The sequence below is a fragment of the Dipodomys merriami genome, unplaced genomic scaffold (genome assembly GCF_024711535.1).
Source record: "Dipodomys merriami isolate MVZ:Mamm:240054 unplaced genomic scaffold, mDipMer1.0.p SCAF_52, whole genome shotgun sequence".
NCBI classification, from domain to species: Eukaryota; Metazoa; Chordata; class Mammalia; order Rodentia; family Heteromyidae; genus Dipodomys; species Dipodomys merriami.
This window is the reverse complement of record NW_027206091.1, coordinates 9,690,500-9,963,216: the sequence shown is the minus strand read 5'-3', so window position 1 is coordinate 9,963,216 and position 272,717 is coordinate 9,690,500. Positions and strand designations below refer to the sequence as shown.

Here is a 272,717-nt window from a genome sequence, read left to right as displayed (position 1 = left end):
CTTCTTTAATTTTCTTTCTTTCTTTCTTTCTTTCTTTCTTTCTTTCTTTCTTTCTTTCTTTCTTTCTTTCTTTCGTCAGTTGTGGGGCTTGAACTCAGGGCCTGGGCACTGTTCTTGAGTCCCTCTGTGCTCAAGGCTAGTATTCTAACAATTAAGCCACAGCACCACTTCCAGTTTGTTTGTTTGCTTTTTTGTGGTCGTGGGGCTTGAATTCTGGGCCTGGATGCTGTCCCTCAGCTCTTCAGCTCAAGGCTAGCACTCTACCATTTGAGCCACAGCACCATTTCCTCACTTCCCATTTTTAAGTGGTTAATTGGAGATAAGAGTCTCACAGAAACTTGCTGTTAAGGCTGTCTTTGAACTGAGATCCTCAGATCTCAGTCTTCTGAGTAGCTAGGATTACAGGCAGGAGCCACTGGTATCTGGCTCCATTTTTCCCCCTGCCAGTCCAGAGTCTTGAACTCAGGGCCTAGGCACTGTCCCTGAACTGCTTTTGTTCAAGGCTGTCACTCTACCACATTAGCCATAGTGCTACTTCCAGCTTTTTCTGTTTATGTGGTACTGAGGAATCAAACCCAGGGGCTTCATGCATGCTAGGCAAACACTCTACCACAAAGCCACATTCCCAGCACCCCCCCCCCTTATTTTTGTCAGTCATGGGGCTTGAACTTTGGGCCTGAACACTATTCCTCAGCTCTTCAGCTCAAGGCTAGCACTCTACCACTTGAGCCACTGGGCTACTTCCAGTTTTCTGAGTGATTTATTGAAGATAAGAGACTCACAGACTTTTCTGCCTGGGCTGGCTTTGAATTGGGATCCTCAGATCTCAGCCTCCTGAGTAGCTAGGATTTTTTGGTCTGGTTGTGGGGCCTCAACTCTGGACCTGGGCGCTGTCCCTCAGCTCTTCAGCTCAAGGCTAGCACTCTACCACTTGAGCCACACCGCCACTTCTGGCTTTTTTCTTTTTGCTTATGTGGTACTGGGGAATTGAACCCAGGGCCTCAGGCATGCAAGGCAAGCGCTCTACCACTGAGCCCCCTTCCCAGCCCCTAAAGTAGCTAGTATTACAGGCGGAAGCCACTGCCACCTTGCTGACTGTTCCATTTTGTAGGCCTCCAAATGAGGCTCAAAGAGAGAGAGTTACAGGTCTAATGTTCTGTTTTTCCTGTTCTCTTTAGCCACACGTCTTTGGTAAAAGCAGACTTCTGCCGACAGAGGGCTTCTAACGCCCTGGGAAAGATTGCCTCTGGGGACCTCAACAAGGTTCTTGTCAAATAGTGCTTGGCATTCATTTAGACTGCAGTGTGGTCCACCCCTCCTCCGTCTATCCTGCCTAGCAGACTCGTGGAACAACCCTGCTCCCCAAGGACTGCAACTCAGAGCAGTCTCACCAGGCTTCCCATCTTTGGCTCTGTTGGATATCTGAACTTCAGCCCACCCCTCCTGGGCATCCTGGCTCCGTCTTTCCCTTAAGCTCCTCCCATAGCCTGGCCCCTGCCTTTCCTGCTCCTCCCTCGAGATTCCTTAGCTTCTATCCATCTACTACAGCCTTGATCCTCTCCCACACTTGGCGCCTTTCTGTCATTGACCCCCATTCCTTGCCACCCTCCGCAGGTTCCTGCCACCGGCCCAGGATGGTTTCGAGGTGCTGGGCGCTGCAGAGCTGGAGGCGGTGCGTGAGGCCTTTGAGACCGGTGGCCTGGAGGCGGCATTGTCATGGGTGCGAGCCGGCTTGGAGCGCCTGGGCAGCGCCCGGCTGGACCTGGCAGTGGCCGGCACCTCCAACGTAGGCCTTGTGCTGAATGAACTACTCGGGTTGGATCCTGGGGACCCAGGAGCTGTGCCTGCTACAATGCCCACGGTGCCCACCGCCTTCCCGGCCCCGGAGCGCCCCAATGTGGTGCTGTGGGCCATCCCTCTGGACCCCATGGGGGCGACCCCCGTCCCCACCTCTCACCCGAGCCACTACGACGCCCTCATCCTCGTCACCCCGGGGGTCCCCACGGACAACGACTGGGCCCAGGCCCGTGGATTGGTGTCGCCCGATGCGCCGCTGGTGTGTGTGCGAACCGATGGCCAGGGCGGGGATCCCCCCGAGGCACGGGGGGACGAGGACATGTGGGAGAAGCGCAGTAGCGGGGACGGCGGCGGGCACCTGAGCAGCCCGGGCGAGAAGGTGGGGGAGAAGCCTGGCCCGGGATCGCCAGGTTTGGAGGCGGGTGGCGGCGATCGCGCGCGGGCCACGGATGCCCGGACCTCGGGCAGCGCCGAGTCCGATCGCAGGGGGCCCTGCAGCCCCGAGGACGAGATGTGGGAGGTGCTGGAGGCCGCGCCGCCGCCCGTCTTCCCGCTGCGGCCCGGGCTCCCGGCTCTGGGCGCCTGGCTGCGGCGCGCGCTGCCCGCGGCGCAGGCCGGGGCGCTGCTGCTGGCGCTGCCCCCGGCGTCTCCGGGCGCGGCGCGGAGCAAGGCGGCGGCGCTGCGGGCCGGGGCCTGGAGACCCGCACTGCTGGCCAGCCTGGCAGCCGCGGCGGCCCCAGTGCCGGGGCTGGGCTGGGCGTGCGACGTGGCGCTGCTGCGGGGTCAGCTGGCGGAGTGGCGGCGGGCGCTGGGGCTGGAACCCGCGGCGCTGGCACGGCGCGAGCGGGCGCTGGGCCTGGCCCCCGGGGCGCTGGCGGCGCGCGCGCGCTTCCCGGGCCCGGTGACGCGCGCCGAGGTGGAGGCCCGGCTGGGCGCCTGGGCCGGGGAGGGCACGGCCGGGGGCGCGGCGCTCGGCGCCCTCTCCTTCCTGTGGCCCGCGGGGGGCGCCGCCGCCACCGGGGGCCTCGGCTACCGCGCGGCGCACGGGGTCCTGCTGCAGGCCCTGGAGGAGATGCGGGCGGACGCCGAGGCCGTGCTGGCGCCTCCCGAGCCCACCCCGTGAGGGATCCGGATTCTCCCTTAGAATTGTGTGTGTGTGGGGGGGGGTGGGCTTGGAAATCGGGGTCTCTGAGGTGGGAGGGATGGGGTCTCGGGGAGCGGGGTGCCGGCGCCGACCTGTAGTGTGTGATTTCTGGCTGCCTAGCTTCTGGGGTCTGGGGAGACAGCGTGCAGGTCAGGACTCCCCGTTTCCAGGGAATGCGGCCTCCAGGCTGAAGGCTTTAGGGGTTCCCCACATCCGACTTCTAAAAAGGGTTACGTCTTGGTTTCCAGGTGGAACTTCTGGCCTTCCAGGGGAGGCAGACGATTCCTGATTAGGGTGAGCCACGACTGGACCCCCCCCCCCCACTCCGTTGTTGGAGCGAGGGGTTCCGGTATTGGATTGGATTGCTGAGCCTCAAGGACAAACAATCTCAGTAGGTTTTCTGGGGGGAGCAGACCTGCACAGAGGACCCCAAGAGGCAGTGAACCTTAACTGGGGAGGCCCCTGGGCTCTCAGACTCCTGTGTCCCAGAAGGGCTGTGAACTTCGGTTGCTGTTTCGTGCATGGTAGAAGAGAGCTGCAGCCTTGTCCATCTGGGGAGACTCCAGGGCCTGATGTAGGGAGAATGCTCCCACAAAACAAGCAGGGAGGGGGCAGATCTGGGCATGGTGAGGGTGGCCAGAGGCCAGGAAGTCCTGGGTTTTTGGGGGGGGGGGACAGGAGCCCACACTAAAGATGCCTCCCATGGGTTCCTGGTGGACTTGGATCCCAGCAGCTGCCTTCTCTGACAGGTGTGTGACTGACTACATCCATTTTACAGGTGCTAGGTGATCTGGGTGTCTTGGAGGTGTGTGCTCCTGACTTTCCTATCTAAAGGTCTTTTTTTGTGGTTGTCATTTTTGTAACTGTAGCCCTTTCTGGCCAGGTGTTTTCTGCATCTGCCTTTTCAAAGAAGTGAGTAAACCGTTGCACTACTTCAGGTGCGTGTATATGGGTGCACATGCATGCTGAGAATGTAACCCAAGGCCTTGTGCACTCTGGGCAAATTGGCTCCGGCTGAGTCACACCCGCAGGCCCCAGTTCAGACATCTGGGACATGGCCGGCTTCCTCAGGTGCCCCAAGAGGCCTCTGCTTGCCTGTGCACACAAGGTGCTGTGTGAGCACCAGTGTCCCCCACAGGCCGAGAGTGTGGCGAGGGGCCAGGAGCAAGGCACAGGCAGAGGCCACTGTGCCAGCAATGAGCTGGGCGGTCAGCTATGTGCAAGGAAGTCACGTGTTACCAGATTCTTCATCACCCACGGAAAAGAAGGCCATGGTAGATGGGGAGCAGGGGGGGGACGGCAGGCTGAAGGCTCAACAGCGTGCTGCCAGACTGTGCGGTCCGCTGCCCTGGCCCCTCCCCAGGGAGCTGCAGATCTCAGGACTCTGGCACTTGCTGTTCTGTCCCAGAATGCTCTGCTTCCACCTCTCCATACCACTGGCTTCTTGTCCATCAAGAATTCACATTATTGCCCCTTCTGGGAGGCCCCTCCCTGACCACCCCCAGGGGGACCACACACCCATGTTGGCCAAGCTGGTCTTCCCCGTAGCAAAAATAACCTTCTTGATTTACTTGTTTTGTTGCCTGTTTATGGCCTTTGACCCCTTGCCTGTCTTATCCTCCAGTGTTCCCCAGCACCTTGGATATTGCCGGGTACATATGGGTGCTGATTCATTGACTAGTGGCAGGATGAGGACTGCCTTTTTTTTAATAGGTTTGTTGTTTTTTTTTCCCCCCCTCAAGGCTAGATTTCTACCACTTTGAGCCACAGCTCCACTTCCAGTTTTCTAGTGGTTCATTGGAGATAACAGTCTCACGGACTTAACTGCCCAGGCTGGCTTTGAACCATCAGCCTCAGATCTCAGCCTCCTGAGCAGTAAGGATGACAAGTGTGAGGGCCGGCGCCTAGTGAGAACCACCATTTTTGCCTCTTGCCACAGGGCAGCCTGGGGGCCAGGTTAATGGATGAGCACACCCTGTGCCAAGTCAGGGGAGTGGGAAGCCACAGCACAGGCTGGCCCCTGGCCCTGTCCCCCGAGCCAGCCCTCACCTTCCCATCTGAGAAATGGAAGAGCTGGGCCAGAACCATAAGATGGCATGATGAAGGCCAGTGATTGAGGCTCAGGTAGGAAGGAGGTGGCACCCCAGCCACAGCACACTCATCCCCACCACTGTGCACCTAGGGGCCATGACAGGGAGAGCATGGGGGGCAAAGCCGCTCAAGCCTTAGCCAGGAGAGATTCGTGTGTCTGTGTGACATTCTGGCACGCCACTGTCCTCCATCTCAACTGGTTTGAGAGCCCTCAAACCAGCACGATGGCTGGGAGCACAGTGGCACATGACTGTAATCCCAGCTACGGGGAAGGTGTCGGGAGGATTTTGGTCAGAGGTGAGGCCCAGGCAAAAACACAAAAGCTTATTGGAAAAATAACTAGCAAACAAAGCGGGGGGGGGGGGGGGAGAAGGGGGGGGAGGGCGGGAGGTGGGTGGCTCAAGTGGTAGAAGGCTTGCCTAGCAGGTGCAAAGCCCTGAGTTCTAAACCCCAGGACCAGGGGAAAAGGAAAGGAGTGAAACTTAGTATGTTTTGTTTAATGCCACATCCCCCCAAAATATTTCAGTATGCCGTATTTTTCCTTACGTAGCCTAGACCAACCTGGAGCTCACCGTTTTCCTGCCTTAGCCTCCCAAATGCTGGGATTACAAACATGCATCACTATGCCCAGCTCATAATCAGTGGTCACTGGGTGTCTTCCTGTTTTCCTGCCATTTATACTGCCTTTGTTTTTGAGACAGGGACTCTGTTGCCCAGGCTGGCCTGGAACTCATGATCCTGCCTTCTTTCACCTCCTGAGCCATTGCGATTATAGGAATGCAGTGCTGCATCTGATTCTGACGCTGGGTTTGCATCTGTCGGACACTGCTGCCCTGTTCTTCCCTGCCCCGGTGACAGCAGGAGTCATGTCTATAGGGAAGGCAGGGCAGCTGCACATGCAGTGTCTGACACCATGGGGTTCATGATGTTTGGGGGGGAGGGTAGGTGGTGTTTGGGGGGGCAGGTAGTTGCCTTTTTTTCTCTTTTAAAATGGAGTCTTGCTATGTTGCCTACGTTGGTCTGAATTCAAGTGATCCTCCTACCTCTGCCTCCCAAATGCTGGGATTACAGGCAGGCACTACCCCACTGGGCTTCCTTTGACTAGGCGAATTTTAGGCTATGAGTGAGGCTTCTGTCTCTGGGAGCAACCAAGAAGAAAAGAATAAATTCCAAGATAGGTTGCTGGCTGTCATCGGTGTGTCTGTGACATCTCAGGCCACTTGGCAAGCACACGTTTTAGGAAATGTACCAACAATCTTGGTACAGCCATTGCCAGCACTTCACGATCCCCAAGCGCATAGGGTTGTGGATCAGAGGTCCTCACTCCTTCCCACAGTGGGATTCCACACCGTGTCCCTTGCAGTGGGGAACTTTGGAGGACAAAATGTGGGTACGGTCTGCCTATGGTGTGTTTTGGAGGAATAAATAAAAAGTGAGCAAAATCTTACTGTGATGTTTGGGTCTTGAAAGGGGGATTCCATGCAGGGGATCTGTGTGTGTGCCAGTCCCGGGGCTTGAACTCAGGTGCTGGGTGTGTTCCAGAGCTTTTGTGCTCAAGACTTAGGTTCTACCACTTAATCCATAGCTCTCCTTCCGGCTTTTTGCTGGTTCATTGGTGGTAAGAGTCTCAGCAGTGAGCCAGGAAAAAAAATCAGAAGTGGAGCTGTGGCTCAAGTGACAGAATGCCTGACTAGCAAGCTTAAGGCCTGAGTCCAGTCCCCAGTACTTCCAGGAAATAGCTGGGAGCAATGGTGAGACTTAAATGCACTGACTTTTTGTGATCCTGTGATCAGACATGAGAGTCTCTAACAAGAATCCCTGATCCAGAACATTATAGAAGTTCACAGAACAGACACTTCGTGCCCCTGAACTAAATCCAAACCAGTCAACCTGCAACTAGAAAGAACAGACACTTCGTGCCCCTGCCCCTGAACTAAATCCAAACCAGTCAACCTGCAACTAGAAGTAGAGCCACCTAGGCCAACCCACAAACCCCTAGAAACAAGAATATCTGGGCCGGAAATCGTTGTTACACAGCATTATTGTGGCATTAGCTGACTCACACAGCTTCATTGTTTTCAGCAACTGAGATTAGGGGCTTGTTATTGGAGCGTGATCTGGACTCTCCCAGTTGGTGCCAGGGTTTGGCATCTGCCAACTAATGGCCACTGGTAAGTGGTAGCTGTCAGGGTGATTACTGTTTACGCAAATGGTCTGCAGGATCATCACTCATAAAGGCTTTAAAATGCCCTCAGTGGAAACTGAGGCAAAAAATGAGAGGTGAGCCAGGACTCTGAAGCATAACAGTCTTGGAATCAAATGAAGTTCTGACCCTTCCTAGCACAAGCTGAGTATGGCAGTGCATGCCTGTAATTCCAGCCCCTGGGAGGCAGAAGCCAGAGTATTGCAAGTTTAAGGCTAGTTTAAGATCCATGGTGAGACCCTATCTGAACCACCCCCCCAAAAAAAAGTTCAGAATTGTGATGGTAAACTGAGGCAGAATATGGGAACTAGCCCAGGGGCATGGCAAAACCGTACCCCTTAAATAAAAGGCAGGGTCTCCCCTTATCTGAAGAGGGGATTGATTAGAGAGGGGGGTGGAGACCCACACTCTCTCCCACCCACCTCTTAGAGATGCATTACAGATGAGGACTTGTTCTGTGGTTCTGTTTTAATTTATAGGCATGGGGGGGGGCGGGTACTGGGGACACATGAGGACCTAAGGCCACACTCTCACTTGGCCCTGCCGGGAGGATGGGAGGCTGGCAGGCAGTCCGCCCGGCGGAGGAAGTAGAGGTAGGAAGGAGAGGGCACTTCCGCCCCCACCTTGGTGTGGCAGGCGCTCTGTGTGGCACAGCCTCGGGTGGCAAATTTGGCATTGATGATGCCTGGGGAGGGGAAGGGAGCACTGTGGTGAGTACCTTCCCTAATGATCCAGGAGTCCCCCACCCCCACCCCAGCCTGCTGCCCCCTTCACTGGACCAAATAAGTTCCATCCTCCAGATCTCTTAACCACGTCCTCACCAGCCTGGACGCTGCCCGCAAAGTAGATGCAGTGGGTTTCCTTGCCAACACAGCTGGCAACCTCGGTTTTCGGGCACGTCTCCTGGAAGGGCACGATGCAGGAGGGGCACGTCAGGCCGTTCTTCGTCCGGTTGTTCTGTGGAGCTTCAGATGAGAGAAGTGTAAGGTACCTGGGGGCTTTTGACACCTCTTACCCTCACCTTCCCCCAATCCCGAGGAACTCTGAGGTTGCTAATGGATACAGACTTTACTTGCTTTCCCTTGGCCTCCACTAGTGAGTCTCCTGCCTTAAGCCTCCCACCACGTACTGGGATGAAAGGTATGTGCTACCATGCTTGGCTTGGCCACTGAATCCTACAGGTGAGGAAATGGGGGCTGAGAAACCAGCAAGGTGCTTGCAAGATGTCATCTGTCCTGTGGGGGAGGGGGGATGTCACACTGGCACTCACGGACTACCGATCCACGGTTGCAGCCGTCGCTCTGGCAGCAGTGCGCGTTGGACACCATGTAGTCATCAGGACCCATGGTGGTGGACACGAAGCCTGAGTAGCAGTCGCTGAACTTCATGCAAGCCTTTAAGGTGTTTACCGACTTATGGCCCTCTGCAGGGTGGCGACAGGAACAGAGGGGTGGGTGGGTGGGTGGCATAAGCCAAGCCCTGCTTCCCATAGCCATAGCCCTTAATCTGCCTGGTTGCCTGCCTGGGGTGCTTCAGTTCAGTAGCTAGTAGACAGATGCCTCCATGACACAGTCGCTTCCACCCAGTCTATCCCACCCCTCCAGCCTTCTCCCAGTCCAGCCTGCCTGGAATTCTTTCCCAAGTTGCTATGGCCACCCCCATGCTTGTGTACAGTGGTCTCATCCAGCCCTCAGCACTTTGCTCCCTCCACCTCCAAAAGTCTCTGCCAGCAAACCCCAGGAGGCTATTTGTTTCCCAACCCCAACATTCTTAGATGCATCTATGCTCACCCTTGTGCTGTCCCTCTATGCTGTCACTAGATTTTGTGTGAGCGATTTCCTGATCCCAAAGGTGACTTTCCAGGCCTGTCATCCTAGCTACTCAGGAGGCTGAGATCTGAGGATTGTGGTTCAAAGTCAGCCTGGGCAGAAAAATCTGTGAGACTCTTCTCTCCAATTAACCACTAGAAAGCCAGAAGTGGAGCTGTGTCTCAAAATAGTTGAGTGCTAGCCTTGAGCAAAATAGAGCTCAGGGACAGTGCCCAGGCCCCAAGTTCAAGCCCCACGAGACACACAGACACAGACACACACACACACAGACACACACACACAGACACACACACACAGACACACACACACACACACACAATGATCCCACACCAGGCTGGGTGGTGTCTTTCAGGATCACATTCCCTGATCTATCCAGACTCTTGTTTTGGGGGGAGTTCCAGCCCTGGGGCTTGAACTTAGTGTCTGGGAACTATTCCTAAGCTTTTTTGCTCAAGGCTGGCACTTGACCACTTGAACCACAGCTCTCCTTCTGGCTTTTTGGTGGTTCCTTGGAAATGAGGGTCTCAAGGACTTTGCTACCCAGGATGGCTTTGATCAGTAAACCTCAGATTTCAGCCTCCTGAGTAACTAGGATGACAGGCGTGAGCCACCAGAGCCTGGCATTTTTGTTGTTCATTTTGTTTTGTTTTGGGGGCTTGAACTCAAGGCCTGGGCACTGTCTCTTGAGCCACAGTGCCACTTCAGGCTTTTTTCTATTTATGTGATATTAGGGACTAGAACCTGGGGCTTCATGCATGTTAGGCAAGCATTCTACCACTGAGCCACCTTCCCAGCCTTTTGTTATTGTTGTTTTTCCATGTCTGCATCCCCTTCTCCCCTTCTTCCTCTTTTGGAGGGTCTCATTCTCCATATTCCTGAAGACGAACGATTTTTATCGCCTTCACTCAATCTCTTTCCTCCATCTCCCAATAGTCATTTCTCCCTTGAACCTAAATCTTTCTTCCCAGGCTTCAACCATCCAGAGAACAGTGATGATGCTTGTTAATACCCCAGACAGGTGGTATCACCCTGGATCATCCAATCCCCTCCCAAGGCAGAAGCCATGCCCACCAGCCCAAGCCACACCCATCAGTAGAAGCCACGCCCTCCTACTTGTGCTGGACTCCCCCACAAGAATCATGCATGCGTCCTTGCCGGCCTCGCACGTCTTCATTTTCCCGCTGCATGTGTGTCCCGCACTCTTGCACACCTCGCAGCTTAGAGGGCTTCCTGCAGTGTAGAGGACTGTGGTCACCAGTGGTGTGGTCTTAGGTGATTAAGATTCTGAACTTCCAATGAGGGAGTGGAGATGATGATTTGGGGGTGCAGAAATGAAGGGGCCCTGAGCCTCTGGCTGCTTTGTCTTGGGTAGGGTCACTGACTTCTATGCGAGGGAACCATCCAGAGTCTGACAAGGAAGTGGGGCTAATGCCAGAAAGCGGCTTCTAGAGGGGCGGGAAGCGACTCCCCTGGAGTCTGCTTACTTAATTACAAGGCTGGGGCCTGGGGACGCCAGGGTCCTCTGAGCAAGCTCGGGGGCAGGGAGGGGTCCTGGCAAAGGTTTCCTTGGGCTTTTGTGAAACTTCAGGTCCAGCTGGTTCTTGGGTGTGGAACTCTCCTCCTCATATACAAAGGTTTTGTACACAGTAGGGGTTCAGGCAGGGGTATGTGAAGCTGGGGTCTAGAGAGGAAGGGGGAACTTGGGGCATGAACTCCTTGGTCCCGAGAGAGAAAATAAGGGTCCTAAACACCGGTCCTGAGGAACCTATGGGCTGGCCTGGACCCCTGTGTCTAGGTAGAAGATGAAGTTATAGGTCTGAACTCCAAATCTATACAGATAAAAAAAAAATCTCCCTTCCCTTCTTTTAAAATCAAGTGTTAAAAATTTCCCTTTCTAGTCATTTCTTAGAATCCAGATGTCTTATTTTGAGACCCTGCTTCAAAGGCAGAGGATTCAAGAGCCCATTAAACCCTCTTGGGACTTAGGCTTTCTTTCCTTACCCTTGGCCAGACTCCTTCATTAATCGAAATTCTGGGGAGACCTCCTCTCCCCACCCCCACCCCACCCTCTCTTGGTCAGTCAATCCTCTTTCTGCTGTCCCAGGAAGGAGCCCAGGTCCTTTGTCACTTACCAAGGCCCAAGAAGGTGCAGAGCAGTGTGAAGGCCAGCAGGAAGGTCCTCTGTCTCATGGATGGTCTCATGGTGTGTGTGTCTGCAGTCCTGGGTCCTCTGCCCTTATAGGAAGCTGAGGAGGGGCGGGTCTGGACCCACCTTCACCCTGGGGTGAGAAATGGCTGAGGTCAGAACCCAGGGCAGTCCTTCACAGCCTACAGGTTGGGGAGGCGAAACCATCATCCAAAAGGAACCTGAACATCTCAGAGCCAGCCCCTTTCTCCATGGAGTCTCGAGTGCCAACTCCAGCCCCTCCCTCTCCCACCAGGCCCCAGAAGGTCTTTTTCTCACCTTTCCACCACTCATTTTTTTTTCTCTAAGTCCAAGGTCGGAGGTAGGTCACTTGATTCCCTGTGGGTGTAGAGTGCCTGCGAAGGACTGGGATCCCCTTTCCGCTGTCTTCCCAAGGAGGCACCCAACGTGGGTGGAGTCGTACCTGGGAACACCCAGCCTGTCCAGGCTCGTCCTGCGGGGGCCGATCGCCTTTGTCTCCCTTTCCTTCTTCCTGTTGCCCGGCTTATACTTGCTCTTCTGTGTTTGGGCTGCCTCCAGCTCCGACCTCGCCTAGGTCTGGCACCCTTGGTTCTCTGAACAGAGGGGTGCTTGTCAGCGGCCAGAGGCGGGCGAGGGAGGAGATAAATGCCCGCAGGTCACATATTGGGAAACCGAGGCATTTGTGGAAGCATTCTAAACTGCTCTGTGTGTGTGAGTGAGTGAGTGTGCGGTTTGGGAACATGTTCTGCGTTTAATTTAGGACCTCCCCTCCTCCCCTTACTCTCTCTTGGCCTCAGGCAGAAAGCTAAAAGAGATCTGAGTGTGTGTGTGCGTGTGTGTGCGTGTGTGTGTGTGTGTGCGTGCGTGCGTGTGTGTGTGTGTGTGTGTGTGTGTGTGTGTGTGTGTGTGTGTCGACACGAACAGGTGCAGGAGATCCGGTTGCAAATCAGTCTGGGCTCACCGCGAAGACGTCTCGGACGCCCGCAGCGTTCGCAGACTTCCGTTTGATTGGTGGCGATATCATCCAATGAGAACAGGGGATTTCTTCCAGGCACCAATCCCCGTGGACACTCCTGTTGCTACGCGCCCAGCAATCACGGCCTTGACGTCATCAGAAAACTCGTATAGAGACTGGTGGGATTCGGAGGAAGGCGGGGCCAAGGGAGAAGGTTGTTGCTAGGGAACGCAACGCGTCTGAGCGGAGAGACGTGACTGGGCATGCGCCGTGGTGACGTAAGCGCCGGCGCGCCGCTGTTTGAAAGGCCCATAGCCTCGCGCGCTTGCGCACTGAAGCCCGCGCGAGAGGCAACATTTCCCCCCCCCCCATTCCCCGCCTTCTCTGCTTCCCCCCTCCCCCCAAAAAAAGGAAAAACAGAGCAAAAAAAACAACGCCGACCCTTCTTCTGCCAGTCCCGGAGAATCCACGGTTTTGACATGCCGGAGATCCGTCTCCGCCACGTCGTGTCCTGCAGCAGCCAGGACTCGGTGAGGGACTGGCATGGTGGTGGCGGGCGTGGAGGGGTGCGGGGGGGGGGGGTGTTAGAAGATGGGAGGGAACTTACGAAAGGGGTTTTGTGAGAGCTTCTGAGGTGTAAAAGGGGAACTTGGTAAAGTCGAAGGGAGGGTGATGGGTGAGGAACTTTCAGAGGCCCTAAGTGAATTCTGGGAGCAACGTGGAGTTTGGGAACTTTGCGGGGTGGGGCGTCTGGAACTTTCAGAGAAAAAAAGGAGCAATAGGAGAACCAGGGAAAGGAACTTCAGGGGAAACCCGAGGCAGAGTGTTTGTTGGGGGTGTGGGGAGGGAGATCGCCGAGGCTGTGGTAGACTCAAAGGAATACTCTTGAGAATTTGGAGCCTAGGGGTCTCGTCTGTGCCCTAATTCTCGTTTCTTACTCCTGTCTACAGACCCACTGTGCAGAAAACCTGCTAAAAGCAGACACTTACCGGAAATGGCGGGCTGCCAAGGCAGGCGAAAAGACTATCTCCGTGGTCCTGCAGGTGATCCAGTCCTCCCACCTTCTTCCTCCCATATCCCCCTTCCTTCTGCTTCCTCTGCCTCCTCCCCCACCCCCACGCCTTCCTCCTCCTTCCATGCATAGGGCTTGAACATTCACAGGGGTAAGATTCCGCTCAGCCAACTGGCTTCAGGTCCAATTGCTTTTTTTTCTTCTGGGCCTCAGCTTCTTTCTCAAGAAAACGAGTGTGTATGCCTCAGGAAGGAGAAAAGAGACTCATGGATCAGGCCCAAGATGACCCTAGAAATCATCAGCCATGGGTGGGGTGCTTCTTCCTTCTGGACCTCAGTTTCCTCATCTGAAACAGAATGAGTCATGACCATGTACCTTCTAAAGTCAATAGGAGCCAGGCTGAAAGGTGTCCAGGAAGATCATTAAGCAAATTGAGTTATGTTCACAACACTGGGGATTGAACTCAGGGCCTAACTTGGGACTTACTACTGGAGCCACACTCCATGTCCTTTAGTTTGTTTCTTTTTCATATAGGTCTTCCAAATAAGGTAACTGGGACTACAGTTGTGTACCACCTGGCCTACACATCAGCTGCATCTTCGTCTTCTTCCTTCTTTCTTCTTTGTTTTGGCCAGTTCTGGGGACCTTGCACTCTTATTCAGCTTGCTTGCTTTGCTGGTGCTCTACCACTTGAGTCATACCTCCTTTTTTGTCAGTTGTGGGCTTTGAACTCAGGGCCTAGGTATTGTCCCTGAGTCTCTTTGTGCTCAAGGCTAGCTATCACTTGGGCCACAGTACCACTTCCAGTTTTTGAGTAGTTCATTGGAAATAAGTCTCATGGGGACTTTTTTCTCAGGCTAGCTTCAAACCATGATCCTGAGATCTCAGCCTCCTAAGTAACTAGGATTACATTTGTGAACCACTGGTGCCTGACTCATGCCTCCTTTTTACTGGTTAAAAATTCTGTTTCTGCCCAGGCTAGCTTCAAAACCTTGATTCTTAGATCTGATTAGATCTGAGCCTCCTAAGTAGGTAGGACTACGGGCATGAGCCACCAGCACCTGGCTTCACCTTTATTTATTTTTTTGTCAGTCATGGTCCTTGAACTCAGGGCCTGGGCACTGTCCTTGAGCTCTGTCACTCAAAGGTAGTGCTCTACCACTTTGAGCCACTTCTAGTTTTTGGGTGGTCAGTTGGAGGTAAGAGTCTGGAGGACTTTTCCTGCCCTGGCTGGCTTTGAACTGAGAGCCTCAGATCTGAGTCTCCTGAGTAGGTAGGATGACAGGCATGAGCCACCAGTGCCCGGCTTCCAGCTTTATTTTAAAATGGGGAAACAAGTCTAGGGAGGGGAAATGAGTGGCCAGTTCAAGCCATCATCTCTAGAATACTAGCTGGGTTCTGAGTGCTTTCTGCACACATTCTTCACTGAATCCACACCTCAGCCCTGTGGATTGGGGTGGGGGAGGCAAAGAAGAAAAGATGATTTGCCTTGAGATGGCTCTACACTTCCAAAGAGGCTTTGCTGACAGGTCCAAGGAGCTGATAGGAGAAAGAGGGCTGAATGCCTTTTAAGTATCTATTTGTGGCCTGTGTGTTTTACCTGTATGTGACCATTAACAGACTACAGTGCTTCAGCTTGAGTTCATTGGTACTTTAAACTACATTTTTTTTTTTCATCATTCTTCTTTGACTTTACATACTGGCTTGAGCCACCAAGCCACACACCCAGCCCACAGGCCATCCATCCTTCTCTCTGTCAGCTACATTCCTTAGTCTTGAATGGAGGAGTGTTGGTGTGGGGGGAAGGTGTACATGATTGTGTCTGATCCTGAATGTGTTCTTGTTGATAGAGGTGAGGCTCAGGTGGTAGTATACCAGCCTTGAGTGAAAAAGGCAACAGAGGGTTAGAGGCCCTGGGTTCTAGCAGGAAAAGAAAAAATAACAACAGCTGGCAGTCTTCATACCTCTTATGATTCGATTCATTGAATCCTCATAAAACCCTGTGACCCAGGCTCTGTTATTATCTGAATTTTACAGATGAGGAAACTGAGGCTCAGGCGAGTTATGCAACCTGCCTGAGAGCCAGTCTTTTAAGTGTAAACAGATCCGAGTTGCCGATAATTTCATTTTGGGACCTGGATTCAAAATCCACATCTCCCATCTTCCTCCCTCTGTGGCCTCAGGCGTTTCTCTCTCTCTCTCTCTCTCTCTCTCTCTCTCTCTCTCTCTCTCTCTCTCTCTCTCTCTCTCTCTGCCTGTTCATTGAGAGTAATGACATCCAAGCCCAGAGCTGTTGTGGGAATTTGGTGACATGATGTCTGAAGAAGGGATCTGTCAGCACGTGGGTGTTTATACAAAGGGAGGGACTTATGATTTTACTGTGGGGCTGTCAGTGTCAGGCTCTCTGATGATGGTGGTGATCCCAGGAGATACCATGTGATTCTGTTAACTCAGCCACAATGGGAGCAGAGAAGATGGGGGAAGAAGAGACAGGACATGGGGTGGGGGCTGCGGTAGGGAGGGGATGGGGGAAGAGAGGCAAAGCATCGCATTTTCGGGCCTGGGAGAAAGTGGGGGTATTGTAGCCATCACCAAAGTGAGAAACCCAGAACGAAAACAACTTGAAAAAGGGCTGCACTCTGGGATGTCCAGTTTTGGTTGTTCAGTTTTTGTTGGTCCATCATGAGGCTTGAACACAGGGCATGGGTGCTGTGCCTGAGCTCTTCTGCTCAAGGCTAGTGCTCTACTACTTTGAGCCACAGCTCAACCTCCAGTCTTCTGGTGGTTTATTGGAGATAAGAGTCTCATGGACTTTCCTGCCCAGGCTGGCTTTGAACTGCAATCCTCAGATCTCAGCCTCCTGAGTAGCCAGAATGACAGGTGCGAGCCACTGGCGCCTGGCTTAGGTTGTCCAGCTTTGATGGGCCTCTAGGACTTTGAAGAAGTGACATCCAGGAGGCCGAGGTGGAAGTTTGCATCAGGGAAGCTGATAGACATCCAGGAGTGGACGGGTTCATTTGTTCATTCAGCCTCTCATTCATTCCATGAGTGTTTATGAATGCTTTGTGTAGACCAGGCTGTCTGCCTTAGCTTCCAGGCTGAAGAAGTGGGCGCCATGAAGCAAATGTATTCAGCCCTATGGACCTTTCTGTCAGTGGGGAAAGACCACAAACAACTCAGCACATGGACTGTCAAATTGGAAGTGAAGGTGTGGCTCAAGTGGTAGAGTGCCACCCTTAAGCGAAGAAGCCAAGTAAGCATGAGGCCCTGAATTAGAACCTTAGTATTGATGTAGGTGTGCAAACACACACACACACACACACATACAAATAGAAGTTTATCAGATCATAGTCACTGGAGAGGGACTTCAACAATTAAGGGGATTGGAGGTCTCTGGCTGGGGAGGACAGGAACCAGGGCTTATTTTGTTTTTTGTTCCGTTTTTATGGGGAAGGCTCAGAGGGTTTCCCTGAGCAGAAATGCTTAAAGAAAGCAAGCTGTCCTTCTATGCTGACAGGAGACAGAGATGGCAGAGCAGGCGGTGCCCTGCACTTTGGAGCCCCAGCAGGGAGTAGGGATAGGGGCTGAGCTAATGGGGTGCAGGCGGAAGCTGTCCAAGATACTCGAAGACTGAAAAACCTTGTCAGGACTCGTCCTTCTCCTCCACTCGATACGGGCACCGGAGGCTGAGCAGAGAGAGACAGTCTGATTTGATGGTTATAGGAGCCTGCGGGGTCTGAGTTGGGAATAAAATTCAGGGTGGGGTGCAATAGCAGAAGGCAGCCCCCCCTTCCCACCCACACACATAGGAGACATTTGGAAAATGCCAGGAGTCCCCTAGGCCAGGGGGCTTGGAACTCTGAGGAGCTAAGTTGTGTTCTTTACAAGCTATGCGAGGGGAGAGATCTGGGCCACCTGCTGGCCAGTTGGCTTCTCTGGGCTTCCCTGCTGCGCGTGCATTCTCCAATCTGTTCGTGTTACACAACCACCTGGGCCTCGCCCCTGGGGTGCGGCCCTCTGCCCTGCTCGTGATGGCCCCACACAACATTTATTTTGTTTGCTGTGGCCACAGGAGGCCTTGTGATAAACCCGTCACCTGCTCCCAGACAGGGCGTTCAGCCTGGGTGCCAGCCATGCCTGGCCTGGAAGGGATGGCCGGGTGGGTCCCTTGGGAGCCCTGCCACGTGTGTCACCATGGCAGCCATCTTGAGCCAGGTCCAGCAGCTCCATGGCACATGACTTGCTTTCGGGGACCTGCTGGCTTTGCAATCACTCCATTTGCCACAGTGAAGTTGGTGACACGCATGTTGCTAAGCACGCATGTGAGGGTTGGACCCCAGACTGGAGCCAGGCACCGCCACAGCCAGATCCGTTAGCAGACCTGCTAGGCCTGGCTCCCTTACACGCCTGCTGTCACTGACCCTGCCCTGCTTCTTGTCAGCACACATTTCCTTTGGTCTCATTTGAATTTTCTGCCAGTAGAGTCACAGTATTTCCTGTTTCATATCTGCTTTTGTTTTGTTTCATTTTTGTGCTGGTTCTGGGGCTTGAACTCAGGGCCTGGGCACTGTCCCTGAGCTTTCTTTGCTCAAGGCTAGCATTCTACCACTTGAACCACAGTGCCACTTCCGGCTTTTTTGGTGTTTAGTTACAGATAAGGGTCTCACAAACTTTCCTGCCTGGGCTGGCTCTGAACCTCGAGCCTCCAATCTCAACCTCCTGAGTAGCTAGGAATGGCAGGCGTGAACCACTGGCCACCAGCTTCATGTCTATTTTTGGGTTTCACCGTGTATCGTACTCTGTGGCGTGGCAATTTCCTCTGTAGTCTTTACTGTTCAAAAAAGAAAACCTGGAAGCTGGGTATGATACAGCATGCCTGGGATCCCTATACGAAGGAGGCTGAGGCAGGAGGATCCAGAGTTCGAGGCCAGCCTGGGCTACATAGAGAGGCTTGTCTCCATTTAAAAAAAAAAAAAAATGAAGTCTCTCTACCTCCATCTCTGCGTGCTCCTTCTCCTCAGCCCTGCTACTCTGTTCCTTGTTCCTGAGGTGTTCCTTCTTATGGAAGAGAGGTGAGGCTTCAAGGGCCGGCAAGGCCTGCAACTAGAGGTCTCTGCCCTAGGAATCAGTGAACACAACCAGGCGCACCCTGCCCCGCTGTCCATCCCGTGTACCTGCCCCTCCATCAGGGAGCTTCCAGGGGGAGAGTGACACCACCCAGCCATGGTCCCCAGTGACCCTGGGGTGACACTGCACAGACCTGGTGGGCCGGGAGGGGGTCCTCCTTTGAGCCGGCACACAGCGGGCTCTCACCATGGCTCTTCTCCACCCGCAGTTGGAGAAGGAGGAGCAGATCCACAGCCTGGACATTGGCAATGACGGCTCGGCCTTCGTGGAGGTGCTGGTGGGCAGCTCAGCAGCCGGGACCAGCGAGCAAGACTATGAGGTGAGCAGGTGTCCTGGCTGGCCTCAAACTGTGAACATCCTGTCTTTGCCTCCCAAGGGCCAGGATTATAGGTGTGCATCACCACACCCAGTTGGATTCTTCATTGTTTGGGATGCCTCTGTTAGCCATTTTATTTGTGACAAATATTTACAAGAAGGAATGTCTGCTACCTGTTACTTTGTTGTGAATATTTTAAAAAGTAGCTCAGTAGCCAGGTGCAAGTGGCTCATGCCTGTCATCCTAGCTACTCAGGTGGCTGAGATCTGAGGATCGAGGTTCAAAACCAGCCGGGGCAGGAAAGTCCATGAGACTCTTACCTCCAATGAACCACCAGAAAACCAGAAGTGGCTCTGTGGCTCAAGTGGTAGAGTGCTCGCCTTGAGCTGAAGAGCTTAGGGACAGCGCCCAGACCCAGAGTTCAAGCCCCATGTCCAACCAAAAAAAAAAAAGGCATAATGTGGTTGTTGGGAGGAGGGTACTGGGTTTAAACTATGGTGCTAGGCAGGTCCTCTTACCATTGAATCTTGTCTGCAGCCCAGCACAGTCCTTCTTTAACTTCTTTTTCCTTTTTCTTTTCCTTTGTGCCAGAACTGGGGCTTGAACTCAGGGCCAGGGTGCTGTCCGTTTGCTTTTTTCCACTTAAGACTGGCACTCTGCCACTTGAGCCATAGCTCTACTTCCAGAGTTTTTGGAGATAGTTCTTGTGGATTTTCCTGCTCAGGCTTACTTCAAACTACAATCCTCAGGTCTCAACCTCCTGAGTAGCTAGGATTACAAGCACGAGTCACTGTCGCCTGGCTCTTTAACTTTTTTTTTTTTTTGTCGGTTGTGGGGCTTGAACTCTGGGCCGGGGCGCTGACCCTCAGCTCTTTAGCTCAAGGCTAGCGCTCTACCTCTTGAGCGACCGTACCACTTCTGGTTTTCTGGAGATAAGAGTCTCACGGTCTTTCCTGCCTGGGCTGGCTTTGAACCGGGATCCTCAGATCTCAGCCTCCTGAGTAGCTTGGATTACAAACATGAGCCACCAGTACCTGGCTCCTCCTTTTCCTCTTCTTCCTCCTCTTCCTTCTCCTCCACCACTACCACCATCATCATCACCACCTCTTCTTCTCTTTCTCCTTCTCCTTCATCTCTGATTTTCTGGCTGGCTCATTAACAAAATGTTGGCTGGATAAAAATAAAACTACTGTGACAAAGAGTTTAGGAGTCAAAGTGAACAAACCTGTTTCCTGCCAGATGTGTTTTCTTCTTGCAATAGTTTTTAATTGAAGTGTATTTTGGATTGTGTACATGCACAGTCAATGCCTGTAAAATCAAGTTCTGTACCATGGATCAGACAGGACAGGCTCACCCTGCACCAGCCCCCAGGGAGACAGACCACAGCTAGTTCTTTTAACAGAGAGAATTTAACACAGGGATTTAGAAATTAGGTGCTGTTGCATGGCTAAGGTCTGGTGAAGGGACAATATGGGAGCTCCCACCCCTGGGTAGAGGACCAAAGAGAGGCAGGACTGATTGAAACAGAGGACCAAGTGTGGGGGTCTGGTCACCAGAAGCCAGGATTCAGACTTTGAGGCGTTGCTTCCCCAGATGTTGCTGTACCCAAAAGAGAGTCTTGGCTCTGAAGGTGTGCTAAGCTGTAAACTGGGTTCACTCAGGGCCGTGGGAAGGGGCTGCCCCAGGGGGAAGCCCACCTGGGGTTTAGCTGGGAGTCATCTAGCCTGCTAGCCACCCCCACAAAGCCGGCCTCCTCTCACCAGCCCCCCTTACTGGCAGGACCTGGCAAGCCCGCCTCTCGCCAGCTCCGCCTACTGGCAGTGCTTGCAGTGCACAGCTGGCCTGCAGCAATGTGAGTTTTCTTTTTTTTCCCCAGGCAAAGCTCACATCCCAGAGCCAATTGGGTCTGAACAGAGAAACACTCCCCTAATAGTTGACACTGCTCCCCTGCCTCTCCTGCCTCTTTGGAGGATGCATCCTCATTTCTGTCTGCCTATGCTCCTCCTGGCCTTCCTGCCAGCTCCGTGTTCCACTTCCAAAAGATGCTTAAATACTGTACCAGTCTCTGACCATTCTCCACAGGAGAGTTCCCTGGCCCATGAGGCCCTCACGTCACCTGATCTTGAAGACTCCCTGGAAGAGTATAGAGAAGGGCCATTCAGATCTGTGGGTTAGGACCACCCACCTAGACTGCAGGATGACCCAGAAATCCCACCCCTGGTGGGTGAGATCAGGGCAGGAAGGAAGTCAGTATGCCACAGAGATGGCCGCACCCCTGTGTCTATTACAGTAACAAAAGCTACAGAAACAACGGAGGGTCCACCGGCAGAGGGTGGAATCTGGAATGGAGAGGAACAGCTAGTGGGGGTGTCACGAGGGGGAAAGTACTGTCTAGTGTCCCTGAATGCAGGAGGGCAACAGGCCAGCAGCCATTCATTGTAAATCTCAACATAGCTGGTAGAAGGCTGGGATGTGGTCCACGGGGCAGAGTTCTTGGCTCTGAGTTCAAACCTCAGAACTGTCAGAAAAAAAGAAATAATCAAAGCTAGTGCTGGTGGCTCATGCCTGTCATCCTAGCTACTCAGGAGGTTAAGATCTGAGAATTGCATTCAAAGCCAGCCCAGGTAGGAAAGTCCGTGAGACTCTTATCTCCAATAAACCACTAGAAAACTGGAAGTGGTGCTGTGGCTCAAGTGGTAGAGCGCTCTCCTTGAGCTGAAGAGCTGAGGGACAGCACCCAGGCCCAGAGTTCAAGCCCCATGACTGACCAAAAAAATAAAATAAAAAAATCAAGTAGCTAACAGAGGCTTTGATATTCCCAGTAAAGGAACAGTGACACCTGAGTGGAGTATTGAAATGTCACACAACACCCTGTTAAGATGTCTGCGTATATTTAAAGTCCCTTGGAGGCTGACCCATTGGAGGTCCAGAAATGTGGGCACTGAAGCTGGTGACCTCCCTCTCCTCTGCCCGGGCTGCCTCGGCCTGCACCCCCTCGCCCAGTCCCTGGGTGGTATCATTGGAACCATCCTGATTCTCATCCCACGTGTCCTTCCACCCAGGTTCTCCTGGTCACCTCGTCCTTCATGTCCCCTTCCGAGAGTCGCAGTGGCTCCAACCTCAACCGCGTCCGCATATTTGGGTCTGACAAGTTGGTCCGGGCCGCTGCAGAGAAGCGCTGGGACCGTGTGAAGATTGTGTGCAGCCAGCCTTACAGCAAGGTGCCCAGGGAGCGGCCGGGGCCTAGGGCCTGGGGCGGGAGGAGCCAGGGCCGAGGCTGAGTTCCCCAGGGCTGGGTGCAGTGAGCTGCTAGGGCCCTTTGGGAACATCCTAGGCTCCCCGCAACATCTGCCCCTGCCTCCAGCGGCAGAGGGACACGCCCGTGGAGGTTTGTGTTCTGGAAGTGGCCCAGGCCAGAAAGTGGATTGGGTGGGCCAGCCAGCCAAGTTCAGTGTATCATCCTCATCATCAGCCTCATTGTCAGCCTCGTCAGGCCTCCTGTCTGCTCCAAGTGAAGGGGTCTTGGGGGCCCGGCCCTGTCCAGGCCTGACACCCCGGCTCCCACCCCTGCTTCCCCAGGACTCCCCCTACGGCCTTAGTTTTATACGGCTTCACAGCCCCCCAGACAAAGAGGAGACCGAGGCCCCTGCCCAGGTAAGCTTCCCCCCTCTCCCCCCAGAGCCGCTCTCCCTAGCTCCCCACGCCACCTGCCTGCAGCCTTCCCACCCCACTGACCTTGCGGGAACTTAGAAGGGGACCGTGACCAAGCTTGGCCAGTTCAGAGTGAAGGAGGAGGACGAGAGCGCCAGCTCCCTGCGGCCCGGCTCCCTCTTCTTTAGCCGCATCAGCAAGGCGTCCCCAGGTACGTGTGAAAACCACAGCGCCAGACCCCCGGTCGCTGCCCGGTGCTGTGGGGGCGATGCCAGGTCCCCAGGCCGCGGGTCTTTCATCCTGGGTCCATTTCTCCCTCTGTAGCCACCTCCAGCGAGCCTGCCGGGCCCAGCTACGCTGCAGCCACACTGCAGGCCTCGAGCTCCGCCGCCGCCGCCGCCGCCTCCGCTTCTCCCACGTCCAAGGCTGCAGGCAGCGCCTCCAAGGTGAGATCAGGAGCCGAGGGGGGAGTCGGGGAGGAGAGACACCGGAGTCCTCAGCCTGTCCCCCACCCCGCCGCCCTCAGCCTCAGGAGCCCCCCAAAGGGAAGAGGAAGTTGGATTTGAACATAGAAGAAAGGAAGGCCCCTAGCAAGCCATCAGCCCAGCTTTTGTCACCCACCCTCAAGAAGCCCAAATGTGAGCACCTTGTTTGCCTCGGGGCTGGGCTCCGGGGTCCTACTGGGTCTGAGGGAGGAGGCTGGGGCCTGGACCGCTGGGTCTGAGGGAGGTCTGCTAACAAACTAACTGAATCTCCCCTTTGGCTCTGCAGTGCAAGCTCCCACCCGGGCCCCAACTGCAGGCCCCGTGTCCACCCCAGTGCCGGCCTCTGTACCAGAGAAGCCTCGGGGAGAAGGCTCTAAGCCCAAGGTCGCCCGGGCCGGCACGCAGGAGCTGGGGAAGGTGCTTCAGGGCGTGGTAGTGGTGCTGAGCGGCTTCCAGAACCCCTTCCGCTCCGAGCTGCGGGACAAGGCCCTGGAGCTGGGGGCCAAGTACCGGCCAGACTGGACCCCGGACAGCACCCACCTCATGTAGGCCTGTGCCCTCCCTGGAGCCTGTGTCCCCCTCCATCTCACCCTCCCCTCCCTGCCTCCCCCTTTACTTCTGTTCCTCTGTCCCTTGCAGTCCCTCTGCAGCCTCTGCCTGCTTTTTTCTCTGGTCTTGTTTGTTTTCTCTTATTCTCTCTTCCTCCCTCACCCTTCCCTCTTCCCCTGCGCCCCTCAGATCACAGCTAACTGACGTCCCCTCTTCTGTCCCCCACCAGCTGTGCCTTTGCCAACACCCCCAAGTACAGCCAGGTCCTGGGCCTGGGAGGCCGCATTGTGCGCAAAGAATGGGTGCTGGACTGTCACCGCATGCGCCGGAGGCTCCCCTCCCGAAGGTGAGCCCCGCCCTCCCTCACCCCTCATCCCAGGACTGCCCCCTCCCACTAGTCCTGAGCTCAGGGGGCCCAGAGTCTGCAGCTTCTATGACAGGGCAGGGCCTGGGACCTGGATGGGTCACAGGACATGGTGACCCGTCCTTGACACAGAAGGAAAAGGAGCTGCCGTGGGGACAGCCATGCAGGGGGTGAGGGGGCACAGACAGCTGTGCGGGGGGGGGGGGGGGGGGGAGGGGAGAGGCAGGCACGGGACAGTTCATTCAGTCCCAGGGCTCTGCATGGCGTCCTCCTGGAAGCTTCTGGCTTGGATGGGGAGCTGGGTATGGTGTAACGTGGGAGAGAGGGCTGGCGTGCGGAGGGGACATCCTGACCCCACCCTGGGGGCAGAGGGGCCACAGAAGACTTCTGAGTTGGGAGAGGCGGTGGGGTCTACCTGGCCTGTTAGTTGCTGCCCAGGGGTGGCTCACACCCATCATCCCAGCTACTCAGGAGGCTGAGATCTGAAGGCTGAGCTTCAAAACCAGCCTGGGCAGAAAACTCCATGAAATTCTTTTTTTTTTTTTGGGTCTGGTCATGGGGATTGAACTCTGGGCCTGGGCGCTGTCTTTCAGCTCAAGGCTAGCACTCTACCACTTGAGCCACAGCGCCACTTCCGGCTTTTTTCTTTTTGCTTATGTGGTGCTGAGGAATCGAACCCAGGGCCTCAGGCATGCAAGGCAAGCACTCTACCACTGAGCCACCTTCCCAGCCCTCCATGAAATTCTGATCTCCAGTAAACCAGAAAAAAAAAGCTGGAAGTAGCGCTATGGTTCAAGTGACCGAGCACCAGCCTTGAGTGAAAAAGCCAAGCAAGAGCACGAGGCCTTGAGTTCAAGCCCTGGTTCCAGCCTGCATACAGGTTCTGTTCTGCATCACCCTAAATGACCAGCCACTGCACCGACCTGCATTCAGATGCCATGTTTTTCACCCAGATACCTATAATTTACTTATTTTTTGGTCATGAGACTTGAACTCAGGGCCTGGGCACTGTCCCTGAGCTCCTTTGCTCAAGGCTAGTGCTCTACTACTTTGAGCCCCAGCTCTACATCTGCCTTTTTGATGGTTTATTGAAGATAAGAGTCTCACAGTCTTTCCTGCCCAAGCTGGCTTTGAACCGTGATCCTCAGATCTCAGCCTCCTGAATAGCTGGGATGACAGGCATGAATCACCAGCTAGCTCTCCTGATGTGTAGCTGACTTTGATTTTTCTTCCCTCTGAACTGGGATACTTCTTTCACAAAAGGAGGGGAGGAGAGAAGGTGCTCAGAGTTTGTGGGGTCCTTGGGGCAGGCAGGAGGGACACAGGAGTGCAGTTAAGTATTGTGGCTGCTGCTGCCCAGTGCCCTCTCACCTCTCCCTTGTGACCCGCTGATCTGCCTGTCTGACCCCCCCCCCCCATTCCTCCCTAGGTACCTCATGGCGGGGCCTGGCTCCAGCAGTGAGGACGAGGGGGGCTCCGACAGCGGCAGCAGTGGGGACGAAGCCCCCAAGCGTCCCCGAAAGGTCTGGAGCCTTGGCAGGAGGAAAGGGGGTGGGAGGGAGCACCAGGGAGGCTGTGGGCAGCCATCCCCATCCTTACCCCATCCCCCTTCTCAGCGTCCACAGACCAAAGCTAAGCCCCCCCAGGCGCCAGAACCCAGCTCACCCCCCAAGCCCCCAACCCCTGAAATGACCAAAGCAGCCTCTCCAGGACCCCAGGAAGATACAGATAGTGAGGAGCAGCCGGCAGGTGAGAGGCTAAGGGAGGGGCGGATCCCTGGCTCTGAGGGAGGGAGCTGGGGGTCTGAGGGAGGGGGCTGGGGTCTGAGGGAGGGGGCTGGGGTCTGAGGGAGGAGGGCTAGGATCTGAGGGAGGAGGGCTGGGGTCTGAGGAGGAGGGCTAGGGTCTGAGGGAGGAGGGCTGGGGTCTGAGGGAGGAGGGCTGGGGTCTGAGGGAGGAGGGCTAAGGCCTGGACTCCTGGGTCTGGGGGAGGAGGCTGGGTCTGAGGGACGAGTGGAGGGTCTGTAAGGTAAAGGTGGAAGGAGAGGGTCACTGGGTGGGGATCACTGGCCCTGGGGTTGGGGTGCTGGGTTGGTTGCCTCGTGCCGCTGCAGGAGTTAGGGGCGGCCAGTTTCCCAGAAGCGCAGGCTGTGTCTGACTGAGCTGCTCCTGGCAGGACAGGACACCGGGGCGGACGAGTCCGGGGACACGGAGGATGAGCTGCGGAGGTGAGCTCAGCTGGCTCGGGCGCGGGGCAAGGGGAGCGCGCGCCCCTCTGAAACCCTCCGCTCCCCCAGGGTGGCAGAGCAGAGGGAGCAGCGGCAGCCCCCAGCGTCCGGGGAGAACGGCGAGGACCCGTACGCGGGCTCCACGGACGAGAACACGGACCGTGAAGACGACAGGGAGTCCCCGGACCTGCCGGTTCCCGAGCTCCCAGGTGGGGCGGCCCTGCGGCCCTCACGCAGCATCGCAGCGGTGCCGTGCCCCCCGCAGCCTGGCATGGTGCCGTGCTGCCCGCTGCCTGCCGGCTGTGCCCACCCTCTCCTGGGCTGGCCCTCCCCTTCAGCTTCCTCTGGGGTGCGATCCCACGTGGGTCCCCCTGGGCCCCCAGTGCCAGCGGCTCTGCCCTCTTGGCCCCACCCTCCCCGGGCCTGTGCCAAGGGCACTGCAGTTCCTTGGGACCTTAGCGGTGGCGCCGCGTGCTTCCATTGTCTTCATCACCAGGCACACACGCGTGCTAGGAGGTGGGGGGCGGGGCCTGCAGAGCCTCTTGGGGTGATGATGGAGGGAAGAGGAGGGAGTCAGGGCCCCGCTGGAGGTGAGATTTGGGCTGCTGGAATAGCTGCCGGCCACACTGCTCACAGGGCAGCACACAGCCTGCAGCACCCCACAGTGGCAGCTGCAAGTGGCTGAGCCCAGGGGACGCGGGGACGAAGCCACCCCGAGGAAGGGCCCGGCCCACATGGGGCTCTGGGGCTGCCAGCCTGCACCGCGCCACCAAAACCAACCTGACACGGTGACCTAGCGTTGCAGCAGGCACAGACACAGAAAGGCCTTCTGGAAGGTTCTGAGGGGCCATCGCATGCCATGAGTGCCCACTCCACGTGACTCAGTCCTCCTCCTCCTCCCTCGACAGACTTCTTCCAGGGCAAGCACTTCTTCCTGTACGGCGAGTTCCCCGGGGATGAGCGCCGGAGGCTCGTCCGCTACGTCACAGCCTTCAACGGGTCAGTCCCGGGGACATGAGGGAGCATCGGGGTTGCGGGGAGGATGGAGAAAGGGCCAGCCAGACTGGGGCCGGAGCGGGGGACAGCCACGCTCACCATGCAGGGCAGCCCTACATGCCCCGCTCCCCCTCAGGCTGCCCCCCTTCCAAGTGGTCCCCTCCACCCGTCTCTAGAATGTGGCACAACATTGGGCCGCTACCACTGAGGCAGGGCAAGGCCAGCACATAGGAGACGGAGGCCCACAGGCAGCTCCAAGGGGACAGAGCCTGGGCCTGGGGGAGGCTGGAGTCTTTGAGAATGACGTGGAGTATGATGTCCCTCATGTGCCCTCTGCCCCTTTTCTCCTTTCCCACCAGGGAGCTCGAGGACTATATGAGCGACCGAGTCCAGTTTGTGATCACAGCCCAGGACTGGCATCCCAGCTTCGAGGAGGTGAGCCTCCAAAGGGCAGAGACAAAGGAACCCCTCGCCCAAACTCGCCCTGCCATCCCCTGCAACCCCTTAGTTACACATTCCTCTGTGTACGCTCCTCCCCGCCCCCCCAGGCCCTGATGGAAAACCCTTCCTTGGCGTTCGTCCGTCCCCGATGGATCTACTCCTGCAATGAGAAGCAGAGGTTACTTCCTCACCAGCTGTACGGGGTGGTGCCCCAGGCCTGAGGTGCCCTGCCTGCATGTGTTACATACATGTGCGTGTGTGCACACAGGTGCTTAATAAAGAAGACTTGGTTGGGAGAAGCTGCCCCATCTCAATATCACCCCGGGCTCCAAGGGACTTCCACCCCTCCACCAGCCAAGAGGCAGTGGCAGGTCCTCGTGTGGGGCTGCCCCCAGGGCTGTGAACTCCAGACCTAGGAGTTTGGACTCCATAGTGGGAGTGGGGGAGCAGCAGGGGGTTCAGGCATGGACGGCATCAGAGTCTGAGATCCACTGGGCAACACTACAGCCTTGAGATTCTTGCATCTGAGGACCGGCGCCAGCCAGTCCAGCTCCTGAACTTGCCGTCAAAGGACTTGGCTTCCCTGCCCCCCATACACACTCCGAGGTCCTGGGTTTTGAACTCGGGGCCTGGGCACTGCCCCTGAGCTCTTTCGCTCAAGGCTGGCACTCTACCACTTTGAGCCACAGCATCATTTCCAGTTTTCTGGGGGTTCCTTGGAGATAAGAGTCACAGGGACGCCGGGCGCTGGTGGCTCACGCCTGTAATCCTAGCTACTCAGGAGGCTGAGATCTGAGGATCACGGTTCAAAGCCAGCCCGGGCAGGAGAGACCGTGAGACTCCTATCTCCAATAAACCACCAGAAAACCGGAAATGGCGCTGTAGCTCAAGTGGTAGAGCGCTCGCCTTGAGCTGAAGAGCTGAGGGACAGCGCCCAGGCCCAGAGTTCAAGCCCCACGACCGACAAAAAAAAAAAAAAAAAAAAAAAAAGAGTCACAGGGACTTTTCAGCCTGGGCTGGCTTTGAACCATGATCCTCAGATCTCAGCCTCCTGAGTAGCTAGGATTACAGGCGTGAGCCACTTGTAAGGGACATGGCTTGTGACTTGATTTTGGCCACCACCTGCTTGTGCCCACTGTCCTACCTGGACCACGTCTATCTGCACCACTGTGTCCCATGCAGCCATCCTCTGCCAGCTCATCCCCACTAGAGAGTGGGGGAAGGAAGGTGCCAGCCCCTCCCTATACTCCTCTACCACACCCCGGCTCACAGATGGGCTGTGTGTGCAGAGGAGCGCCAAGGCCACCCCAAGACCCCCAAACTGCGGAGCAGGTCTGGGTCTGGGTTTTTAGATGGACTCTGTGTCCGCCCTTCCCCGCCCCCCCAGTGGGGGTCAGGACTCTCCACGTCACTGTAGCACTGGCTGTGTTCCGGCTAGGTACCCCTGTTGATGGGCACAGGACTCCTGACAGTTCTTGGCCACACCATCCACCAGACAGTGAGCAACCTCACCAGCATGCGCTTATAGAAAGAAGCCAGTGCGTGTGCTTTAAATGTCTCAACTCCAGTCACAGGGAACCAAGATGGAGATGCCAAGTTAAATGTATGCCCACCTTCCTCACCAGCCCTGAATACTGCCAGCCCTTCCACCTTGGCCAGGTAAAGCGGTGAGGAGAAGCAGAGCTCAGGACCATGTGGCCACAGTTCCTGGGCTGTTGGTTTACCCAGCATTAGCTCTGCCCCTCGGGATGAGCACAGTTCTTCAGCCTTGAGGCCAGCCCTGTATGAAAGCCAGTGTCTGCCCTGCAGAGAGAGGCCAATGCCCACAGGCAGGTTTAGAAAGCCCACTGCTTTATTGATGGGAGCTGGCAGGGTGTGTGCCTCCCTGGTGCTCACTCCCTGTACCCCGGTGAACTCACGGGAGACGTCTCTGGCCACAGGTTTGTGCTGGCCACTGTCCTAGCTGCCTGGCGGGGTGGAAGGGTCATGGAACAGGCAGTGGGCAGCCAGCTTGACGGGTAGGAGAAGGCCTCACAGGGCAACAGTGTGAGCCCTGGAGCAGGGGGAACCAGCAAGTCCTGGGGGGCATCCCCCTTAAACAAGGGGGACCCGGGAGCTGGCGCTGCAGCCAATGACGGGCTGGGCTTCTCTACCAGGGCCTGCTGGGGACCTGGGGGGGACAGGAAGAAGCGGCCAGCCATCTTGGTCTAGTCCTCCTCCTGCTAACTCAATGTTGGAGGCGCTCCTCAAAAGTATGCTAGCACATGAAGTATTTAACTATGGACAGTAAATCTAAGTAATGCCATCTTGGCGTCTTAATAGAAGATGGGGACTCTCAGAACTAGAGGTGATAGGACATTCTGTGGATTGCAGATGTGTCCTGAGTTGTTGAGCTCCAGGAAAGTCTTGCTTCCCCTAGATAATCAGGGTCCTGATGGCCCTGGATTGTTCCCCTGGGTAGTTTGCTTTGCCTATGTGTAACACTTTTGTTAGGTTTAATTTCTCACACTGGTTATATGGTCTTTGCCTTTAAAAGTTTTGTGCAAGACTGCTGGTGGGAATGTAAACTAATACAACCACTCTGGAAAAGTCTGGAGGTACCTCAGAAAGCTAAATATAGACCTCCCCTATGACCCAGCTATACCACTCCTAGGCATCTACCCTGAGCAACAGGAACCAGGATACAAGGACACATGCACCTCTTGTTCATTGCTGCACTGTTCACAATAGCCAAGATAGGGAAACAACCCAGATGCCCCACCACAGATGAATGGGTCCAAAATTGTATCTATATACAATGGAATATTATGCAGCCAATAGAAAGAACAAAATAATGGCATTCTCAGGGAAATGGATGGAACTAGAACAAGCCATGTTGAGCAAATTAAGCCAAGATCAGAGACACAAATGGCATATGATTTCCCTGATATGTGGATGTTAAATTCAAAACATAATGAGATATGACAAAGTAAACAGGACTCAAGAAACAAAGGACCTCTTCTTAATTTGTCATATGGTTTTTAGATGACTCCATGTTCTTGACCCCACATATGGTAGATATATGTGCACATCTGAGGGAAGGTAGGAGGAGGGCACAGAATCAGGAAACTGATGAAGAAACACAGCAGAGGGGCCATCAACTGTACTCCTGAGTTCCTGTACAGCAGTTATCCCCAGTCCCCCAAAGCGTCCTCTCTGCTTCCCCCTCACCCTGTATGGAATGTCTTGAGGAGTTCCAAATGGGGTTCCTTCCTGGGTCCCCAAAGCTGTCAAAGGTTCCCCCCCTCCCTTCCACACATTGTACCAAGGTGTCCATTTCTAGCATCCGTGATCATCCCGAAATCCTCCCAGAAAGAGGCATCAACTTTCACCACCTCCTGCCTCCCCCCCCTCAGTGTGATTCCGGGCAGCACTTGAGCCCGGGCTCATGGGGTGAGGCTGGGGGAGTCTAGGCTCAGGGATCAGGACGTTTAGGAGCAGGGCCCATCCACGTGGAGGCGGGGCCACGTTCGGTGGGCGTGGTTATGCAAATTGAAGAAGGCGGTCTTGGCTACACCCAGGGCCTGAATTCCAGGCGGGGTGGGCGGGGCCTCTCTTACGGAGGAGGTCGACAACTCGGAAACCGGGATAAACGGAGCTGAACCAAACAGACCAAAGTTCTAATGCTTTGCCTGGAAGGTCCAGGGGAGAGCCTTAAAAATCATGGTGGGCGGACCTTCGGGCGAGGTAGGTGGGCCTCCGAGGGGAGTGGGCGGGTCTTCAGGCGGGGTGGGCGGGTCTTAGGGTGTGGTGGGCGGGTCCTTTGCATCTGGGTCCAGGGGGCGTGGTCTATGCACTAGGTGGGCGGGCCTCACTGGAGCGGCGGCTTAATGGAGCTTATGGGCTGAGCTTCCTCCACCCATGGACGCCTCCCCAATTGCGCCCTTCTTGCCCCAAAATTTCATCCCTGGGATGGCGCTGAGGCCGAGGGGGAGAGACAGGACACTTAGAGAAAGACGCAAAAGGAACATGGCGTGCGTAGTAATCCAGAGCCCCTCCCCTTTCTCTAATAGACTTAGTTTTCCCTGGTGGGAACCAGGCGTCTGCGACTTTAATGCCCCCATCCGAATAGAGGCATTCGGGCCCCAATGCATCCCGCGCCCCCCCGAATCGGAGCACTCCCCAGACCCAAATCCATTTCCCGTAGACCGAAACGTTGGCTCCGGGACCCGCCACGCGCTCCGCACCTGCGGCTCGGCCCCTCCTTGGGGGCGGGGCCCTCCTGCCCCGGGCCACGCAGGCGCTGCTGCCCAACGGCCGCACCCAGCTCTGCGCCTCCGGGGGACCGGGGACTCGGGCGGGGGTAGCGGTAGCTCGGCCTGCAGCGGGTCGCCCGGCCTTACTCCCATGCCCTCCTCCCACTCCGGGCTGAGGGGGCGTTGGCACGCATGCGCAGGGGCGTCCAGCGTGGAAGGTGGGGTGGAGGCACCTGGGTGTGGAGTGCGCGAGCCTGGGCTGAGCTACCAGCCCGAGGACCGCAGGAGAGTGCACGGCCGGGGTGGGGGTGTCTACGGAAGCTGACTGGAGTCCCGGGACCCACGGTGCTTCGAGAGCTCCTGATCTCTCTTTTGCACTTCTCTCTCTTTTTGGAATTCCAAGGGGAGCCTGAGTTTCTTATCTGGGGATGGAGTCGGGGTGTGGAATTAAAAGAAAAAAAAATCTCACAGCCAGGCGCAGGTGAGAAGGCTAGCTTCCTGCCTGGGGATGAAAGTCCATGAGACTCTTATCTCCAGTTAAACCAGCAAACGATCAGAAGAAGTGGAGCCGTGGCTCAAGTGGTAGAGTGTGGAACTTGAGGACAAAAGCTCACGGACAGCGCCCAGGCCCTGACTTCAAGCCCCATGACCGACAAAAAAAAAAAAGAACGCAGACAGACACAGACAGACAGACACACCCCCTCACAGAGGCATTTGCTGCCAATGCTTAGTCCTCAAGCAATTCATTTGCAGCTAGTCTGACCATTTCCTCGCGCGAGGGTGGGGATGGGACTCTGGTGTGGGCTGGCAGCCAATGACAGGCACGGTATTTGCATAGCACCCTGGCGCGCTTCACCATTGGATGTCTCAGCATTCTCAGGCCCCGCCCCTCCCCTTTGCGGGCCTCCTCCTGGGCCTGGCCTGGCTGGCCCCAGGTGCCTATGTACATTCTCTGGTGCCAGGCCTCCAGTGGCAAGCCGCCCTGCATTGTGCCCAACCAGCGACGGTGCAAGGCCCTGCCCTAGGCCAGAATGACCATTCTGCATGGGTGGAGCTCCAGAGTTCCAGCCTGATGACCTGGGAGTCACAAGTTATTTGGTGGGGTTATTTGGGTTCTAGAACTAAATGTCCTACACATAGCTGCTTTGGACTTTTGCTTCTGACACTGTTGTTTTACGTTTTTCCTGTTTGTTTTTTGTTTGGTTGGGGTTGTGTGTGTGTGTGTGTGTGTGTGTGTGTGTGTGTGTGTGTTGTCAGTCATGGGGCTTGAACTCTGGGCCTGGGCACTGTCCCTGAGCTCTTCAGCTCAAGGCTAGCTCTCTACACTTTCAGCCACAGCACCACTTCCAGTTTTCTTTTTCGGTTGGTTCATTGGAGATAAGAGTGTCACCGACTTTTCCTGCCTGGGCTGGCTTCAAACTGAGATCCTCAGATGGCAGCCTCCTGAATAGCTCAGATGACAGGCATTAGCCATCAATATCCAGCTCTGCCACTGTCTTAACTGGCTCAATAAATTATGTGAATATTCTGTGTGTGTGTGTGTGTGTGTGTGAGTCCTGGACTTGAACTCAGGTCCTGGGTGCCACCCTTTAGCTTTTTTTTCTTTTTCTTTTTTTTTGTTGCTCATGGGGCTTGAACTCTGGGCTTGGGCACTGTCCCCGCTCTACCCCTTGAGCCACAGCGCCACTTCTGGTTTTCTAGTGGCTTACTGGAGATAAGAGTGTTACAGAGTTTTCTGCCCCAGCTGGCTTTGAACTGTGATCCTCAGATCTCAGCCTCTTGAGTAGCTAGGATTACAGGCATGAGCCACGCCAGGCTTTGTCCTTTAGCTTTTTTGCTCAAGGCTAGGGCTCTGCCACTTGAACCACAGCTCCACTCCTGACTTTTTGCTGGCTAATTGGAGATAAGAATCTCATAGATTTTCTTTTCTTTTCTTTTTTTTTTTTTGGTCGGCCGTGGGGCTTGAACTCTGGGCCTGGGCGCTGTCCCTCAGCTCTTCAGCTCAAGGCTAGTGCTCTACCACTTGAGCCACAGCACCACTTCCGGTTTTTTGGTGGTTTATTGGAGATAGGAGTCTCATGGTCTCTCCTGGCCCGGCTGGCTTTGAACCGCGATCCTCAGATCTCAGCCTCCTGAGCAGCTAGGATTACAGGCGTGAGCCACCAGTGCCCGGCTCATAGATTTTCTTGCCCAGGCTGGCTTTGACCCAGAATCCTCAGATTTTAGCCTCCTGAGTATTTAAGATTACAGATGCAGCAGGGCACCAATGGTTCACGCCTGTCATCTTAGCTACTCAGGTGGCTGAGATCTGAGTATCATGGTTCAAAGCCAACCACAGGGCACTGGGAATGTGGCTAGGTGGTACAGTGCTTGCCTAGCATGCATGAAGCCCTGGGTTCGATTCCTCAGTACTACATACACAGAAAAAGTTGGAAGTGGCGCTGTGGTAGAGTGCTAGCCTTGAGCAAAAGAAGCTCAGGGACAGGGGCTGGGAAGATGGTTCAGTGGTAGAGCGCTTGCCTTGCATGCCTAAGGCCCTGGGTTTGATTCCTCGGCACCATATAAGCAAAAAGAAAAAAGCCGGAACTGGCACTGTGGCTCAAGTAGTAGAGCACTAGCTTTGAGCTGAATTGCTGAGAGACAGCGCCCAGGCCCAGAGTTCAGGCCCCACGACAGGACCCCCCCCCCAAAAGAAAAAAGAAGCTCAGGGACAGCAACCAGGCCCCGAGTGTAAACCCCAGGACTAGCAAAAAAGTAAAAAAATAAAATAAAAAGCCAACCAGAGACAGAAAAGTCTGTGGGACTCTTATTTCTAATAAACTACTCAGAAAAAATCAGAAGTGGTGCTGTAGCTCAAGTGGTAGAGCACTAGCCTTGAGCACAAAGGGGCTCAGGGACAGCGCCCAGGCCTTGAATTCAAGCTCTATGATGAGAAAAAAAAAAAAAGATTACAGATACCAGCCACTGGTGCCAAGATATCATATTATTTTTGGTAAAGGGAGGTGAAGTAGACCTCAGGGTCAACTGAACAGGTCTCAGGATGGGAAGGACCATGCTGTGTTTAAGAAACCTTTCCCACCATGCCCTAGCAGACTCAGGTCCTTTGGTCTTCCAGTTCATGGAAGTTTCAGTGCTCTAGCATGCCTCAGGGCCTTTGCACTGGCTATTCCCTTTCTCCCGGAAGCCCCTCCTCCATTTCTTTGCTTATGGGACTCTCCCTTCAGAGCTCAAACAAAGGCTTCCCCAGGCCATCCTTCCCTCCATTCCTCGGTGGTGGATACATTCCAGCCAGTTTAGCTATCTTATTTTTCTTTCTGTCCTCACAATCCAGGTTTATCCTGGCAGGGCTTATCAAATAATAGATATTTAGTAACTTTGTGCTGAATGAGCACTTTCAAGAATCAACTGCAAGAAAGACAGAGCCTTATAGGGAGTAGAATCTGAGGTCTGAAGTGGAGTGAAAAAACCACAGGAGGGTTTTAAACATAAGAAGTGGGTCTGGGGCCATTTCTCATTGGTAGACAGGATGTCCTGGGTTCCATCCCCAACAACACACACACACACACACACATATTCACACACACACACACACACACACACACACACACAGAGGAAGAGGGCATTGGCTAAGGTCAACAATGGTCTATAGTTCCATCCACTCCTCCCAAATGAGCCTACAGCTCAGTGCCAGGTACTATCTTCCACCAATATCTTTTTATTGCCTTCGGTTTGTTTGAATTGTGATTAAACACAGTTTACACATTGCCCTAGTGGTAAGACTTTTTAAACTTCCTGTCTTTCTCTCTGTGTCTCTCTGAACTGGGATTGAACCCAGTGCTGATCACTGACATTTTTTTTTTTTTTTTTTTTTGCCAGTCCTAGGGCTTGAACTCAGGGCTTGGGCATTGTTCCTAAGCTTCTTTTATTCAAGGCTAGCACACTACCACTTGAACCACAGCACCACTTCTGTCTTTTTCTGTTTATGTGGTACTGAGGAATCAAACCCTAGGGCTTCATGCATGCTAGGCAAGCACTCTACCACTGAGCCACCTTCCCAGCCCCCTCACTGACATTTTAAAAGGCCCATTCCAAGCTGGGCTCTGACAGCTCCTGCTTACAATCCTAGGCTGAGATCTGCTGATTAAGGTTTGAAGCCAGCCTGAGCAGGAAAGTCCTTGAGACTCTATTTTTTTTGGGGGGGGGGGTCCGGTCATGGGGCCTGAACTCTGGGCCTGCGTGCTGTCCCTCAGCTGTTCAGCTCAAGGCTAGCGCTCTACCACTTGAGCCACAGCGCCACTTCCAGCTTTTTTCTTTTTGCTTATGTGGTGCTGAGGAATCGAACCCAGGGCCTCGGGCATGCAAGGCAAGTGCTCTACCACTGAGCCACCTTCCCAGAACCGTCCATGAGACTCTTATCTTCAGTTAACCACCAAAAACCTGAAAGTTGTGGTTCAAATGGTAGAGCATCACCTTGAGTGAAAAAGCCAAGCAAAAGCCCCCAGGCCCTGAGTTTTAGCCCCAGTACTAGTACAAACAAAAATTAAAAAAAAAATCAGAATCTTGGGGTTGGAAGTGTGACTCAGTGGGTAGAACACCCAGCGAAAGAACAAAAGCATCAAGTAGCAAGTTCTGGTCCCAATCTTGGACAAACAGAAAAAGAGAAAAAAGGGGTTGGAAACCTGCCTCAGGTTATAGAGTGCCTGCCAATGAAAGCAACCTCAGATACTACATTCCAGTCCTGGCCTCAGACCAAAAAAAAAAAAAGGAAAAAAAGAAAAAAGAGGAATCTTTGGATGGAATAAGTTGTTCTGTAACCAGACATCCACCACAGTCCCACTGAAGACTAGTGACCTTGAACGAAGTGGTAACTACTCAGGAGGCTGAAATCTGAGCACCTCGCTCAAAGTGGTAGAGTGCTAGTCTTGAGCAAAAAGAGCTCTGGGGACAGCATCCAGGCCCTGAGTTCAAGCCCCAAAACTGACAAAACAAATTCTCTCTCTCTGGCCAGGGTTTCTTTCTGTCTGTCTTTCTACACCATCGGCTCCTTATGTGTCTGTCTAGTCTGTCTGTCTGTCCAGGTTGCCCAGGACCCTTTCTTCACTGGCCATGTTTCCTGATTTGTGACAGCACCGCCTTAGCAAGACCCCCCCACCCCCCTCTCTGCTGACTGTGACCGCGCGGCCCCTTTAAGGCCGGCCCCGCCCCTCCCGGCTGGCCCCGCCCCGCCCCGCGCCGGCCCCGCCCCTGAGTCCGGCGGCGCGCGTCCGGCTCAGCCCGGGCGCAGTCGGGTCGTGGGCGCGATGGCGGGCGCGGCCCTCAGGGCCGCCCGGAGGCAGCTGAGCCAGGGCTGCGGGGCCGGAGCCCCGCTCCTCCTGCGGCAGGTACGGGGGACCGGCGGGTGCCTGGCCGGGAGGCGGGGCGGTGGGCCCCGGCGGCGGGAGGGGCGGAGCGCCCGAGTCCTTGAGGAGAGGACGCTCCCGAGGGGTCCAACGCCTCAACGTTCCGGGTGGGGAGTGGGGTTCGGGGCTGGGGCTCTGGGTCCTTCAAAGGGGAGACGATCTGGGGGACCCCGGGGCTTTGCGGGGTGGAGACCGAGCTTCTGGCTCCGTTACGAGACCGAGGTGCGGGACGCTGCCGTGTGGGCTAGGAAGGCGGAATTCCCGAGCTCGGGGAGGAGGATGGGGGACCCCGCGCTGCCGAGGGCGGGCGGGGCGCTGCTTCTGGGTGTCCGGGTGTACCCCGGGCCCCGGGGGCGGGAGTCAGGCCCTGCGCTCTCACCGTGTTCCTCTCCTCCCCCCCCCCCCCCCGCCATCCCCTCCCAGATGTTTGAGCCCAAGAGCTGCACCTACACCTACCTGCTGGGCGACCGCGAGGCGCGCGAGGCCGTGCTCATCGACCCGGTGCTGGACACCGCCGGCCGCGATGCCCAGCTGGTGAAGGAACTGGGGCTGCGGCTGCTGTATGCGGGTTCGTGGGGGGGGCCCGCCTGGGTGTGTGGGGGCGGGTGGGAGCCGCGTGGCCTGGACCCTGGGACTGAGGGAGGGGGGCTGGACCCCTGGGTCTAAGGGAGGGTGGTGCTGGACCCCTGGGCCTAAGATAGGGGGGGGCTGGACCCCTGGGCCTAAGGGAGGGAGGGCTGGACCCCTGGGTCTGAGGGAGGGGGGCTGGACCCCTGGATCTGAGGGAGGGGGCTGGACCCCTGGATCTGAGGGAGGGAGGCTGGACCCCTGGGTCTGAGGGAGGGGGGCTGAACCCCTGGATCTGAGGGAGGGGGGACCCCTGGCTCTGAGGGAGGGAGGCTGGGCCCCTGGATCTGGGAGGGGGGCTGGACCCCTGGATCTGGGAGGGGGCTGGACCTCTGGATCTGAGGGAAGGGGGCTGGACCCCTGGATCTGAGTGAGGCTGGGGTCTGGACCCCTGGGTCTGAGGGAGGAGGGCTGGGCACGCCCCACCCTCCATGCCCGCTGAGCCTGCCCGCCCGTCTCGCAGTGAACACCCATTGCCACGCTGACCACATCACAGGCTCCGGGGCTCTCAGGTCGCTGCTCCCCGGCTGCCAGTCGGTCATCTCCCGCCTCAGCGGAGCCAAGGCTGATTTGCACATCGACGATGGCGACTCCATCCGCTTTGGACGCTTCGTGAGTGGAGGGTGGGGTATTCTAGGAGAGGGTGGGTGGTGGGTGGACTGGACTCTTTGAACTTACAGGCAATGGGTACTGGGGCCTGGGCAGCGAAGTCCCCTGGGTTGGGGTGTGACCCCTGACCTCATCTCTGGGAGAAGGGCAGCATGAACCGAGGTGGGGCACTGGAACAAGAGGCTCCAGGCAGGCGTGGCTCTGGCCTAACCCCTAAGTCAACACCTCCTGAGTTCCCTATGGCATTGGGGGCAATCTCTTCAGCCTGGCATCTCCATAAAAGTGAATTGTGCACTCCCACGCCAGGGATAAGGGAGAGACCCAGCCCTGCCTTAGCTGAAGGAAGCACAGTCCCCTGACCTGGACCTGGGTGAGTCCTCGAAAGACTTTTAAGGCAGCACCTATTCACAGTGTGGTAGATATACAGGGTCAGCACTCAAAAGCCCGTGCTTCCTTAAATGTTGCAGGCCTGAGCCTCACCCCAGCCTCAGCCCCATGGCCTCTTGGAGGAAAGGTCTATCTTCTCTTCTCTGCTGTCTTAACCAGCAGGTTTCCGGCTAGAATTTGTAACTGGGTGCAATATGGAGGGGGTTGGGATGTGTGTGCTGAGAGCAAGGGAACCAGTTGATCAGAATTGCCCAAGAAAGGACTGGGCCCTGCTGGAGAGGCCCAGCCACCTGCCTTAGCAAGAGCCCTGGCAAGGTCCTGAATTCAAATCTCAACAGTGCACCAAGCAAGAATTGCCAAAGATGGACAGTGTGGCTCAGGCAGGGAATGGCATGTCATGTGACAGGGCGAGCGCTTGGCCTCTCGGTTGAGGGTTTCGCTAAATGAGGACAGTTTACATAGACCAAAGCACTTCTGGGAAATAAAGGCTGTGTGGGGTTGAGGGTTTACTCACAATATCAAAAGCCTTTGTTTAGAAGAAGGTAAAAATAGTGCGTTGTACATTGATGTATGAGGCACATGTAGATGCTAGTAAACATTTTCTGAATTGAGAAAACCCTGAACAAGATTAGAAATAAACTCAGGATGTAGCTGGGTGCTAGTGGCTGGCTCACGCCTGTCATCCTAGCTACTCAGGGGGCTGAGGTCTGAGGATCACAGTTCAAAGCCAGCTCAGGCAGGAAAGTCCGTGAGACTCTTATTTCCAATAAACAACTAGAAAACCAGAAGTGGTGCTGTGGCTTAAGTGGTAGAGCGCTTGCCTTGAGACTAAGAGCTGAGGGACAGCGCCCAGGCCCAGAGTTCAAGCCCCACACAGAAGAAAGAGAGGGTGGGGAGGTGAGGCGAGGATGGGAAGGGATGGGAAGGGGAAACAAAGGAGGAGGCTACAATGCTTGATAAGAAATGTACTCATGGGGCTGGGAAGGTGGCTCAGTGGTAGAGCGCTTGCCTTGCATGCTCGAGGCCCTGGGTTTGATTCCTCAGCACCACATAAGCAAAAAGAAAAAAGCCAGAAGTGGCGCTGTGGCTCAAGTGGTAGAGCGCTAGCCTTGAGCTGAAGAGCTGAGGGACAGCGCCCAGGCCCTGAGTTCAGTTCCCACGACCGGACCAAAAAAAAAAAAAAAAAGAAAGAAATATACTCATTATCTTGCCCATGTAATTGTAACCCCTCTGTACAGTATTTTCACAATAAAAAATAAAAAGAAAGAGGGGGGGAGGGAAGAAGGGAGAAAAGAAAGCCCACATTCCTTAACTATCACCCCCCCCCAGCCTCATCTTTTCCCCTCTCAGCCTTAGGCAACTTTTATTTATTTATTTGAGACAGGACTTTTTATCACCTTCCTTCCTCAGGCTTCTGAGTGCTGGAATTACAGGTATGCGCCACCATGCCTGGTCTTTCTTTTGGCAACTTTTAATCTACTTTTAGTCTCTGGATTTTCCACAGGAATGGAAAAATACAAGTGTTCTTTTGTGGCTGACTTTTTCTGAGTAGTGTTTTCAATGTTCTTTTTTCTGTTGTGTGCTGATCTTGGGGCTTGAAACTTGGGGCCTGAGCTTTTGTGCTCAAGGCTGGCACTCTGCCATTTGAGCCACAGCTCCCCTTCTGTATTTTTTGGTAGTTAAGTGGAGATAAGAGTCTCATGGACTTGTCTGAATGGACTGGCTTGGCATTGCCTTGCTCAGTTCTCAGATCTCAGCCTCCCGAGTAGCTAGGATTACAGATGGGAGCCTTTGGTGCCAGCCCCAAAGTACTTGTGAATCATGAAGCAAGAGGAAACACTGCCACGAAACCGAATTGCCTGCCATGAGCTTTATGACCACCAGGTGGCAGTGCAGGCCGTGGGAACTGTCAGGCCTGGCAGGAGGTTTGTGCTGACTGATCCCAGATCCCTTTTTGTTTGTTGAGCAGACTGGCTGTAGTTTCAGTTGCTCAGGAAGCAGCAGGGTAAAGAAAAGGACAGCTGTGGCATGTAGCATGTCATTGAAGTGTTGTCATGGAAAGAAAGAGATGGTTGGAGAATGCAGAGAGAGGGAGGAGGGGCAGAGCCCAAATGGGATTTTCTGCAGCCCTGGCCATCCATCAGTCAACAGTTTCAGGAACCATGGAGGCTGTGGGTTAAGGATGTCGGGTGACCCCCCCCTCCTCTCTGCCTCCTCCCATCCCAAGCCCTCCTCTTCCCCTTCCCCACAATGTCTTGTTTGGAATATTTCCAAATCGAGAGTCAACTGAAATAATGCTAGAATATTATCACCTTCAAATCATTTCCTGGAGTTCACTAGCTACTGACATTTTAACGTAGCTAATGTTTCTTCTTCTTCTTCTTCTTCTTCTTCTTCTTCTTCTTCTTCTTCTTCTTCTTCTTCTTCTTCTTCTTCTTCTTTTCTCCCTCCTTCCTTCTTCCTTTCTTTCTTTCTTTCTCTTTCTTTCTCTTTCTTTCTTTCTTTCTTTCTTTCTTTCTTTCTTTCTTTCTTTCTTTCTTTCTTTCTTTCTTTCTTTCTTTCTTTTTCTGTATAAGTCCTGGGCTTGAACTCAGAACCTGTCCACTGGTCTCTTTGTTTTTGGCTCAAGGGCTGGGAATGTGGCTTAGTGGTAGAGTGCTTGCCTAGAATACATGAAGCCCTGGGTTCAATTCCTCAGTACCACATAAACAGAATAGGCCAGAAGTGGTGCTGTGGCTTAAGTGGTAGAGCACTAACCTTGAGGAAAAGAAGCCTAGGGACAGTGTTCAGGCCCTGAGGTCTGACAAAAAAAAAAAAAAAAAGGTTTTGACTCAAAGCTGGCACTCTATCATTTGAGCCACAGCTCTACTCCTGGCTTTTTGCTAGTTAATTGGAGATAAGAGTCTCATAGATTTTTCTGCCCAGGCTGGCTTTGAACTGTGATTCTCAGATCTCAGCCTCCTGAGTAGCTAGGATTACAGGTGTGAACCACAGGTACCCAGCTTTGATTAGTGGTAGTTCCAATAGTCCAGATTCACAGATGTTAAGCCCAAGTATTGCTCTCTTGCTTTGTCTAGCTGTGTATCTGGAGTAAATGGACTTCTGGGTTGTCACCTGCAGCTGGTCAGTGACTGTCTCTTTGTGTTCCATTCCTGTCAGGCCTTGGAGGCCCGAGCCAGCCCTGGCCACACTGCAGGCTGTGTCACCTTTGTCCTGAATGACCACAGTATGGCCTTCACTGGAGATGCCCTGCTGATTCGAGGGTGTGGGCGGACAGACTTCCAGCAAGGTGACTGGCTTCTTTGCCCAGCCTGAGCTCTCTCAGTATGGCCATGGGTGTCTGGGGTTTCAGTATAGGCTACGAGAATGAATACGTAGATTTTAGATTCAAGTTGAGCTGTTGGAGTTTGGAGACAAGTACATCCAGGGGTTTGGCTGCTGGCAGGTGTTTTAAATACAAATACCCCTCCCCCAACAAAAAAACTCTTACCACTTAATGAGGAACTTAGGACCACAAATAATTACTATCTCACATAGCTTTCTTGTTTGATGTTGGTTGGTTGGCCTTTTTTTTTTGAGGCAGGATATTGGTACGAAGGCTGGGCTGGCCTTGAATTCCTGATCTTCCTGCCTCTAGACTCCTGAGTGTTGGAATTACAGACATGCACCCAAGGGTGACAGACCAAAAACCATCAGACCCTAGAGAAGGGTCTCATTCTAACCTTGCTTAAATCCTGAATTAGATTGATGAATACCTCACTGTTCCTCAGTTCTTTGCATGTGCTATTCCACCCCCTAGAATGCCCTTCCCTCTCCATCTCTACCCAGACAAACAAGTATTATTGGCAGAAGAGAGAGGTAGAGAGCTTAGCTGTAGTGACTCTGTCCTGCTATCCTTTTCCCAAGGGAACAAGGCCACTGACCACAGAACTTTCCTTCCCCAGGCTGTGCTAAGACATTGTACCACTCAGTCCATGAAAAGATCTTCACACTTCCAGGGAACTGTCTCATCTACCCCGCTCACGATTACCGTGGTAAGGGCTTGCTTGCTGGAGGAGGTGTGTAGAGGAAGAGCTTAAGTGACCTCCTGTAATTCTCACAGGGCACAAAGACTACAAATCCCAGAATTCATTGGGCCCAAAAGATTCAGGGTTTGAGAGGGGCTTGTGTGGAGGTAGGAACTCTACAATTGACATTCTGCAGGACATGGAGACTACAAGTCCCAGAATTCCATGGGCCAAAAAGATCCAGGGTTTGAATGGGCTGTGTGTGGAACTCCACAACTAGCATTCTGCAAGGCAAGGGTTTTCCCAGGACTTCCTTATCTAGAAAGTTCAAAGAACTAAATAAACGAACAAAAAAAGATTAAAAAAAAAAAAAGAAAGTTCAAAGGACTGTGGGAAACTGCATTTCCCATAGTGCATAACCCAAGGGAAAGTGTCATGGCTAGAAAGGCCTCCCATAGTCTCCTGGGAAATGTAGTTCTGAGACACTAGTTATTAGGCAGTTCTAGACAATGTAGTTCTAAGGCATTGGAGCCAGCCACTTTCCTTTCCCTTCCTTCACCACTAGGGCTCACAGTTTCCACTGTGGAGGAAGAACGGACTCTGAATCCTCGGCTCACTCTCAGCTGTGAGGAGTTTGTCAAGGTCATGAACAACCTGAACTTGCCTAAGCCTAAGCAGATAGGTAAGCCACTTGGGAGCCAGGACCTCGGGTCTGAGGGCAGAGGCTGGGGCCTAGACCTCTGGATCTGACAGGGGAGGCCAACATCTGAAGGATCTGAGGGAGGAAGGGCTGAGGCCTAGATTCCTGATCTGAGAGAGAAGGGCTGGAGTCTGAACCCCTGATCTGAGAGAGGAGGGCTTGGGTCTGGACCCCTGGGTCTGAGAGAGGAGGCTGAAGTCTGGATCCCTGGGTCTGAGGGAAGAGGCTGGAGTCTGGATCTCTGGTTCTGAGGGAGGAGGTGGCTGGGGTCTGGATCCCTGGGTCTGAGGGAGGAGGTGGCTGGGGTCTGGACTACTCCTTCTGAATGACAGAACTGTAATTCCCCAGTCTTCCTGGGTTCTCTGTGGAGTGCAGGGTTGGTCAGGTCCTTTAGGGTTCTTCGTGGTTTCTTCCTTCCAGATGTTGCTGTCCCAGCAAACCTGCGCTGCGGGGTCTAGACCCCGCTTTCCTGACTTGTCTGTCAGGTGCTGGCACTGTGGTTAAAGATGCACTTGGTGAGACGGAGGGGCTGTTACTGAGCCTCCTCTTTTCTCCCACCCCTATCCCTCCAGCCCCTCAAACTTCATAAATAAAAACTGATTATTTTACCATGAATGTGACTTCTACCTGTTTCCTGGGGACACAAGTTGGGTTGGGGGGGGTGGCTGAAAGCTTGAGGTGGGTTTGGTCCTTTGGATAGGCCTTGGGTGCCAGGAGGAGGAGGAGGAGGAGATCCTAACTCACAAGGTCAGGTGCAGACTTGAATATGGGCCTTGCATTTGAGCCACTCCCTTCTCTTAGAACTCCAGGTTAGGTATTTCCCTTGAGTCCTCAGTTTCCCCCTTTGTAAAGTGGAAGTGGTAATAACAGGGTGCCTGCAGGATCTGATAAGCCTATAACACCCTTGAGTGCCTGGCACCCCGCCTGCAAGGCAGACTCCCTACCAGAACTATTTTTGTTACTATCATCTAGAATCATCTCCCGGGCACATCCGGGCTGGTGTGTGACTGTTTACTTAATGGTTCCATGTTCCTACATTGACTCAAAGACACCAAAGCTGGTGTTTATGGAAGTTGGATATATTCACTTTCTTCAGCCTCACTTTCCTAAGGATAAAATGAAGATAGTAGTTTTACCCTGGTGGCACATGGCTGTAATCCTGGCTACTCAGGAGGCTGTGATCTTACAGCTTGGTTCAAAGCCAGCCCAGGCAGGAAAATCCATCAGGCTCTTATTTCCAGTTAACCAGTCAAAAGCCAGAAGTGGAACTAAGGTACAAGTGAAAAGGGTCAGCACCCAGGCCTTGGGTGCAAGCCCCAGCATGGCATAAACAGAACAAAACAAAAACCTGTAGATGACAACCCTTCTTGGATTGATCTATGAAACTAAATTGAGGTGTGCACAGCATTTTGCTACAGCTCTTGGACTCTAGTAATCCCATTTCACGTGCTGCTTATTTTCCTGTTTTGCCCAGACAGGAAAGGGTCTGGCTGAGACCTTTAACCCCTGCCCTCCACCCTGTGGTAAAGTATGGAGGGCATGTTTCCTTGTCACTGGGCGGGTCACTGACACAGCCCAAGTCACCCCTACCCCCTGGCCTAGCTCCCTAAACCGGTTGGGGCCCTTCTCAAGGGCTCATTAAAGGGGAGAGGCCCCCCCATCTCCATTCCTATCTTTGAGAACTCACAAGATCTGAATATTAGAGACGGCAATATAGAAATGGCCAAAGACACCTGGACCTCCTGGGGAAAGGACTGGGGGCGGTGGGGGGGGGGGGTGAGAGGGGGCTCTGGAGTCGGAGTGGGTGGACTCCATGTTGGGTTCTCCGAGAGTGGGGTTGGTGGTGCTGGAATGGCTGGATGCCACGGCCGGCGGGCGGGGCCAGCCGGTGGCTCCCTCCTCCCTGGAGAGCGGTTGGACCTGTTTTCCCCCCTGCACTTCCGGGCTGCAGGGAGGGGGACGGGCGGCCTCTCTCCGCCCTCTCTCCCGCCCTCTTCGCCCCTCCTCATCCCAGCCACCTGTCCTGCAGCAGAAGCGGCGGGGCCCGGGCGCAGGGCGCAGAGCGGAGGCGCCGAAGCCTGAGCTGGTGAGGAGGGCCGCGGCTGCCGGGCAGGAGCGGGAAGGGAGGGCTGGAAGTCGGGGATCCCTTTCCTGAGAGGCCCCAGGGCTTGTCCCAAAAGGTGGAGACTGGGATCCCCGATCTCTGGGGGCTCCCCACCCCCAGTGCAGTGGGGCCGGGAGAAAGACTGCGAGCTCCCGGGCGGAGCGGGGCGGGGAGTCCCGGAGGGAGGAGATGGGGTGCCATAAAGGTAGTGCAGGAAATTAAGCGGGGCGTGGAGGGGGGGGCTGTTGAGTGGGTTCAAGGCCTGACTCCTGATAGGAGGGAGGCCAGTTAGGGGGAGCGCTGGGACCCCCATCTCCCCATCACGGACTCAAATTCCCGTCCCGCCTCTGGGGGCGTGTCTCCTTAGGAGCAATCAGCCTTCGCCCAACCTCATTCCCCGCCCCCGGAAACTTCAGGACACGCCCTCGGGATGCTCAGCGCCATTCTTTGAACTCTTAGACCACGCCCTCCGAGCTTCCAGGCCACGCCCCCGAGGCCCGCAGGCCCCTGCCCGATTCCTAAGGCCACGCCCCTCGCGCACCCTGGCCACGCCCACCCCGCTGGAATCCAAAGCGGCTATGGGGACGCCCAGCAGCCCCGAGGAGGGGACCCCGACTTCGCCATCCGTCCCGGAATGCGACGCTGAAGCCTTTCCCCAAGAAGCTGCTCAACCCCAGGGACTTTCCGAGGAGCCCCAAGTGCAAGAGGCGCCCGGGGTCCCCGCGGAGCTCCCGAGCCGCCCGGGAGCGAATCAGCAGGCCGAGGAAGAGGAAGAAGTCGGGGAAGGCAGCAGCACGGAGAGCTGCCGGGAGGAGGTGAGGGGCCCGTGGGGCGGCAGCCCAGGTGGGGGGCGGGGGTCACCCCGACGGGGCCCACACCCTAGCAGGGGACGGACGCGGAGATGGGCAGAGAGGACAGAGATGGACACGGAGAATAGAGGCCGGGTGGAGACACTGAGGAGGCCCAGAGAGACAAAGATACAGACGGAGGGAGACCCGGACGGACAGATAGATGGACAGACAGACAGGTAGAGAGAAAGCAGGAAAGTGGAGATAAGCGGAGATACCCCGAGACTGGTAGAGACACCCCGAGAAAGACAGCAAAAAGTCGACCTGGAACCAGAGAGACTCGGACAGACAGACACTAGCCAGATCCAGAGACGGACAGACCAAGATCCCAACGGGACAAGGAGGAGAGACAGACGGAGGTGGGGTTAGCGACAGGGGAAATTCCAGGGAAAAAAAGGAGAGAAAGAGCCTTAGCCATTCAGACAGATAAACTGAGTCAGAGAGAGACGACCCCCCCCCCCGGGAAGAAAAGGACCCAGAGATCCAGGGAAAGAGAGTTAGGCTGGATAAGGAAAACAAATGCCTCCTATAACCAACAGTGCTTTGTACCCCTTGGGGTGGGAGCTAGGACCCCCCTTTTGCCCCCCAAAGAATCTGATCTGGTGACCACCCCACCGGCCCCGCTCTCCATCCTTAGCCTAAGTACATAGAACAGGAAGCGGGGGGGGGGCTAGAATGGGGGGCGCGCTGAGGGGTCGGACCTATGTGGTGATTGATCGGGGGAGGGGCTTGTGGAAGGGGCGTGGCCTCATGTGACCACGCCCCCTCCGGCTCCCAGCTCGAGGCTGCAGCTCCGGCCCCGGCCACACCCACCGCGCTCATCTCCTCCTCCGGGGAGGGGGCGCGGGGAGCGGCGCGGCGGCTGCGGGCGCAGCAGCTGGAGGCGCTGACCCGCGTGGCCCTGATGGAGCAGCGGGTCAAGGAGCTGCAGCGCCAGAGGAAGGAGCTGCGGATCGAGGTGAGGCCTAGGGGCGGAGGGCGGGGAGGGGAGCATACCCACCCCATGGACCCCAGGACCCCAGGCCTCGCGCTCTCTGTCTGGGCAGATGGAGGTGGAGGTGGCCCTGCTTCGAGGTGAGCTGGCCGGGGAGCGCGTGGCGGCCCGGCGGGAGGAGGAGCGGCTTCGGGAGCTGCTGGACCGGCAGGTGGACGCGACCAGGGGCAGCCAGGAGCTGCGGGAACAGGTTGGTTTGACCTTTGACTTCTCCACCGGTTTTCTTCCTCTCTCCTCATTCCCCTCCTCCCTTCCTGACTGTGATTGTGGGGGTTCTGACTCACCGGAGCCCCCTTCCGTGGTCTCCTGGCTGTCTGCTCTTCAAATGTCATAATCAGAAAAATATCAAAGCCACAAAAGTTTTTAAATTGTTATTACAAAGGTGATGCACAGAGGGGTTACAGTTCTGTAGGTCAGGCAGAGAGTACATTTCTTCTCCCACAATGTCACCCCTGCTCTCCTCTCCCAATTTCTCCCTCCCATCCCCACCCACACGTTGTACAGTTCATGTTCAACATAGCATAAAAGTGTTGTTGTTTTTTAAGTCAGATTACCCCTGTGTCCTGTACTCTCCAACCTTTCAAATATTGTGTGTGAGTGTACTAGGGATTGAACTCAGGACTTCATATGCTAGACAGATGCTCTCCCTCCGCGCACCAGTGGCCCATGCCTATAATTTCAGTTACCCAGGAGGCTGAGATCTGAAGCTCTCGGTTTAAAATCAGCCTACGAAAGACAAATTTGAGAGATTCTTAACTCCAGTGAACTAGCAAAAACCGGGAAGTGAGCAGGGCGCCAGTGACTCTGCCTGTCATCCTAGCTATCCAGGAGGCTGAGATCTGAGGATTGGGGTTTGAAGGCAGCCCAGGCAGGAAAGTACGTGAAACTCTTATCTCCAATGAAACACCAAAAAGCCAGAAATGGAGATGTGGTTGAAGTAGTTGAACATTAGCCTTGAGCAAAAGAAGCCCAGGGTCAGTGTCCAGGCCCTGAGTTCAATCTCCAGTTCACACACACACACAGAAAGCGAGAGAGAGTGAAGGGGGGGCGGGGCACTTGTTGGAGTCCACACCAGGAAGGCCAGCCTGTGATCTGGGGTTGAGCTGATGCAGGTTTATCTCTAATGGTTCTCTCTCTGCCCCAGCTGTTCCCTGCTGTTGGGGAAAACAAGTCCTTTTGTTCCCAGGCAGGATGTGGCTGGTCTCATGCCAAGGTAGTGTGACCAGTGATAAGTGGTCAGTGCCTAGGGCTCTGCCACTCCCTGAGAGCAGATGGTGGCTAAGCTACAAAGAAAAGCTCCATCGCTTCAAATGCTCTTTGTGTTTTCTTGTCTTTTTTTGTTTGTTTTTGTCAGTCCTGGGACTTGAACTCAAGGCCTGGGGCACTGTCCCTGAACTTCTTTTGTTCAAGGCTAGCACTCTACCCCTTGAGCCACAACGACACTTCCAGCCTTTTCTGTGTTTGTGGGACTGAGGAGTTGACCCCAGGGCTTCATGCATGCTAGGCAAGCACTCTACCACTAAGCCACCTTCCCAGCCCCATGTTGTTGTCTCGTTGTGTTTTTTGTTGTTGTTTTGTCATCCTAGGACTTGAACTCAGGGCCTGGACACTGTCCCTCAGCACGTCTGCTAAAGGCTAGCATTCTAGCCACATTAAGCCACAGCTCCATTCCTGGTTTTCTTCCTGCCCTGGCTGACTTTGAACCTTGATCCTCAGATCTCAGCCTCCTGAGTAGCTAGGATGACAGGCATAATCCCCAGAGCCTAGCTGACCTGTTCATTTTATTTTATTTTATTTTATTTTTTGGGTCTGGTCGTGGGGCCTGAACTCTGGGCCTGGGCGCTATCCCTCAGCTCTTCAGCTCAAGGCTAGCGCTCTACCACTTGAGCCACAGCGCCACTTCCGGCTTTTTTTCTTTTTGCTTATATGATGCTGAGGAATCGAACCCAGGGCCTCAGGCATGCAAGGCAAGCCCTCTACCACTGAGCCACCTTCCCAGCCCCTTATTTTTTTTTTTTTTTTTTTTTTTTTGGGTCCGGTCGTGGGGCCTGAACTCTGGGCCTGGGTGCTGTTCCTCAACTCTTCAGCTCAAGGTTAGCCCTCTACCACTTGAGCCACAGCGCCACTTCTGGCTTTTTTTCTTTTTGCTTATGTGGTGTTAGGGAATCGAACCCAGGGCCTCATGCATGCGAGGCAAGCACTCTACCACTGAGCCACCTTCCCAGCCCACTTATTTTTTATTTTTAAATTATTTTTAAATTTTTCCTGACAAGGTCTTGCTATGTCGATCCAGGCTGGTGTCCAAGTTGAGATCTTTTTGTCTCAGTCTCTGCAGTGCTGGTATTACAAATGTACCCCACCCTACCTGGCCTACTTTGTACTTTCTGAGCAAATATTGGGGACCAATGGTGATTTTAATCTAGGACTGCTAGGGCAGTGTAACACAGCTCTGAGGTTAGGGGGTAACTCCTGCTCCAGGAATCTTGAGTTCCCTGGATGTGAGCGACTTGCAAAGAGCCTGAGAATCAGGGAATATTTCTTCCTGAGGAGATGCATGGAACTGGAAGGGTATTTGGTGCAGAGGGAACAGAATGGAACAGGTGTACAGAGGTTGAAAAGTATAAGTTTGGGAAGCAAAGCTGGCCGGGGTGGGAAGATAGGAAGAGGAGCTGGGAATGGACAGGGCGTGTGTCTGATTTGGTTTCCTGGGGCCATGGGAGGACTACCAGCTGGGGTGCATCTGGGTTCGAGGTCATCCTTCAAGGAGATGGACGGGAGGGTGGGCACTAGCTCCTTCGGAGTCCTCCAGACAATGCCAGGGCTACCTCAGGGGCAAGGCTGGGAAGGGCAGATGAAAAAAAAACATGAGCTAGGGCTGGGAAGGTGGCTCAGTGGTAGAGCGCTTGCCTTGCATGCCTGAGGCCCTGGGTTCGATTCCTCAGCACCACATAAGCAAAAAGAAAAAAGCCAGAAGTGGCGCTGTGGCTCAAGTGGTAGAGCGCTAGCCTTGAGCTGAAGAGCTGAGGGATAGCGCCCAGGCCCAGAGTTCAGGCCCCATGACCGGACCCAAAAAAAACAAAAAAACCCAAAAACATGAGCTAGAGGGAGGCTGAGAGGCCAGGGCAAGAGAGGCCCAGAGGCCAGGGAAGGGAGCCAGTAGGCTCTGGAAGGAGAGGAGACCCAGCAGGCACGCAGGGCAGGGGCCTGGACTCTGGTGTGGTAACTAGGACAGGGAGATGACAATGTGGACAAGAGAGTGGCTGAGGATAACTTGATCTGGTGAATGAGAAAGAGCCGGACGGTCTGAGGGAGGAAGCCTGGGGCCTGGACCCCTGGGTCTGAGGGAGGAGGGCTGTTTGCTTGGTGCCTTCTCTAGGACACTTGTGTGGATCCGTCAGGGTCCCGGTTATCCTGGCGCCATGCCGTAGCTGGGTGTGTGATCTGGGGCCTCCCAGCCGGGTGACGGGGGTCCTGTCCTGAGCACAGGCTGAGGCACACAGCACGGCCGTAGTTCCTTTTCTTTTGGTCGGTCATGGGGTTTGAACTCTGGGCGCTGTCCCTCAGCTCTTCAGCTCAAGGTGAGCACTCTACCACTTGAGCCACAGCGCCACTTCCGGTTTTCTGAGTGGTTTATTGGAGATAAAAGTCTCACAGACTTTCCTGCCCAGGCTGGCTTTGAACTGGGATCCTCAGATCTCAGCCTCCTGAGATGACAGGCGTGAGCCCCCGGCGCCTGGCACGGCCATGGTTCTTGCAGGAGCAGAGGCGGCTGCACCAGGAGCGGGAGCGGGTGGAGCATCTTCGCCAGAGACTCCGGGACGCTGAGGGGCAGCTCGATTCCCAGCCTGAGGACCAGCGCGAGCGCTTTCTGCATGGGGTACAAGAGGTGAGGATCTCCCAGAGATGAGGGTGTCCCAACCCCTCCTCCCTCAGACCCAGGCATCCAGGAGTCCTGGCCCCGCCCACGGCTTCCCTGGGCTCCAGCATCCGGGCCTCTGTCCACCACAGATGAGGGAGCAGCTGGATGTGGCCCAGCGGGCCTATGAGGATCTGGAGTTCCAGCAGCTGGAGCGGGAGAGCCGGCAGGAGGAGGAGGACAGAGATGGCCCTGGGGCCTCAGTGTCAGACCCCAGGGTCCAGGAGCTCCAGGCCAGCGTGGCGCAACACAGGGTGAGCCCAGGGCACTGTCCCGCCCCGTCCCTGACTATGCCTGCAGCCCACGGCAGCTACTGAGCACTGGCTCATGGAATCTTACCACAAGCCCGCCAGGCAGGCCCTGGGTTTTTTCTTGTTTTTCTGTTTTTGAATGTGTGTGTGTGTGCTCTGCTGGAACTGGAACTTAGGGCCTCTTGCTCTTGCTTGGCTTTTTTTTTTTTCCTCCCTCAAGGGTGGTGCTCTACCACTTGAACCACAGCTTCACTTCTGGCTTTTGGCTGGTTAATTGGAAACTCTTGTCTTCCTGGGCTTTTCTACCTGGGCTGACTTCAAACTGAGATCCTCAGATCTCAGCCTTCTGAGTAGCTGGGATTATAGGCATGAGCTAATAGCACCTAGCTTGTTTTTTTTTTTTTTCCTTTTCCGTTCTCCTTCCTCCCTCTCTTCCTCCCCTCTTCCTTGTCTTGACACGGTCTAGCTATGTAGCCCAGACTGGCCTTGAACTCTCCAGCCTCCTGATCCAGTCTTCCCAGTGCAGGAATTACAGGCATGCCCTGACATGCTGGTGTCTATTTTGTTGTTTTTTGTTTTTTTGGTCGGTCCTGGGACTTGAACTCGGCTTGGGCTCTGTCCCTGCACTCTTCAGCTCAAGGCGAGCGCTCTACTACTTGAGCCACAGCGCCACTTTTGGTTTTTCTGGTGGTTTATTGGAGATAAGAGTCTCACAGATGTTCCTGTCCAGGCTGGCTTTGAACCACGATCCTCAGATCTCAGCCTCCTGAGTAGCTAGGATTACAGGCATGAGCCACCAACTCCCGGCTCTGTTTTGATGTTGGTGGTGGTGGTGGTGTTGGTCATAGGCCCTGAACTCTAGGCCTGGGCACTGTCCCTGAGCTCTTCAGCTCAAGGTGAGTGTTCTACCACTTGAGCCATAGCACCACTTCCAGTTTTCTGGTGATTCATTGGAGATGAGTCTCACGGACATTCCTGCCCAGGCTGGCTTTGAACAGGGATCCTCAGATCTCAGCCTCCTGAGTAGCTAGGATTACAGGCGTGAGCCACCGGCACCTGGCTGGTGTCTATTTTTATCTTGTCTTCTTTCTCTGCCTTTTCTCTACAGCTCTGTCTTTATGCATCTTTCCTGTTCACTATGCTATGGTTTTATCCGGGCATTTGTTTGCTCTCTCTCTTCTCTCTTCTTTCTTCTCCGTAAGTCTCTGCCTTCCTGGATCTCTGCCCTCTATAGCCCATCTTCCATTCCCTAACCTGTCCCAGATCTCTTTGGACACAAAAGAAAAAAGTTGGAAACACAGGACTCGTCCCTCCCCCTCCTCCAGTTCCTGCTGTTATTGATTGGGGTGGAGCGAGGCCGTGGGAGGGCAGGCCGAGGGGGCAGGTGGGTCACTGGGGCTGGGGCCCCTGCAGCGTCGCATTCAGGTCCTAGAGGAGCAGCTCGGATCGCTGGGGGAGCAGATGGCCGCCGAGAGCCGGGGACTGAGCCGGAAGAAGGAGGAGGCCCTCCAGGCCCTGACGCAGGTACATTTCCCCAGACACCTGTCCTCCATCCTCCCTTGCTGTGGGCCTTCCCCCAGCAGCCCCCCCCCCCATGTTTCCTGGCTTCAGGAAAAGCCACGGGGGTGGGGTGGGGGGTGGCCCTCGCTCACTGACACATGGTGGGCCATGGGGTTTGTAGGAGCGGAGTCGACTGTTTGAGCTCAGCAGCCTGCATGAGACGCCCGGAGGTGACTTCTCAGAGCCCAGCCAAGCCCTCACCAAGGTATCATGTGCCAAGCCTCCTCCCTCAGACCCAGAGGCCCAGCCTCTTCCCTCAGACCCAGGGGTCTAGGCCCCAGCTTCCTTGGAACCAAGCCTTGGTTTCTTCATTTGAGATCTGGGTTGCCAGTAGAAGCAGGGACCCAAGCATCTGGGCACTGCCAGTTCCTCCCCTTCCCACCCCCCAATGCCCAGGTCTCCCCTTCACCTCTCTCCAGCTCCTGTTCACCCAGAAGACTGACCGCCAACTGCTGGTGCTGCAGGACCCCGCCGCCGCCGCCACTGCCGCTGCCTCTTCCTGTCTCTTCTCCGTCCACAGCTCCCTGCAGGTGCCTGGAAGCCGCTGGTTTTTCCCATGAGCCTCTCTGGTCAGTGGGGTGGTTGGGGGGTGCTGAGAGCAGAGCCCCAGGGCCCAGGCTTCTGGTGGTTTTCTCTTGCTGGTTCATTGCAGACAAGTCTTAGGGACTTTCCTGCCTGGGCTGGCTTCCAATCTCCAGCTTCAGATCTCAGTCTCCTGAGAAGCTGGGATTACAGGCATGAGCTACCCACATCTAGCCTGCACTGGCTAGTTTTGAGATTGGGTTTTGCTTCTTGCCCAGGCATGTGCCTGAACTGTAATCCTCCTGTTGTAGGCTTCTTCATAGCTGGAATGTCAGCATACATTCCCATCCCAACCCCAGCAGCGTCTTTTGTTAAGATGGATTCTAATGGATGTTTCTTGCCAAGGCTTGGTCCTGAACCTCGATCCTCCCAATCTTAGCCTCCTAAGTAGCTAGTATTACAGGTGTGAGCCACCAGCACTGACTTTCCTCATATGTTCATCTTCCCAAACTTTCCTTTCTAAAATGGGGAGTCTCACGGCAGTTGGAATTGGGGTTCAGTGGTAGGGTGTTTGCCTCGTATTCAAGAGGCCCTAAGTTTCATACCCAGCACTGAAGAAAAACCCAAACCTTCTTCCATAAAAAAATCCTCCAGGGCTGGGAAGGTGGCTCAGTGGTAGAGTGCTTGCCTTGCATGCCTGGGGCCCTGGGTTCAATTCCTGAGCACCACATAACCAAAAAGAAAAAAGCCGGAAGTGGCGCTGTGGCTCAAGTGGTAGAGCACTAGCCTTGAGCTGAAGAGCTGAGGGACAGCGCCCAGGCCCAGAGTTCAGGCCCCATGACTGGACCCCCCCAAAAAAAATCCTCCAAACTGGGGTTCGTGTGTGTGTGTGTGTGTGTGTGTGTGCGCGCGCGCGTGCACGCGCGTTGGTATTGGGGCTTGAACTCAGAACTTCAATGCTGCTTCTGTCCTATTTTCACTGAAGGCTGGCACTCTACCACTTGGGGCACAATAATCAGATCTCAACTTCCTGAGTAGCTGGGATTATAGGCATGAGACACCAGCACCTGGCTGAAGGCATTAGTTTGTTGTTGTTTTGCCAGTCCTGGAGCTTGAACTCAGGGCCTGGGCACTGTCCCTGAGCTCTTTTGCTCAAGGCTAGCACTATACCACTTTGAGCCACAGTGCCACTTTTGGCTTTCTGCTATTGGAGGTGAGTGTCCTGGACTTTCCTTCTTGGGCTGGCTTTGAACTGTGATCCTCAGATCTCAGCTTCCTGAGTAGCTGGGATGACAGGTGTGAGCCACCGATGCCTGGCTGTGAAAGGCATCAGTTTTTAGGGGACATTTCTGATCAGAATCACAACAGGCTTTGTGTGTTTTCAGGGCTCCATTGGCCTCCAGAGGACTGGAAGCCTGCCCCGGAAAAGGGGAGAGCGTGTGAGCCAGAAAGGGTCTCCTCGACCTCTGTCTGTCCACTGTACAGGTGAGGACCCTCCCCTCCCCCTCTTGCTCCCCAGTGGACCCCTGGGCCGAGGCAGAAGACAGAGGTGAAGGCAGGTCTGCAGAGAGAAGTTCAAGGGTTGGGGCAGGGGAGTACCCCAGCCTTCTAACCCCACCCTCACTTCCCCAGCACCCCTGAAGGCCTCGGGCCTTGGCCCAGCAGTGGGGACCTCAGGAAGACACCCGCTCTATCAGCTGCTGAACTGTGGCCCTGGGAGCAGGTGGGATCCCAGGGAGAGGAGGGGGCAGAGCAGAGGAGGAGGAGGTGGAGCCATGGTGACCACACCCCTCTCTGCCCCTCCCCACCCTTCTCCGCCTCCTCCATCCAGCTATGGAGCCCTGCACCCGGACATCGCCCACATGGAACGGCTACTGCAGCAGGCTGTGGCAGAGAGAGAGCGTCTGCTCAAAGCCAGGGTGAGACCCCCGCGCCCCCTCCTGCAGACGGGAGATTCTCCCCGCTCAGACCCCAGCCCTGCTTCCCCCAGACCCCAACCCTCCTCCCTCAGACCCAGGGGTCCAGATCCCAGTCCTCCTCCCTCAGACTCAGGAGTCCAGACCCCAGTCCTCCTCCCTCAGACCCAGGAGTCCAGGCCCCAGCCTCCTCCCTCAGACCCTAAGCCTGTCCATCCCCTCCACTTGTCTCGGGGTGGCATGCTCACTGTCCCTGCACCCCAACCCACAGGAAGGGACAAGGAGAGGTGCAGACAGCAGACCCTCAGGCCCTGCAGTTCCTGCCATTACGGTCAGTCTTACCTGCCTTCTCCCTGCCCGGTGTGTCCATCGCCTTTGCTCTGCAGGTCTTTTGAGCGTCCGGGGTTGGGAAGGGTAGGAGTTGCCCGGATGCTCTCTTTCACGCGTCTGTGGCATGGATGTTCTAGGCAAACGGTGCCATTTTTGTTTTGTTCGTGTGCTGTGGTCCATCCCAGAGCCTTTTGTGTTCTCAGCACAAGTGTTACCATTGGCCCAGCTGCCCCGTCTTCGTGCCTCAGTTTCCCCTCCTCTGAACAAGTCTATGCTGGGGCTCTTAAAAACTGAGCCTTAAGCTGGGTGCTGGTGGCATACGCCTGTCGTCCTAGCGACTCAGGAGGCTGAGATCTGAGGATCGTGGTTCAAAGCCAGCCTGGGCAGGAAAGTGTTCATGAAATAAACACAGCAAGTCTGTGTCAGTGCGTGTCCTCATAAAAATGAAGCACACTTTGAGGTAGTCTGCCATGCCTTGTAGCATCATTTATTCAACAGTCCCCTGTGGTGAGCAGTGTCCCCGTCCGTGTCCCCTGTGCTGGCTTTGTGCCCTGCATTGTGCCTCTGCATTATTTAAAACTAGTAACGCTCCGTGGCTCCTACCTGTAATCCTAGCCACTCAGAAGGCTGAGATCTAAGGATCACAATTCAAAGCCAACCCAGACAGGAAAGTCCATTTGACTCTTATCTCCAGTTAACCAGCAAAAAGCCAGAAGTGGAACTGTGGCTTAAGTGGTAAAGCACTAGTCTTGAGCAGAAAAGTTCATGGACAGCACCCAGGCTCTGAGTTCAAGCACCATGACCCATCCACCCCTATCCTTTCCCACAAACTGTACAGGGAAGCTAAGCACAGTGATGTCCACTTTGTCATCCTAGCTGCTGGGGAGGCCCAAATTGGGAGGATCATAGTTTGAGGCCAACCCTGGCCAAGAAGTTCCCCAAACCCAATCTTAAGGAATAAAAATCTAGGCATCATGGGGCTGGGAATGTGGCTCAGTGGTAGAGGGCTTGCCTAGCATGTGTGAAGCCCTGGGTTCAATTCCTCAGTACCACATACACAGAAAAGACTGGAAGTGGTGCTGTGGCTCAAGTGGTAGAGTGCTAGCCCTGAACAAAAGAAGCTCAGGGACAGTGCTCAGGCCCTGAGTTCAAGCCCCAGGACTGGCAAAATAAAAATAAAAAATAAAAAAAAATTAGGCATCATGGCCTGTTGGCCAGGTCTCCAAGCTTTAGGAACCCCGTTTCCTGGCTCCCCAGTAGCCACCACATCTCCGCTCTCTGCAGGCCCCACCCACGCCCCCACCACGCCCCCCTGGGCCTCGTGTCCTGGACCTCCGGCAGCACCTGGAACGCTGGGGTCACAACCCCGAAAGCTGTCCCCACGTGAGGGTGTCCGGGGGCTGCTGCCGTGGACCTCTGGTGAAGATGGGGGGCCGCATCAAGACCTGGAGGAAGCGGTGGTTCTGCTTCGACCGCCAGGCCCGCCGCCTGGCCTACTACGCAGGTAAGCCCCGGGCGCGGGCTGCGGGGTCCGGGCTCCAGGCCTCACCTCGGGCTGGCACCCCAGGGAACCCGGGCCCTAGCCTTCCAACCTCAGGGCTCCACACGCCAGAACCATACTCACCCCCGTCCCTCTCCAGGATTTGGGAATTGGGGCCCTGGCTCCATCCTGCTCTTCTCCCAAGAGTCCCCCCTAAGCTCCCTCCAAGACCACCCCTATAGGTGCAGTCTGACACCTGCACCCACCTAGCTTGAATAGGAATTCACCTTCCAGCCTTGGGACTCCAGACCCCTCCCCTTCCTCCCTCCCCCAGTGCAGCCCCACCCCACCACCCATTCGCACCTCCCCCGCCTGTTTCTTCTCTCCCTCCATCAGACAAGGAGGAGACCAAGCTCAAAGGTGTCATCTACTTCCAGGCCATTGAAGAAGTCTACTATGACCACTTACGCTGTGCCTTCAAGGTGGAGTGCCCCCAACCCCATGTGTGGCTCCTCCGAGCTCGAGTAGCTGGGATTACAGGCGTGTGCCACAGAGCCCAGCCCCCAGTTGTTTCCCTCCCCTCCGCCTGTAAAAGTGCAGGGGTAAAAGGTTCAGTGTTGGCAACTGATGGAATCTGTGGGGTGCTCTGTGGAGAGGAACCAACACAAGGCTTTCTAAAGCTTCACTTGCAATCCCGGCTGTGTGATGTCAGAAGACTGACTTTGCCAGCCTTAGTTTTCTTATCTGTGAAATGAGCAAACTTGGACACACTCTGGGCTAAAATATAGGCATAGATGATACCTACAGGTTGGGGTTGGCCAGTAGGTGGCTCAGTTAAATGGATTTTAGACACTAACATTTCTCAATTGCTAACCAGGAGGAGGCTAGATTATTTTTTTTTTTGGGGGGGGAATGAGGGAATTTATTACTTTTTATTTTTGTTGGTTGTGGAGCTTGAACTCAGAGCCAGGGCACCATCCTTGAGCTTTTCTGCTCAAGGCTAGTGCTCTACCACTTTAAGCCACAGCTCCACTTCCGGTTATCTGGTGGTTAATTGGAGTTAGAGTTTCACACACTTTCCTTGCCTTGGGCTGGCTTTGAACTGCAATCCTCAGATCGGAGCCTCCTGAGTAGCTAGGATTACAGGCGTGAGCCATTATCTACCACCTCAGGAGATGGAATTTAAATGTCTGTATTTCTAGTGTAATAAAATAAGGCTGGGTAAAGGGCTTATGGTTGGTCCTTTTAAAATTCCTTTGGTTCCTGGTGTAGTAATGTCATTTTACATAAACGTTTCTTTTTTACATATTTTTTTCTGTAATCCTCTTAACCAGTGAGGTAACTAGCACTCTTTGTTATTTATTTAGTGCCATTAATGGGCTTGAACTCCAGGCCTGGGCACTTCCATGAGCTTTTTCTTGCTTAAGGCTGGTGCTCCCCCTCTTAGGTCACAGCTCCACTTCCACCCTTTTTCTGGGTTAACTGGAGATAAGACAGACTTTCCTGACCAAGCTGTCCTCGAACCTTGCTCTTCAGATCTTAGGCTCCTGAATTGCTAAGGATTACAGGGCTGAGTGTCAGGCTGTGGCTTGAACACTCTTTAGCAAGACAAATGGAAAAAACTCAGACCAGGAACTTGAGTAACTTGACCAAAGCTACCCAGCCAGCAAGTGGCGTGGGAGGGGTTGCAGTCCAGGCTGGGGAAGGGGGTGGGGGGAATGGAAGCGGGGGAGCAGCGCCTGTCTCCCTAACCCCCCTTTCCTACTTGCAGAGCCCCAGCCCCCGCCTGACGTTCTGCGTCAAAACCTACGAACGCCTTTTCTACATGGTGGCCCCGAGCCCGGAAGCTATGCGCATCTGGATGGACGTCATTGTGACAGCTGCAGACGAGAACCACGCCCCCTGAGCCTTGACCACGCCCCCACGACGTCCCTTGAGAGCAGGCCCCGTTGCGCTCCTGCCTATAGGCGGCCGGGCCACGCCCACTTCCGGAAAAAGCCTGGTCCCACCCGTTCGGAACTCTCGCGATGCCGAGCGGGGCTGCGGCTCAGCGGGCCTGAGCCGCGGAGGTCGCGGCGGCCCGTGGCGTCCCCTGCCCCGGGCCGGGGGAGCTCGCGGGGAGCGGATGCGACTATTTATTGGTGCTTCTGTGATACTGAATTAAACGTGAGGAAAAAAAACCCAACAAGCCCTGAGGTTTCCACGTGGGTCCTGCGCGCAGGGGTGCGGGGTGGGGGAGCTCCGTGTCCCCCCCCCCGCCCTGCCTTCAGCAATGCTGACCTTTAACCCCTAGGGTCATGGCTGGAGGAGGGGCCTCCGGTCACCTCTCGTGGTTTGGGGGTTTGCATCCCCCACCCCCTTCCTCTGGCTGGACTCCCCAGGTCCTCATCCCCGGCCTCCTCCCGCTCCCCAGCTGGCCTCACACCCCGGGTCTCCCTGCCTCCACCTCTCCCCAGGGCTGGGGTTACAGGTGTGCTTTAACCACACTGGCTGTCCAGACAGCATGGGAGGTTTCCCGTCCCTTGGCGCCCTGGCTTGGGAGGATGGGTCCCCGCCCCTCGGGGCTGGAGGACGGGGCCTGGCTGTTCTCATGACCTGTGCACTGCTGGGCAGAGCCCAGTCCATTAAGGAGAGAGGGAACTGGGTCCCTACGCCCCCTAAGGGGCGGTGTCAGCTCTGTTTAGGAGCCTCACACTCCACCCAGCTCAAGTGCTGCACACGCCCCTGAGCCTCCTACTTTCCTCCCAGGATCCCCTGAGCCTCCTACTTTCTCTAGGTTTCCCCTTCTTCTGCCTTTAGTCTCTCAACAGCCTTCACTGCCCTGAACACCTACACACACACACACACACACACACACACACACGGCTATTGGTGACCTCCTCTCAGAGGCAGGCACTGGGGCTGATTTCCATCATTCTTGAGCCAGTGGTACTTGGATTTGAACTCAGGATTTTATGTTCTACCACTTAAGCCATAACCCCATCCCTTTTAAAATAAGGTCTTGTTTTGTGCCCTAGGCCAACCTAACCTGCATAGTGATCCTCCTATTTATACTTTCCAAGCAGCTAGGATGACAGGCACACACCAACGTGTTCAGCCTTTTATCTTGCTTACATGGTTCCTCACATCTGGCCTCCAACCACAGCCCTCCCCATCTCAGCCTCCCAAGGAGCTAGGATTATGGGCCTGTAACACTGCCTGGCTATCCATCTGAAGAAATTCTTCATCCTTGGGTGCTGTGCTTGACCTATTTTTTCTCAAGGCTAGCATTCTACCACGTGGAGCCACAGTGCCACTTGTGGTTTTTGAGTGGTTCATTGCAAATAAAGAGTCTCATGAGAACTTTTCTGCCTGGGCTGGCTTTGCACTGTGATCCTCTGATCTCAGCCTCCTGGGTAGCTAGGATGACAGGTATGAGCCCCTGTGCCTGGCTTCTTCATCACTTTGTCTTTGAGTGTGTGTTTTGTTAGTGGAGTGTGGTGGTGGGATTAGAACCCCAGGTCACAAGTGGGCCTACCTCCTGCCGCCTCTCAGTGCCCTGGGACAGGCTCTCGCCCCCTTGGCATCCTGTCCTGGCTCTGTGCATCACTGCCACTTCTATTGGGCTACTCTCTTCCAGAATCTTTGCAGTGAACTTGGCAGGAGAGAGCAGGAAGAGCTAGCGGAGGCTGGGGGCTGGAGCCCAGTGGCCTCCAAACCTTCGTGGAGGCTGGGGAAGAGTGACAGAGCTGTGAGCGCTGCGTCCCATCTTAGCCGGGTAAAGATTAATAAATACTTCATAAATACAAACTTGCTGTGTTCTTTTGGTCCGGGGCCAGGTGCAGGTCAGGCCCCAGCATCCAGGCAGGCCCCAGCACGAGCCTCTCCACCCTGGGCCCCTCCCTCCGGCCCAGAACACTTGGCTAGTTCTTCCCGTCTGGCCAGTTAGGGTTCCTCCCTGAAACTCTCACGCCGGCTGCAGAGGAGGCTCGGTGGGGCCTCCTGCTTCCCAGACAAGGCCAGGGTATCACTCTGCCTGCCACTCACTGGCATGGTGGGGAGGGGTTTAGAGCCATTTGAGCAAAGAAGAAGCTGCAATTCAGAGAGGGCAATGCAGCTGGTTGGGGTCCCACAGCAAGAAGGACACTGAGGCAGGATTGACCAGTTTGTCCAATTCCAGACAGTCTCCCTTTTTACCAGGAAAGACAGCCCCTAACTTCAATATAAATGCGTCCTAAAGCCAGTGCTTAGGAGGCTGAGGCAGGAGGATTGAGAGGTAGAGGCTAGCCTGGTCTACACAGTGACACTTCATCTCAAAAGGAAGATGATGAGGATAATAATGGACACTTTGAAGTGTCAGAGAGAACACACTTCTGCAGGGTCACACAGCAAACCGGAATCAGGCTGGGAGACAGGATGACTTTATAAGAAGTCATTCACTTTCGCTGTCCCAGCCTTCGCTGCATGACAGGTGACCCCACCTAGGTGACTGAGGTGTTTGTCATAGTTGGGAACCCAGATGCCTGACAGAGTCTGGGGTGTAGATACCTTTATGAACATAGCCCGCTATTTTCTTCCTTCAGACACGGAGCCAGCCAGGGGGAGCTGACCACCACTTCCCTCGCTGTATGAACAACTGGAAATAATGTCTCCCTCCCTGGGGTCTCAGTTTTCCTCCTCTGAGAAATGGGTACTTTCTCCACTCCTGCAATGGGAATTCAAGACTAGGTTGCTTGTCCAAAGGCCAGCATCCTGTCTGGCACAGAGCAGGAGCTCAAGATGATCAATCACTAATTCATAATCATAGTAATAGCAGTGTCTTTAAACCAAAAATATGCTTTTAGAGCACTTAGGAATATCTAGTGCTGAAAACCAGAAGTGGCGCTGTGTCTCAAGTGGTAGAGCCCTGGCCTTGAGCTAAGGAGCTGAGGGACAGCGCTCAGGCCCAGAGTTCAAAACCATGACCAACCAAAACAAAACAAAAAAAGGAGTATCTGGTGCTCCACAGGGGCTTCAGTTCATTTCCACAGGCAGCCTGACTGGGTACATACTATTAATTCCTATTTTAGCTGGGCGCTGGTGGCTCACGCCTGTAATCCTAGCTACTCAGGAAGCTGAGATCTGAGGATTCAACGGCTCAAAGTCAGCCCAGGGAAGCAAGATCTGTGAGACTCATCTCCAGAAAACTGGAAGTGAAGCTGTGGCCCAAAGTGGTAGAGTACGAGTCTTAAGTAAAAGAGCTCAGATGACAGTGTCCAGGCCCTGACAAAAAAGAAAAAAAAAAAAAAAGAATCGCTATTTTAAAGCAGGCTCTGGGGTTCACATTGTCATCCTAGCTACTCAGGAGGCTGAGATCTGAGGATCACGGTTCAAAGCCAGCTGGGACAGGAAAGGCCATGAGACTCATCACTAATTAACCACCAAAAATCTAGAAATGGAGCTGTGGCTCAAATGGTAGAGTGCCAGTCTTGAGTGAAAAAGCTAAGGGACAGTATCCACCTGGTTTTGAGTTCAAGCCCTTATAGGGGCACAAAAACAAACCAAAGTACCCACAAAGCAAGCCTGTTCATGCCCTCAGTTGACTCTGACCCTGTCAAAGTTCCCCCATCATTTTTTCCCCTGTGAGGCTTGAACTCTGGGCCTGGGTGCTGTCCCTGAGCTCTTCAGCTCAAGGTTAGCACTCTACCACTTGAGCCACAGCGCCACTTCCGGCTTTGACTTTCCTGTCCAGGCTGGCTTTGAACCATGATCCTCAGATTTCAGCTTCTTGAGTAGCTAGGATGACAGGCCTGAGCCACTAGTGCCGGCTCCCCCATCTTTCTCAGAGTTGATCCCTGTCTCTCCTCAGGGCTTGTGCTTGCCTGACTCTTCTGCCCAGGTTCCCCCTTCTTCTCTGGGGCCCCCAGAGCCCACTGTTCTGAGTGCAGTGCCCCACCGGCCTCCAGCTTCTTCTGGAACAAACCTGAGGTCCCAGCTTGGGTCTCCTCCCCCAGTGTCCACTGCACCCTCCTCTGGGTCCCCAGCTCTGCGGCCCCCCATCGCCCTTGTCCCTGGAGACTGCGCTGGCATGGTTACTTGGCTCGGATCTGTCCCCTTGTTCCTTCATTGGCAGGTGCTGGGGTCCCCTGGCCCCCAGTGGCTGGTGTATGGTGATCGGTGGGGAGCCCCTGCCTCTCTTTGGGGCTCCTCACACCCACACAGACTTTCTCCTCCGAGGGCGAGGGGAATTCCAAGAGACTTTCAAGAGAGTGTCCTCCCGCCCTTTCTCTCCTTGGCACCTGCACAGGGGCCGCGGTGCCCGGGGGTGACGCACGCGGGGCGGGCGCAGGCCCGCACCCACGGCGGACGCTGACTTCGCCTGGTTGGGCAAGGCTAAGGTTGCCCCGGGGGGAGGTTACTCATCCGGGGTTCAGGTAAGAGGGCCCCGGCTGCGAGGTGGCACACCCAGAGGGGACGCTGAGGAGGAAGGACGCAGCCATGCTCCCCGCCAGGAAGGCGCAGGTCCTGGCCGCCACCCGAGGCGCAGGCCGGTGGCTGCTGCTGCTGCTGCTGCTGCTCCACCAAGGTGCGTCTGTGGCCTGATTTTGGGGGGGGGAGGGCTCCTATGGCTGGGGTATCCCCACTTCCTACACAGAGGCGTGGGGGGGATTCTGGGAGCTGGGGGGCAGAGTCCTCACATCTGGAGCCAAGGACTAAGAGGCAGCCCTGCCTTGCTCCCAGAGGACCGTGGAGGGGCGCCCCCCGTTCTGTTTAGGGGGAGCTATGGGAAGCACCCTCTGCCTCCTCCATCCTGAGCAGACAGTTGTGATTAGGGAGGGGTCCCTTGATGGCAGAGAACCCCCCCCCCGCAATTCCCACAGGCATAGCTGAGCTGGCACACCGTCCAGAGAGCCCCCAGGTTTGTGGGAGGGCATGTCTCCCTGGGTGGGGGTGGCTTTGAACTCACTGCTGCTTGGCCTGGGACCCCCCTCCCCCGCCCCCAGGAGCCCAGGCGCTGGAGTGCTACAGCTGCGTGCAGAAGGCCGACGACGGCTGCGCGCCGCACAGGATGAAGGCGGTGAAGTGCCCGCCCGGCGTGGAAGTCTGCACCGAGGCCGTGGGGGCGGTGGAGACCAGTGCGTGAACCCCTCCCACTCCCCCAGCCCAGCCGACCCAGACCCTTCCTTTGGGGGCAAGGGGGGCTTTGGTTGGGTGACAGCTGGGAACGTGGTGTGAAATGAGGTACACCTGATCCATTCCCGCTCCACCTCTGACACCCACAGATGTCTTTTGGGGGGCCACCAACCCAGATCTGCTAGCCAGTGGGGCTGAGGCTGGGTCTTCATGTAGTCCCTCCCCTGTTCCTCCCGAGTGACTAAAGCCACTCCCTCCCCCCCACACACACACCGGTGACCCTGTACCTGCTTTTGTTTTGTGCTGGTACTAGGGTTTGAACTCAGGACCTCCAGCTCTTGTCTGTCTTTATGACCACAGATAAATGTCTCTTGCATTTTTTTACGGGCTTCAAACCAGCTTCCTAAGGAGAGCCAAGATTAATAAGCACTCAACTTTCAGCACCTTCTTTTGGTCAGTTTCTTGGTAGTTTTCTCTGGGTTGGTCCCAGGTCTACTTTTAGCTCTCTCCTTTTGATTCTTTTTTCTTTTCTTTTCTGGCCAGTCCTGGGGCTTGAACTCTGGGCCTGGGCGCTGTCTCTCAGCTCTTCAGCTCAAAGAGAGCACTCTACCACTTGAGCCACAGCGCCACTTCTGGTTTTCTGAGTGGTTTATTGGAGATAGGAGTCTCATGGCCTTTTCCTGTCCAGGCTGGCTTTGAACCGTGATCCTCACATCCCTGAGCTTCTTTTGCTCAAGACTGGCACTCTACCCCTTGAGCCACAGCGCCACTTCTGGCTTTTTCTGTATATGTGGTACTGAGGAATCGAACCCAGGGCTTCATGCATGCTTGGCAAGCGCTCTTCCACTAAGCCACATCCCCAGCCCTCTGTCCTGTTCTGTCTGCCTGTGCCTCACGCTCCCTAGTGCTCTCTGCTCTGAGATGCCCCCTCCACCCCACCCAAGCCCCCAAGGCCCCTGTCTCCTTCAGGGATTGAGGGTGAAGGCCCCGCCCCGAGGTTGCCCCGCCCACCAGCTCCGCCTCCAAAGAGACCACTCCCAAAACGCATCCCGTGGCCACGCCCCCAATGCCTGGTCCCAGTGGCCACGCCCCCAGCCAGCCCTCCACGAACACGCCCCTCCCTCTTGGCAGTTCACGGGCAGTTCTCAGTGGCAGTGAGGGGCTGCGGTTCGGGACTCCCCGGCAAGAATGACCGCGGACTGGACCTTCACGGGCTCCTGGCCTTCATCCAGCTGCAGCAGTGTGCCCAGGACCGATGCAACGCCAAGCTCAACCTCACCTCTCGCGGGCTAACCCCTGCAGGTTCGCATCCGGGTGGCTGTGGGGGCGGGGCTGGAGGCACGGGGGGCGGAGCTACACCGGAGCGGCAGTCCGATAGGGCAGGGGCGGGGCTACGGTTTAGGGGGCGGGACCACCACACTTAACCACGCCCCGTGGACGGATTCAATGTTCCTGGCACTTTTGGTGGGGGGGGGAGTCTGGGGCGGGGCTTGAATTCAGGTCCTGGGCTGAGTTCCTGAGCTTTTCCGCTCGAGGATGGAGCTCTCCCACACCTGGACCACGCAAGTTCCGCGTCTGGATTTTTTGCTGGTTAATCTTGTCTGAGCTGGTTTCGAACCCTGGATCCTCAGATCTCAGCTTCCTGAAGAGCTGGGATTACCTGTCGATCTTTTCCTGACGCCGTCCCCCGGCAGGCAATGAGAGCGCCTACGAGCCCAACGGGGTCGAGTGCTACAGCTGCGTGGGGCTCAGCCGGGAGCAGTGCCGGGGCTCGGCGCCGCCCGTCGTGAGCTGCTACAACGCCAGCGACCGCGCCTACACGGGCTGCTTCGACGGCAACGTCACCTTGACCGCAGGTGAGCGGCCCGGAGCTGCCCTCCTGGGGGCGGGGCATCCTGCACGCAGGCGCGGGGCATCCTGCACGCAGGCGCGGAGCATCCTGCACGCAGGCGCGGGGCTGGGGGCTCGCAGGGAAGATCCGATCCGCCCCACATCCGACGCCGTCGAGGACAGTGCTGGGGCCCCGGGGTGGTCTTGTCCTGGAGCATCATGGGAAGTGCAGCTTCTCAGTTTCTATCCCTGGAAGCGAGATCAAATTCTAGGCACGGTGTCCTGACCCCTGCGGGGAGCTGGGACGTGTCGTTCTTTCTCTTTTCTTCCTTTTTCTTGGGCCGGTCCTGGGACTTGAACTCAGGGCCTGGGCGCTGTCCCTGAGCCTCTTTGTGCTCAAGGCAGGCGCTCTACCCCTTGAGCCACAGCGCCACTTCTGGCTTTTTGTTGGTTAATGGAGGATAGAGTCCCACAGACTGTCTTATACCCAGGTTGGCTTTGAACCTCGATCCTCAGCTGTGGTTCTGATTTTAAATTTGGATGGGGCTGCTGGTTAGTCCTGGGGCTTGGCTGGGATCTTTGGAGTGGGGGGGAGCGGGGTGCTGTCCCAGTGGAGCCCTTGTAGTTCGGGCTGCTCTCACTGCACTATGTGGGAAACAGGGGTCCCCCACCTGTGGAAGATTCTGGAATGGCATGGCTTCAGAGTCAGGTCCAGTTTGGGGGGTGGGGTTCTTCGCTCTTCGGCTGTCAACAAGCCGACCTTCCCGTGTCCCCTCCTGCAGCGAATGTGACGGTGTCCCTGCCGGTGCGGGGCTGCGTGCAGGACGAGGAGTGCACGCGGGACGGGGTGACGGGCCCGGGGTTCACCCTCAGCGGCTCCTGCTGCCAGGGCCCGCGCTGTAACTCCGACCTCCGCAACAAGACCTACTTCTCCGCCCGGATCCCCCCGCTCGTGCTGCTGCCCGCCTCCACCTCGGCCGCGCCGGCGCCGACCACGCGGGCCGCCGCCCCCTCCTCGCGCCCCGCCTCCACCCCGGCCCCCGCCACCCGCGCCGCCGCCGCCGCCGCCGCCACCCGCGCCGCCGCCAGCCAGCCGCCTCCCCGGGCCGCCCACCCCGAGGTCATCCCGGAGAAGGACCTCTGGTTGGAGGGAGGGGCCGCGGGCCACCAGGACCGCAGTAATGTGGAGCAGCACCCCGGAAAAGGCGGGGTTCCGAACACCCCTCATAGTAAAGGCCCCGGGGCTGCTGCGGTTGGCGTGGCGACGCTCCTGGTGGCCGCGGCCGCTGGTGTCCTCCTGTGACTTTCCGGCTAAGGAGCCTTTGCGGCCTTGGGGTCCACGCGGCCGAGATGGAACCCCCAGCCCCGCCCCGTCCGGACAGAGTTGGCCCCTCCCCTCCGGCCCGGCCCCGCCCCGACCAGGCTGGCCCCGCCCCCGTTCGGAAGGCCCCGCCCATCCGGCCCCGCCCCGCCCGGACCAGGCTGCCCCGCCCTTCCGGCCCAGACTGGCCCCGCCCCCGTCAGGACAGGCCCCGCCCCCGTCCGGACCGGGCTGGGGCCCGCCCCACCCCGCCCCACCCCGCCCCCAAGCTGCCCATCTTGGGCTGCACTGGCTTGCAGTTCTGGGCGGTAAACCTTTCCACAGTGTACATAGGCTACTGGAGTGTCTTAGCTTTTGGGGGGGTACCCCTGCCCCCACCCTCGCCTCCTAGCGGGCCCCAGGACAGAGTAAGGGCCCAGAGCCAGGTCCCAGGGGAGCTTGCGGACAAGCTTCTTATTGTGATAGGGGAGGGGCCGGGAGAGGGCGTGGCCTGTGACGGCCCCGCCCCCAGCACGGCCCTTGGCCACGCCCCTCCACGTGGGGGGGCTCCGGTGCTCGGCCTTCCTCGGCAGGCTGCCACCCTGCCAGGCTCTGGCACAGAAAGACTGCAATAAAGTTTCATTGCTTTGTATAGTGCCTAGTATAGTCAGTCCCACCTGCTGTTTTTCACAATAACTTCTAGGGTTGTGTGTGTGTGTGTGTGTGTGTGTGTGTGTGTGTGTGTAGGTGGGGTGTATAGGCGATGTTTTCACTCAAGGCTGGCACTCTACCACTTGAGCCACAGCTCCCCTTCCGGTGTGTGTGTGTGTGGTTAATTGGAGATAAAAGTCCCAGCGACTTTGAACTTCCATCCTCAAATCTCAATCTCCTGGGTAGCTAGGATTATAGGATTGAGCCACTGGCACCCAGCCAGCTTTTCTCCCTCCCTCCCTCCCTTCTCTCTCTCTCTCTCTCTCTCTTTTTTCCTTTTGCTGGTCCCAGAGCTTGAACTCAGGGCCTGGGCGCTGTCCCTGAGCCTCTTTGTACTCAGGGCTAGCACTCTACCACTTGAACCAGAGTGCCACTTGTGGCTTCTCTTTCCTTTCCTTTCCTTCCTTCCTTCCTTCCTTCCTTCCTTCCTTCCTTCCTTCCTTCCTTCCTTCCTTCCTTTCTCTCTTTCTTTCTCTCTTTCTTTCTCTCTTTCTCTCTCTCTTTCTCTCTCTCTTTCTCTCTTTCTTGGTTGTATTCAGGTTTGAATTCAGGCATTTGCCCTTTCTAGGTTGGTGCTTTATCATTTGAGCCATCCTTAGCCTTTTTGCTTTATTTTTCATAGGGTCTTGAGGTGGTGTTTTGTTTTTTGCCAGTCCTAGAACTTGAACTCAGGACTTGGGCACTGTTCCTGAGCTTCTTTTGCTCAAGGCTAGCACTCTACCACTTGAGCCACAGCACTCAAGGCCGTAGCCTTTTCTTTTTTTTGGGGGGGGGGGTCCGGTCGTGGGGCCTGAACTCTGGGGCCTGGGCACTGTCCCTCAGCTCTTCAGCTCAAGGCTAGCACTCTACCACTTGAGCCACAGCGCCACCTCCGGCTTTTTTCTTTTTGCTTATGTGGTGCTGAGGAATCGAACCCAGGGCCTCAGGCATGCAAGGCAAGCGCTCTACCACTGAGCCACCTTCCTAGCCCCGTAGCCTTTTCTATGTAGGTGGTACTGAGGAATTGAATCCAGGGCTTCATGCATGCTAGGCAAGCACTCTACCACTAAGCCACCTTCCCACCCAGGTCTTGAGTTTTTGCACATGGTTGGCCTTAAGCCTGGACCCTGCAGCTATGCTGACAAGCACACACCGACATGCCCAACTTTTTGATTGCGATGGGAATTTTCTTGGTAACATTTTGCCTCAAACCATAATCCTCCTGATTTCCACTTCTGGAATTGCCCGGATTACAGGTGTAAGCCACCATGGTTGATTTCTCCCCTTTTTGGAGACCTCATTGTGTAGGCCAGTTCAGCCTCAAACTCCAGATCTTCCTGCCTCAGACTCCTGAGCCTTGGGATTACAGGCATGCACTACCCGCCCAGCTAACCTGTTTCTCAATCTCTGCATGAACAGGAACTGGCTATTTCTTTTCTCCAAGCTTCAATTTCCCAATCTGTCAAATGAGGAGTAATAACAGTAGTCCTTCAAGGGGCAACTTCCTGTTGTGAAGTCCCTGTTGTGAAGTCGAAGGACATTCTAGGTTGGCTCCACCTTTTCTCAGCTGTGTGATCTTGTCCAGGTTAGTTAACCTCTCTGGGTCTTGGTACCATTCTTTTTTGAGATGAGACTGAGTAAGAGCTGCCTCCTTAGGTTGTTTGAGATTGTCATGTGTGAAACTTAGAACAGCGCCCTCTGGGAACACAAAACAGTGCTCCTGAAGACGAGGCACTTGTGAAGCTGACAAAGACTGGAGAGCAGGAAATTAAGTCAACACCAATGGATTAAAAAAAAAAAAAAAAAAAAAAGCCAGTCCTGGGGCTTGAACTTAGGGCCTAGGTGCTGTCCTGAGCATTTTTGCTCAAGGCTAGTGCTCTACCATTTGAGCCACAGCACCAACTTTTGCTGCTTTATTGGAGGTAAGAATCTCACCAGCTTTCCTGCCCTGGCTGGCTTTGAATCCGATCCTCAGATCTCGGCCTCCTCAGTTAGCTAGGATGACAGGCGTGAGCCATTAACACCCAGCTGTTTCTTTACTCTTACTCCTGGAACTTACTTTGCTGGGTCATATTAGCAACTTATCAAACCACTTGACATTAGGAGGAGGAGGACAGGATTGAAATCAGAGCCTCAACTTGCTAAGCACGTGCTCTGCAACTTGTTCTACACCTCTGGCTTTAGTTGCTTTCTCAGGTAGGCTCTTCTATGAACATTTCCAGGGACAGCCTGGGATCACGATCCTCCTACCGCCTCCTCCTGAGTAGCTGGGATCACAAGTATACATCACCGGCTTCATCTCAGGGTTACAGATAATAGCTTCTGCTATAAAGAACACGTACTATAGAGTTCAAGCAATAAGGAGAGAAAGACAGGCTGGGAAGGTGGCTCAGTGGTAGAGCGCTTGCCTTGCATGCATGAGGCCCTGGGTTTGATTCCTCAGCACCACATAAGCAGAAAAGGCTGTAAAAGTGGCGCTGTGCTCAAGTGGTAGAGCACTTGCCTTGAGCTGAAGATCTGAGGGACAGCGCCCAGGCCCAGAGTTCAAGCCCATAAGTGACAAAAAAAAAAAAAAAAAAAGGATAGACAATCTGCACATGTTCCGCACAGGTGCACCCCCCCCCAACATATTTTCCATCTGTGGTTAGTTGAACCTTCAGCTGTGGAACTTGTGGTTGTGGGGGATGGGCTATATTTACTCATCTAAAAGTGACCAATCTCACCAGGTGCCAATAGCTCACACCTGTCATCCGAGCTACTCAGGAGGCTGAGATCTGAGGATCGCAGTTCAAAGCCAGCCTGGGCAGGAAAGTGATCATAGAAGGGAACATGACAAATCTCTCCCTAGACTTGTTTTTCTGCCCAAGGTTGGGGCTTTGAGGTGCACACGTGGAAAACAGATTTCAACACCAGGTAGGGCTCGTTGGGGACAAGGTGGGGATGACAAGGACAGGGTGGGTCAGCTGACACTGACCTTTCGAGTTCCTCTTCTTCCCAGGTGTGTGTGGTGTGCGGTGTACTTAATAAAAGGCTTATTCAATTTTAATTACCTAAACAATACAGCAGTAACTTTCCACTGTACAATATTAAAAGAAACTAACAGAGAGAAATGAAGCGCCCATCTTTTTTTTTTTTTTGGTCTGGTTGTGGGGCCTGAACTCTGGGCCTGGGCGCTGTCCCTCAGCTCTTCAGCTCAAGGCTAGTTCCCTACCACCTGAGCCACAGCACCACTTCCGGCTTTTTTCTTTTTGCTTATGTGGTGCTAAGGAATCGAACCCAGGGCCTCAGGCATGCAAGGCAAACGCTCTACCACTGAGCCAACTTCCCAGCCCTGCGCCCATCTTTCTTGGCTATCACCCCACCCCACTGCCTTCACTTTTTAAAAATTAACTGATTTTGGGGGCCCAGGGCTGCCCCTTAGCTTTTTCACTCAAGGCTGGTGCTCTACCACTTGAGGTAGAGCTCCACTTCTGACTTTTTCCTGGTCAATTGGAGATAAGAGTCTCACAGACTTTTCCTGCTCAGGCTGGCTTTGAACCTTGATGCTCAGCTCTCAGCCTCCTGAATAGCTAGAATGACAGGCAGGAACGGCAGTGCCCTGGTTTGGTGTTTTTTGATCGCCCTCTGGTGGCCTGAAGGGACATTGCTGGCTGAGCATCTACGTTCGCCAGCATTAGCGCTGTGTGGCTGCTATGCCATGCTCAGCTCAGCCAAATCCTAACTCAGCTAAATCCCGCAAGGGCGGGGTGTGTGGCTCGTCTGTGGATGGAGATGAGGTGGGGGAAATGGGTCAGGGACAATCTAGGAGAGAACTTTAGCAGTGGGACTTTTGTAACCCAGTGTGGAGTTTGTTAGAAGGTTAGATCTTCAGGTCATTTGCTCTTTAAATTTGTTCAGCAGGGACTTAAAAACAGCCATTTCTATTTTTCCTAAAAACGCATGTGTGCGTGCAAGCAAGCACACACACACACACACACACACACACACACACACACACACGCACACACACATTGTGTTAGGCTCACAGGAACTTTTTTTGTCGGTTGTGGGGCTTGAACTCTGGGCCTGGGCGCTGTCCCTCAGCTCTTCAGCTCAGGGTGAGTGCTCTACCACTTGAGCCACAGCGCCACTTCCAGTTTCCTGACTGGTTTATTGGAGATAAGAGTCCCAGGAACTCTCTTGCTTGGGCTGGCTTTAAACTGTGATCCTCAGATCTCAGCCTCCTGAATAGCTAGGATGACAGGCATGAGCCACCAGTGCCCAGCTAAGACAGGAACTTTTTAAACCTTCACAGATGGCCTGGAGTGACTCTTGATTGCCTTTAGAATGTTGGGCAAAGGGTGTGTGCTACAAATGCTCTGTCTACCTGCATACCTATCATCTATCTATCCGCATATCCATCTATTTACCTATCTACCTATATCCACTACCTAACTACATCTATCATTCATCTATCAACCTATCAATCATTTACCTATATATCATTTGTCAACCTGTCATCTGTCAATTACCTATTTTCTATCTACTTATTTACCTATTGCCTTAAAAATCAATTTTTGCCTTTATTACTTGAGCTCTTTTGCTCAAGGTTAGTGCTCTACCACTTTGAGCCACAGCGCTACTTTTCTGGTAGTTCCCCAGAGAGAAGAGTCTCATGGACTTTCCTGCCCAGGCTGGTTTTGAACCATGATCCTCAGATCTCGGCCTGATGAGTAGCTAGGATTACAGGCGTGAACCACCAGCGCCTGGCTTGGCTGGACTTTTTGCCTCGGGTAAAGTGTTGGTTTGTAAATACAGATGTTGGTGTGCGCTGTGCTGACTTTCCTCAAAGCTGTGCTGTCTCTGAGCTGTGGCCGGGACCTCACCAAGTGCATGCCCAAACGCAAAGCTGCCACCCATGTGTGGCAGGAAAGTCAGGGCTATAATTATTTCCATTTTATGAGCAAGGGAAATTTAGAGGTTTGCACAAGCCAGTTTCCCAGGGAAGCTGGCTGCTTGTAAAAACAATCAGACCAAATGGTTCTAGAAGCTCCCGTAACAGGAGGAGCTGGTTGGGTTGCCTGGTAGCAGCAGATTAGGACAGCTGTGCGGTGGAGGGGCTAGGCTGGTCCCAGCTGTAGCTTTTGTTAGGACCTTGGGCTTGGGATTTCTTGGGGTGACCTCCCTGCCTCCCCCCGGGGGCTCACAGGCTTTGAGAAGCTGAGTGGATAATAACACTAGAGATTTTTATGGCCAAAATGTTGCCATCTGCCTTTCAATCCTGCCCTGAGAATTGTCACTGAAGACTTTCCGGGTTTTCCCCTCGGGAATCGATATTTGGAAGTGATCACCCCTAATTGCATGGGGGGGATGTGATGGAAGGGGTCAATGTGTTCAAAGTGAACTGTTGTGCTCAAAGTGAATGTCACTGTGAAACATCCTCACATTACAAATGTACATGCACTCAAAGTCATTTTTAAAAAGGTATTTCCAGCCGGGGGCCAGTGGCTCATGCCTGTCATCCTAGCTGCTCAGGAGGCTGAGATCTGAGGATCGAGGTTCAAAGCCAGCTCTGGTAGGAAAGTCCATGAGACTCTTATCTCCAATAAACCACTAGAAAACTGGAAGTGGTGCTGTGGCTCAAGGGGTAGAGCGATCGCCTTGAGCTGAAGAACGCAAGGACAGCGTCCAGGCCCAGAGTTCAAGCCCCACAGCTGACCAAAAAAAAAAAAAAGTTATTTCCATAAATTTTGTAAGTTGTACAAATTTATATAACTACTTACAGATATTTTGTGGTGTCTGCTGTAAGCCAAGTGAAATTAAGCAGGATGTGGCTATCAAAGGGTGTGGATTAATCTGGTCTCTAAGTGTCATCCCCTAGAAAAGGGGCTTGAATGTAGAAATAATATTGAAATAAAATTTTCTAAAAAACAAAACAAGGTATTTCCAGAGTGTCAATTTCCTTGCATTTCAGCAATCAGTGATTACCTGTGTCTCAGTTGGGAGAGACTCAGTTTATTTTTTGTTTTGTTCTGTTTTTCCAGTCCTTAGTGCTGTCCCTGAGCTTCTTGTGTGCAAGGCTAACACTCTACCACTTGAGCCATAGCTCCATTTCTGGTTCAGGGGTAGTCTCATGGACTTTTCTGCCTAGGCTGGCTTTGAACCACAAGCCTCAGATTTCAGCCTCCTGAGTAGCCAGAATTAGAGGTGTGAGTCACCAGCACCCAGTTTGTTTGTGCTTTTTGTAGAAAAGAATTCACACAACTCCAGCATCTGTGTGTCTGCCTTATTTCACTCACCACGCCATATAGGGAAACAGGGCCATTTTCACTGGAGAAACAGACAAGTCAGAGTTTCCACTCTGCCAGGCCTCCTAGGAAATAACAGATCATCTGGCTTTGCCTTCATGTGATCTGGGAGTGGCGTGGGGATGGTGGCCTGGTAGAGAGAAAAAAACAATCCCATAATCAAAGGAGCTAAGCTCACACGCTGGCTCTGTGCCTAGCTCTGGTTCTCAATCCGTTTTGTCTCTTTTGAGATGTGGCCTTGCGCTGCAGCCCGTGCAGGATGGCAGGCAGGCCTCACCACACGCGGCCTTGTCCATATGTTGTGTAAATGTAAGCAACTCGCTCTTGTTTTCCAGAGGTCAGATACTCCGTCTGGAAAATGTGGGATGGGGGAAGCCAATGCTAAAATGCTACTTCTAATTTTTTTTTTTGCCTGTTGTGGGGCTTGAACTTGGGGCCTGAGCACTGTTCTTAGGCAATTTTGCTAAAGGCTAGTGCTCTACCACTGTGAGCCACAGCTCCACTCCCGATTTCCAGGTGGTTCATTGGAGATAGTCTCTCGGATGTTCCTGCCTGAGCTGGCATCGAACTGTGATCCTCAGATCTCAGCCTCCTGAGTAGCTCGGATGACAGGCATGAGCCACCAGCGCCCAGCTCCACTTCTGATCTTGAGGCGCACACACAAATCACAGGCAACTTTTATTGGGCATGTCGGATACACGCAGTGTGTCTTTCTCCTGTCCAGCATACCCATGGCCTGGCGGGGCGGCAGCGGAGGCGCACAGTGGAAGCGGACACGCTGAGCTCCAGCGCTCGGGACACCTCCTCAGAGAAGGTGGGCCAGCGGCCCCAGCAACGGAGTCAGCAGCTGTAAACCCCGTCCTGGCAGGCACGGCCAGGGCGCCCGGCTTTCAGCCCTTCGTTGCAGGAAAGAGGGATGCGGGCACACTTCCGACACAGAGAGGGGTCCTATCATGGAGAATCCATTCATCAGCTCGCAATGGGTCATGCTTGAACAGCCTTTGACCTCCACAGGCGAGTCAATGCCTTCTGTGGAACAAGAAGGGATGGGAGACATGCGTGTTAGGGACTCACAGGGAAATCCTGAGGGGCGGAGCCACCTGGCGCGCCCGCCCGTCACTTTACCTCCTGAGAACATGATTCTCCCTGCGTAGCATCCATTTATACCGCGGGGACAAGGCAGAGAGGAAACATTGAAACAGGATCCCAGAGCCACGCAGGTGGGGCAGTGGATGCTCGTGGACATATTGGACACTGGAGGGGATGAGAGCAATAGTTAAGAGTGGGGCTGGGAAGGTGGCTCAGTGGTAGAGTGCTTCCTTGCGTGCATGAGGCCCTGGGTTTGATTCCTCAGCACCACATAAGCAGAAAAAGCCCTAAGTGGCGCTGTGGCTCAAGTGGTAGAGTGCTAGCCTTGAGCTGAAGAGCTGAGGGACAGCGCCCAGGCCCAGAGTTCAAGCCCCACGACCGACAAAAAAAAAAAAAAAAAGAAAGAAAGAAAAGGAAAAAAGCCAGACGTGGTGCTGTGGCTCAAGTGGTAGAGCACTAGCCTTGAGCAAAAGAAGCTCAGGGGACAGCGCTCAGGCCCTGAGTTCAAGCCCCAGGACTGGCGAAAAAGAAAATTAAAAAGAGTGGTGTCCTGTCTCATTGCTTTTTCTCCTCAACACCTGTCCTGCTGCTCCCCCGCATCTGTCCTGCTGCCGTCTTGCTGCAGCTGCCCCATCCACCCCTGGCTCCTAGGCCACCTGTCCCAATCTCCTCTATAGCACATGGACGCCTGCTTAGGTGGGGAGATGGAGGGCTGACAAAGGAGCCTTCCGGCACCTGGGTCTCTAAGGAAAAAGACACGAGAGCAATACACAATGATGCAGCTCGGAGCTGTGTGCAACACAGATAGCTTTTTTTTTTTTTTTTTTGTCGGTCATGGGGCTTGAACTCTGGGCCTGGGCGCTGTCCCTCAGCTCTTCAGCTCAAGGGGAGCACTCTACCACTTGAGCTACAACGCACTTCCGGTTTTCTAGTGGTTTATTGGAGATAGGAGTCTCACGGTCTTTCCTGCCCGGGCTGGCTTTGAACCACGATTCTCAGATCTCAGCCTCCTGAGTAGCTAGGATTACAGGCGGGAGCCACCGGCGCCCGGCTTTTTTTTTTTTTTGATAGGTCGTGGGGCCTGAACTCTGGGCCTGGGCGCTGTCCCTCAGCTCTTCAGCTCAAGGCTAGTGCTTTACCACTTGAGCCACAGCACCACTTCTGGCTTTTTCTGCTTATGTGGTGCTGAGGAATCAACCCCAGGGCCTCATGCATGCAAGGCAAGCGCTCTACCACTGAGCCACCTTCCCAGCCCATACAGTAAATATCTTGGAAGAGGTGAAGTCTGCGTGGTGAAGGAGAATGGATGCAGGTGGATGATATGAAAATGGGGTGTAGGTGGGGGAAGCAAAAGAAACAGCAAAAACAAAGGCTGGAGGATGTGAGCCCACCTGAGATCTGAAGATCCATTAAGTTGTGGAGTGGAGGGCTGGAGGTGTGGCTCAAAGGGTAGAGCACCTGCCCAGCGAACACGAGGCTCTGAGTTCAAACCCCAGTACCATAAAAAGCACAAAATAAACAAAAAAGCCTCATAGAGTTTATATTCAGATGATAGACACAAGTAAGGCTGCATCGTTTTGTTTTGTTTTGTTTTTATGTGTCAATACTGAGGCTTGAACTCAGGGTGTGGGCGCTGAACCTCACCTCTTCAGCTCAAGGGTAGCGCCCTACCACTTGAGCCACAGCACCACTTCCAGCTTTTTCTGCTTATGTGGTGCTCAGGAATTGAACCCAGGGCCTTATACATGCAAGGCAAGCACATAACCAATACCTTCCCAGCCCCATTGGGATAGCTTTGAACTAAGATCTTTAGAGCTCAGCCTTCTGAGGATGTAGGATTATAGGCCTGAATCACTGGCACCTGTTGTTTTTAACAACCCACACTGCTGGGTGCTGGTGGCTCATGGCTCCTAGCTACTCAGGAGGCTGAGGTCTGAGGAGTGTAGTTGAAAGCCAGCCTGGGCAGGAAAGTCCGTGGGACTCTTACCTCTGACTAACCACCAGAAAAATGAAAGTGGTGCTGTAGCTCAAGTGGTAGAGCACTAGCCTTGAGCAAAAAAGAGCTTAGGGACTAAGTTCAAGTTCCATGACCGACAAAAAATTAAAAATTAAAAAAATATAAGTATATATATTATATATCTCCATGGTTAAGGGTTCTATTTATCAGTCCCAGATCCAACACAATAAATGAGAGAAAAGACAGGGCCAGAACTGGAGGTATGTCTCAAATGTTAGAGCCCTCGCTATGTTCAAACCCTGGTACTGGCACTAAAAAAATAACAACAACAAAAACTAAATAAAAAGAGGTCCTGGCAGCTCTCTGCTCTGAGCAGTCCTTAAGACTCCAAAGGAAACAATGTAGGACAGGATAGGTCATCAGCTGGGAGAGGTGTGTGTGTGTGTGTGTGTGTGTGTGTGTGTGTGTGTGTGTGTGTGTGTGTGTGTGTGTGTGTGTGTGTGTGTGTGTGTGTGTGTGTGTGTGTGTGTGTGTGTGTGTGTGTGTGTGTGTGTGTGTGTGTGTAGGTCATCAGCTGGGAGAGGTGTGTGTGTGTGTGTGTGTGTGTAGGTCATCAGCTGGGAGAGGTGTGTGTGTGTGTGTGTGTGTGTGTGTGTGTGTGTGTGTGGCATTTCTCTTGGCACTTATCTCCCGCCTTGTTGGGCACCTGGGATCTCCTCTCGTGGTTTCCAAATCCGTGACAAGTACTTTATGTCATTGCACAGGGAAATGTCGCAGTAGTTGCTGTAGGAGACTACAATCAGGCCGGGGAATTCTGAGTTCTGGATGTAAGTCACAGCTTTGGATCCTTCAGAGACACAGCCTTTAGTAGCCAAGATAGCTATCCTGGATCCTGTGAGGAGACAGGAGGGAGGAAGGGAGAGGGGGAGGGGGGACCTGCTTGGCCTGGGTAGAGGAAACAACATGATTACCCCCTCGCACTCAACCGCCGTGTCTCATTTTACCTGATTTGATCATTATTACTGTTTCTTGGCAAAGCAACTGGTTGTCCTCACATGTCTCAATCTTCTCTGTGAACCAGGTCACTGGGAAGTTTTCCACAGTCCTCAACTTACCCACATGACAATACAGATCGTTGGCCACTGGGGGGAAAAGTAAGAACAATAAGCATTTGACCTTCTTGTGTGCAGCAAAAGGCACACTTTTTTGTGGGGGGACTTGAACTCAGGGCCTGGGCACTTTCTCAGCTTTTTATATACTCAAGGTTAGCACTCTACCACTTGAGCCACACTCTACTTTTGGCTTTTTGCTATTAACTGGCAATAAGTCTCACAGGTTTTCTTGTCCGGGCTGGCTTTGAACTGTGAGCCTTAGATCTCAGCCTCCTAAGTAGCTAGGATTACAGGCCTTCCTTCTTTCCTTTCTTTCTTTTTTGTTGGTTGTGGGGCCTGAACTCTGGGCCTGGGCACTGTCCCTGAGCTCTTCAGCTCAAGGCTAGCGCTCTACCACTTGAGCCACAGCACCACTTCTAGGTCTTTCTTTTAATGTGGTGCTGAGGAATCGAACCCAGGGCCTTATGTATGTGAGGCAAGTACTCTACCACTGAGCCACCTTCCCAGCTCAAAGGAGAAGGAGTCTTTTTTTGGGGGGGGAGGGGTCAGTCATGGAGCTTGAACTCTGAGCCAGGGTGCTGTCCTTGAGCTCTTCAGCTCAAGGCTAGCGATCTACCACTTGAGCCACAGCATCACTTCATTTTTTTTTTTTTTTTTGCTAGTCCTGGGGCTTGAACTCAGGGCCTGGGCACTGTTCCTGATCTTTATTTCTCTCAAGGCTAGCACTCTACCACTTGAGCCACAGCACTACTTTTCAGCTTTTTCAGCTTATGTGGTACTGAGGAATCAAACCCAGGGCTTCATGCATACTAGGCATGCACTCTACCACTAGGCCACATTCCACATTTGTCTGAGACTGGGAGTTGAACTCACTGATGCTTGTGTTTGATCACTGGCTGGCACTCTACCATCTGAGCCATACCTCCAACCCTCTAATTTTTTTTTGTTGGTTGTAGGGCTTCAACTCTGGGCCTGGGCGCTGTCCCTGAGCTCTTCAGCTCAAGGCTAGCGTTTTACCACTTGAGCCACAGCACCATTTCCGGTTTTCTGGTGGTTCATTGGAGATAAGAGTCTCACGGACTTTCCAGCCTGGGCTGGCTTTGAACTGCAATCCTCAGATGTCAGCCTCCTGAGTAACTAGGATTTCAGGCATGAGCTACTGATGCCCAGCACTTTTTTTTTTTTTAAACACTACTCCATCCTCTGCGAGCTGGCTGCCCATGCACACACCGGTCAAGGAGGCTCTTAGCAGGAAGAGGAACAGCAGATAGTGGATATGGAGGCCTCCCATGGCTTCTTGCAGAGAGGTTAGGAAAAATCGAGCAGGATCTGTGATTTAATGGAGCAAAGGTAACACTTCAGCCCACATTTAGTACCATGAATCTAGGCTTCCAGTGAATGCTGGCTTTGGGGTAGAATTGTTTGGTTTTTTTTTGGGTCCGGTCGTGGGGCCTGAACTCTGGGCCTGGGCGCTGTCCCTCAGCTCTTCAGCTCAAGGCTAGCGCTCTACCACTTGAGCCACAGTGCCACTTCTGGCTTTTTTCTTTTTGCTAATATGGTGCTGAGGAATCGAACGTAGGGCCTCAGGAATGCAAGGCAAGCGCTCTACCACTGAGCCACCTTCCCAGCCCTTGGGGTAGAATTGTATGGTATATTAGCCTGGGGCTCCTAAATGAAGTCTGATTCTAAGTGGTTGGTGAGCTAGAGCAAGGTGACAACTTAATCATGCCTCATGTTCTGCAGATGTGTTCTCAGATCCAGCCACCTATTCCCTAACACCAAGAAATCCAGCAATTTCATACTCTTCCACTTCTGGGCACTGATGAGGCCGAAAGACCCCTTTCCCTCAGACCCTGCAATCCACGTTTAAATTGATTCTCAAGGTCCCAAATCTCAGGATCTCAGCCCCTCCCTCTGTGGCACGTGAGATTCTGAGAGCCTGGGCCCGCCTTCTTTTCCCAAAGGACACATGATTGTGGGGCCCCAAGTTAGAGGCCTGGTTCCTCTCAAACCCAGGAATCCAGGCAGCCAGCTCCTTCTCCCTCATACCTACGATTTCTTTCAAACCCAGGAATCCAGGCCCAGCTTCCTCCTCAGACCCTAGGGGTCCAGACCCCAGCCTCCTCCCTCAGACCCAGGGGTCCAGACCCTAGCCTCCTCCCTCAGACCCAGGGGTCCAGACCCTAGCCTCCTCCCACAGGCCCAGGGGTCCAGGCCCTAGCCTCCTCCCACAGGCCCAGGGGTCCAGGCCCTAGCCTCCTCCCTCAGGCCCAGAAATCAAGACCCAGCCTTCAGCCTCAGGCCCAGAAGTCCAGACCCCAGGCCTCTTCCCTCAGACTCGAGGATCCACGGCCTAGCCTCCTCCCTCAGACCTAGAGTCCGTGGCTGCTTCTCTCCCCCGCGCCCCTCTTTAGGCAGTGGCGTTCCCGCCCGCTACCAAATGACCTCACCGAACCTCACAGGATGTTCTGGAGCCTTCTTCTGCACGGAGACTCAGTGAGTTACGGAGGGCGGGGCCAGAGGGGACACTCGAAGTCTTATTGGCTCGCACGAGAGATTTTTTTTTTTCAGCCAATGAGCTCAGAGAGTCGCTGCATCTGATTGGCTCCTGGACAGCCAATTACTGGTAAGCCCAGATGGTGGCACGCATGCGCAGCAGTCAAACGGGCAAAAAGGGGGTTGGAGCTGAGCTCTGCACATCCGCGCGTGTCCCACGTGCCCGCGCATCCCCGCGCGTGCCCGCGCATCCCCGCGCGTGCCCGCGCATCCCCGCGCGTGCCCGCGCATCCCCGCGCGTGCCCGCGCATCCCCGCGCGTGCCCGCGCATCCCCAGCGGAAACGCTTGACTCTGACCGCCGAACCACATGGCCTGTCCAGACAGCCTCGCCTCTCCTTAACCCTCCCCGTTCGGCTGCCCCGGCCTCCTCCACGGCCTCCTCAGGGTCCCTGTAGGGGTCTCTATAGTTTATGCTTTAAGCCGGGCGCCGGTGTCTCACACCTGTCATCCTAGCTACTCCGGGAGGCTGAGATGTGAGGATCATAGTTCAAAGCCAGCCCGGGCAGGAAAGTCCATGGGACTCTTATCTCCAATGAACCAGCACAAAAACACAGGTGGAGACTTTGCCAGTTAGAGAATGCTAGAGGGAGATGGTGGAGGAAGAAGGGCTAGGCCAGCCCTGGGGGTAGAGATTGCATCCCAGACCCCCCCCCAGTCCCCCTTTGCTCTTCTCGCCTCGCCCTCTGTGCTGGTATTGGGGCTCAACCTCTCAGCCTCTTCAGCTCAAGACTGGTGCTTGACCACTTGAGCCACATCTCCACTTGTAGCTTTTGTTGCAGGTTAATCCTGGATTGGTCTTCTCAGGCTGGCTTCTAACCTTGATTCTCGGTGTCTTCACACCTAGGACCTGAGCAACTGTGTTATCTCCACCTTCATCTTCTCCTGATGATTTATGAACTACTGGTGGTTCCAGGCAGTAGGAGAATTGACTTCATTATTGTTATCACACATTGAAACGACTGAGGAATGGTTCAGAGAAACTGTGGCCTTGTGTACGGAGGCCTCGGACTTCCAACTTGACCAGGGGAAAGTGTGGATGCTTAGGGAGAAGGGGATGGATTGTGGAGTCTCCTTCCTCTTCCTGGATTCAGTTTTCTTCCCTTTTTTCCCCTTCTTGGTGCTGTGAGTGATTTCTAGGGGAATTGCATCAATGGGATCTCCTGCCCTATGGCTTTCAACTGCATAGCCATCAGGGAGCCCCAACAGGAGAGTGAGGCTGGAATATGATTCCTCTCCCCCCAATAATCTTTTCCTATAGAGTATAGGCTGCATACACTTTTCAGCCTGAAGTCAGAATTCCTGTAAGGTGAACTGTCCCCTCTCTCTTCCACCTATAGCTCTTGTTCCTCCCCTTTTCTGGCCTAGGATGCAAATGAACAGCACTAGGAAAGTGCTAACCTTTTTGTCCACTCCCTAGCCTCTATCAACAATCCCACTACCTCCCCTTCACTTGGACCCTGGCTGATAAGGAAGCAAGTGCCCTCTGTATCTTTACCTCCTGAGTCATGGTAAAACCCAAATGCAAGGCATGATGAAGACACACGTCTCTCACTGAATGAACATCTTCCCCTGACATAGATGAATCCCAGCATTGGGAGGAAGAACGGGGACTTGGTTATCAGACACATGTGGCCAGTCCTTTAATGTCCACTTCCCCACAAGACAAGTTCAGTTGCTCCTGGGCTCTTAGTGTATTATCAGGTGGACAGAGTATGTGCGGGTGCATGTGGAGGGTGAACGTATATAGAGGGGATGGGAAGATCATTTCAGGTAGAATCACAGCGAGCTGGGTCCCTGTCTCTGGAATCCTAGATACTCAGAAGGCTGAGATGTGGTTCAAAATGAACCCTGGGCAGGAAAGGCTGGGAGATTTCATTCCAATTATCCAGCAAAAAAAAAAAAAGAGAGAGAGCTGAGAATATGGCCTAGTGGTATAGTGCTTACCTACCATGCATGAAGCCCTGGGTTTGATTCCTCAGTACCATATAGAGACAGCTAGAAGTGGCACTATGGCTCTAGTGGTAGTGTTAGCCTTGAGCAAAAAGAAGCTCAGGGACAGTGCCCAGGCCCTGAGTTCAAGCCCCAGGCTGGCAAAAAAAAAAAAAACCAGAAGTGGAGCTGTGGCTCAAGTGGTAGAGCACTTGTCTTGAAGGGAAAAAGTTAAGTGAGAGCTTGAAGCACAGAAGCAGGGGGGTGGAGGAGAGACAGAATCAAAGGAAATGGAGATCTCAACAGATCAGATCAGACTTTAATCACTGATGCACAGGGGTGCTAAGGACCACCAGGCAGATCAGAAATACAAGGGGCACAGGGTACGTGTGTGTGTGTGTGTGTGTGTGTGTGTGTGTGTGTGTGTGTATGTGTGTGTGTGTGTCCGTCCAGGTTTATTTTTGTTGGTTGTGGGACTTGAACTCTGGGCCTGGGCACTGTCTCTGAGCTTTTTAATTCAAGTGTAGCACTGTATCACTTGAGCCACAGCGTCACTTCTGGCTTTCTGGCACCTGGCAGGTTCAGGGTTTAAGTATTTAAAAAAATGAGGAAGTTATTAGTTGTGAAATCGGGCAGCTGCTGCAGACAATCTCATGAGGGGCAATCTATACTTGTAGAAAGGGGGAGGGGAGGTTTTTTCTGAGAACTGGCCCTTGGGTGGCGGGGAGGTCAGTGGGCTGTGGGATTAGGAGAGCAATGCGGGCTCCTGTCACCCAGATCACAGGGAAATAAGATTAGCAGGAAGGGAAAAGCTCATCACACCCAAAGCCAGCCCCAGTCCCAAGACTGGAGCCAGGCAGGCGCCAAGGGCAGCGCTGTTAAGGTGGAAATTCTTGGCCTTTTTGGCCTCCTTATTCTCAAAGCTTTCTGTCACCGAGAAGATCCCGATGTTCTGGGTGCGGTTCAGCAGGGATGCAGAGTTTGGGGCCATGCAGCCCTGAACGGTCAGCGGGGAGGACAGTCCGCCTGCAGGATGAAATTCCAGTCAGGAGGCGGGGCGCTGGCGGCTCCCGCCTGTCATCCTAGCTACTCAGGAGGCTGAGAGCTGAGGATCGTGGTTCAAAGCCAGCCCGGGCAGGAGAGACCGTGAGACTCCTATCTCCAATAAACCACCAGAAAACCGGAAGTGGCGCTGTAGCTCAAGTGGTAGAGCGCTCGCCTTGAGCTGAAGAGCTGAGGGACAGCGCCCAGGCCCAGAGTTCAAGCCCCATGACCGACAAAAAAAAAAAAAAAAAAAAAAAAAGAAAGAAAGAAAGAAAAAAAGAAATTCCAGTCAGGGAGGGGTGCACTTTAACAGAGGTCAAAGGAGTCGGGGTGCACACTGCCTGCCTCCTCCCTTATACCCAGGATTCAAGGGCCTGGCTCCCCCCGCCTCAGATCCAGTTCAGGTCCCCAGATCCTCCTTTCTCAGTCCCAAGGGGCCAGATCCCAGTACAATTCTTTTTTTGGGTGAAGGTACTAGGGCTTGAACTCAGGGCCTAGGCACTGTCTGTCAGCTTTTATTGCTCAAGGCTAGTGCTCTACCACTTGAGAAACAGCTCCATTTGCCTTTTTTGGGGGGTGGGGTGGGGGTGATTCGTTGGAGATAAGAGTCTCATGGACTTTCCTGCCCTGGCTGGTTTTGAACCACAATCTTGAGATCTCAGCCTCCTGAGTAGCTAGGATTACAGGTGTGAGCCACCTACACCTGGCCCCAGTACTATTCTTTTTGTTTGTTTTTGCCAGTTCCTGGGGCTTGAACTCAGGGCCTGGGTGCTTCTTTTGCTTAAGGCTAGCGCTCTACCAGTTGAGCCACAGCGCCACTTGTGGCTTTTCCTGTGTATGTGGTACGGAGGAATCCCAGGGCTTCATATGCTAGACAAGCACTCTACCACTAAGCCCAACTCCCAGCCCCCTAGTACTATTCTTTTTCTTTTTTTTTTTTTGTCGGTCATGGGGCCTGAACTCTGGGCCTGGGTGCTGTCCCTGAGTTCTTCAGCTCAAGGTGAGCACTCTACCACTTGAACCACAGCACCACTTCCAGCTTTTTCTGCTTATGTGGTGCTGAGGAATCAAACCCAGGGCCTCATGCATGCAAGGCAAGCGCTCTACCACTGAGCCACCTTCCCAGCCCCCCAGTACTATTCTTATGCACAGGGGTCTAGGTCCCAGCCTCCTCCCTCAGACCCAGGGGTTCAGACCTCATCTCCTCCCTCAGCCCCAGGGGGGGGAGGGGGTCTGGGCTGCCATTGTCCTGAGCACTCACCTCCAAACATTTGGAAGCTCCCACTGTAGCAGTGGGTGGCGCCCTTAGGACAGGTGACAAGTGTGGAACTGGAGGAGCATGAGCCAAAGATCTGCACACAGGCAGGACACTGCACGTCTCCTGGCACAAGGGGAGCTGGGGAGCACAGAGTAGGTTGGGGGTACACAGCTCTGCTTCTCAGCTGCAGCCACCCACCGGATCCCCAAGCACAGAGGTTCCCACAGGCCCCTGCACCCCATACCTCGCTGAAGGGATGAAAGCAGGACACTGCTGCTGTTGGCATTGTTGCACAAGTTTGAGGAGCAGAACCGGCTGTAGGAAGCCACCAGAATTCCAGGGGGCCGAGAATGGATGGAGACGCCCTGTGACTCCTGTCCCCTGGCGACCCCGCAGCCTTTGCTCCCCACCAGGATTGCCCTGGGTCCTGGGGGAGGAAGAAAGCGAGAACTGGGCCGGGTGCTCGCTCCATGGAGGGTAAATGCAATCCCTCGTTAGAATGGTGCAGGCCAGCTTGGTGTTGGTGGCTCCCGCCTGTCATCCTGGCACCTGAGGCTGAGAGCTGAGGATCAAAGTTCCAAGGCAAGCTGGGAGCTGGTGGCTCACGCCTGTAATCCTAGCTACTCAGGAGGCTGAGATCTGAGGATTGTGGTTCAAAGCCAGCCCAGGCAAGAAAGTCCATGAGACTCTTATCTCCAATTAAAACAAAAAACAAAACAAAAAACCCACGAGAAAACCAGAAGAGCTGTGGCTCAAGTGGTAGAGCGCTAGCCTTGAGCTGAAGAGCTGAGGGACAGCACCCAGGCCCAGAGTTCAAGCCCCACGACCAACAAAAAAAGTTCCAAGCCAGCCCTGGTAGGAAAGTCTGTGAGGTTCTTATCTCCAAACTAACCAGCAAAAAGTCAGAAGTAGAGCTGTGATAGAGCAGGTGATAGAGCACCAGCCTTAAGTACTAAAGTCCTGATGGATACATAGAGACATACACATCAGTTTAGTGTCTGGTGAAGACAGATAAATGAGTTGCCATTCAGGTTCCTGTGTGTGTGTGTGTGTGTGTGTGTGTGTGTGTGTGTGTGTGTGTGTGTGTGTGTGTGTGTGTGTGTGTGTGCGAGTGTGTGTGTGTGTGTGTGTGTGTGTGTGTGTGTGTGTGTGTGTGCGCGAGTGCATGCCTGTGCCTGGTCTTGGGGCTTGAACTCTTTCCCTGAGGTTTTTGTTGTTGTTGTTGTTGTTCAAGATTAGTATTTTACCAATTGAGCCACACCTTCAATTCTGGCTTTTTGCTTGTTAATTGGAGATAAAGAATCTCCAGGACATTCCCATCCAGGCTGGCTTTAAATCATGATCCTCAGATCTCAGCCTCCTGAGTAGCTAGGATGACAGGCGTGAGCCACCAGTGCCCAGCTTTTCCTCAGTGTTTTAATCAGGGGACATCAAGGTGCAGAGAAAGGCTGTGATGGATGGAGATATACAGACATGAGGGGAAGTGGGGGACAGAATACAGAATACAGACATGGGTGTGCTGGACACAATACAGGGGTGGGGGCCTTACCATGCCCTCCCAACCCCTCCTCTCGTGCACATACCTACGTCGATGAGTAGCAGTGTCTCCTGACACATCTCCCCAACATTGCATGTCTGCTTCCCATTCGCACTCCACTCTTCAGGGTCTTGGTTAAAGCCACTTCCAGACTGCAGCATGACTCCCCGGAAACACGTCAGAGCATCTGGGGGTTCAAGGAATCAGAGGACTTAGGTGAACCAGGGAAGTCACAAACAGACCACGTGGGGTCCCCTCCCGGCCTCGCACGTGCTGGGTGGGTGAGAAGCAGCTGCCTCGCTGGGCCCGAGGCCTCCACGGACGCCTTTCAACCCTGTGGTCTTCCCCAGGGCTGCGGGGCAGGGCCGGGCCTTGCTGTCCCCGGCTGGGGCTGGGGCTGGGGCTCACCTGACCGGGGACCGCAGCTCTCACTCACATCCATGACCCCGATTGTCTGGGTCCCATTGAGGAGGTTGCAGCCCGGCCTGGGCAGGCAGCCCTGCACCCGCAGAGCGCTGAAGATCCCTCCTAGAGCAGAGGAAAGAGGAGAGACACGGAGAGGCTGACACAAAGACCATCCAAGTCTCCCAGGGAAGGCCAGCAACCTGCTTACCCCTCTGGGTCCCATGCCGTGCCTCAGTTTACCCTTACTCCCCAGACACCCAGATCTGAATGTGCAATGCCCCCCCATTTGGTCACCACGGGGCCAGATTTACCTCCCCTGAGGCTGAGGGTGCCATTGTAGCAGTGAGTGTACCCCGTGGGGCAGATGTGTTCCCGTGAGTCCTCAGGACATGGCTGGCCTCTGGAGAAGCAGACTGGGCAGCGCAGGGTCCCTGGGGCTGGGGAGGGGACAGGCGCAGTGAGTGAGGCGCTGAGGGGCTCTGGTTTGCATGGTACTCGCCCTTTCCTCCATCCTCACTATGCTGGCCCGAAGAATCAAGTTGTCAGACCCTCCAATCGCCCTCCTGTGCACCTGTCAGGCAGGCCAGCCTGTGTCACGTGACTGAGCAGGGGCACAGGGCCTGGGAGAGCTGCAGGGATGCCGGGGGCTGAGGGCAGGAGGGGTCCTGGGGTCTCTAGTGTGGCTGGGCAGGGGCAATGACAAGGAAGGAAGGGAGGGAGGAAGAAAAGAAGGAAGGACGGATGGACAGACTAGGGGTATCACCCACACATTCCAATAAACAGGAAAGGAAGACAGGGGGTGGAGGCGTGGCTCAGGTGGTAGAGCCTCATCCAAGGAGCAAAAAGCATCAGATATGGAGTTTGAGGACTGATCTGCCACAAAAACGAGACAAAGGAGCCGGGCGCCGGTGGCTCACACCTGTCATCGTAGCTACTCAGGAGGCTGAGATCTGAGGATCGCAGTTCAAAGCCAGCCCGGGCAGGAAAGACTGTGAGACTCCTATCTCCAATAAACCACCAGAAAACTGGAAGTGGTGCTGTGGCTCACGCGATAGAGTGCTTGCCTTGAGCTGAAGAGCGCAGAGACAGTGCCCAAGCCCAGAGTTCAAGCCCCACAACTGACCAAAAAAAAAAAAAAAAAAAGAGAGAGAGAGAGAGAGAGAGACAAAGGAGACAGTGTTGTCCTAGCCACAAAATATTCCACAGTTGAGAAACCCAAAGCAAAGTTCTGTTCAATAACAGGAGAGAATAGATTGGTACAGGCCAAGTGTACCATTAACAAAGCATAATTCAGGATGATGATTCAGGGTCAAGTCCAGCATCTGAGGCTGGTAGATCCATAGAAGATACATCCTAACCAAGTATCAGTGGCTCACACCTGTAATCCTAGCTACTCAGGAGGCTGAGATCTGAGAATCGCAGTTCAAAGCCAGCCTGGGCAGGAAAGTCTGTGAGACCCTTATCTCCAGTTAACCAGAAGAAAACCAGAAGTGGCCCCGTGGCTCAAGTGGTAGAGCACTTGCCTTGAGCCAAAGAGCTCAGGGACAGTGCCCAGGCCCTGAGTTCAAGCCTCACAACCTACAAAAAGAAAAAAAAAAAAAAGGTACATCCTGTTTGTAGGGACAGGACACTTGCAAGGAGTGGGGAGTCCTGGGGTACAGAAGACAGAGTGAAGAAGGGTGAAGGCAGAGGGACCAGAGAGGGCAAGCAAGCAGTGTGAGGGGAGCCTGGGGGGGGGTATGGCTGCCATCCAGCAAGGGAGTGTCTGCAAGTTATCAAGCCCTGTGTGCTCACTTCCACCCCTGAGGCCTGTGCTCATTTCCTCCCCGCAGAGCAGCACTCTCCTTCTGAATTTTCTGCTTGCCCCTGGCACCTGTGTCAGGGGGCGGAGCCCAGAGGGGCACGGTGCTTGCCAGGCCATTGCAGAAGTCCCCATGTCTGCACACCAGGCTGTAGGAGACCACGGAGAGCCCTGGGCCCAGCCTGTGCTCCATGACGCTGGCCTCTTGGTCCTGGGCGGTGGTGCAGCCTTTGGAGAGCGCCAAGTATACCTGAGGCCCTGCAGGGGAGGAAGGCGACAGGCGGGAGGGAAAGCTGGACTCCACCCCTGTCACCTCCACACAGGCTGTGTGTGTGTGTGGGGGGGGGGGCGGGACTCTGGGAACCCAAGGCGTTCAACCAGCAGGACAGAGGACAGGGCTCCTGGGATTTGAAGAGGGGTCTCCAGGCGCCCCCTGAGGCTGGATGCTGGAGGGCAGAAGGGAGGCAGAGCGGATGGGGGGAGGGCGGCCTCTGGGGGGAGACCCCATCTGACCATTCTCCACGATCATCAGGGTGTCTTGGCAGCCCTCGCTCGCCTCGCAGGTCTGGTGCCCTGTTGTCCACTGGAGGGGCAGCTCAGATATGTCCTTCACGATCTCCAGAGTCCCCTTCTGGCATTCCAGGGGCTGTGCATCTGAAATGGGGATGGCAGATCCGTCTCAGCGGGTCCCCCCCTTCCCCCTCCACCTCAGCCAGCGCCCAGTGCTGGCTCAGCCCCTAGCAGTGGGACCTCACTCACCAGGGGCCACAAGCTGACCTGTGCAGAGCATGCTCCTGCTGCCCCAGCCCCCGTCCTCCCATCTCCCAGTCTAGTGGCAGAGGGGTGTTGGCTGGAACCAACTCTCTCCTTGCAACTACAAGACTCCATGGTGACATGGGCAGGGGAGGAAACTGAGGCAGGGCCAGGGATCATCCTGCTCTCAAGGGGAGTGAAGACTCCTATTGGACCTCCTTTATTTGGGGTGGGGTGGGGTGGGATAGGGTTGTGGGCCCAGAACGGGAACTCAGGCACTGAGTGCTGTCACGGAGCTTATTTTTTTTTCTTTTTTCTCAAGGCTGGTGTTCTACCACTTGAACCATAGCTCCACTTCCAGCTTTTGGTGGTTCCTTGGAAGTAAGAATCTCACAGAATTTCCTGCCCAGGCTGGCTTTGACTTGCAATCCTCAGATCTCAGCCTCCTGAGTAGCTGGGATTACAGGTGTGAGCTTCTGGTGCCCTGCCTTATGAGCTTTTTCTATTGAGACACTCTACTCCACCCTTCATTTGCATAAATGGAGGCCCTCACTTAAGTCCTGCCCAACCCCTGCTCACCTGATGCAATCTGCTTTTCCTTCCTGTGCCCCAATACCACGGATGAGGGGGACAGAAAGAAATAGGTGCGGTCACCCAGGACGACCCGGAGTCAAGGGTGTGTACCAACAGGTCTGCAAGCGCATAATGACTTCCACCCTGCCAACCATGTTGCTCTGAAGTGGAGGCTGCAGAATCCCGTGGAAAGAAGCACCTGTTCTTGCGCCTTGCATCCCTGCCCTCCTCCCAGCACCCCTAACCCTCCTATCTGGACAGAACACTTGAATGTCCTCCACCCAGCCTTTTTTCAGTCTCCTCCCCATGGGTTGCAGTCTCTTGGGCCAAACTCCCTGTCTCTCTTCTTCAGTTGGACTCTTCTTGCTTGGCACTTCACCCTCCAAACCCCTGCAGCTCATGTGGGGTCCCCTCCCCGCCTCGCACGTGCTGGATGGGTGAGAAGCAGCTGCCTCGCTGTGCCCGTGGCCTCCACGGACGCCTTTCAACCCTGTGGTCTTCCCCAGGGCTGCGGGGCAGGGCCGGGCCTTGCTGTCCCCTGCTGGGGCTGGGGCTCACCTGACCGGGGACCACAGCTCTCACTCACATCCATGACCCCGATTGTCTGGGTCCCATTGAGGAGGTTGCAGCCCGGCCTGGGCAGGCAGCCCTGCACCCGCAGAGCGCTGAAGATCCCTCCTAGAGCAGAGGAAAGAGGAGAGACACGGAGAGGCTGACACAAAGACCATCCAAGTCTCCCAGGGAAGGCCAGCAACCTGCTTACCCCTCTGGGTCCCATGCCGTGCCTCAGTTTACCCTTACTCCCCAAACACTCAGATCTGAATGCCCAGGCCTCCCCATTCAGTCCCCAAGGGGCCCTGATATAAATCTGGAGATCTACCTCCCCTGAGCTTGAGGACGCCATCATAGCAGTGAGTGTACCCCGCGGGGCAGATGTGTTCCCGTGAGTCCTCAGGACATGGCTGGCCTCGGGAGAAGCAGACTGGGCAGCGCAGGGTCCCTGGGGCTGGGGAGGGGACAGGCATTTAAATCCGATTCCTTCCCTTTTCCCCACATGGGCACCGTGCTTTCCCAAGAATCTGGCTTCTCAGTTCCCTGCTCCCCCATTCCTGGACAAGCCTCCTGGGCTCCAGGCAGGCAGGCAGCCTACGATGTGGGGCAAGTGTCACCTGACAGGGGCTGGGGGGGGGTGAGATCTGCACAGACACCTGAGGGGCTGAGGGCAGAAGGGGTCCTGGGGTTCAGGTGTGGGTGGGGAGCGACAAGGATTTAGCCAAGGGAAGGAAGATGGCCTGGAAGGATCCAATGGCTTCGCCTCTGATTTTTACGAAACAGTCAAGGAAGACAGCGTGTTCTGTTCACAAAATGTCTTGAGGGCTGGGAAGGTGGCTCAGTGGTAGAGCGCTTGCCTTGCATGCTCGAGGCCCTGGGTTTGATTCCTCAGCACCACATAAGCAAAAAGAAAAAAGCCGGAAGTGGCGCTGTGGCTCAAGTGGTAGAGTGTTAGTCTTGAGCTGAAGAGCTGAGGGACAGCGGCCAGGCCCAGAGTTCAGGCCCCACGACCGGACCCAAAAAAACAAACAAAACCAAAAAAAAAATGTCTTGAGTTCAGAGACACAGGGCATCTCCCAGAGTGTTTGCCATATGTGCAGAGAAGGGATTGTGCCAGGGCCAGTGAGTGTCCCTTAAGCCTGAAAAGAGACGTGAGGTACAGAAAGCAGGAGTCTGGCTGGGCGCTGGTGGTTCACGCCTGTCATCCTAGCTGCCCAGGAGGCTGAGATCTGAGGATCCCTGTTGGAAGCCAGCCTGGGCAGAGAAGTCCATGAGACTCTTTTTTTTTTTTTTTTTGTCGGTCGTGGGGCTTGAACTCTGGGCCTGGGCGTTGTCCCTTAGCTCTTCAGCTCAAGGCGAGCGCTCTACCACTTGAGCTACAGCGCCACTTCCGGTTTTCTGGTGGTTTTATTGGAGATAGGAGTCTCACGGTCTCTCCTGCCCGGGCTGGCTTTGAACCGTGATCCTCAGATCTCAGCCTCCTGAGTAGCTAGGATTACAGGCGTGAGCCACCAGCGCCCGGCTCCATGAGACTCTTATCTCCAATGAACCACCAGGAAGCTGGAAATGGTGCTGTGGCTCAAAGTGGTAGAGTGCCAGCCTTGAGTGCAAAAGCTCAGAGACAGTACCCAGGCCCTGAGTTCAAGCCCCACGACTGACAAGAAGAAGAAAGGAAGAAGATGGAGGAGAGGAGGAGAGCAGGGAGGAGTAGGAGGAGGAGGAAGAAGAAAAGAAAGAAAGGAAAGTGGGACTCTGCATTAGGAGCAGTTAAAGCCAGGGCCTGAGTCTGAAGTTGAGTGTAATCTAGCATCATAAAGCCTTCCTGGTTTATCAGTCTAGGACAGCTGGAGGAAGTGTTGTGGGAGGGGCGTGTGGCCAACGGGGCGGGGAGGAGAGAGTGAGTTGGGAAAGAGATGGAGTCTGAGGGACCAGGGAGGAATTAAAAAAAGGAACAAGAAAGTGGGTGCTGGTGGTTCATGCCTGTCATACTAGCTACTCAGGAGGCTGAGATCAGAGGATCATGGTTCAAAGCCAGTCCAGCCAGGAAGGTCTGTGAGACTCTTATCTCCAATGAACCACCAAAAACTGGAAGTCCAGCTGTGGTGCAAGTGGTAGAGCACTAGCCTTGGGACAATGCCCAGGCCCTGAGTTCAAGCCCCAGGATCCTGCCACCACCCCCCACACACAGTGCCATCAATGGAGAGATGGCGCATCCTTACATAACCAGTCCCTGTGTGCTCTGTCAACTCTTTCGCCCTGCTCTCCTCTCTCGGCCCCTCATCCCACTGGCACCTGTGGTGGTAGACAGATCCCCGAGGGCCTTGGTGGTGGACACGGCGTTACAGAAGTCGGCATGGCGGCACACATGGTGGTAGGAGATGACAGACAGGCCGGGGCCTGCCCTGTGCCTGGTGACTTGGGCCTCTTGGTCCTCGGCCGCAGTGCAGCCCTTGATGATCACCACGTTCACTTGATGTCCTGGATTGGGGTGGGAGGGTTGGGGGACAAGAAGGGGTGGGAATGAGGACTCGGCCATCCCGGGGAGGGGAGAGGCTGTGCGTCCTGCAGAGGTGAGGCTGAGTGGATGGCGGGGAGGACCCCCCCGAACCTCTCACCATTCTCTATGATCATCAGGGTGTCTTGGCACCCCTGGCCCACCACACAGGTTTCCTGGCCAGCTGTCCAGTTGAGGGGCAGCTCCAAGGCGTCCCTCACCGTCTCGATGGACCCTTTCTGGCACTGCAGAGCCCGTGCACCTGAGATGGGGGGACAGCAGCCTCCTTAGTAAGTTCTGGAATTTGAACTCCTACAAACCCCCCTCCCCCCACAACCCACACTCACCAGGCAACAAGGCGGTGACCACCAGGACAGTCAGCAGTGGTGCAGGGCTCATGTCCAGGCTGTGGCTGGAAGTCCCCCCGTGCCCTTTTAACCAGGAAACACAGCACTTTTATACTTCACCTGGGCTGTGGGCCGGGCATGGGATGCCCACAAGGCCAGGGCAGTGGGGAGAGGAAGAGGGAGCCCTGGCCCCACCCACAGAGTTTACACAGAGCCTGAAAAGCCCTGGGTGACCCCTCCTTCCTCCACCAAGGAGTCCAGCCACCCCCCCACCCTCCTGCTTGAAAGCCAGCAGAGGGGGAGACAACCACTCTTTTTGCTCAGATCCAGGGGTCCAGACCCCAGCACCTCTCTCCTCAGAGCCCAGTGTCCAGGGCTCCCCACTGCCCCCCACAGCTAGGCATGAGGTCTCCCTGATCCTCATCCTGCTGCTCCAGACCCTCGAGTGACCTCCCTCCAGTGACCCCCCTGTGGTTTCAGAGTGGCGTGAGAGCCTTGTTTCTCCTGGCTTAGCATCCTGGCCGCTCCTTCTCAGATGGGGAAATGGCACTGCTGTCTGCCAGGATATTGTGAAATCGCATTGGCCAGTCCTGTGATCCTCGTCTCTATAATGCCCCCAACCCCCGCCGCTTTCTTTCTTTCTTTCTTTTTGTCTCTTGTCAGTTATGGGGCTTGAACTCTGGGCCTGGGCGCTGTCCCTCAAATCTTCAGCTCAAGGCTAGCACTCTACCACTTGGGCCACAGCTTCACTTTCGGTTTTCTGGTGGTTTACTGGAGGTAAGAGTCTCACAGGCTTTCCTGCCCAGTCTGGCTTTGAACCGCGATCCTCAGATCTCAGCCTCCTGAGTAGCTAGGGTGACAGGCGTGAGCCTTTGGTACCCTGCTTGTCTTTTCTATTTTGGGGATCTGACCCAGGAAATTGTCCTTGTTAGGCAGGTGCTTTGCCACTGAGCTACATTACAGCTGCTCTACCTGTGTTCAGTAAATCTGATACCAGGACTCGAACTTGGTATCTGATGCTTCTGCTTATAGGCTGGTCTTTATCACCTGAGTCATGCCTCCAACCCCAACAATACCTCTTTTCTTTTTCTTTTCTTTTCTTTTTTTTTGGTTGGTCATGGGGCTTGATCTCTGGGCCTGGGCACTGTCCCTGTGCTCTTCAGCTCAAGGCAAGCGCTCTACCGCTTGAGCCACAGCACCACTTCCAGTTTTCTAGTGGTCTACTGGAGATAAGAGTCCCACGGACTTTCCTGCCCAGGCTGGCTTTGAACAGTGATCCTCAGATCTTAACCTCCTGAGTAGCTAGGATGACAGGCGTGAGCCACCAGCACCTGGCTCATTTTTTTTTTTAATGTCATTGAAACCAACATTCCACTCATTTCTCCCACCTGGGGTGTCTAATAATTTCTGTATGAGCAGAAGCATTTTACTTGTTTTTTTTTTTTGGGGGGGGGTCCAGTCCTGGTGCCTGAACTCTGGGCCTGGGCGCTGTCCCTCAGCTCTTCAGCTCAAGGCTAGCACTCTACCACTTGAGCCACAGCACCACTTCTGGCTTTTTTCTTTCTGCTTATGTGGTGCTGAGGAATTGAACCCAGGGCCTCAGGCATGCAAAGCAAGTGCTCTACCACTGAGCCACCTTCTCAGCCCTGAGACCAGGTCTTGAAGTCAGTACCTGCCACTTCTACTCATTGGGAAGCACTTTACCAACTGAGCCACGCCTCTAGCCCCTCTTGTAGAATCTTTTTTTTTTTGGTCAGTTGTGGGGCTTGAACTCAGGGCCTGGGCGCTGTCCTTGAGCTTCTTTGTGCTTGAGGCTAGCGCTTCAACACTTGAGCCACAGCTCCACTTCTGGTTTTCTGGTGGTTCATGGGAGATAAAGAGTCTCACAGGGATTTTTTCTGCCTGGGCTGGCTTTGAACCAAGATCCTCAGATCTCAGCCTCCTGGGTAGCTAGGATGACCGGTGTGAGCCACCAGGCCCGGCTTTCTGGTAGAATGTGAAGCTGCGCGAGGCCCTCTGCTGGGTGGGACCCTGGAGACCGTGTAAACATGGCATCCCCTACCACACGCTTTACTCCCTTGTGCACATGGTGCTCACCTCACTTCAGGAGGATTCTTCTTTATGGAGGACCAACGCGCCGCGGTCCAGCCCAGCCCTGCCCAGTGGGTAAGGCCCTTCCACCTGGGCAGCTCATCCCTCAGAGCCCGTTCCTGTGAGAAGCAGAGCCTTAGAAAGGAGAAGTGAAAGCTTGGGCCATCAGGAAATGGTGGCCGCAGGCAGGAAAGCCACCAACCTTTCCTGCTTCATTTCAGCCCAGCAAGGATGCTCTAGTCAACCGAGTGCTTCACTTCAAATCTCATTGACTAAACACTCCGTATTCGGCAGCAAACAAAAACTATTTATTTGAGAGGCCAGGTGTGGTAAGGCCTGCCTGTAATCCCAGCTATAGGTGAGCTATAACAGGGCCCATCTCAGAAGACTTGGACCTAGGCCTTGGTAGGGAAGCCGCTGTCCCAGGAACTGGCAAGTGGGTGTCAGACAGTTCCTGCCAGGCTACAACCCTTTAACCAGCTGCCATAGCACCTGGACTACAGACTTTTCTGCCCTGGGCTGGCTGCAAAAGGTGACCCTTAGATCTCAGCTTCCTGAATAGGTAGGCTTATAGCTAGTGTGATCCATCATTGCCTGGCTTGTCTTCTTTCTTTCTCTCTCTTTCCTCCCTCCCTCTCTCATTCTTTATTTCTTGGAGATGGAGTCTCATAGACTTTCCTGCCCAGGTTAGCTTTTTTTGTTTTGTTTTGTTTTTTTGGTCAGTGTGGGGCTTGAACTCAGAGCCTAGGTGTTGTCTCCGAGTTCTTTCATTCAAGGCTAGCACGCATCACTTTGAGCCACAGCACCACTTCTGGTTTTCAGGTGGTTCATTGGAGATAAGAGTCTCATAGACTTTCTGCCCTGGGCTGGCTTTGAATCATGATCCTCAAATCACAGCCTCCTGAGTAGCTAGGATAACAGAACGTGAGCCATGAGCTTCTGGCTTTTGATATGTTTGCATAACACTTCCATTTCCTGTGATGTGAACCAATTTCATGATTTTCTTGTCTTTTTTTTATGGGGATTTTTACAGTTGCCACGGATGGCAAAGTATGTATGAATAAAAATCTGTTTGGGGGCTGGGAGGGTGGCTCAGTGGTAGAGGGCTTGCCTAGCATGCATGAAGCCCTGGGTTTGATTTCTTAGTTACCATATAAACAGAAAAGGCTGGAAGTGGCGCTGTGGCTGCAGCTCACCTTGAGCTGAAGAGCTGAGGGACAGCACCCAAGGCCCAGAGTTCAAGCCCCAGGACTGTGAGGGGTTTGAGGAATGGCCCAGTTGGTGGAACACCAGCCAATGGATGAAGGGGCCAGGTACCGAGTTCAAGTCCTGGTCTCAGACAGGAAAGAAAAAGTAGGATTGTTTTTAAGCATGGATGATCTTCTATTCATTAGTTTTGTTTACTCTTTACTTTGGTTTAGTTTTGTTGAAACAGAGTCTCACAAGCCTTGAACTTGAAATCCTCTGCCTCAGCCGGGCAAACACTAAGATTACAGGCATGCCTGGCTCTTGGTAATTTCTAAATATACTCAGGATTTATTTAGAATGGTTTATAATTCCAATGGGAAGATTTGGGGAGCCCTATGGCTCATTTCGACTCTAAATCTATTGTGGTTGAAATGGTCTCAACCCTTTTTGGAATTTAGGAGGTATTTCCCACGCAGCTTGCTGTTTATTACCTCTATGCTGATGTTTTCAGCTCCACTGGCATCAACACCTGATGTTCGCCTCTTCCGAGCCAGCAGCGTTAGTCAAGTCTGATTTCCTCTTACAGGAAGCAAGTGTTTTTTTTTTGTTTGTTTGTTTTCTTTTTCTCTCTCTCTCTCCATGGTATTAGTGTAAGCAGGTTACGAGATTTTACAAACCTGTTGCACATTGGGAAGAGGGCATGGTCTCCAAGTCTGTAAGTAACTGATCCATTGCAAAAGTAAAATAAAATAATCATCTCTGGCCTGGTCTAGAAGAAGAAAGTATTGGAATGTAGATTTTATTTTCAGTAACTTGATCCAACTTAAGCTTCATTTATTATTATAATTAGTGTGTGTGTGTGTGTGTGTGTGTGTGTGTGTGCATGCTGAAATTCCCTTTAGGGCCTTGTCTATGCAAACCACATGCTCTGCTACTAAGCTACCTTTCTTCCTTCCTTCCTTTCTCCTTCCTTTCTTCCTTCCTTCCTTCCTTTCTTTCTTCTTTTTGGTCCAGTCATGAGGTCTGAACTCTGGGCCTGGGCGCTGTCCCTCAGCTCTTCAACTCAAGGCTAGCGCTCTACCCCTTGAGCCACAGCGCCACTTCCGGCTTTTTTCCTTTTGCTTATGTGGTGCTGAGGAATCGAACCCAGGGCCTCATGCATGCCACTGAGCCACCTTCCCAGCCCTCTTTCTTTCTTTCTTATCTGAGACCAGGACTTGAACTCAGTACCAGATGCTTTCGCTCAACTAACCGAGCCACACCTCCAACCTCTATCTTTGATTTCACATATAAGATACTGGGCCTAGGCCAGCAAAGATCATCAATTTTTCTCCTGTCTCCTGTCCCCCGGCTCCACTTTTTGAACAGTGTTTAGTTTCTGCAAAAGAAAAAATCACTGGGGATTTGAAGACTGGTTTGGTCAGCATTGGCAGCTTAGCAATACTAAACATTCCGATCCATGAATGCAGGATGTCTTTCTATGTATTTATGTCTTCTTTCATTTCTATTAGCAATGTGGTGGAGTTTTAAAGACTATGAGTGCTTTCCTCCTAGATTAAACAATCTACTCCCAAAGATTTTATTTTTTGCTTTGATCTTATTACAAACAAAATGGCTCTTTCTCTTCTCTTCTTTTCTTTCTTTCTTTCTTTTTTTTTGGTGCCAATCCTGGAGCTTGAACTCAGGGCCTAGGCATGATCCCAGAGTTTTTGTGCTCAAGGCTAATGCTCTCCCACTTGAACCACAGCTCCACTTCTAGCTTTCTGGTAGTTTATTGGAGATAAGAGTCTCTTGAGCCCGGTGCTGGTGGCTCACACTTGTAATCCTAGCTACTCAGGAGGCTGAGATCTGAGGATCGTGGATCAAAGCCAGTCCGGGCAGGAAAGTCCATGACACTCATCTCCAATAGACCACTAGAAAACCAGAAGTGGTGCTGTGGTTCAAGCGGTAGAGTACTAGCCTTGAGCTGAAGAGCTGAGAGACAGTGCCCAGGCCCAGAGTTCAGGCCCCACGACCTACCAAAAAAAAAAAAAAAAAAGAGTCTCCTGAACTTTCCTGCCCATGCTGGCTTCAAACCATGATCCTCAAATCTCAGCTTCCTGAGTAGCTAGGACTGCAGGTGTTAGCCCTGGTGCCAGACCAGAATGGCTTCTTAAGGCTACTTTGGGATTGCTCCTAGTCTATGTATTGAAATACACATGACTGATGTAGGATTTTTGTACCCTGAAATTGTACTGAAATGTTAGTTCTAGCCATTGTTTTGTAGGGATTGGGGGCATTTAGTCTATTTTATCATGTTGTCCATGTACAGAGAAGGTTTTTTTCCTCTTTTACCATTTTGGATGGCTTTTGTTTCTTTTCTTTGTTCAGACTAGGAGTTCCAGTATTATGTTGAATAAAACTGGTAACATAAGCCGTCTTTCCTCTTTCCTGGTCTTTAGTGTTTCACCATTGAGAAATAAGTTACCTGTAAACTTGTCACCTGTGACCTTTGTTGTCACTATACCTCAGAGTGCCAGTCTTTTGTTAAAATTGTGACTCTTTCCCTTCCCAGTCCCTTTCATTATCCTGTTCATTCCAGGAAGTACAAGACCTCTTACATTGAGAAATCCTTCAAATTGGAACCTCTCCAGCTACAAAGTCAGAAGCAGGAGTCCAGGCTGCCTGTGTTTCCTAATGAGTGATTTAACTAAAAGCAATGTCTTCCTAGTTTATGACCACATTCTCTGCCTTGGAGGTAGCAGGGTTGTCAAGCCATCTTTCCTAGATGCACACAGGAGAAGGGGTACAAGGAAGAGGGTTTGATGTTTCATAAAGTCATACAAACTAGCTGGGCGCTGGTGGCACATGCCTTGTCATCCTAGCTACTCAGGAGGCTGAGATCTGAGGATCACGGTTCAAAGCCAGCCTGGGCAGGAAACTCTGTGAGACTCTTATCTCCAATGAACCACCAGAAGACCAGAAGTGGTGTTGTGGCTCAAGTGGTAGAGCACTTGCATTGAGCTGAAGAGCTGAGGGACAGTGTCCATGCCCAGAGTTCAGGCCCCCATGACCAACAAAAATAAATAAATGAATAAACAAAAAGACCAGCGTGGTCTCTGTAGAGGTTCATTCTTGGGTGAACTCACACAGCTGACTGTGGGCTCCAGGAGTTGACTAAGATCTTAGTGAAAGATCAGGAGGTAGACTCTGGGCCCACTCTCAGACAGACTCCTATTCTGTCCACCAAACTGCTCTCAGTCCCAGCCACCACCACCACCACAGTCTCAGCACAGGAATCGGTAGCCCCCACCCACCTGTCACATGATGCTGGAGTCTCCACCTATTGGATCTCCAATGATGGGAGCCTGGATGATGCTGAGCCATGGAGGAAGATGTGGTGCTAGAACCAGAGCAGGCTCGGCACAGCGCGGGTCCGAAGGGAAGACACTGGGTCACCAGTGAGGTCACCAACCCTGTCTTTTCCAGCAGGAGAGACACCTAGCTGGCTGTGAAATATCGCCCACGTGGCCCTCCTGTTAATTATTATACCTTTCATGGAATTTTCTTTCTCTCTCTCTTTTGTGGGTCTTGGGGCGTGAACTGGGGGCCTGGGTACTGTCCCCGAGCTGTTTTTGCTCAAGGGTAGCGCTCTACCACATTGAACTACAGCGCCACTTCCAGTTCTCTGGTGGTTCACTGGAGATAGAGTCTCATGGACTTTCCTGTCTGGGCTGGCTTTGAACTGTGATCTTCAGATCTCAGTCTCCTGAGTAGCTAGGATGATGGGTGTGAACCACTGGCGCCTGGCTTTCATGGAATTTCTTTTCCTAGCTATGGAAGGCCCAGGGCTGACTGGTGCTGTCCCCCACCCCAACCCTGTCATCATTCCATAAGGTGATTACAGAAGTTTCTCCTAACCATACCCATAGTTCCTCTCTACATAAAGCAAAAGGATCTTGGCCAGCTATTTTTTTTAAAACATATCCACCAAGACACACCTGAAGATTGTTCAACTTCCTGGTCCTTAGAAATTCAGTTCTCTTTTCCTCATATATGTTCACAGACTCTGGGATGAAGCGAAACATTTCCTTGGAATGACCTTGCTCTGCTACCACCTCTCTCAAGGACAACTCCACATGAGCGCTTGGTCTTATCTGTCATGACTCAGTGTCATTTCCTACAATGACGTCCATAGCGTACCGCGCCCACCCCCCCCCCAGCTCCTCGGCGGACACGGGGTCCACACAGCACTGCAGTACCTCCCCACTTCTTCCTAGCAATAATTCTGGACTGTTGGGAATAAAAGAGCTGGGAGTCGTTTTCCAGCCCATGGTGGTCAGCACCATGGACAGCGCCTCAACCTTTCCTGTCCCCAGGCTCGGGCGGCCAGGAGGCGGAGGAGACATCACAGATAGAAGGGCTGCCCATCCCTCCCCTGCCCAAGAAACTCGCGGGGAGGAAGTTCTTACGGGGAGGATGGGCGTCTCTTGTGCCTTCTGCCCTGCGTGTCCTCCACACGTGGAGGGACGTTAGGGTCATGGCCTGTCCACTGCGTCTTCCCACGGGGAAGATGGCTGCACCGCCAGTGTGGTCTTGGGGGTGGGAGGCTTAGCGGGCTCTGAGGCCCCTGGAAGTGGGGAAGGGAATGGAGCTTTGTGCACCCAACCTATAGGGTTCATAAGAGACGGGTGTCTCGAACTGCCCCCTCTTCTCACACACACTCCCAGCCCAGCCCGAGGCCTTGGGCCAGGGTGCTGGATCCTCAGTACTGTAGACGCAGCTTGGCCTGGCCCAGACCATACACCTGAGCTTGATCTGATGGCAGATCAGAGTAGATCTTAGGTGTGAGATACTGACAATTCCAGATGGCATGTGACCTGTCGTTAGGATTATATGTAACTTCTATGATAAAAGCTGAGGGACCATGGTACGGGCAACCTTTCTTCCGAATCTGCCACCTGCACTTCCCCCACTGGCCACCAGGGGGCACAGCACATAACAACCCCACCCCACCGCGCGCTTCCACAGGGGTGGGGGCCAGCCCAGCAAAGCTTCCTCCCACATGTCACTGTTTCTCCAGACTCCTTCCTACGCCTGCCAGCTCCACCCTGAGCCATCACTCCACACAGCACCTGTCCCCTGTCTCCTCGGTCTGTCCTTCCCAGGGGAATGGCTACAGGTCTCAGTCAAAGGGACTTTCTCAAGGGAGCACTCTGATGGCACAGGCCCGCTTCCCCTCACCCCCCATCCCTAATGCTTTTCTTGGACATAATTCACTCCAGTCTTTACCTTGCTTTGCGCTGTGGAGTCTGGGGATTAAAAACTAGCACAAAGAAGAGGGAGCTGGATGCTGATGGCTGACATCTGCCATCCTAGCTCCTCAGGAGCCTGAGATCTGAGGGTCCAGGTATGAAGCTAGTCTGGGCAGGAAGGTCGGTGAGACTCTATCTCCAATGAATCACCAAGAATGCTGGAAGTCGAGCCGTGGTTCAAGTGGTAGAACCAGCCTTGAACTAAAAAGCTCAGGGACAAGTGCCCAGGCCCTAAGTTCAAGCCCCAGAACCAACAAAAAAAGAAAGAGGAGGAGGAGGAAGGGAAGGAGGTGGAGGAGGAAGAGGAGGAGGAGAAAAAGAAGTAGGAGGAGGAGGAAGAGGAAAAAGGCAGGACTGAAAGATGAGGGGATAGAGCGGTGTCCTTGACACAGACCCTGCCCCTGGACCACATGACCGAGGGAAGGACTCCTTCCCTGAGAGGAGAGGCTCAGAGGAACAAAGGACAGCAGAGCTGACCCCTGGGCAGCCCCACGTGGGATCTGTGCTAGAACTGAGCTCATCTCCACAGAGGGAGGACAGAGAAGGCGGCAGCTAGCATGGAACTTCTTGCAGCCTTTCTCCACGGAGGCCCTGGGCCCTGGCGGGGGCACCTGCTCGCAGGTAGGGGTGCGGGTGTCTGGAATGAGGCAGGGGGAGAGGAGTGCAGAGTGTCACTGACATGGGACAGAGGGATTCTGTTTCGAGTCGAAGAGGTGAGGCCACCAGACAGTGACAGAGGCTCGGCTGCGGGAAGCTCTCGGCGAACTGAAATTCACAGAAGGAAAAACTAATCAGGGAGGAAGCACTCAGCTGTTCCCATTCCAAATCCGTATCATTGGCTGCTGTGCTTTAAAAACTGATACAACACCTTTGTCCTGATGAATCCCCCCCCAAAAAAAAAACCCCAAAATAAAACCAACCAGATCATGAAACATATTCTTAATCACCAACCTCAGAAATTGCCAGATAAAGCCCGTGGAATCTAGGAACACAAGTTCATGCACCCACAGGTGTCTGAGCCTGTCCCAGGCCTGGGGGGCCACCACTGAGACCACAGAGTCTCCCCAGGACACCCTGATTGTGAGCAGGGGTGAGGGTTATGAGGGGTGAGCTATAAAGCCTCCTGGGAAGAGTATGGCACACAGACAGGAGGGACAAGTTCAGGGCAGGGAAAGAATGGAGGTTGTGAGCCCGGAGGAGACACACATAGAGGCATAAGTGTCTTGTCTGTCTGTCTGTCTGTCTGTCAGTCTGTCTGTCATGATAGGGATGAAGGCACCTCCCAGGACTCTGGATTCCATCTTCCCACCCAGTAATCTATGGATCTCTCTCTCTCTCTCTCTCTCTCTCTCTCTCTCTCTCTCTCTCTCTCTCTCTCTCTCTCTCTCTCTCTCTCTCTCATCCTCCTAGCTTCCATTTTCTTCTTCTGGAGCCTGCCGGCTACAGCCCAACTCAGCATTGAGCTGGTGCCCTCCAATGCTGTCCAGGGGACAAACGTCCTTCTACGTGTCCACAATGTGCCCAAGAATATTAAAAGCTATACCTGGTACAAAGGGCAAAGGAGCCTGGACAACCATCAAATGGTAATATTTGTCGTAGACCATCATACCATCGTCCGAGGGCCTGACTACAGTGGTCGGGAGAAAATATACCGCAATGGATCTCTGCTTCTCCAGAGTGTCAACTGGAGGGACGCAGGCTATTATACCCTACGAACCCTAACTAGAGACCTTCGGACTCAGGGAGCGTCGGGACAGCTCCGTGTATTCCGTGAGTGGCCCTTCCGTGGCCTCTGGGTATTAGGAGTTCCAGGGTTCCACAGAATGATCGGACACCTCCAGCTGTGCTCTTCTCTTTCAATAATATTTTGGCTCATGGGAGCCATTGGCATTCCATGTGGATTTTAGGGTGTCTTTTTTCTCTATCTGGGGTTTTGAAGCAGAAAGCGTTGATGGTGTACATTGCTTTGCTTTAGTAATGGTCTCCTAGCAAATGAATCAACCTAGGCACATGGAATGTCTATTTCTCTTTTCTTTCTTTCTTTCTTTCTTTCTTTCTTTCTTTCTTTCTTTCTTTCTTTCCTTCTTTCCTTCTTTCTTTCTTTCTTTCTTTCTTCCTTCCTTCCTTCCTTCCTTCCTTCCTTCCTTCCCTTGCTTGTTCTGGGACTTGAACTCAGGACTTATGTGCTCTCTCTGGGCCTTTTTGCTCAAGGCAAGTGCTCCACCACTTGAGCCCCAGCCACACTTCTGGCTTTTTTGGTAGTTTATTGGAGGTAAGAGTGTCACAGACTTTCCTGCCCCGGCTGGCTTTGAGTGGCCAACCTCAGGTCTCCGCTTCCTGGAGTAGTTAGGATGACAGATGTGAGCCACTGGAACTCAGCAGCTTTCACGTCTTCCATGAATGCCTCGCAGTTTTTAGGTTGTTGAGTATTTTCCTCCTGGGTTAAATCTAATCTGCAAGATGTTATTTTTAGCCAGGTGCTGGTGGCTCATGCCTATGATCCTAGCTACTCAGGAAGCTGAGATCTGAGGATTGTGGTTCGAAGCTAGCCCAGGCAGGAAAGTCTGAGAGACTCTCATCTCCTATAAACTACTCAAAAAAGCCTGGAGAGGCATTGTGGCTCAAGTGGTCGAGTGCCAGCCTTGAGCAAAAGATGCTCAGGGACAGTGCCTAGACCCTGAGTTCAAGCCTCATGACCAATCAAAAAAGAAAAAAAAAGGTGTTATTCTTTTTGATGCTATTATAAATGGAATCATTTTCTTCCTTTTGAGACTGTTTGTCGGTAAATGTATAGAAATGCTTCTTCTTTAGCACTTTACGCTGTTTTCTTTCTTTTTGGTCCAATTGTTCTAACTAGGACTAGAATTATTCTGAATGAAAGTGACACATGCAGTATTCCGGTCTTGTTCCTGGTGGTAGACTAAAAGCCTTTGTGTTTCACAACTGAGAATTAAGTTACCCATGAACTTTTCTTCTTGTGACCTTTTTGTGTCAAGGTATTTTCCCTGTATTTCTAAGAGTGTCTCTTTTTTTTCTCTCTCTTTTTAAATTGAAAACTGTGACTACTTCCTTGTAAGAGTTTCCTTCCAAGTCACAATGAATCCACAGGCCAGGAGTCCAAGTCCTGTTAGGCTGAGAAGTCTTCAGACTGGAACCCTTCTAGCTACTAAGGTCATCAGAGAGTCTGCGCTGCTTTTGTTCCATCATAAATAATAAAGAATGAATGTCCTTTTTTGTTTTTAGTTTATGGAAATATTCCCTGCCCTAGAGATACACGGCAATGCCAAGCTGGCTCTCCTTACTACACACGGAAGTGTATGGAAGGAACAAGCTGATGTCTTAAGGGTCACAAAAAAAAAAAAAAAGAAAAAAAAGGATCACATAGAAGTTTAGAAGAGAGTAATTCCACTTAAGAAAGCTGCTGAGACATAGAGGGTCTGGTGAGGGTCACACTGGGGTGATCTGGAGTCAGAGGGAAGGGTGGTCTTTCCAAACGCAGCCGCGGGCGGCCAGTGCCATCTCTGGGCCACCTCACTCAGCCAGTCCCTTTCTTTTCTTTTCTTTTCTTTTTTCCCTCCACAGAGCCGGTGGCACGGCCCTCCATCCAGGCCAGCAACACTACAGTCACAGATCAGGGATCTGTGGTCCTCACCTGCTACCCTGGTGACCCGGGAACCTCCATCCGGTGGATTTTCAACAATCAGGGCGTGCAGCTGACGGAGAGGATGAAGCTGGCTCAGGACAACAGCACGCTCAGGCTTGACCCAGTCCGGAGGGAGGACGCCGGAGAGTATCGGTGTGAGGTCTCCAACCCCGCCTCCGCCAGCCAGAGTGACCCCCTCGTGCTGGAGGTGACCCCCAGTGACCCTTAGCTCCCCCTGGTGAATTAAACTCAGCCTCCAGTTTTGCCTCTTTATGAAAACAGTGGTCGCCATTCTCTTTCTTTACAAAGCATGGGTGAGTGGTTCATGAACTGAGGTGGTACGGCCTGATAGCTGAAATTTTTTTCTTTTTTGGGTCCGGTCGTGGGGCTTGAACTCTGGGCCTGGGCGCTGTCCCTCAGCTCTTCAGTTCAAGGCTAGCACTCTACCACTTGAGCCACAGCGCCACTTCTGGCTTTTTTCTTTTTGCTTATGTGGTGCTGAGGAATCAAACCCAGGGTCTCAGGCATGCAAGGCAAGAGCTGTACCACTGAGCCACCTTCCCAGCCCTAGCTGAACTTTTTGTTTTGTACCAGTGCTGGGGTTTGAACTCGGACCCTGGGATGCTGTCCCTGAGCTCAAGGCTATAGTGCTTTACCACTTGAGAGACAGCCTCCACTTCTGGATTTTTGAGAATTAATTGGAGAGATGAGTCTCCACAAGACTTTTCTTCCCTGGGCTGGCTTTGAACCGTGATCCTCAGATCTCAGCCTCCTGAGTAGCTAGGATGACAGGCGTGAGCTCTGGGCACCTGACTATATTCAAACTCATTGAATCAATGGATGCTTAAAGCCTCGAGGTGTTGTAGCTGTTGTTGGCTATGGTCATCTTCCACACCAGCTCCCTGCTTAGTGGGTTTCCATCATCTGATGTGTGTGTGTGGGGGGGGGGGGCGCTGTCCTCTCACAGGGCCTCCTGGGTCTTCCGGCTGAAGGCATTGCTTGAAGAACCCGACTCCCACTGCTCAGGTCCAGCCTGGAAGGGCCCGCAGCGGCCCTGGGCCGTGCACACGGCGGCTGTGACGTGACGTGACAAAGCCCTTAGGGACACAGACTCAGGGCTGGTTTCTACCCCCCATCCCCCCCCCCACACACACAGGCAAAAGAGCGTGTGCACCCTCTATTGGTGACTTCCTGCCACAACGGGGCAGATGTGCTGGACTCCATCAGCCCTGGGCTGCCTCCTCCCTTCACAGCCCTGAGGCCCCTGCCAGGCCACCTCCTGCAGCTCGGGGTTCATAGGTAGGGCAAGCCCCCGACCCCAGAGAATAAACCAGAACACACACACACACACACACACACACACACACACACACACACACACACACACACACACACACACACACTAAGACCAGTGGCTATGGCAGTTAGGAAGAAAACTAAGGTGTCGAAATACAAATAATCCCATTGGCAAAACTTGGTCCAAAATCTGTGGAGCTATCAGCGTGGATGCTGCCAGTCCCGCCCTGGGAGTGAGTGCTTCAAGTTCCTTACTCTTTTTTTTTCTTCCATGTCCTGCAGTTAATGTAGATAAATAGTATTTTATATGATCAGAGGCCTTTTTGCATTCCTCCCTCAAAGACTAGCCTCCTTTGGTGTCTCTGTGTGTGGATGCCTAGAGTCTTGTATCATTTATCATGTCCCCAGGGTACTTTAGATCTAGCTTCTACAGGTGAGAGAGAACGTGTGTCATTTGTCTCTCTGTGCTTGGCTTATATCTCCCTTCACATGATTTGGTCTAGGTCTACCCATTTCCCTGCAAATGACATCTTATTACGCTTTCTAATGGCCGTGTAAAATTCCATTGTGTATAGATAGGCACCCCAGTTTTTGGATTCACATCTGGGCTATGCCCACAACTTGGCTATTGTGAACAGTGTGGCAGAGAACATGGTCCTCCATTCTTTATGGCACCCAGCCAGTCAAGTGATGATTACTGTATCTGCTTGAAGTTTCTGGAGGTGTCTCCAGACCATCAACTTCCCCAGGAAAGGAGTGCAGCCCCTCCTTTAGGAACCATTGAACAACAGTTTGGAAAGAATAGATGCATCAGGACAGTCAAAACTGTCTTGAAAAGGAAAGGCATCATGGGAGGCTCACACTTCCTTATTTGAAAATAACTTACTTCATTGCTCCAGTGAACAATGACATGCCTAAGACCCACAGAGACCCCAGGTTGTGAACTGAGAGACCAGAGACAAGCCTTCATCATTTAATCTTGGGATAAGTATCGAAAAGAAGTTAGAGGGTAGCGGGCACCGGTGGCTCACGCCTATAATCTTAGCTTCTCAGGAGGCTGAGATCTGAGGATCTTGGTTCAAAGCCAAGAAAGTCCATGAAACTTTTTTTTTTTTGGTCGGTCGTGGGGCCTGAACTCTGGGCCTGGGTGCTGTCCCTCAGCTCTTCAGCTCAAGGCGAGCGCTCTACCACTTGAGCTACAGCGCCACTTCCGGTTTTCTGGTGGTTTATTGGAGATAGGAGTCTCACGGTCTCTCCTGCCCAGGCTGGCTTTCAACCGTGATCCTCAGATCTCAGCCTCCTGAGTAGCTAGGATTTCAGGTGTGAGCCACCAGCGCCCCGCCTCCGTGAAACTCTTATTTCTAATAAACCACCAGAAAACTGGAAGTGGTGCTGTAGCTCAAGTGGTAGAGTGCTAGCCTTGAACTGAAGAGCTGAGGCACAGTGCTCAGACCCTGAGTTCAAGTCCCACGACCAGTGGAAAGAGAGAGAGAGAGAGAGAGAGAGAGAGAGAGAGAAAGAAAGGAAGGAAGGAAGGAAGGAAGGAAGGAAGGAAGGAAGGAAGGAAGGAAGGAAGAAGTTAGAGGGTAAAGAAGAAAGATTTTTTTGTTTGTTTGTTTGTTTTTGGGTCTGGTCGTGGGGCCTGAACTCTGGGCCTGGGCGCTGTCCCTCAGCTCTTCAGCTCAAGGCTAGCGCTCTACCACTTGAGCCACAGCGCCACTTCCGGCTTTTTTCTTTTTGCGTATGTGGTGCTGAGGAATCGAACCCAGGGCCTCTGGCATGCAAGGCAAGCGCTCTACCACTGAGCCACCTTCCCAGCCCAAGAAGAAAGTTTTAAAATAATGGTGCTGGGATAGCTACATAACAACAAGCAGAAGAATGAGCTTTGGTCAGCACGGGTGGCTCACGCCTGTAATTCTAGCTACTTAGGAGGCTGAGATCTGAGGATCATGGTGCAAAGCCAGCCCAGGCAGGAAAGTCTGTGAGACATGTATCTCCAATAAACCATCAGAAAACTAGAAGTAGTGCTATGGCTCAAGTGGTAGAGCACTTGCCTTGAGCTGAATAGCTGAGGGACAGTGCCTAGGTCCAGAGTTCAAGCCCTACAACCAACCAAAAAAATGAGTTTTATAAACTATATTCTCATTGCATTAAAAAAAAAAGATTTCTGTTATGCACTAGTAGGTCACGCCTTTTATCTTAGCTACTTAGGAGGCTGAGATCTGAGGATCACAGTTCAAAGCCAGAGAGGCAGTCTGTGAGACTCTTATATCTCCAATTAAGCACCAAAAAGTTGGAAGTGAAAATGTAGCTCATGTGATAGAGCACTAGTATTAAGCACTGAGTTCAAGCCCCAGGACCAGCACGCGTACTTACACACACACACACACACACACACACACACACACACACACACACACACACACACACACACACACACACACACACACCAAAACAAATCAACCTATAAGTAGAAAACAGCTGATAGAACAAAACATAGGGAAAATCTTTCTAGCCTTCTATTTTATTTGGCTATAGATTCTTAGATATCACACAAAAGCAGGAACAGCAAAAGGAAACACTGATAAATTAGACCTCACCCAGGCCTTTCATTTGTATTGGGGACAGGATCCCGCTAACTTGCCGGGGCTGGCCTCAAACTTGCAAACCTCCTTCCTTCACCTCCCAAAGACTACAAGTACCTAAGACTACAAGTGCACATCACCACGCCCTTGTTGGGGGCAGGATTCAAGTAGCAGAGCACCTAACTAGGCACATGCAGGGCCTTGAGTTCAAACCCTAGTTCTGAGGGGGAAAAATCAGTCTTTAAGGATGATATATTAAACACATCTGCCAGCCAGGCGCTGGTAGCACACACCTATAATCCTAGCTACTCAGGAGGCTAAGATCTGAGGATCATGATTCAAAGCCAGCCCAGGCAGGGATGTCTGTGAGACTCTTATCTCCAATGAACCACCAGAAAACCAGAAGTGGTGCTGTAGCTCAAGCGGCAAAGCACTAACTTTGAGCAAAAGATGTTTAAGGACAGCACCCAAGCTCTGAGTTCAAGCCCCACAACTAACCAAAAATAAATAAATAATAAAATAAGATACAAAACAAATAAAACACACCCACTTTGGACAGTTCATCTTTGTTATGGTCATATACAGATACTTCAAACCTTCGGGACTTAGAGACAAAGAGACACATCCCTAGACAGTGTCCTTGCTGTAAAGTCTCCAGAGACACATGCCCCAGGCTTGCTTGTGAAATCTGGGGACAGATCATTCCTCCTGAGACCATTCTTCCCTGGATACACAGCTGCAACTCGACCCTGAGGATGGGGGGTAGAGGGTGTCTCTCAATAGCTGTCCTCTTCCTAATCACACCCTGCACGGGATGGGAGTTGGGCAGACTGGGGGCCCTCAGGAAATAGCATCCGAGATGATCAGGGCCCTGAAGCCTCGGGGTCAGAGCCCACCTGCACCCAGCGGTCAGGGCGTCTGGAGTCGGGTAGGTACTCACGCTGCAGTCCTGGCCCCGGGGCTGTATGTCTGCTCATGGCCTCCAGGGGGCGATATTGGAACACACAGGGAATTCCCAGCCCAAGGAATCCCTGGGGCCTGAACCTGGCTTGGATTCAGGAGGTGGAGATGCAATCTGATTTCTGCCCTTGGCTCTGTCGATCTCCACTAAGTCTTTCCCATGTGGCCTGTTCCATCCTGTCTGCTGCTTCCCTGTCTCTAAGGACTCTGTTCTGCCAGGTGTCTCAGCCCCGACTCCTCCCTCCTGCCATGGGAGGCAGGCTAGACAGCCAGAGGGGCAGAGGACAAAGGACAAAGGGCACCCAGAGAAATCAGCCCTGAGGCGCTGCTCAGTCAACAGCCCCTGGAGGTGGGGGAATCTCCCGGTACCCCTGGGCTGAGGATGCCAGAGCCTGGGGTTTCTCCATTGTCATCACCACCACAGCTGCCTTCCCACCACATCCGGGTCAGCTCCTGAAGACACTGCTCCTGCTGGCTGTCCCTGGATCTGGTCCCCCCCGGGCACCAGCCACGACTCAGGTGATCCATTCCTAGCCCCTCTCCTCTTCTAGAGTCTTCTCTGTCACTTTCTTGCCACAGGAGAATCCCACTGGGCTTGCTGGCTTTCTGAGTCCTGAAAGGGAAACACTTCCCTGGGTTTGAAGACCCCCAAGGGGTCACAACCCCCCACCCCCACCCCCAAGCCAGGATACCAGTGTGGCGCTAAGGTGAGCCGGTCCTACAGCAGGCAGGGGCCCCTAAAAACCTTGCTGCTTCTCACAGCGTGCTGGGCCGGGGGAGGGACTGAAAATCCACACCGAGGAAAGGCAAAGAGGAACTAGAGGCAGAACCTGCGGGGAGGGGGAAGAAGGGGGAGGAGGAAGGGCGGAGGAGGGAGGAGGGAGAGAGGGGCAGGCCTTGGTGACAGATCCCACCCCCCCATACCATGTGACCCTAGAAAGTGCTCCAGCCCCGAGAGGAGGCTCAGCTCAGAGGGCAGAGCTGACGCCCTCCGGAGCAGCCACGCTTGGGAGTGGGTCTGGAATCGAGGTTTTCCCCTTCTAGGTAGAAAGGCACCATGGAGCCCCGCTCAGCCTCTCCACGCAGGGGATGTGTCCCCTGGCGTGGGCTGCTGCTCACAGGTGAGGGGACGGCTCCCTGGGTGGGAGGGAGAAGGAGGAGAGCTGAGGGGAGGGGGGGGGACGAGACAGAGGGTTTCTAGTGGGGGCCTGAGCGGGACAAGACTCCGCCACAGAAAACTGTCCACAAGGTGCAAGTGCTAAATAGGGAGGAAAAGGTCCACTGGTTCCAAGTTACCCGTGACTAGTCAGCTGTATTTTAAAAACGGATATGACACCTGTGTCTCTGATCACCAAAGAAAACCAACCAGATCAGCCAACCAACCTGTCCTTAGCCACCAAACTCAGAACTTGCCAAATAAACCCCGTGGACATGCAAGGCCCTGGGAACGCCACTTCATTCATCCACGGGGGATCTGAGCCTGGTCAAGGCCCAGGGGGGACCACAGAGACCACAGCATCCCTGTCCCCACAGGGCTCCTGCCCCTGCCGGGCAGCAAGACCCAGTGAGGTCATCTAGAATGGGAGGCCAGGGGGGTGACAAGAGCCACAGAGGGTTCACAGCAGGGAAAGGGGAGAAAGCAGAGCCCCAGGGTCTCTAGAGGAGAGGTTCAGGGAAGGTGTCTCCCCAGGACACCCCGAGTGTGAGCAGGGGGTGAGAGGGCAGCCAGGGGTGAGCCATGAAACCCTCTGAGAAAAGTACTGCACACAGAGAAGGGGTGGGAAGTTCATGGGCAGTGAAGAAATGGAGGTCATGTTGCTAGCAGAGCCAATAGGAGACAGACAGATAGACACAGACACACAAGACAGGGGGTTCAAGACACTTTCTCGGGCTCCATTTTCCATCCCATACCAGGATCTCAGTCTTGATGGGCTTCTCTCTCACCCCTCCCAGCCTCCCTTTTAGCCCTGTGGCCCCCACTGGTGACAGCTCAGCTCACGATCGAACCTGTGCCACCCAATGCCGCTGAAGGACAGAACGTTGTCCTGAAGGCCCACAACCAGCCCCCGAATGCTGAACTCTATCGCTGGTATAAAGGGGAAACTGCAGAGGAAAGCCATCGCCTTGCAGCATTTTCAGCAAGCTCGAAACAAAGCATCCCAGGCCCTGCCCATAGTGGCCGAGAGACCATCCAGGAGGATGGATCGCTCTTCTTCCAGAATGTCACCGTCAATGACACTGGAGTCTACACCCTGGACATCTTAGATCGTGATTTTGCCAGTAAGAGGGCATCTGGACGGTTCCAAGTATTCGGTGAGTTCACTGTGGCCTCTGGGTGCTAGGCCAGGGTGATTTCCAGCCCAGGAACATAGGTGTGTGGGGATGGGCTGTGTGCCCACCTTTCCCTCTGCTTTCTGTTGTCCTGTTGGGGGAGGTTGCTCTCTGGATGGGGCATGCACAGTAGAAACAGATTTGCAAGGACAGGAATCCTTCACCTGAATCCAGAGTGAGAGAGAGAGAGAGAGAGAGAGAGAGAGAGAGACAGAGACAGAGACAGAGACAGAGACAGAAAGAGAGACAGAGACAGAGAATGGTAGCCAGATGGGGTAACCATCTCCCCCACGTTTTTCCCCCAGGAACATGTGCTAAGAAAGAACCTGTAGGACATAGGCAAAGCCTGGCTTAGGGGAGCCCTGAGATCTTGGCAAACAAGCTCAGCCCTAGAGTGCCTGTGCATGCACGCTCTCTCTCTCTCTCTCTCTCTCTCTCTTTCTCTCTCTCTCTCTCTCTCTCAGGCTCCTCTCCTCACTCTGGAAGGGAGCTTCTAGCCACAGCTGGAATTCTGCCTCCTGTCTGGGCTGAGAAGTCATGATTTTCTGCCTGTCTGAATGTCATAAACTCTGGGAACTACCCTGAGAGCCTCGCCGGGGGGAGGGCTTCCTGGCATCTGCTTTGCAGACTCAGTACGGCAAGCACGGAGGGTCAGACACACCAAGCCATTACACCAAGGCCCTGAGGGGCTTTTGAGACTCAAGGCCAGTGTGTGGGGATAGAGACCCCAGCTCAGGGGATTCTCTCTTGGAGGAGCTGTTGATGTGGGTGGCTCCTCTCTAGCCCCGTAAGCTGGAGGGTGTTTACCATGTGTCCTAGGAAAGGGAAACTGAGGTATGGAGCAATATGGATGTGGAATCAGGGTCATCAGACCATGGGGTGGCAGATCAGAGGCTTGGAATGATTGTCTATGTCCACAGCCCTGTCCTCCCCTGCCCAGGGACTCATTAGGTGTCTGTGGACCAAAGAGGAACTGTTGGTTCAGAGACTTTAACCTCAGGGGTCAGCACTATGGAAGGAGAGTCTGGTCCAGGTTAGTGAGAACCAATGGACAAGTACAGTTCTTACCTTAGAACTAAACTCAACTTCTTTCAGGCAGCCCTCAAAGAAGGTGCTGGATTTTCCCTTCTGCTGACCTCTCTTGGACTTAAAATGTGTGCTATGAAGGAGAGAACTTTGCTGCTTCCCTCCCCACTAGGCCCCAGTGTACAGTCAACTCTCGGGTGTTTTGTTGGGTGGCTTTTTTGGGATTGCCTGTCCTGGTTGGGGCTTGAACTCAGGGCCTGTGCATGGTCCTTGAGCTTCTGTGCTCAAGCCTCTACCACTTGAGCCACAACATCACTTACATCATTTCTTGATGGCTCATTGGAGCAAAGTCTTAGGGACTTTGCTACTGGGGCTGGTTTGGAACCATGATCCTCCTTTCTCAGCTTCCTGAGTAGCTGGGATTATAGGCTTGAGCCACTGGCACCTGGCTAACTCTCAGGAGTTTTAGGATAGGGGTGAGGAGAATGAACTTGAATCAATGAGTGGAGGGCATAGGACTCTCTTCAGAGACTGGAACTTGACTTGCTGTGTCCTAACCATTTCTGGCCACACCTGCTCCCAGTCCCTGCTGGAGGCTGAGATCCCCATTCCATTTCTCCGATCTGTTTCTCGGGTGACCTCAGCTGGGCTAGGGTGAGGCCCACTCAGCCTGAGTCAGCCATGATGCTTCTGGTCTCTGGGGCAGTTGAAGTCTTTGTAACGCCTGCTTTATGCTGTCATGGGTATTTCCCACTCTCTCTGCCTCTTTCCTGCTGATCAGCTTCCTGTCTATTCCCGGCTGTTGTCCTCTTGCTCCCAGGCTGATAACAGAGGTGCCAGCAGCAGGGCAGGACTGGCAAACCACAAAGCCCTATATTCTGCCATTCTGTTCACTTTTTTTTTTTTTTTTTTGGTCAGTCTTGGACCTTGAACTCAGAGCCTGGGCACTGTCTCTGAGCTCCTTTGCTCAAGGCTGGCACTCTACCACTTGGAACCACAGTACCACTTCTGGTTTTCTGGTGGTTCCGGGGAGTGAAGAGTCTCACAGGCTTTCCTGCCCAGTCTGGCTTCGAACTGTGATCCTTAGATCTCGGCTTCCTGAGTAGCTAGGATGACAGGTGTGAGCCACCAGTGGCCCCTGCCAAACTCTTTTCACGTCTTACTCCTTCCTGGTCCCAGTGTGTGTGTGTGGGGGGGAGGGGTGTGTGCTTCACCATCTTCCAGCCTCTGGGGAGCCAGCCTACACACCCATGTCCTCATGATGACCTCAAGGTCAGGAAGCTTGTCTTGAACAAAGTAGCTATCATTTCTGTCAGATTCAGCATGTTTGGAAGAATTTAATAAAAATCGTATCTGGGATTGATTGCTAGGAGCAAAGGGAAGGAAGAAAGCAATTCATATCCCTGTGGATCTCCACTGGGGACCTAGACATCTGAATTTACTAAAATGAATCTCTTACAATAGGAATACCTCAAACTTCCCCTGAGAGCCCCTCTGTAGTGAGAGAGTTTCTGATTCTAAGCAGCTTTGGCATGTCTCGTGTGTGTGTGTGTGTGTGTGTGTGTGTGTGTGTGTGTGTGTGTGTGTGTGTCTGTGTGTGTATACATGCCGCACCAGTATTGGGGCTTCAACTTGGGACCTCCCACTCCCACTTGGCTTTTTCAATCAAAGTGAGTGCTCTAGCACTTGAGCTATGCCTCCATTCCCTGCTTTTTGCTGAGTATTTAGAGATTCCCCACTTTTTGCTGGTTGTTTGGAGTCTTGGGTTTTGTCTGCCTGGGCTGGCTTCGAATCTCAATCCTCAGATCTCAGCCTCCTGAATAAGCTGGGATTACAGACTTGAGCTATTGGTATGCGGACAGCCTCTGTCTTTATTATGTGACTAACAGAACTCAGAGTTTGGCCTGTTACACTCTCTATGGGAACTGGTCTGATAATACTTTTCTTTTTTCTTTTTTTAAATTTAATTTTATTTTATTTGTGAACATACTGTACAGAGGAGTTACAATTACGTGGGCAGGATAATGTGTACATTTCTTACCAAGCATTGCAGCCTCCTCCTTTGTTTACCCTTCACATCCCTTCCCAGCCTCCCCCCTCCCCCCCCAATTCTTTTTTCTTTTTGCTGGTCGTGGGGCCTGAACTCTGGGCCTGGGCACCGTCTCTCCGCTCTTCAGCTCAAGGCTAGCGCTCTACTACTTGAGCCAGAGTACCACTTCTGGCTTTTTCTTCTTATGTGGTGCTGAGGAATCGAACCCAGGGCCTTATGCATACAAGGCAAGCACTCTACCACTGAGCCACCTTCCCAGCCCTGATAATACATTTTTTTTTAACTTACCTACTCAAATTCCTATAGTAGACCTGATGAATATACATGGCCCATGAGGGTCAGATTGCCATATTTCTGTTGATTGTGGGGTTTGAACTCAGGGCCTGGGTGCTGTCCATGAGCTCTTCAGCTCAAGACTAGCATTCTACCACTTTCAGCCACAGCTCCACTTCCAGTTTTCTAGTGGTTTATTGGAGATAAGAATCTTACAGAGTTTTCTGCCTGGGCTGGCTTTGAACTGCAATCCTCAGATCTCAGCCTCCTGAATAGCTAGGATGAGTAGCTAGGCATGAGCCACCGGAGCCTGGCTCAGATTGCCTTGTTTCATTGTCACTTTTCTACCATTCAGTTCTTCTGTACTTGGAAACTTGAACCCATGTTCCTGGGAGGACTGCCATGGCCCTTCCCCTTCCCTGCAGGGAAGGGATATTAACTGAGGATGTAACTTTGACTGTTCACAAGGCCTTGTCTGTCACCCCCATTCTAACCTAGATCATTCTAACCTAGAGTCAATCACCTAGAGAATCTCGACAGAACTGCTCACCTTGTGGCCCCACCTAAAACCAGAACCTGGGGCCAGTCCTTGGTCCTGAGCTCAGGTGTGTGACTGACTCACAAGACTGGTCTTCATGTCGGGCTGAAGGAGACTGCCATGATTCATCTCTAGGACAGCCTTGAAAGGCAAAGTCTCAGAGGACACACACCCGGGCCAGACAGGGAGGTCTGTGTCCTTGGAGGTGTTCCATCTAGATGTGTCTAGCAGTGGGGCAGTGAGGACCATGAGACGTGCTAGACATCTCTGTCTAGGTCCTGGGTCTGTCACTCACATGACCACACATGCGTGGCCCCCATGTTTTCTGAGCACTCAGGTCTCTGGGCATCTGTTGAGAGTCTCACCCTTCCTGCATGTTAAGGACTCCCAGGCTGGCTGGGAGGAGGGACGGAGCCCAGGCTAGTAGACAGAGGCCTTTACGGGGGTCATAGGGACCACACAGAGCAATCTTTCTCTCTGTTGTCCATGCAGCCAAGTTATCCAAACCCTTCATCACAAGCAACAACTCCAGCCCCATGGAGGGGGAGGACTCTGTAGCATTAACCTGTGATCCTGAGACAGAGAATACAAACTACCAGTGGTGGATAAGTGGCCAGAGCCTTCCAAATGACACCAGACTGCACCTGTCCCCAGACAACAGGATTCTCACTTTATTCCATGTCACGAGGAATGACATGGGGCCCTATGAGTGTGGAACCTGGAATCTAGTGAGTGACAACCGAAGTGATCCATTCACCTTGAATGTCTCCTGTGAGTAGCTTCTATTTCTCCATCATCCTGCCTGCCCAGCCTAAAGACACGGTCCTAGGGCAGAGACCCTTCACCCCCAGATACCCAGGCTGCCTAAAACCATCTCCATCACTTCCAAGTACATCCAGGCAGCCATAGCTAAGGAATGGAAGTGCAGGGATTGGGGGTGTGGGGGAATGTTCTCCTGGTGGGAGAGGCTCATAAAGGACAGAGCTTGTGTCAGACTCAAGCCCAGTGAATACAACAGGATAAAGTTGGGGTTTTTCAGTGGTTTAAGGTTTGTTTTTTTTCTGTGCATGAACCCAGGGCCCTGTGCACACTCAGCAAAGTGCTCCATCAATGCATACAGTCCCAGCTTTGGATGGCACGGTTTTCATTTAATTATTGATTTGGGGGGGGGGTGTCAGTTGTGGGGTTTGAACTCAGAGCCTAGGTACTGTCCCTTAGGTTTTTTTATTTGGTTTGGTTGTTTTTTTTGTTGCTGTTGTTGTTGTTCAAGGCTGTCATTCCACCACTGAAGCCACAGCGCCAACGTCTGGCTTCTTGCTGGCTCACTGGAGAGAAGGGTTTCCCAGAAACTAGCTAGGATTGTAAGTGTGAGCCACTGGTGCCTGCTGCTGACACTTAGGGTTGAGACGGGGCTCAGAGGGATGCCGGGGCCTTCCACAGACAGGGAACTTCATCTTCCGTCTGATGACATCAACCGTGACTTTATTCTGTTTGCTCCAGATGGCCCGGATATCCCCATCATATCCCCCCCAAGCTCCTATGTTGGTCAAGGGACCAACCTCAGCCTCTCCTGCCACACAGCCTCTAACCCGCCTGCACAGTACTCGTGGCTGTTCAATGAGAGGCCTCAGTCATCTACACCAGCACTCTTTATCCCCAACATCACTGTCAACCACAGTGGATCTTATGCCTGCTTCGCCTATAACTCTGTTACTGGCCTCAATAGCAGCACAGTCAAGAATATTACAGTCCTTGGTAAGTGGATTCCTAGGACATCAGCTCTGGAATAGTCTGGTCTCTGAAGTTAATTCTAGACACAGGCAATCCCTCCCCTGAGCCTCCAGCTCTACTGCTGAGATTTGCTTGTTTCTTTCTCATGGCTGGCTGACGTGGGGTTTGGGTCTCCTAGACCCAAAAAGTCCCAGGTTGGGAGGGGGGGCTCTCAGGAGAAGAGAAATGGGGTCTTTGTCAAGTAGCTTCTTTCTGCCACTAAATCAACCCTTTCTATGGCTTCTTTTGTTTTCTTTAACTTCTTTCGTGATCAAAGAGTTTTCTCCCCTGAACGAGGAAGGGAGGAACCCCATCAGATGGTTGGGGGGGCGTGGGGGAAGAGCAGCGGCTCGGAGCTCTGCTCCCTGCTCGGTCTCTGTCTCATTGGGTGACTGGCAGGGCGGACTCCACAGGGGCTGAGATGGGGCAGGTAGAGAAGGTGCCTATCTTAGATCTGGCTAAATCTTGAAGTCAATCGAAGTCAGTGTCTCTCAGCTGCACCTGACTGGGAACCCCAGAGCACATGGTGCACACGGGGGAGCGGGAGGGATGCTGGCGGGAGGGGCAGGAAGCTTTGCCAGGGGTGGGAAGGGCAGTGCCGGTGAGTCTATTTGTAAGAACGATGCGAATGCCAGGCTTTTGTGCACCCGGTGACCGTTCACCTCTATGGCTCTCATTCATTGTGCTGTTTAATCTACAGATCAGGAAATAAAAGTCCTCTTCAAACAATAATTCTTTAGTTTGGAGTTTCTCCCGATCCTGAGCTCATGAAGACTGAGTCATCTGAGTTCCCTGACAAAAGTGTTCAATGAAGAGAGAGAAAATAACCACCACCTTCCCTCTCAATATAAACCTACTTTATTTCCCAGAGATCACTAGGAAAGGGTTGCACAAAAGTCTGTGGAGGAAAATGTTTCGCCTGACTGTGGGGTCTTTGGTAGCGTGGGCTGTGGAACCCACAGAGCTGATGGGGGCTCCAGTCAGAGGGTCACCCTGGACGATCTGGGGGGTTCAGAGGGAGGTAACAACAGGGTCCTTATTAATCATCAGGCAACCACTGCAGAGAGGGCGAGGGCCTTACCGTGGGCCCCGGGCTAAGCTCTCTGAGGATGGGCTGCCTCAGTGGTCTTTCCCCTCTGTCTGCAGAGCCGGTGACGCAGCCCTCCATCCAAGCCAGCAACACCACGGTCACAGAACAGCAATCTGTGGTCCTGACCTGCCACTCTACAGACCCTGGAATCACGATCCGGTGGCTCTTTAATGAACAGAGTCTGCCGCTGACCACGAGGACGAAGCTGTCCAAAAACAACAGCACGCTCAGTATAGACCCTGTCAGACGGGAGGACAGCGGGGAGTACAGGTGTGAGGTCTCCAACCCTGTCAGTTCAATGAAGAGTAACCCTCTCAGGCTGGATGTGAATTGTAAGTCACCCCTCCTCTCCCTGTATAATTTACTGGGGGGGGGGGTGTGGCAAAGGCAGGGGAATTTCTTTACCATGGGTGCAGAAATGGATAAGTCACAGGGAAAAGAACAGGAAGTAAGCCAGGCACCAGTGGCTCACGCCTGTAATCCCAGCTACTCAGGAGGCGGAGACTCTGAGGCTCCAAGGTTCAGTGTCAGCATTGTGTTGGTTAATTGCAAGTGGAGTCTTACTTTTTATTTATTTATTTATTCATTTATTCATTGCCGGTCCTGGGGCTTGAACTTAAGCACCTGGGCACTGTCCCTGAGCTTCTTTTGCTCAAGGCTAGCACTCTACCACTTGAGCCACAGCGCCACTTCCTCACTTCCATTGAGGAATGGAACCCAGGGCTTCATGCATGCTAGGCAAGCACTCTATGGACATTAAGCCACCTCCCAGCCCCTCTTTTTCTTTTTTTGCTCAGGCTGGTTTTGAACTGAAATCCTCTAGGTCTTAACCTCCTGAGTAGCTAGGATTAATTACAGGCATGAGCCACGGTGCCTGGCTCCATCTCTAGGTTATTTCTAATACCTAATGCAATGCTATATAAATAGTTGTTGGGTTATACTATTCAAAGAATGGTGAGAGAAAATGGTACATTTTTTCAGTGCAGACACCATTTTTTGACAAAAACAAAACAAAACAAAAAGACATGAAGCAGTTACTAAGGTTTGAACTCGGGGCCTCATACTTTCTAGGCAGTCACTCTACCACCAGGCCACACCTCCAACAGCACTTTATACTGGTTGTTTTGGGGATAAGGTCTCTCTTCCTGCCCAGGAACACACATGCCTGCGACCATGCCCGGCTCCTCTCCATTGCAGTGGAGTCTCACAGACTTTAATGGCTGGGTTGGCCTTGAATTGCAATCCTCCTGATTTCAGCCTCCCATGTAACTAGGATGAATGACTTCTTAGTTCTAGAAGTTTCTGCAAGATCCTTACAATTTTTTACCTGCAAGTTCATGCCACTGAGGATAATTTTATTTTTGTAGGTCAGTCTAGGACTTCTAATAGTATATTGAACAGAGGGGCTGATAGGCTGGTACCCCTCTATCATTTCTGATCTTAGAAGAAAGCTTCTGAGTCTTTCACCATTGAGTATGAAGTTGGCTGTAGGATTTCTAGCTATGACTTGTATTTAGTAAGGTAGTTTCTTTCTAACTAGGTAGAGTACTTCGTCATAAAAGGATGTTATTTTTGTCAAGTGCTTTTGCTCGCTATGGATGGATTCAATTTTCTATTTTTTCATGATTTTACTCGGTGGGTTTTGTGTTTCTAGGAATTTGTCCATTTTATCTAGGTTATTCAATTGTTGCAGATGACAGGTATGTGATACTCTTAGAATCCTTGTTGCTCTAAATAGTACTAATGCTTCCAGTTTCATTTCTAGCTTTAGTGATTGTGTGTGTGTGGGGGAGGGGTGCCAGTCCTGGGACTTGAACATAGGGCCTGGGCATTGTTATACTCTTTTGTGCTCAAGGCCAGTATTCTACCACCTGAGACCACAGCTCCACTTCTGGCTCTTGTAGGGGAAGAGAGTTAATTGAAGATAAGAGTCTCATGGACTTTCCTGGCTAGCTTCGAACCACAATCCTCAGATCTCAGCCTCCTGATGAACTAGGATTATAGGCTTGAGTCCTTGGCACCTGGCAAGACCCTCTTTTTTGAATGTAAAACATGCACTTCTCTAAGTCACTTCTCCAATATTCTTAACCTCTTCAGCAATGTGCCACACAGAGGAAGTGTTTCTAAACATTAGCTGCTGTTCACACTGAGGTTATTGTTAGCCACAGTCAGGCGGCCAGATCTACCTTCTACTCGTCATACAGATCTATGCCAGTGCTCCCACCGCTCCCAGCCTCTGTTTCCATCCGTGAGATGGAAAGAGCATTTACCTGACGGGGTTAGCGTGTAGATCAACTGTGAGACACATACTAGCACACAGTGAGGAGCTTGGTCCTCATAACCATAGCCGATGTGAATTGTCAGCTTTCAGCTGGGTGTGGGCAGAGGCCCAAATAGTTGTAATTGGAATAAAGAAGAAACAGATGCAAAAAAGTATTGGGGGGGGGGGGAGAAGAGAGAACTTTATACCAAAAATAAAATCACCAAATAAACCTGGGAGAGATTTAAAAAAAAAAAAAAGCCGGGTAGTGGTAGCCTATAATCTTAGCTACCAGGAGGCCAAGCTCTAAGGATCATAGTTCGAGACCAGTCTGGGCAGGAAAATCCATGGAAGTCTTATCTCCAATTAACTCTCCCAAAAAGCTGGAAATGGAGCTGTGGCTCAAGTGATACAGTGATAGCCTTGAACAAAAGGAGCTTAAGGACAGCACCCAACCCTGAGTTCAAGCCCAAAGACCAGCAAAAATTAAAAAAAAAAAAAAAGAGTTAAATGCAAACTTTCTAGTCTGGTAGATGAGTTTGGATCTGCTGAGGTGCAGTCACAGTGGGATTGGACATAGCAGCTTAATTGGGGGAAACACCCCTGAGGAGGAAGGCCTGGGAGAGGCCTCAGACCACAGTGCAGCGAAAGAGCAGAAGGACGCTTTCACCAGCAGTGTTTCTTAAGGTTGGTGTGAATTCTTGAGCCAAAGCTGGCCATCGGAGAGAGAAAAAAACAAACACACAAACAAAAAAAAATGAACAAACTGTCTTTCAGAACTGCATCTGCTTGGTTTTTTGGTGGTTTTGTTTGTTTGTTTGTTTGCTTTGCCCATCCTGGGGCTTGAACTCAGGGCCTGGGCACTGTCCCTCAGTGTCTTTTGCTCAAGGCTAGCACTCTACCACTTGAATCACAGTGGTACTTTGAGCTTTTTCTGTGTATGTGATACTGAGGAATTGAACCTAGGGCTTCATGCATGCTAGGCAAGTACTCTACTACAAAGCCACATTCCTAGCGCCCCTGCCCCCGCACCTGCTTTTCTAGCCCTCCTAGGAGCCATGGAATCACAGTCTCTTGTGCAGGGGAAGTGCTGACTGAATTCAGGGTGCGCAATATGGGCCTCTGTCCATTTAGCCCTTGAGACAGGTGACCCCACACACACACCAGATCCATATTCCTGGCTATCACTGAGAAAAAAGATGGGACTATGAAGAAGTAAAGAAAGTACAACAAACACACAGCAATCCACCCTTCTCTCATCCCCAAACCTTCTACTGAGTGTAGAAAGGCCAAGATGGGATGGAGGGAAGGCTGATGAGTAATCTAGAGCCACCAGGAGTTGCAAAAGGACCTACTCTGTTAATCACCCCTCACCTCACCTCCTCTGATCAACCCTCCCACGGAAATTACCTCCCTGAAGGCACCAATGGCCCATACTTTGTGCTGAGAAGTGTTTTCCACGACTCCCTCACTGACAAATAATTTCACCTCCATGTCTTCTCTTTTCTTCCCATGACAGATGACCCAACACAATCAAGTTCTGACCTTTCCCCTGGGGCCATTGCTGGCATCGTGGTTGGAGTTGTGGCCGGGGTGGCTCTGATAGCAGCCCTGGCATATTTCCTGTACTCCCGGAAGACTGGCGGGTATGATGGCTTTTCTTCTCCTTCCGTTTTCTCCATGTCAACTGCCATGCATGAGAGGGGGAAGGAGCTCTTTATCTCTTCCACTGGGCTGATGGCCTCCTTTTGCTAAACTTCCTGCTTTCTAGCACTCATACCTATGGATCTCCAGGCTCCCTGTCTTCATACTTTTGTCTCTTGGATGTGGCTAGTCCAGTTCAGATCAACTCTACAGCAAACTGATCCAATTATGTTCCTCTGTCCCGTCCCACCCCTATCCTAGTCGGGAAGCAAAGAGCTAAGAAAGAAAACAGATGAGGAAATAAAAAGAGCAGCATGAGAAAGCAAATCCCATGTTCTGTGGACCACAATAGCAGGAGGAGGAGGGAGGAGGAACAAGACAGGAAGAAAAGCTGAGAGAATGCAGACACATTAAAGTGTGAGAGGACAAATAAAAATCCAAAGTCTATCTGTGAAATACAAACTTAGGAGAGATGTTAAACAGGCTCAGAAGCAGTTAGAAGAAGAAGAAAAAAAGAAGAAGAAAAAAGGCCTGGGGCTGGTGGCTCATGCTTGTCATCTTTTTCATCCTAGTCACTCAGGAGGCTGAGAACTACAGATCGTGGTTCAAGGCCAGCCTGGGCAGGATAGTCCATTTATCTCCAATGAACCACCAGAAAACCAGAAGTGGTGCTGTGGCTCAAAGTGGTAGAGCACTCACCTTGAGCAAAGGAGCTCAAGGACAGTGCCCAGGCCCTGAGTTTAAGCCCCATGACTGACACCCCCCCACACACACACAAAGTCAGACAGAAGATGGACAGGACATCTCACCGATAGGAAAGGAACAACAGGGACTGTGCGAGACCCAAGAATGAGGAATGCAAGTGAATATGACAGAGTATCCAGAGATTATCTTCTGACCCCTGCCTTCCAGGCTCAGGGAGCAAAGGTCTTTGTTCTTGGGGAATAGCAGTCACAGTGTCTGATATTTATTTAGGGCAAGCAACCAGCGTGATCTCACAGAGCACAAACCCTCAGCCTCCAGTCACAGTAAGTAAGCCAATTCACCCCTGTGAGAAGGGGGTACGTACCACCCCCTGCCCCGCCCTGGCAGCCAATCGTGGAGTCACAAATCACTCCTTGCTTTCTAAATTTTCACAAAAGTGATCTCTTCTTCCCAGTCCTTAAGTTGGCAGAGGGCTTCATGCCCCTCTTAAGCCACTCTACCTAAGCTAGGTAGGCCTGAGGGAACCAAGTTTGCAAGCGCCATCTCCTTGCCCTAACTCTTTCCCTCCTGCCTCTGTTATGGACCTGGGCATTCTCCCTTGGTGAGACTTTCCTTGTCTTATCGGTGCTCTGGGTGCTGTGGGTCTCAATGCCCCTCTTTACCATTGGGCCATGTTGTTAAGAAACACATGTGGGCAATAAATAATAATAAAAATGAAGGCCTTGTAGTGGATATTACATTTCCAGAGATGGGCTTGCAGCCTCTGGTTCCTAACCACTACCACCACCACCACCACCACCACCACCACCACTATCACCACCACTACCACCAGCACCACCAGCACCCACCACCTTCTACCTCTTCAAGCTAGAAAATACAAGGTCTTAACTCAGCTTTGCAGTCCCAAAGGTTGCTAAGTCTTGGTTTGCTTCTCCAGGTCCGGAAATTTCTCGTGATGATGCTCCTAATGAGGTAAGCACAGAAAGTTTCATGGGCTTTTTGTTTCCCCCGACAGAAAATCTCTCTGGAAAGAATGGATTAGACTTGAAGGCAAATATGAGTGAACTTTGGGTCTCATTTCCTCAAGGCAACAGGAGAGTAATGGGTTACTCACTCTTATGTGCAGTATCTTAGAGCAAGACTGTATAATTGTAGTCGGGCATTGGTAACATACACCTGTAATACTAACTACTCAGGAGGCTGAGATCTGAGGATCACAGTTTGAATTCAGCAGGTAAATCTTCATTTAACCAGAAAAAGATGTGGAGTAGAGCTGTGGCTCAAGTAGTAGAGTATCAGCCTTGACTGAAAAAGCAAAGCAAGAGCATGAGACCCTGAATTCAAGCCTCAGTACCAATGCGAGCGTGTGCACGCACACACGCACATGCACGCACACACACACACACACACACACACACACACACACACACACACACGCGAGACAGACAGATACACAAAATCTTTCAGTCTTTTTATACAAAGAGCAATGGAAGTCAGGATATAGAACATACTTCTATACATATGGCTTTTCTAGCTTTTTCTATTTATGTGGTGCTGAGGAATCAAACCTAGGAATTCATGCATGCTAAGTAAGCACTCTACCACTAAGCCAACGTTCCCAGGCCTCCCCGAGCCTTTTTTTTTCAAGGCTAGTGTTTTACCACTTGAGCCACAGCTCCACTTCTACCTTTTTTTTTTGGTCCGGTTGTGGGCCTGAACTCTGGGCCTGGGTGCTGTCCCTCAGCTCTTCAGCTCAAGGCTAGCGCTCTACCACTTGAGCCACAGTGCCACTTCCAGCTTTTTTTTTCTGCTTATGTGGTGCTGAGGAATTGAACCCAGGGCCTCATGCATGTAAGGCAAGCGCTCTACCACTGAGCCATCTTCCCAGCCCCAAATGAATGCATTATTTTTTGTTGGTGGTGGTTTTTTTTTTGTCGGTCATGGGGCTTGAACTCTGGGCTTGGGCGCTGTCCCTGTGCTCTTCAGCTCAAGGCCAGCGCTCTAACGCTTGAGCCACAGCGCCACTTCCCACTTCTACCTTTTTTGGAAAGAAGAGTCTCATGGACTTTCCTGCCTAGGTTGGCTTTGAACCACAATCTTCAGATCTCAGGCTCCTGAGTAGCTAGGATTACAGGTGCTCGGCTACAACGCTACTATATATATAGCCAGTCCTGGAGCTTGAATTCAGGGCCTCTAAACTGTCTTTGAGCCTCTCTGTGCTCAAAGCTAGCCCTCTTACCACTTGAGCCACAGTGGTACTTTTGGCCTTTTCTGTGTATGTGGTACTGAGGAATCAAACTCAGGGCTTCATGCCTGCTAGGCAAGCACTCTACCACTAAGCCACATTCCCAGCCAATGCAATGCTTATTGAACAGAGCCCCGCTCATACTTTTCAGATGGATGAAGTTTCATATACTTCCCTGAAGTTCAATGCTGCACAACCAAAAAACTCAGCACCAGTACCCCTGACCTCAGTGGCTACAGAAACGGTTTACTCGGAAGTGAAAAAGAAGTAGCACCTTCCACCTGCCTGATGCACTACTGCCACTTCCCAAGTCTCTCACCATCTTGCTGGAAGACTCTCAGTCCTCAGGGAGAAAGGGTGGGGGGGTCCCCCCTTCTCCCTCTTGTGCCCATCTGGAAGGACTGCTGGACTCCTGTGGAAGAGAAGGTGCATCCCAGAGTCTGGCAAAGCTGGCTTTTGGAGTCACCAGGAGCTCCCACCCCCCTCAAGGGAGAGAATATTCCTTTACTACCCCTCCAGGCCTGTCTTAGCAGAGTCTAACTTGAGTTTGCCATAGCCTTGAGGATGAGATCCTTTTTTCTTTTCTTCTCTTTTTCTTTTGGTCGTGTTGTACCAGAAAAAAAGGGACAGAGAGAAAACAACAACAACAAAAAAGCAAAGCAGGAATGGCTTTTCTCTCCAAATTCAAGTATGAAGCCACTATATATAGGAAAAACAAATCTATCACCCACAGTGCATTGGGGAATTCTCTACTTCTGTCCCATCAGCGCAGCCTGTCTGTTGCATCAGGGTCCAGATACCTTGCTTTTTGGCTGGAACACCACCTAATTGCCACTTTGGGCAGGCCTGCCTCCAGAAAACCCACTAGAAGTAACTAGGAACTATGGAGTTGTTATCTGATTCCTACTACAAAAGGCCAAAGTGCTCATACATCTTTAATAATAACTGCTGCTTACTCCAGGAAGTACCTAGAAAAGGACTGAGTACAGCCAAGGTGCTGGTGGCTCAAGCCTGTCATCCTAGCTACCCAGGACGCTGAGATCTGAGGATCATGGTTTGAAGCCAGCCTAGGCAGGAAAGTCCATGAGACTCTTATCTCCAATAAGTTACTTTAAAAAGGCTGAAGTGGAGCTGTGGCTCAAGTGGTAGAGCACTAGCTTTGTGTGAAAAAGCTCAGGGATAGCACCCAGGTTCTGAGTTCAAGCTTCAGGTCTGGCACACACAAAAAAAAGGGGAGTGATTTGGGGGAAGGTCTAGTTTTTAATAGACACAATATGCTGGGTACTTGGGAAGAGATTAGGGAGCTACCTACTGCTAAAGGATGCATAATCATTGAACTGCACTCGGTGCTCATGCCTGTATTCTCAGCACTTGGGAGGTGGAGGTAGGAGGATTATGAGTTCATGGCCAGCCAGGGCTACATAGCAGCACCTTATGTAAAAATAGAAACAAACCTAATAATATTAATGCACAAACTGGTGGTACTGGGGTTTTCCTTTTTTCTGAGACATTCTAGTATTTCAATCTTCATAACCTTTTATTTGAAAGGGGTTGTTTTTACCTAGTTCAGCTGTGTGAGCCAAGCTGTTAAGTAAAAAAAGCCCCCCTCCCCACCCCACACGCTCCTCAGACCACCTTGGCCAGGAGCCTCTCAAGATTTATTTATTTTTTTTTGTGAACAGCTCCAAATAGAAAATAACCAGAAGCTGAGCACTGGTGGTTCATGCCTGTATCCTAGCTACGTAGGAGGCTGAGATCTGAGGATCGCGGTCCAAGGCCAGCCTGGGCAGGAAAAGTCTGTGAGACTCTTATCTCCAATGAACCACTAGAAGTGGTGCTGTGTGGCTCAAAGTAGCAGAGCACTAGCCTTCAGCAAAAGAGCTCAGGGACAGCACCCAGGCCCTGAGTTCCAGCCCCAGGGGCTTTCCTCCATCTTGCTAGAAATGGACCAAACTCTGGTTCTATGTGTCGTGGGTGGGCCAGGTATCGGCTACCTTGTTTCCCATGTTTCTGCCTACGCATTTCTTCACCTGTTTGTCCCCCCTCCCACCATGCTCTTGGAAAACCTTGGCCTTTGCTAGTGTTTGGTTCCTTGCAAAGCAGAAAGTGGGAGGTTCTTTATCAAACTCACTAGCTCATGGCACGTTAAGGTCCTCTGGGAAATGAGAGCTGGGAAGGGAAAAGGTGTGCGGACAGGAATAGAAGAATAAGATCAGGCCCGTGGGGCTTTCTGAACAGCCTCTGAAACTTGTCTTCTCCTCTCTCTCATGGGGTCTGTGATACCCAGGATGTCTTAGAATAAAAAGAGACAAGAGAAAGAAAGGCAAATAGAACTCTGCCACAGCCCTCTGCCACACGAGTGCCATCTCTTTGGACTGTTAAGCAAAAGGTTTTACTTGATCTTAACTGTGTGATCTCATGCCCTGCCTGCCAGACCTCCTCCAAGAGAATTCGTTGGGAGTTGTTCTACTCAGGTACCTCTTGCAGGGATTTTGAATCTAGACACTGATTGTATGTACTTTCCTTCATCCATGCTATGCTGGGTTTATTTAATTTTGCCTGGCTAAGGCCACTTCTGAATTGTTTGTAAAATCTGTTCTATATTTATAATAAAAAAATTGTATTTCAGACATCATGGTGTTTTCTGGTTGTGACTGACACTGCTATAGACAATATCTTCTTTACAAGCAGAAGAGGAATAACATTTTTTTTAAAGACTTGTTCAATAGGGACCAGAGTCAGCCTATTTCTAAGTCCTCAGATATCTGCCGGAACAATCAAAGAATCAGCAAAATTCATTTGCACATCTGCAAATATATACAAAGTGAGTGTATGTGAGCGTGGAAGGCCACGCGGCTCCCACCTGCCCTCCAGGAAGTGTTTCTCTTCCTCTGGGAGAGAAGCGTGGGTCAGGAGTTAAAGACACCGGGCCTTTATCACGGGTGGTAAATAACACATTCCTACCCAGGGAGGCTCCAGGAGTCAGAGGCAGTGATCTGGTAATGAATTCTCCCTAGCACCGCCTGCCTCTTCCTGGTTACCAGGTCCATTCTCGTTGCCCCTGGAGAGGCACCTTGCATAACCCATGTGAACGGAGGGTCTCATTTGCATGTGCTGTACGGATAGGCTATGGCCTCCTCCACACCCTGGACACAGGGTAAAATCAATACCCTCAGCTGGGTCGAGTTCACAGTATTTTCACCATCCTCAAATTTCAATTTCACGTCTTCTAAAACCACAGATAAAACTTTGTCCTTCTGGTTTTTAGTTGCCTGACCTGAAGCATAGAAACGATTGAAAAGATAATAAGGAGTCACAAGGAGATTCGATGTGATAGACATGTAATTAAAAAAAGAAAAGACGGAAAAAACTTTATTTTTCGTCAGGTGCTGGTGGCTCATGCCTGTAATCCTAGCTATTCAGGAGGCTGAGATCTGAGGATCAAGGTTCAAAGCCAGCCAGGGCAAGAAAGTCTGTGAGACTCTTACCTCCAATAAACTACTAGAAAACCAAAAGTGGCCCTGTGGCTCAAGTGGTAGAGCACTAGCTTTGAGCTGAAGAGCTGAGGGACAGCGCTCAGCCCAGAGTTCAAGCCCCACGACAGAAAAACAAACAAACAAAAAAAACCCTTTATTTTTTAAGGTAGAGTGTTGGCAGATGTTTACATTTTAAAAGATTATAGGGTCAGATATGGTGGCTCAGACCTGTAATCTCAGCCACTCTGGAGAAGAGCAGGAGGGTGGAGGTTTGAGGCTAAGACCAGGCCAAAGGTTATTAAGCCCCCATCTCAGTTAATGAGCTCTGCCTGAAATCCCAGCTAAGCTCCAGACACAGGGAAGAGGATCACTGTGTGTTTATGCTTGTGCTAGCCTCACACATTGATCCTAGACACTGTCTCTGAGCTCTTTTTCTCTGAAAAATAACCTAAAACAAAAAGGGGTTGGAGCTGGGAGCTGGTGGCCCACGCCTGTAATCCTAGCTACTCAGGAGGCTGAGATCTGAGGATCGCAGTTCAAAACCAGCCTGGGCAAGAAAGTCTGTGACACTCTTATCTCCAATGAACCACCAGAAAACCAGAAGTAGGCTGTGCTAGAGCACTAGCCTTGACCAAGAGAGCTCAGTGTCCAGGCCCTGAGTTCAAACTTCATGACAGACAAAAAAAGTGTGTGTGTGGGGGAGGGGTGGCAGAAATGTAGCTCAAATAACATTACATGAGCCTAGCAAGCACAAGGCCCTGAGTTCAAACTCTAGTAAAGCCAAAAAATTTAAAGTGTGGGAAAAAATTAATGAAATATCCAATTAGTAGATGAATGGATAAATGAATTGTGGTATATTCACAGAGGTAGAATACTAATCTTCAATTAAAGGGCTCAAGCTGCTTATAAAACAGAATGGATGGATCTTGCTGGGCAAAGCGTTGCATGCACTTGAGGATCTGGGATCGCCTGTGAGCCTAGGAATTTAAGGTCATCTTGAGAATCGAAGCCAGACCCTGTTCCTATTCCCCAAGGATGGAGAACGGCTGGGAGGGGGGGACCGAGAGAGACAGAGAGAAGAATCTGTGTCTCAGATTCTTTAGCTATAATTCAAGGATAATAACCATGTATGTTTTCACAAGGCTGGTGTCATGAGTCAAGAAGTTAATCCATGTGTAAATACTTGGAAGATATTGAGCAAACAGATAAACATTATTAGCAATGGTATTGGTATCTTAGCCCATAAGACAGTTCCACACATTAAAAAAAAATCTCAGCTGGGCGCCAGTTGCTCATGCCTAGCTACTCAGGAGGCTGAGATCTGAGGATCAAGGTTCAAAGCCAGCCTGGTAAAGGAAAGTCCATGAGACTCTTATCTCCAATGAACCACCAGAAAACTGGAAGAGGTGCTTGAATGGTAAGAGTGCTTGCTTCAGTTCACTGGCCCCGCCTTGTTTTGCCTCCCCCCTGAACATGCTCACTATTAGGTGAGTCCTCAGCTTCTTTCCCAGGTGGGTATCTCTCTCCCCATAGATTCAAGTATTGGCTCCAGGACCACTGCACTGCTTCTTCTACAATCATAGGAGGCTGCGGGGAAGGTGGATTTCTAGATCACTGGCCCCACCTATACCCATTTGGGAGATGCAGGACTTCTGGAAAAGACAAAAGCAGGTAAGACAGGAGCTGGGACATGAAGCCTGAGAACTTCCTGGAGATGTATTTATAGCATCAGTTCACCAAAAGGAGGCCCTTTGTACCCATTTGGGCTTCTTTTTCCCCAAAAGTAGATATTCTTTTTTAATTTTCTTTTCTTTCTTTTTTTTTTTTTTGCCAGTTGTATGGCTTGAACTCAGGGCCTGGCCGCTTAAGCGCTCTACCACATCAAGCCACAGCCCCACTTCTGGTTTTCTGGTGGTTCACTGGAGATTACAGTCTCATAGACTTTCTTATTTATTCTTTTCTTTTTTTTTTTTTGGTCAGTCATGGGGCTTGAACTCTGGGCCTGGGCACTGTCCCTGTGCTCTTCAGCTCAAGGCGAGCGCTCTACCACTTGAGCCACAGCGCCACTTCAGGTTTTCTAGTGGTTTATTGGAGATAAGAGTCTCACAAACTTTCCTGCCCGAGCTGGCTTTGAACTGAGATCCTCAGATCTCAGCCTCTTGAGTAGCTAGGATTATAGGCGTGAGCCACCAGGAGTGGGTTATCATGGACAGTCTTATTTCCCATGCTAACAGACTAGGAGAGAAACAAAACCCCCAAACCATGAAAACCCAAAGCCTCGGAATTGAGAAAATCTAAGACCACAGGCAGCCACAGATGAAAGCTGAAGCAAGAGTGTTGGGGGAGGATGCTGGGAAGGCGGAGGCGAGTTCCCCAGGAGAGTTCCCCTGTGGGGAAGGCGTCCTCTGCCCTTGGCCAGGCAGCTGCTAGACCATGATCCTCCTCTCAAGAGTGGGGAAGACCGGTGGATCATTAGCCAGCTCCCAAAGGAGAGAAGAAAATGGGGAGGCCTGACATCCCTCCCCCCACTACCCTTTCTCCTCAGTTCACTTCAGGAAGAACATGCAAGACTATGCCCTCAGCCTGGGACGTGAGGATTTTTTTACTATGGAAAAAGAAAGTGTGTGTTGAGGGATGGGGGAGAAACGGGATGGTGGTAAGGACCAACTGAGCAGCGGCTGGGACATGCTTTGTTTAAAGGTCAAAGTCTCCTGAAGCGCACCAGCCTCTCTTCCTGGCTGGCTCTGTGAGGCAGGAGCCTTGGCCCCATACTTGGAACAGCACCAGAGCCCTGAATTTTCCCTGCAGCAAGGGGAGCTGGAACTCCAGAGCAGTAGGTACCCTGAGATGAAACTGGTTTTATGTAGATTTCACCCTAGGCTTGAAAATAACTTCATATGATAAGTGAGCAAAATATTTGGGAGTGTGTGTGGGGGGGGTAATGACAGGACCTCTAGAATAAGTGTATATTTACACCCTGGAAACCTACTTTTAGGAGTTTTTTTAAAAATTTGGATTATGTTTGTAATAGGAATCCTATATTTAGAACTCAAATGAGTCTAAGTTTATTATGTTTACTCAAATAGGACTGAGGATCAGGTACTGGCAGCTTAGGGTTGAAATCCTAGCTACTCAGGAGGCTGACATCTGAGGATCCTGGTTCAAAGCCAGCCTGGGACAGCAAAGTTCATGATTCTCTTATCGCCAGCTCAAGGGCAGCACCCAAGCCCTGAGTTCAAGCCCCAAGATTTATATATTAGCATACACTATCTTATATTACCATATATTATTGTACAAATTGAGGGTTTTATTGTGATATTTCCATACATGCATGTACGTTGATCATATTCACCCTCCCATTGCTCTCTCTTCTTCCTCCCTCACCCTCTCCACTTTTTGAAAAAACTTTTTCAGTGAGTTACACCATGTCCTCCTTATATATACAAAGTACTTCAAAAGTACTTCAATCACATTCTCCCCTCCCTCTTTCATACCCCCAAATACTCCCCCTTCTCATGTTTATGCTCCTTTTTAAAAATCTACTTTTTTAGCTGGGTGCCAGTAGCTCATACCTGTCATTCTGGCTACTCAGGATCGCAGTTCAAAGCCAGCCTGGGCAGGAAAGTCTGTGAGACTCTTATCTCCAATGACCCACCAGAAAACCGGAAGTGGAGCTGTGGCTCAAAGTGTTAGCCTTGAGTGAAAGAGTTCAGGGACAGTGTCCAGGACCCAAGTTCAAGGCCCACAATCTACCAAAAAACAAAAAAAATCTAGATTTTGCAAGTGAGAGAAAACATGCTATATTTCTCTTTTCTCCCTCCCTTCCTTCGCTTTTTATTGTCAGTACAAGGACTTGAACTCAGTAGTGTCTCATATTGTTTCTGGTACTCTACCATTTGAGCCATATCTCCAGTTCAGCTTTTTTGCTGGCTAACAGGTAATAGGGTCTTTTCTTCTTGAGCTGGCTCTAAGTCACATTCTTCAGGTCTTAGTCTCTTGTAACACCTAGGATTACAGGTGTGAACAATTAGCACGGGGCCATAACTTTTATGGCTGAATAATACCTCACTGTGTACATAGTAAGTCATTGTCTCAGAAACCAAACAAAAAAAATTTTTTAAATATTTTCAGTATTAGACAGCTATAATGTAAATAGTGTCTCCCCAGATACTAACTAAAGAAAAACAAATTACGTGGGAGAAAACAGAGTTTGTATCTTTATATTGTTTTCAGAAGGGTGTGGAAAATTCAACATGGGCTCAGGTGAAGAACCAGGGGTGTACCACCAGCAACAGGTGCTACTGGAGTTGTAAAAGCTTTGGAGGACTCGCCCATCATCCTGCAGCAATGCTTCCGACTGCAGTAGCTACTTTCTCCATGTAGTTCAGCCAAGATGACTCATTTTTCAATGGCAACTAACCACAAAAACAAGATGGCAAATTTTTTTTTCTTTCAAAAAATAGGTGCTGATGGCTCACACCTGTCAAACGAGCTACTCAGGAGGCTGAGATCTGAGGATTGTGGTTTGAAGCCAGCCCAGGCGGGAAAACCCATGAGACTCTCATCTTTAATAAACTACTCAGAAAAGGCTAGAAGTGGCACTGTGGCTCAAGTGATAGAGTGCTAGCCTTGAGTAGAAGCGGCTCAGGGACAGAGCCCAGGCCCTGAGTTCAAGCCTACCATATCACAGGCTGCTCAATGGGCATCGTGTGTGTAGGAGCTGACCAGCATGAGCTAGCCTTCAAGTGCTCAGGCCCTGCTCATCTACCAAGAGGTCTATGTCCTGGGTCCCCCTTGTCTCTAGATCCATGCCATGTTGTCCATAAGCTCTGTGGGTTCTTTTTGCCTTTGATGTTGAAAACTGACCCTAGGCGTTTGGGCGATGCTCCCTGCCCTGCCTGCCAGACCCTGACCTCTGCACTCAGGGTCCCTTCCTGAACTTTATTCCTGACCTGAGCAACCTCCCCTACAAACTTTTGTTTTTGTTGTTGTTGGTCTTGGGACTTGAACTCAGGACCTGGGCACTGTCCCTGAGCTTTTTCACTTAAGGCTAACACCCTACCACTTTTAGCCACAGGGCCACTCCCGGTTTTCTGGTGGAAGCTAAGAGCCTCAGGTCTTTTCTGCCCTGGCTAGCTGTGAACCATGATCCTCAGATTTCAGCTTCCTGAGTTACCAGTACCTAGCTAACAAACTTATTTGCAGATCCTGGAATTTCTCCTGCTGCCTGAAACTTACCTCTTCTCTCTGTTGGTCAGTTGGTTTTGAGGTGCTGGGGATAAAACCTAGGGCCTCTTATATCCTGCATCCGGAGCTCACTCCTAGTTCTACTCTGCCTTTTTGTTGTTGTTTAAACCTTTCTGGAATTTTCCTGGCCTTTGTAAAAGATGGCTCTATCCTTTAGGGTATTTTAATGATTTCCACCAAAATTGACATCTGGTTGGGGCTCAGGTAAGCAAGTTCCAACAGGGGAGAGGATTATAGCATGAGCCACCAGTACCCTGCCATGAAAAAAAAATTTTTTTTTTGAGACAGAGTCTGGCTGTGGACCCCAGGCTAGCCTCGAACTTGTGATCTTCCTGTCTGGGCTTATAGGCTAGTGCCACCATGCTCCATGTGAGAAATTAAGGGGGAGATGAAGCATTTCTTACAGATAGATCATCCTTAAGCCAAAACTTGGGAACGTGAAATACTCCAAAATCCCCCAAATTTAAATTTTTTTAAATTTCTCACAAATGAGAAAGCAGGTTCAAAGAAGATGAGTAAATGAGGCCACACAAGTGAACAGTGGCACGTGATGGAAACCTAGGTCCTTCAGACCCTGCAAAGACTTTTTGCCACAAACCATTATGCTTATATCCGGTGCCCTGATGGGGGGCAGAGCTGCCAGAACTGCTCACTGACTAGCAGAGCCATTCCCAGGGCAGGCGAGGCAGAGAGCCAGGGTACACACCACAAGAAAAACAATCAACTCGATACACACCTGATCCTTGCTCACTTCCTGTGAGGCCCACAATTGGGTTACCTTAGGTCCCTCCCACAGGGCCCCCAAAATTTCACCCTGTACGAACTGAAGCAGTGATCCTACTCTGTTCCAAATGGGGAGGGAGGGGAAGCGGCGGGAGATGAGACCCCTCCCTGCCCCTAACCAAATATGTCAGGAAATGAAAAGCCAGATTCTCTGACACCAGGTTCAGAAAAAAAAAGTTGATTCTTGAGCAACTGGTTTGCCGGGAGAGAGGTCTCACCATGGCCACCCAGTTCCAGTCCTGTTTTCTTTTCCAGGGCCTGTCAGGCAACTTTGGAATTGAAGGAACGAGACTTGCCAATAAACCCTGTCTAACAAAAGCTGGGCTGGCCGAAGTCCAGGCCTCTGACAGACCCAGGCCAGTGGAAGGCTCTTCTCGCCTGCCTTGCCCTGACCCAGGGCCCTAATCCTGTGTGCCACGTTCCCTCATGTCTTGGAAGGCAGGATCCTCTGCTCTGGGGGTAACAACCACCATGCGTGGGTGTCAAGCACCATATGAGGTGCTTCAAGTATTTCTTCTCTGTTCATCCTTGTCAGTATCCGGTGGACTTCAGAGTCCAGGGCAGCCGGGAAGGATATGAGGGAGTACTGCTTCTGTTCAGAATCCCAGTTCTGCCTGCCACTAAAAATCATGGGTTTTTTGCTTTGTTTTGGCTTTTTTGGTCAGTCGTGGGGCTCAAATTCAGGGCCTGGGTGCTATCCCTGAGCTCTATCGCTCAAAGCTATTGCTCTACCACTTAAGCCACAGCGCCGCTTCTGATTTTCTTCTGGTGGTTCACTGGAGATGAGAGTCTCATAGTGTGTTTCCTACCGGGCCTGGCTTTGAATCATGATCCTCAAATCTCAGCCTCCTGAGTAGCTAGGATTGCAGGCGTGAGCCACTGGGCCCAGGCATAAATTACATTTTTTTTAATTTTTAATTTTATTTTAAAGATACTATACAGAGGAGGGGGGACCAAGATGGCGACGGGGCAGTAGGGAAATGCCACAGCTCTCTCCAACCAAAAAGAGAGTTCGAGTTCCAACGCTTAATCTCCCCAAAAGACCGACAACAACAAAAAGACGAACACTCAGAGAAAAACCAGAGGCGGAGAACAACAAAAAAAGAAAGAGAGGAAAAGAAGAATTTCAGAACAGAGAAAAGCGAAGACCCCTCCCCCAACCTTTACTGGCTGCGCGGCAGTGCGACAAGCCGCCGGCCAGCCGGCCCGACCAGCCCCCCAGCGGGGGCTGCGGGAGCCCCAGAGGCACAGCAGAGACACAGGGGGCCGCTTTCAGATCACCAGGTACTGGTTTGCAGAACAGCGGATCGCCAGGAACAGAGAAACCTACCAGCCAGGAGTCTCCACGAGGATCCCACCCCCACCCCTCACTCTCCACCCAAGCAGAGAGGCTCCATCCCGCCAAAGCCACTCGGCACCAGCAGCACGACAAAGGGACCTGTCGGCAGACCACCCGCCCGATCGCAATCGCAACGACCCGGCGGGGCGCTCTGGCCCCAGAGGTACCGCGAAGAAGCTGCCTGAGCGTGGACACTTTTGACCCGACAGCTTCGACAGAGGCAGAGACAGAAAAGAATCACACAGAGCCACCACTGCCCAACCCAGCCCGGATTGCAACAACAACTGACAACCTACACCACACAGAAACAACCAGCTCCAGGGTGAGTACCCCACAGGGGAAGTGTATCCCTCAAGGGAGACCAGAGCTGGAGGGAATCCCCAGACCCTGACCTAGACTCCCTACCCCAACACCCGGACCACAGGACCCACTAAAACTGGGAACTGTTTGAGAGCTCCACCAGCCCGTGGAGCACACTCAGCTGGCCAGGCTAGAGCAAGAGCACCCCTGGAAGGGAGCTTAAATGCCCAAGCCAGGAACAGCGCCCCTGGGTCAAGACTACCAACAGTAGAAGAAATTTGAACTGTGTCCCCCAGGCTGTATAACCTAGGTGGTATACACATCAGCACAGGCCTAACGAGTGTGCTCCAGGCTGCATAACCTAGGTGGTATACACATCAGCACAGGCCTAACAAGCGCGCTCCAGGCTGGGGCCGGAACCAGGCCTGGGGATCCGGCGCCTGAACAACACAACCAACTCCTCCCAATTGAAGTAAAAAGCTGAGCATACGCCTCAACAGAGGGGAGAAAACCAGGAAACAACACTCCCCGGGAAGCACGCCTGTGACAACAAAAGACCTGGAGGCCCAGGACAAGAGAAGCCCAAACCCCACCAAAACTCCACTCATATACCCTAGACTGGGAATTGGGCAACACAGGCTGCCAGCACCTGACTGCACCTGGCTGCCAGCCAGACTGTTAAGGCGGCTCAGCAATAGAGTGATAGTCTTGGATGTATGAGGCCCTGGATCTGATTCCTCAGCATCACAAAAGCAAAAAGGGTCAGAAGTGGTGCTGTGGCTCAAATGGTAGGGTGCCAGCCTTGAGCTGAAAAGCTGAGTGACAGCACCCAAACCTAGAGTTCAAGCCCACAACCAGCCCAAAACAAACAAACAAAAACACATCAGGAGCCCATAGTAGACTCCAGTATTTGGGAGAGTGCATCCAGAGCATCTGTTCTTCACAAGAGCACCCGTAGGAGCAAACACAAGCAGTCTAGGCTGCTCAACCCTTCCAAAGGCGGGAACTGCCAGCAATCTACAGCAGAGAGCTGAGAATCCTAAGTAAGTCAGAATAGCAGCTGGAAATAGGCTCCCAACAGAACCCACATCAGGCACAGACTCTCTCTACCAATACAGAATCAGCAACCAAGCAAAGACAGACACACCAAAACAAAATTGAAGAGCAGTCTCCTGAACCTCCATGCGAAAATCACAGAGAAAAATCACAAGGTTTACCACCACCCAGGACAGCAAGCTCACCTCAAAAGCCAGCAGCCACGCAACGGAGAGCCCCAGTGGGAGCAAAGCAGGAATGGAAGACAAAAGCTACATCCAAGGGTTGCTGGAGGCAATGACTCAAGAAATAAAGCGAGAAATTGATCAGAAATTGAAAGAGCACAAGGATGAACTATCCAAAGAGACACAAGGTATCAAACAAGAGATGCATGCAAAAATGGAAGCTGCACAAACCTCAGTAAGAAGTGAGATAAACGCCAAATTAGAGGTAATGCATACCTTATTGAGAGGTGAGATCAGTACTCTGAGAACCAACATTGAATCCATAAAGGGATCCATTTCCTCCATGCAAACCACAATAGAAGCCACTGTCAACAGAGTGAATGAAATGGAAGGTAGAGTGTCAGATACAGAAGACAGAATACACCAACTGGACCAAAAAGTGACAGATATGGAAAAATCACTCAAATTAAACCAAAGGGAAATTCAAGAGCAAGCAGATAATGCTAAAAAATTTAACCTTCGCATAATTGGAGTGGACGAAGGTGAGGAATTCCAGAGCAAGGGAATGCAACACCTATTTAACAATATAATCAATGAAAATTTTCCCCACCTCAAAAACGACCATCTTAACTACATCACAAAAGCTTATCGAACACCCAACAAGCAAGACCCCAGGAGAAACACTTCTAGACACATTATAGTAAAAATGATAGATCTGAATAATAAGGAAACAATCCTGCATGCAGCAAAAATGAAGAAGGAGCTATACTACAACAGGAAAAAAATAAGAATCACTGCAGATCTCTCCACACAAACAATGAATGCAAGAAAAGCCTGGGAAAGCACCATACGAGCCCTGAGAGCCAATAACTGCCAACCCAGACTGATATACCCGGCAAAGCTAGCATTCACATTCGATGGAGAACTGAAAACTTTTAATAGCAAAGAAAAACTAAATGAATACATAAACATTAAGCCAGCATTACAAAGAATTCTAAGAGGGGGGACACAACCTGAAGAAAACAACCAGGAACTGGGGCCTGCCCCAAACAGGCGTTACTCAAAGTCTAACTGAGCAACCATAGGAGGAAAGGAAAGAAGAAAAACTTAGGAAAACGGAATGGCAGGGACAACAATGCATCTCTCTATACTTTCTCTTAATATAAATGGGCTGAATTTGCCAATTAAAAGAAAACGAACTGAGGACTGGATCAGAAAACAAGACCCATCCATCTGTTGCCTTCAGGAGACCCACCTCTCAGCCAAACATACAAACAAACTCAGAGTGAAGGGGTGGAAAAGGATCTACCAATCAAACGCCCCCAGTAAGAAAGCAGGTGTAGCTATCCTGATATCTGACAAAATAAACTTCTCATTACAATCAGTACAGAAAGACAAGGATGGACACTACATATTAATAAAGGGAACAATCCAAGAGGAGGATATAACCATTATCAACTTATATGCCCCAAATATTGGTACACCCAGATATGTCAAACAAATGCTCTCAAACTTACAGAATAAAATAGATCCCAATACGATAATACTAGGAGACTTTAACACACCACTCTCACCAAAGGACAGGTCTACCAACCAGAGGATTGGCAAAGAAGCTACCGAATTAAGAGAGGCCATACTTCAAGCGGAATTAACTGACATCTACCGAGTATTTCACCCTAAAACAACACAGTACACATTCTTCTCAGCAGCTCACGGAACTTTCTCCAAAATAGACCATATCATAGTTCATGCAAGGAACTTAAGCAAATACAAAGAGATCGACATAACCCTCTGTATCCTATCTGACCACAGTGGAATCAAGCTAGCTCTCAATAACAAAGCATACCGCAGAAATTTCTCTAATACATGGAAATTGAACAGCACACTCCTTAACAATGCCTGGATAACAGAAGAGATCAGAGAAGAAATAAAGCATTTCCTACAACTCAATGAAAATGAAAACACCTCACAAAGAAACTTGTGGGACACAGCAAAAGCAGTCCTGAGGGGCAAATTTATTGCCCTCAGTGCCCACATCAAGAGAATGGAGACAGACCAAGTAAATAATCTCATGTTGCAATTAAAACAGCTAGAAAAACAAGAAAAAATGGGACCTAAAGCTACTAGATGAAGCCAGATAACCAAATTAAAAGCAGAGATTAACCAATTAGAAAATCAGAAAACCATAACCAAAATAAACCAAACAAAAAGCTGGTTCTTTGAAAAAATAAACAAAATTGATGGCCCATTGGCTAGATTAATTAAAAAAAGAAGAGAGGAAACCCATATTAATAGGATTAGGGATGCCACGGGAAACATCACCACACGTACCCAAGATATCCAAACAATTCTAACAGACTACTTTCAAAAGCTATACTCTCTAAAGGAAGAAAATCGGGCAGAAATGGATGCATTTTTAGAGAAATACAAGTTGCCCAAACTGAGCAAAGAAGAAGTTAACCAATTAAATAAGCCAATATCCTATAATGAGATACAGGAAGCTATCAAAAGTCTTCCAACAAAAAAAAGCCCAGGACCAGATGGATTCACAGCAGAATTCTATAAGACCTTTAAACAAGAACTAATACCCATACTTCTCAAGCTCTTCAGAGAAACAGAGAAGGAGGGAGCTATCCCAAACTCATTCTACGAAGCCAATATCACACTCATCCCCAAACCAGGCAAAGACCCAACCAAAAAGGAGAATTACAGGCCAATCTCCTTGATGAACACAGATGCAAAGATCCTTAACAAGATTCTAGCTAACAGAATCCAGAAACTCATAAAAAAAAATAATTCACTATGACCAGGTAGGCTTTATCCCAGAGACACAGGGATGGTTTAACATATGTAAGTCAATAAATGTAATCCAACATATCAACAGAGCCAAGGTCAAGAATCACATGATTATTGCCACAGATGCAGAAAAGGCCTTTGACAAAATTCAACATTCATTCATGCTAAAAGCTCTGGAGAAAATAGGAATAGAAGGAACATTTCTAAAAACAATAAAAGCCATTTATGACAGACCAATAGCCAATATTATACTTAATGGGGAAAAGCTACAACCAATTCTCCTAAAATCAGGAACAAGGCAAGGATGCCCACTGTCTCCACTCCTCTTCAATATAGTCCTAGAACCCTTAGCCAGGGCAATAAGGCAAGAAAAAGACATTAAAGGGATCCGCATAGGGAAAGAAGAAGTTAAACTATCCCTTTTTGCAGACGACATGATACTATACCTCCACGATCCCAAAAACTCCATCCCCAAACTCTTAGAAATCATAAATCACTTCGGCAAAATAGCAGGATACAAAATAAACCCACAAAAATCAGTTGCCTTCCTATACACTGATAATGTACAGGAAGAGAGGGAAATAAAGGGAGCAACCCCATTCACAATAACCTCCCGAAAAATAAAATATTTAGGAATTAACCTAACCAAAGATGTAAAAGAACTATTTAATGAGAACTATAAAAAGTTAAAGAAAGAAATTGCAGAAGACACTAGGAAATGGAAAGACCTCCCATGCTCCTGGATAGGCCGACTTAATATAGTAAAGATGGTAATACTTCCAAAACTAATATACAAATTCAACGCAATTCCTATTAAAATCCCAATGACGTACATCACTGAAATACAGAAAACAGTCCAAAAATTCATATGGAACAACAAAAAACCTAGAATAGCCAAAACAATTCTAGGGGATAAAGACAATATGGGAGGGCTATCCATGCCGAACTTCAAACTCTACTACAGAGCTATAATAACAAAGACAGCATGGTACTGGCACAAAAACAGACCCGAAGACCAATGGAACAGAATAGAAGATCCAGAAATAAATCCACAGGCCTACAGCCAGCTGATATTCGACAAAGGAGCCAAAGACATACAATGGAAGAAACACAGCCTCTTCAACCGCTGGTGCTGGGAAAACTGGGCAGCCACATGCAGAAAACTAAAAGTGGACCCCAGCCTATCACCATGCACCAACATCAACTCAAAATGGATTAAAGATCTTAACATTAAACCTGAATCTCTGAAACTACTGCAGGACAGAGTAGGAGAGACACTTGAACTAATAGGCACAGGAAGGAACTTCCTGAACAGAGTCCCAGGGTCACAACAAATTGGAGAGAGACTCGACAAATCGGACTACCTTAAAATAAAAAGCTTCTGCACAGCTAAAGCTATCGCAACCAAGCTAGAAAGACAACCAACTAATTGGGAAAAAATATTTACCAGCAATATATCAGACAAGGGGTTAACATCCTGTATATACAGGGAACTCAAGAAACTAATCCCTCCCAAACCTAACAAACCAATTACTAAATGGCCAAGGGAACTAAAGAGGGACTTCTCAAATGAAGAAATAAAAATGGCAAAGAAACACATGAGGAAATGTTCATCATCCCTGGTGGTGAAGGAAATGCAAATAAAGACAACCCTGAGATACCACCTTACCCCAGTCAGAATGTCCCACATCCACAAATCAGCCAACGACAAATGCTGGAGGGGATGTGGAGAACGAGGAACGCTATTACACTGCTGGTGGGAATGTACACTCATACAACCACTTTGGAAAGCAGTCTGGAGGGTCCTTAGAAAGCTAAAGATTGACCTCCCTTACGACCCAGTCATACCACTTCTAGGCATCTACCCTGAACAACAGGAACCAATATACAAGGACACGTGCACCTCCATGTTTATTGCAGCACTGTTCGCAATAGCTAGGATATGGAAACAACCTAGATGCCCCATCACAGATGAATGGATCCAAAAATTGTGGTATCTATACATAATGGAATATTATGCAGCCATTAGAAATGACAAAATAATGGCATTTGCAGGGAAATGGATGGAGCTAGAAGGAATCATGTTGAGCGAGGTAAGCCAAGAACGAAGAGACAAACAGTACATGGTCTCCCTGATAAGTGGATGATAAATCCAAAATGTTAGGTGAACAGGACTTAAGAAACAAAGAACTCCCACTCATCTGGTTGAACCACTACTAAATATCCCCATGCTGCTGATCACATATATGGTATATAACATGTGAGCACCGTTATATATTACAGACTGTGATAGACAATTTGCTCCAGGAAAGTTAGGATGAACTTGTGACTTTAAATGAGCATCATTATTCCACAATACTGTGAATTTCCGGAAATTAAGTAATCACTTAATCACAATCAAAAAAAAAAAAAAAAAAGAACCTTGGGGAAGGGAGGGAGGGAGGGGATGGTAGGGGGAAAACAATGGAGGGGGTAACAATGTTCAATAGGAAGTGTACTCATTACCTCGCTCATGTAACTGTAACCCTCTGTATAGTATCTTTTTTTTTAATGAGTACACTTCCTATTGAACATTGTTACCCCCTCCATTGTTTTCCCCCTACCATCCCTTCCCTCCCTACCTTCCCCGTTTTTTTTTTTTAATTGTGATTAGGTGATCATAAATTACATTTAACATGAACATGTCACCTAACTTTGCTGTACCTCCATTTCCTCATCTAAAGAGCAACTACAATAATGTCTGATCCCTTGGGCTTGGAATGTGGCTTAGCAGTAGAGTGTTTGCCTAACATGCATGAAGCCCTGGGTTCCATTCCTCAGTACCACATACACAGAAAAAGCCAGAAGTGGAGCTGTGGCTCAAGTAGCAGAGTGGTAGCCTTGAGCAAAAGAAGCTCAGGGACAGTGCCCAGGCCCTCAGTTCAAGCCCCAGGACTAGGAAAAAAAAAGAAAAAGAAAAAGAAAAAAGAAAAAAAAAGTCTAATCCCTAGAGCTGAAGATGATCAGCTTTGATTTTTTTTTTGGTGTTTCAGATTTTTTCCCTGGTACTGGGGCTTTGAACTCAAGGCCCTGCCCTTGCTGAGGAGGTGCTCTTTTACTAGGGCCATGAACTTAGCTCTTTTTTGCTTCAGGAATTTTTCAGGTAGGGTCTTGAGTTTTTGCCTGGGGACAGCCTCAGACAACAATCCCTCCCCCAATCCCCACCCCCCTTTGCATCTGGGATTACTGATATGTGCTCCCCTGCCTGGCTTATTGATTAAGATGGGAATCCTGATAATATTTATCTGGTTGGGTCCCAAAGTGTGATCCTCTGGATCTCTGCCTCGTAAATAGCTGGGATTATAGATGTGAGCTACTATACCTAGCCATATTAGCTATTACTATTTTACAGATGTGGCCACTGAGGCTTACATAGTTTAAGTCAATTGTCTAAGGCCACACAGTCAATAAAGGACAGAGTGGATTGGAATCCAGGTATGGTCTACCAGATCCTGAAGGGCCTAAACACACAGTGACTAGATTCTCTTCTCTACCATCAAGGCTGAAGTGTACTCAGAGAGTAGCTGGGCTGGTCAGAGGGTTACAACAGGACTCAGGTTAAAACCCAAGTTCAGGGCTAGGAAGGTGGCTCAGTGGTGGAGTGCTTGCCTTGCATGCATGAGGCCCTGGGTTCGATTCCTCAGCATCACAAAAGCAGAAAAAAGCCAGAAGTGGTGTTGTGGCTCAAGTGGTAGAGTGCTAACCTTGAGCTGAAGAGCTGAGGGACAGCACCCAGGCCCAGAAGTCAGGCCCCATGACCGATTAAAAAAACAACAAGTTCAGTGGGCTACAATGAGCATCACAGGCAGTACTGGAAGAGAGAACACTATCACAAAAGGGTGGCAGGAGCCTTAGGATGGGAGAAGGCCCAGAGAGGCTCCCCTGGCCCCAGGTGTGCCAAGAGGAGACACAACTTAAACATGGCACTGGCTGGTCTGAGCACTGCCTGTGTCTTTCTCCCTACCCCACGCTTAGCCACTGCCTAACATCCCGGTCTAAACAAAATAATTATAGCTCCCTAGAGACAGCTCTGCAAGGCCCAGATGGCCAAGCCATCTCCGTGCTAATGTTTTTATAAACAGCCAACCAGATGCAGGTGGTTCTCGCTTGTCATTCTGGCTACTCAGGAGGATGAGATCTGAGGATTGCAGTTCAAAGCCAGCCTGGGCAGGAAAGCCCAGCAGCCTCTTTCATAACTTAGCATGCTCTTTTCCTAGGCAACACTAAGAAAAGAGAGTAACTGATCGGCCTCCACCCCCTTCACCCTGAGATGGCAGGCCTCTGGAGCAGTTACAACTACGTAAGGCCACACAATCCCCTTAGAGTGACCTGCAGGTCTGGGCAGCTTATCTGTCACTTGGGCAGCAGCCATGATGAAGCCCCTGGTCCGCACTCTCACACAGGGGTCTCCGCCTCCAATAGGTCACCTCAGACAATAGCCGGCGCTTCTTCTCTCTTGTGAGAAGGGGTCTTGCTGGTCCTTTATGGGCAATAAATCTTTCCTTTGTTGTTTGTGCCTGGATGTCTGCGTGGTTTTCTGGCAAATTCTAATAAAGCCTAACACCATGAGACTCTCCTCTCAAACTACTCGGGAAAGGTGAGAAATAGCACTGTGGCTCAAGTGGCAGAGCACAAGCCTTGAACACAAAGAAGCTCAGGGACTGTGTATAGGCCCTGAGTTCAAGGCCCAGGACTGGCACCAAAAAAAATCAGAATGTCTAAAATCAATCTAAAAAAAAAAAAAAAAGCTAACCAGTTAACTGTTTTCAACCTGTCCCTAGTCTTTTCTGAATTGCATGATATCTCTTATCTCAGAAACCTTTAAATTCTCTGAGGTCCCATTCATAAATCCAAGGGTGGCTAGTGAGGGCTCAACCGACGACACCCACTTTCTGGGTCCTCACCTTCAGGTGTTGAGGAAAAGTTAGGTAGCTCATCCTCCCCGCCTCCACCCTCTCATGCTAATCCACGCCCAACGTAATACAAGGTGGAACATTTTATCAGCCTCTGACACCTCAAGTTACTAGCCTGCACACAAATTAAGGCAGAAACGTAGAGTATACCTGGCTCCTGAAATATTTCCTCTTGGCATCAACCACTATTAACCCCACCACACTCTATTTGCAAGTACACACCCAGATATGACACACACACACTCAGAGCAACACCCTAAACTCTTGGGTGAGTGACACAAAAGGCATTAAGAGCCGGATGTGCGGTGGCTCCTGCCTGGAATCCCAGATTCTCATGAACCCTAGGTGTGAAGATCGTGGCTCAAGGCCAGCCCAAGGTAAAAAGAACCAAGGGACGTCACTCAAGTGGTAGAGCACTTGCCTAGCAAGTGTAAGTTCAAACCCCAGGGCTGAGAGAAAAAAGAAAAAGATATCAGGGCTCTATAATAATGGGTTAACCTTTATATGTTAGGGGTGCTCCTCAGACTTTTTTTTTTTGGTTGGTCGTGGGACTTGAACTCTGGGCCTGGGCGCTGTCCCTGCACCCTTCAGCTCAAGGTGAGCACGCTACCACTTGAGCCACAGCACCACTTCTGATTTTCTAGTGTTTTATTGGAGATAAGAGTCTCACAAACTTTCCTGACCGGGCTGGCTTTGAACCGTGATCCTCAGATCTCAGCCTCCTGAGTAGCTAGGATTGCAGGCCCTTGCCACTGGCACCCGGTTTCTGCAGACATTAACTAACCTATAACATACCCCTATGAAGTTGATCAAAACACAGTATATGCCAGATGCAAGTGGCTCATCCTGTAAACTACTTGGGAGATTGAGACCTGATGATTGCAGTTCAGAGCCAGCCTGGGAAGGAAAGTGTGAGATTCTAATTAGTCACCAAAAAGCCAGAAATGGAGCAGTGGCTCAAGTGGTAGAGTACCATCACTGAGTGAAAATGCTCAGGGACCCAGACCCTGACTTCAAGCTCTAGGACTGGAATGTGCACGTACACGTGTACACACACACACACACACACACACACACACACACACACACACACACACACACACACACACACACACACACACACACACACACACACACTATGTGCATGTCTGAACATCACAATGAAACCCATTTGCTCAATTACCATCCACCAATAAAATGTTTTAAAGACTACAATCCCAGCTGAGTGCCGGTGGCTCACACCTGTCATCCTAGCTACTCAGGAGGCTGAGATCTGAGGATCACAGTTCAAAGCCAGGCCGGCAGGAAAGTCCATGAGACTCTCCAATAAACCACCAGAAAACTGAAAGTGGTACTGTGGCTTAGTGGTAGAGCGCTCACCTTGAGCTGAAGGGTGCAGGGACAGTGCCCAGGCCCAGAGTTCAAGTCCCGCAACCGACCAAAATAAAAGACTACAATCCCCCACAGGACAGGAATGATGGGGGCCACAGTATGCACGTGATCTCTCTGAGCCCTGATGTTCCATTGACCTCTCTGGGGAAAGGAAAATCATGAAGCATCATGGTGGCTGTGTGAAAAGAACTTCCTGCTATTTGTGTCAGGAAACCACAGGACAGAACTAGCCAGGAAATTTACCACTGAGGGCTAGGTTGCAGAGTAGCTGGAAGAGTCAATGTCAATGCCAAAGCGAGAGAGTCTGGACACTCATGGGGATGCTCCTTCCCAGGGCCAGTGGGAACCCCTGGCTCCAGAGACTGTTTCAGCCCCCTGAAACTGAGATGTTTGATAAAAGATAGGAACACAACTTGTTCTTTGGGGGAGGAGGCAGACATGTGTGACAAAAGAGAAAAAGAAGCCCAGGGGCTGGGAAGGTGGCTCAGTGGTAGAGTACTTGCCTCCCCATGCATGAGGCCCTGGGTTCGATTCCTCAGCACCACATAAATAGAAAAAGCCTGAAGTAGCACTGTGGTCCAAATGGTAGAGCACTAGCCTTGAGCTGAAGACTGAGGGGACAGTGCCCAGGCCTAGAGTTCAAGCCCCACGACCAACAGAAAAAAAGAAAAAAGAAAAGCCCAGTTCTGGTGGCTCACGCCTGTCATCCTAGCTACTCAGGAGGCTGAGATCTGAGAACTGTGGTTCAAAGTCAGCAGGGGCAGGAAAGTCCTTGAGACTCTTATCTCCCATTAACTGCTCAAAAAAGCTGGAAGTAATGCTGTGACTCAAGTGGTAGAGCATTACTCTTGTGTAAAAGGAGCTCAGGGACAGTGTCCAGACAGAGTTCAAGCCCCAGGACTGGCAAAAAGAAGAAAAAAAAAATCAGGGCTCCACAGCACCTATCCCTGCAACAAAATACAAAATTAGAATTTGAGAGCAAGTAGGAACATGGCACCAGCTCAAATCCAAAATTTTTCAGATAAGAAGACTCGAGTCGGAGGGCTGGGAAGGTGGCCCAGTGGTAGAGCGCTTGCCTTGCATGCCTGAGGCCCTGGGTTCGATTCCTCAGCACCACATAAGCAAAAAGAAAAAAGCCGGAAGTGGCGCTGTGGCTCAAGTGGTAGAGCACTAGCCTTGAGCTGAAGAGCTGAGGGACAGAGCCCAGGCCCAGAGTTCAGGCTCCACAACCGGACCCAAAAAAAAAAAAAAAAAGAAGACTCGTGTCAGGTGTGGACAAGTGGCTTTGTCATGGTGACAAATGAAGATGGAAGCACCAGGGCTCCCCTCACTTCTGGATCTCCCCGAAAGTCAACTATAAAACTCCTTGGGGCTGAGAATGTGGTAGAGTGCTTGCTTCGCATGCAGGAAGCCCTGGGTTCGATTCCTCAGTACCACATACACAGAAAAAGCCAGAAGTGGCACTGTGGCTCAAGTGGTAGAGTGCTAGCCTTGAGCAAAAGAAGCTCAGGGACAGTGTCCAGGCCCTGAGTTCAAGCCCCAGGCCTGGCAAAACAAACAAATGAACGAACAAAAAACCTTCTGCATCCTCATCTAAGTTAGGGAACAAAACAAGATCTTCCACTTACACTACTGGTAGATGAGGTGGATCCTATCCAAGCCTGGCTCTGGGCCCCCAGGTTTCAGGAAGACCAGAGCACGCACGCACACACGCACGCATGCACGCAGGACAGCATCTCCACCAGCTAAGTGTCACCTGGAGGCCCAGGGAAGCTGAGTGACTTGGAAGGAACTGCGGCTGACTGCCCCTGTCCCCCAGAGCTCACTGTCCCCAAACCTCCCCCCCCCCTTGAGGACAGAGACAGAAATGAAAGCCCTTGCTGAGGGGAAATGGGTGGGGACCCGCAGCACCTGAAGCATGGAAGGAAAATGTGAGTCAGAGGTGGAGGGCTTGCTTCACAAAGGCCTGCAGGTGATCATCCACTCTTGGACCTCCCCTCTTGGGGGCCCCCTACCACAGCCCCAGAGAGAGGAAGATCTTAGGCCACACTGCTGGCTTACAGAGAGGAGAGCAGGACCCCTTCCAGAAGAGCAGGCCGCCAACACCAGGGTTTCAGATATTCTGCTAGTCCAAGCAAGGTAAGACTTATGGATTTCAATTTTTAAAAATATATTTTGGGTCAATACTAGGGTCAGTACTGGTTGAGCCATACCCAAGATTTTACTTTTTATTTACTTAATTTTTAGCAGTCCTGGGGCTTGAACTCAGGATATGGACACTGTCCCTGAGCTTTTGTGCTCAAGCCTAGCTAGCACTCTACCATTGAGTCATAGCTCAAATTTTGGCTTTTTGTTTCCTTGATTGTTGACTGAAGATAAGAATCTCAGGGACTTTCCTGCCTGGGTTGGCTTGGAACATGATCCTCAAATCTCAGCCTTTTGAGTAGCTACAATGTCAGGCGTGAACCACTGGCGCCTGGCTAGGCCAAGAAATTTTTTTTTTTTTAATTCTTTATTGTGATTAAGCGATTACATAATTTCCCAAATTTCACAGCATTGTGGGATAGTAATGCTTAGTTAAAGTCACAAACACATTCTAACTTTCATGGGGCAAATTGTCTATCACAGTCTATAACATTTATGAGTTCTATGAGCTTTGTGATAGTTATTTCTTCCACATTGGGTGATATGCACATTTCTTTTGTTTTGCAGAGCATCAGCTGTTCCCTCTTTCCCACTTGTTCCCTCCCTCCCATCGCTGCCATTGAGTTGCTTAGTTCATTTTGGTCAATGTCCGGTCTAGCTGATGGGTCCCACTGTTGTATGTTTTTCCCTGATTCCCTCTAGTTCTGTGTGGTCCTCCTGGCTTCCCTCCGGTGTACACATATATACCATATATGTGATCAGCAGCATAGGGGTTATTTAGTAGTGATTTGACCAGATGAGTGGAGGTCCTTTGTTTCTTAAATCTTGTTAATTTTGTCATATCACCTTACATTTTGGATTTAACATCCATTTATCAAGGAGACCATGTGCCATTTTTGTCTTTGCTCTTGGCTTACCTCACTCAACATGATCTAGCTCCATCCATTTCTCTGCAAATGCCATTATTTTGTCCTTTCTAATGGCTGCATAATATTCCATTGTGTATAGATACCACAATTTTTGGATCCATTCATCTGTGGTGGGACATCTGGGTTGTTTCCGTATCCTGGCTATTGTGAACAGTGCTGCAATAAACATGGAGGTGAATGTGTCCTTGTATACTGGTTCCAGTTGTTCAGGACAGATGTCTAGAAGTGGTATGACTGAGTCATAAGGGAGGTCTATATTTAGCTTTCTGAGGACCCTCCAGACTGCTTTCCAAAGTGGTTGTATCAGTGTACATTCCCACCAGAAGTGTAATAGGGTTCCTCTTTCTCCGCATCCCCTCTAGCATTTGTCGTTGGCTGACTTTAGGATGTGGGCCATTCTGACTGGGGTCAGATAGTATTTCAGGGTTGTTTTTATTTGCAGTTCCTTCACAACCAGGGATGGTGAACATTTCCTTGTGTGTTTCTTTGCCTTTTTTTTTTTTTTTGGTCCGGTCGTGGGGCCTGAACTCTGAACTCTGGGAACTGTCTCTCAGCTCTTCAGCTCAAGGCTAGCGCTCTACCACTTGAGCCACAGCGCCACTTCTGGCTTTTTTCTTTTTGCTTATGTGGTGCTGAGGAATCAAACCCAGGGCCTCAGGCATGAAAGGCAAGCGCCCTACCACTGAGCCACCTTTCCAGCCCCTCTTTGCCATTTTTATCTCTTCTTCTGAGAAGTCCCTCTTTAGTTCCCTTGCCCATTTAGTAACTGGTTTGTTAGGTTTGGGAGGGATTAGTTTCTTGAGTTCCCTGTATATATTGGATATTAACCCCTTGTCTGATATATTGCTGGTAAATATTTTCCCCAGTTAGTTCGTTGTCTTTCTAGCTTGGTTGCTATAGTTTTAGCTGTGCAGTAACTTTTTATTTTAAGGTAGTCCCATTGGTCAAGTCTCTCTCCAATTTGTTGTGACCCTGGGACTCGGTTCAGGAAGTTCCTGCCTGTTAGGCCAAGAAATTCCAAGCTGTCTGATGCCTTCCCAGGAGTGTACACCTGGCAGCCAATATGTAGCTTCTTCCTTTTACAGTGTGTTCTCCTTTCCCCTCAGTCTCTCATCTCCTTCCTCCCCTTCTAACAGAGAAGGGCACAAAACTTTACATTTGTGCTGTGCTTTTTACTTGTTTGTAATGAATGTTAGAAATTTTTGTTTTTGTTTGGTATTTTGTCAGTCCTGGGTCTTGAACTAGGGGCCTGGGCACTGAACTTTTTTTGGTTTTTTTTTTTTTTGGGTCCGGTTGTGGGGCCTGAACTCTGGGCCTGGGCACTGTCCCTCAGCTCTTCAGCTCAAGGCTACTGCTCTACCACTTGAGCCACAGCGCCACTTCCGGCTTTTTTCTTTTTGCTTATGTGGTGCTGAGGAATCGAACCCAGGGCCTCATGCATTCAAGGCAAGCGCTCTGCCACTGAGCCACCTTTCCAGCCCCTGAACTTTTTTTTTTCTGAACTTTTTTGCTCAAGGCTAGCGCTCTACCACTTTATGCCACACAGCTCCACTTCCGGTTTTCTGGTGGTTCATTGGAGATAAGAGTCTCACGGACTTTCCTGCCCAGGCTGGCTTTGAACCTGGAGCCTCAGATCTCAGCCTCCTGAGTAGCTAGGATTACCAACCACCAGTGCCTGATGAATGTTAGAATTTTTTTATAGCAGGTGTTTTGATCTGCCTGCTCTTCCTTGTTATGTTCCCCCCACCAAAAGAAGAAAAAAAGCTCTTCCTTTTCTTTTCCCCTGTCTACATCTCCTCATCAATTCACTACCTCCATTTTCTAAGACTTCCTGGTAAATTAGCATGTGACACCCACTCCCTCTAGGGTTAAGAATACCTGGCAATATGTCTGAAAAATCTGAATCTGGGAGAAAACGTTTAAATAGAAGAGCACACAACCAGCCTGGCACCAGCGCTTATGCCTATAATCCTTGCTACTCAGGAGGCTGAGATCTGAGGATGGCAGTTCAAAGCCAGCCAGGGCCGGAAAATACATGAGAGCCTTATTTCCAATAAACTACCAAAAAAAAGCTGGAAGTGGAGCTCTGGTTCAAGTGTCAGGGACAGTGCCCACATCCTGAGTTCAGTTCCCAGACCCTCTGGGCTCTCTTTTCCTCCCTGGCCCCTACCACCCCAGGCTTGCTGGAGCTTTGGCAAAGCTCTTCCTAATGCCAGGTAGTTGTTCTGCCTCAGTGGTCCACAGGTGTCTAACATACCTCAAACCCAGTCTGACATCTCAGCCTCTCACCTAACCCTCATGCTTATCCTAGGACTAAAGACATCTAAGCCCAGAACCCCAGATACAGCTCAGAGCCCCCTTTGGAGTCCTCTTCCTCCTCCTTCCTCCTCTACTCTTCCTCCTCCTCCTCCTCTTCCTCCTCGTCCTCCTCCTCCTCGTCTCAGGCAAGTGCCTGGCTCTGGCTCTTTTCCCCCTGCTCTCTGTACCCTCTCGTTGCCCAGCTTAGATGTGAGTCTTTCAAGTATATTTTCCCAACAAATTAGCTTGGAATATGTGTCCTGAAAGACATTTCTGACCAGCCACATTCCACTTAAATCCCTTAGTGTCCCCAGCACCTACCCACCCACAACTACACATACTCACGCACACACAAGTCCAAACGTCCAAACTCCAAAAGCTGGGAGTCAAAGGTTTCACAATCTAGTGTACACTCTACCCTTCCTGCTACCAAAGAGGCCCAGGAGAAGACCTCACCAATATCAGGTGCCTGTGACTCAAGCCTGGGAGGCTGAGATCGAAGAATCAATGTTCAAAGCTAGTCTGTGAGACTTTCTTCTTTTGTTTTTTTTGTTTTTGTGAGTCATCGGGCTTGAACTCAGGGCCTAGGCACTGTCCCTGGGCGCTTTTTTTTTGAGGGGGGGGTCACTTGTGGGGCTTAAACTTGATGCCTGGCACTGTCCCTGAGCCTCTTTGTGCTCAAGGGAAGTGCTCTACCACTTCAGCCACAGCATCACCTCTAGCTTTTTGAGTGGTTAATTGGAGATAAGAGTCTGGTGGGGACTTTTCTGCCCAGGCTGGCTTCCAACTGCAATTCTCAGATCTCAACCTTCTGAGTAATACGATTACAGGCATGAGCCACCAGCGCCTGGCTCTGTGAGATCCTTGTTTCCAATAAACCACAAAAAGTCAGATGTGGAGCTGTGGCTTAAGTAGAGCATTAGCTGTGAGCACAAAAGCTCAAGGACAGCACCCAGGCACTGAGTTCAAGCCCCAGGAATGGCAAATAAATTTGAAGGAAGAAAGGAAAGAGCAAAAGAAAGAGAGAGAGAAGAGAGAGAGAGAGAGAGAGGAAGAAAGAGAGAGAGAGAGAAAGAAAGAAAGAAAGAAAGAAAGAAAGAAAGGAAGGAAGGAAGGAAGGAAGGAAGAAAGAAAGAAAGAAAGAAAGAAAGGAAGGAAGGAAGGAAGGAAGGAAGGAAGGAAGGAAGAAAGAAAGAAAGAAAGAAAGAAAGAAAGAAAGAAAGGAAGGAAGGAAGGAAGGAAGGAAGGAAGGAAGGAAGAAAGACCTAGCCAAAAATTTCCACCCATTCCACTTGCCTAAAAGGCCATACATATAGCCAAGAGCTCATTGTCAAAAGGGGACATGATACCCTGCATGAATGACATCTGAGGGTGCATGCTGGGGCCCAGAAGGGATGACAGGGACTTCACTGAAGAAGGGGCCGCGGAAAGGACGGCCACTGCATTGGAGCCATAGAGCGTGGGTTCACTTTAGTCTCATCTCGTTTGGCAGAAGGTACAGGAAAGGCCTTAGAGAGACAAACCCACTCACAGGTCAGACCCAGATCCTGGCCTACAATTCCGTTTTTTTCTTTTTCTGCTAACAAACCTAGAGGACTCTCCTGTGAGCATCCGTCAATCTAGGATTCCCTCAAGCTTCCCCTTTGGCCCTCCGCAAGACACCCTCCCCGCCCCACCAGTTGTAGACTTCAAAAAACAGGAAGACGTGAGCTTTGGCACCTGTTCAGGTTAGAACTCTAGAGGCCAAACACAAGGCCTTTTGACTATAGAGAAAAAAAAAAAAAAAAGACCCATTGTTTCAGTGGGTGGACCCAAACCATAATAGGAGTTAGGAAAAACAGTTTCTTGGTGCCCAGAGATGAGAACTTGACCCTAAAATATCAAGTTGGCTAGGGGAAGGCAGGAAAGGAATATGTACTTTGTGAAAAATAGAGGTAATTACAAATAGTTCTTACTTTCCTCTAAGTTTTGGCTTTGTTTTTTCCTCACCGTGCTCAGCAGGGCCTTCTAAGACTTCTAAGAGCTGGTGGCTTAGGTGCAGCTTCCTGGAGCATAGAGAAATGGAGAAGAGATAGAATTTGTTTCCATTAGGAGGCTATTAGAAAAAAGAACCACTCTATCTTGTCCATAATTGCTGGGGGGGATGGGGGAGAAAATCAACTCAAAGTTTTATGCCAACCCAACAAGAAAATAAACCTTTCAGGACAATGCGACAACCTGTCTTAGGGACTGAGGCTGCGTGACTTAGTAATACACAAAAATGGCTGAGCCTTAAATGGTAACTTCACTAGTACTTTCTCCCCTGTCAATACATCTGGAAAACACTTGATTTTGATTCTACGTTGCCAGGATGTTCATCTCATAAAATGTGGTTGACCAGCTGGGCTAGCCATAACCCTAGCCACCTACAGTGGCTCACACTTGTAAGCCCAGCTGCTTAGGAGGCTATAGGTAAGAGGACTACAGTGTGAGACACTGTGATTTTACCTGAAAAATGAAGCAAAGAGGGGAAAGAGAATTATGGTTCAAATGGTGCCAGTTTCTGAGTTTTAACCCTGGTACCAAAAAAAAAGTAAAACAAACCAACCAACCAACCATAGTTGAAGCATGGTGCCAGTGGCTCACATTGTAATCCCAGCTACTGAGGGGGCTGAGATCTGAGAATCGTGGTTCAAAGCCAGCCTGGGCAGGAAAGTCTACAAGACTCTTATTTCTAATAAGTTATGAACCAACAGGAAGTGGAGATGTGGTTCAAGTGGTAGAGCTCTAGCTTTGAGCAAACAAAGCTCAGGGACAGTGCCCAGGCCCTGGGTTAAAGCCCCAAGACTAACACACACACACACACACACACACACACACACACACACACACACACACACACACACACACACACACACACACACACACACACACACACACAACACATGTGCCAGGTGCTTCATGCCTGTTATCCTAGCTACTCAGGAGGCTGAGATCTGAAGATCATGGTTCAAATCCAGCCCTAGCAGCACAGTAAGTGAGACTGTTATCACCAATGAACCACCAGAAAACCACAAGTAGAGCTATGGCTCAAAGTGGTAGAGTGCTGGCCTTGAGCTGAAGAGCTCTAGGACAGTGCCCAGGCCCAGAATTCAAGCCCCAAGACAAAAAAAAAAAAAAAAAAAAGCAAATTGAAATTGAGATAATGAAAGGCACTGAATATAGTTCACCTGGGAGTGAAAATCCTTTCAGGCCTGCCCTCTCACCACCAGTTTTCTTGCTTCCTTGTCCATTTTCTTCCTTATTTCCCACTACTTACTCAGTCTAAGCTGCCATTTAGAAAAGAAAGCCATACTGCCCAGTCGCTTGCAATTCTGCTGGAATATTCTTGTGATGGAAGGGTCTGCTCTCTACTCAAGGCACGCACTGTATTTATATGGTTTTAAAACGAACTGCTTTTTATGTCCAAATAAAACTTATACATGCTTCCTCTTATCCATACCAGCTCCAATTCTATTCTGGCACATTTCCTTGATGGATTTTTTTTCATTTCATCTTTGTCTTTATTATAAAGATAGTACATGAGGCAATATGGATCACTTGGGCCACAATAAGTAATTCTCTTTTTTGTTGTTGTTCATGAGACTTGAACAAGGCCTGGATGTTGTCTCTAAGCTCTGTTGCTCAAGGCTAACACTCTACCACTTTGGGCCACAGAACCCCTTCTGATTTTCTGGTGAGTAATGGGTGATAAGAGTCTCACAGATTTTTCCTGCCCATGATCCTCCTGATCTCTGAGATTATGGGATGTGCCTCACTTGTGCCTTCTGAGATACTCAGATCTCAGCCTCCTGAGTAGCTAGGATTACAGGTGTGAGCCACTGGTACTAGGCTTAAGGAATTCCATTTAGCAAAGTAAATGTTATTTGTGAAAACATTTCCCTCAAGCCTGTTTCTAGGCTTCGCCTTTGGCAAAACCATTGCATTCTAGAACACATTCCTGGACTTCTAGGAGATAATTACGAGGACAGCAGCCCTGCAGTTGAGTAAGGAGTTTTCCAGAATGCAATGGGTGAGCTAGGGCTTCCCAAACTTTCCATCCTGCCAGAATGACGGCTGCAAAAGACTTTGCCATCTTAGATGACTGGGCAGTGCCTTTGCCATGATGACAAGAGTTCACATTTATTCAGCACTCACTTTGTGCTAATTACTATCATAGGAATTTTGTATGCAGCTATAGTACATACATACACATGCACACACACACACACACACACACACACACACACACACACACACACACACACAATCTGTCAGTGTTATCTTCCTCATTTTTACAAATTAAAAAATCTGGGGCAACCAGGTGCTGATGGCTCATGCCTGTAATCTTAGCTACTCAGGAGGCTGAGATCTGAGGATCCCTGAACAAAGCCAGCTTGGGCAGAAAGGTCTATGAGACTCCTACCTTCAATGAAACACACAGACACACAGACACAGACACACACAGACACAGACACACACAGACACACACAGACACACAGACACAGACACAGACACAGACACGGACACAGACACACACACACACACACACACAGACACACACACACACACACACGCCAGAAGTGGTAGAGCACTAGCCTTGAGGACAAAAGCTCAGGGACAGCATTAGGACCCTGAGTTCAAGCCCCAGGACTGGCACCAAGGGGGGGGGGGAAACTGAGGCAGAGAAATTAAGCAATGTTTGTGACATGATATAAGTCCATAATTTAACCTCACCCCTCTACTCAATCTGGGTAGTGGATGTCATAAGACTTCTGAGATCTCCTGAATAAAATCCACCTTCCAGAGAGATTCTCAGCCCCTCTACTTTTAGATTTGGCAGTCAGTATTTTGTTTTGTGTCTTGGCCTTCACGAATGCACTTGTCCCTGACACCACCTCTACAATGCCGCAGCCCTTCATAAAAACCTTGGTTATACAAACCTCAACCCCTTTCAGGAAAAGGCAGGGCTGGGTTCCCAGTCCTCATAAAAGAGTCATTTTTGACTCTTGTCAACTATTTGCACAGACATCCTCGAGCAAAAGAAAGGTGCACCAAGGAAAGAAAGTCCAATAAGGAAGTCGAAAGTGGGAGAGTCCTTGGAACAGTCACAAAAGGGAGGAGATGGCACATCCAGAAACAGCAATAAAACATGCCCAGGGCTTGTGGCCTTTGAACAGTGGCGGCTCCACCTGTCTCTTTCTGTGCCCATTGGCATGACTTCCTTCTTGGCTAACTGCCTCTCCTGGCCTCACTTTCCCATATCAGGAGTAGAGGCCTAGGAGCTGGGACCGACCTGATGCTGAGCTGGAGGGCAGAGGAAGCGGGAAAGGGGAGGCTGGAGGAGGGCTCAGTGTGACTCACCTATGTCCACACACAATACATCCCTGGGCAGGGAATGGATTAATGAGGGCTGTGCTGCGGGATGGGTGGTTTCAAGATCTGCACTTCCTCCTCGGTGCCCAGATGGAGAGCTGGAGTGGGTGGGGCATGGGAAGTTGTCACAGGCCTCTCCCACTGAGAAACCCACTGCCTCTCCCTTCTGGGGACTGTAACCCCTCTGTTGGGTTGCATTCCTTCGTGTGAGGTCACTTGTTTTTCTGAATTGTGGGTTACAAGGGGGAAAAAAATCTCAACTGGATTCTTTAAAATCTTAAACACTCCATTCAGTTCAAGAGAGTCGGCCACCCCCCAAAAATGTAAGGCTTACAAGAAAGAGCTTTGATAAGCCTCTGTTTGCCACCCACAATACATTTGGGGATCACTGAGTTACAAACCAAGGAGGAGGAATCTACTATGACCTTCATGTCTGAAGCACACCATGCCGCCTTGGAGATACATACTATAATCTTAATCTTGGTTTTCCCCAGAAGCCTATTAACTTGTCCCTGAGAAAGTGGGAGGAAGCTGGGCCTATAATCCTAGCTACTCAAGAGCTGATATCTGAGGATACTGGTTCAAAGCTAGCCCGGGTAGGCTGCTATGAGACTCATAACTCCAATTAACCACCTGTGGCTTAAGTAATGAAGCTCTAGACTTGAACAAAAGCAGCTCAGGGACAGTGCCAAGGCCCTGAGTTCAAGACCCAGGACCTACAAAAAAAAAAAAAAACTTTTTTAGAAACGAAACTGGGCCGGTTGCCAGTAGCTTTTGCCTCTCATCCTAGCTACTCAGGAGGCTGAGATCTGAGGATCATGGTTCAAAGACAGCCTGGGCAGGTCTGTGAGACTCTTATCTCCAATGAGCCACCAGAAAACCACAAGTAGAGCTATGGCTCAAAATGGTAGAGCACTGACCTTGAGCAAAAGAGCTCAGAGACAGGACCCAGGCCCCATGATTTAAAAAAAAAAAAAAAGTACATGGAAAGCTCTGAGTACATTTTCAGAAAGATTAATAGGAAGAAAACATAAGTGCTTCTTAATTTAGCATCCCATTAGGATTGTCTAGAAGCTTGCTTTTTTTTTAAAATGGTGCCAGTACTAGGGCATGAACTTGGGGCCTAGTACTCTCACTCTCACTTATGGCTGGAAAGCTACCACTTGAGCCATGCCTCTATGTCCAGCTTTCTGCTAGTTCAGAGCATCTTGAATCTATTTGCCCAGGAACATGGAGGAGAAATCCTCCTGTGCAGTTAGGATTATAAGCGTGAACCACTAGTGCCTGGTTTGCTTTTTGTTTTTTAAAATTTATTAGTATTAATATTATTATATTAATTATTGTTATAAAATCACATCATATATTATATTCCAGCATATATTATCATGTTAATTTTTTGTTTTTTTTGGTCCGGTTGTGGGGCCTGAACTCTGGGCCTGAGCACTGTCCCTCAGCTCTTCAGCTCAAGGCTAGTGCCCTACCACTTGAGCCACAGTGCCACTTCCGGCTTTTTTCTTTTTGCTTATGTGGTGCTGAGGAATCGAACCCAGGGCCTCAGGCATGCAAGGCAAGCGCTATACCACTGAGCCAACTTCCCAGCCCCTATCATGTTAATTTATATTATTATATTAGTTTGAAATAATTTCAGGCTCTCAAAAATATTTCCACAATAGTCAAAAACTCTATATACTTCTCACTCAACATTCTCAAATACTAACATCTTAGCAATCCACAGTATAATCATCCAAGCCTGAATTCCAACACACACACAAAAATTACAGTCCTGTTTTTGTTATCGTTGGTGGTGATGTTTGTTTTTGCCTCTAAGGTTGTTTGTTTTTTAGGAGAGCAAAGGAGGGGTGCAGAAAGTGGGGGAGAAAAGGTGAACAAATGCAGTCATGCTATTCAGCATACATTATGTGGAAAATGAACTATGCAATTTGTGGACAGGAGTGGGAGAGGTAAACTGGGGGGAGGCGAAGGAAAGAGTGACATTGTCCAAAAGAGAAATACACTCTTTACCTTTACAATAGCTTTATGCTAAAAAATAAAAATTAAAAAAAACCTTTATACTAATAATAAAATTATATATATATATATATATATATTTGTTTGTTTGTTTAAATTAGAAGCCAGGCACCAGTAGCTCATGCCTATAATCAGGAGGCTGAGATCTGAGGATCACAATTTGAAACCAGCCCCTGAAGGAAAGCCCATGAAACTCTTATCTCCAATTAACCACCAGAAAACCAGAAGTGGCTCTGTGCCTCAAAGTAGTACAGCATTAGCCTTGAGTGAAAAAGCTCAGAGACAAGGGTGGCCCTGAGTTTGAGCCCCATGACCAACATAAGAAAAACAAATAGAGTCCTAGAAATCATGAAGAAGACTGGAAGACATGAAGTAAATGACTAGCATTCTTGGTCTATTTCCCATCCAGACCTCAAAGAAATCTTCACTGCAGTGAAAGCAGGCACCATGCCACCTTACCACGATGAGCCTGACATGAGAATTATAAATCTTGATGTACACATATGGCCACACTTGGCTAGGATTGAATGAACTAAGCCACACAACCCCAAGTCAGAGGTAAGTGATCTGCTGTAAACAAAATGTGGTTTGTTTGGTTGGTTGGTCTTTTATCTTTAATCTCTTCTCAAGCTAGATGGTGAGAACGCTGTGGTAAATTCATGAAATAGGACTGTGTGCACATCTGTCCCCGCACGGTTGCAGCAAGGAAATACTCGACTCAACTTCCTAACGGTGTTATCGTGGAGTAACCTCAAAGCCATTTCATCAGCACCAGTGAGCACCAGTGGCTCACGCCTGTCATCCTTGCTACTCAAGAGGCTGAGATTAGCCGGGCGCTGGTGGCTCACCCCTGTAATCCTAGCTACTCAGGAGGCTGAGATCTGAGGATCACGGTTCAAAGCCAGCCCGGGCAGGAGAGACCATGAGACTCCTCTCTCCAATAAACCACCAGAAAACCAGAAGTGGCGCTGTAGCTCAAGTGGTAGAGCGCTCGCCTTGAGCTGAAGAGCTGAGGGACAGCGCCCAGGCCCAGAATTCAAGCCCCATGACTGACAAAAAAAAAAAAAAAAAAGAGGCTGAGATTGCAAGATCACCATTCAAAGCCAGCCTGGGCAGGAAAGTCCATGAAGATCTACTCTCCAGTGAACCATCAAAAAGCCAGAAGTGGAGCTATGGCTCAAGTGGTAGAGGGCTAGCCTTGAGGGAAAAAAAAAAAAAATGAAAAACAAAAAGCACCCAAAAGCTCAGGGACAGCACCTAGGCCCTGAGTTCAAGCCCCAGAACTGAGTATGTTCCACTCAAGAGTGTGCAGCATTGGCATTTCCACGGAGGAGGGAGGAGAGCCGAACCCAGGGAACAGGAAGGCAGTGATGGCCTCTTCAGAAAGAAAGGTTTAAGGAGAGGAAATTAGGTAAGCTTACAAAAGTCTGTTAAATGAAGTAAGTCAGGATCAAAGAGACAAAGAATGCACTTTTTTCTCATGTGGAAATTTGATCTAATTTCTCAATAGATACATGCAAGTCTACAGGGGCATATGCGTACACACACGAATGTATGAACTGAGGGATGGTATATGCAGGGGACGATTCCAGTGGTGTACTTCCTTTGAACAGCTAACTTACAGTTCACAAAACCAACATCAGGAAGCTGGTACTTGAAGTATCGGGAAGGGCTGGGGGAGGCTGAGCAGGAGGGAGGTACAAGAAGGAAGAGAGGCCAGGTGGGAGAATGCAGTTATAATATTCAAGACATAGATGTAAAACTGGAACTAGGGAAATGGAGGGGAAGGGTGGGTTAGGAGACACGGAGGTGAACGATGAAAGGGGGTGATCAAGACGTGTGGTCCTCATAAACTGACAGGTTAAACTCAGTCTACTTTGTAGAACTACTTAAAGTTAATCAGATGAAAATTAATCAGAAGATGGGTGCTGGTAGCTCACACCTGTAGTCCTAGCTACTCAGGAGGCTGAGATCTAATGATTTCCAGCCCAGGCAGGAAAGTCTGTAAGAGTCAAAAAAAAAAAAAAAAGCCATAATTGAAGCTGCGGCTCAAGTGGTAAAGCTCTAGTCTTGAGTAAAAGCAGCTCAGGGATGGTGCCAAGGCCCTGAGCTCAAGCCCTAGGACTGGCATGTGTGCGTGTGTGCATGCATGCACATACACACACACACACACACACACACACACACACACACACACACACACACACACACTTACTTGAGAGGAAAGAATGGAGAGAATGAATAACCTTGTAATACTGCAAGTATATACAAAGGCAGCAGAAAGAAACTCAACCAAAGCTGTTATTAATGGGGGATGGGAGGGGGATGGATAGGCTGTGTCTGGGTGGGGACTGGGGGAGAGGTGCTGATGGAGAGGATAAGAGGGTTAATACAGTCAAGAAGGATTATTAGCCACTATGAAAACAGAACGAGGAAACCGGTTAGGGATCTATTTTTTATAAGCCAATAAAAAATAGATAGGGAGATTTGAGGGGTGAAAGGAGGGGGAAGAGGAGGAAGAGAAGAAAAGGAAGAGAAGAGGAGAGAGAAGGAAAGAAGGAAAAAGAAGACTGAGTGTGGCGGCACAAGCCTGTAATCCTAGCTATTTGGGAGGCAGATAAGGGGGGGATCACAATTTGAGGCCAACCTGGACATAAAAGTTCCTAAGGAAATGAACAATGCAACTTGTGGACAGGGATGGGAGGGGAAAACTGGAGGAAAGCAAAGGAAGGGGGAGGGGAAACGAGGAAAGCAAAGGGGGGGGGGGGACAATGTCCCAAAGAGAAATGGACGCAATACTGGAATTGTGAAATGGTATCCCTTCTGTGCAATACCTTAGTGATAACAATACAATTATATGTATCTTAAAGTTCCAAACAATCCATCTCAACCAACCAGGGGCCATGGTGTGTGCCTATCACCCCAGCTAGAGAGGAAGTACAAGGCTGGGCATGGTGATGACCATCTGTCATCCTTAGAGACCCAGGGAAGGAAACCTAAGCGACTCACAGCCCAGGGCCTGCCTGGACATCGGCGGCAGTGGGGGGGGGGGGGGGGGTAATGGCTCAAAGTGGTAGAGCATCTGCCTAGTAAGCATGAGGCCCTGAGTTCAGTCCCTAGTGCTAAAAGAAAAACAAATAATAAATAAATAAATAAACAAATAAATAAGTGGAAGGAAAATAACGGCAGAACCTAGGGCCCATCAGAGGAATCAGAATCAATATTTAAGACCTCTGAGGTGGTCCGTGAGCAAATTAAAGTTTGAAAATAATTTCTCTAAAGTGCCTTTGAGTTCTAAAATGACAATTTCACACTCACCGCAGTCTTTCAGTTTACAGAAGAGGAAAAAAAAAGTCTATCTGTTCTCATTGGTGTGCCCTATTCCCGAACAGCCTCGCCTACATCCAGGTAGAAACACTGAGAAAGTGCTGCCATCTTGTGGCCATGTTTAGGAAATGCACTAATAAATGGGCAGGGAGGGAGGGATCCACTCACCAAGCAACTGGTGTGAATAGAATCAGCCAGGCACAGCGACTAGGGGTGAGTGTTAGACACAGCGCCACCTGTATCATAAAGTCACAGTCCAAAGGATGGTTGTTCTGGTACCCGACTGTGATGCTAGTGAAAAATCTGAATTCCAAGCCAAGCCCTGCCTTTGTAGCACTGAAAATCACTATGAGACCCAGGGCTGGAGGCTCACACACACACACACTCACACACACACACACACACACACACACATACAAGCAATCACTACTATGCTATGCATTATCAGACATCCAGCACCTGCCTGAACTCCGCTTGAATATGGGTGATTTTTTTTCCAAGGAAGCTTACTTTACTGTGACAGGTTTCTGGTTTTGGTTTTGTTTTGTTTTTTTTTTTTTGGTCGGCCGTGGGGCTTGAACTCTGGGCCTGGGCGCTGTCCCTCAGCTCTTCAGCTCAAGGCGAGCGCTCTACCACTTGAGCTACAGCGCCACTTCCGGTTTTCTGGTGGTTTATTGGAGATAGGAGTCTCACGGTCTCTCCTGCCCGGGCTGGCTTTGAACCGCGATCTTCAGATCTCAGCCTCCTGAGTAGCTAGGATTACAGGCGTGAGCCACCAGCGCCCGGCTTGGTTTTGGTTTTTTTATCCTGAGCCAAAATATATCCTGCACCTACACACCAAGCCTGCTTTCTACAGACACCAAAACGAGCCTAAAACCTTTCTGTTAGTGAAATGAGCTCCCTTCCCCTAGCTTCGAACACTCCTTCCCCTCTCCACAGCTTAGCATGCTCCCTTCCTAGGCAACACTAGGCCCGTGTAGTAAGGCAGTAAATAATCAATCAGCCTCCAACCCCCTTTACCTTGGGATGGCACTTCTCTGGAGCAGCTACCACCATATAAGACAAGAGCCCCTTAGAGTGATCTTCAGGTCTAGGCAGATTCAGGATCCCTATCTACTACTTGGACAGCAGCCATAAATCCTAGTCCGACATGATGAAGCCCCTGGCCCACACGTCCACACCAGGGTCTCCACTCCTAGCCCCTTCTAGCCCCTCCTAAACCTCCTAGATCTAGGTCACCTCAGACAATAGCTGGTGCTTCTTCTCACTTCTCCCTTGTAAGAAGGGGTCTTGCCAGCCCTTACCCAGGAATAAACCTTTCTTTGTTCTCTGTACCTGGATGTCTGCATGGTTTTCTGGCAAAAATCTAAAAATCTAACGCTTTCACTCTGCAAACTGCTAAACCACCACCATGCGAGCACCTCTCATTTTCCCTCAGCCACTTCTCAAATGGCACCATTCAAAGGTTTTTTTTGTTTGTTTGTTTGTTTTGTCAGTCGTGGGGCCTGAACTCTGGGCCTGAGCGCTGTCCCTCAGCTCTTCAGCTCAAGGCTAGCCCTCTACCACTTGAGCCACAGTGCCACTTCTGGCTTTTTCTGCTTATGTGGAGCTGAGGAATTGAACCCAGGGCTTCATGCATGCGAGGCAAGCGCTCTACCACTGAGCCACCTTCCCAGCCCCATCCAAAGGTTTTTAAACAGAAGAAAAGCAGAAGAGTGTGACATACCGGCCATTTCTGAGCTCTCAGTCATTCTCTCTGCAGCCACTTTGCAACCCTGGAGTTCTGGGAAGGACAGAACTAATCTCTCCTAAACATCTTTACATACCGAAACTACCCCTAAGGAACCACAGACTCCACAGCACAGATTACCCTCTAGGCAAAAAAGAAAAGAAAAAGAAAGACTTGCTTACCCTGACAATAACCATAACTCCTCTACAATCTCTGTCAAAATGACAATTGAAAGAATGATCAACTGGGCCTCATTTTGACTGGGATTGTTTAATCATTGTATATTGCTCTCTCCCCCAGCCTCAAGTTCTTGGTCTATAAGACCTAAAACTTATGTCTATACCACCAAAGATAGTTGAAGATGGGTACAGGGTAAGTGACTCTGCCTGAGAAGTGCAGCTCCTGGAGATCAGGCCCACGCTGGTTTCAACCACAGCAGAAACTGAATTCTACAAGCGCCCTAACCAGAGCACCACAGCCGCAGATCACCCATTTCCCCGTTCTAGCACCAAGTTTATCTTTAGAAAGCCAAATCCTCCATCTGCTGATACTGAGTCCCTCCCCTCTGCTACTGCTCACTTTTCCTATATCTTGGTGAGTGCATACTGTTTTATTATGCTTTATTTTTAAAAAAAATTTGGGAGTGGAGCTGTGGCTCTAAGTAGTAGAGCATTAGCGTTGAGTGAAAAAGCTCAGGGACAGAGCCTGGGCCCTGAATTCAAGTCCCCCAACCAACCCCCAAAACATTCATTTTTAAAATTTTTAATTTTTCAAAAAAAATTTATTAAAAAATATTCATTGGCCAGATGCTGGTGGCTCATGTCTTTAATCCTAGCCAGTCAGGAGGCTGCAATCTGAGGATTCTGCTTTGCAGCCAGCCCAGGCAGACTCTTATCTACAATGAACCACCAATAAGTTGAGCATAGAGCTGTGGCTGACGTGTTAGAGCGAAGTGTTGAGCAAAAAAACTCAGGGACAGTGTCCAGGCCTTGAGTTCAGCCCTAATACCTGCACACACACACACACACACACACACACACACACACACACACGCATGCACACACACACAATACCATTTATCACAGACTTGTTGTGAAGAGTAAATAATGTACAATGCACTTCTAGAAATGGATGGTGTCCAACATTGATAGTGCAACATATGAAGTCACCCTACCGCCACCAGGGGTCGCTGCGGTGGCTGGGGCGTGGCTGGGCACAGCCTCCTTTCCCAGTGAAAAGGTTTCGCAATGCTCACCTGAACCCGAGCCAACTGGAAGCCAGAGGAAATGAGCCCCTCCTCCTCCTCCCTCCAAAATACTTCCCCAAAACTGACCTTAAAATAATCACATACGTGCTCAATATGCTTTCCTTAGAGAGGAAAGGGAAGTAGGTGTGACTACATGATAATATGAGGGAATAAATTACTTATCATAACAAATTATCTTCTACTTACAACATCACCTAATCATAAAATTACTTCTGGTGAAAGATGACATGCCTTAAGAATTCCTAAGCTGCAGGCATTGTCTAAGGAATACACACCTATTGTATTACTTTGTTCTGTTCTTATGCAATCTGTTTTTTATTTAACTTGGTGTTTGATACTTTCAAAAAGATTACACATATTTCGAAGTCCAGTATTCCTGCATCCAGCATTTTTTGTATGTTTATTTTGTGTTGTATTGTGTTGTATTGGTACAGGGAGTTAAACTCAGAGCTAGGGTGTTTTTTCATTCAAGACTGGTGCTCTACCACTTGAGCCACACTTCCAGTTCTAGTTTTTGCTGGTTCACTGGAGATAAGAGTCTCACAGACTTTCCTGCCTGGGCTGGCTTCAGCCTGCTGAGTAGCTAGGATGATAGGCATGAGCCACCAATGTCTATCATCCTGATTTTTTTTTGGGGGGGTGGGGGGTCCAGTCGTGAGGCCTGAACTCTGGCTTGGGCGCTGTCCCTCAGCTCTTCAGCTCAAGGCTAGTGCTCTACCAATTATGAGCCACATTGCCACTTCCGGCTTTTTTATTTTTTTCCTGCTTATGCAGTGCTGAGGAATCGAACTCAGGGCCTCATGCATGCAAGGCAAGCACTCTACCACTGAGCCACCTTCCCAGCCCCTATCATCCTGATTTTTAAGTAACATTTTACGTAACTATAATAGAAGGATCAGAACCATGAAACTGGTGTAGATATAATGTTGACAACTCACAAACATTCAAATTTTGCTAATCAGCTACTAATGCTCTTTTTTTTTTAGTGCAAGGTCCAATATAGGATCCCAAACTGAATAAAATTTAAATGTCTCTTTGATCTCCTCCTGTCCAGGAGTTGCTCAGCCTTCCCTTGTCTTTCATAAGCATAATTCTGTAAAGAATACTGGTTGCTGGGCTGGGAATGTAGTTCAGTGGTAGTGTGCTTGCCTAGCATGCACAAAGCCCTAGGTTCGATTCCTCAGTATCACATACACAGAAAAAGTTAGAAGAGGCACTGTGGCTGAAGTGGTAAAGCAAAAGAAGCTCAGGGACAGTGCCCAGGCCCTGAGTTCAAGCCCCAGGACTGGCACAAAAAAAAAAAAAAGAATACTGGTTGCCAAGTGGCAGTAGCTCGTGCCTATAATCCTAGCTACTCAGGAGACAGATCTAATTATCTAGGTTCAAAGCCAGCCTGGGCAGGAAAGTCTATGAGACTCTTGTCTCCAATTAAGCACTAGAAGATCGGAAGTAGAACTGTGGATCAAGGGGTAGAACACTAGCCTTGAGCTGAAGAGCTCAGGGACAGCGCCCAGGCCCAGAGTTCAAGCCCCATAGGGGAGGGGGGGGAATAAAAAGAATACTGGTTGCCAGGTGCTGGTGGCTCACTCCTGCAATCCTAGGTACTCAGAAGACTGAGAGAGATCAGGATCACAGTCCAAAACCAGACCAGACAGGAAGTAGAGCTGTGGCTCAAAGTGATAGAGCACTACTAGCCTTGAACACAATAGCTCAGGGACAGTGCTAGCCTTGAGCACAAAGAGGTTGAGGGACAGCACCCAGACCTTCAAGCCCAGGACTGGCCAAAAAAAAAAAAAAAAAAAGCTGGAAGTGGCACTGGGGCTTTTTCTGAGTAGTATATTAGAGATAAGAGTCTCATGTGGCTGGGAATGTGGCTTAGTGGTAGAGTGCTTGCCTAGCATGCATGAAGCCCTGGGTTTGATTCCTCAGTACCACATACAAAGAAAAAGCCAGAAGTGGTACTGTGGCTCAAGTGGCAAGAGTGTTAGCCTTGAGCAAAAGGAGCTCAGGACAGTGCCCAGGCCCTGAGGTCAAGCCCCAGGACTGGCAAAAAATAAAAATAAAAAAGAGTCTCACGGACTTTCCTGCCTGTGCTGGCTTCAAACTGTATTCCTCTGATCTCAACCTCCTGAGAAGCTAGGATTATAGGCATGAACCACCAGCACCTGGCTCTAACCCCGTTTTCTATTTATTAATTAGAAATTTCCTGTAAAAATGAGCTACTCCTTCTCTTTATTCAACTATTTACTTATGTCAGTAAGGGCTCATGGATGTTTGTAGGTTACAATCCATTATTATCATTATTTATTTTATTGTGCTGTTCATAGCATCTTAAACTGGGCCACAGAAAGCTCTGATCTTGAAACAGTCTCATGTTTTTTTTTCTTTGAGTCATTCCTTACTTTATGATACTACAAGATGTTTCAGGCTCATTTTGTAATTTTTTTTTAAATGAAAGCTAGCCCTCTACCACTCTGAGCCACAGTACCACTTCCCGTTTTTCTAGTGGTTAATTGGAGATGAGTCTCATGGACTTTCCTGCCTGGTCTGGCTTCAAACTGCGATCCTTGGATCTCAGCTTCCTGAGTAGCTAGTACTGCAGGTGTGAACCACCAGCACCCAGCTTTCCTCTTGTACTTTTCTGCCCCAGTGCTGGAATCCCCTGGTTCCTTCCACTGGGAGAATGCTATTTACCAGGGTATGGATATGCTCTTTGCTAGTCTATGACATTGGCTTGTCCGCCCTCTTGTGGACAGATCTGGGAAATACCATGCACCCTTGCCAACCCACATTTTAAAAATTATGCAAAAGGAGAACAGAAAAAGTTAAGCAACTTGCAGTTAGGAAAAAAAAAATCTAAATATTCCTCACACCTGCAACTTCACAGATCGTATCACATGGGCTAAGGCTGTTTTATAAAATAAGCTTAGAGAAAAGTTGCAAAGTGAACAAGTAGAGGTGGTACCAGCCAAAGTTTGGGAGAAAAGAGGCCAAAGATGAGCAGCTTCACTTTCAGTTATGTCCACAAAATTCAGGTCACACAGGGCCGCAGGAAAAAATAATAGACTAATCTTGGACCTAGCTTAGAACCCTAGATGTGTTACCCTTACCTTTGTGAACTTGGGTCTTTCATTTGCTTTCATTAAGCTTCAGTTTCCTCATCTGAAAATAAAGGACATAGTTATTTAGTTAACAAATATACCTCTTTTAAAGCAGTTTGATAATAATATAAAAAATATTTTTTAAAAACTGTTCTCACCAGTGGCTCACACCTGTAAATCCTAGCTAATCAGAAGGCTGAGATCTGAGGATCATAGTTCAAAGCCAGCCTGGGCAGGAAAGGCTGTGTGACTCTTGTTTCCAATTAACCACCAGAAAATGGGAAGTAGAACTATGGTTCAAAGTAGTAGAGCACTAGTCTTGAGTAAAACAGCTCAGGACAGGGCTCAGGCCCTGAGTTCAAGCCCTACAACCAACAACAACAACACACACAAACTATTAGAAAAAAATTAGATGAAGCGCCGGGCGCTGGTGGCTCACGCCTGTAATCCTAGCTACTCAGGAGGCTGAGATCTGAGGATCGCGGTTCAAAGCCAGCCCGGGCAGGAGAGACCGTGAGACTCCTATCTCCAATAAACCACCAGAAAACCGGAAGTGGCGCTGTAGCTCAAGTGGTAGAGTGCTCGCCTTGAGCTGAAGAGCTGAGGGACAGCGCCCAGGCCCGGAGTTCAAGCCCCATGACCGACAAAAAAAAAATTAGATGAAGCAGTTATGCCTGTTTCAACCATCATCATCATCATCATCATCATCATCATCATCATCATCATCATCATCATCATCATCATCATCATCATCATCATCATCATCATCATCATTATAATTTTGTGTGCTGGTCCTAGGGCTTAAACTCAGGGCCTGAGCACTGTCCCTAAGCTTTTTCATTCAAGGCTAGTGTTCTACCACTTAAGCCACAAAACACCACGTCAGCCTTTTTTGTGGTTAGTTGGAAATAAGAGCTTCAAGGATTATACTGCCTGGGCTGGATTTGAACCTTGATCCTCAGCTCTCAGCCTGAGTAGCTAAGATTACAGGCGTGAGCCACTGGTGCCTGGTTGCCTCACAGCACTTTCACAGCACAAGAACATTTGCAGAGTGGCACTGAGGAAGTGGTGCAACCCCCCACGCCCCATCTGTGTGGCAGAAAGGGCATGCGGCTGGGAAATCCGAGAGCTGTGCTGAACCTCGTGCTCCCCCAGGGCCTCTACAAACAACCTGTCCATCCACTCAGTGAAGAAACATTTACCAAGTGCCTACCCGGAGCCAGAAAACAGAAGCTTGAGTGACTAGCTCTGGTCTAATCAGGGAGAAAGGTTTTGTTTTCCTGTGCTAGGAAATGTCATCACAAAAATACCACAAGAGAAACTGCTTTTTCTCACCTGCCTCTGGAGGCTGGGAATATAAGATCAACGTGTCAGGAAGATTTGGTTCTCTTGTGGAACCTCTTGTCTTAGGTTTAGCCTGCTATAATAAAATTATTTTTAAACTTTTTTTTTTGGTTGGTTGTGGGATTTGAACTCCGGGCCTGGGCACTGTCCCTGAATGATTTTGCTCAAAGTTAATGCTCTACAACTTTGAGCCACAACACCACGCCAGTTTTCTGGTGGTTGATTGGGGAGAAGAGTCTCTTGGACTTTCCTGCCCAGGCTGGCTTTGAATCAAGATCCTCAGATCTCAGCCTCCTGAGTAGTTAGACTTACAGGGGTGAGCCACAGTGCCTGTCGAAGGGGGGGAGAGGAGGAGGAGGAGGAGGAGGTAGAGAAGGAGGAGGAGGAGGAGGAGGAGGAGGAGGAGGAGGAGGAGGAGGAGGAGGAGGAGGAGGAGGAGGAGGAGGAGGAGGAGAAGAAGAAGAAGAAGAAGAAGAAGAAGAAGAAGAAGAAGAAGAAGAAGAAGAAGAAGAAGAAGAAGAAGAAGAAAAGAAGAAGAAGAAGAAGAAGAAGAAAAGAAGAAGAAGAAGAAGAGAATTATTCAGCAGCCAGAAAGGTGGCCCATGCCTGTAATCCGAGCTACTTAGGAAGCTGAGATCTGAAGATCATGATTGGAAGGCAACCCAGACAGGAAAGTTAGTGAGACTCTTAGCTCCAATTAACTATCAAAAAGCCAGAAGTGGAGCTGTGGCTCCAGTGATAGAGTGCTAGCCTTGAGCGTTAAGGCTTAGAGACAGGGCTCAGGCCCTGCACAAAATAAAATAAAATCTTTTTTCTTAAAGTACTCTAGATCCCCAAAGTAGAAGAAATGGCATTCTTATCATCTAGGTGGCCCAATACTGGTCTGTTTGTGGAAGTGGAGGCTGGGGGTGGGTAGGCAGGGATTTCTCTTTCCGGTTCCTGGAAGTGATCTGTTTCTTTCCTACAGAGGTCGCCAGAGGCCATAGGAACAGAAGCCAGATTTCTGGGAGGTGACTCCCAGAAGGCAGCCAAGAATGTGAGTGTAAAGGTCAGTAACTAGACTTCTTCATCATCAACAATAACAACAACAGGGGCCTGCCTGCCACCGAAACCCTCTCTGTCTCCTTTGAGCCCCTCCAAGACCAATGCACGTGTTATCTGAGCTGACCTACATAGCTTGCTACACCGACACCTGCTTTCACTGGCTCTCCAAGCACTAGGTGCCTATCCTTTTCCCCCCAAAAAGAATCTCAGGCCAGGACTAACTTCCAAAAGGCACATTTTCCTGGTCTTCCAAAAACATGTTGCATGATCTTCTCAGCCTTTTTATCTTTATTTTTTTAGTGCCAATCCTGGCGTTTGAACCCAGGGCACTCTCCCAGAGCTTTTGTTGTTCAAAGCTAGCACTCTACCACTTGAGCCACAGCACCACTTCCAGTTTTCTAGTGGTTTATTGAAGATAAAGAGTCTCATGGATTTTCCTGCCTGGGCTGACTTTGAACCATGATCCTCAGATCTCAGCTAACTGAGTAGCTAGGATTGCAGGTGTGAGCCACCGGCGCTTGTTTTTTTTTATTTTTTTTCCCCTGGTTAATTAGAGATAAGAGTCTCATAGCCCTGAGCTGGCTTCTAACTGAGAGTCTCAGATCGCAGCCTCCTGGGTAGCTAGGATTACAGGAGTGAGCTACTGGGCCAGTTTCTCAGTCTCTATTTACAGGAAAGAATGAAGCAGAGAAACCTAATGGCTTGCTCAAGGTAAAACAGCACCATAAAAATGACCTGTGGGTCTTATGTTTTATTCTTCGGCTTCCCCAATGATATCCTAGAAACCCTGACACCAAATCCTTACCCATAGAAGTCAGGAAAAAAAATAATAACTTCAAAATACTGGTGCTCACACTTAGCTGAGGTTGCCACTGTTTTGTGTTGACTGATCCCTCTTCCCACCCTGTTACAATACAAAAGTTGAGCACAAAGGCACCAGGAGATGGCCAGTAAAGTGCTGGCCAATTCCCTACTCTCAAAACAATGCTATCTTCCTGTTTAAGCAGTGATCTGTAATTTCAGATTGTTTCCTCAGAACCCCTGGGAGAAATCTCACGACAGGGCTGTGACTGTGGAAGAAGAAGTATCTTTGTGAGCATTCCAAAGACAATAGGAAGAACACTAATACATTTCAAGAGAATTACCTCCTTACAATAGAGTTCCTCCTACAGAACCATTCCTCAGCACCACAGAAGCAGGAAAAAAAAGCTGGAAGTGGCCCTGTAGCTCAAGTGGTAGAGCACTAGCATTGTGATGAAGATCTGAGGGACAGTGCCCAGGCCCAGAGTTCAAGTCCTATGACCGACAAAAAAAAAAAAAGCTGGAAAATCCATGCAGCACTAGCTTGCACCTGTAATCCTAGCTACTCAGAAGGCTGAAAACTGAGGATTACTAGTCAAAGCCTGCCTGGGCAGGAAAATCCATGATATATATATATATATATATATATATATATATGAATATGTGTATATATTCACATATATAGACACACATATGCATATAAATAAGTATGTATGTATATAAAGTGTATATGTGTTTATAATGTATATAAAAAAACTTTATATCCAAAAAACTTTATATTTTTTTTGGTTGTGGGACTTGAACTTGGGGCCTGGGTACTGTCCCTGAGCTCTTTTGCTCAAGGCTAGCACTCTACCATTTGAGCAACAGCACCACTTCCAGTTTTCTGGTGCTTCATTAGAGATAAGGTCTTAAGGACTTTCGTGTCCAGGTTGGTTTCAAACCAAGATCTTCAGATCTCAACCTCCTAAGTAAGTAGCTAGGATTACAGGTGTGAGCACCTAACTACACTGAATAACTTGTGTGTGTGTGTGTGTGTGTGTGTGTGTGTGTGTGTGTGTGTGTGTATTAGAGGGACAGTACTGGGGCTTGACCTCAGGGCCTTGCATTTTGCTAGGCAAGCACTTTTTATCACTTGAGCCACACCTCCCCACTTCAGCCCTTGCCTTACTCATGTAATTTTTAAATTGCTCATAAAAATTAAATTTAAAAGCTGCTTTTAACATTAGCTCTACCCACTTATTTGTACGCTTGGACACAGAAGGCACCACAGGAAGCCAAACCAGCATTCTACAGCCTGCCAGCAATTTCTCAAGTGATGTCAACTAGCCTGCCTTGCTCTCCCCTTACAAGTTCCCGGAGCCCACTTTCCCCATTAACCATTCTCCATCAAGAGGTAGCCCCTCAGAGAAAAGCATTTTCCTCAACCTCATATCGATTAGTGCTGCCTCCAGCGCCCATGCTCCTGTCAGTCTCCTTTGCTCTCCTTTTACCCATTCTGGGAAGATTATAGAAAAACCTCAGTCTCCTATTTGATCTTGTCTGATCTTAAATACAATCAGGAAAGCAGCAAACAGAAATCAATAAATGGGTTTTTTTTGGGGGGGGTGCTTTGTTTGGTTTTTGCATTTGTTTGTTTTTGTTGTTTTTTTTTTGCTAGGCACTGGTGGCTCACATCTGTAATCCTAGCTACTCAGGAGGCTGAGATCTGGGAATTACGGTTCAAAGCCAACCCAGGCAGGAAAGTCAATGAGTCTCTTAACTCCAATTAACCACCAGAAAACCAGAAGTGGCGCTGTGGCTCAAGTGGTAGGGTACTCTCCTTGAGCTGAAGAGCTCAGGGAGAGCAACCAGGCACAGTGTTCAAGCCAATGATCAACCAAAAAAAAAAAAAAAATGCTTAGGGACAGCATCCAGGCCCTGAGTTCAAGCCCCAGTACTGGCACACACAAAAAAGTATGGGTATGTTAATGTATAGATGAAAGTCATTTTTTTTTCAAAGTAGGGTCTGATCATTTACATTTAATCCAGATCATCCACTTTCTTTTCTTTTTTTTTGTGGCAGTTGTGAGGCTTGAACTCAGGGCCTGGGCACTGTGCCTGAGCTCTTTTGCTCAAGGCTAGCATTCTATCACTTTGAGCCACAGCTCCACTTGTGGTTTTTGAGTGGTTAATTGGAGATAACAGTCTCAATAGGACTTTTCTGCTGGGGCTGTGTTCAAACCGTGATCCTCAGATCTCAACCTTCTGAGTAAATAGGATTGCAGGTGTGAGCCACTAGCACCCAGTACTAGATCATCCACTTTAACCAGGCCCTGATTCTCCAAGTGCCTCTCCCCTCCCCAACCCACGCCCACTGCTCATCTATTTTTCCATCCTGCAACCAACCTTTCTGAGATAAGAACTAAGTGAGAAGCAAAGTAAACAAGTAATGAATCAGACAAGGTCTTAATTAAAAATACCTTTTTAAAAATTGCCAGAGTTTCCTAGCAGGTAGGCGGTACTTGGTATTTATGATTGCTATCAACATCAGCATCCTCAATGCCTTGTGTTCTGTGGGATTCTGATCTAGCACAAAAGATAACCTATGAGAACCAGATTTCAAGGTATGAATGTCAAGGCCATTTGAAAGGGCTTTGTGCTCTAAAAATGGGAGGACCACACTTCTTTTTTTTTTAAGCATAGGTATGAAATGATGAGGGACACTATAGGGAGATTAAACTGGCAACCCATTGTAGGAGTGAATAAAAGGGGGGGGGGATATTACAAGTATAGAGATTGCCTCTCCCTGTCCTTTCCCTCAAACAAGAGGAAGGTCTGGGGGGAGGACCACTCATCGAGTCCAGCTTCTAGCATCGCAAATGAAACAAAGACTAAACTGAGATGCTTCCCTTATGAGAGGGGTCATTTTCACTGAGTAGTGAGTAGGGTGGGGTCCTATTTATGACACAAGAGGACAAGCCCCTCCCTTCTGGAGAGAGTGTGGGACACACAGCCATCTTCCTCATCCCTCCCCACGTCAAGACAAAAGGCACAGAGCACATCCACTTGGTACAGGTGTGGGGGACCAACAGTACCAATCCACTAGGAAGACCAGAGATGCCAGGATGAAGGATTGGAATCTAAAGGGAGATGCCCTCCTGAGAGACCTGTGAGGAGGGACAGCTGGGCAGGGCTGAAGGATGAAGCCTGGGAGACCAACATCTCCTATGAGGGAAACAGCAGTGGAGCCAGGTTCTGAGTCAGTATTCGGGTCAGTGTGGGAACCTGAGCCACACTCAAGACCCATAGAACCGGAGACAGAAAAGACTCAGCCAGGATCAAAGACACAGCAGGAATCCACACAGCCAAACCTCCTTGACCAGCAGGAGCCCCTTGCCCAACGAGAAGCTGAATCCCAGCAGGAACCAAAAAACCAACAAAAATCCCCACCAGAGTGTGAATCGCAGCAAACATGTGCCACGCGTAGTACACACTTTTATCAGCAGCATGCCAACTCCCAACAGAAACCTGGGCCAGGGTCTACAGCTCCACAGGAGCCAGAATTGAGAGAGGGACTTGTAGGTCAGTCAGAACCAGCAGAACTATCTCTAGCTCAACGAGAAGTGGAATCAGCTCCCACAGCCCAAACTATACTTGAACCCCCAAAGATATGTCCTGCCCAGACTGAATCTACGTCCCAAGTTAGACCCGAACAGCCAGACCGTGTGGCCCAGACCACACCTCCTGTCCAAAGACCCAAAGGTAAGCAGGGATTTTTAACTGAGTGGGGATTTTTAACCAGACTTCATGAACTATCCATCCAGCGATCAGCCCAGGAATGGAGGTCATTTTTTGAATGGGCCACAGATTCTGACACTGATTCAGAAGTGACTTCATCTTCAAAGACAAAACCTCTAAAGAAAATCAGTGAGACAATGATCCCAGAAGTGAATCCAGCCTTAAAACAAACACCTAGTTTCGAAGCTGTGTCAGGACATGGTGGGACACCACCACAAAGGATGAAAACCAACGCCCAGAACCACAAAAACTACAGGGATCCAGGTGAGTCTGAACCCAGAGAGCTAGAGCCTCTTATTCTGACATTCGAGACAGGGGAAATCCTTAAGTACTCAGAGGTTGAGGATCCTGGTTTAAAGTGTACCCTAGGGAGGAAAATCTAAGACTTTTTTTTTTTGCTAGTCCTGGGCACTGTCCTTGAGCTTCTTTTGCTCAAGGCTAGCACTCTACCACTTGAGCCATAGTGCCACTTGTGGCTTTTTCTGTTTGTGTGGTACTGAGGAATGGAACCCAGGGCTTCATGCATGCTAGGCACTCTACCACTAAACCACATTCCCAGCTATATACCAGCCTTGATCAGAAAATGCTGAGATAGTGCCCAAGCCTTGAATACAAGCTCCAGAACTCCTCACCCCACCCCAATTCCCAAAGAGTAGGGAGATTAAAACAAAAAAAAAGATGATGAGGGGTGCGCAGACTCACGCTTGTATTCTTAGCTACTCAGGAGACTGAGATCTGAGGATCACAGTTCAAAGCCAGCCTGGGCAGGAACATCCAGGAGACTCTTATCTCCAATTAACCATCAGAAAACCAGAAGTGGTCCTGTGGCTCAAGTTGTAGAGTGCTTGCCTTGAGCTGAAGAGCTGAAGGACAGCACCCAGGCCCAGAGTTCAAGCGCCATGACATACAAAAAATAAAGAAAAACATTTGAATAAAAGATGATACCCAGTGCCCCTCCCTGGCTCATGCCTATGATCCTAGCTACACAAGAGGCTGAGATCTGAGGATTGAGGTTCAAAGCCAGTCAAGGCAGGAAAATCCGGGAGACTTATCTCCAATAAACTACTCAGAAAAAGCTAGAAGTGGTGCTTTGGCTCAAGTGGTAGAGCACTAGCCTTGAGCAAAAAAGAAGTTCAGGGACAACACCCAGGCCCTCAGTTCCAGCCCCATAATTGGCAAAACAACAACAAAAAAAAAAAAAACAAAAAAGATGACAAGGGGATTAAAAAAGTTCAAAGATAGCTTAAGCTACAAAATGAGATCAAGGCCAGCCTGGGGGCTCAAAAATAAAAGAAATACTAAGATTTTACTTTGCGCTACAGTAGCTCAAGTTATCTTTCAACAACCCCTTGAGGTAAAAACCCACATCCCCAGTGTAGAGATAAGGATGTCCAGCTATTAAATTTTTTAAAAAAATCTGATTTAAGGTGACACCATTAGAAAGTAGAAATGTAGGATTTGGACGCTGGCTTTCTCTCTACAAAGGGTTTGGGGGAAATCAGAGGTAAGAAAAAGAACTGTAGGCCCAGAACCGGGAAACCAAGCACTCCTCAGTCTTCCATGTTTATTCCTCTACGCATAAAAAACAGCTGAGCACCCGAGGTGGGGCAGATACTGGGGTAAGCATGCACAGGGCAGTGCTCAGGGTGGACCTTACCCTGTTGAGTATCGCTGCAGACCATCCGGGCATTCACCACCACCATTGCCAGGTGGCCTCCAAAATGACTCAGTTCAGCCAGGCAGGGTGGCCTTGGGGGGCTGCAATTCTCGGGAAGGAGGAGTCTGAGAGAGGGGCAAGGTCAAGGGGAGGGTGGAGGGAAAGGCGGGGAGCAGCATCTGACGAAGGGGGGGCCGGGCCTAAGGCTCTGGTTCTTCCCCGGGCTCCTCCGAAGCAGGCCGCAGTGGCCATTAGGCACCAAGGTCTGTTGCCACTTGGGCCCCGATTCTCCTTTTCTAGATTTTTCTTGGCTGTGGAGAAGGGGGAGGGGGAGTTGCAAGTGTTGACGCGTGTTGTGGTGGTTAAAGTATCCTAAAGGGGTAAAAGCTAATGCAATTCCAACCCTGAAGCTGAGGCCATAATCCAGAAGGCGGCCATTGGTGGTCTCTTCACTCCTGGAGTGGGGAAGCTTCTTGAAGGGCTGGGCGGCTCCGGTCTGAGTGAAGAATGGGTCTTAGTGGCAGCGCTGGGTGTGTAAGGCTTTTCCAGGAAGGAGGAGGAGAGCTAGGATACGGGAGAAGGTTCAAGGCCTGCTTTTTCTAGTGCCGAGGAGGAAGAACTTCCCCTAGGCCTCCATACCCCAGGCCTCGGCTGGCCGGCTCGCGCCATCCCTCGGCTGGTGAGGACACGCATGCGCTCTGGCTGGCTCTCACGGATGCCCCCCCCCCCCGCCCCTACACACAGGCAGTTGGCTTTGTGCACATGCGCGAGCCTCGAGTCGCTGGGTTTTCCCGCCTTTTCTGGAGAACGCATGCTCCCTCCGCTTCCTCGCTTGCCCCTCGGCCTGCGTGCTACCACCCTCTCCTTAACTCGTGTCTCCTTCTGGGGGCAGAGGCAGAAGAGCAAATAGGTGGACTTGGAGGCGGGGCTTCCTGCTTCAAAGCTGGCCCCGCCCTCATTTTGAGTTGCCAGAGTGCCTCCTCCCCTCCCCCCACACACACATCCTCTACCTCCCCAAACCTCCAAGTGGAGGCTCAGCGGCTCCTGCTTCCCCCACCCCCCTCCTCCCGGCAGGAGATCTGAGCAGCATTCTGGGGAGTCCTTCTGTGGGAAGGTGAGTGGTATAAGGGAGGCACCATCAGGTGAGAAAGGATTAGGGCGTCCCCATTGGGAGACATCCCCTCCCCAGGGCTCTCTCCAGTCTTCCTGTCCGCAGGATGCTTTTACCGCCGCCTCCAGGTCTGCATTCTTGTTGGCCGCTGTCCCTTTAATACGAGCCGATGGGGCGGGGCCAGGCCTTCAGCTTTAGCTATCGGGGCGGGGCTCCGCCAGACGCAAGCACGGGATTGGCTGACGCAGGGGCCCGGCGGTGGTGTGTAGAGTAAGGATTGACCCGAGGGGCGGGGCCGCGGTTGTTGGAATTGGGCCCAGCACCCGGGGATCGTGGAGAATTGATGGAGTCAGCCCGGGGATCCGGGCCCCTGGGAGTTCTGGCTTCGAAGAAGGTTAAAGACGGGTCGAAGAGCCGCAGTCGCCGGCGATGGCGAAAAAGCAAAGCCAAAGGTGAGCCGGCGGCAGCCCGGAAGGAACTTCGCACCTCCGGAGGGGTACTAGAGACTGAGTGGACGGACCCACTGCCACGAGGGGGGGGCGTGGACTGGCCCACTGTCGTCCTGCCTGGGGGACGAGCCCTTGTGAGGAAGGGGGTGATGTGAGAGCCGAGGGTGCTTAAGGATTACCGGACGCCCCCTTCCCCTCCCCAGGCCGGGTGTCCCCTCTGCGGTTCCGTTTTCGTAGAGTGACCAAGGGTAACCGCTGCCCTTTCTCTGTGTTTCCTTGCCTTAGGAAATTATCCAAGCGCCGATTTTCAGGTCTCTAGCACCCCTTGAGAAGATCATGGGGAAGGGTAATAATTTAGCATCTGTTGCTGAAAGGGGAAGTTTACGGGTGAGTCAGGGAAAGGTAAGAGGAAGGGGTGCCTTGTAGTAGGGAAATGTTTGGGGGCCAAAACAGCCTCATCACCAACTCTTCCTCCCACCACCACCCCCCCAAGTCCATCCATCCATCCAACCCTTCCTTGTCAGTCTATCTACCTCATTCCGGGCGCCCTGCCCTGGACTGGGCTGGCTTAGGCTCTTCTTAGCATCCCTAAGGAGAAAGGAGGGCCATCATCTGGGTCCCCTAGAATCTCAGAAGACTGGGGAAAGGATGACAGACCAACAGGTGTTACAAAGCTTCAGGAAGGGACAATGACCTGGCTCCCTAGCCCCAGGGACCCCAAGTTCATTCTCCTTCCCTACATCATTAGCCAAGGGTAGAAGGACAGCTTGCCCCAGAGCCTAAGCACAGGCTGTGACAAGCTGAGATTCGCCTGAGAGCTCTGCCTGTCACACGAGCTTCCCTGCAGGACAGACCCAGATTCAAGACCCATTTCCTCAGGCTGTGAGCTAGGAAGCCCTGGGCTGCTATCTAAAACACACATGGTTGGCTGTTGTAACGTTCAAATGCATGAATAGGGTTTAGCGCCCCCCCCCCACAAGCCCTCAGGAGGAGTGGATGTGATTGTTACTGCTGGTTCCCCATTAAAAAAGTGAACTCCCCAAGAAAGGGGCTGTTTCTGCTTTGTTTACCCTAAGATTGCCTGGAATTCCAGGCACAGAAGCACTCAGAATGTTTCTTGGATTAATAAGTGAAGGAATGTGTGAACTGTGACATAGGAATATTAATAATCAGGCATCCGAAAGGTTGTTGGGAGGTGTCAGAAGGAATCTGCTTGGGTAGGACTCCCTGCTCAATGCTCAGCCAGTCCTACTCACAGATTTATGCACCTACCTATTCAGCAGAGGCTTATTCTCACCAACTCTGTTATCTGCCTGTCATTTCCTGGGGCCCTCTCTGGTGCCAGGACTCCAGCCTGGTGAATCAGACCTGATCGTTGCCCCAAGGGCGCCCGTGTGTGCCAAAGAAGAACTTGATCCTGCCCGTAACTGGACGAGGCTAGTGTCATTATGGTCACCCCATTTCCCAGATAACAAAACTGAGACACATGAGCCTCCTTCAGGCAAGGAGGAATCATGAGTTGGCAGTCTCAGTTGGGTGTCTCAATCTTGATTTGTGAACTTAGAAGTTTCTAATCACTCAGATTCATCCAGCTGATATTCACTGGATACCTAATACTGCCAGGCCCTGGGCTCCCAGGACAGACTTGGTGGAGCCAAGAACATAGATATCAAGCATGTAAAACGATTGCCTTATTTGTTGGTAAATAGAACCCAAGGAAAATCCTGAGGAAATGAAAGAGGAGATGATGACACTGGACTCAGGCAGGGGCAGGTGTTAGACACTGAGCAAGGGGGTCAGAGAGAGAGAATGAGGTGTGGGGAAGCAGTCCTAAATGGTGCACAGGAAACTCAGAGCAGGAGGGAGGAGGGTCACAGGAAGCTGAGGTGGGCAGGGTAAGAGAAGAGAGGGGAGCCTGGTTTGGGTTTGCCATGTCCAGGATTTAGAGCTTGATCCTGGGAGTAAGGGAGGGGAAGTAGATCTGTTTTCAAATGTCCCTCTGGCTGCTATGCAGAGGGAAGTCAAAGGCACATCCAGGGCTTTGCAGTTGTCTGCATAAGGATGCTACAGTATAGTCTGGGAGGGCGGGGGGTAGGAGGGCAGGCCAGGTGGGAGAGGGGCCCTAGTGTTACTATAGGAGGCAGAATGGCTACTGATTGATGGACTGGATGGGGGGGAGGATGGGGAAGGTGGCCAGCCAAGATGATTCCCTTAGTTTCAGCTAGAGCAGTGAGGTAATATACACCACACACACACACACACACATACATTCTCTCTCTTCTCTCTCTCTCTCATCATTTCATAAGGTAAAAAATACACAGAGATCATGACACTTGCATACAAAACACATACCTTCAGACCTATCAAGCCTTAGGAAAGAATACCTGCCCTGCTCTATCGCTGGCGTCCAGGCCCTTTAGGCCAAAAAGCTTGATTGAGCCCAGTCATCTGGACACCGTCCTTCCAGGCCCTCTCAGCTTTACCTTTGCCCCATTCATGCCATGTTCATCCATAGTCCCAGTAGGCCTGCCTTTGCCCCAATACCCTCTGCCTAGTGTTCTTAGTAAGTTTCTGGCAACTTTGGCATTCATTCTTTCTGGTTCCAGGCAGTCCAACCTCAGGGAGCCTCCAGAAGCAGAGCAGAGGGCAGAGTCAGGCAGCCACCAGGGCCGGGGGGGTCCTGCCTTTCCCCATCAATCACTGGTTCTGTGGGAGGCCTCCTCCTCATCTTTAATAAAGACCCCTTCCTTGGTTTCCCCATAAGTGGGGTCAGAGTGGCCGCAGGTGAGCTGTGATGGATGAGAATGGCCAGGGTGGGAAATGCATGAGACTGGGTTTAGAAAATGAGAAGTTAAGGTGTCAGCTAGCATTGTGCATCAGGTACTGTTTCAGAGTTAAAATTAGGGCTGGGAAATGTGGCTCAGTGGTAGAGTGCTTGCCTAGCATGCACAAAGCCCTGGGTTTGATTCCTTAAACATAAACAGATAAAAGCCAGAAGTAGTGCTATGGCTCAAGTAGTAGAGTGCTAGCCTTGAGCAAATGAAGCTCAGGAACAGTGCCCAGGCTCTGAGTTCAAGCCTCAGAATTGGCCTATATATATATATATATATATATATATATATATATTAGGCTGGGCACCAGTGGCTCATGCCTGTAATCCTAGCTACTCATGAGGCTGAGATCTGAGGATCATGGTTCAAAGCTAGCCTGGGCAGGAAAGTCTGTGAGACTTCCCATCTCCAATGAACTACCAGAAAACCGAAAGTGGTGCTGTGGCTCAAAGTAGTAGAGCACTAGCCTTAAGCTGAAGAGCTCAGACCAGCATCCAGGCCCAGAGTTCAATCCCTACAACCACCAAAAAAAAAGAAAAAAAAATTAAAATTAAACAGGTGGCCCATCCCTCTGAAGGCCTAGAATCTAATCTAATGTTAAATCGTGACTCGGAGAAAAATGACACAACCCAGCAAGTACAGGTATGACTCTCACCTGTAATCAGCCGTACTCTGAAGGCTGAAATCTGAGGATAGGCACACGTGTGCACACGCGCCTGCACACACAGACACAGACAGACACACACACACACACACAGAGGCAAGCCCCAAGGAAGCAAGCCATGAGCACAAATGCCTCCTTCCCATAGCATGCATATGACCCTGAGTTCTATCCCCAGGATCACAAAAAAAGAGAGAGAGAGAAGGGAAAGAAGGAGAGGGGAAAGAAGGAAGGGAAGGGGAAGGGAGAAGAGAAAAGGAGGTGTGAAGGGAAGGGAGAGACCAGGCCACCCAGGAGGTGCTGCTCACAAAGCACACCGCCAGCCAGAGTAGGCAGAATGGCCAAGTTTCCAGGTGAGGAAACCTCGCTCCTCCAAGGTCACCTAATGAGTCAGCTGGTCCTGTCCCAGCAGTCAAGCTTAATCCCCTCCTGCCCTTGTAGTCTATCTGTGTGTTTGCTGGCTCTGGGGAGGGAGGCGTTCCTATTCCAAGCAACCATCCATCTTTGGCTTTCACTGCCTCTTTATACCCTCCTTCCTCCTCCAGCCATTTGCTGTGTTAGGCCCTATGATTGGACTCAGGGCTGCCATACTTGTCCTCCTTCACCATGCTGAGCATCTGTGGCAGACATGGAGGAGTAGCATACAGCCAGGCAAATGGTGCGTGCAGACTTCAGGACCTCATTCCTGCAGCTTCATTGCAATCACCACACTATACTTATACTTTTCTTTCCTTTTTTTTTTTTTTGGGGGGGGGTGTCAGTCATGGGTCTTGAACTCAGGCCCTGGGCACTTGTCCCTGAGCTTCTGTGCTCAAACCTAGCCATCTGCTACTTTGAGCCACAGCTCCACTTCTGGTTTTCTGGTGGTTCATTGGAGATAAGAGTCTCATAGACTTGGCTAGGCGGGCTGGCTTTGAACCATGATCCTCAGATCCCAACCCTCCTGAGTAGCGAGGATGACAGGCATGAGCCACCAGCGCCCACCTCCTGGACCTCAATTTGTATTTGTAATTTTGTCATCTTCCTAAAGATCCATACCCTCTGCCTTATAAGCTTGATGAAAGTACAAAGTACCCAGTTGAGGTGCACCTGTAGCCAGGGCCCCAAGTTGAGTGTGGCTGTATGTCCTTAATCAGCTTTTGTCCTCCCACAAGGGAGAAGCGGGGCGGGCCCATCTCCTCCTGACAGCTGAGGGATCCCCGTGCCAAGGCCAGCCTAAGGGTAGGAGCTGAGATCACTGGAGCTTTGGTGCCTGAGTCCACTCTGGGGACATGGAAGGCAGCCTGGCTGGGTGAGAGGGGACAGTGTATTAAGGACGAAAGGCTGTGGGACCTCTAGTCCTGAGGAAGGAAGAGGCAGGGCCTGGGTTCTTGCGTTCTAAGACAGGGACCAGCTAATGACAGTTTAGCTGAGGCTGAGATCAAGTAGGGGGGAAAGGGGCGGGGCGCTGGGCTCTGGGCTCTGTGTAGAACACGTGGCTCCCACTGTCCTTTCTGGATGGGAGGTGGAGCCGCTGGCCACACCCTGGGCATTCAGGCCCCTCCTGCAGTTTATCGCCCCAGGCTGCTACTGGCACAAGCCATAGACTAGCAGTTCCAGCCCCAGGGAGCTCCAGCTCCGAAGAGACCCGGGTGGGGTGAGTGCTGGATCAGCTGAGAGACAGAAATGGCCATTCCTGGGCTGCAGAGCCTGGCAGGGAGAGGAGATGGTCTTTCCCAGGGACCAGGCAGCTCTCAGCCTGGGAGCCAGGCAGCTGGCACTGGGCTTTGGGAAGGAAGAGTGGGCAGAGTATAAGGCCAGACCTAGAGGCCCTGGCCTCCAGAGTTCAGGGAGGGAGAAACAGTCCCGGCATAAGTAGCAGAATTGAGACTACTGCTGTCCAAGCAACTTGTAGCTCCTTGACTTCCCCTCCTGTGAAAAGGACAATGGGAATGGGCTGGAAGACTGAACTCCTTCAAATATCATTGAAGGGGAGGGAGGGCCTGTGGACTGACACCTGGAGTCCAAGAAAGGACACATAGGATGAGCCCGGATTCCCAGGTCTTGAGAAGAAACTGGCTGGTTGTCCCTTCTCAGAGCCAAATAAGAAGTCCTGAGCCACCACCCCCACCACACCCCGAGATTAAACATGAGACAGGTATCCCAGGAGGCAGGCATTTGAACTCTTCACTCCTTAGAAGCAGGGCGTGGGAAAAGATGCAAGAGCTAGGGCACTGGCTCCTAAATGTCTGTTCCAAGAAAGAGGGAAGACCAAGACAAGCAGGCTGGAATCCCAGAGAACATAGGATTCCATGAGTCTAAAAAAGAGAGGACTAGACCAGGGCTCCTGAGTATGAGGACGGAGGGGACAGGGTTGGAGCTCTGGGCTCCTGAGAAGGGGGAAAGGCCCTGGGCACTGGGAAAATTTGTTCCTGAGGAACTAAAAGATTGAAGTCCCAGACTCCTGAGTCCTAGAGACAAGAGGCTGGGATGCAACTCCAGCACCAAACAGAGGGCCTTGGGACTCCTGGATCTTTGAAACCTGAGCCCTGAGGGAGTTGGGGTGGGCCTGGATTGCTGGGCCCAGCTGAGCCAGGGGGGCACAAGGGGACCCTGCCTCACTGGCCTCCCCCGCCCTGCCCACAGCCTCACGGTTCTCGCACAGCATGGACCTGCACAGCATCACACAGTCGCTGGTGACTCTGGCTGAAGACAACATGGCCTTCTTCTCAAGCCAGGGCCCCGGGGAGACGGCCCGGCGACTGTCCAGTGTGTTTGCAGGGGTGCGGGAACAAGCGCTGGGGCTGGAGCCGGCCTTAGGCCGCCTGCTGAGCGTGGCACACCTCTTTGACCTGGACGCTGAGACGCCTGCCAATGGGTACCGCAGCCTGGTGCACACCGCCCGCTGCTGTCTGGCGCACCTGCTACACAAGTGCCGTTACGTGGCTTCTAACCGGCGCAGCATCTTCTTCCGTACCAGCCACAATCTGGCTGAACTGGAGGCCTACCTGGCGGCCCTCACCCAGCTCCGGGCCCTGGCCTACTACGGGCAGCGCCTGCTAGCCATCAACCGCCCAGGGGGGCTCTTCTTCGAGGGCGACGAGAAGATCACCGCTGAGTTCCTGCGAGAGTATGTCACACTGCACAAAGGCTGCTTCTACGGCCGCTGCCTGGGCTTCCAGGTAAGGCCCCTGCCCCTTGGCCCTGCCGACCCCTACGGAGACACCGGTGATCCCTACCTTGGCCCTGTGCTATGGTAGAATAAACACGAGGGTGAGTGTTATAGGATTCAAAAAATGGCAGGTTACAGAAAGAAGTGGGTGGGAGCTCAGAGCTGGACTAAGGGTTCTCAAAGTCCTGGACCAGATCTGCTGTGTGGTAAGAAATCTATTCAACAGAATTCCCTCTTTGTCTGGGAATCAGGCTATTCATTCGTGTGTGTGTGTGTGTGTGTGTGTGTGTGTGTGTGTGTGTGTGTGTGTGTGTGTGTGTGTGTGTGTGTGTGTGTGTGTGTGTGTGTGTGTGTGTGTGTGTGTGTGTGTGTGTGTGTGTGTGTGTGTGTGTGTGTGTGTGTGTGTGTGTGTGTGTGTCCTGGGGCTTAAACTCTGCCCCTGAGCTTTTGTGTTCAAGGCTAGTGCTCTACCACTTGAGCCACAGCTCCACTTCTGGCTTTTGGCTGGTTGGAGATAAGAATCTCACAGACTTTTTCCTGCCTTTGAACTTTGATCTTCCAGTGCCTTTTTTTTTTTTTTTTGGTCATGGGGCTTGAACTCTGGGCCTGGGCGCTGTCCCTCAGCTCTTCAGCTCATGGCGAGCACTCTACCACTTGAGCTACAACGCCACTTCCGGTTTTCTAGTGGTTTATTGGAGATAGGAGTCTCATGGTCTTTCCTGCCCGGGCTGGCTTTGAACTGTGATCCTCAGATCTCAGCCTCCTGAGTAGCTAGGATTACAGGTGTGAGCCACCAGCGCCCGGCTGTTCATTTACTCTTTATCTCTCCTATTTGGCCCCTGAAATTGTCTGATCTCACTGGCTGGGTGGTCAGTATTGCTCTCCAAGGCATGTTCTACATGAGGACACCCCTTGCCATCTCCCACACCTGGAATTCTGCAGTGGGGGAGGGGGCCTGCCACAGCTGGCAGGCTGAGACCTGCGCTTTTAGAAGTTGCTGTGGAATCACAGGATTTCCAGGCAGCCCTCCGGGCCAGGCCAGTGAACCCATTAGAATTAATGACAAAGGGAAAGCTGGCTGTGCTTTCTCTCCTCCCTGACCCTAGCCATGGGCCTTCTCATAGTCTTTGTCCATCCCCAACACAGAGAAAGACTCATTCATGCTGGGTGCTAGTGGCTCACACCTGTCATTGTAGCTGCTCAGGAGGCTGAGATTTGAGGATCACGGTTCAAAGCCAGCCTGGGCAGAAATGTCCCCATGAAACTCTCATCTCCAGTTTACACTCAAAAACCAGAAGGGTGCTGTGACTCAAAGTGGTAGAGCACTAGCCTTAAGTGAAAGAGCTCAGGGACAGCACCCAGGCCCCAAGTTCAAGTCCCACAACCGACCAAAAAAAAAAGACCTACTTATGTGAAAAGTGATATGGCAACTCAGAATTGGAAGAGCACCAGGTTCAACGTAGAGATCCAAGTTGCTCCTGTGGGGTGTCCCTGGCTAGCCTCACAGTCCCCACCAGCTGCATCGGGAAACCCCAGCAGGAATATCTGGAGCTGTGTGACCATACAGTCCTTCCCCATCCTCTCTGAGCCTCCTTCCCCCTCAGTGAGAGGTAAACTGCACCCCTCACTCTACTTATCCAGACTTCCCTACAGGCCACCTCCCCCCCCCCCCCCCTCAGCGGCCTAGTTCCAGAGTGGAGGGAGGGCCCTGAGAGCCTCTCCTCCTCCAGCCCAGCTCACAAGCACTGATCAGCCTAGCAGAGCCTGCTGACACCTCTCCAGATCCTGGTAGTACATTAGAGTCACAAGAAAGAACAAAGCTTCCCCAACCAGTACCCCTGTGCCCTCTGGCCTGCTGGGCCCTGAGCCAGGAACACAGAACGGGGCCAGGTGCCAGCTGCTCTCGGTGGCACGGCTTCACTATAATGGAGGCCTGCCTCCCCCCTCTAAAACGCCATCCCCAAGAGGCTGGGGTTTCTGCTCAGCCCCTGCTCTAGCCCAAAGGATACCATGCTGTAGACCCTTGGTTAGGGTTGGCTGGTGAACCCGACCCGCCCTTTACCTCCTCCACGTCCTCAGGCATAGTTTTCTCTGATGCTATCTCCTCATTGTTTTCCTAACTGCTTGGCCCTGTTCTGTTACCTGACTGGTGTCAGCCCCATCTCCAGGCCTCCAGCAGTCTCTCCCCACAGCTGTTTCTGCCCCAGGGATCTTAGTGTGCCCATCTGGCTATCTCTGATCAGGTCTCTATTTCTGGGTTCCTACTGCCCTCCCCTTTCCCCCTTCCAACCTGTCCTCTCTCTGACTTTTAGGAAATCCCCGCATGTTTTTACTCACAGCTCACAGCCCTCCAGTGGCTTTGCCCACGCAGGATTCCTCAGCCACAGGTCCTACATGAGACCCCATTTGCTTCCCTGCCCTCCCTCACCCTTCTCCCTGGCTCACTCTGTTCCAGTCACATGGCACCCCAGCTTTCCATGCCTGGCACTGCATGATGATGATGATGATTGCCAGTCCTGGGGCTTGAACTCAAGGCCTGAGCACTGTCCCTGAGCTTCTTTTGCTCAAGGCTGGCCCTCTATCACTTGAGCCACAGTGCCACTTCTGGCTTTTTCTGTTTATGTGGTGCTGAGGAATTGAACCCAGGGCTTCATGCATGCTAGACAAACACTCTACCACTGAGCCACATTCCCAGCCCCTGTATGATATTAGTTTACAAACGTACTGTTTGTTTTTTTGTTTGGTGCTGGTTCTGGGGCTTGAACGCAGGGCTTGGATGCTTCTGTCCCTGAGCTTTTTTTGCTCAGGGATAGTGCTCCACTACTTGAGTCACAGCTTCACTTCGTGTGTGTGTGTGTGTGTGTGTGTGTGTGTGTGTGTGTGTGTGTGTGTAATTGGAGATAAGAGTCCTGCAGACTTTCCTGAGTCACAGCTTCACTTCTAGTGTGTGTATGTGTTTGTGTGTGTGTGTGTGTGTGTGTGTGTGTGTGTGTGTGTGTGTGTGTGTGTTTAATTGGAGATAAGAGTCTTGGAGATAAGAGTCTTGCAGACTTTCCTGCCCTGGCTAGCTTCAAACCCACAAGCCTCAGCCCCCTGAGTGGCTAGGATTCAGGCATGAGCCACTGGGCATTTTTTTTTTTTTTTTAGTCGGTCATGGGGCTTGAACTCTTGGCCTGGGCGCTGTCCCTGAGCCCTTCAGCTCAAGGGTGCACTCTACCACTTGAGCCACAGTGGCACTTCCCATTTTCTAAGTGGTTTATAGGAGAGTAGAGTCACAGCCTTTCCTGTCAGGCTGGCTTTGAACTGAGATCCTCAGATCTCAGCCTCCTGAGTAGTAGGATTACAGGTGTGAGCCACCAGCGCCCAGCTCATTGGGCATCTTTATTTGCTTAGCATCTCCCTTCCCTCGGAGATCACCAGGTCTGTGAAGGTGCCCAGCACCATGCCCAGCACACAGTAGGAACTTCCATACAGGGTCCTGCCATCTCTGCCCTTTGCAGCTCACCCATCTCTCCACAGTTCACGCCCGCCATCCGGCCGTTCCTGCAGACCATCTCCATTGGGCTGGTATCCTTTGGGGAGCACTACAAACGCAATGAGACAGGCCTCAGTGAGTGCTAGCCGGGCTCTGCCTACCACCTCCCCTCCTGTCCCTCCTCCCCAGCCTGACCTGCCGAGAGCAGGACTCCCTGACATCCTTCCTGACCCCCCCCCCAGGTGTGACCGCCAGCTCCCTGTTCACCAGCGGCCGCTTTGCCATCGACCCAGAGCTGCGCGGGGCCGAGTTTGAGCGGATCATACAGAACCTAGATGTGCACTTCTGGAAAGCCTTCTGGAATATCACAGAGATCGAAGTGCTGTCGGTGAGCATGGGACCCTGACCTGTTATCGATGGGGACCGCCCCCCGCACCCAATGCCCCAGAGACCCATCTGAAACCACCGTGGTGACTGCAGAACCCCCGGGGAGGGGCATGTGAGGGGAAAGATGGAGGAAGGTGATGTGCAGGGCATCCCTCCACAGGCTGTCCCTGCCCAACACCCCTCTGTACCCCCCTCCCACCCCCAGTCTCTGGCCAACATGGCATCAGCCACAGTGAGGATAAGCCGCCTGCTCAGCCTGCCGCCCGAGGCCTTTGAGATGCCACTGACCTCTGACCCCAAGCTCACTGTCACCATCTCACCTCCCTTGGCCCACACGGGCCCCGGGCCTGTGTTGATCAGGCTCATCTCCTATGACCTGCGGGAAGGACAGGTATGGATGGCCCTGGCCACGGCCCAGCATGCCCTTCTTCCCATTCCCCCATCTTGGAGGCTCCGGGCCCAGGTAGGCCCAGCCCAGCCTCACCCCACCGCCCTCCTCACTCCCAGGACAGCGAAGAACTCAACAGCCTGGTGAAGTCCGAAGGGCCTCGGGGCCTGGAGCTGCGGCCACGGCCCCAGCAGGCCCCCCGATCGCGCTCCCTGGTAATACACATCCACGGCGGGGGCTTCGTGGCCCAGACCTCCAGATCCCACGAGCCCTACCTCAAGGGCTGGGCCCAGGAGCTGGGGGCCCCCATCGTCTCCATCGATTACTCCTTGGCCCCTGAGGCCCCCTTCCCCCGGGCGCTAGAAGAATGCTTCTTTGCCTACTGCTGGGCCGTCAAGCACTGTGCCCTGCTCGGTGAGCCCTGCCCCCTTCCCTCCCCACCTCCAGACTCCTGACACCCCCCCCTTTCCCTCCCCACCATCAAATTCCTCCTCCCATCTCTTTCCCCTGGCTTTAGCCCCTCAGCCTGTCCTGTGGGACAGGCTCCTTTTTCTAATTTTCATTTTCCTGAGATACTAGATATTGGGGGCAGGGTGGGGGTTGAACCCAGGGTCTCATGCTTGCTAGGTAAGTCTGTGCCCCCTTTGAACCACACCCTCAAGCCTTTTTGTGTATTGTTTTGTTTTGTCGGTTGTGGGGCTTGAACTCTGGGCTTGGGCGTTGTCCCTAGGCTCTTCAGCTCAAGGCGAATGAATGCTCTACCACTTGAGCCACAGCACCACTTCCAGCTTTCTAGTGGTTTATTGGATATAAGAGTCTCACTTTCCTGCCCAGGCTGGCTTTGAACTGTGATCCTCAGATCTCAGCCTCTTGAGTAGCTAGTATTACAGGTGTGAGCCACCAACACCTGGCTTTTTTGTGTATTTTTTTGTTTAGGTTTTCTTCTCTCTCTCTCTTCTCTCTCTCTCTCTCTCTCTCTCTCTCTCTCTCTCTCTCTCTCTCTCTCTCTCTCTCTCTCTCTCTCTCTCTCTCTGTCTCTGCCCCTCTCTCTCACTCTCTCTTTTGGTCAGTCTTAGGGCTTGAACTCAGGGCCTGAGCACTGTCCCTGAGCTTTTGTGCTCAAGGCTAGTGCTCTACCACTTGGTGCCACAGCTCCACTTCTGGTCTTTTGGTGGTTCATTAGGGATAAGAGTCTCACTAACTTCTCTGCCCCAGCATGATCCGCAGATCTCAGCCTCCTAAGTAGCTGGGATTACAGGTGTGAGCTACTGACACCCAAGCCATAAAGTATCTTTTTTTTGGGGGGGGGGGGGCTGGTCCTGGAGCTTGAACTTGGCCTGGGTGCTGTCCCTGAGCTGCTTTTTGCTAAAGGCTAGCACTACCACTTGAGCCACAGCACCACTTCCAGCACTGCCTGTGATTACTGGAAATGAGTCTCACAGACTTTTCTGCCCAGGCTGGCTTTGAACTGCGATCCTCAGATCTCAGCCTGCTGAGGAACTAGGATGATAGATGTGAACTACCAGCACCTGGCAAAATACCTACTTTCAAAAGATCAAATAGCAACTTGCTAGATCTTGGGGGGACCCCTCACTCCCCCTGAGAGCCCAACTTTCCTAGCTCAGAGTACAAGCCCCTTCCTGCCCGCTTGCCCTCTCTCCCTAGCAGGCTGTAACCAAGTCTCTTTCTCCTCAAACTAGGTTCCACGGGGGAAAGGATATGCCTGGCAGGGGACAGCGCAGGTGGGAACCTCTGCTTTACTGTGTCCCTTCGGGCAGCTGCCTATGGGGTACGGGTGCCAGATGGCATCATGGCTGCCTACCCCGTCACCACGCTGCAGTCCGCCGCCTCTCCCTCTCGCCTCCTGAGCCTCATGGACCCCCTCCTGCCCCTCAGTGTGCTTTCCAAATGCGTCAGCGCCTATTCGGGTGAGACTGAGACCCACGTGGGCAGAACAGGGCAGCGCAGGTGCTGGGAACACCAAGCTGTAGCCACGAGGGCAATCCGAGGCTCCTCATTTATTTGTTTGTTTGTTTATGTCAGCCATGGGTCTTGAACTCCAGGCCTATGCGCTGCCCCTGAGCTTTTTTGCTCAAGGCGAGCATTCTACCGCTGAGCCACAGCACCAGTTCCAGTTTTCTGGTGTTTAATTAGAGATAAGAGTCTCATGGACTTTCCTGCCCAGGCTGGCTTTGAACCATGATCCTTAGATCTCAGCCTCCTGAGTAGCTAGGATGACAGATAGGCACCTCCCAGCACCCAGCTCCTCAGTTCCTTAGAAGGGATCTCAGTGGTACACTGCTTGCATTGAACGCATGAAGCCCTGGGTTCGATTCCTCATAAACAGAAAAAGCCGGAAGTGGCGCTGTGACTCAAGTGGTAGAGCACCTACCTTGAGCTAAAGAGCTGAGGGACAGCGCCCAGGCCGAGTTTAAACCCCACGACCAACCAAAAAGGAAGAGAGGGCTCAGACATTTCGGGGTCCCTTGGGGTGCAGACAGCTGAAGTTCTGGGTGTTAGGGATGGTGACCAGAGGAGACCAACTCCGCAGGTGCAGAGACAGAGGACCAGTCTGACTCAGACCAGAAAGCCCTGGGCATGATGGGGCTGGTGCGGCGGGACACGTCCCTGCTCCTCAGAGACCTCCGCCTCGGTGCCTCCTCATGGCTCAACTCCTTCCTGGAGCTGAGCGGACGCAAGTCCCAGAAGTCTTCCATAGCCCCAGTAGGTGAGTAACAGGCCTGGCCAGTCCCAGGCCACCCCAGTCAGGCTGGCCCAGGTAAAGGACCTGGAAGCGGGGAGGAGAGGCTGAGCTCCTGGACACACAGACCATCTGGAGTCAACCCCATAGTCATCCACTGTCACAGGAACTGCTTTCCAAATGGCCTTTCCCGGAGAGGTCCACGCCCTGGGAGGTGACTCAGAAGTGCCAGATCTCCTGATGGTCCAGCCCAGAAACTCCACCTAAGACTCCTGTGCCCTCGGTTCAGGATCCAGACCAGACACAAACTTCGTGTGTGTCGGTTGTGGGGCTTTAAGTCTGAGTTTGGGCGCTGTCCCTGAGATCTCAGCTCAAGGCTACCACTTCGAGCCACAGCGCCACTGCTGGCTAATTGGAGAGTCTCATGGACTTTCCTGCCTAGACTGGCTTTGAATCGTGATCCTCAGATCTCAGCCTCCTAACTAGCTAGGATTACAGGCTTGAACTACTGGTGCCCAGCTTTTTTTTTTTTTCTATTGCCCATCCTGGGGCTTGAACTCAGGGTCTGGGCACTGTCCCTAAGCTTACTCAAGGCCAACTCTATCACTTTGAGCCACAGTACCATTTGCAGCTTTCTTCATAGTTAATTGGTGGTAAGAGAGTCTCATATGCTTGCCTGTGGTCCTCAGATCACAGCCTCCTGAGTACTAGGATTCCAGGTGCCCCTACAGACTTTTGTTTGCTCTCCAGCTCTGTTACTCTAGTCCCTTCAATACATTCACAGCAAACACTGATTGGGCCTCCTGCTGGGGGTCCCCAGGCAGCTGAAATTGGGAGGACACATGTCAGGCAGTGACCTCCATAGATCTATCTCCACCTCCTAGACTTCTTACCTGGCTCACACAGGCCAAGGACTGCTTCCATCCCCTTTGTCCTGAGGCTCCCAGTGTATGCACTTTCCAGCATACACACACACACACACACACACACACCTGTGCCAGGCCATCGCCCAACTGCAACTGACTGGCACACTTCCACAGCTAAAGGCTAACAAACAGCCAGGCTTGTAACAACCCCCTGTAGTCCCGGATTCTGCCCCTCCCACAGAGTCTATGCGCAGGAGTGTGTCTGAAGCTGCCCTGGCCCAGCCCGAGTGCCCGCTGACCCTGAAGGAACTGAGCCTGAAGGGCAGCTCCGAGGCGACGGATACCCCAGAGATGTCCCTGTCTGTGGAGACACTCGGTCCCAACACACCCTCGGACGTCAACTTCTTCCTGCGACCCGAGCACCCACGGGAAGAAGATGAGGTCAAGGAGGAGCTGAACCCCAAGGACAGAAGCCAGGGAGTGAGCAACGCCTTCCCTGAGGGCTTCCACCCCAGGCGCTCCAGCCAAGGAGCCATCCGCATGCCCCTCTACTCCGCGCCCATCGTCAAAAACCCCTTCATGTCGCCTTTGCTGGCACCGGACAGCATGCTGAAGACCCTGCCACCCGTGCACATGGTGGTGAGCCTGGGGCAGGGCGGGAGCCACTGCGGGAGGGGGCGGAGCCAGGCCTGGAGGCACAGGTGTGCCATCAAGACACAGAACCTGAGGGACCAGGAGGATGACACAGGGGATCCAGGCTGCCCATCATAGTCATGTGCCCAAGGGCCTTAGAAGGTTGTTGGGTCCCAGTGGTGGTGTGGCTTATGCTAAAAAGCCAAATGAGAGCAATGAAGCCCTGAGTTCAAGTCCTGCTACCAGTACTAACAAGAGAAAGAAGTGGGCTGGGATGTAGCTCAGTGGCAAAGCGCAATGTCCTGGGTTGGGTCCCCAGTACCAAAAAAGAAAAGACCCCCCCCAAAAAAAATACAGTTATAAAGAAAGAAAGAAAGTAGCCTGGTGCTGCTGGTGGGCCACACCTATAATCCTCACTACTCTGGAGACGGAGATCTGAGGATCGCAATTTGAAGCCAGCCCACGAAGGAAAGCCTGTGAGTCTCTCTCTTTTTTTTTTTCTTTTGTCCATCATGGGGCCTGAATTCTGGGCCTGGGTGCTGTACCTCAGCTCTTCTCTCAAGGCCTAGTGTTCTACCACTTGAGCCACAGCGCCACTTCTGGCTTTTTCTGTGTATGTGGTACTTTTGAGGAATGGAACCCAGGGCCTCATGCAGTTGAGGCAAGCACTCGACCACTGAGCCACCTTCCCAGCCCCAAGCCTGTGAGTCTCTTATTTCCCATGAACCACCAAAAAAGCTAGAAGCAGAGCTGCGACTCAAGTATTAGAGCATCAGCCTTGAGCACAAGAGCTCAGAGACAGCGTCCAGGCCCTGAGTTCAAGCCTCAGGAATGGGCAAACACACACACACACACATACACACGGAACTGAGCATTGGTAGCTCCTAGCTACTCAGGAGGCTGAGATCCTAAGGATCACAGTTCAAAGCCAGCCTGGGCTGTCATGGCCTTGAGACTCTTAACCTCCAATGCACCACTAGAAAACTAGAAGAGACACTGTGGCTCCCATGGTGGAGCAAAACAGTTCAGGGACAGCGCCCAGGCCCTGAGTTCAAGCCCCAGGACCGACAGAATAAAAAAAAAGGGGGGGGGGGAGGAGTGAAAGCTTGGGTCCAAGGCGGGAAGGGAGGGGACAGGACCCGGGTCGGGTCGGGGCTCCAGCTGACTCACTCCCCCCCCCTCCCGTCCCCCCCCAGGCCTGCGCCCTGGACCCCATGCTGGACGACTCGGTGATGTTCGCGCGGCGGCTGCGCGGCCTGGGGCAGCCGGTGACGCTGCGCGTGGTGGAGGGGCTGCCGCACGGCTTCCTGAGCCTGGCGGCGCTGTGCCGGGAGACGCGCCAGGCCACCGAGCTGTGCGTGGAGCGCATCCGCCTGGTGCTCAGCCCGCCGCCCGCCGCGCCGCCGCCCTGAGCCGGGCCGGAGGGGGACCGGGGGACCGGGAGGGGAGGGAGGGAGGGGGCCGCACTAAAGTCCTCTGGCTCCCACCCGCGCCCGCCTCCGTGGTGAATGCGCCCCGGGGCCCCTCGGATGGGGAGCGGGGCGGGCTGTGCCTTAAAGGGGGGGTGGGGGGACGGGGGAGGGTGGACGGGGCGGGGGAAGCCCTGACCCCGGCCCGGGGCGGGAGCACCCGCAAGCGCCGCTAATCCCCCGCCGCAGGTCACCTTTTGTAAATAAAACTATTTAATTCGTACGGCCTCTCTGCGTGTGGGGGTGTGTCCAGCAGGGGGCAGCACCACACTCAATAAACGGGGAAGGGGGGAGGTGTGGGGGGGGGACCCCAGGCCCATTTACTCCCAGACACACACACCCCCACACACACACACCCTTCCTCCTGGGTCGGGCTCCCCGTGCACCAGACTCCTCTTTTACCCTCCCAACCCCAAATCCTGCAAGTATCAGCCCCACCCACCCGTGACTCTTCCCTTCACCTGGAGTCTTGCAGGAGGTTTCTACCCCACTGGCCTGCTCCCCCCCCCCCGGGGGGCTTCTGATCCTACATCCAGTGGTTATGAGGGGGCGGGGTCATTCAGAGGGCTTCACAGAGGTGAGCAGAGATTTGACCCACTTGGTAGGCAGAAAACCATGCCAGGCTGTGAAGATGGAGCAGGCAGTGATGGAGGCCTCTGTCCCACCAGCTCTGGTGAGCAGCAGACGGCAGGGACTGAGCCACTGGATACCAGTCTGCAGCAGTGAAAGGGATGAGGGATCACTGGGGGGCCTTGGTGTCAGAGGGGGAGGAATTCCTGTTTTAATCCTTCCAGGAAGGAAGACTGGAGATGCAAATCTCAAAAGTTTCCTGAGAAGTTCCTCTGAGAAGGCAGAGGATCCTTCCTCAGAGGCCCTCATTCAACAAAGTCTCTTTTCTGTGATTTTGGGGGTCTTTGAATTCAGGGCTTTGCATTTACTAGGCAAGGGCTCTCCCACTTAAGCCATACCTCCAGCCATTTTAGGGTTGGTTATTTCTCAGGTTCTCAGTTTTTGCCGAGGGCCAGCCTCAGACCACGCTCCTCCTACCTATGGCCTCTATAGCTGAGATGATAGGCCTGGCTTATTGATTTAAATGGGGTCTACCAACTTTTTTGGCCCCTGATGGCCTTGCACCACTATCCTCCTGATCTCTGCCTCCCAAGAAGATGAGGTGTACGTAGCTTGCTTTGAGGCCTGAACTCTGGGCCTGGGCGCTGTCCCTCAGCTCTTCAAGGCTAGCGCTCTACCACTTGAGCCACAGCGCCACTTCGTTTTCTGGTGGTTCACTGGAGATGAGAGTATCACAGACTTTCCTGCCCAGGCTGGCTTTGAACCGTGATCCTCAGATCTCAGCCTCCTGAGAAGCTAGGATGACAGGCGTGAGCCACCAGCACCCAGCTTTTTCTTTCTTTTTTCTCCTCTGGCTTCTTCCCTTCAGCCTCTTTCCCTAATCGATGCTCTCCAGCCCAGGCCCCTGCCCAGAGCCACCTCCTGGGCTACTGGCTTCTAGTCTCATTTCTCCAGCTATGGTTTCAGCTCAGACCTGGCCCACCCCTGCCTTAACCCATTTCCACCATCCCCCCCCCCCCACTACCAGGAGAAATCGCAAGCTCTTCATCCTGAACTCTGCCCCCCCCCATCTCATCTCCCAGCCTTCTGGCTTCCCCTACTAGAGGCTGACACACCCCACCCTTCTTCACCTTCGCCTGGTACCTAGTGCTCCTTTCAAGACGGAGCTCCAAGGGCCCCTCCTCTGGAAATCCTTCCCTGGCCACGTCATTCTCCAAAAATTCTCGCGCCCCTTCACACCCTCTATCCATCAGTGTCTCACCTCTCTTCTGAACCCGGGATCCTGGAGGGCAGAGCCCAGGTCTGACTCACCTGGATACCACAGCACCTAGCACCAGGCCTGGCACAACCAGAAGTCTCAGGAATTATTTAAGTAAGGGGTGAGCAGTGAGTGAAGGGCTATATGAGAGAATCAGTGTGGAAATTCATGAAGGCAGAAAGGACTAAGATGCATGGAGCAGAACAGGCCTGACAATCAGGCTTCGGATGGGAGGAACGGATGGATGATATCTGAGATCATGCATCCCTGGGCTTCGGTCCTCCAAAAAAACAAAATGGGTGTGCCTTGCTGAATGCCCTTCCATCTTGTTCTAGTCTTAGCTATGTCTAGAATCCTCTACTGGTCGTTCCGGACAGGGCTTACACTGGCCCAGACCTGCGGAACTGGTTTCCACAGGAGCCTCGCTGAACCAGACCCAGCAGGTTCTCAGTCTATTGGTAGACTACAAGAGACTAACGTCTCCGAGAGCCTATCGCAATCCGGCCTTGGGCTTTGGGACACGCCCACTCCGGAAAAGTGCCTTGAGTAGCCTGAGAAGGTGTGAAACTGAATGTCTATTGGCTGGATGATGTGGAGTGACGTCACGGACAGCTTATCGCAGCTCGATTCCAAGGGGGCTGGCGGCTTGAGGGCGTGGCCTCGAATGGGGTACCTGGCGGCTCCTACCTGAGCTCATTGGTGGCTTTGGACCCTTGGGTCTTGAGAGAGGATGGGGATTCAAAGAGCTCAGACTCCTAGATCTTAAAAAAAAGAGAGAGATTAGAATCCGAGGAAGGAGGATAGAGGCGTGAGGTGTCTGGACTTTTTTTGGGGGGTGGGGGGTGGGGGGGGAAGGAAGCTGGGAACCTAAAAGGTCAAGGTCAAAGTTCAGGATCCAGATCCTGAACGCCTGTGTACCAAAAGTCGTTGGCCCTGTCCAAGGATGACAGATTCGAGGTTCAGGGGTTTTATGATTTTTTTTTTTAATGGATTGAAGCCCGGCCTTGCCCCCACGCAAGTGTTCTGAAACTCAGACTGAAGGTGGAAAGGGGAGGGAAGTTTGGCCTGGCTATGCCCTCTCGGCATCTCTACCAGGAAAGCCCAGGAGCACGGCGAAACCTGTAAAAGGAACCCAGAGAAAGGGAGGAGACTGAAAGCCTCACTGGGATCCAACAAGAAAAACACAGATACCAATCGAGAGCCGAAAATAATAAAAACAATAACAGCTCTATGAAACTGAGTTTACTGCGGCCTGCGTTCTGAGCTAAGCATTTTGCAAAATTAACTCATGTCTTCCTCATCACCAGTCTCGGAGATTACATGATGGTGGTGATGATGATTATTATTCCCCATTTTACAAGGGGGAAAATTGTGGGCCAATGCAGGAGAATCAAGATGTAGATGGAAAATAAAAAAGGAGATAACGGATGTAAAGAGGAGAAGAGACCAAAACACAGATGAAGATAAAGAGATAAAAACAGGAAGAGGGGGGCTGATGCAGATCCTGTACAATAGGTGATTGTCCAGAACTGAGATTTTCTGGGGGGAGTGCTGGGAACTGGGATTCCCAAATCTTTTCTAGGGCAAATAGCACCAAAGATGGGAATTCTCAGCCCTTAACTTCCCTGACTCCCTGATACCAGGTAGTCCGATCTCTGTTGCTATGGTGTCTGAACTGGCTGGGGTCCAAAATAGTGATTAGGACGAGGTAGGTTTGTCATTATCCCATTAGGAGATGATAAGAAAGTGATTCATGTGGGCATCCCCAGCCTGGGAGGGGCTTTTCTTTCACAGCCTGTGCTCTTTGATCTGGACAGATCTGGTCTCAGAACTAGGGACCAGCAAGGCCCTTCCTCTCCCCCACCCTCCTATCTCTTCCTCTCCATCACTCAGACATGTCACTGCATGGAGTCCATCATGGACACAGTGTCCTGCTGGGTCTTCATCTCTCTGAACCTCTACTCCAGATCTTGAATTGTTGATCCTTCCCCCCCACTTCTTCTCTGTGCCCCCCCCCCAGGTTCTGACATATGGTGGGGACTTACCAATGTAAGAATGTTTAGAAGGGCTGGGAAGGTGGCCCAGTGGTAGAGTGCTTGCCTTGTATGCTTGAAGCCCTGGGCTCGATTCCTCAGCACCACATAAGCAAAAAGAAAAAAGCCCGAAGTGGCGCTGTGGCTCAAGTGGCAGAGTGCTAGCCTTGAGCTGAAGAGCTGAGGGACAGTGCCCAGGCCCAGAGTTCAAACCCCACACCCGACAAAAAAGAAAAAAAGAAATGGATGGACAAAGCCGGGCACTAGTGGCTCATGCCTGTAATCCTAGCTACTCAGGAGGCTGAGATCTGAGAATCACGGTTCAAAGCCAATTTGGGAAGGAAGGTCTGTAAGACCCTTATCTCCAATGAACCACCAGAAACAGAAAGTGTAGCTGTGGCTCAAAGTGGTAGAGTGCTAGCCTTGAGTGAGACAGTGCCCAGCCCCAGACTTCAAGCCCCATGATGGGGTCAAGGAGAGACAAAGAAATGGATAGACAAACATCCTCTCTGGATAGCTGTTTCTTTTTTTCTTTTTCTTATTTTTTTTTGGGTCTGGTCATGGGACCTGAACTCTGTGCCTGAGCGCTGTCCCTCAGCTCTTCAGCTCAAGGCTAGCGCTCTACCACTTGAGCCACAGCGCCACTTCCGGCTTTTTTCTTTTTGCTTATGTGGTGCTGAGGAATCGAACCCAGGGCCTCTGGCATGCAAGGCAAGCACTCTACCACTGAGCCACCTTCCCTGCCCCTGTATAGCTGTTTCTTTATCCCCACCAACCATCACCCTCAGTGTCACCTCACCTTTCTCACCTCTCCCAGAGAACCTAAGGCTCATTTTGGAAAGAGTGATGACCCCCAGGGATACCCAGTGGCCTGAGGACTGGGAGAGAGTTTGTTTTTTGTTTTGTGCCAGTCCTGGGGCTTGAACTCAGAAGCCTGGGCACTGTCCCTGAGCTTCTTCTTCTTTTTTTTTTTTTTGCTCAAGGCTAGTACTCTATCACTTGAGCCACAGTGTCACTCCCAGCTTTTTCTGTCATGTGGCACTAAGGAATCGAACCCAAGCCCTCATGCATGCAAGGCAAGCACTCTACCACTGAGCGACCTTACCAGCCCACTCACCTGATGTTTTCTGTACCCATATAATCAGAGAGAAACACATAGAGCACATATGATAATGGCCTACAAACACAAATGTAAGCATAAGCCCACAATCCTGGGATCCTAGGCAATGCCAAAAACATCCTATTCTACATGCAAAGCAGATGCCCCAGCTATGAGGTGACGTGCTTAGTCACAGCAAGCCATTAATGCAGTTCCTGCCAGAAGGAGTTCCAGGAAAGGTGTGTGTTTTTGTTCACTGTCATATCCCCAGCAACTAGCAGAACTCCTCCTCCTCCTCTTCCTCCTCCTCCTCCTCCTCCTCCTCCTCCTCCTCCTCCTCCTTGCCTCCTCATCATGATCATCATCATCACAAACATGAAGCACTTCCTATGTGCCAGGCACAATTTATGTGCCCTTCACATGAATTAATAATGCACATGAATTAATTCATTAAATATGCTCTCACCAACACCAACTCTATTTGCAGCTTCTGTGTGTGTGTGTGTGTGTGTGTGTGTGTGTGTGTGTGTGTGTGTGTGTGTGTGTGTGAGTGATACTGGGGCTTGAACTCAGGGCCTTGTGCTCTTAGCTTTTCAGCTCAAGGCTGGCACCCTACCACTTGAGTCATACCTCCAGTCCAGCATTTTGCTAGTTAATTAGAAATAGAGTCTCATGGCAAAGTCCTGGCTCCAAAACTCAGTCCTCAGATCTCTACCTCCTGAATAGCTAGTATTATACACGTGAGTCACTGATGCCTGGCTAACACCCACTTTTATAGAGGGGTAAATTGTGGTGTGAAAATGTCCCATGACTTTGTCTAAGGTTTCACAGCTAGTCAGAGGTTGTAAAGAGTTGAACTCAGGTTTTCTGGGAGAGTCCATCATATAAGGATCACCCCTCAATAAATAATTGCTTGCTTGTTTGCTTGCTTGCTTTTGTTGTTGTTGGTGGTGGTGGTCATGGGGCCTGAACTGTGAGCCTGGGCACTGTCCCTCAACTCTTCAGCTCAAGGCGAGTGCTCTACTGCTTGAGCCACAGCACCACTTCCGGCTTTTTCTGCTTATATGATGCTGAGGAATCAAACCCAGGGCCTCATGTATGTAAGGAAGCACTCTACCACTGAGCCACCTCCCCAGCCCCTCATTTCTTTCTTTTCTTCCTTTTTTCCTTCCTTCTTTCCTTCCTTCCTTCTTTCTTTTCTTTCCTTTCCTTTTCGTTTCTTTTTTTTCCCAGTCCTGGAGCTTGAACTCAGGACCTGGCCTCTGTCCTTGAGCTTTTGTGCACAAGGCTAGTGCTCTACCACTTTGAGCCACAGCTCTACTTCTGGCTTTTGGTCATTCATTGGCAATAAGAATCTCAGACTTTCCTAGGCTGGCTTCTAACCACAATCCTCCCATCTCAGCCTCCTGAGTAGCTAGGATGATAGCGTGAGCCACCAACACCTGGCTAATAATTGCTGTTTATAATCCACTCTGAATGATAGAACCACATCCACAGAACATTTCCAAGCACAGATGCACAATGCATAGCATCACAGGCGTGTAATGTGACACACAAAAGCCACCCCTGGTGTGGGGCACCCCAGACCACAGAAGCAGTACCGAGAGAGACATATCGTGTCACACCACTACACATGGACACACATCACACCCAAGCCCAACCCACATACCCAGAGCGTTCCTGTGTCTCTCCCGTTCTGCTGGGCAGGTCCTCAAGGAAGTGCAGACTTAGAATAGAAAGGCCTCCCCCCAACCACCACCACTTGTCCGCTTGGCTGGACTGGTTCTGCCAGGCCACAGATGGCACAACTTGCCTTGTGAAACCCACATTGGGCAATGGGGCTCAGACATAGACACTGGGGTTCTAGGAAGAAGGACTGGAAGCTGTCTAGATTCGTGGGTGCTCAGGGAGCAGGCAGCTAAGGAACCTCACTTCCTTTTTTTTTTTTTTAAGATTCTGGGAAAAATTGGGCCACAGTCCTTGAATTCTCTATCTTTGAAGCAAACGTTCCAGATTTGACAAATAAAAATATGAGAAGTAGCCGGGCACTGGTGGCTCACGCCTGTAATCCTAGCTACTCAGGAGGCTGAGATCTGAGGATCACGGTTCAAAGCCAGCCCCGGCAGGAGAGACCGTGAGACTCCTATCTCCAATAAACCACCAGAAAACCGGAAGTGGCGCGGTAGCTCAAGTGGTAGAGCGCTCGCCTTGAGCTGAAGAGCTGAGGGACAGTGCCCAGGCCCAGAGTTCAAGCCCCACGACCAACCAAAAAAAAAAAAAAAAAATGAGAAGTAAGCCAGGCACTGGTATCTCATGCCTGTAATCCCAGCAACTCAGGAGGCTGAGATCTGAGGATCCCATTCAAAGCCAGCCTGGGTAGGAAAGTCCCTGAGACACTTATCTCCAATAAAGAGGATGGGGATATAGCTCAGTGGTAGAATGCTTGCCTAGCTTGCACAAATTGTCTGAAATTCAAGTTGAACTATTACACACACACACACACACACACACACATGTCTCTCTCTCTCTCTCTCTTGTTGGTCATGGGTCTTGAACTCTGGGCCTGGGCGCTGTCCCTGAGCTCTTCAGCTCAAGGTTGGCACTCTACCACAGGAGCCACAGAGCTACTTCCAGGCCTCCCCTCTTCCCGCCCTTGGCTCTCCTCACTGGGAATCAGGCCACCTCACAGCTTTTCCAGCCCTGATTTCCTTCTCTACAAAAGTAGTTAGAACTCATCAGGGTGCCCAGGCTGTGTCAGAAACAGAAACTTGAGGACAGCTCACACTGTCATCTTGGAAGTCCTAGGATCCTCAGCTATGACTGACCTGGCTGAGTCAGTGTCCCGGGGGCTGCACAGCTTGGAGGTAAGGGGCCTGTGTCTGCTTTCTATGGTGTGAGGCTCAGAGAGGAGAGACCAAGAGACAGGGAGACAGATCCAGAAATTTGCAGAGATGAGGAAAGAAACAGATTCAGAGGGGGAAGAGATGAGGAGACAGGGTGATAAGAATGAAGTGGGAGGGGCTGGGAAGGTGGCTCAGTGGTAGAGTGCTTGCCTAGCATGCATGAAGCCCTGGGTTCGATTCCTCAGTACCACACACACAGAAAAGGCCAGAAGTGGGGCTGTGGCTCAAGTGATAGAGTGCTAACCTTGAGCCAAGAAGCTCAGAGACAGTGCCCCAGAACTGGCAAAAAAAAAAAAAAAAAAAAAGAATGAAGTGGGAAGCCAGGCGCCATTGGCTCACACCTGTAATCCTAGCTACTCAGGAGGCTGAGCTCTGAGGATCACAGTTCAAAGTGGGCAGGAAAGTCTGGGAGACTCTTATCTCCAGAAAACTGGAAGCAGCACTGTGGCTCAAGTGGTAGAGTGCTAGCCTTGAGCTGAAGAGCTCAGGGACAGCATCCAGGCCCCAAGTTCAAGACCCATGATTGACAAAATATAAAAATAAAGTGGGACTGGGTACAGACAGCTCGCACCTGTCATCCTAGCTACTCAGGAGGCTGTGATCTGAGGATAACAGTTCAGGGCAGGAAAGCCTATGAGACTCTTCCCCTCCCCCGCCTCCCTGAATTGTGGGGTTTGAACTCAGGGCCTGGATGCTATCCCTGAGCTCTTTTGCTCAAGGCTAATGTTCAACCACTTGAGCCATAGTACCACTTCTGGCTCTTTTTGAGCAGGTTATCGGAGATGAGAGTCTCACGGACTTTCCTGCCCAGACTGGCTTCAAACCATGTTCCTCAGATCTCAGCCTCCTTGTAGCTAGGATTACAGGCATGAGCCACCAGCACCCAGCTGTCTATGAAACTCCAATGAACCACCCCAAATCTGGAAGTGGACCTGTGGCTCAGGCGGTAAGAGCACCAGCCTTGAGCACAAAAGCTCAGAGACAACATGCCCAGGCCCTGAGTTCAAGCCCCAGGACCACCATAAAAAAAAATGAAGTGGGGGACATATCCACCTAGGATACAGGCACCCAGACCCAAGACAGACATGCACAGGCAGGGTGATGGAGCGCTTGCTACCCATTGGTCTGAGTAGAACCAGGAGACCAAGGTGTGGGCCCTGGGGTGTTGGCATGGAGGGAGGGAGCTGTGATCCCAGCTTTCCCTGCAGTGAGCCACCTGCTGCCACTCCATATCCATACACAGTGGAGTGATGACACTTCTCTACAGGTGACACCCAAATTTTCTGGTGCCTCCTACATTTTTGGGGGTGACACCCGTGTTGGGGACCCCACCCACCTCTAATACCGCTTCCCCCATTGAGTCACCTCCAATCTTGTCAGGCCTGTTAGAGGGGGGAAAACTTTGGTGAATCAAACATTCAGTCCCCAGCTCCCTCCTTCCTGGAGACCGGCAATTTGGGGCCTCAGGACCTCTTGTGACCCCAGGATTCCTGCTGTATCCGAAGAAGACCCAGTGGTCCAGACCTCAGCCTCCTCCCTCAGACCCAGGGGCCCCAGCCCCAGCCTCCTCCCTCATACGCAATTAGGACCCAGACAAATCCTGGATCGTCATTTTTGCCCTTCAGTCCATACCCCCACTTCCCAATGTGGAGTAGAGGTGGGGAGTGATCATTCACTTTGGCCACACAAGAATCATGCCTCAAAACATTGCCTGTGTGCTGAGGCCTGGAATAGGAGGACAGGGTCCCCCTCTCCAGGGACAGGAGCCAGCAGGTCACTAAGCATGCTGAGGGAGTCCCAAAGGGGAGCCCCATTCCACTCCTCCTGCTGCACCACCCAGCCTTCCTCTCACGCGTCCACCCCTGCCTGTCCCCACCCTACCCTTCCCTGGTCCTCCTGTGCTGCCCTTCACCTGCCCCTCCTCCTCTGGATCCTAGCTTCTCTTTTAAATTATTTCTCTTCCCATCTCCGTGCCTCTGTCTCTCATCATTTTTTCACAGTTTTCCTGTTCTCTCTTCTCATCTCTGAATATCTCCCTCCCTCCCCTTTGCCGCTTCCCTGCCCCCCTCTGTCCCTCATCCCACTCTCTGTCCCCATCTATTTAGATCTTATCAAGATGACCCAGCTGTGCCTATTTTTCCCTTCCTCCATGCCTGTCTGCCTGTATCTTCCTTCTCTTGTTTCTATCTCCCAGACAGCTACCCTCCTACCCTCCACATACACTACTTTCTTGGTCCTGGAGAGGTGAGGGAAGTAAGAGGGGGTGGGTGAGGAATCGAAAGGGAGGGAGGGAAATCCTAGTAGGGGGAGGGGAAGAGGGTCAGCCAGACCGGCTTGGCTCCTTGGGTGCCTCTGTCAGAGCCCCACCCAGGACAGAGTGGCATGGCCCATATAAGCAGCTCCTAGCCTGAGACTAGGAACTCAGTGCCAGCAAGTCACCTCCACCTGCCCATCCCTGCATCACCGTGCTCCTGCAGGTAGGTAGAAGGCAAATCGCCCTCTTCTCAGACACTCCTCTGCCCTCCCTTCTCCCTTGCTCATATCTGTGTCTTTTTGTTGTTGGTGGTAGTGGTTGTGGGGCTTGAACTCAGGGCCTGGGTGTTATCCCTGAGCTTTCCTGCTCAAGGCTCATTTTGAGCCACAACTCCATTTCTGGATTTTTGGTGGTTCATTGGAGATAAGAGTCTCATGAACTTTTCTGCTTCAGCTGGCTTTGAACCATGATCCTCAGATCTCAGCCTCCAGAGTAGCTAGGATGACAGGAATGAACCACCAGCACTAGGCTCTGAGTCTTTTGATCCTGTCTCAAGGTCTCACTCTTTGGCCACATCTTCCTTTCTCATGGCCCTGGATTGGAGATAATGGAGTTTGACAAGCCTGGGGGCTGAGCCCCAGCAACCCTCTCTTTTGGTTCCTCTGCTCTGGGCCATCAGATGTAAGATGTTTGTCTTCACTTCTTGGAGCCTCAGTGGCTCCTTCTGTAAAATGGACTTGCAGAGGAGTCCCAGCGCTGGGCGCGTGTGGGTGTTACTGGAAGCATCTCTGAAGGCACCTGTCTCTGCCTCTGGCTGTCTCTGTTTCCCACTCTGCCTCTGCTCTGAGGAGGGTGCTCTGGGGTCTGTCGGGCAGATGTTGAGATGGGCGAGTTTCTCGCCCCCCCCTCCTTTATCCCTCCTGATTGATTCCATGTCTCTCCCAGCCAGCAGGCTGACTTAGCTTCTTTCTTCCCAACTCCCTCCCCTCAGACAGCCTAGTCCCCAGCGCCCCAGCCCCTTGCCCTCCCCTCCCCAGTATCCAGCGTCCCTTGGACAGAATCTGCCGCTGTTATCTCAGCCACCAGCATCCGCCCGTCCTCACCGCTACCTGCTCAGGGCCAGCGAAAATGCAGTTTGAGATGCACGACAACGTGAAAGGCAAAGGTGGGATAGCTGGATGGACCAGCAACCCTCCCAGTACCTGGAACCTGGCTGCCTCCCTCCCCCTCTGGGCACACTGGCTTTGAAGACAAATGGCACCTGCTTCTAACCCAGAGGCCCCTGGAAAAAAAAATGCTGGAACCCAGTACCCCAGGCCCAGATGTGAAGGAGGAGGAGGAGGCTACATGTCCCAGCCCTGACAAGTTGTGATTCCCTCCATTCCCCATTCCCCTAAGGCAACCAGAAGTGCATTTGGCAATGGCAACAGGGACAGACTGGGGTGTCAGTGCCCAGATGTGGCAAAAGGGACTGAGGAGGTTGCAGCCATGTCTCTTCAGTGGGCGGCCTATGTGGCTCCGCCCAGCCTGCCCGGCAGAGGGAATGGGTGGCAGGGGCACAGGAAGCTATGCCAGGCTGCCTGCTGATCATCCTTCTCTTCCTAACTCCGCAGCCATGTCGTATCCAGTGACCACTCAGCCCCAGTGTGCCAGCACCTGCTACCAGACCCAGCTCAGTGACTGGCACACAGGTCTCACGGATTGCTGCAACGACATGCCTGTCTGTGAGTGACCCCAGAGGGCGGGAAGGGCGCTTTCAGTCCTCTCCATTTCCTTTCTTTGTAATCTCAGTTCCTGTTCTCTCTCTCTCTGGTCGGTTGTGGGGCTTGAACTCAGGGTCTGAGCTCTTTTTGCTCAAGGCTAGCATTCTACCACTTTGCAGCCCAGCCCCACTTCCGGTTTTTTTGGTGGTTAATTGGAGATAAGAGTCCCACAGGACTTTCCTGCCCAGGCTGTCTATGAACCGCGATCCTTAGATCTCAGCCTCCGAACAGGCGTGAGCTACCAGGGCCCGGCTCAGTTCCTGTTCTCTAATCCACTCCGCCCGCCTGCTCGCCTGGGTCCCTCCAAGATTCCTAGAAGCCTGACCTCCCTTCGCTGCTAGCCCCTAAGGCCCCTGGATACCTATTAATTCCTCCCCGGGACTTGGTTTTCGTCCGCTGAATTCTCTCTCGGGTCCTCATCTCTATGGCCACGCCCCCTCAACCACGACCACGCCCTTGGTGTGGATTGGGCGCTTACTGGCCACGCCCACAGTCAGCACTCCCGCAAACGCTGATTGGGCGCGCGCAGGCCACGCCTCCTGACCGTCCCTCCTCGTCCAGGTCTGTGCGGCACTTTCGCCCCGCTGTGCCTCGCCTGCCGCATCTCGGATGACTTTGGCGAGTGCTGCTGCGCGCCGTACCTGCCCGGTGGCCTGCACTCGCTCCGCACCGGCATGCGCGAGCGCTACCACATCCAGGTGCGCGCCCGGGAGGAGCGCGGGGGCGGGGGCCGGGGGGAGCGGGGGCTGCCTCCGGGAACCCTACGCGGGACTCCTGACCTTTCTCTCCCGTCTAGGGCTCCGTCGGACACGATTGGGCGGCCCTCACCTTTTGTCTGCCCTGCGCCCTCTGCCAGATGGCGCGGGAGCTGAAGATCCGAGAGTAGAGCTGCCCCCTCCTTTCTCCCCTTTTAAGTCCACGGATCGCTCCTGGCCTCCTGGGGCCACTCCTGCCCACTGCCCTGGTCCCACCTCCAAAAATACATCCACAGTAATAATTAATAATATAATAAAAAAAACTGAAAACCAACCCCGCCTACTGCCTTTGTATCCCAAGGAAGGAATCTGGGTGGAGAGGGAGGTGGGGAAGCCATCCAAGGTGTCGGGGTGTGGATGGAGGTGGCCCCAGTCTGACAGGATGGCTGAGAACATGACTTCCCAGCCTCCTTTAACCAAATGAAACCTCCCAAACCGCAGCTGCAGATTCCCCATCTGACATTCTGCCCACATTCTAAAAGCAAGCAAAATTAGGAAGATAGTCCGGGCTTACCAGTCTTCCTGGATCAGCTTTTTCCTGAATCAGTCTTTGAGCAAGATGGTCCCTCAAAACAAGTCTCTAGGTCCACCATCTTCTGGTCTGCTAGCATCCCGTAGTCATTTTCTCTCCCACTTCCTTGCCGCTCAACAAATTCACTTCTAGTCCACTGATCACCAGAAAGCAGACTTGGAATCCATTCTTCAATGGTGTTGTCAAAGCTGTGTTACTTCAGTGAATTCATAAGCCTTCCTAACCCTACTTTCTCCTTTGAAAATAATACTAAGATGTCAAAAAGCTACTATGAGGGCTGGGAAGGTGGCTCAGTGGTAGAATGCTTGCCTTGCATGAATGAGGTCCTGGGTTCCATTCCTCAGCAAAACATAAGCAGAAAAAGCTGGAAGTGGTGCTGTGGCTCAAGTGGTAGAGCCTTGAGCTGAAGAGCTGAGGGACAGTGCCCAGGTCCAGAGTTCAGGCCCCACGACCAACAACAACAAAAAAAATCTACTATGAATAATCTCTGAGTTCAAATCCCAGTATAGCCAAGAAAAAGAAAAAAGAAAGAAAAAACACAAGACAAATAGAACAAAACTCCCAGAAATGATGGATGTGGAACTGAAGACTCATACCGAGCAACCAGCACAATGTGTGGAGGAGTACAGGCCCTATGTAAAGTGTATTCCTTTTCTCCAAAGTTTCCACGGCATTGGTTAAGCCACAGCCTAAAACCCGGGCCTCTGACCTTCCACGCCCATGCTCTCTACACTCAGGGTGAGCCTCTTGCATTCACTTGCAACTGTAGAAGCAAGATCTGAGGATATGGTGTGGTTTGGAGGTAGCACAAGGACAGGTGGCATTCACCATTACCAGCATTCAGACGCTGGTTCAGAGCCCATCCCTTCCTCTCCCACATGGAGACCAACGCAGTTCCAACTGAGTCTTCCCCACACTTTTATTTGTTGCTTCAGCCACTCCCAGTTCCTCAAGTGTGGCCCACAGCTGCCCTGGACATGCACATACTGTGGGGATGGGGGCTTAGCTGGGGCCTCAAGTAAGAGGAAATGCAGGGCCCAGCCCTCAAGAGCAAAACCAAGCAGCTGGGAGGAGGAAGTTCTGGGAAAGCAAAAGCCTCCACTTCAGGAAGGTGGCTAGGATTGAGGTCAGTCCTCGGAGCAGAGCAGCTCACAAGTCCAAGTTTGGATGGGTAGGGTGAGCCCTAGGAGAGCCCCAAAGTCTCAAAAGAGCATTGGAAGGGAGCTGTGGGGTGATGACCCCACCATGTCTCTCTACTGCCCCCCCCCAGACATTTCAGCAGATTTTGTGCCTCTCTCAATAGGCTCAGCTCTAGATTCACAGGGGACCCCTGGTCCCCAGATCTGAACTCTATCCCTCCAGCCCAGGAAACATCCAGCCATCCGACCTCTTCCCAGCCACTGCCTTCTCCAGCACTGCCAATCCCCTGCACTCAGTCGGTGGTTTGCAGGAAAACCACTGGATTTGACTGCACAGCTGCCTCAAGGCCTCCTCGGATCAACACTGGACCGCGCCTTCCTCACCAGCCCCATCTTGAACCGCAGTCAACTGGATGTGTCACCGCATCCTGGATGTGCCCTGCACCTCCCTGACAGCACACCGCCCTCAGGCCCTTCTATTTTTCACCCTGCATCTGATCCTGAGCCCCCTCACCCAGTCCACCACCGTCTCTCAGCCCCACCGCCCCTCCTCTCCCTTTAGCACATCCTCCTCACCACTGCAGAATGGCTCACAGCTCTCCCACAGAACCCTCATGCACCTTCCTGCTGCCCTCAGCATAGACCCAAGCACCTCATCTGGTGCCCACCTCCAGACAAAGGCCCCCACGGTATCTTCTACCTGGAACTATGAAGCTCTTCCCGTGGCCATGACCAGTTCCCTTGGCCTTCTCGGTCTAGCTTCTCTGAAAGCCCCGCTTCACCCCACAGTCCCTCTACCCCACCTACCCCCATCACACTTCTCTCTGACACACCGCGTGGGTACATGTGCATGCACCATGGGGACATGTGGATTGTCTCCCTTCCCAGGGCCTTAAGTCCCTTGAGATCTGCAAACCTCCTGCTTTGCTCTGGGCCTGCAACAGTGCCTGGCATTCAGTAGCTGCTCAATAAATAGTCGCCAAATGCACAGCACAGGGGGACAAGAGGGAGGAGGGATGGTGGTTTCAGAGTATCCAGGGGCCCCACTCCAGGCCAGAGTGGTCCTCCCCCCACCAAGGGGACCCCTTGGTGGGTCAGAGAGACATGCTGGTGAGGTTGTCTTGATTCAACAGTCCCTTTCGGCCCGCACCCGCCCCGTGCCCGCTGCCCGCTGCCCCCCCACTGCCCCCACAGTACTCATGCAGCCTGTGTCGCAGGGTGACGAGGGCCGAGCCCAGGCAGGCACCATTGGGCGCGTGGGGCCCTCCGGGCAGCTGGAGCAGCAGAGTGGCCACCCCGGCCATGCCATCCTCCGTGGGCTCCAGGGTGATGGGCCCCGCTCGTAAGCCAGCAGTGGTGGCAGGGATGGCTGAGGGGTAGCACCCCCCGCCCATGGGTCCCCAAGGGCCCCCCGCCCCTGTCAGTAAGAGGGGTGCCAGGAAAGGCTCCGAACGGCGGAAGGCAGGTGGTGGGAGTCCGGTGGGCTTCCAGGCAGGGGCCGTGGGGTCTGGTGGGAAGCAGACGGTGACCTTGGCGAAGGGGCGGCTAGCCATCTTGGTCATCTCCTGCAGATGCCGGCGCTGCTCCTGCCGCTGGTCCAGGGCCTGCTTGGCTTTCCACAGGAGCACGCACAGGGAGAGGAAGAGGAAGAAGCAGGAGAAGAAGACGGAGAAGAAGACAAATAGGTCGATGTGGGCCTGGTCTTGCCGGAAGAAGAGGAGGCCCTGTGAGTCGGCTGAGCCGTTGGCGCCAGGCCCACTGGGGTCTCCCACACCCAGCAGCAGCAGGTAGAAGCGGCTGGACTTGAGGGCGTGGTGTTCATGCGGGTAGGTGATCACCAGCCGGTCCCGCACGCCACGCACCACCAGCACGGCCGCTGGTTCCGTCACTGTCACGTAGGTGATCAGACCTCTTGGCCACACTTCCCGCACTCGTGGCTCGGCGGGGATGCTGGGCCCATTCCCAGCCCCCTGTCCCCCGGAGTCCCCCGCAGCGGCCCGGGGTCCCCCATCAGCAGGAGGTGGGGGTGGGGGTGGAGGGAGGGGCGGCTGGATGTGCACGGTGTGGATGCCCGTGTCGGGGGCCACGCGGACCACAAAGGTGTCATAGGACGTGGAGACATAGAGGTCCACGGCCCCGAAGGTTACGTCCAGGGTCAGGCGGATATCCACATTGGTGAACTTGGGCTGCACCCCAAAGAGGACAGTGCGGCCGGGGCCCAGGGCCCGGCGCTTGGGCTCATGGAAGCAGTTGGTTTGGGAGGTGGGGTCGAGGCAGCACTCCTGCTCCACGGAGATGAGGCGGTAGCACTGCTGGCCGCCTAGCGGGCTCCCGTGGAAAGATTCTCGGCACTTGGCACACTGTGGGCAGGACAGGGACGGAGAGGCCATCAGGTGGAGCTCGGCCCAGGGCTGTTTCCCCCAAAAGGGACTGACCCATACCCTCGATCTGATGCTAAGTGGTCAATACCCTGAGCCCCAACTGGCCATGCCCTTGTGCCACGGGTCCCGGATGTCCCTGCCCATGCAGACACTGGCTCCCTGCTGCAGACGGGCACCCTGGGGCACAGCAGGAAAGTGCGCTACTGGATTCTGGCTCAACCTCCTCACAAGTGCTATGATGATTTGAAGAGGGAGAAACTGCTACTTGAGCGCAGCTGGGTTTGGAGGCGTGGCTCACTTGGTAGAGCACCAGCCTATGAGCAAAAGTGTCAGGAACCGAGTTTAAGTACTGATCTTATACCACCCCAAAAATGAACTTTACAACTTGTGGGTGGGGATATGAGGGAAAAACTTGAGAGAGAGCACCGGGCACTGGTGACTCACGCCTGTCGTCCTAGCTACTGAGGAGGCTGAGATCTGAGGATCACAGTTCAAAGCCAGCCTGGGCAAGGAAAGTCCATCTCCAATAAACCACTAGAAAACTGGAAGTGGCGCTGTGGCTCAAATGGTAAAGTGCTCACCTTGAGCTGAAGAGCACAGAGACAGCGCCCAAGCCCAGAGTTCAAGCCTCATGACCGACAAAAAAAAAAAAAAAAATTGAGAGAGCAAGAAAAGGGTGACACTGTCCAAAAAAAAAAATGTACTATGGGGGCTGGGAAGGTGGCTCAGTGGTAGAGTGCTTGCCTTGCATGCATGAGGCCCTGGGTTTGACTCCTCAGCACCACATAAGCAGAAAAAGCCGGAAGTGGCGCTGTGGCTTAAGTGGTAGAGAGCTAGCCTTGAGCTGAAGAGCTGAGGGACAGCGCCCAGGCCCAGAGTTCAGGCCCCACAACAGACAAAAAAAAAAAAGAAAAGAAAAGAAAAAGAAATGTACTATGGCCAGGTGCTGGTGGCTCACGCCTGTCATCCTAGCTACTCAGGAGGCTGAGATCTAAGTATAGTGGTTCAAAACCAGCCTGGGCAGGAAAGTCTATGCATGAGATTCTTTTCTCCAATGAACCATCAGAAAACTGAAAGTGGAGCTATGGCTCCAAGTGTTAGAGCACTAACCTTGAGGGAAAAGGCTCAGGGCTCAGGGACTGAGTTCAAAGCTCAATGAATAACAAAATAAAAAATTTTTAAAAAATTACCTGACTTATGTAACTTCTGCACATCGCCTTTATTTATTTATTTATTTATTCATTTATGTCGGTTATGGGGTTTGAACTCTGGGTCTATGCACTGTCCCTCAGCTCTTCAGCTCCAGGCAAGTGCTCTACCACTTGAGCCACAGCACCACTTCCAGTTTTCTGGTGATTATGTGGAGATACAAGTCTCACAGACTTTCCTGCCCAGGCTGGCTTTGAATGGTGATCCTTAGATTTCAGCCTCCTGAATAGCTAGGATTTATAGGTGAGAGCCACGGGCACCCAGCGTGGACATTACCTTTATAGTAACAATTGTTTTTGTTTCTGTTTTTGTCGGTCATGGGGCTTGAACTCTGGGCCTGGGTGCTGTCCCTCAGGTCTTCAGCTCAAGGCTGCCACCCTATCACTTGAGCCACAGTGCCACTTCCAGTTTTCTGGTGGGTTTTATAATAATTGTTTTTTTTTAACAACTAAAATAAAACAAGTCTATTTATTAAGCTGAAATAAACCCCAAATCACAAATTCAGAACCAAACTATTAGTCGTGCCCAGGCCTGCCCACTGCATGCCAGCTCTGGCCCTCTGGGCACGTGGCCTCTCAGAACTCACTTCCCCAGGCGCACCTGATACTTGTAGCAGTCTCGGCGGTCACTGGGGGAACTGCCCTGGCAAGTGCCCGTCTCTGTGTTGTTCTGACACGGGCAACCTGTCCCATCCTGCTCGTTACAGGTGTCTGCGTGGCCATTACACTGGCATCTGAGGACGGAAAGAAAACGGGTGTGGAACCCGTGTGACCTCTGAGGCTCACAGAGGCCAAGCTATTGCCTAAGGCCACAGCCACTAGAGGGCAATCTGGGTGGGAATCCAGCTTGGAAGAACTCCAGTGTCCCCTGAATGCTGGAAGGGCAGGGGTGGAGGCTGGCTCCACCAGGCTGCTCTGTAGCCTGCATTTCAACTCTAGTCTGAGGGCCAGGGTCCCGCTTAGCCCTACCCCTGCCTTAGCCTGGGGTTCCCTGGGGATTTCACCCACTTCTGACTGTGAGCAGGGGTTTGGGGTCAGGTCTGGCACCCAGGATTTTTTTTTAAATTTTATTTTATTGTAAAGATGCTGTACAGAGGGGTTACAGTTACATGAGTAAGTAATGAGTACATGTCTTGTCAAGCATTGTTACCCCTCCCCTATGTTTTTCTCCTATATCCCTCCCCCTCCCAGGGTTATTGTTATGAAGAAGGGCGAGGGTCTGCTCCTTCTCACTTGGTGCACTTCCCATCCAGGAGGAAGTAGCCGTGGAGGCAGCTCTCGCATTTGTCCCCATAGCTGTTATTCTGGCAGTTCACACACACGGCTTCGTCTTCACTCGGCCCCTCAGTCACCCAGTTTTCAATCTGACCAAGGAAGGAACAGGACGCTTGCAGGAAGGCCTGAACCCAGCCCTCCTCCCTCAGACCCAGGAGTCCAGGCTCCAGCCCTCCTCCCTCAGACTCAGTGTCTAGGGCCCCAGGCTCTTTCACCTCCTCTGGATCCAGTGAGTACTTCTCTGGCTCCCTCCTGGCCATTTCCAGCTCCTTCCTGGAGACGCAGACGTGACTGTTGCCGCGACAGAAGGCATGGCAGGGCCGGCAGGTGCCACCTCCCAGGGCTGACCCCACAAACAGTGGGAGACACTGCTCACAGTGGCTGCCCTGGGAACCCAGGATAGAGTGGTCAGAAGGGCTGAGGACGCACGGGATGAAGGACATACAGGGCTGGTACTTGGTCATTCTAGGCCTGTGATCTAGCCTCGCTTTACCTGCTCATTTCCAGCCCTAAGTTCTAAGCTCAGAAGCCCTTCCTCCACTTCACGCCCTCCCTGCTCCACTGCCCATTCTGTTCACCACCAGTGTCCCGATGTCCCACACGTCCCTGGTACAGGGCTTCCCCTGTCCTTGGCTTCTCAGGGCTCAGAATGAGATTCAAGATGTCTGAGCATGAGGGCTGTGCTATGTGGGTGAGGCCCTGGGTTCCACACACATACAAATAAATAAACATGGTCTTGACACAGGCTGACGGCAAGCCAGGGCAGGTCTGGGGTCATGGCCCAGGCCCCAGGCACCCACCTTGGTGTGGTTGCGGCAGAGCAGACAGTGGTCGCGGGCCCCCACGCCGGCACACTCGCTGTGGCGATTGCAGTGACACTCTGTGGAGCAGTTGCGGCCCACAAAGCCAAAGTGACAGCGACAGTGGTCAGGCTCCACGCATGAGCCGTTCACACAGCCCTGGGCACACACTGGGCGGCACAGGCCGGTCACACTGGGGGTGAGGGGGAAGAGAGGTAAGGGGCAGGTAGCCCAATTTCACCCACTGCCCTACCCTCCTTTCAAGCGCTGCCCACCCCAGTACCCCAGTAGATCTCCCTGGCTACAAGGCTCCATTTTTCTCTTCCCTTGGGGGGTGCAGCCCACCACTACCTCCCCGGAAGCTGGTCTACCATCCTTCCTCTTCTCAGGTCCCTATGGAACTCATGGCTTGCTGGTCTCCCTCACCACCCTGACCACTCCATAACTTAACCACACCACAAAGGCCACAGCCCTCCAATTTCTTGGATCAATTCCCCCCACTCCGTGATTCAAATTCTCTTCCTCCCATAAAGCAATGCGCTCAGATTCTCCTCCTCCCATCAGGCAATGCACTCAAGACTCCGCTCCTCCCATCAGGCAATGTGCTGGGCCTAGTCCATCAAGGTACACTGTCCCCACCCTACCGCCCAGCCCCAGGGGCTGCAGGCTCACTTGTCCATGGTATAGCCCGTCTTGCAGCTGCACTCATAGCCGTGGGGCTGGTCGTGGCAATTCTGGGTCTCATTGCAGTCGTGGTGCCCGTTTGCACACTCGTTTTCAGGGGGACAGGACAGGAAGGCCCAGGCCGCCCCAGGCCGTCCACATGTCAGCCCTGGTCCCAGAGATAGATTCATTGGGGGCCTGCACCCTCACTTCCTGTGGACCACACCTAGGCACTACTACCCCCAGCACCCCCCTTTCCCTGATGCTTGGCTCCCCAGCCCTTCTCACCATCACGGGGGCCGCTGAGTCCGCCCTCCATGCAGCGGCCGCCCCCATCCTGGCCCCCCCAGGCGCACCAGCCACAGTGGGGGCGCCGCAGGCACAGGGCACACTGGGTAGCCTGAGCACAGCCCAGGGAGCAGCTCTCAGGTCCCCGCAGCAGCCGCCCACAGCCTCCGGCCATACATCTTAGGGGTAGGTAGGAGGGGCTCAGACACTGTCCAGGAGGGGAAAGGGGGCAGGGGAAGAGAGGTAGAGAAGGAAGGTCAAATACAAGTATGGATCTCCCCACAGCACCCAAGGCCCCCATTCCTTGGCCCCAGCCAGCTCTCTCTCATGTCTTTCTCATTAGATATCAGGACCAGTCTGGCGAGGGAGGTCCTGCAGTGGGAAGACCCAGCAAACTTGAGCTGGAGGGGGGACACTTGGATGAGTAGACAAATTGCAGAGGAAGAATAGAGGGTCAAAATAAAAAAAGCCAGGCACTGGTGGCTCACACCTGTAATCCTAGCTACTCAGGTGGCTGGGATCTGAGGATTGCGGTTCAAAGCTAGCTCAGGCAGGAAAGTCTGTGAGACTTTTATCTCCAATAAACCATCAGAAAACCAGAAGTGGTACTGTGGCTTGAGCTGAAGAGCTGAGGGACAGCACCCAGGCCCCGAGTTCAAGCCCCATGACGGACCACCTCCCCCTCCCGAAAAAAAAAAAGTTTGACAGTAGTGGAACAAAGAAGGGAGGTGATGGCAACTGATTATAAATGTCTGTGGGCCACAAGCTTTATTAGTCATCATAACTCAAAAAACAAAACAACCCCCCCCCAAAATCAAAGGGTTAGGCAGAGAGCAGATAAACCTCATATTCCAAAGATGCAGGCTGCAGCTCCAGTCCCAGAGGCCTGGCTCTGCTTTCTGCCCACGTCCCCATCGTACCACCTACTGGTGATGTGACTTTCTTTTCCCTTCCCAGCTTGTTCCTTTCAGCTAGTGGTATGCAGTGGCCCAGATGGATACTGAAGAGAGGCAGAAGCACCATTAAGACCCACAGCCTCTTAGAATAAACATGAAGCTAAAGCTGGCTGTTGGGAAAAAGGCTTCTCTCACCCCAGTTGAGGGGCTGAAGGGTCATGGGTGAGGGGTGGGGCATCAGTCCACAGCTACTACTTAACGTGCTGAAACCCAGAGCGCATGCACAATGAGGCTTAGATCCTTGGGAAGGAACCACAGGGTGTCTAAGTGTTTTATTTACTGCTTGGACTTCAGTGAAGGATAAGAAGGGAAGAGATTCATCTGGGCTGGCTGCCTAAAAGCAGTCTGAAATCCTGAAATAGAAACCCTGATTGCTATGGCCGGAGCTCAGAGCCCACCGAGGGCTGGGCTGGCTATGAGCAGAGCTTTGCTCCACTGCCAGGTGCCCACTCTCTGCCAACCAGCCCGACGCGCCCATGTCTCGGGCATTCAATAAATTCTCTGTGCGCTTCTTCCCCTGCCCCCCTTGGATTTGTTGTTGTTTGCAGGACAGGCTCTTACTATGTAGCCCAGGCTGCCTTGAACTCTTGATTCTTCCTTCCCTAATACTGAAATTATAGGCAAACACCACCCTACCCAGTAGTTTCTTTAAAAAAAAAAAAAATCTCTGCTAGGCAGGGCTTCCAGATCTAAATTTAGTGCACTCACTGACAGATGGCAGGGCAGTCTGGGAGAGGCAGAGAAACCTGAATCACTCACTAGTCCTGAGTGGCACTTTCGGCTGTGACCTGCTGAAGTGGCCAAGTGTGACAATGTCCCACATCACAAACCTGAGAGCTTGTTAGACAACAAAGCCTAGCAAGTGCTCAGTGAAAAGTTGGTGAAAGGGAGAGAAAGAAGGGAGGGAAGAAAGGAGGGAGGGAGAGAGGATGGAAGGAAGGAAGGAAGGAAGGAAGGAAGGAAGGTAGGGTAGGAGGGAAGGAAGGAGGGAAGGAGGGAAGGAAGCAGGCTAGGGAGGAGAGTACTCAGTTGCTTGAGGCCAGCACTATGACAAAGAACAATGCTAGGGCGACTAGCCAACATGTCACTCCTAGCCAACATGTCACTCCCGGGCGGGCCTTCTATTCTAGATGCTTGTACTCCACCTTCCTGGGCTGGAACATGCCAGAAGCAATGCTGGCTTCTTTTCTCTAAAAATGGAAGTCCTAATGGCAAGTGTCCCATTTTCTCTGCGCAGCCGGCTACCAGGAGAGGGACTCGATAGACACGTCTTTGGAAGGGACACTAGAAACCAACAGGACGTTCTAGGCAGTCAGGTGTCCAACTGTCACGGTCACGTGGTGCCTGCTCAGGCTGCACACCTTACTGGTCACTTCTGCAACCGTGACACAAAGGTGTCCTGGCCTTCCCGTCCTATCTCTGCTTGTAGCGCCCCCTCCCCCCCAGGGCGTGTCTCACTGAACTGAGGCTGGAAACCTGACATAAGTGCTGGCTTGCTCTGAGTGGGAGCTGACCAGTGACCTTGCATGGGGTGGAGGGGAGGAAGGTGAGGGTCCGCTGGGGCTGGCCCCAGGGTGGGGGTGGGGAGGTACCTGTTGGAGACTGCTGCTCCAGACACAGTGCTGCCAGCCGCCGTCAGCACCCTTGGAGTCCAGGCAGGAGGTGCAGTTGGGGAGGAGGTGACAGGGAGTGGGACAGGGCAGTGGGGGTGAGGACTCCACTGGCATCGGGGACACGTTGAGCAGGGAGTGACTGAAGCACGTCCAGTCATAGGTGGGCTGCACGGAGAGGATGCGGCGAGTCTCTCCTGGGATGAGGGACACAGGAGTTAGTGTTCAGCTCCTCTCTCAGCTCTTCCTCCTTCAGACCCAGGAGTCTAGTACCTCTTCCTTTAGACCCAGGGGGCCAAGCCTAGCCCCCTTCTTCAGACCCAAGGATCTAGGCCCTAGCCCTCCTCCCTCAGATCTAGGAGTTTAGCCCCTTCCCTCAGACCCAGGGGTGCAGGCCCAGCCTTCTTCCTTAGACCCAAGGGTCTGGGCTCCAGCCCTCCTCCCTCAAATCTAGTTAGCTCCTCCCTCAGACACAGGAGTTCAGGCCCCAGACTCCTTCATCCCATTCAGTAGTCCAGGTCCTGGCCTCCTCCCTCAGACCAAGCTCCACTCCCAGGAACCAAGCCCACGGCCTTACCGGTCCTCTTGAACTGCCGCGTCCACATGCACTTGCCCTCGCGCGTGCACTGCTCGCAGTCGGCCGCCCCGCACGCAGCCTCGGAGCAGTTCCCCGCCCAGAAGACCTCTCGCTGGTTGATCCGACAGTCGTTCTCCGATGTGCAGGACCCATTGCGGCCGATGCAGGCGCCTTCGGGGCAGTTGGTGCACCACTTACAGCGGGGTGCAGATGCCTGGTGGGGAAAGATGGGTTCAGTGGGATATGTAGGGGGCCCCCAGCACCTCCTATTCCCACTCAATCATGGCTGGGATGTTCTGTGGCTCCTGACACCCGAGGAATACACACTAGTACATACCGCCAGCCCTTCCCACCCAAGGGTCCTCACCATCCCCACCCTGGCCATTCACCTCTCCATCTCCAGGCTGCAGGGTCCGGGGATGGCGGGCCAGGCACTCGCTGCAGGTCCGGAGCCGTCGACATTCCTCAGGGGAGCGAGGCATTGGGGAGCAAGGTGGCCCTCCACAGCCCAGCCTGGAGGACACAAGGCCGGCCTTGGTCACCCCTCAGAAATGGGTAGCCCCAGCCAGGATCCGATGGCTCACACCTGTCATCCTAGCTACTCAGAAGGCTGAGATCTAAGGACCACAGTTCAAAGCCAGCCCGGGAAAGAAAGCCTGTGAGACTCTTATCTTCAACAAACCACCGGAAAACTGGAAGTGGTGCTGTGGCTCAAGTGGTAGAGAGCTCACCTTGAGCTGAAGAGCTCAGGGTCAGTGCCCAGGCCCAGAGTTCAAGCCCCCACCCCCCACCAACAAAAAGAAATGGGTAGCCCCCACATCTTCCTGCTACCTGGACTACAGCCATCAGTAAATACCCACACTGCCCTCCCCTGCCCCATTAGTCACTAAGTCCTCTATCTCCTGAGTTCCTCTCCAACCATCCCTTCCTCCTCACCCCTGTCCAACTCAGGGCCTTCCTCTCATCCCCCACCAGCACCTGGATCTGCCCCTGCCCACGCTCTGCCACTCCATCCCCCCACAACCGCTCCAGATCTGCCCTGCCTCCTGCAGCTCAAACTTTGTGTGCTTCCCATTACCCACAGTGATCCTTGAAGGCCCACATTCCATAATTCTCTGGATTTTAGGAGAGCCATGGGTCCTCCTGTAACACACAGGCCTGGGGGGGAGGGGGCTAGGGAGCACCCCAGAACAAATTAACAGCCTACTGTAGACGTGACAGCATGTTTCATGGACAGACAAAGCCATCAAACTACTTTATATCAAGATCATCAAACAGCCTGGCACTTAGGAGGCTAAAATCTAAGGATCAGGGTTGAAAGCCAGATAGAGCAAGAAATCTGTGAGACTTATCTCCAATAAATCACCAGAAAACCAGCAGTGGCACTGTGGCTCAAAGTGATAGAGCACTAGCCTTGAGTGAAAGAACTCAGGGACAGAGCCTAGGCCCTGAGTTCAAGCCCCACAGCCAACAACAAGAAGAAAAAAATCATCAAGCAGAGTGCACAAGTCAGATGCTGTCAACAGGAATCTCTTAGCTTCTGGGGTGTTTGGATTCCCAAAAACCTAGGTAAGAGACCATGGAGCTGGGCAGAACACAGTAGCCTGGCCAGTCCCTGAACACCTCCGAGCTGACCTGTCCTCCCTTCCAGTTTTGCGACCCCCTATCCCCAGTACAGACTGTCTCTCATACAGCCGCACACTTTTATCTTGTAGGCCCAAGTTCTGCTGCTTATTTGGGGCCCAGCTGGGATCCAGCTGCTCTAGATTGGGAACCTAGTCCACAGGCAGGGGTCCTCACCAGAGCCGGCCCCCAGCTGTCCTTGCTTGTGATGGCTCACCACCTTCCCATAGTGAGCCCGTGCCTCTCTCCATGCCTGGCCTAGCACACAACTCAAGGGGTGGCACCACCCTGTGATGGGCTGTGATCGCTATGGTTACCTGTGGGCCTGGTCTCCAGACAGGCAGGCCCCATGGCACCAGGTGCAGGCCTCAGACTGATTACAGGCTTCCAGCGAGGGGAGCAGGCGGCAGGGGTCAGGGGGCAGGGTCAGTGCCAGCAGGCGACCCAGGGCTACCCCCCCAAAGCCTCCAGAGATATACAGGCGATTGCCCACAGCAGCCACGGCATGGGCCACAGACTCCTCCATTGGGGATCCCACAGATGCTGGGCCTGAGGAAACATGGGCAGAAGAGAAGTCGGTCAGGACAGAGACTCAGAGAGGACAGAGACAGAGTCAATGGAGGATAGAGGTAGGTGTGGAAAAGCAAGGAGGAGACAGGCAAGGACAAATGGACAGGAGATGTACATAGACATCGAAGAAGGAGGAACTGGGCTTCAGTGGCTCATGCCTATAATTCTAGTATTCAGGAGGCTGAGATCTAAGAATTGTGGTTGAGGGCTGGGAAGGTGGCTCAGTGGTAGAGTGCTTGCCTTGCATGCATGAGGCCCTGGGTTTGATTCCTGAGCACCACGTAAGCAGAAAAATCCAGAAGTGGTGCTGTGGCTCAAGTGCTAGAACACTAGCCTTGAGCCTTGAGCTGAGGGACAGTGCCCAGGCCAAGCGACAAAAAAAAAAAAGAATTGTGGTTGAAATCCAGCCCAGATAGAAAAGTCCATGAAAGGGCTGGGAAGGTGGCTCAGTGGTAGAGCACTTGCCTTGCATGCCAGAGGCCCTGGGTTTGATTCCTCAGCACCACATAAGCAAAAAAGAAAAAAGCCGGAAGTGGTGCTGTGGCTCAAGGGGTAGAGGGCTAGCCTTGAGCTGAAGAGCTGAGGGACAGCGCCCAGGCCCAGAGTTCAAGCCCCATGACCGGACCAAAAGAAAGAAAGAAAGAAAGAAAGAAAAGTCCATGAAAACTTTATCTCCAATTAACCACTAAAAAACCAGAAGCAGAGCTGTGGCTCAAAGTGGTAGAGCGCTGGCCTTGAGCAAAAAAGAGCTCAGGGAGCAAGGCACCAGTGACTCACACCTATAACCCTAGTTACTCAGTAGGCTGAGATCTGAGGATCAGTTTGAAGCCAGCCTGGGCAGAAAAGTCTCCCAAGACTTTTTTTGTCAGTCATGGGGTTTGAACTCTGGACCTGGGTGCTGTCCCTGAGCTCTTCAGCTCAAGGCTAGCACTCTACCACTTCAGCCACAGTGCCACTTCTGGTTTCTGGTGATTAATTGGCTGAGTGCTGCAAGGGCATTCAACAAAAGGAGCGTGACATCAGTGGGCTGATGAGGCATTGGAAATCTTTTGGCAGCTCCATGGAGGATTTGCTCCACTTCTGACACCAGCCACCTACTATCTGCCATGAAGAGTCTATCAGTCTCTACCAGAGCAGATGTCTGATGCTGAGCAGTCACAGTGTGAGAATCATGGGGTGAGCTTCACTTGCAAGACATTTCCTGCCTGGGCTGGCTTTGAACCATGAGCCTCAGGTCTCAACCTCCTGAGTAGAGAGGATTACAGGCATGAACCACCAGCATCTGCCCCAAGACTCTTATCTCCAATGACCCACTCAAAAACCAGAAGTGACGCTGTGGCTCAAGTGGTAGAGCACTAGCCTTGAGCACAAAGAGGCTCAGGGACTGTGCTCAGGCCAGAGTTCAAGCCCCACAATCAAAAAAGAGAAAGAGAGAGAGAGAGAAATCGAAGATGACCTTTCGTAGGCTTGAGACACTAGGCAGGGATGGGGCCTTTGTTGGGCAGTCTGAGGAGACCTGCCAATTTTCCTGGGGGTTCTCAGGACAGAGACAAGGCTCCTCCTGGAGAACATGGTGGGGACTCACGCGTGAGATCAGGTAGAAGCCAGGCATTGCAGTTGACCTGGTAGAGCAGAACATCGCTGCTGAACTCATCGGGGTCCGAGCGCCCCCCAAGAACTACCATGGTGTCCCCCAGCAGGGCGGCAGCATGGAAAAGCCGAGGGCGGGGCTGTTGGGAAGACAGAAGTGGGAATGGTCTGTCAGAACTGCCCCCTGCATTGTTCCGTGTGCCCTTTCCCCAGCACATCTGCCACCCCTGGATTTCCCTTTCTATTCACCACCAGCTCACCTCTTCCTTAAGTTCCCCCTCACCCACTTCCTCCAGGAAATTCTCTGGACCTACAAAGCCATCTCCCTTCTCTGGGGGATGGTCCTGCTGCTCCCTGTGAACATGGCCCAGAGCCCTCAAACAAAAACCCACATTTCTCAGTACTTTAAGCAGGCTGAGGGCAAGGGGCTCCCTCAGGCATGGCCCTCTGGGGCTGGGAATGTGGCTTAGTGGTAGAGTGCCTGCCTAGCATGCATGAAGCCTTGGGTTCCATCCCTCAGTACCACATAAACAGAAAAGGCCAGAAGTGGTGCTGTGGCTCAAGTGGTAGAGTGCTAGTCTTGAGAAATAGCAGTTCAGGGACAGTGCCCTGGCCCTGAGTGCAGGCCCCAGGACTGGCAAAAAAAAAATTGTCCTTCCCTGCAGAAAGCTCCCTGTCCCCCATACCAGCATCTTGGCCTTGTGAGGTAGGAAGCACAAGGAGCCTCAGCCTTATGATTTTTTGTTGGCGGTCACAGGGTTTGAACTCAGGGCCTGGGCACTGCTGTCTCTAAGCTTCTTTTGCCCAAGGCTAGTGCTCTACCACTTGAGCCACAGCTCCACTAGGCTTTTTTCATACTTTAGTGGAAATAGAGTCTCACAGACTTTTCCTGCCAGGGTTGGCTTCAAACCGTGATCCTCAGATCTCAGTCTCCTGAGTAGATAGGATTACAGGTGTGAGCCACTGGCCCCTGGCTCAGCCCTACCTTTTACAGATCGAGATCCAGGAAGGGGCCAGGGATATGTGGAGAGTGAGTGCAAAGGTATAGCAAAACCTGGGCCTCTTATCTCCTGATGGAGGAAACTCTCCTCCAAATCAGAGCTGGATAAAGCAAGTGTCTGGGATGTCACAGTTCAGACTGGGAAGTAAGGGAGGCAGTAATAAGGGGTTTGGGGTGTCCTTTGGGCACAGGGAAAGAAGAGTATGTGGCTCCTGCCCCAGGTTTCCTGACCTTTGCCCCCTGAGATGGGGCCAGCAGGCTCCAGGTTCGGTCAGGGCAGTGCAGAGAGTAGAGCTCTGGGGAGGGGGCTGCCAACTCCACGTGAAAACGGAAGCCCCCAAACACGTACAGGGAGTCAGTGGCCTCGTGGTAGACTGCCGAATGACCGTAGAGTCCTGGAGGGGAAAGGATGATCAGAAACAGCTTGAATTTACCACTCCATGCCCAGCCTCCTGGACTCCTCCCCTCCCCAGTGGCCACACCCCTCCCTTGAAAGTGTAGATGATCACTGGACACCAGGAAAAGGAAGAAAACAAACAGTTGGGATGCTCTAACAGGCACAGAGGTGGGAGACAAGATGGCAGGATGTCTGGGGGGTTGGGATCTGGAGGAGTGGTGATCTGTCTTTCAGCCTGGGGAAGAGGGGAACAGGCCATCATGGAGTGTGGAGGGGGCCAGGGAGGGGGGCACCCGCAGAGGAGCTGAAAATATTCCCAGAGCTGGTTCCCAGGGAATCTGAATGGCAGTGAACAGAGCCTGTTTGAAGCCCTGGGCAGCTTGCTCCCAGCCCCACCTGTAGGGGGCGTCCCACTCTGGGCTCCAGACACCCAGGTGCCAGTTGCCAGCTGGTACTCAAACAACTGCTGGTTGAAGCCATTTTCAGGGGAGTAGCCGCCCACCAGGAGCAGAGACAGGCCTCGGCGGGCAGTGAGGCTGTGACCAGCGACTGCCGGCAATTCCACAGTCTGCGGGGCCTGCAGGAGGGAGGGCCAAGGTCACCCAGAGGTCGAAGGTGGGGATCATCTTGTAGGCAGAGGCAAGACTGAGATCCCTAGGACTGGTGAGACCACAGCCCACCAGGGCCCTGCCAGCTGGGCGCACAGGCTCTAGTTGGTTCTGCGGCTTTCAGGCAGCCTCTGCGGTGCCTTTAGGTAGGCCTTGCTCTTCTGCCCTCACTATGCAGCTGGGTGGGCTCTGGCCAGCCTGGCCAGCCACAGCGCCCCAGGCTCTGGGCCAGGATTGGCTCGAGACTAAAAACAGGCACCTAGGTCAACCAATCAAATTAAATTGTGCGATCATCTCTTGTCTGTCTGTCTGTCTCTTTCCTCTGAACCCAACCCATCATGCAGGCGGGCATGGCTTCTGCTGGCAGCAAAGATGGCATGGTGCTACTCTGGTCATCCTGGCTTAGCGTGGCATGGGGGCTGTGACTGGGGTTGTACAGAGGCTCACCTTCTCCTGCCGCCACTGGAGGGTGGTGAGGTTCAGGACCCAGAAGTCACGGGTGACACCACCTGCCGTGAGCCCTCCCAGCAGGTACATGGCCCCACGACCCGCAGACACGTAGGCTGCTGCATGGAAGGAACGGGGAGATGGGCCTGGACCCCCATCCTCAGCTCCCGCCAGCATCTGTGTCCATCGCCGCTCACTCACAGAATACCTGGGGCCAAGGTGGGAAAAAAGAAAAAAAGAATCAAGCTGGGTGCCGGTGGCTCATGCCTGTCATCCTAGCTACTCAGGAGGCTGAGATCTGAGGATCATGGTTCAAAGCCAGCCCAGGCAGGAAAAGTTGGTGAGACTCTTATCTCCAATAAACCACTCAGAAAATCATGGGTGGTGCTGTGGCTCAAGTGGTAGAGCGCTTGCCTTGAGCTGAAGAGCTGAAGGACAGTGCCAGGCCCAGAGTTCAAGCCCCAGGACTGACAAAAAAAAAAAAAAAAAAAAGAAAGAAAGAAAGAAAGAAAAAAAGAAAAAAGAAAAAAAAAAAAGAATCAGTAGTCAGGCACCAGTGGCTCATGCCTGTAATCCTAGCTACCCAGGAGGCTGAGATCTAATGATTGTGGTTCAAAGTCAGCCTGGGCAGGAAAGTCCATGAGACTCTTACCTCCAATGAAACACCAGAAAACCAGAAGTGAAGCTGTGGGTCAAATTGGCAGAGCACTACCCTTGAACAAAAGAGCTGAGGGACAGCACCCAGACCTAGAGTTCAAGACCCACGACTAACAAAAAAAAAAAAAAAAAAAAAAAAAAGCATCAATCTCTGTCATTGTCCAGTCATCCAGGATCCTGAAAAGGGACCCTCCCTGATAGATGTCCCAGCATCCCTTGGGGCCAGTTCCTGTGACAATCATCTCTAGCCCCTGGGGCAGCACTATCCAGAGGACCCCAGTGCCCGTGTCCACTGCTAAGCCTCTTACAGCAGTGTCTCAACAACCTTTGGGATGTCCCCCACCTTAAAGGCTTAGCTTGTGCACTCCCCCAGGTGACTTTTGAGGTAAGCTTCCCTTGCTCAGGTATCCTGCCTTACCTGTACAGGTTTCCCAGCAGACCCTGGGGCAGCCCCAGGCCTCCGAACATCCACAAGGTACCTTCAGGTCCTGCTACCATCGTGTGTCCCAGACGGTGCAGAAAGCGGCTAGCTGTGTCCTAAGGTCATGAGTCAGGGACCAGGGTCAGGAAGGTCAGGGGGCCAGGGATCAGGAAGGTCAGGACAAAGACAAAGCTAGGTTGAGGGTCTCAGGGATGGTCCTAGGAGTAGAGATGAATAGGGGAATGACCCATGAGACAGAGCCAGCTGGACCCCCAACTCACAGCTGAGAGGCGGCTGTCCATGACAGTCTCCCAAACCAGCTGCCCACCATCCAGCTTTGTGGCACAGTCGGGTCCTCCGAAGCCCTCAGCACAGATGCACACGCCCAGGCTCTGAGGACAGTGGAAAAGGGGCTCAGCAGGGGGGGCTCCAGTCACTACTCCTTCCCCTAAAACCCTAGTTGGCCCTGTCCCCCCATACCTGGTTACAAATCCCAGCCCCGGTGTGGGCATTGCAGTTCTCAGGACACAGAGCCATGCGACAATGGGGACCAGCCCAGCCCTGGGGACATCGGCAGAGCCCAGCACCTGCAGCCCCATCCTGGGGTACACACTCCTGGGGGACCGGGCAGCTCCCAGGACCCCCTGAGCCGCAGCGGGCAGAGCCCACAGAGGCATTGAAACCCCAGGATGAGGAGCCATTGGCTTCCCAGTGCAGGACGAGTAGCCCTGTGGAGAAAGAGGGTAGAGACAAAAACCAAGCTTAGCCAGGAAGGGCCGCTGGGCCATCACCATTTATGATCATGGTCAGGATGTGTAGCACATTCTCCCCACCCTGGACCAACCCACCAAGCTCCATCCATTTTACACCCTGCCAATCGCAGGATGGGGTTGCTGCTTCGTGGTACAGCACATGTCTATTATGTAAAAAGCCATGGGTTCAATCCCCAGAAAATGAAAAATAAAAATAAGCCAGGCACTAGAGGCTTACTATCACCCTATGACCCTAGCTATTCAGGAAGCTGAGATCTAAGGATCAAGGTTCAAAGTCAGCCTAGGCAGGGAAGTCCATGAGACTCTTATCTCCAATGAACCACCAGAAAACCAGAAATGGAGCTGGGTCTGAAAGTGGTAGGAGCGCTAGCCTTGAGCAAAAGAGCTCAGGGACAGTGCCCAGGCCCCGAAATCAAGCACCACCAACAAAAGCCTAAATCTCTCTCATTCACCCACTGCTTACCACCTTCTTGAATGCTGTCCAAGCCAGCACCCCACCTCACCCAGACACCAGAGTAATCTCCCACACTCTCATAGATAGACCACATTTTGCCCATGTAATTCTTTTTTTTTGCCAGTCCTGGGGCTTGAACTCAGGGCCTGGGGACTGTCCCTGAGCTTTTTTGCTCAAGGCTAGTGCTTTACCATTTGAGCCACTTCTGGCTCTTTCTCCTTATATGGTACTGAGGAATCAAACCCAGGGCTTCATGCAAGCTAGGCAAGCACTCTACCATTAAGCCACACTCCCAGCTCTGCCCATATAATTCTTACAAGCATAAACCTGACCCCATCCCATAGAAGCAACAAGCCTCCCACAGCTCTTATGTAATTAATTACATGATGTGTTGTGATACATAAAATACGCCTCAATAAAGTTTTTTGTTTTTTATTTTTGTAGGTTATGGGTCCTGAACTCTCAACCTGGGTGCTGACCTGAGCTCTTCAGCTCAAGGCTAGTGCTCTACCATTTGAGCCACAGTGCCACTTTCAGTTTTTGAGTGGTTAATGGGAGATAAGAGCTTCATGGGGACTTTTCTGCCCAGGCTGGCTTTGAACCATGATCCTCAGATCTTAGCCTCCTGAGTAGCTAGGATTATAGGTGTGTGCCACCAGTGCCTGGCTAGTAGATGTGTTTTATATACCATCCTTAAAGACTGCTCTTTTTTCCCCCCAGAACTAGGTGTAAGCCACCAGCACATGGCTGGCACTGTGCTTTAATACTTAAGTCACATCCCCAAACCTTTTTAGCCTCCTGAATAGTTAGGATTATAGATGTGAGCCACCAAACCCAGCTAAAATATTTTTTCAGGCTCCCACAGACACCCAAGGAAGCTCCATGGCCTCCTACTCTCCCTTGTACCCCGTGGACCACTGAGGCCCAAAACAGAAGAGTCCTATCAGCCAGACAAGGAACTGTGTCTGTCCCTGGACTAGAACCTGAATCCTAGCCCAGTGAGGTGACAAGCACAGGAACAAAGGATTTGCAGCCCTAACAAGGGTTAGAGGTGTGGCTTAGTGGTAGAACACTTGGCCCAGTATGTAAGAGGCTCTGGGTTCCATTCCACCCCCAGCCACCTTACCAGACAGAGCCTGCACAGTGAGAGGCCTGTCCCGCCGCTGGCCACAGAAGGCAGCAATGAGGCTACGGTCTGACTGGACAACACCCGTATCCAGGAAGCGTGGGAATCCATCAAAAGCCAGGACATAGCTCAGCTGAGGATGCAGAGTAAAGAGTTAGGGGATCAGCAGGACAAGAAAGAAGGGAACTGTGGTAGGAGAGCTTCAGGAGAAGAGGACAGAGCTGGGCACAATACAAGTCTATAATCAAGATACTTAGGAGGCTGAAGCAGGAGGATCATGAGCAAAGACTGGACTATGTCTGATAGAGAGAAAGAGATGACAGATAGATAGATAGATAGATAGATAGATAGATAGATAGATAGATAGATAGGGAAAAGAGCTGTTTGAACAGCCAGGACAAACAATCCAGCTATGTCTTAGAGGTCATTCCTCTCATTTCTATGTTCTAAGCAGACAAGACTAATCAATCAGACACTCTTGCACTGATCTCTTTTTCAATACACAGCTTCTAGCAGGCACTACCAATTGACACAAGGTGTGAAACTGCAGTATTCTTGGTCTGGAGAAGGGAGACGGGAGTTCAGGAACCAGGAAGAGAACCAGGAAAGAGCCAGACCTGTGGACTTAGGGACAAAGGGCTGGATATTCTTTAGAACAGAGTTTGGGATATGGAAACAAGGGGTCAGGGCCTGACTGGGAACCTAGACTGGGTTGGAGACATGGTCCTAGTTTTTTGCTGCACTCTAGCCTTCCAGTGCTTACCGTGCAGGGGGTGCTGCTATCCGGGGAGAAGGTGAGGGTGAGTGGTGGACAAAGGGTCCCAGGGGCGCAGGGCTGCAGCTCCTCGGTGGCTGAGACGACCCACACACAGTAGGAAAGACCCGGCCCAGCTCTTGCTGCCCCACCTCCTGGAGGCAGCAGCCCCCCAAACCGGCGGGAGCCCAGAGCCACTGAGGACACGTTGGTGAGAAGGGCACGCCCCCCACACTCTCGGAAGCAGGAGCCACCAGCCCTGTGGGGATGGAGGAGAGCCAGCATCAGACCAGTCCTGACCTGCTTCACGCCATGGTAGCCCTGAGCCCACCCAGGCCAGCTCTGCCAGCCCTCTGGCTCACCGGGGGTCTCCATAGTAGCCTGGGGAGCACAGCTGGCAGTGGGCCCCCTCCGTGTGGTCCTGGCAGAAGCAGAGCCCGCTGAGGTTGTCACAGTGGCCGCGGCGTGGGTCCCCATGCCCGTTACACTGGCAGGGCCGGCAGCCACCCGAGCCTGTGGCGTTGCCAAAGCTGCCCGGTCGGCACCGCTCGCAGTGCTCTCCCCAGGTCCAGTCTGTGAAGACCCAAGCAGGAGGGGACAATCAGGAACAAGGACAGAAGGATCCCCGACCAACGGGCTCTGCCGATCCCTGACCCCCTCCCCTGTTGACTCAAAGGGGAGAAACTGAGGGGAGACACAAGAATTCCCAATAGGGAAATGAGGCTCAGCCCAAGATGGTGGCAATCAAAACCTGCTGGGATCAGGAACTGGGACTTGGGACTCACTGCTGCCTGAGGGGAAATTGAGGGAGGAGGCCCCTTAAGGCGTGCCTGGGCTTGGGGCTGCAGCTGCTCACCCTGACATTCGTCACAGAAGCCAGGCCCCCGCTTGCGGCAGTGGCTATGGAAGTTGCACCCACAGTCTCGGGAGCAGCGGGGCGCAGGGGGCCCTGGGGCTGGAGTGGGAGGGGGCAGGTCGGATGTCCAGCCCAGGTCACACACGCAGGTGAAGTCAGGGGGTCCACTGCAGACACCATGGCCACAGTCCTCCAGGCATCTGAAGGAGAGTGGTGGGGATAAGGAGAGGAGATCGGGGGAGTGGGTCCCTGACCCCCCCAAGACAACCCATCATCTCCACTCCCAATGACATCCTCCCAAATGGGCAGCCTGTTCTCACAGTCCTGATGTGTGATGCTGTCTCCAAGACAACTACAGCACGCATGCTGATAGCCTATCTCCATAGCAACCACCTGTCACCACTGTGGAAACCCTCTTTTAACTAGGTCCTCCTCCATCTCTGTAGCAATGCCAAAGATGGCGACCCCCAGGCTGAGTATACTGTTTCCATGGTAACTGGAGTTACCTTGGGTACCCTGGCACTCAATTGAGGTCCTTGTCTGAAGAGTGAATCCCCCAGGCTCACTGGGGGTGCTGCCTCCATCAAGGAGCCTCAAGCCCGCGCCCATCTCCATGGCAACCCCGCCTCACTCACGTGCGGTTGCAGTGTGTGATGCCATCGCCCTGGTAGCCGCGCTGGCAGTGACACTCATAGCTGAGGGGCGTGTTCAGGCAGGTCGCCCGCGGGTGACACCGTGCCAGGCCCAGGCGACACTCGTCCACATCTGGACAACGGGCATAAGCCCAGCGGGCAGGGAGGGCCACTGAAAGCCCCAGGCCCTGGCTCACCCAAAGGGAGCAGTTCCCTCCTCCCAGAGGCCCAGAGAAGTCTCCCTGCAGACACCTGTGGCGGGGGGAGGGGACAGGGGCAGCACAGAAACAGCACAACATTGACAGGGAAGGGGGAAGAAACAATATAAAGAGGAAGAAGGGAGAGAAAAAGAGGGGAGAAGGAAAGAGATACGAAAGAAAAAGACAGATCACAGGATGGGGGACAGGTAACAGGGCGGTGAAACAAAGGAGACATTAGAACCACTGAGGAGAGAGGGCCACACGCCCCTCCTTCCCCATCCCAGCCTCTCGCCAGCCCCCCCCTCACCGTCCCAGAGTGGGGTTGTCTTCGTTGCCACACCAGCCACACTCGTGGCTCTGCAGACACTCGTGGCAGGTCAGGAAGCCGCTGCAGCTCCGGCACCGCGGCTCTGAGTGCACACTGCAAGGGGACAGGTGGGAGGGAGCGGGGTCAGAGCCCCGGGCACCTCGCTGGTGTAAGCCCCCATTCCATCCGCCCAGGCCCCAGGGGCATACCTGTCGTCCCAGCCACGGCAGCCCCCATGTGGGTACCGGGCCAGGTAAGCAGCAAACAGGAAGCAGGTGTGGGTGGACTGGCACCAGGCACACTGGCTGGAATTGGCCAAGCAGTCCTCACAGGTCAGGCGCCTGGGGCAAGGAGTCAGGTGGGTCATTGCAGCCCCGCCCCCTGGGGACACCCCACCCACACCCTGGGCCCTGCCAGGCTCACTGGCTACAGAGTGGGGGACACTCTTCCGGGCTTTTCAGGGCGCCCCGGCCGCGGCCCCGCCGGCTGCAGGCTGCATCCCCTTTGCGGCTGGAGCTCTGATGCCACTCACAGAAGAGATCCTGGGTGGGAGGGGGTGGTGAAGGAGTGACCTCTTGGGCCCCCAATGCCCATCCCATCACCTGTGGCAAGCCACTGCCCCCCTCACCCACTTTCTCAGTCCAACTACCTGTCTCCAATGTCTGCTTCTCTGCACCCCGCTTCATCTACAGACCTTAAACTTGGCCTACTCAGTAGCCCACCCCCAATGGGGGCCCATGATGGTGGGGAGGGCAGGATTCAACTACTGTCACTCAATAGGTGGCCAAGGAGCCAATGCAATAATAGATAGGCCCAGGAGCCTGCATAAAAGACCACCCAGAACCAATGAATGGGATTTAGAGACTTCTCCAGGGTGGATAGAGTGAGGTGGGGAAGTAAAGGAGGAAGGGGAGCTGGGTGCCAGTGGCTCATGCTTATAATCCTAGCTACTCAGGAGGCTGAGATCTGAGGATCATGGTTTGAAGTCAGCTTGGGCAATAAAGTCTGTGAAACTCTTGTCTTTATTAAACTACCAAAAAATATCCTGGGCATTGGTAGCTCATGCCTCTCAGGAGGCTGAGGTCTAAGGACTGCAGTTCAAAGCCAGCTAGAGGGGGCTGGGAAGGTGGCTCAGTGGTAGAGCGCTTGCCTTGCATGCCTGAGGCCCTGGGTTCAATTCCTCAGCACCACATAAGCAAAAAGAAAAAAATGGAAGAGTGGCGCTGTGACTCAAGTGGTAGAGCGCTAGCCTTGAGCTGAAGAGCTGAGGGACAGCACCCAGGCCCAGAGTTCAGGCCCCACGACGGGACCAAAAAACCAAAAAACAAAAAACAAAGCCAGCTAGAGAAGGAAAGAAAAGACTGGTTTCTGGTGAGAAAATGGTAAGTGCAGCTGTGGCTCAAAGTGGTAGAGTGCTAGACTTAAACAAAAAAGTGCCCAAGCTCTGAGTTCAAGCCCCATGACTGACCAAAAAAAAAAAAATCCCACTGAAAAAGCTAAGTGGAGGAAGTGGAGCTGTGGTTCAAAGGTATAGAGCACTAACCTTGAGCAAAAATAGCTCAGGGACAGAGTCCAGGCCTTGAGTTCAAGCCCCATAACCCCCCCCACATACACACCCCAATAAAAAAGAAAAGTTGGTACTTTAGGGCTGGGAATGTGGCTTAGTGGTAGAGTGCTTGCCTAGCATGCATGAAGCCCTGGGTTTGATTCCTCAGTACCACATATACAGAAAAAGCCAGAAATGGTGCTGTGACTCACTCAAGTGGTAGAGTGCTAGCTTTGACAAAAAGAAGCTTAGGCACAGCAGCACATAGGCCCTGAGTTCAAGCCCCAGGACCAGCACCAAAAAAATAGAAAGAAAGACAGGGAAAGCGATTCACATGCCCTACAAGGGGCACATCATGGCTCCCAGGTGCCTGAACCCATTTCCTCTGTGCCCCACCTGGCTCTGAGAACCCCTATCTGTCCCCTCCCCAGGGCTCCTCAGCTGCAGGCCGCCCTGCCCCAGTTGCCTACTCTGGCTGCATCAACCTGAGAACCCCCTGTGGCTCGGCAGGCACCTGGGTGCAAGCGTGGCAGTCGCGATGCTCCTCGCAGAGGGGGCAGAGGGCTGGAACCAGTACCAGTAGGGAGCCGCCAGCCCCATCATCCTCACAGCGGGCCCCGCCCTGGCGCAGGTGGCAGGTGGCACTGCTCAGGCACCAGCCACAGCCCTGGTCTGCTAGGCAGCCCAGACAGGAGGTATAGGAGGTGCAGGCAGAGGAGCGGTAGGGCTCCAAAAAGAAGAAGGAGATCTCCTGGGGACAAGACATACAAGGGCCAGAAGTCAGGGCAGAGATTGGGGGTGGGGGTGGCGGGCAGGGAGGAGTGGGGGAGTAGGACCAGGGTTCTGAGCTGACAATGGAGTTACAGGTTTGGACAGGAAGAGAATTCAGCATAGAAAGGCAGGATTTAGGAAAACAGCACCCAGAAGGTATCTGAATTCAAGAGTAGAGATAGAAAAACAAAGTATGGGGCTGGAATGTAGCTCAGTGGCAAAGTACTTGCCTAGCAAGTGCAATGTCCTGGGTTCAATCCTCAGTACCAAGAAGGAAGAGATTTTAAAAAAAAAAAAAAAAAGCTGGGCTCTGGTGGGTCACTCCTGTAATCCTAGCTACTCAGGAGGCTGAGATCTGAGGATCATGGTTTGAAGACAATCCAGGCAGGAAAGTCTGTGAGGCTCTTACCTCCAATTAATTACCAACTACCAAAAAGCCGTAAGTGGAGAGGATCTGTGACTCAAGTGGTAGAGTACCACCCCAGAGCACAAAAGTCAGGGCCATTGCTCAGTCTCTGAGTTCAAGCCCCAGGATGAGCACAAAACAAAACAAAAATCAAACCATAGAGGGCAGGAAATCAGATGTTAGCATACGAGGTCTAGGCTCGGGGGTTACTCACTCAAGGAACACTTGTGCCTGTCATGCCTAGGGTCCTGGGTTCCACCCCCAGCAATTCCTCCCAAAATGGCCCAAGAATATGGAGTCAGGTCATGGTTTGGGATCAGTGGCTAGAATCTAGAAGGCTTAAAGTGCTGTCCAGAGTTCAGAAGACAAGTGTCAGCTGGGCACCGGTGGCTCACGCCTAGCTACTCAGGAGGCTGAGATCTGAGGTTTGTGGTTCAAAGCCAGCCTGGGCAAGAAACTCTGTGAGACTCTTATCTCCAATAAGCCACTAGAAAACCAGAAGTGGCGCTGTGGTTCAAGCAGTAGAGTGCTCGCTTTGAGCTAAAGAGCGCAGGGACAGCGCCGAAGCCCAGACTTCAAGCCCCACAACCGACAAAAAAAAAAGACAAGTGCCAAGGGGTCAGAGGTTAGCCAAGAAGTCAGAGTTTATAGTCTGGGGATTGGAAAGCTCAGGGGCTGTGAAGTCAAGGCTGGGTACTCACGCTGCCACCTGGCACGCCAGTCCGATCCCACAGCAGGGTGAGCTCACTGTGCCCGGGGCCAGCAGAGCCATTCAGCTGGCCTCGGATCTCCACTGCATACTTGTGGCCTCGCCCGGGCAGCGGGAAGAGGCGAGCGGACCCTGGACGCTGTAGCCGCCTAGTCTCCTTCTCCTGCTGAGCCACCCAGCGCCCCACCTCCTCCTGTGGGGAAGGAGTGAGTCTCAGACAGTGCCTTTGGAAAGCTTCACAGGACCCTCTTGAACCCCACGTCCTCCTGCGGGGAGAGGGCCTCAGAGTTCCTCAGATCCCCAAGAAGCTACAAAGTGCCCTCAAGACCCTATAGGCCAACCGCCTCAGGGAAATCTAACTTGGTAACCCAAACCTCCCCCTACATTCTCCAATCTCCCCTCTTCCCCCTAATCTTTGTATGTGTGCAAGCTCCAGTACTGGAGCTTGAACTCAGGGCCTGGGTGCTGTCCCTCAGCTTCTTTTGCTCAAGTCTAGTGCTCTACCACTTGAGTCACAGCTCCACTTCTGGCTTTTTGGTGGTTCATTGAAGTTAAGAGTCTCACAGATTTTTCCAGGCTGGCTTTGAACTGCGATCCTCAGATCTCAGCCTCCTGAGTAGCTAGGATGACAGGAGTAAGACCAGCACCTGGCCCCTCAAATCTTGTTCCTAGTTGAAAGCCCCAATGTACCCCTCCTGTGCTAACAGTCCATCCCATGCCTGTAATTACCGTATCAACATACCTTGACCCCATTATTTACCAACCCCTCCTCCCGAGCCCAGCCCCCAAACATCCCAGGCTCCCTCACCATGTTCTCTGTGTCAGGACCACGTGCCATCCGAGCCAGGACGTGTAGGCGCTGGGCCCGGGCCCACACGGCCACATCTTCACCCCCTGGGCCACCAGGCCCTCCCGGCAGCAGCGGGTGGATAAAACCCCGGTAAACCAGAGACACATCTGTCTCTGGGCTGGGCGTCAGGGTGATGGTTGTACTGCGGACAATGGAGACCTGTACCAACAGCAAAGGGGCAAATGTTTGAGACCCTCTCTCATCTCTAACCCCATTTCAGGCCATGTCAGGGCCAGAGAATGACCAACCCTACTTCCCCATTTCATCAAGTGAGAAACTGAGGTAGAGAGCAGGGGTTAGGTGGGGAGCCAAAGCCCACTTGATCCCAGTCCCTGCTCATCTCCAGATCACATTAAAAGTCCAGGACTAAGGAACTGGGTACCAGTGGCTCATGCCTGCAATCCCAGCTACTCAGGGGGCTGAGATCTGAGGATCAAGATTTGAAGCCAGCCCCAGACAGACAAATCAGAGAGACAAAGCCAAAAGTGAAGGTGTGGCTCAAGTGGTAAAGTGCTAGCCTTGAGCCAAAAAATGTTCAGGGATAGTGCCCAGGCTCTGAGTTCAAGCCCAGAATAGCGCACGCATGCACACTCTCTCACTCACACTCACACTCATTCACACACACACACACACACACACACACACACACATACACACACGTATACACAAATTCTCAGCTAGGTGCCAGAACTTAGAGGGCCCTAGACTGTAATCTTCCTATTGTCACCACCCAAGTAGCTGAGATTAAAGGCATGCATCATCATACTCAGCCCATATTAGATGCTTGAATGTAAAGACTTTCAGAGTAAACACAAAAATGAGGCTGTAACTCAGTGTAGGGTGCATACTTAGCCTGCACAAGGTACTGAGTTCCATCCCTAGTAACACCTCCCCCCCCACACACACACCCTCCACACACACACCCTCCACACACACCACACACACACACACACACACACACACACACACACACACACACACACACACACACACACACACACACACACACACACACCCTCCCTCCCTCCCTCCCTCCACACATACAAGCTCCAAGCTCAGGATCATCAACATTTCACAGAGGAGAGACCCTCTCTTGCTTCCCACCTTGTCGGGCTGGGAGACGTTAGGCGGCTGCTGGAAGGTGAGCAGGTGCAGGCCAGGCAGGAAGCTCTGGGTGACACAGGCCTCCAGGGAAGTGACAAAGACAGGTGCTGGCCCCCACCAGCCCACGGTGCCTGAGATCTGCTCCCCTCGGCAGCGGGCTTGCTCTGGAAGGAAGGGAAGTAGGGAATGAGAGGGTCTGTATGGAGGAAGCGGGGGTGGGGGGAGGAGGGGGGCTGTGACACCCATCCTCCACCCACTGCCACTAACACTCACCAGGCCGAGGGAGACAGCTTTCATTGTGCACACACCAGCCCAGTGCACCAGGCCCCCGGGGAGGGCCCGTGGGGCTGCTGAAGGCCAGGCATGCCTGGCAGTCACTCAGGAGGCGGCCCAGGCCCAGGCAGCTGGCAGCTGGACACTGCAAGGGAGGTTGGGCACAGGGCTCTCTGTCTACCCGGGCTGAAGGGATCTGGGCTGGGCTGTGGATACAGGGGTCCTGGCATGAAAGTAACTAGCACATTGTGGACTGGGGAAGGGGAGCTGGGTAGCAATGCAGGGGAGGCCAGGGGGACCCAGGGACAAGCTGGTGGGAGCCAGAGGTTCAGCGGTCAGTCATGAGCAGAAATGAGGATTGTGGTGTGAGAACAAGGGCTGCAAATGGGAGCAGCCACTGACCCCTTGGCTTAGGCAGAGGGAGGGCCAGGAGGGCGGCAGATGGGGGTGTCACTCACGGGCCCTAAGAGGGTCCCAGGAGGGGGTGCGGCCTGGCAGGCCCCCTGACACCAGCTGCATTCAGGGTCTCTGGAGCACACGCTGTGGTCGGTGTACATGGAGCAGTAGTCCAAGTGGTACTGTAAAGAGACAGGGAAAGAGGGGAGCCCTGTTCAATCCTGGGGTCTACCTGTCCCCCAACCCCTCTGATCACTCAGCACCGAGGACCCAACCATCCCTTACCCAGGACCCTCTAGTACCGCCTCCCTCCTCTGTGGGGACCAGACCACCCTCTCCCTGTCTTCCCAGTGCTCACATCTGGGGCAGGAGCCTGAAACACGAAGGGGGGCACCTTGTAGGCCATCAAGTCCCCCCGAGGCCGGCCACTGTACCCCCCAGCCACCAACAGGACACTGCCACCAAGCACAGCTGCCACGTGTGAATACCGACCGCTAGGGGGTGCTGCTCGGCCTAGAAGAACAGACATGCCCCCCCCAAGAACATTAGACTCCCCCCTGACACACACACATCCTCCTTCACGTTCATGAGCCTCACCCAGCCTCCATCCCACCCACAAAGGAAGCTGCAGGAGGTCCAGCTCGGCACTGGCTGTAATTCTCTCACCTCAACATCCCTGTCCAAGTCATCTTTCATCTTTTAGACAGAACATGCTCTAAAGGGCAAAATTTTGTGGGTTCAAATCACGAGTCAACCAATAGCTATGTGACCTGAGGCAGAACATACGACTTCTCTGAATCCTGACTTCTCTGTAAGTGAGGCCACCATCCCACGCTCCTCTCTGGTGATGGCCCCTAATGTCCTTTTGGGAAACCATCCTTTTCCCCACTGTGTGGGCACATGAGTGGAGCTGGCAGAAGTAGGGCCTGAGCGCAAGTCTGTCAGTCTCAGGAACTGATCCAGAAAAGAGCAACCTCCTTCCTCTGGGCATTTTAAGGGAGCAGATTTAATCCAAGCTGGTGACCATCTACACAGGGCAAACCCAGAGGGAAGTGAACCTAGCTGAGAACTGGAGACAGAAAAGGTGGGTGCTTTCAGTGAACTTGGATCCAGCTCAGCCTGAAGCTTTTACTTAAGTGAACCAAGATGTTCTCCTTTGTGCTCATACCAGCTGGGCTGAGTTTCTGGCACATACAACCAAGAGTCCTGACAGGCAAATGTTCAGTGAATGGTCATTTCCCAGCCTTCAGACTGACCCCTGCACAAACCATGGGGTTTGGCCCAAAGAATCATAAAAAATAAACAATTTGCCAGGCGCTGGTGGCTCATGCCTGTCATCCTAGCTACTCAGGAGGTTGAGATCTGAGGATCAAGGTTCAAAGCCAGCCTGGGCAGGAAAGTCCATGAGACTCTTATCTCCAATTAACCACCAGAAAACCAGAAGTGGTCTGTGGCTCAAGTGGAAGAGTGCGTCTTGAGCTGAAGAGCTCAGGGACAGCACCCAGGCCCAGAGTTCAAGCCCCCTCACTGACCAAAAAAAAAAAAAAAAAAGGAACAAGCTGAGCCCTTTTCTGGGCTCTTCATGCTTCGTGCATTCCCTCAACATACTCTCATGACACCCCAGTGCCCCTGCGTGAGAGGCAAGGTGAATGAGGCTTGCAAGATTAAGGGCTGGCTGGGGCAAGTGGCTGTTTGGAGCCAGCCATTTTGATCCTGCCACTTGCCCACTATGACCCTAAAGAAGTCTCTGCTTCTTAGCAGCTACCTGTAGTTGACACACAAAATCTGAGACATCTAGACACACAAAACCTGGGGCAGCTGGACATACAAAACCTGGGCTGGGAACTACGTCCCCTGCTGCTGCACCTGCCTCCCAGCTCCACGGTGACGCGGCCAGTCCTGTCTTGGGTCCAGGCTTGCCTCTGGAGGCAAAAGGCTGCCTGGATCACCACGAGACGGGGTCTGGCTCCTGCCCAGATTCAGTGTGGGAGAGCCCTCAGAATTGCTCACCCTCAGGGGTGCCTGGAGGGGCCAGCTCGGCCCCCGATACCCACTGGTGGCAGCCAAGGTGGTAGAAGAAGATGCCATCTTCGTAGCACTTTTCTTCCTGGTAATGGGTGTGCACGTTACCCCCTGGGGAAGGAGGAAAGGGGCACAGCTGTTGAGTCCAATGGAGGTGAGGTACCCAGGCAGGGAGCCTCAGGTCAGGCTGGCTTGTGGCGCCTGGCAGTGGGCAGGATGGGGGGCCTTCTCACCATAGATCACCATGTAGTTGCCCAGGACGCTGGCTGTGTGGAAGGCTCGCTCTCGGGGGCCCTGTAGCCCTTCCCGGCCCTTCAGGGTGGTCCACACGCGCCGGTCCACATGGAAGAGCTCTGTGGAATTTACCCTTACAGAGAACCTACAGGGGCAGGCAAGGAAGAAGCTCTGGGTAAGAAGGGGAGAGCTAAGCCCTACCTCCCCTGGGCTCTCAGGAGCTCTGCTATCATGTGGGAAGGAGACCAGAGTCAATGCTCTTCCTCCCTAGATGCTTGCTGTGGGCAGAACCCAGATCAGATGAGTTGTCTGCATAATCTAATCAGAACTGGACACAAGAATGAATGAATGAATGAATGAATGAGTGAATGGAGCGTATGGAAGAACACTGGCCAGGAAAGTTAATAAAGAATCACAAACGGCTAGGTGCTGGTAGTTCACTCCTGTAATCCTAGCTATTCAGGAGGCTGCAATCTGAGGATCGCAGTTCAAAGCCAGCCAGCACAGGAATCTATGAGATTCTTATCTCCAGTTAACCACTAGAAAACTGGAAATAGAACTATGGCTCAAAGTGGTAGAACACTAGCAAAAGACCTCAGGGACTACGCCCAGGTCCTGAGTTTGAGCTCCAAGACTGTAAAATAAATAAATAAATCAGTGTGTGGGAAGGTGAGTGTGTAAACAAATGAATGAGGGAGTCTGTTAGTGGCCACAGCCTTTTTGGGGAGAAGAATGGGAGTGGGGATAGTTCTGGAGATGAAACTCAGGGCCTCCCACCTGCTAGACACCTTGGTCTACACCTCAGACCTTCTGCCTTTAGATTTATTTTTGGATAGAGTTTTGCTTACTTTGCCTAGGCTGACCGGGACCCATGATCCTCCTACCTCCACCTCACAAGTTACTGGAATTACAAACAGGTACTACTGCACTTGTTCCCAAAACTTTGTAAATCCAAGCTTCTGTCAAGTATTGGACTGGCCTGGCCCTGAGGGACAGGGGTGTGGGGCAAAGCCACTCACCGGGCAGTGGAAGGTCGATGTCCACCATGGACCAGCAGGGCCCGAGAGGGGGCGTGGAACACCATGGAGTGGCCAGTGGCAGCGGGGGGCCTCCCACCTGCTGGGATCACCTGCTCCCAGTAACCCCCACCGGTGATGTCCAGATGGAAACGGAAGAGGCCGGAGGAGAAGAGGTCATGCTGGGTGCGGCCACCAGACACATAGAGCCAGGTGTCATCCACCAGGGCAGCGGCGTGACCTGCCAATCCTGGGGGCCCTGAGGAGCTGGAGGAAGGCGGTGCCAGGAGCTTCCAGCGGCCTTTGCCAAATGGGCTAAAGGCCCACACATCATTGGTGAGCGAGCCATCAGCCAGTTCACCACCCATCAGGACCAGGAAGCCGTCCCAGGCCACGCCCACATGGGAATGGCGGGCAGCCTGTGAGGAAAGACAAAGAGATGGAAATGGGAGAACATGGCTAGATGGAGTCCAAGCCAGACATGGTCAGAGACACGCAGAGGCTAAGACAGACTGAGGCAAAAAGGACAGAGATAGGCAGGGAAAGAAAAGGACAGATTCAAAAAAGCAGAGAGAAAGACACAGTAAGAGGAGAAAGGCAGTAAGAGATAGAAGACAGATATAGAAGTGACAGGACAACAGAGAAACAGACTCAGCAAGACAGAGGCATGGACAAGATGGACAAGAATAAGCCAGAAGTAGAGGCAGACTGAGAGACATGGGAGACGTACAAAAAGGCAGGATGTAGAAAGTGGGGAGAGGAAGTAGGAAGAAAAAGGAAACCATGAGGGTGGAGGGGATGAATTTGTTCAAAGTGCATTGTGTACATGTGTGGAAATACCACAGTGAACCCCTCGTGCTACAAATGGATACTAATACAGAAACAGGACAATATTTTTTTAAAAGAAAATATTTTTAGAGAAAAAGAAGCCAGGCACCAGTGGCTTATGCCTGTCATCCTAGCTACTCAGAAGTCTAAGATCTGAGGATCAAGTTTCAAAGCCAACCCGGGCAGAAAAGTCTGTGAGACTCTAATCTCCAATGAACCACAATAAACAGAAGTGGAGCTATGGCTTAAGTGGTAGAGCACCAGCCTTGAGCACAAAAACTCATGGACAAACCAGGTGCTGGTGGCTCATGCCTGCAATCCTAGCTACTCAGGAGGCTAAGAGCTGAGGATAGTGGTTCAAAGCCAGCCCAAGCAAGAAAGTTTGTGAGACTCTTATCTCCAAAAAACCACCAGAAAACCAGAAGTGGCGCTGTGGCTCAAGTTGTAGAGCACTAGCCTTGAGCTGAAGAGCTGAGGGATAGCACCCAGGCCCAGAGTTCAAGCCTCAGGACCAGCAAAAAAAAAAAAGAACAAGCAAAGATAGAAACGGAAACAGGTTTGTACTAAGTTGTGTGGGTAAGAAGTAATATAGGGTGATGGAGGCTGCTCTGGGGGGACCTTGGCTGGGTCTGGTGACAGGCTCCCCCAGAAGGGCAGAAGAGGGTCCATACCGGGGCAGGACTCAGATCCCAGGACTCCCAGGTGTTGGCAGAGAAGTTGTACAGGACCAGGTCACCCAGGGCCTTGTTGAGGTCCTGGCCTGTAGAGGGGCAGAAGTGTCAAGCTTTGGCCACAGAGTCCCCAGGCCCCAGGTCCCCAAGTCCCACACTGCCTCCCAAGCCACTTACCTCCAAAAACAGCCAGCAGCCCTACTGGGGACAGGAAGGCACCAGCCGCCCCGATACGAGCTGAGAAGGCAGGGTCTCCAGCACTGACATTGTGCCACCAGCCAGCTCCCTGGTTCTCCCACAAATGCAGGTCACAGGCACGTCCCAGGAAGCCACGCTCACAGCGGCATGGTCCCAGGCGCTAGGGAGGAAGGGGACATAAAGGAAGGGAGAGAGAGAGTCAGAAAAATGGGAGGGTCACAAAGAAACAGTCAGAGTGAGACAGATGGGGCAGACAGGGAAGACAGAAAGGGAAAAGAATGTTAAAGAGAAAGACAGAGGGCCAAAAGGAAAGACAGATGGGATAAAAAGCAGGACAGCTGGGCACTGGTGGCTCACGCCTGTCATCCTAGCTACTCAGGAGACTGAGATCTGAGGATCGCAGTTCAAAGCCAGCCCAGGCAGGAAAGTCTGAGAGACCCTTATCTCCAATTAACCATGGAAAAACCAGAAGTGCAGCTGTGGCTCAAGTGGTAGAGCACCAGCCTTGAGCAGGAAAGTGAAGGGCCAGAGCCCAGGCCCTGAGTTCAAGCCTCAGTACCAGCATACACACACACACACACACACACACACACAGACTGAAATATTGGCAGGAGTCAAGGTGTCAAGACCACAGGAGTTGCTGGCTGGGAGGAGTAAGGAGGGCTGAGTGCTCAGGTGAGGGTGGGTAGGAGGGAAGGGTAGATCTGCAGGTACTGGTGAAGCAGAACGGGAGCTCCAGGGGACCCTGGGTGCGAACTCACTGAGGCACAGGTTCCATGGCTGCCGCAATAGGTGGAGCACTCCTGCAGGCCACAGTCAGGGCCCCCCCAGCCTGGCTCGCAGACACACACTCCTGAGGGCTGGCACTGCCCATGGCTCTGGCAGCCACCAGGGCACAGGGAGAAGCGGAAGGAGGCGTTGAAGCCGAGTAGATTATAATTGGCATCACTAAAGAGGTGTAGCAGCATCTGTGGAGACAAGGGTGGCTGGGAACGGTGGGCAAGCTGGCCCAGGCAATGCCTTTGTCTTTCTGGCTTTGCCATCTCTATGTCCTCTGGGATGCCCTTGGCTGACTCTGTCCCTCTGGGTCTTTTTGTTTCCCTCTGTCCGTCCCCACCTCCACACACATTCTGGATCTTCCATCCATAGCCCCACAGCCTGACCCACTGACCTTGCCTGAGGAAGCCTCGATGGGTGGGGGCCTCGTGCTCCCGCTCAGACTAGCCAGCAGTGGGCCTTGTGGGGAATCGCCATCATACACGAACAGGTAATCGTACGTGCATTCCGTGTCCAGGAAAAGGAAGTCCAGCAGGATCCGGTGTTGGGGGCTCGGGGCTGAGCAGAGAACACAGAGGGAGCCAAGTTCCACCTCAGCCAGAGGACTCACAATGTCAAGCCCCCTCCCCGCACCATTCTACCACTCAGATGGGGAAACTGAGAGTTGAGACTCCTTCAGTGAACCCAGGGCATCTTCATTGATCCTGTCCGTGCCAGCCTCAGACACACGTGTGCTGCAGTTGAGGCCCAGGCCCCAAGCAGAGGTATGAGGTCCTCTGCTTTTCCTTGGACTTGTGTGGGATCAGATCCCCTCACTCATGGTCTGCAGAACCTTCAAAGACCCGGATTCCAAGCCTCCCAGAATCTCTCCCACTAGCCCTGTCCAAATTACACAGATTGTTTTCATAGATAACATCCGCATCTTTGTCAAATGCCTGCAGGAGGCTGGCTTGCCATCTGCCTTCCCAGGTTCAAGGTCTTCTGTTTCCATCTCCTCCCACTCCCACTCCACTCCCCAAGAGCATCTGATCCCAAACCACCACCACTACCACCTGGAAAAAGGACTGGGACTAGACAAAGAATGAACATGGCGTAAAAGGGAGCAGGTTAAACAAGCCATGGCAGTGTATACTTGCAATCCCGGCACTGGACTGAGTTCAAGGCCAGCAAGAGCTACAGAGACCCCTGTCTCAAAAAACAAGAGGGCTGGAGACATAGATCAAGTGGTACAATGCCTGCCTAACCATCACCAGGCCAAGGTTAAATTCCAGTATTACAAAAGAAAACAAACAAAAAAATCTCCCTCCCTCTCAAGTCTCTCAGTCTCTCACCTTAGCCCTTGTCCCAGATCACAACTCATTTTCTCATGCAATACCAGCACATCAAGTTTCCAATCGGCACCTATCAGCCCAGGGCAAAGCCCTACTTCTACTCAAAATCATTCACTGGCCAGGCACCAGTGGCTTGTACCTATAATCCTAGCTACTCAGGAGACAAAGATCTGAGGATCTTGGTTCAAAGCCAGCTCAGGAAGCAAAGTCTGTAAGACTCTTATCTCTAATTAATCACCAAAACTCAGAAGTGGTGCTGTGGCTGAAAGTGGTAGAGCACTAGGACAGCATCCAGGTTCCCAGTTCAAGCACTGTGACCCACCCAAAAAAAAAAAAAAAATTCACTGGCCCCCTAGTAACACAAGGCCAAGTCTGTGCTCAGTGTGACATTCAAGGCCCATTCTCCCAAGCCACCTCCTTGCTGCCCTGTCCACAGCACAGCCAGATGGACAAACCTAGACAAGAAGCCTTTTTTTTTTTTTTTGTCGGTCGTGGGGCTTGAACTCTGGGCCTGGGCGCTGTCTCTATGCTTTTCAGCTCAAGGCTAGTGCTGTACCACTTGAGCCACAGTGCTACTTCTGGTTTTCTGGTGGTTTATTGGAGATAAGAGTCTCATGGACTTTCTTACCTGGGCTGGCTTTGAACCATGATCCTCAGATCTCAGCCTCCTGAGTAGCTAAGATTACAGGCGTTGAGTGGCAACAAGAATCTTAAGACACACCAGGCTCCCTCATGTCTTTAGAGGGGTTGCTCCCTTGTCCAGCTCAGTAACTCCCACACATGCTTTGAAATTCCACATCAATGGCCTTGTTACCAACCTCAGTAACCTCCCTAGGCTTCAGTCCTGAGCACAGCCTCTGTGAGCAGCAGACAGGAAAGGGTTAAATGCCACAACCAGCCCCACCCCCTCCCCCCAGCTCATCCAATCTGAGACTCCCCAAGGTCACAAAATACTTTATAACTCTCCTGACTCAATCACACACTTCTCATTCTGTTCTCATCCTGCAGCCTGACAAACTGGAGGCATGCAGACAAGCTTATCCCCAAATGCATGCCTTCATCCATACCCCACAAAGCAGCCCAAGAGAGCTTCTTAAACAGCAACCAAAGCCAGGGACAGTGGTTCATGCCTGTAATCCTAGCTACTCAAGAGGATGAGACCTGAGGATCATGTTTCAACGCTAGCCTGGGTAGGAAAGTCCATGAGACTCTTATGTCTAATTAGCTACCAAAAAAGCTGCAAGTATTGTTGTAGCTCAAGTGGTAGAGCACTAGTCTTGAGCAAAGAAGCTTAGACCAGGGGCCAGGCCCTGAGTTCAAGCCCCAGGATTGGCATAAAACACACACAAACACACACACACACACACACACACACACACACACACACACACAGGCCCTGAGTTCAAGCCCCAGGATTGGCATCACACACACACACACACACACACACACACACACACACACACACACACACACACACACACACACACACACACACACACACACACACACACACACACACACACACACACACACACACACACACACACACACACACACCCATCATCATCTACATCCCTTCTGCTCAAAACCCTCCTATAGCTCTCCAGTTCCCCCAGATAAGACTGAGCTCCACAACCTGCCAAGGGCTGTAGACTCTCTGCATGATACAGTCTCTGGCATTCCTCTAGCTTTGGCCCATAACTTCTGACCTGTCTGACATCTATTTCCCTATGAGGTCTTTCTGGACTGTCACTATTTTTCGGATATGGTCTTCTGTTTCTGCCCAAAGCCAGTCACAGACAGCAATCTCCCCTGCTTATGCCTCCTTCACACTTGGGTACATTACCACACTTCATTTATTTATTAAGATGCAGTCTTTATAACTGTTGCCTGGACCAGATGAGAAACTCTATTCTTCCAATCTTCATCTCTATAATAACTGGAATCACTCCTGCATTCCTGTTCCCGCTTTCTTCCTTCAGATTCTGTCTGACCAAGGCTGGGCTCTGCCAGGCCTGTGGGATTCTCCCATCACAGACCCAACAGGGTTTGTCACTGTCTGTTAATGCATTTGTCTCTGCTACTGAACCATACCGTATATCACCAGAGACTGCTGGGACTCTATTGGTCTTTTGCCCATGTCCTGCTGGCAAATGCAATGTCTAGCAAATAAAAGACTGGAGGGAAAATGCTTTTACTAAAGAACTCTAAAACAACAGCAAGAACACTTTTTTTTTTTTCCCCAATCCTGGAAAAAGAAACAGTGTCAGGGCCTGGCACTGTTCCTGAGCTTCTTTTGCTCAAAACTAGCACTCTACCATTTGAAGTCACAGCATCACTTCTGGCTTGTTTGTTTGGCCAGTCTTGGGGCCTGAACTCTGGGTATGGGCGCTGTCCCTCAGCTCTTCAGCTCAAGGCTAGCATTCTACCACTTGAGCCACAGCGCCACTTCCAGCTTTTTCTGCTTATGTGGTGCTGAGGAAATGAACCTAGGGCCTCATGCATACAAGGCAAGCACTCTACCACTGAGCCACCTTCCCAGCCCTGGCTTTTTGTTTATATGGTACTGAGGAATCAAACCCAGGGATTCATGAATTCTAAGCAAGCACTCTACACTAAGCCACATTCCCACTCCCTCCCCCCCCACTGTTTTTTTTGTCAGTCATGGGGCTTGTACTCAGGGATTGGGCACTATCCCTGAGTTTTTGTGCTCAAAGCTAATGCTTTACCACTTTGAGCAACAGACCGACTTCTGGTTTGGGAGTAGTTAACTGAAGATAAGAACCTCATGGAGTTTCTTGCCTGGGCTGGCTGTTACCCATGATCATCAGATCTCCTCCTGAGTAACGAGGATAACAGGAGTGAGCCCCCAGAGCTCGGCTTAGCAAGAATAATCTTTTTTTTTTTTTTTTTTTTTGGTCAGTCGTGGGGCTTGAATTCTGGGCTTGGGCGCTGTCCCTGTGCTCTTCAGCTTGAGCCACAGTGCCACTTCCAGTTTTCTGGTGGTTTATTGGAGATGAGAGTTTCACAGACTTTCCTGCCCAGGCTGGCTTTGAACCTTGATCCTCAGATCTTAGCCTCCTGAGTAGCTAGGTTTACAGGCGTGAGCCACCGGCACCCAGCATAAGAATAATCTTAATACCATTTGTTGAACATTTACTATGTGCCAGGCCTCCACTATGTTCAGATCTGGTCTCCTTCAAGAATGGTTGGAGATGAATTATTATCTCCATTTGGAGTAAAGGAAGGAACCACAGAGAGAGAAATTCTCATGCCCAAAACTACAATGCCAGTAGGAAGAGCCTAAATTCTAAGGCAGGTGCTTGGACTCTGCACCTGGGTTAAGTTACTCAGAAAATTCTCCCACTGGGCTGGGAAGGTGGCTCAGTGGTAGAGTGCTTGCCTTGCATGCCTGAGGCCCTGGGTTTGATTCCTCAGCACCACATAAGAAAAAAGAAAAAAGCCGGAAGTGGCGCTGTGGCTCAAGTGGTAGAGCGCTAGCCTTGAGCTGAAGAGCTGAGGGACAGCACCCAGGCCTAGGGTTCAGGCCCCAGGACCAGACCCCCCCAAAAAAAAAGAAAAAGAAAATTCTCCCACTGATGCTCCTGGTTTGTTTTGGTGTGTGTGTGTGAGAGAGAGACAGACAGACAGACAGTCACAAAGTAGCACAGGCTAGCCTCCAACTCTCAATCCTCTTCCCTTTGCCTCTTTTTTTTTTTTTTTTTTCGGTCGTGGGGCTTGAACTCTGTGCCTGGGCTCTGTCCCTCATCTCTTCAGCTCAAGGTGAGTGCTCTACCAATTGAGCCACACAGCACCACTTCCAGTTTTCTGGTGGTTTATTGGAGATAAGAGTATCAAGGACTTCCCTGCCCTGGCTGGCTTTGAACTACTATCTTCAGATCTCAGCCTCCTGAGTAGCTAGGATTACAAGCATGAGCCGATGCCCCACTCCCTTTGCCTCTTAAATACTGGAAATACAGGTATGCACCATCACTCCCAACTGGTTTGTAACTGAGTCTGCATACATCTCCCCTCTACATTTTCCACCTTCCCAGGCTGGGAAAGAGTAGGTTGTCTGCATTCTTCAAAGGTCCCAATATTTTAGAGCACAATTCCTGGATGAGAACCGGACTCTGGGAATGTGCTGAGTAGATGATCTTACAAATGAATGAATGAGTGACAACTGCGGGGCCCCACTCACCCTCAATAAGCCATTCGCAGTTGCCATTGACGCTGTAGTTGCCCGCACCGTCCGTCACGAAGCCTGGCGCCTCCCGGAGCACCTGCCGCTGCCCCTTGCAGTCGCCGGCCAGAGCCCTGGGGGAGAGCGGCCCCAGCACGGCCCAGGCCAGGGCCGCCAGGGCCGCGGCCAGAGCCCGGCCCAGGATCATCGCCGCCTCCCGCAGTAACCCTGAGAGTCGGGGAGGGCTGGGAGGACCCGGAGAGGCCTTCTCAAGGCTTGAGACGCCACCAATGCGACCCCTACGGCCTTGTAGGCCCGGCTGGCCTCAGAGACCCCACTGAAGGGACGGCCAGTGTTGACAAGCCCCGGATGCCGAGGGGCGGGACCTAACCATCCATGAAAGGCCCTGTCTACGGGACCGTGATAGACGGGGCCATAAGCCTCTAAGGACCATTGGGCTCCCCCATAGACACAGACCCCCCATAGGGGGGCCGACCCCACACACAGAGACCAACGAACAATTAGACTCGGGCCGCGGCAGGCCCAAACAGACCTTTATAGATGGATGGGTCGGTGCCCGAGGGCCACAGGCCCTACGGCCCCATGGTGCGGGCCCCAACCCTCCAGACCCAGAAGGTCCCGGGGAGACCCCTCGAGCCGGGGGCGGGGCGCGAGCGGGCGTCGGGGGCGGAGCCTGGCTTCAGGGTCTCGGGCCTGGATCCCATAGGTACGCGCTTCCCTCCACAGGCCGCCGGACCAGACCAGAGAGACTGAGGGGAGTCGCGGGCTAGAGCGACTGAGGTAGAGGAGGGGGCGGGGAGGGAGACCCGCCGGGAGGGCGGGAGGCGCGCAGCCGCTGTGGAAAGACTGGGAGAGAGGAGGCGAGAAGTTGCCCAGCTGCAGGTCAGAGCGGCCCTAGGAGGACTGCGGAGAGTCCCGCCTATCTGAGCCCAGGCGCATGCGCAATAACCTCCTGAGCCAGCGTGTGTGTGTGTATGTGTGTGTGTGTGCGCGCGCGCGCGCGCGCGCGCCACGCATGCGCAGTGCTAGGATGATCCAACCTGGGATCCGTTTTGCATATGCCACTGGAAGCACCCCTATCTCTGACTGGTAAAGGGAAGGTAAAAATAAAGGAGCGGTGCGGACGGTTCCGCTAGGTGATTCTTCTAGACCTCCAGATTCTAGATCTGCATAAAAGTCAAATTATATACACAGGGAGTTGGTGGCTCACGCCTGTCATCCCGGAGGCTGAGATCTGATTGACCACAGTTCGAAGCCAGCCTGGGGCAGGAAAGTCTGTGAGACTCTTATCTCCAGTGAACCACCAAAAAAGCTTGAAGCAAAAAGCTGTGGTTCCAGTGGTAGAGCAGGCCAGCCTTGAGTACAAAAGCTTAGAGACAGCGCCCAGGCCCCGAGTTCAAGCCCCAGGACACGGAGACACCACACACACACACACACACACACACACACACGAATAAAAGAAGCCATTGTGTTGGGCTGGGAAGGTGGCTCTGTGGTACAGCACTTGCCTTGCATGCTCGAGGCCCTGGGTTCGATTCCTCAGCACCACATAAGCAAAAAGAAAAAAGCCAGAAGTGGCACTGTGGCTCAAGTGGTAGAGCGCTAGCCTTGAGCTGAAGAGCTGAAGGACAGCGCCCAGGCCCAGGGTTCAGGCCCCACGACCGAAAAAAAAAAAAGAAGAAGCCATTGTGTAGATAAAAACCTCAACGGCTCCTCTTTATTTTGGCAAGAGAGAGAGAAAGAGAGCCCCCTCCCCCGGGCTGCGCGCGGGGCGGAGGTCACAGATCCGATGGATTTCAGAGTCGAGACCAGCTTCACAATATCCGTCCCGGGGAGCAGGTGGCTCGGGGTCGCGGAGTCCTGGAGAATCACGGGCAGGGTCCTGGAGGTCATCATCGGCGTTCCGGAATCCAGCGGGGTCACAGGTCTCGGAGGGGGTCAGGGGGTCGGAGATCACGGAACAGCGGGAGCCCAGAATCCGGCGCCATTCGGGGCAGGGGCTGAGGGAGGGGACGGGGAGAGCGGCTCCCGCGGGACCGTTTGGCACAGAGGACGGAGGGGCGGGGGCGCAGCGCACCCCGCCTGGGCGGGCGCAGGGTGGGGCAGGGCGGGAGGGCCCAGGACGGTCCTTCCCCGGGGCCGGGACGGAGCTGGGGAGGCGGGGGAGGGGTCCGGAGCCCAGCCGGGGCCCGGTGCGCGGCCCTTAGGTCAAGGGCGGTGGGGAGGGCGGGGCAGGGGCGCTCAGACCGGGGGTGCGGGACCCCCGGCTGTGTGCATGCTGAAGTATTCGGTGAAGCCGCCGCTCTGTGGCGCCGCCGTCTGGGCAACCAGCGGCTGGTAGGGGGGCGTCGGGCCATCCCAGCCCGAGTCAGCCGCCTTGGGGAACCGAGCGGGAAGGGACGGGGAGGCTGCGCCCGGCTCGGCCATGGTCACCACCACGCGACCCCTCGGGGCCACCGCCGCCGCCGCTACCGCCGTCTCCTCCACCTGCTTCCCGGCCTGGGAGGGGGGTCAGGGTCAGAGGCCATCCGGGACCCTCGGGGGGGAGGGGCAGATGCGGCCCCGAAGGCCCGTCCCCCTCCCCCTCCTAGAGAACCCCGCTCCCCCAGTGTGGACACGCTTGTCAGTGGGGGGGGGGGGGGTGGCGCCCAGAGGGGACGCGCCTGTCAATCAAGGAAAGTGTGGGTGGCGGGGCGCCTGGGCAGAGGAGCCAGGTACTCCAGGGGTGGCGTCGGGGTGCGCGGGGCGAACTCGGGCGGCGGCGGGGGGTCGGGGGTAGAGCCCCGGAAGGCAGGCGGCGGGGGCACGGCTCGCGGCGTCGGCGGGGGCGTGCGCAGAAGGGCCAGGACCCAGCCGGGCAGAGTGGGCGCGGGCGCCGGGGGACGGTCGCGGCGCGGGGCGGGGACGCGAGGGGTGCGGAAGGCGGGGGGCGGGCTCAGGCGCCCGGGCGCGGGGAGGGAGGGCGGCGGCGGCGGCGGCGGCGGTGGCGGCGGCGGGGCCGGGACTGGGGTCAGGTACTCCAGGGGCGGCGCCAGCAGCTCCTCGGGCGCCGGGGCCGCGGGGCTTACGGAGGAGGCGGGCGGAGGGATGGAGAAGAGCTCCGTGAAGTTGGGCACCGAGTCGCTGATGAACGTCACGTTCCCGTAGACGTGCTGCGGGAAGGCCTTGTCCGACGGCTGGCTTCCTCCTCCGGGGCCGGGGATCCCGGCCGAGGCGATCTGCGACGTGCGCACGTGGTACGGGAAGTTCTTGTTGGCGGCCGAAGGGCGGGTCATGATCTGAGGCCAGGGACGCGGCAAGTTGAAAAAGCATGGTCCAGGGTCTGGGCTCCCTCCCCCCCCCACCCCCCCTCTCTCTGCAGACCCCACTTCCTTGCTGCCATTCAGACAGGACCCTACACCCCTCTAATGGCAGCCTCTGCTTTCTCCTTTAGTATCCCAATAGGCTAAGACCCTTTGCTTGTGGCTCAAATTTAAAAAAAAAAACAAAAAACTAGCTTGGGCACTGGTGGCTTACGCCTGTAATCCTGGCTACCTAGGAGGCTGAGATCTGAGAATCCCAAGTTCGAAGCCAGCCCAGGCAGAAAAGTCAGTTAGACTCTTATCTCCAATAAACTACCAAAAAGTCAGAAGAGGCACTGTGGCTCAAGTGGTAGAGCACCAGCCTTGAGCAAAAAAGCTCAGAGACAATGCCCAGGCCCTGAGTTCAAGCCCTGGGACTGTTATTGGGAGGGTGGGGGAGAGAACAAAAAGCTAAAAGTTTAGGCTCTCTCAGTGACACTATCCAAAAGCACGGGTGACGATGATAGACTATTTTCATAAACACAGCAAGTTCAATTGAACATCAATCAGTTAATAGGCTTTAGAATGTTAGTTCCATGAAGTTAGGAACTTGGTTTTTCTGGTCCCTGGTAAATCCCTAATGCTTTCTAGAACATCCAACCCCCCAATCAATGGCTGAATGGGGGAAGATAGCTCTGGTAGGTTATAAGGGCCCAGTGACTGTGCCCTCCAAGCCCAGCACCGCCAACTCCAAGATGGTGCTGAAGGAATAAACAGGAACTGAACACCATGAGACTTGGATTCCAGAAGGGCAGCTGTGCTGAACGAGGATGGGCATTTTTTAGGAAGGAAGCTTGCTGAAGATAAAATAATAGCAACGGCACTGCATGTGGCACTCTAGGCTGGCATAGCACCTCTTCACTCCATCACAAAGTGTGAGATCTGGGGCACGTTGCTACAACAATCCAAAAAGGATTGTCAGGCCTATCTGGAAAGATGAGGGGGTAAAAATGAAAACCGCTGGTGCAGAGCCTGGCATATGGCAGGGTCTCAGCATTTCACCTCTTTCTGTCCCTTTCTGACTTCCTGCAGATTGACTGGCCAGAGACCGGGAGTGAGTCTGCACGTAAGTCAGGCTGTGACATACAAGATGGAAGACCTAGCCCCTTTTTAGGAGTGGGGGGCAGCCATTCCCTTTGTGGGCTCTGGGGACAGAGTCCTGGCAGGCTAGAATCTCAATGGTGAAAAGGCAGCTGGGTCTAGAGCTGATGTTCAAGGAGATGAAGGATGGGGCCTCATGAATCCTCCACACTTCAGTTCACCACCACCCCCCCCTGGATGTTCATCCTTACCAGAAACACGCCGTGGGCATACAAGTGGATTCCCAGCTGGATGCCATTAACAATCTTCTCCCGAGCCCACTTGGGGATCCCAAAATTGGCTATCAGGGCCATGACAGGAACTGCAAAGAACCTGCAGAAGAGATATTGGGTGGACTGAGACTGCGCCTGCTCTCCTCCCCCATCTCACGGCCCCGCCTCCCCTGCTCTGCACACACTGGCTGCCAGGTTGGGACCTGGTGGGCAGCCAGTGTGACCTTTGGAAGGCAGAGTTTGAAGGGAACAGGAATGCCACTGGCCTGGGAAATTCTAGGGGGCAAGGACTAAGCATCTGGGAGGTAATCAATAAATGATCTGTAAAAAGTCGGGTACCAGTGGCTCATTCCTGTAATCCTCACTACTACTCAGGAGGCTGAGATCTGAGGATCGCTGTTTGAAGCCAGTGCAGGCAGGAAAACCCATTGAGACTCATCTCCAGTTAATTACCAAAAAAAAAAAAAAGCCAGAAGTGGAGCTGTGACTCATGAGTAGAACATTAGCCTTGAGAAAAAAAAAAGCTCTGGGGCAGTGCCCAGGCTCTGAGTTCAAGCTCCAAGACTGGCACTAAATAAATAAATGATCTGACTGAATTAACAAGTGGTAATAACAAATAAGAAAAAAATAAGGATTTATTGCATGCCAGTCTTCTTTTTTTGGGGGGTGGGGGTGGGGGTTGGTCGTGGGGCTTGAACTAAGGGCTCTGTCCTGAGCTCTTTTGCTCAAGGCTAGTGCCCTACCACTTTGAGCCATAGCTCCACTTCTGGTTTTTGAGTGGTTAATTGGAGATAAGAGTCTCAAGGGGACTTTTCTGTCCTGGCTGGCTTCAAACCATGATCCTTGGATCTCAGCCTCCTGAGTAGCTAGGATTGTAGGCATGAGCCATTGGCACCTGGCACTAATCTTTTTTTTTTTTTTTTCTCAGTTATGGGGCTTGAACTCTGTCCCTGTGCTCTTCAACTCAAGGCGAGCGCTCTACCACTTTGAGACAGCACCACTTCCGATTTTCTAGTGGTTTATTATAGATAAGAGTCTCATGGAGTTTCCTGCCCAGTCTGGCTTTGAACTGTGATCCACAGATCTCAGCCTCCTGAGTAGCTAGGAGTACAGGCGTGAGCAACCAGCGCCCAGCTTGATCTTCTTTCTAAGCATTTTACACACATAAACTCAGCCTATGGTTCACACCTGTAATCCTAACTACTCAGGAGGCTAAGAAAGTTGAAGCCAGCCCAGGGCAGGAAAGTCCATTCAGACTCTTACCCCTAAATAATCATCAAACAAAACTAGAAGAAGAGCTATAGTTCAAATGGCAGAGCCTCAGTCTTGAGCAAAAAAGCTAAGGGACAACTTCCAGATCATGAGTTCAAGCCCAATACAAACACATGAACACACACACACACACACACACACACACACACACACACACATCTTCCATACTAGGGGTCTGACTTGGGAGGCAGAAATGGATTGAAGCCCCACTATGTCTCACCAGAGGGTGTAGGCAGCGAAGAAGGGCACATAAAAGGGTTGTTTCTCTGGGAAATGGCGTAGTGAGACCAGCACAGCGTAACAGAACCACACATACGCTGCCACCTGCAGCCCGATGAGCCCATAGCCAGCTGGAGATTCGTACGTGTACAGTACCTGGCCTGGATCGAAGAACTGGACCCACAGGAAGAGAGTTCATCATAACTCCAGCCTCCTGCCCCAACCCAGCCCTGGGCACCCAGGGAGGAGAGGAACTGAGTCAGGACAGAAGCAGCAGTGTTCAATGTTGGAGGTAAAGAAAGAAGAGGAAACAGAGAGGAAGAGCCCACACGAGCTACAGTGTGCCCAGTGGCAGGGGGAGGAGGGAACTGAACCCCTACTGTATGTGAATTTTTCCATTACCATCAGTTCAACAAGAGAGGCCTTCCTGTCACCCCCTCCCACAACAGAGTTTATTGAAGCTAAGAAGGCAGCCATTTAGCTAAAGGTATTATAAAGCTTCAGAGGAAGTGCCAGTGACTCACACCTGTCATCCTAGCTACTCAGAAGGCTGAGATCTGAGGATTATGGTTCAAAGCCAACCCCGGGCAGAAAACCCCATGAGACTCCATTAACCACCCAAAAGCCTGAAGTGGAGTTGTGGTTTAAGTGGTAGAGCACCAGCCTTGAGCACAGAAGCTCAGGGACAGTCCCCAGGCCCTGAGTTCAAGCCCAAGGACCAACATGGGGGAAGCGGGGAGGTAAGAGCCTCTGGGTTTTTCAAAGGAGACAGATCCTAAGAGAGGAAGGGGTGTCATCACCCAAGGACAGCCAGCGAGGGAGCAGAACCACATGTGACTCCTGAACTCTTTGACATGGAAGTTGAAGTGTGACAGACAGTGAGAGACGGAGGAGGAGGAAAGCGACTCAGAGATGGCTAAGAGAGGAGGAATCGCTGAGAGGCAGATGGGAAGGTAGACGCTCAAGCCGAGTGGGAGGGAGGGAGATGCTGGTGGGGAGGGCAGCAGGCAGGGGAGGGGGCAGACAGGGGTATGGGGACTCACTTCCGCCTCGTAGATGAGCAGCACCACATGGGTGAGGGTATATAGGGTCATGTACACGGATAGCTTCACTGAGCCCGAGTGGCTGATGCGGCCCCTGGCGGCAGGCCATGAGGGGAGACAGCAGGGTGGGGGCTGTCAGGGAGGAGGGAGCAACCACACAATTCCCCCCTCCCAACACACACCCTCATCCCCTTCCCCCTGCCCTGATCTCTAGCCCAGCCACCCCACAAGCACCACCCCTCTGCCCGGGCACCGTGTCACCGTGAATCCCTTCCCCAGAAGGATGAGCATGAGCAGGAAGATGAGGAAGCTGGAGGAGAAGAGTAGCTTGGCTGGGAAGGGAAGAGACGGTGGCTCAGTAACAGGCTCAGAGAAGACACCAGACATGGGCCAAGGGCTCTGCCCACCCTGCCCCAGGTGCCCACTCCATTCTCACCCAAGATCTTCACACTTTCGTTGCCAATGCCATCGGTGGCATACTGGCCCCAGTAGATGCAGAAAAACAGGAGGCTAAGGACTGGAGGGGAGGCAGAGAGGAAAGGACGGAAACCAGCGTGGTGACAACGCTGGCCTCTAGCACTATGATCTAGATAATCTGAATCCTCCATCACCCCCATCAAGCTCCACACCCTCTATTCCCACAGACTTGACAGACTCAAGTCCTTTGTTGCCAGCCCCTCTCTTTCTCAGACCCAAGGGCTCCAAATCCCAGACCTCCTCCCTTAGGCCCTGGGATCCAAGCCCCAGCCCTCCTCCCTCAGACTCGGAGATCTAGGCCCCAGCCTCCTCCCTCAGACCCAGGGCTCCAGATCCCAGCCCTCCTCCCTCGGACCCAGTGGTCCAGGCCCCAGCCCGCCTCCCTCAGACCCAGGGGTTCAGATCCCAGCCCTCCTCCCTTAGACACAGAGAGCCACACCCCAGCCCTCCTCCTTCAGACCCAGGGATCCAACTCCAGCCCTCCTCCCTCAGATGCAAAGTTCTAGTCCCCAATCCTCCTCTTTCTGATTCAGTGGCCCAGGCCCCAGCTGCACTTCCCTCAGAACTCAAGAACTAGGTTACTTCAAACCTCACCCTCCAGTCCTGCTGCAGCCATGAACATTTTATAGGTGGTATGAAGCAACTGTCGGCCTTTCAGCAAATCTAGGAAGGGAAAGGCTGTTTAAACCCAGGAAAAGGCTGTTCACAAGCAGACAGGAGGCCAGCCTACCCTGCTTCCCCAGATCTCCTACCCATCCTGCCCCACCCCTTACCACAGGTACCCAACTCACATCCAAAGTAACAGGAAAGGAAGAAGATGAGGATGAAGATGAGAAGGAAGGTCACATCTGTCTCCAGAATCCCTAGGATTTGGTAGAAGAAGGAAAAGTGTCCTTTGAGTCCTTTGGTTCCTGGGCAGGCAGCTGCTGTGTGCTCCCATAGAGATTCTGGTTTCTGTCAGTTATTGGAAGCTCATGTCTGTCATCCTATCTACTCAAGACGCAGAGATCTGAAGATTAAGGCTCAAAGCCAGCCCAGCAAGAAGATTCATGAGACTCATCACCAATTAACCATCAAAAATGCTGTAATGCCGGGTACCGGTGGCTCACGCTTGTAATCCTAGCGACTCAGGAGGCTGAGACCTGAGGATCATGGTTCAAAGCCAGCCCGGGCAGAAAAGTCCGTGAGACTCTAATCTCCATACACTACTCAAAAACTGGAAGTGGCGCTGTGGCTCAAGCGGTAGAGCACTCGCCTTAAGCTGAAGAGTGCAGGGACAGCGCCCAAGCCCAGAGTTCAAGCCCCACAACTGACAAAAAAAAAAATGCTGTAATAGGGGCTGGGAGGGTGGCTCAGTGGTAGAGCACTTGTCTTGTATGCCTGAGGCCCTGGGTTCGATTCCTCAGCACCACATAAGCAAAAAGAAAAAATCCAGAATTGGTGCTGTGGCTCAAGTGGTAGAGCGCTAGCCTTGAGCTGAAGAGCTGAGGGACAGCGCCCAGGCCCAAAGTTCAGCCCCCACGACCGGACCAAAAAAAAAATGCTGTAAGTGGGGCTGTGGCTCAAGTGGTAGAGCACTAGCCTTGAGCAAAAAAGCTCCGGGACAGCGCCCAGGCCCTGAGTTCAAGTCCAGGACCAGCACACACAAAAAGGGCTGAGATAGGGCTGGGAAGGTGGCTCGGGGTAGAGTGCTTGCTTTGCATGCATGAGGCCCTGGTTTTGATTCCTCAGCACCACATAAGCAGAAAAAGCTGGAAGTGGTGCTGTGGCTCAAGTGGTAGAACTCTAGCCTTGAGCTGAAGAACTCAGGGACAGCCCCCAGGCCCAGAGTTCAGGCCCCAGGACTGACAAAAATAAATAAATAAAAATTTAAAAGGCTGAAATCTGAAGATCTTGGTACAAAGTCAACCTTGTAGGAAAGTCCATGAGACTCTTATCTCCAATGCACCATCAAAAAACCAGAAGTGGAGCTGTGGCTCAAGTGGTAGGGTGCTGGTCTTAAGTGAAAAAAGCTCAGGGACAGCACCCAGACCCTGCTTTCAAGCCCCAGGACCTGCATGAAAGAAATTAAGCAAGAAGGGCTGGGAAGATGGCTCAGTGGTAGAGCGCTTGCCTTGCATGCATGAGGCCCTGGGTTCGATTCCTCAGCACCACATAAGCAAAAAGAAAAAAGCCAGAAGTGGTGCTGTGGCTCAAGTGGTAGAGCACTAGCCTTGAGCTGAAGAGCTGAGGGACAGCGCCCAGGCCCAGAATTCAGGCCCCACAACCAGACCCAAAAAAAAAAGAAAGAAAGAAAGAAAAAGAAAAAGAAATTAAGCAAGAAGAAAGAAAAGGAGGAAAGAAGGAAGAAAGAGCTGAGGCCTAATGTCTCATGCCTGGAATACTAACTAAGGAGGCTAAGATCTAAGGATTGTGGTTCAAAGCCAGCCTGGGCAGAAAAATCTGTGAGACTCTTATCTCCAATGAACCACCAAAAAAACCAGAAGTGGAGCTATGGCTTGCAATGATAGAGTGCTAGCCTTGAGCAAAAAAGCTCAGGAACAGCACCAGCCTTGAGTTCAAGCCCCATGACTGACAAAAAAGAAAGAAGGAAAAGGAGAGAAAGAGAGAGGGGGGAGGGGGGGGAGGAAGAGAGAGAGAAAGATCCTAGTTCCCTTTCCCCGGGTATGGGCTCACCAAATTCATCTGCTGAGAAGTGCCTGGTCCAGAAGGACTTCCCGTTAGTGAGGACCATCTCATACTCCAGCTGCAGCCCATCTCCCTGTGGGCAGTGGGGAGGCTGTAGGAGGAGCCTGTGCAGGTAGGGAGTCAGCAGGATGGCAAAGAGAAGGCCCAGGAGGCGGCCCTGGTTCCTTACCCCGCACTTGCTGAGTGCGATGTACCACCACCTTTCACGCACGGAGCGGAAGCTGCGGCCGCTGGAGCAGCTCAGGTAGCGGGTTCCCTCCTCTGACACCACCTGGGGAGGTGCCAGGAAGCTGAAGTGTGTCCTCAATGTCCCCTGGGACCCACTCCACCTCACCATACCCCGTGGCGTCCACACCTGACAGCCTGACCAGGCATACTGGGTGGTGAGGTTGATGACCTGGTTGTTCTCAGGTCTGATCACAGACTCCTTGGCTATGCAGTCCTGGAGAAGGTAGGGCCAGGGTCAGTCTCTGGCCAGCCACCATCTTCTGCCCCTCCCCCTCCCCCTTGCTTGTGTCCCTCACCTTGTCCTTCGCCTTGTACACAGCTGGCCACTGGGATGGGTCATCAAAATAAAGGAGGATGTTCTGACAGCACTTGGCCTGCAGATCCAGAAGAGTGTGAGGGGGATGCAAGGATCTGGGGAGCCCTTGCCTTGGGCTGGGATAAGCTCTGGGAGTTTACATCCACAACTTGGTCAGTGGTTGGGGGTTTGGGGAGAGACTCACCTCGGGATAGCGGAAGCGAAAGTCCAACCGGCCATAATCCGAGAGAAAACAAAATCTCGTCAGGAACACCCAGTCCTGGCAAAGGGATCCACACCCCCACAGTCAGCCCCTCTTCTGAGTTCTTCTGGAACTCTCCTCAACTCCATAGACCACCTTCCCCCTCCCCCGCCCCCAACTTTTCTTCCTCACCCTCAGGTATACCAGGCTTTCCAAATACCACAAGGAGTCCAATACCAAAATACCAAAAGTCACCTCCAAAATTGTTTCCAGACCCCCTTCACCATGGGTCCAGAGGGTCCTGCCACCCCGATTTCCTCCCTCACAAGCCCTCTCCTCCCCCTCCCCAAGTTTCCCCCCTCCTTCCATTTTCCAGGCACTCTAAGGAAGACATGGGAAGGGCAGGTGCACACCCCGGCCACCTTCTGTCCTGGGCCTCTTCCCACCCGCATCCCCTCGCGCGCCCCGCGCCCCACACGCACACCCGGGCCCCGCAATGGCACATGCGGTGCTGGGGAACCGGGGTGCCGCGGCGGGAGGGGTGCTGTCCCTTTCAGCACCAGCTCCTCGCGGCCCGCCCCCTCCCGCCCAGCCCTGGGCTCCGAGACACCCCCCACCCCCGCCATCCGGCCTCCACCCCGCGAGCCCTGCAGCCCCGACCCCAGACCCCCCTCCCCACACACGCCCCCCGCGCCCCGCGTCCGCCCGGGGGCGGGGCGGCGCCCCCATCTCCCGTCCCCGGCCCGGCGTGGGCTCGCAGGGGGGGACCCCGGGGCCTCACCTCCTTGGAGCTGAGGTTGCCCCGCACGTACTTGGCCCGGGCGCGGGGCGGCAGCGGCAGCAGCAGGAGCAGCAGCGGCGGCAGCAGGCGGCGCAGCGCGGGCGCGCGCGGCTCCATTCCGCCCGCTCCGGCTGCCGCTCGGGCTCCGGCTCCGGCTCCCGCTCCGGCCCCGCGACCGCGGCGAGCGCGAGCGCGCGGCCGGCCAGCGCGCGCCCCCGATTAAAGGAGCCGCTGGGCGCCCCGGCCCCGCCCCCTCCCCACACCCCCCACCTCCGCCCGGCCCAGCCTGACCCCCGCCTAGGACGGGGGGAGGGGGGAAACCGTCTAGGGAGTGCCCGGCGTGTGTCACTCCATCGCCGCTCCGGTCCTCTCCTCTGGGGGTCTCCTGGTTACCTCTGGTTCCCCATGTCCTAAATTGAACTCTAGGTCTGCACGGTCCCCCCGTACCCCCCCCCAAAAAAAAGGTGTGGACCTCCTCCAGTCGCTTGGGGGTGGCCCAGGACCCCAGATCTGACGCTCTGTCCTGACCTCCCCCAAAGAACTGATTAGTCCTCGTCATCCATGGAGGCCACCTCCAGCTCTGAGTCTTGGATTCCTGCTGTCCTGGGATGGAAGCAGAGAGGCACGGAGGGCAAGCTACTTTGTCTGGGTCACACAGCGCAGAGATAGCAAAGTTCACCCGCCACAGCCACCATCCCTGGCTGTCTGCCCCTATCCTGTCACTTCTTGGCTGGGTGTGAAACCTGGTCTCTGTGAGACAAGAGGTATGGGATTGATTGATTGACTTGCCAGAGCTAGGGATCGAACTCTGAGCCTCTTATCCTCCCTGGGTCCTAGGCCTCTCCACTCTCTCAGCTTTCTTTTCTTTGTTTTTTTTGTGCCTGTCCTCAGCTTGAGTTCAGGGCTTAGGTACTGTCCTTGAGGTTGTGTGTGTGTGTGTGTGTGTATGTGTGTGTGTGTATGTGTGTGTGTGTTTCGGTCTGTCATGGGGCCTGGGTGCTGACTCTGAGCTCTTTAGCTCAAGGCTAGGGCTCTACTACAAAGCCACTTCCAGTTTTGTGGAGGTTAATTGGAGATAAGAGTCTCAGCTAACCATGGTCCTCAGATCTCAACCTTCTGAGTAGCTAGGATGACAGGTGTGAGCCCCCTCACCCCATGCTCATGCTCTCTTACTGTTCTTGGGCACAGCTGGTGCTCTCCAAATGGAGCCAAAATGCTTCCAGCCGGAAAAATTGATTTTTAACCATAGGCAATTGGTTCAAACATTTTATATCATAAATGAAGGGAAAAAAGCTTGTGTGTCCAACTCAGTCTTGATCTGCCTACAACTCCCACTGTGATCCTGAACACTCACTGTTCCCTGTGTCCACCTGACCAGGAGCCCCTCAAGGGCAGGCCCAGATGTGACTCACTCCAGGAATAAGCATGGCTTAGGGATACGGGCCAAATGAAAATGGTGCCACATAGCCTATTTGCTCTCCAGAAGGCCTCTATGCATGCTGTTCCCCCTTGCGCTAAGTGGTCTTTCCTGCCTCCTTGCAAACTGAAAAACACAGGGTCTTTCTCAACTTCCCCACAGAATCATCAATCCTCTCTTGGGTTCCCCAGCCCCTGCACCTATCTCTTTCATGTGCAACCCCTGGAGTTTGGACACTATGTGCTCACTACTGGACTGTGAGTCTCACTAGGATAGGGTCCCAGTCTCTCTCAGTCTGTGGCTCATCATCACCCTAGATTAGAGCTGGATATCCAGTTAGCCACAGTGGGTATATGTACTGGACTAACTGAAGCCCAAGTTTTTCCATCCTGAAGTGACAGTACCTTTCCCTCCATCATGGCCCAAAACTCAGAGCCAAGGAAAGCTGTTCTTTTGGGTCAACAGCTCATTGCAAATCAAGAGAACCATGACATCTGGAGCTCAAGTGATAGAGATCTTGCCTAGTAAGTGCAAAGTTCTGATTTCAAAACCCAGTACTGCTTTATTTTTAAAAAAAATTATATAGCTAGATAGATAGCCAACGTTGGTGGCTCATGCCTATAATCCTAGCTACTCAGGAGGCTGAGGATCGCAGTTCAAAGCCAACCTGGGCAGGAAAGTCCATGAGACTTTTTATCTCCAATAAACCACAAAAAACCGGAAGTGGCACTGTGGCTCAAGTGGTAGAGCACTCGCCTTGAGCTGAAGATGCAGGGACAGCAGCCAGACCCAGAGTTCAAGCCCCAGGACCAACAAAAAAATAAAAATAAAAAAAATATATGTATATATGTATATATATACATCCCTATTTTATATATATATATATATATATATATATATATATATATATATATATATAAGGGCTGGGAATGTGGCTTAGTGGTAGAGTGCTTGCCTAGCATGCATGAAGTCCTGGGTTCAATTCCCCAGGACCACATAAGCAGGAAAAGCCAGAAGTGGCGCTGTGACTCAAGTGGTAGAGTGCTAGACTTGAAGCTAGCCTTGAAGGGAGGCTCAGGGACAGTGCCCAGGCCCTGAGTTCAAGCCCCAGTACTGGCCAAAACAAAAAAATTTGGGAGCCAGTGGCTCATGCTTAAAATTCTAGCTACTTGGGCTGGGAAGATGCTCAGTGGTAGAGTGCTTGCATTGTATGCATGAGGCCCTGGGTTTGATTCCTCAGCACCACATAAGCAGAAAAAAGCTGGAAGTGGCACTGTAGCTCAAGTGGTAGAGCGCTAGCCTTGAGCTGAAGAGCTGAGGGATAGTGCCCAGGCTCAGAGTTCAGGCCCCACAACCGACCAAAAAAAAAAAAAAAAAAAATCCTAGCTACTCAGAAAGCTGAGATATAAAGATTGTGGTTCAAAGCCTGCCAGGGCAGGAAAATCCCCTTGAGACTCTTCTCTCCAATTAACTATTCAAAAAATGTAAGTGGAGCTGTGGTTCAGCAGACTGCTAGCCTTGAGCAAAAGAGCTTAGGGACAGTGCTCAGGCCCCATGACTGACAAAAAAAAATTGGAGGCATGGCTCAGCTAATGAGTGTCAGGCACCAAGTTCAAGTTCCAGTCACAGACCAAAAGAAAGAAAGAAAAACTGAAGAAGTTACTTTTATTGAGGTGCCTGTGAGTGTGGGAGACCTACACTCCCCTCAGTACAATCTCATGGGTGGAAAGGACCAGGCTTCTGGACTATTCTGGGATACCACCCAGGAGAGGCTGGGCAGTGGGGCAGGGGGGCTGGGGCTCCAGTCCAGAGCAGATGATTGAGGAAACAAGGGTGATAGCTGAGGTAGGGGCTGAGGTGGTCCGATATCCCAGGATCGGGGAGGAGGTGGTGAAGCAACTAGCCAGATACTCTTCAGCAGGTCAAAGGCTGTTGGGGGTCCCCAAGTTGCCGCAGAGGGTGATGGCAACGAGGGCAACGGGGGTGGCCAGGGACCTGTAGGTGGCGCCAGGTTCACCCTGTTTGCTGTGGGAGAGCTGGGAGCATGAGACATTGCAAAGGTGAGCTCCTTTTTGCCCTGGTGTTTTCTCTGCCTCTCTGCCCTGGGGGCCTGCTCAGGGCTGTTGATCCAGGAAAGTGCAGTCCTTCTTCTTCCAGGATCCCTAGGCTTGGTCCCTGCCACAGAGGACAGAAGCATGAGAAACAGCTGGGCTAGAGCAGAGAAGGCAAAAGGGAAGGCCGGGGATAGGAGATGAGTTCACCTGGCAGAGGGGTTTGGCAGCCTCGAAGCACCAGGGCAAGGTCAGGCACACAGCCATGGCGGGCCTGTAAGGCTCCCACGATGGTATCCCTAGCCTCCTGCATCAGGTTCCTCTTGGGGAAGGCCTGTGGCAGAATCAGCTGACACTGCAGCTCCCTCAGCAGTTCCCCCAAGTCAGGGAGTTTGGGGGAAATAGGTGAGCTTGTGCCCAGATCTCCAGGCACCTGGGTCTCCTTGTCTTTTGATTGCAAGACAGATTCTTGGATGTTTGGACCTGGACTGGGGGAGGGCCTGGTGAGGAGCAGGGGACTGCCTGATTCCAGGGTACCAGAGTTTAGCAGCCTGGCCACATCCAAAGATTTCACCTCGTGATTGAAAAGACCTCGGTGCTCTCGGCTCAGCCTGCCTTGGGTTATGACTACAAACTTGGAAGCAGTGGTGGCCACAGGATTCTGGATGGCCATTGGTAAATCTCGACTGGATAGGGGAGGATCCTGCCGGATCAATGACCTCTGGCTGCCCACTAGGGCCTTGTTCCGCTCCCGCCTCGTTTTTCGACGGCGGATACGGCCAGGTTTCTCAGATTGCTGGAAAGGCTGAGGGGCTGGTCCTCGGGGGTCCATGGTGTCCTGGAAGATAAAGATAAGAGTAGTCATCTGGTATGGATAAGCCAGCATGAGTAGCAAAGTAATAAGAGATGGTTGGGATGGGGGAAGCATAATTGTATCATTCAGACACAAGAGGGGAAAAAAGGAAGTGAGTAGAGAGCAACTGACAAAGGCCTGGCTGAGGAGGGAGTCCTGGAAGAGGATGAGATAGTGATGGCTCATAGGAAGAGATGTCCCAGAATGGAGAGAAGATAGTCGATTGGGAAAATAGCTTAAAAAGATAAATCATGCTGGGCACTGGTGGCTCACGCCTATAATCCTAGCTACTCAAGAGGCTGAGATCTGAGGATCAGGGTTCAAATCCAGCATGGGCAGGAAAGGCTGTGAGACTCTTATCTCCAATAAACCACTCAGAAGCCCAGAAGTGGCGCAGTGGCTCAAGTGATAGAGGGCTCCGCCTTGAGCTGAAGAGCTCAGGGATAGAGCCCAGGCCCAGAGTTCAAGCCCCATGACCGACCCCCCCCAAAAAAAACATCCTATGATTGGAGGATCTAGGGCATGAGAATAGGATTTGGGACAGAGGAGAACTCCAGAGGCGGAGGAGGTGTGGGATGATGCAGACAAGTGGACAGCGATGATGGTCCAGAAAAGTAATAGAGTGGGAGAGCCTGAAAGAGGGGGGTGGGGTGGGGAGAATGTCCTCTGAGACAGAAAAGGCGGCAAGAAGGTGATGGGAGTTAGCAGGGCGTGCAGGACTGGTCCTGAGGGGAGGCCTTAAAGCAGGAGGCAGGTGGGGGGCAGTTGCCCTAGGGCAGGAGACAGAATGCTGGGGGGGCCACAGTTGGTGGGGCAGGGGGAGGGGCACGTCACCGACGTCTGTCCCAACGAACCCCACCCCACTCACTCCACGTGGCCGTGGAGAGCAATGGCTTCTTTTCTGTGAGGAGACCTGTCGCCTCGAAGCCGCCCGCGCTCCTCTGGACCTCAAGCTCGTGTCTGGGCCTCAAGACGCGTCGCACGTCTTCACGTCGTCGCACATATGAACGCAAGCACGTATGTAGCTATACCTGCACGTGCACGCACGCGCACGCCCACACGCACGCACTCAGACTCCTTTTAGCACTCAGACTCCTAGGATGAGGTCTTCTGAGTGCCGGTTATAGGCCCCGCCTCTCCCAATGTTATTTGACACCTCCCTTTCGCCAATTGGCTGTTCTCCCTTAGCCAACCCCTTCCTGAATTCTGATTGGCTTAGACAGCTATTGGTGGACCGTCTGATGGTCAAGTAGGAAGGTGCGAGGAAAAGGTCCATGTTCTCTCCCCAACACACAGGTCTCTCAGTGGAGATGATTCCCGGAGAGTCAGAACTAGGGTTAGAACTAGACTACTTAGGTTAAATACCTAAACTGGTACGTTGGAGTCAGTTGTATGTTTGTAACTATTCAGAGGCTCGGGATTCTTGTTTGGTACTGGGGCTTGAACTCAGGATCTCTGTATTCTTTGCTTGGCTTTTTCCCTCTCGAGGCTGGTGCTCTACCACTTGAGCCCACACCTCTACTTCCAGAGCCTCAGTTTCCTTATTTGTAAAATGGAATGATTCAGGTTAGATACAAATAACTTGAAACAGTGCCTGATAAATGAATGAATGCGTGAATGAATGAGCTGAGGCTTTTTTGTTGGTGGTGGTGGTGGTAGATATGGAGTGGAAGATATGTTTTCCACTATGTGTTACTTCAGAAACTGTCCTTTCACCTCTCTGTTTGTTTGTTTTTTTAATTTTTTTAATTTTATTTTATCTTATTTTTTGCCAATCCTGGGACTTGTACTCAGGGCCTGGGCACTATCCCTGAGCTTCTCTGTGTTCAAGGCTAGCACTCTTAACACTTGAGCCACAGCGCCACTTGCAGCTTTTTCTGTTTATGTGGTACTGAGGAATCGAACCCAGGGCTTCATGCATGCTAGGGCGAGCACTCTACCACTAAGCCACATTCCAAGCCCTCATCTCTCTATTTTATCTGCCTACCCTTGTCCCTTTCAGACTTCACATTTTGGTCTTTGAAGACATGTTGGCCTGAAAGTTTTGATCCTCTTGCCTAAGCTTCTGGAGTGTTGGGCTTACACGCATGTGACACCACACCCAGCCTGCTCAAATTTTCCTTAATTTTTTTTTGTCTTCTCTTTTTTGGTATTAGGGCTCAAACTCAGAATGTTGCACTTGCTAGGCCAGCCCTCAAACTTTATTATTATTATTTTTTTTTGTCGGTCGTGGGGCTTGAACTCTGGGCCTGGGCACTGTCCCTCAGCTCTTCAGCTCAAGGCTAGCCTTCTATCACCTGAGACACAGCACCACCTCTGGTTTTCTGGTAGTTAATTGGAGATAAGTTTCTTGGACTTTTCTGCCTGGGCTGACTGGGTTCAGATCTTCAGATCTCAGCCTCCTGAATAGCTAGGATTACAGGTTTGAGCCAGCACCCGGCTCAAACTTTTTTCTTTTGTTTTTGCTGGCCCTGGGACTTGAACTCAGGGCCTATGTGCTGTAGGATGGAAGACTGGATTGCCTCTGCTGTGTCCTTTTTCAAAGAGTGGGTGGGAGTCGGAATGTTTTTAGCCTGCTGCCTGGGAGGATGCGTGGTCTGCCTATGGTTGGTCTGTCGCCTTTCACCGTCACCAGGTGCCACGGGATTGGCTGGGGACTCTACGTGGCTCGCGCATGCGCAAAGCCCAGGACCCACCATCCCGCCAAGCACCGCCTGAAAGGGAGTGGTTACCTCAAAGCTGCAAGGGAGTGGGCGCCATCTTGTAATGGCGTTTACCCTGGCTCCCTACACTGAGCCTCTTTTTGCTTAAGGCCAGCACTCTACCATTTGAGCCACAGCACCACTGCTGGCTCTTTCTGAGTAGTTTATTGGAGATAAGAGTGTCTCAAAAGCCGGGGCGCTGGTGGCTCATGCCTGTAATCCTAGCTACTCACAAGGCTGAGAGCTGCAGATTGTGGTTCAAAGCCAGCCCAGGCAAGAAAGGCCAAAAAACTCTTATCTCCAATAAACCACTCAGAAAACTGGAAGTGGTGCTGTGGCTCAAGTGGAAGAGCTCTTGCCTAGAGCTGAAGAGCTGAGGGACAGCACCCAGACCCAGAGTTCAAGCCCCATGAACACCACCACCACCAACAACAAAAAAGCATCTCACAGACTTTTCTTCCCAGGCTGTATTGGAACTGTGATTTTCAGCTTCCTGAGTAGCTAGGATTACAGGCATGATCTACTGGCACCAGGCTTCAAACTTTTCTTTATTAACATGTATTAGTTGTACTAGAGGTATTTCACAGTACTTCTATACATGTATATGATGTGTCTCCATCAAACTCACCCTTTCCATCGCTCTACTTTATCCTTCTTTAAAAAAAATTTAGGGGGGGGGTGGGAGATGGGAAGGGATGGGAAGGGGAAACAAAGGAGGAGGCAACAATGCTTGATAAGAGATGTACTCATTATCTTGCACATGCAATTTTAACCCCTCTGTATGGTATTTTCACAATTAAAAAATAAAATAAAAATAAATAAATAGGTTAAAAAAATTCAGGGGCTGGGAAGGTGGTTCAGTGGTAGAATGGTTGCCTTGCATGCATGGCAAGGCAAGAAAAAAAATTTTTTTTCAACAGATGTCATAGCTTATTTTCTTTTTTCTTTTTCTTTTTTTTTTTTTTTTTTTTTGGGTCCGGTTGTGGGGCCTGAACTCTGGGCCTGGGCGCTGTCCCTCAGCTCTTCAGCTCCAGGCTAGCCCTCTACCACCTGAGCCACAGCGCCACTTCCGACTTTTTTCTTTTTGCTTATGTAGTGCTGAGGAATCGAACCCAGGGCCTCAGGCATGCAAGGCAAGCGCTCTACCACTGAGCCACCTTCCCAGCCCCTCATAGCTTATTTTCATACATGCATATAAAATAGTTCGACCATATTCCCCTCATTCTCCCTGTCTATTGGCCCTCACACTGATACCCGTCCCCTAAAACCACTCAGATTTTAAAAGTAAATTAATGCAAGGTATCTGCTTGCCCTAATAAATACTATTAGGATAGTGTGCCTTTTTTTTTTCCTTTGGTGGTACTGGGATTTGAACTCAGGGCTTTACACTTGCTTGGCTGGTACTCTAGTGCTGAGTCATGCTTCCAAACCCTTCTTTTTATTGGTAACTTCTACAATAGGGTCTTCCTTCGTGCATGTGCCTAGGGGTACAATCTGCCCACTTTATGCTCCACTTCCTATTGGGATAACAGCTTCTGTCCACTGAACTAGACCTCTCAAGGACTTTTCTGCCTAAGCTGACCTGAGACCACAATCTTCCCCATATCAGCTTTGCATGTAGTTGTCATCCCAGCTATGAGTTGAGAGGGGTCTTGTGAACGTTTCTGCCTGGACTAGTCTCCCAGGTGTGATTCCCTGTACTCCTCATGTCAGCCTCTCAAGTAGCTAGGATTGCAGGTGTGAACTAGCAGCACTAGGTCTGTGTGTCTTTTTCTCCTGCTTGACCAATCTCCATTATCTTTCAAACTGTAGTAAGAAGCTACTTCTAGAAAATCTCTAGTCCTCAGAGAATTCTTTCTCACCTAGAGGTCCCCTGTACCTCCCTCAATCACAACTTTGATCTCTCAGACTTCTGTATCTGGACCTGTCTTCCAACACATGAGTAAGGCTAGGATCTGACCCATTCATGTAATATTAATTTAGCAAGTACTGTACTTGTTCAGCAGACACTAGGTGCCAGGCTTGGGTCCGGGGAAGTGGATACATAAAATAACACAATAAATAAGACTTATCTTTATGTCTCAATATGTCTACCCCAGAGGAATAGATAGAGGCTACAAGAAAATAACCAGGATGTTTAGGAGAGACTGAGACTCCCACTTGGTCCCAGAGAAAAGGGTAATTAGAAAAGCTGTTGAACTCTGAAGTTAATTTGGAGCAGGAAGCTGGAAAGACGTAACCTTACATGACCTTGGCTGTGGTTGTGTATTTGAGAGTCCAGATACACCCAGTTGAAATTATCAGCAGGCCTCTGTGTTGGGAGAGGAACAGAGGCCACAGATCTGCAAGATGATCTGCAGGAAGGGTGCCAGGCTGGATGTGGGCCCTTGCAGACATCTCCAATTTCCTTTCTTCTTCTGTACCTTCTATGTTCCATTTAGATCTTGTGGTGTCTTCAGTTGTTGTTGTTGTTTGTTTTGAAGCTTGAACTCTGGGCCTGGGCACTGTCCCTCAGCAATTCAGTTCAAGGCTAGCACTCTACCACTTGAGCCATAGTACCACTTCTGGTTTTCTGGTGCTTTATTGGAGTCTCGTGAGCCACGATGCCCAGCTGACTTTTTTTTTTTTTCATTAAAATTTTAATTTTTTGCTGGGCGCTGGTGGCTCACACCTGTAACCCTAGCTACTCAGTAGGCTGAGATCTGAGGATCATG

At 52.2% G+C, this 272,717-nt stretch overlaps 15 protein-coding genes and 1 long non-coding RNA gene across 41 annotated transcripts in view; 10 read left to right on the top strand and 6 right to left on the bottom strand.

The window, feature by feature from the left end:
• LOC138811252 (immunity-related GTPase family Q protein-like) overlaps positions 1–2,957 on the top strand; it is a 4,791-nt gene extending 1,834 nt beyond the window's left edge. For both annotated transcript variants that reach the window (XM_069998981.1, XM_069998982.1), the window contains exon 3: positions 1,615–2,957. In XM_069998981.1, coding sequence (XP_069855082.1) covers positions 1,615–2,920 — 1,306 coding nt within the window. In that variant the 3' untranslated portion in view covers positions 2,921–2,957. The remainder of the gene's footprint in view (positions 1–1,614) is intronic.
• Positions 2,958–7,685: 4,728 nt separating this feature from the next.
• On the bottom strand, positions 7,686–11,371 carry LOC138811263 (phospholipase A2 inhibitor and Ly6/PLAUR domain-containing protein-like). The gene is made up of 5 exons (XM_069998999.1): positions 11,197–11,371; positions 10,178–10,294; positions 8,506–8,658; positions 8,057–8,200; positions 7,686–7,920 (listed from the first exon to the last, which is right to left on the bottom strand). Exons 1-5 carry the CDS (start codon positions 11,264–11,266, stop codon positions 7,766–7,768), a joined length of 639 nt encoding a protein of 212 aa, XP_069855100.1. The 5' UTR covers positions 11,267–11,371; the 3' UTR covers positions 7,686–7,765.
• A 1,187-nt stretch (positions 11,372–12,558) lies between these two features.
• Positions 12,559–27,645, top strand: LOC138811248 (DNA repair protein XRCC1-like). Of its 2 annotated transcripts, none has more exons than XM_069998972.1 (17): positions 12,559–12,716; positions 13,137–13,229; positions 18,534–18,644; positions 21,704–21,862; positions 22,221–22,295; positions 22,392–22,503; positions 22,617–22,738; positions 22,819–22,930; positions 23,064–23,322; positions 23,556–23,672; positions 25,120–25,213; positions 25,307–25,439; positions 25,866–25,917; positions 25,987–26,126; positions 26,826–26,916; positions 27,273–27,348; positions 27,462–27,645. In XM_069998972.1, exons 1-17 carry the CDS (start codon positions 12,666–12,668, stop codon positions 27,573–27,575), a joined length of 1,911 nt encoding a protein of 636 aa, XP_069855073.1. In that variant the 5' UTR covers positions 12,559–12,665; the 3' UTR covers positions 27,576–27,645. The 2 variants fall into 2 exon arrangements, with proteins under 2 accessions (XP_069855073.1, XP_069855074.1); XM_069998973.1 differs by lacking the exon at positions 12,559–12,716 and adding an exon at positions 12,889–12,927.
• Positions 27,646–36,861: 9,216 nt separating this feature from the next.
• Positions 36,862–43,933, top strand: LOC138811259 (persulfide dioxygenase ETHE1, mitochondrial). The gene is made up of 7 exons (XM_069998993.1): positions 36,862–36,970; positions 37,412–37,556; positions 38,079–38,227; positions 41,771–41,900; positions 42,556–42,645; positions 43,184–43,300; positions 43,739–43,933. Exons 1-7 carry the CDS (start codon positions 36,890–36,892, stop codon positions 43,774–43,776), a joined length of 750 nt encoding a protein of 249 aa, XP_069855094.1. The 5' UTR covers positions 36,862–36,889; the 3' UTR covers positions 43,777–43,933.
• A 1,394-nt stretch (positions 43,934–45,327) lies between these two features.
• Positions 45,328–59,441, top strand: LOC138811246 (pleckstrin homology-like domain family B member 3). Of its 2 annotated transcripts, none has more exons than XM_069998970.1 (16): positions 45,328–45,404; positions 45,790–46,237; positions 47,049–47,228; positions 47,317–47,454; positions 51,022–51,150; positions 51,273–51,434; positions 52,845–52,955; positions 53,113–53,196; positions 53,411–53,521; positions 54,899–54,998; positions 55,146–55,236; positions 55,345–55,432; positions 55,701–55,760; positions 57,044–57,263; positions 57,636–57,721; positions 59,011–59,441. In XM_069998970.1, exons 2-16 carry the CDS (start codon positions 46,001–46,003, stop codon positions 59,143–59,145), a joined length of 1,932 nt encoding a protein of 643 aa, XP_069855071.1. In that variant the 5' UTR covers positions 45,328–45,404; positions 45,790–46,000; the 3' UTR covers positions 59,146–59,441. The 2 variants fall into 2 exon arrangements, with proteins under 2 accessions (XP_069855071.1, XP_069855072.1); XM_069998971.1 differs by having other exon boundaries at positions 45,330–45,404; positions 45,882–46,237.
• A 4,254-nt stretch (positions 59,442–63,695) lies between these two features.
• Positions 63,696–67,523, top strand: LOC138811303 (ly6/PLAUR domain-containing protein 3-like). Its single transcript, XM_069999032.1, has 5 exons — positions 63,696–63,783; positions 64,202–64,333; positions 65,463–65,633; positions 66,026–66,187; positions 66,944–67,523. The coding sequence occupies exons 1-5, from the start codon at positions 63,696–63,698 to the stop codon at positions 67,462–67,464; spliced, it is 1,074 nt and encodes a 357-aa protein (XP_069855133.1). The 3' UTR covers positions 67,465–67,523.
• Positions 67,524–75,109: 7,586 nt separating this feature from the next.
• LOC138811260 (testis-expressed protein 101-like) lies at positions 75,110–81,097 on the bottom strand. Of its 4 annotated transcripts, none has more exons than XM_069998994.1 (6): positions 81,047–81,097; positions 79,827–79,925; positions 78,489–78,626; positions 78,191–78,376; positions 75,564–75,692; positions 75,110–75,467 (listed from the first exon to the last, which is right to left on the bottom strand). In XM_069998994.1, exons 2-6 carry the CDS (start codon positions 79,885–79,887, stop codon positions 75,244–75,246), a joined length of 738 nt encoding a protein of 245 aa, XP_069855095.1. In that variant the 5' UTR covers positions 79,888–79,925; positions 81,047–81,097; the 3' UTR covers positions 75,110–75,243. The 4 variants fall into 4 exon arrangements, with proteins under 4 accessions (XP_069855095.1, XP_069855096.1, XP_069855098.1 ...); XM_069998995.1 differs by having other exon boundaries at positions 81,052–81,093; XM_069998997.1 differs by having other exon boundaries at positions 81,057–81,077.
• A 1,679-nt stretch (positions 81,098–82,776) lies between these two features.
• Positions 82,777–157,099, bottom strand: LOC138811249 (CD177 antigen-like). Of its 3 annotated transcripts, XM_069998975.1 has the most exons (17): positions 157,011–157,099; positions 155,702–155,757; positions 125,480–125,554; positions 95,944–96,056; positions 93,847–93,930; positions 93,621–93,761; positions 93,298–93,483; positions 91,334–91,459; positions 91,012–91,131; positions 89,641–89,781; positions 89,200–89,385; positions 87,638–87,763; positions 87,330–87,449; positions 86,968–87,108; positions 85,629–85,811; positions 85,388–85,522; positions 82,777–84,108 (listed from the first exon to the last, which is right to left on the bottom strand). In XM_069998975.1, the coding sequence occupies exons 5-17, from the start codon at positions 93,896–93,898 to the stop codon at positions 83,861–83,863; spliced, it is 1,905 nt and encodes a 634-aa protein (XP_069855076.1). In that variant the 5' UTR covers positions 93,899–93,930; positions 95,944–96,056; positions 125,480–125,554; positions 155,702–155,757; positions 157,011–157,099; the 3' UTR covers positions 82,777–83,860. The 3 variants fall into 3 exon arrangements, with proteins under 3 accessions (XP_069855076.1, XP_069855077.1, XP_069855075.1); XM_069998976.1 differs by lacking the exons at positions 155,702–155,757; positions 157,011–157,099 and adding an exon at positions 139,477–139,559; XM_069998974.1 differs by lacking the exons at positions 155,702–155,757; positions 157,011–157,099 and adding an exon at positions 127,155–127,242.
• On the top strand, positions 102,826–129,465 carry LOC138811254 (carcinoembryonic antigen-related cell adhesion molecule 1-like). Of its 5 annotated transcripts, none has more exons than XM_069998988.1 (10): positions 102,826–103,040; positions 103,830–104,189; positions 112,857–113,216; positions 117,614–117,892; positions 118,622–118,876; positions 120,038–120,313; positions 123,761–123,887; positions 124,861–124,913; positions 125,528–125,562; positions 126,987–129,465. In XM_069998988.1, the coding sequence occupies exons 1-10, from the start codon at positions 102,977–102,979 to the stop codon at positions 127,104–127,106; spliced, it is 1,929 nt and encodes a 642-aa protein (XP_069855089.1). In that variant the 5' UTR covers positions 102,826–102,976; the 3' UTR covers positions 127,107–129,465. The 5 variants fall into 5 exon arrangements, with proteins under 5 accessions (XP_069855089.1, XP_069855086.1, XP_069855085.1 ...); XM_069998985.1 differs by lacking the exons at positions 102,826–103,040; positions 103,830–104,189 and adding exons at positions 111,210–111,422; positions 111,948–112,024; XM_069998984.1 differs by lacking the exons at positions 102,826–103,040; positions 103,830–104,189 and adding exons at positions 111,210–111,610; positions 111,948–112,024.
• Positions 150,317–163,841, top strand: LOC138811266 (uncharacterized). The gene is made up of 3 exons (XR_011367346.1): positions 150,317–150,479; positions 161,544–161,692; positions 161,769–163,841. It is a non-coding gene; the product is annotated as an uncharacterized lncRNA (long non-coding RNA).
• An 8,908-nt stretch (positions 163,842–172,749) lies between these two features.
• On the top strand, positions 172,750–175,126 carry Cxcl17 (C-X-C motif chemokine ligand 17). Its single transcript, XM_069999031.1, is given in 3 exon segments — positions 172,750–172,783; positions 172,870–172,954; positions 175,009–175,126. Coding segments are annotated over 3 exon segments (237 nt in total).
• Positions 175,127–176,605: 1,479 nt separating this feature from the next.
• Positions 176,606–197,276, top strand: LOC138811243 (hormone-sensitive lipase). 11 transcript variants are annotated; one of them, XM_069998967.1, is made up of 11 exons: positions 180,661–180,747; positions 181,030–181,131; positions 186,862–187,397; positions 190,907–190,997; positions 191,105–191,250; positions 191,455–191,640; positions 191,757–192,051; positions 193,338–193,565; positions 194,189–194,365; positions 195,422–195,843; positions 197,034–197,276. In XM_069998967.1, the coding sequence occupies exons 3-11, from the start codon at positions 186,882–186,884 to the stop codon at positions 197,247–197,249; spliced, it is 2,277 nt and encodes a 758-aa protein (XP_069855068.1). In that variant the 5' UTR covers positions 180,661–180,747; positions 181,030–181,131; positions 186,862–186,881; the 3' UTR covers positions 197,250–197,276. The 11 variants fall into 11 exon arrangements, with proteins under 11 accessions (XP_069855061.1, XP_069855060.1, XP_069855058.1 ...); XM_069998965.1 differs by having other exon boundaries at positions 180,667–180,747; positions 181,030–181,090; XM_069998960.1 differs by lacking the exons at positions 180,661–180,747; positions 181,030–181,131 and adding an exon at positions 176,606–177,491.
• Positions 197,277–208,507: 11,231 nt separating this feature from the next.
• On the top strand, positions 208,508–210,187 carry Cnfn (cornifelin). Its single transcript, XM_069999002.1, has 4 exons — positions 208,508–208,588; positions 209,037–209,147; positions 209,748–209,884; positions 209,983–210,187. The coding sequence occupies exons 1-4, from the start codon at positions 208,552–208,554 to the stop codon at positions 210,070–210,072; spliced, it is 375 nt and encodes a 124-aa protein (XP_069855103.1). The 5' UTR covers positions 208,508–208,551; the 3' UTR covers positions 210,073–210,187.
• Positions 210,188–211,378: 1,191 nt separating this feature from the next.
• Positions 211,379–252,008, bottom strand: Megf8 (multiple EGF like domains 8). Its single transcript, XM_069998941.1, has 41 exons — positions 251,119–252,008; positions 245,981–246,144; positions 245,571–245,777; positions 244,789–244,969; positions 244,612–244,700; positions 243,116–243,531; positions 242,096–242,241; positions 241,851–241,973; positions 240,199–240,353; positions 239,903–240,022; positions 239,445–239,589; positions 239,172–239,335; positions 238,026–238,226; positions 237,210–237,410; positions 235,846–236,082; positions 234,209–234,327; positions 233,995–234,126; positions 233,786–233,899; positions 233,282–233,530; positions 232,647–232,846; positions 232,153–232,363; positions 231,800–232,049; positions 231,037–231,169; positions 229,164–229,411; positions 228,965–229,075; positions 228,681–228,799; positions 227,606–227,813; positions 226,947–227,127; positions 226,385–226,548; positions 225,149–225,293; positions 223,311–223,542; positions 221,760–221,883; positions 221,371–221,584; positions 220,776–220,990; positions 218,228–218,435; positions 217,949–218,108; positions 217,277–217,469; positions 216,692–216,862; positions 216,435–216,565; positions 215,803–215,935; positions 211,379–213,972 (listed from the first exon to the last, which is right to left on the bottom strand). The coding sequence occupies exons 1-41, from the start codon at positions 251,306–251,308 to the stop codon at positions 212,707–212,709; spliced, it is 8,370 nt and encodes a 2,789-aa protein (XP_069855042.1). The 5' UTR covers positions 251,309–252,008; the 3' UTR covers positions 211,379–212,706.
• An 819-nt stretch (positions 252,009–252,827) lies between these two features.
• Tmem145 (transmembrane protein 145) lies at positions 252,828–263,121 on the bottom strand. Of its 4 annotated transcripts, none has more exons than XM_069998978.1 (15): positions 262,981–263,121; positions 262,203–262,277; positions 261,999–262,076; positions 261,830–261,916; positions 261,644–261,745; positions 261,463–261,565; positions 259,578–259,649; positions 259,381–259,449; positions 258,746–258,826; positions 258,563–258,641; positions 258,310–258,403; positions 257,268–257,440; positions 255,755–255,875; positions 254,190–254,399; positions 252,828–253,620 (listed from the first exon to the last, which is right to left on the bottom strand). In XM_069998978.1, the coding sequence occupies exons 1-15, from the start codon at positions 263,095–263,097 to the stop codon at positions 253,363–253,365; spliced, it is 1,719 nt and encodes a 572-aa protein (XP_069855079.1). In that variant the 5' UTR covers positions 263,098–263,121; the 3' UTR covers positions 252,828–253,362. The 4 variants fall into 4 exon arrangements, with proteins under 4 accessions (XP_069855079.1, XP_069855081.1, XP_069855080.1 ...); XM_069998980.1 differs by having other exon boundaries at positions 252,828–253,121; XM_069998979.1 differs by having other exon boundaries at positions 261,463–261,547.
• Positions 263,122–266,079: 2,958 nt separating this feature from the next.
• Prr19 (proline rich 19) lies at positions 266,080–268,294 on the bottom strand. Its single transcript, XM_069998990.1, has 3 exons — positions 268,170–268,294; positions 266,659–267,286; positions 266,080–266,572 (listed from the first exon to the last, which is right to left on the bottom strand). Exons 2-3 carry the CDS (start codon positions 267,278–267,280, stop codon positions 266,103–266,105), a joined length of 1,092 nt encoding a protein of 363 aa, XP_069855091.1. The 5' UTR covers positions 267,281–267,286; positions 268,170–268,294; the 3' UTR covers positions 266,080–266,102.
• Positions 268,295–272,717: the final 4,423 nt, after the last annotated feature.

Coding starts and splice junctions, on each gene's coding strand:
- Megf8 (XM_069998941.1), bottom strand. CDS start 251,308: ATGATCCTGGGCCGGGCTCTGGCCGCGGCCCTGGCGGCCCTGGCCTGG. Junction 226,549..226,946: donor GAGTGGGACGCCCCCTACAG/GTGGGGCTGGGA, acceptor TTTCCCCTCCAG/GACTCTACGGTCATTCGGCA. Junction 216,863..217,276: donor TCTGCCGCAACCACACCAAG/GTGGGTGCCTGG, acceptor CTGGGTTCCCAG/GGCAGCCACTGTGAGCAGTG.
- LOC138811243 (XM_069998957.1), top strand. CDS start 176,930: ATGAAGCCTGGGAGACCAACATCTCCTATGAGGGAAACAGCAGTGGAG. Junction 191,251..191,454: donor CAGAGATCGAAGTGCTGTCG/GTGAGCATGGGA, acceptor TCCCACCCCCAG/TCTCTGGCCAACATGGCATC. Junction 194,366..195,421: donor GTCTTCCATAGCCCCAGTAG/GTGAGTAACAGG, acceptor AACCCCCTGTAG/TCCCGGATTCTGCCCCTCCC.
- LOC138811249 (XM_069998975.1), bottom strand. CDS start 93,898: ATGAGCCCTGCACCACTGCTGACTGTCCTGGTGGTCACCGCCTTGTTG. Junction 89,782..91,011: donor GAGCTGTGGTCCCCGGTCAG/GTGAGCCCCAGC, acceptor TCCCCATTTCAG/ATGCACAGCCCCTGGAATGC. Junction 87,450..87,637: donor CACCCTCAGCCTCAGGGGAG/GTAAATCTGGCC, acceptor CCTCTGCTCTAG/GAGGGATCTTCAGCGCTCTG.
- LOC138811263 (XM_069998999.1), bottom strand. CDS start 11,266: ATGAGACCATCCATGAGACAGAGGACCTTCCTGCTGGCCTTCACACTG. Junction 8,659..10,177: donor TGTGGGGGAGTCCAGCACAA/GTAGGAGGGCGT, acceptor GCCACCCTGCAG/AGGGCCATAAGTCGGTAAAC. Junction 8,201..8,505: donor CAACCGTGGATCGGTAGTCC/GTGAGTGCCAGT, acceptor TCTCATCTGAAG/CTCCACAGAACAACCGGACG.
- LOC138811246 (XM_069998970.1), top strand. CDS start 46,001: ATGGGGACGCCCAGCAGCCCCGAGGAGGGGACCCCGACTTCGCCATCC. Junction 53,197..53,410: donor CCAGCCAAGCCCTCACCAAG/GTATCATGTGCC, acceptor ACCTCTCTCCAG/CTCCTGTTCACCCAGAAGAC. Junction 53,522..54,898: donor CCGTCCACAGCTCCCTGCAG/GTGCCTGGAAGC, acceptor GTGTGTTTTCAG/GGCTCCATTGGCCTCCAGAG.
- LOC138811303 (XM_069999032.1), top strand. CDS start 63,696: ATGCTCCCCGCCAGGAAGGCGCAGGTCCTGGCCGCCACCCGAGGCGCA. Junction 64,334..65,462: donor CGTGGGGGCGGTGGAGACCA/GTGCGTGAACCC, acceptor CCCTCTTGGCAG/TTCACGGGCAGTTCTCAGTG. Junction 65,634..66,025: donor TCGCGGGCTAACCCCTGCAG/GTTCGCATCCGG, acceptor GTCCCCCGGCAG/GCAATGAGAGCGCCTACGAG.
- Cnfn (XM_069999002.1), top strand. CDS start 208,552: ATGCAGTTTGAGATGCACGACAACGTGAAAGGCAAAG. Junction 208,589..209,036: donor CGACAACGTGAAAGGCAAAG/GTGGGATAGCTG, acceptor CTAACTCCGCAG/CCATGTCGTATCCAGTGACC. Junction 209,885..209,982: donor GCGAGCGCTACCACATCCAG/GTGCGCGCCCGG, acceptor TCTCCCGTCTAG/GGCTCCGTCGGACACGATTG.
- Tmem145 (XM_069998977.1), bottom strand. CDS start 263,097: ATGGAGCCGCGCGCGCCCGCGCTGCGCCGCCTGCTGCCGCCGCTGCTG. Junction 262,278..262,980: donor GCAACCTCAGCTCCAAGGAG/GTGAGGCCCCGG, acceptor TCCCTTTGCCAG/GACTGGGTGTTCCTGACGAG. Junction 259,450..259,577: donor CCTTTCCTGTTACTTTGGAT/GTGAGTTGGGTA, acceptor TTCCCTTCCTAG/ATTTGCTGAAAGGCCGACAG.
- LOC138811248 (XM_069998972.1), top strand. CDS start 12,666: ATGCCGGAGATCCGTCTCCGCCACGTCGTGTCCTGCAGCAGCCAGGAC. Junction 23,673..25,119: donor CGGAGGCTCCCCTCCCGAAG/GTGAGCCCCGCC, acceptor ATTCCTCCCTAG/GTACCTCATGGCGGGGCCTG. Junction 27,349..27,461: donor GGCATCCCAGCTTCGAGGAG/GTGAGCCTCCAA, acceptor CCGCCCCCCCAG/GCCCTGATGGAAAACCCTTC.
- LOC138811259 (XM_069998993.1), top strand. CDS start 36,890: ATGGCGGGCGCGGCCCTCAGGGCCGCCCGGAGGCAGCTGAGCCAGGGC. Junction 38,228..41,770: donor CCATCCGCTTTGGACGCTTC/GTGAGTGGAGGG, acceptor CATTCCTGTCAG/GCCTTGGAGGCCCGAGCCAG. Junction 43,301..43,738: donor GCCTAAGCCTAAGCAGATAG/GTAAGCCACTTG, acceptor TCTTCCTTCCAG/ATGTTGCTGTCCCAGCAAAC.
- LOC138811254 (XM_069998988.1), top strand. CDS start 102,977: ATGGAACTTCTTGCAGCCTTTCTCCACGGAGGCCCTGGGCCCTGGCGG. Junction 117,893..118,621: donor ATTCACCTTGAATGTCTCCT/GTGAGTAGCTTC, acceptor TGTTTGCTCCAG/ATGGCCCGGATATCCCCATC. Junction 120,314..123,760: donor TCTCAGGCTGGATGTGAATT/GTAAGTCACCCC, acceptor TTCCCATGACAG/ATGACCCAACACAATCAAGT.
- Prr19 (XM_069998990.1), bottom strand. CDS start 267,280: ATGGACCCCCGAGGACCAGCCCCTCAGCCTTTCCAGCAATCTGAGAAA. Junction 266,573..266,658: donor CTGCCAAACCCCTCTGCCAG/GTGAACTCATCT, acceptor CCTCTGTGGCAG/GGACCAAGCCTAGGGATCCT.
- LOC138811260 (XM_069998994.1), bottom strand. CDS start 79,887: ATGGGAGGCCTCCATATCCACTATCTGCTGTTCCTCTTCCTGCTAAGA. Junction 75,693..78,190: donor ACCACGAGAGGAGATCCCAG/GTGCCCAACAAG, acceptor CATCCCCTCCAG/TGTCCAATATGTCCACGAGC. Junction 75,468..75,563: donor GAGAATCATGTTCTCAGGAG/GTAAAGTGACGG, acceptor CTTGTTCCACAG/AAGGCATTGACTCGCCTGTG.